General features: G+C 40.0%; 6 protein-coding genes across 11 annotated transcripts; 4 read left to right on the top strand and 2 right to left on the bottom strand.

Annotated features, from left to right (window-relative positions):
* The first annotated feature begins 43328 nt into the window (after positions 1–43328).
* pou4f2 (POU class 4 homeobox 2) lies at positions 43329–45000 on the top strand. 2 transcript variants are annotated; one of them, XM_034130366.1, is made up of 3 exons: positions 43467–43559; positions 43629–43665; positions 43952–45000. In XM_034130366.1, the coding sequence occupies exons 1-3, from the start codon at positions 43467–43469 to the stop codon at positions 44893–44895; spliced, it is 1074 nt and encodes a 357-aa protein (XP_033986257.1). In that variant the 3' UTR covers positions 44896–45000. The 2 variants fall into 2 exon arrangements, with proteins under 2 accessions (XP_033986256.1, XP_033986257.1); XM_034130365.1 differs by having other exon boundaries at positions 43329–43661; positions 43981–45000.
* Positions 45001–128049: 83049 nt separating this feature from the next.
* On the top strand, positions 128050–139558 carry ednraa (endothelin receptor type Aa). Its single transcript, XM_034129863.1, has 8 exons — positions 128050–128269; positions 129305–129826; positions 131510–131637; positions 134042–134240; positions 135565–135717; positions 135968–136101; positions 136337–136445; positions 137220–139558. The coding sequence occupies exons 2-8, from the start codon at positions 129350–129352 to the stop codon at positions 137355–137357; spliced, it is 1338 nt and encodes a 445-aa protein (XP_033985754.1). The 5' UTR covers positions 128050–128269; positions 129305–129349; the 3' UTR covers positions 137358–139558.
* A 2809-nt stretch (positions 139559–142367) lies between these two features.
* On the top strand, positions 142368–148189 carry tmem184c (transmembrane protein 184C). 2 transcript variants are annotated; one of them, XR_004555819.1, is made up of 11 exons: positions 142368–142983; positions 143482–143612; positions 143694–143730; positions 143915–144120; positions 144925–144999; positions 145110–145203; positions 145320–145432; positions 145624–145723; positions 145905–146076; positions 146189–146722; positions 148089–148189. XR_004555819.1 is itself a non-coding variant. In XM_034129966.1 (10 exons), exons 1-10 carry the CDS (start codon positions 142867–142869, stop codon positions 146509–146511), a joined length of 1368 nt encoding a protein of 455 aa, XP_033985857.1. In that variant the 5' UTR covers positions 142368–142866; the 3' UTR covers positions 146512–147855. The 2 variants fall into 2 exon arrangements, 1 of the variants encoding a protein (XP_033985857.1); XM_034129966.1 differs by lacking the exon at positions 148089–148189 and having other exon boundaries at positions 146189–147855.
* prmt9 (protein arginine methyltransferase 9) lies at positions 146750–160968 on the bottom strand. Of its 2 annotated transcripts, none has more exons than XM_034129965.1 (13): positions 160562–160968; positions 159625–159824; positions 159329–159477; positions 158799–159035; positions 158523–158690; positions 158295–158397; positions 157749–157858; positions 157407–157599; positions 156481–156664; positions 153942–154623; positions 153658–153811; positions 150894–151016; positions 146750–148563 (listed from the first exon to the last, which is right to left on the bottom strand). In XM_034129965.1, the coding sequence occupies exons 2-13, from the start codon at positions 159820–159822 to the stop codon at positions 148321–148323; spliced, it is 2544 nt and encodes an 847-aa protein (XP_033985856.1). In that variant the 5' UTR covers positions 159823–159824; positions 160562–160968; the 3' UTR covers positions 146750–148320. The 2 variants fall into 2 exon arrangements, with proteins under 2 accessions (XP_033985856.1, XP_033985855.1); XM_034129964.1 differs by having other exon boundaries at positions 160578–160968.
* Positions 160969–164962: 3994 nt separating this feature from the next.
* Positions 164963–213868, top strand: arhgap10 (Rho GTPase activating protein 10). Of its 3 annotated transcripts, none has more exons than XM_034129551.1 (23): positions 164963–165531; positions 178985–179080; positions 179347–179408; positions 180791–180862; positions 181072–181173; positions 183132–183242; positions 183433–183537; positions 184723–184852; positions 185528–185634; positions 185799–185893; positions 186585–186666; positions 186868–186910; positions 187008–187076; positions 187582–187656; positions 191040–191124; positions 193211–193269; positions 194816–194921; positions 197115–197274; positions 199663–199804; positions 202271–202427; positions 208598–208684; positions 210150–210241; positions 212501–213868. In XM_034129551.1, the coding sequence occupies exons 1-23, from the start codon at positions 165378–165380 to the stop codon at positions 212587–212589; spliced, it is 2280 nt and encodes a 759-aa protein (XP_033985442.1). In that variant the 5' UTR covers positions 164963–165377; the 3' UTR covers positions 212590–213868. The 3 variants fall into 3 exon arrangements, with proteins under 3 accessions (XP_033985442.1, XP_033985441.1, XP_033985443.1); XM_034129550.1 differs by having other exon boundaries at positions 202268–202427; XM_034129552.1 differs by lacking the exon at positions 210150–210241 and having other exon boundaries at positions 202268–202427.
* Positions 213869–217044: 3176 nt separating this feature from the next.
* nr3c2 (nuclear receptor subfamily 3, group C, member 2) lies at positions 217045–288157 on the bottom strand. Its single transcript, XM_034130130.1, has 9 exons — positions 287744–288157; positions 284431–286257; positions 249189–249316; positions 240503–240619; positions 238636–238971; positions 236851–236995; positions 232004–232134; positions 223999–224156; positions 217045–222332 (listed from the first exon to the last, which is right to left on the bottom strand). Exons 2-9 carry the CDS (start codon positions 286236–286238, stop codon positions 222177–222179), a joined length of 2979 nt encoding a protein of 992 aa, XP_033986021.1. The 5' UTR covers positions 286239–286257; positions 287744–288157; the 3' UTR covers positions 217045–222176.
* Between the last annotated feature and the right edge of the window lie 201 nt (positions 288158–288358).

The following is a 288358-nucleotide window of genomic DNA, read 5'->3' as shown; positions in this document are numbered from 1 at the left end:
CAAGAGTGCCATCCCTCACTGCATGCAAAAGACAAGGAAATGTAGTCTTAATGTAGAAAAATCTGAACTTTCAAAGTTTGGCTCAAAAGCATGGCCGACATCCATATTGTTCTGAATAAGAAACCCAAAGCGCCCGCCGCCACACAAACACAGAGACAATGACAGGGATGAAGAAGAAAAGAGCGACCTGGAATGGGAGCGATAAGCAGGGAGGGAAGCAGCTCTGGGACCCTTTATACAACCAAAGCCCCATCGGCTTTTTCTCTCCTCCACAACAACACCACCAGCCCCTTGTTTTCTCCCTCAGAAATTAGCCTACAGACTAAGTACAGAGTTATGTGCGGCTTCTTATTTCATTATAGGCCCCGTGTAAATAAAAGAAATTTGCCATCAATACGGGCGAAAGTATCTGCTGAATCCCATGAAATCCCTGACATGAATTATTGACAGTCTAATGGGACTAAGGGAATGGTGCTTGAGTTGAAGCCTGAGAGCAACCATGGTGAGGAGAATCTTTAATATAATATCTATTTCTGTATCTGTGTGACGTGTAACACCCCCCCATCTACAACCCCCCAACACAACAAACCATCTCTCCATACACAATCATAAGCATGCACACGCCCAGTGCCACCTCATCGTCGTGCCGTAACATTTCAATCACCCCAGGTTGAGTTGAGGGGACTTTGAGGGCACAATTAAGTGAAAACTCAGTGCCTGTTTACTCTGAGAAACCTTGTCAAATTACACTTTGACATCTTGTATTACGGCAGCGTGAAATGAGAAGGGTTGATAGGATCTAAATCAGAGAAAGCTAGATGAGATGGTACGGCTCTTGAGGGGATTCATTCCAGCATTCACCCGCGGAGACGCTAGAAAGAGGTCTGTGTAACATCTCACTTTATTTTCCTCAACGCGATGTGAGGCCCCACTTTCTACTTTTGTCTTTCAGCTCAAATTCACACACAAACTGCATACTCAATGATTATTTGCATTAAATTATTAATATTCCAATGGTAACTGTGCTGGGCTTTGGAGTCGGTGCAACCAGCGCGCATTCTTTCAAGATGAACATGGCAAGAAGGAACTTCAGAGCTGGTAGCCCTCATTTAAATCAAGTAAGAAAAGAAGACACTATTGATTCCATGCTCTCTCACACACATTGGCTTGCCTACCAAAACATTATTTTTTTTTGCAAGGGGTGGGGGTCCCCATAGAGCTAAAAAACAAAGAGGACAGACGTGTTTGAGGGTAATACTCTTGTGCACAGCGTGAAGCATGCACTAACAAGAAAGAGCAGGCTGGAGAAAAACAGATGTTGCAAACTTCATCCATAGTTGCGAATAGTTTACCTATGTGGCCGCACAATCAGGGACACAACATAAACAATTCAAACAATGACAGGACAGCCATATCTTAAAAATACGCCATACAGAGACGTCTCACCAAGAACGTCCCGATTGCCATCAATATACTTAAAAACTTCAGGTAACAAAACAAAACAATTCCCCCCATCAACATGGCAGTATTTGGGATTTAACCCCTTCAGAATTCCACAATCTTGGAAAAACAACCTGCGTTCATTTCTCCATCATCTTCACAATAATGTAAAAAGCCAAGTTGGAAGGTATGGGTACAAGACAAAGCCGAGTCTGAGTCGCTCAGCTCACGATCAGTCGAAAAGGAAAAAGACGCAAACTCTGGAGTCTAATTGATGGTGCTGCTGTGACTGCTGCCCTTCAGAGAACAAGAGCTTATTATTCGCCCGTTGATGATTTGACACAGTTTGATCTGCACATACCCAATTGCAGGGCTTCTGCATCAGGGTTTGTTTACGGATTGACTGATCAAAGGGCCCCCGCATGTCTCTTTGTTTGTTTCATGTATGCATACAGAGGGACAGTTTGGCTTTTATTACAGTGGTGCGAAAAATTGTAATTTTTGAGTCCATTTGATAAACACAGAATTGATTTATACTAGCTGTGTGAGGAGCCTGACCTTGACTTATTGCACGGTTCAGTGTTTTCCAATGAGAAAATCAAATGTAAACATTGAACTGTGCAATCAGAGAAGCTCTACACCTGGTGGTTATGTGTTTTTATAAGAAACATTCACATAAGTTTGAAGTGATGAGCTTTGGTAAGACAAAGAAAGAAAGCCAGTATTGCAAGAGCTGATGAAAACGTAATGGACTGAACGATAGACTGCCAATAAAGAAACAGAAACAACAGGTTGGCTTATTTACTATAACCTTAATATCCTTTCTGTTTAAAAACCTGTCTGACTGCTCATGTTGCAAAGTCTCTGAATTTCAAATGTATAAGGATGTTTTGTGGTCGGGTACAATGTTGTCATTACCATAATGGATAAATGGCCAAAACAACAAAAATAAGATCCAAGTTGTGTCAAAAGCTTAATTAAGCTTTCAAGAAACTAAACACATGGCTGGTTATATTGTACATATATTTGCTTTAGTCTAGAAATCCCTCAAAGCCAATTGTTTCAACAGAAAACTGTTCGCAAAAACATACTTTTTACAGAAGTCATAATAATATTTTACAATGGTTGGTTGCCACTGTGGATTTCAATGTAAATCATTAAATACTCAAACAGTAGTAAATAGTGTGTTTTTTTTAGACTGCTGATTAGTCGCTGAGTATTTACGGCAGCAGTGTAAGTGGCATCACCTCAAAATAATAGTGCCCGTTTTCGCTATAATTCAGGAAACTGCTATCCAGTGCAAAGTATCAGCTCGTTGGTGTGTTTTTAAAGTTCATGGATAGTAATGGCGGTGTGTGGCAGAGGTAAAAGCTGTAAAAAGGATTTGTCAACAACATTGTTTTTTCTCGATCCGTCCATTATTACACAAACAAACAAGCGTGATTGAACAAGGAGGAAACAAGCTGTCAGTTTCTGTCTGAGACGTACGTACACACACACACACACACATACTGTACATTCACACTCTGGTACAGCATGAATACTGCATGTATGTTTAAAACACATACGGTTTACAGAGGATCACAACCCTACACATGCTTCCTGCTGGCAGGGCTTTGGGGAACTGCAGTGGCATGATTTGTACAACTGGCACTTCATAAAGCATTTACCAGTCAACACCCGTGTGAAGCGTATTTTCACAGGGAGACAACACTTGATCGACAGGGAGAAGGGTTAGAGGATGATGAGGGAGCAGAGGGCAAAGGATCCCGGATCAGCCACTGACAGCTGGCACAACTGTGTCCGCATACAGGTAGGTTATATGTCTGCATATATTTAAACATATACCTTGTGGCTGTCGGTCGAAGGGATGAGTGTGTTTAAGTGTGTGTGTGTGTGTGTGTGTGTGTGTGTGTGTGTATGTGTGTCCTAGTCCAGGTCATTAGAGGCAGCTTGCTGTGCCCTGATTTGTGCACTCACAGTATGTGAACACAGCAAGGGATCGATTAGTACTTTGTGGCATTTCACACAGGACTCATCTCTCTGCCTTCATTTCCTATACTGCCACTGGATCAAATCTGCAATAAACGGTGGTGTGGGTGGTGAAAAGATTACAATTGTAAAGTGGTTTTAGTGTTAGAGTAAGGATACCAACCAGTTGAGATGCAACAGCCGATATGGTTGGCAAGCAAGAAAATGACGAGATATTTTGCAAAAGTAAGATGATAACATTCAAACATCATAACACATATTGTAAATACTAAAAAGGTTATACAGTAAAATGATGTACAGTAGGAGGAAATGAATATGTGTTATTGTTTCAAAGAAGCTCTGTTCTTCGCATCAATCTTCTTTGACAGGAGATGACGACAGGAGTAAGAGTTGTTATTCTGCCACCCCATGGTGGTTTAAGTATTTTACATTTCAGATTTTCTTCACATTTAAGTTATCTAAATAACTTAAACATTGATGCTCATGGTGAATTATTCCAATGTTGACCAGTAAATTACCCAGTATGCACCATGATCATTGCCAGTTTCCGACAATGGTGATTAGGGGGTTGTTCACAACCATTTAGGTGACTTTCTAAAACCAATCCAACCGTTACACCAACTTCCCATCAATGATTGGTCAACTGAGTGGAGGTGAGAAAGTAGAAAATATTTGAACTTCTCTGTCAAGCTTTCTTACTACGTTTTTGCAGAACTATTTCTTTCCCCTTTCACAGACTTTTTTCAAAAACAAAACAAAAATTCAGCGTCCCTGCTCTCTATAGGCACGTTCACACCAAGTACTTTTCCCACAATAGTTCATGAGAACTTTAGTTCATGAGAGCTCTTTTAGTTCTGATGAACTAAAGCAGATCGCGTTCACACCAAAATGAGTTCCTGGGGGTGGATTAGGCAAATGAACCGCTGACATCACTTCTTCTTCTTCTGCTTTGGGTTTACTGGCAGGCCGCAAACAACTTCACGGTGAGTACAGTAGGTGGCGGTATGCACCTTAAAGCTGCAATTCGCCAAAAAACCGAGAGAAGAAGAAGAAGAAAAAAAACTTCCGCTTCCGCTGTATGCTTCTGTTTACCTTCATCACTATTGTGGGAAAAGTACTCCAAAGTACTCCGGTGTGAACGCGGCTTATGATGGCTCTTACCCTCTCAGTGTGTGCATAACCTGACCGTTAAGGACACGAACCCCGTTGTCCAAGTCAAGTACTTTATATACCCAACCCACCCTACTTCAACTTCCTCCGCTAGCAGACTTTTGGCTCAGTTTTAAGGGGACAGTTTTCAAAGCACACAGGACTTAACACACTGCACTTATCATGCCCTATCACACCAACTACATATGTAAAGTAGATGGCAGAATGTCAGATCACCGTGTAACAAATGACAAGAGCGTGTAGACACAGATGATATTGAGGGGAGCTGAAGTGAAGTAGGTACTTCAGGAGGTAAGAGGCGAGCGGAAATCAAGTGCGTCTCCTCAATTAACATTCACTGGACTATTTACATACGCACATCCAAAGAGAGTGGCCCTTAACACGGCAAGGTGCTCAGGAGGCCGCTGGAAGCACAGACGGTGGAAAGCTGAAATCAGCACCACATGCACAAAAAGAAAATCTGGCTGAAACTACACAAGAAACAGAACATGTCTTTTAATGAAGCAACCGTGGTCCTCGGTCATAATTTTCAAAGAAGCAGCCAAGATTAAAGTCAAAGGAGTCTCCCAATGGCTTCAAGTCTGCACTGCTTTGAAAAATACCCCCAGTGTACAAAGCACCCCCCCCCCCCCCCCCACCACATCCTCCCCCTTTTTTCGCCCACCCCGTCTTTCTCTTTCACTTCTTGCTCTATGTTTCTCTTTCTTTTCTCCTTTTTTTTCAAACAACTGGAGCTGCACTTTAGCCACCAATTCTCGCCCCTGATCCCATCATTAAAAAGGCTCAGGCAGAACAAGGGCTTTTTACGTGTGTGTGTGTGTGTGTGTCTGTGCGTGTGTGTGTGTGTGTGTAAGAATGAGGCAGAGAGAGACAAACTGAGACAGGCTGACAGACCTGGGCCTGCCAAGCGACGTGGCGCTCACTCTTTAAGTGCAACAGACACCTCCTCTCCGACTACAGAACTAACACTATGCCACGCGCACGCACAATAGGATGAATAATTGATCGGCCTGGGGCTTCACGTGTTAAGAACAGAGGAGGCGTGCCAGTAGCGTTTTCACTTCAAATTTGTATTGTCTTTAGTCTCCGCCAGCCATCTACATTTCGAACACCTGCCTCAGTCAGATGTGTGCCGGTGCACTAGCCCTGGAACTATCTTTCATCTCACACACACTGTTACTGGAAGAAGAGGAAAAAACACACACTTTCAAGAGATCATTATCTAGTAGGGAAACCAGGACACAAGTTCGATAGCTTCCCTCTTTCCGCCCGCCTCCACCGGCAGTAACCTTTGTTAGATCATTTCAACACCTGCAACGATTTTCATAGCAGAATAGAGGCTTCTCACTTGCAAAGGTTTCGCACCTTAGATGGTAAAAACGTACTAATGTTAAAGTTTTGTAAAGTAAAAATAACCCCCAACAGAAAATAAACATACATCAAAAAGGCCCAATAATGCCTAAGTTGTCATTGCTCAGGCTTTTTTTAAATAGCTTTGTAAGGGATTAACCAGTTATTAAAGTGAGTTTACACACAAAGTCAAACGTTTTACAGTCCTGGTAATGGGTAATATTGTACATATTGGATAGTGGGTATACACTTATGTTGTGAGCTTACTTCTGATGTCATCTTAAATAAACAATTGTATATTGAAAATGCTTTCGGTTTGGCTGTTATTGTCAGAATCTTTGTATAACCTTGCGACAACATTTTCCTGATTTTTCTTCAACGTAAATAATGACACACAAACATTTAAAAAAATAAAAGACTTGACTATGACCTCTTTAGGTTTAATCATACCAGATAAGTTATATTTGGTGATTTAAAGAAAGGAAATAATGCAACGTATAAACATTTCCAGATCGGATACAAAGAGCTACAGCAAATGAGCCCACTGACATGTTTACCCTTTGTTCAGAACCAAGGGAAGTGAGTTTATAAAAAAAGAGGTTGGGGAGAAAAAAAAAACTGACAATACAAGCTAATGCTTTTGACTTTTATGTCTCCCCTTCCTCGTTCTTTTGCCCTTGCCGAAAAGAGGAAATCCCTTAGTAAGTAATGAGTCAAATCTTCAGTCCATATGCATTATACATAAAGCAATTAAAAAATCATAATCTTCACTGGGCAGAACTAAGAAGGGGTCATTTGGTTTTGGGTAAAAGGTTCTTCACAGTTGAACTTTTCAAACTCTTCAGAAGGATTATTTATCCCCTTCGACTGCCTTTCTATGCAATACCAAATATCTCTTGATTTCTAGATGGTAAAGTAGATGATCATCCATTAAAACTGCTTCTTTGGTGATCATTTTCCTAAATGATATATGACGCACTTCAAGCTAAACCTTTAATATGTTAATAATGTCCTTATCTTAACTTTCTATCTGTGATATTGAACAGTGAACATATGATTTGTATCCAGCAAAAGAGACACAAAACATTCAAAGATTAAAATACCTAACTCAAAGCTTAAAGGTGGGGTAGGTCATTTTGGAGAAACCGGCTCGAGTGCGCTAGAATCTGAAAATACACAGCCGGAAATAATCTGCCACTTCCTTACAGAGCCCCTCCTCCAACACACACGAACGCGCACATGACCAATGAGGGCACGAGATAAGTTTGTGCACAGATGGAAGGCTGACAGGCAGGTAGGCCATCCAGTTATTTTAGCCGGGCCGGCTCAGATAATTGGTCGTGCTTTTTACAGTATTACAGCTTCCACAGATGACATTTTTGTATGGATTTTTTGTCAAAGCACTTAAGATATTCATTGCTATCGGGATGTTAAGAGCATTCCATGGAATATAACAAAAAGTGTATCTCGAGCCGGTTTCTCAAACTTACCTACCCCACCTTTAAGCAATACAATATTTTTGACATTTTGGAAAATATACAGATGTGCGTTAAACGCTATTCTGGCCCTCTCAAAAGTTGTTAAATACTCCTAGCAGAATCTATAACGCTCACTTGCTCGGTACAAACCTGAAGAATTAAAACAAAAAACGTATACGGGCCTATATTTAATGTTTGCCATGCGCAGCGACTTCCTATAGTCTTGTGTTATTGGCCTTCTCCTTTAAAACTATTCCTTTAACCTGAAGATATGTTGGAGAACATAAAGTTCTTTCTGACAAGTTCCATCACTGCCTTGACTTGCCTGCCAAGCTCTTCATAACTATGTAATGTCTTCATGCATTATAAAGACCTGGCCACGATTGAAAACAGCGCTGTCAAAAACAACAAGTGATTAAAGATCCTGAAGTTGACTGAAGAAGAACTGAGATGGCTTGACCTTAAACATACTTGGGCTCCTTGGTGGACACGAAAAACCAACTGCCTCCCCAGTAAACAGTCGTGTAATATTAAACACAGAGGACGTCAAAGGGCTCTAATGTTTGCTACCCTCTTCTGTGGATTGGGATGTTTCGCCCTGGGTTGGCGAACCAGCATTATGACATCACTCAGGGCCCGAGCAGGAGGCTATCAAAGGCGCCGCGGCAGTGTATCTTATTCATCAATGGAAAATATTCATATGCATATACACCCTTGCCACCCTAGAAGGGAAGCATCTCCTTTTTAAAGGCCGCAATCCATTGGCAACACATGAAAAGTTACAACACATCAAATAAGGCGCTGGGAAAAGAACATTAAAAATACAAAAACGCTGGGGCGAAAAGGAAGACGTGTTAAAAGAAGAGGAAATTCTTTAAAAGAGTAATGATTGAGCTGCGCCTGATTAATCATCGATGGCGTTCCCGGGTAACTGTCCAACATTACTTTTGATTTAGCGTGCCGGGCGATCAATAGAAAGAGCTCCGGGGGGTGTTTCTAATTAAGGTAATTCATGGTCCAGCTGATATGGGTAAATTACAAATTGCTTTGCACATGTAGATACACATCATGTGCAACTCTCATCAATTAAGTTGACCTGTTTTCTGCGTCCTGTACCAGGAACCTCAGTTGCAGTGCAGGGCTGCAATCTAAATATCAAGGCAGTCCATTTGGTCAGTATGTCTAGACTGTTGCTCTTCCAAACACAAATGATTATGACTGACTTTACACTTTTGAGTTTTGAATAAACCATAAGCTTAAAGTTTAAAGAAGTTTTTTCAATTCTATGTTAATACAGTATTAATTTGCCCATATTTACATTGATAGTTATTTGTGAAAGCTGCGATGTTTCCTTCATCATGAAGAGATATCCTCGTAATGTGTTTCCAAAACAAATGAAAATCAACAACCCTTGTCTTTTGGGGGGAAAAAAATGCATCATAAAGTGCCGGTGTAGAAAATGTGAGGTCAAGGTTAATTAAGTGTTTTCCTTCAGGGTTATGTCCATTTCAGTGCGAACTTTAATCTTTGTTGTCTTTGGACAGTGTCTCATGCTGACAGGGACAAAGGAGAATGTAATGTCTTCTTGATTGGGCTAACTGCTACTGGTTATCTTTAGATAATATCAATGGATATTTTGTTCCCCATATCTTGAAATGGAATACCATTAGGAGCGGATCTCTACACAGCCAGTAAAGACAGGAGAATCATTAGACACCAACAATAGGAATGTGAGTGTTGTTCTGGGACCGAGGTCGAAAAAAGTTGAACCAATCCATTGAATTGTAACATGCTGTTCAGAAACCTTGCGTCAGTCTCATTGTGTGAGTGAGGGAAGATGTGTGTGCGTTGGGGTTTAAGGGCCCGCTTCTTCAGGTCTGGGACATCACTCCCGAAAAGCCCGTCTTTTTATTGGCAGCTCTTCCAAAGACAAGATTTAATGGAAACGGTGATGTTGAACCAACTGAGGATCAAATAGGCTTGACAGCAGGAGGATAATTCTTCACCAGAGAAACAAAACCTCATGACGTTGGTCACCAGTGGGAAAACATTTTTTGGGTCTCCTACAGGATAGAATAAATAGATTTCCTTTCGGGGGAAATGTTGCATCTGTTAATCAATGTTCAATCCACCAAGTTTATGGAAAAAATATGTAATCCCATTTAACCATTATGTGAGACCTAGGGTTATTTACATGTAAATATCTCAGATTTACATTTGAATCTAATGAGAAATCATGTCAAATGCAAAACTATTTCACAGAAAGATACCACATCAGTCTGCATTAGCAGCTTATTAAACACACATAGTCTAACCCACACTACATGTCATTATGTTTTCCGTAAAGAAGAAGTATTTTAAGAATGTCATGATGCAAGCATTCAATATAACGTGTTGCTGGCTAAAATAAAGGGGGAGTCTGGAGACGTGATAAAATATAGATGTCTGAGTTCAGGGTGAGGCGTGCTCTTTATTGTTGGAGATGCGATAAGGCAGTAAACACCAGCTCACCAATGCAGTAGCGGCACATTAATTCAGGTTGTGTGTGTCCACTGCCACTCCACAACAAAATGATGTCAACTGAATAACTGCCAACTTGCTGTTTAGTGTATAATCGGGAGGCGTCTTGTGCTTCCACAGGCCTCCGAGCCACTATTAAACCTGAAGACTTTACTCTGATGGGGCCGCGATGCAGCGCCAGGCATCAAAAAACAAGGTGCCACGTCCTCAAACAGAGAGGTAGGTTAAGTGGCAAAGAACGGCAGGAAACGACAGTCATTTCAGGGCGCCGCTGCTGTGCTGCATGCTTATGCCAGCAGAAATGGCTTAAATACACCTCCATGAATATGCGATTTCTGTATGAAGAGTTTGACAACAAAGGGCCCACCACATCATTTTTGATGAGGCTCGATTGTGCGTGTGTGTGTGTGTGTGTGTGTGTGTGTGTGTGTGTGTGTGTGTGTGTGTGTGTGTGTGTGGTGTGTGTGTGAGTGTGTGTGTGTGTGTGTGTGTGTGTGTGTGTGTGTGTGTATAGGTGTGTTTCTACCATGCTGTCCTACTTAAATCTGTGATTATGTTCAATTAGAGAAGTGTAGGAAACTAACGGTGTTTCAAGGAGCTGATCTGTTGTTTCTTATGTGATGTAATGTTGTTGAATTACCAGAGTAAGTCAATTTGTCAAAGCATTATTAGTTTAATAAATACATGAAAAAAAGACAAACATATTTTCCATTTGTAAGAAACAATGGCTCTTTAAACAGGAACATAGTAACCTACATACAGAAAACGGTTAGGACTCCATGATATCAGCTTAGAAAATCAGCACTGCACTGGATTACAATGTAATGATTCATGAATAATGACATATTTCTTTTGGATTACTACCCAGAGTATTAAGGCCTTTTTTGTGTGCTGTAGAGTGGTAAATAATCACAATCTTAAATGTAATAGATATGTATAGATGAGGCTTTTTGTAGCCTTTGCCATACACAGTATTCACATGAGAAAGATGACACATATTGATTTGGTCGATCAAAATGAACAACCCTAACCCCTAACCCACAAACGTTTACTTACTGGTAGCTGATCTATTAAGCATAACATTATATATTAATAAGCCAATTAGTAACACATAATAAACCCTCTATACAAAGCTGACATAATGGGAATGCCTTTTCATCCACATATTACAAAGTAAGTTAATATAAAGTAAGCATTCTCTAGCTTCAAATATAATTATCAAATGTTACTACCTTTTTTATGTAAGGCCGTGACATCAGGGCTACTAAGAGAGATTTGACTTTTTTGAATGACTGCCACTGTGACTTTGACTACATGGATGTCAGATATTAGGTCCGGACCTGGACACTTAAGGCTTTGATTCGATTTTTATTTTACAAAATGTGTGCAGGCCATTTGTTTAAACAGTTGAAACAGCCATGAGTGATGACATGTTGGGCCACTGTGACTGATGTGGTTAATGTAACTAATTCAGTGACATGATGAAGGATGAGGGTGACCCGAGAGAATTAGGAAAAACCTGGTGTCATGAATTTTCTACTTCACTCAAAAAAAGACATGGAAATGACTACAATGTGCTTGATATTGCAAAATAAATGGCTTAAGATGATCAAACCTCTGGCCATTATGCCGGATACAATTTATTAAAACTGTGGCAATTTTAACACCTGGTTGTGCCACATTTTCATAAATTTGATTCATAATATCATTCTTTCTGCTATATTATTTCCAAAAGACATTTCTTTTCACATCATCCCTCCCAAATTACTCCACAAAACCTCTCTGCGCTTCCCCTTGAACTTTATTTCCACATTTATGCTATACTTTGACTTTTCTCCCTTTAATTTTACAGTTCGCTTCCTCTCCAAAGCCCTGGTAAAATAGCTCTCCTTATGACTTAAGCAGAATTGACAATTAGCCTGCTAGCTGGAGCAGAGGTCTCTGCAGAGGGTCCCTGATGGTACTGTACGGCAGATGAAGAGATTGAACCACCACCATCAATGGTTGCCTGTCGGAGATTGGCTGCTGTAATTGGTACCCACTCTGTAACACTCACATTCCATCACACTTTATTAACGCCCGTCATCCAGTCAAAAGCTAATCTTTTATTCTGTTTTCCAATTATTGTAAAGTGGCGCGCTTTAAATGAGGAGGAGGAGATAATGAAATTAACTTCCTAACTTAGAGCAATTCTCTATGGCACAATGATCAGATATTCTCTTGGTCTGGGAAATGTATGCTAATTTTATGCATCTATCATTAGTTATTACCATTGCAGCAACATAAAACACAGTTTTTCTTGAACAATTAGACTTAAAATGGTGCATTTTAATCAGTCAGGGGAGCCTTGCATGCATATTAAAACGGCTGTAATTGAAAAGCCTGAACTTTTGACACTTCTTGAAGCGAGTGTTTGACAGCAGTGACAGTTTGTTTACATCCTGCTGCATCAGTGTTTGGTTTCAAAGATTATTTCGTAATACCTGAGAGCAACCGTTGGGAATACTCCAGTGTTTGTTTGTTTCCTCTGCTTGTCTATTCTTAGGGTTTCAACATAATTTTTTCTTGTCGTGAGTTAAATATCAAAAATGTTTACGCATTTAGTTTATTTGATTTTTTTTTTCTTGTTTTTGGATCAGAAAAAAGCATTGTTTGCACTGTTAATGCAACAATCAAATACGATACAACCCTATTCCAGGCTTGTAAGAAATCCTTTATACTGCCTAAATCAATTAACTACTATAAATATGTACAAGACAAAGCCCTGATAAAGCCATTCAAATAGCAGCATCAGGCCAGATGAATAAGTGGGGCTTATAAATGATGCAATTGAGGACTTGACGCAGGAGCAAATCTGTTTTTTCTTTGTTTCTTGTCATTTGTGCTGCCAAATTACATGCATGTTAATGGACAACAATAAACTCAATACCTCCCCTTGTACCAGAAATTAAAAACCACCCTAATTACACTATAAGAGGAATTTCAGGATAAGAGGATAGCCTGTAAATCTGATTATGTTAAAAAGTATTCTAAAACTGTAAAGATTAAAATATGTTGGGGTTTTCCAAAGCATAGAGAAGCTAATGTGTGTTTGGTAGTAGCAGCTCTGTTGCACAGCAAATTAATGTGGCTTTGTTTAACTAATGAATCCAACACTCGATAAGCACCCCCTCCCCTCGCTGCCTTGCTACAGGCCCACAGCTCGGAGGCCCCCAGACGAGCTCCCATCCCCATCCGGCTCATCAGTCACCCTGGGCAGTCTCTCCCCAAACGGGACCCCCTGATGCCCAGTAATGGCTGTTTGATGACCCTCATAAAAGGAGTCAATGTATTGATGGAGCCCTTTGAGGACAGACCTAATTTGTATTAGGATCAATTCAGCCAATTCATAAGAAAGGAACCAGCGGATGGGTGGAGTGTGTGTGTGTGTGTGTGTGTGTGTGTGTGTGTGTGTGTGTGTGTGTGTGTGTGTGTGTGTGTGTGTGTGTGTGTGTGTGTGTGTGTGGGAGGAATCAAGACTTCAAAACACGACATTACACCTGTGACCTCGCGCCTCCGACTGTGTGCTCACGTTGACACACACAATTTGTTTTAATGATAGTCTGTCGTGTTGTTATTAAATAATTGAATCCCTCTCAGATCAGATTACCATGTAAAGGACGGCACATTATATTATGCGAGTCACTGCTGTCTGTCATGCACCGTGCTTTGTGTCATCAATTTTTATGAGCGGGCCACATGCATATATGGGTGATCTATTTGAGGTATTATGAAGCTCCAAAACCACGGTCAAGTCATTCTGATGCAAGCTGGATTCAAGTAAATAAAGATAATTACTGTATCTATCAAAGTGGCAGCACAATCGTTTGTCTACAGATAAATGAAACAGGTAGGCCTCACCAGAGCAGGTGGGTTAAAGAATTGGAGTGACTACAAGGAGAAAGAAAAACAGTTAAATGCTATTTCATGCCTTAGAAATAAAGAAAATCTATTCAAACAATGTTTAAATGAGGCAATTGACTTCCTTTAAATGCAGTAAATGTCAAAGCTTTATCACAATCCCACACAACAGACACGATTAATTCAGAGTCAAAGAGGGCTCTGAACTATAAGAGACAGTAGATATAATCAGGTGTATAGCCGAGGTGATCCTCCAGATATTGCTCTCAGAATAATCAGTGTCTGGGTGAAGCCCTGCTGCCCTGGCCTCTGCTTACCTAATGAGACCCCATGCTCGTGATTTCTCAGCGTGCTTCGGCTTGCCAGACCACTCCTGCTCCACCCAGGGAAAAGAAGAAGAAGAAGAAGACTAGGAGGAGGAGGAGGAGGAGGCGGAGGAGGGGATGATGAATCCAAACGGAGCCCCCCCCCCCCACCCCTTCTCTGCCTCCCATATCATTTGCATGTGCAGAAACAGGAATGATATCCACAGAGAGGCAGTCAGGAGGGAGAGCTGGAGAACAAAAAAAAAGAAAGTAGGCAAGGAAGAGAGGTGTGCTCTCTGACCACGAGTTCCTCCAAATCAGGTCAGCTTTCTCTCTCTTCATCTTCAGGTAAAGTGAAGGAAATGATAAATGAAATAGGCCACCAACGAGTTTCCCGTCTTCTGAAAAACGATGAGGGTGGGGGTGGCGGGTGGCAGGTGAAGTAATAGGGAAGGAAAAAGAGTAAAAGCAGGGGCGGAGGGACTGAGGGTAGATGGGAGTTTTTTTGAATGGAATCCAATGGCAGGTCCTGATGGTGAGGAGAGGAGAGAGTGGAGAGCCCCAGTGTCTGCAGCTCCAAAAGAGGATGTGATGAGACTGCATGGCTAATGAAGCAGCGCTGCTCTCCGGCTCCACAGAGAGCCCAGCCTTTTCTTATTCCCATTCATCATTAATTCAGCAACGTTGATAATTTCATTAGTTTTTTTTTCCCGCGCATTTTCCAGGGCCTTTATCAATAAATGATGGGCAATGGACCAGGGGCTGCCCCTGCTTAGCTAAACACACACTTCTCTCACTCTCTCCATTTATTTTTGCCTTTTCTTCCCTCTCTTTCATACCAGCAAATGGGAATTAGGATAGTATAAAACAAGACATTGAGATATAAATCTGAAAAGTTAAGGGACCTTGCCCCACATTTTATAAAAGCTATACACTCTGTATTTAGAGCCCCAGCATTTAATCCCAAAGTAAAGAACTGGCTTTTCCTAACATTGTAGTCATGGATGACAGCTTTCCGGGTCACTTCAATATAAGAGCCAGCTTTAATGTTATAACACGGAATTTAACTTACTATAAGAACTCAAAATGTCTGCTGTAAAAAAAAGCCCATTGTTGTCTGCTGGGTGGCTGCAGAACAACCCAAAACTCTACTCATATCGCACATAAAATACAGACATTTGTCCCAATGAGAAGTCACAGGGAAAAAAGAAAAATTTTACAGAAATAAAACTCCAATATTATTTAGCAACATTTCAAATTCTTCATATCATCTTACAGCAATGTACCAGAGGCACCCCATTAAGTAAGAAACACTTTTAAAAGTGTATGTGAGTCTGACTGGATCTTTAATTAGTGGTTGAAAAAACAGATAACGATGTATCATCCAATACTAAATCTTTTTAGACATACAATTTAACATAGGACAACAATGTTGATTGCTCGAAAAACAGATGCATATCTACCTCCCCCTTAACTCTGGTAGACATGTTAGGTGAGAATATATATATCAGGTGAGCAGCAGCAGGTCAAGTTTTTCTTAACTTAACACATCTTGCTAAGTCTGCTTTTCTCAGTAGACTTTGTTTTAACTATGTCTGTATATGTGCCCTTTTTCCTCACTTATACCTTTTTTAAAGATAACTTCTTATTCAAAACAAGGCCTTGAATTAATGATTAATTGAATGAATATGCAGTGTTGAATGTGACTAGAAATGGGAAAAAGGGAGAATTCTGGGACCAATTGTCCGGGGATCTAACATATGGCACTTGCAGTGACGCAGGGGGCATCTCAGGTAAATAAACCAGTATCTGGCACACTACAGCAGAGTCTGGCTTGGCACAGTTGTAGGGACATAGGGAGCTTGGCCAGGGTATGCATGTAGGCACACACATAGACACACTAACACACACACACACACACACACACACTGAGCTGGATTGGGAGCTCTGAGGGGCTGGATCCAGGGATTACTCTAACCACATTTATTTATTAACTCTCAATTAAGTATGGGTGTCCCAGGGCTTAAAGTGGCTTAGTGAGCAAGGGGGACCCCAAGCACATTTTGATGACAGTCAAGGCCCCTGATCTCAGTTCACTCCATTTTGCTGATTAAATATAAGCTTTTCATCTGTGGATACAATGCTATTAATTAAATCATTAGGCGAGTGACTCACTTATGAGCAAAGGGAGCAGTGAAAGAGAGACTCACACGAGTAGCTCGCTGCAATAACTACTAAAATATTCATTATAAAAAAAGATTGCCTAAATTCATTGACAAGGATTACATGTGTAGAGACCCTCTCCCTTCCTTCATTGGGCCATCCCCCTTCAGCTTGGGCACACAGTTCCTTTTTGATCACTAGATAAAGGGATCGAACAAATGCAGGAATCACACACACACACACACGCACACACACACACACACACACACACACACACACACACACACACACACACACACACACACACACACACACACACACACACACACACACACACACACACACACACACACACACACACACACACACACACACACACACACACACACACACACACACACACACACACACACACACACACACACACACACACACACACACACACACACACACACACACACACACACACACACACACACACACACACACACACACACACACACACACACACACACACTTAGGATGAGCCTATTAAGATTGTTGCATTTTAAACAGATCTTAAATGAAATATGACCACGAAGCTGTAATAGCTTGCTCGAGGGAAGTAGGATCACTGTGAATGAAGAGGGTAAAAACAGAGCTGCGCTTTCTGTTTCCCTGCTGAATTACAAACCAAACATGATGCAAAGTGTCCATATTGCATCCCTCAGCTGATTAAGGACTCATTCACAGTCGCATTGCTTAGGAGAAACACATCTCAAACCCATGCATTTCAAGGAAAGAAAGCGCTCAGTGGCAGTGAACACAGGTGGCTGCATTTCTACAGCACAGAGCACGAGTAGTAAAAAAAAGTGGAATATCGCTCAACTTTGAAAAGAAAAAGTCACAATCAACCATAATGGGCAGACAAAGTGAGGGCCTTCAGGACACTTTGCGTTGCAGTCCATTCTTCCTAATGACTGCCTACACTGAACACCATTAAATAAGTCAATAGAAAGGGAGCAGGGAGTTTATGAACTGCCCAGTTTTTGCCACAAAGTGTTTTTGAATGACATCAGTTGACAGGAAGCCAACATGGACGGAGGCTATCATTCTGTGAAAACAAAATACACCAAATGAATTGATACAATGGTGAATACGGGTGATTTTCAAACAAACTGTATGAGAACGAAGAGTTTTTCCTAATAGAAAGACAACAATATGAACCTGTTCATCAGCATAATTTGACCTTCAAGCTAAATTCACACCTCATTACCTTGATAACTTAAAACGGCTAGAAGCAGATGATGTACAATTACTAAAAAATGGTTCGCTGTAAAAATGATAATATTGAAAGTGTATTATAAAAGAAACAGGTTTTCCCCATTAACTTCACAGTTTAAAGTGGACCTATCATGCTATATTTGACAAATATATTGTAGGGGCATACCTATATAAAACATGTCTGTGAAGTTTTTTTTTCAAAATACCAAACAGATCATGCATTTTAGCCATGCCTCATTTCGCTCTATTTGCTCTTTTCCAGCCCTGTTTTTGCAAGGGCTGATTCTGTGACGTAGCTTTAATGCAAATGAGCTGCAGCTGACCACGCCCCTCGCTGCAGCTGACCACGCCCCCTCTCCCTGTCATCTGCCGGAGAGAATTACAGTGCTTGCCTCGACGGGGAGGGATTGCATTGAATTAAAGCAGCAGGAGCAAACGCTTGCCTCGGGGAGGGAGAAAAAAAGCCACAGCGGAGAATAAACAGAAGGGCAACCATGGCAACCATGCGTGGGAAGTCTTCTTCGCTGCTTTTGTGGCAGACTACAGCGCCACTTACAGGCCTGGCATATGTACTACAGCGTCTCCAGCGCTTTCGAGCGGCAATGGCCGTGGCTGTGGCACAACCCCACATTCCCCTGATAGGTGGAGAGTTGCCCATATAGGCGGAGCTCCCTGTTTCTGACGTCAGAACAATTTCAAATCTGTATCAGCTCCTTTTTTAGAGATTTGGGTATGGAGGAAAAGAGAGAGGGTTGTGTTTTCTGACACTTGGTGAGTTCCCTGGAACACCGGGGACACATATTCATGTATAACAGACGTACAAAAGTGCATTTTGCATGATAGGTCCCCTTTAAATTATCATGGACGTAGAGGAATCATCTAGTGGCCTTTGGAGGTACTACAACATGTTAGCATCTATATCATTTATTTCCTTTTCTGTTTCAGCCTATTACGATTATTTTAAAAACAATAGCTTTAAAACATTGATGGATTCGCTTTTTATATCAGCAATATGCCATTTGATATCTCTTTAATTTACTTTAAAGAGCCTTTTGCATAAAGCTTTAATCCCTACGACTGCCATTAAATTACGAATGGAGTTGTCCTTATTTTGTGTTATTGCTTTCATGCTACTCCATAACATCTTTAAATCACTGAATATGTGGATTAGGAGCAGAGTACTGCAGGACAGATATTTGTGTGAGGTGCAGTAAGGGTTTCTGTGGGAGGCAGCACTAGAGGCTGATCACCACAGACAGCTACAGCACTCTGTGAGGTGTAATATAAAACAAAGCTGCAGGATCTTCTTTACTGTAAGACACCCCTTTCACCTCTCGCTGACACAAGAGTGCAGGAGTTGGGAAAGGAGTTGGCTTTGATGGATGGACAGGCAGAGTGAAAGAGATACGGAGAGGCAATGGAAAAAAATTGGGAGAAGGAAAGAGATAAAGAATGAAAGAGAGAAAGTTGGAAAGGCCTGTCTTTCAGGAGCCGATGTTCTGGGAGGCCTGTCAGAGGAGGTGAGTGCTGTGGAGCAGAGAGAGGCGGTCTGAACGGGCAGGTGGAGTACAGCGAGGCAGAGCTTCAGTGCTGCCACCCAGGAAGCTAAAGGCCAGACAATCAGCATGGCAGGGCCCACAGCTGTGTGAAGCTCTGATGGCTGAGCAACTGAAAATATCCTGACAACACAGTGTGCCTCTGTGTTGGCAGCAAACTGCAGTTCATGTTCTTGATGGGGGTGGAAAACCCAGTTTGACATGCTTTTGAGATAAGAAACCTTATTTAAGCCTACACAGTTTTGTGCCAGATGCACACAGAAAAAAATACAAAGAAACATTTCCTCAAGTCATGTTCTTTTGATTGTATTTGTCAAGGATTTTGGAGAAATTTGCACGAAGATAAAGTGGTTTAATGTACAAGTTAAGTATTACAATGAATAACATGATTCTACGGGAGGACATGAAAATTGTTTTGCCATCCATCCAATAGTTGTCAAGACGTTCCACGCTTCACTAGACGCTATAGTCATAGTCAGTGGACAATGAATGCTTCATCCTCTGAGGACTGTCAAAACGAAATTGCATGTCAATCTATCAAATCAAAAACATATTTGTCTGTAGTTCTGTTTGACGGACAATGCACATATTTATTGACTTGAAATCTGATTTATTTTTTACCTTTTTGTTACTTTAAAGGTGCGGTAGGTAAGTTTGAGAAACCGGCTCGAGATACACTTTTTGTTATATTCCATGGAATGCTCTTAACATCCCGATAGCAATGAATATCTTAAGTGCTTTGACAAAAAATCCATACAAAAATTCATCTGTGGAAGCCGTAATACTGTAAAAAGTACGACCAATCATTTTAGCCGGCCTGGCTAAAATAACTGGATGGCCTACCTGCCTGTCAGCCTTCCATCTGTGCACAAACTTATCTCGTGCCCTCATTGGTCATGTGCGCGTTCGTGTGTGTTGGAGGAGGGGCTCTGTAAGGAAGTGGCAGATTTTCTCCGGTTGTGTATTTTCAAATTCTAGCGATCTCGAGCTGGTTTCTCCAAAATTACCCTACCTTTAAGTCTCAATTAAAAGTGATGCCCATACCTTGTGAAGTAAAGACTTTATAAAGCTAGCAACTACTAAAACAAATATATCATATTTCAGTCTGTATTATAGAGATCTCAAATGATTGACAGGCAAACATACCTTCCCTGGAGCTGTGCCACTTATATGGTTACATTTTAAATTGCAACCAGTCTTTCAACAACAACAAAACATCTCTGCATGAAGATAACAGTCCCATCTGGGCTAGCAGTTAGGGTTTCTGCTTTTAACCAAGGTAGCCCAGAATCAACTCCAGGTATGGGAACTGATATTTTAAGAGACCTTGAAAATGTAAGCATCACTGAAGTGTTATGCTTCAGTTAAAAAATATATATATCTTGGTTGTAACACAATGGTGTTAGCAGTCTCAACCTGATATTTCATAAAACTAAAAATCGTCATCCCTAGATACCACTAGAGATAAGAGAGAAAATACTGTGGTTTCTAAATAAGTAATTGGCTGAATCGACTTTTCGAGGTGAAGTATTCAAACAACAAGCCTGGAGAGGAGTACAAATCAATCTATAAAACTACAAAATCAAGGACAAACGGTCATAACAACACGACTGAAGGATGAACTGTACAGTAAGCGCGAGAATGAATGTTATCGATTGGTTGAACAACGTTATGTGCGGGAATACAAATCTACAAACGACAATACGGTGGAAACTAATGTCTGCTTCATGGATGCAAGGGAAACCAATGGCAGCGGTACAAAAGCAGATGAGAAGGATGCTCCTCCCGTCTAGATAGAGTTGTGTGGTTTGAGCATCTGCCAGTTCACCACCCATAGGGGAGGGTCGGTGGGCTCTTCAAACACCCTGCATGGGACCTCCTCCTTTTGATGCTCCTGAAGAGGGAGCGGACAGGGGGAACAGGAGACACTCCTCCACACACGCTGCTGAGTCTACTGGATCAGAAGGGGGGGGGGAAATGGAGGAAATAAAGATGGAGAGGAAAAAGCTGGAAAATAAATGTAGCGGATATAGGAATATACGGAATCAGCTGGTGTATATGTGAAACTGAACGAGAAAATGTCTCAAAGCCGAGAGGAACTTAGATATTCAGCAAGCGACATCTTTGTAGCTTCATACCGTTTAACATTTCATTTCCTGTCTCAAGATTGTAGTTCAAACACATGCAGGTCATGTCAACTGTGACCTGTGTATTGTAATTGCTCAAAGGTGACAAACTGAGCATTAGTTCTGTATGTGTGATCAATTGACCTTGTAATTGACTGCAGATTTGTCCAGTATTCATTCAGTATCTACATAGATGACATTTAAGGAGCCAAATCTGTCCGCATTTGGCCGTGAGCCCTGACATTGTGGAGTTTTGTTGTCACTGTGAGGTTGCCAGGTATGCAGATGTGTTACCTCTGTGCAGAGTCAGGCTGGCTTCTTCTGTATTAATGCTAAGCAAACAAAAGTGATGATGATCTTTTCAACCAACTCTCCTTACACAAAATCATAGTTTGTTCCTCAATTATTTAAATAAAATTAAGTGTTTTAGAATCATTCAGTCACAGTATGTTTACAATGCAATTTCTGTGACAAAAGTCTCTGGTCTCATGTAGTTTTCCATTGCCATATCTACACTGTAGCTACTGTGCATATGACAATACAGCCTTTGAATAAAAACAATCCATATCAATTGATTTTATCTCTGTAACTGTGCAGGATGCAATGTTTTCCTTCCAAAAATGTCATATAAATATAATAGCAAAAAATCTGCAATTTACAACAGGAGCCATTTTGTTTTCCCTAAACACACACACACACACACACACACACACACACACACACACACACACACACACACACACACACACACACACACACACACACACACACACACACACACACACACACACACACACACACACACACACACACACACCACACACACACACACACACACACACACACACACACACACCACACACACACACACACACACACACACACACACACACACACACACACACACACACACACACACACACACACACAATCCTATTTGGACGATTGGGAGATAAAAATGACTCCTCAAAGGATAACTTTTTTGGTAATTGACAGGATGCTTGTAAAAAAACAAGAGAGAACCATAAATAAATCAATATATGAGGCTTTTTTGTGGTTTTGGGTGAGCATCTGGTATCAAACATGCTCCCACCTTGCGGATAAAAGCCATGACAGAAAAATTACAGCATGATCAGTTCAACCCTGAACAAGAGTAAAAGCTGTTTCTCACCGGTCTCCAATGGCTACCGTTTGACTGACAGGTGTAGGTGAGCGGGTAAGCTATGGAGACCAGCAGTCAAATGGACAATGGAAATCTCACCCGCACTGAAGAACAGATAAAAACATCTTACGCTGTCTGATCTTCAAAGACAGAGGACTGAGGAGCAGTCATGTTGAAATGGTTCAAAAGTTTTTCTGAATTATTGAAGAGCTCTGGGTCTTTTGATGACATGATAACAAACCAATGGGCTTGCTAATCAGGTGAGGAAAAATTATCTTGTTTCAAAAAGTTCAAAACACAAAAATCAACATGGATGGATTGGAGAAGTTAATCATAGAAATATAAAAGACCTCTTCTGGACATGAGTGTTTTTACCTGAAAATATATGATATAGAAAGAAACAATGATGATATAATATCAGCTGAACAAGCCCAGCTGACTGGAGCTACACCACCATGGGAGCTAAGGGCATTGTGAGGGATGGATACTGGGAGGCAGACATGAATCATATGTCTGGGAATTATGTCCCCAACATTTAATATAGTGGGAGTGTATTTCAGTTCGCGGCCATGTGGTCCCAGCTAGCCCTAGACGGGGAAAACAAATCTGTAATGCGCGCACAATTGAATCAGGTGTCTGCTCCTCTTAAGGAAATTAAGTTGTCGCCGGAGCGGGCCACTTAATGAGAGGCAGGCTTGCGGACAGTGACGAATGGAGGGTGACACTGGCAAGAGTGTGAGGCCGCCACAATATCTGCATTTATACTGGGGATGATTTTTCATTCATGAACCCCCCACCATTCTGTTTCTCTCTCTCAAACGCACATATACACCCTGCCTCGCCTCCCTCCTCCCATTTTAGAGCCTTCATTGGGGGCACAGTTGCTCCCTGTGCGATACTAGCCATTTATTTGCACATAAATTCATGGAAATGATGACAGCAAATAAAGACGGGAGTCCTCTTTCCATGTGTTTTTACTTCCTGGTGCATCTTGATGGTGGCCATTATGTGATTTTGATGGATGTCTCTCCATTGTCACAGTGACTCGCAGCCCGCGAGTACACAGCATGCCCTCCAGTATGAATGCAGAGATATACAATACTAATAAGTTGCAAGTGAACCCTATTTTAATAGCGTGGTACCGTAATGTTTATTTTTATTACATGGTTTGATTTGTTCCATTATTATACATTCATACATTTATGCACCGAGGATCTTATCTACTCAACCTTTATTCATTAAATATTCATGGGCAATTATGACTCAGTAATAATACAATTTTAAACAGATGTTATATAAAAAAATTGCCATTGTAGGGTTAATTTAAAGTGATATACTATAACCAAAAGCAATTTTAATATCAAATATTCTGCCAGAATAAAAGACTGTTCTTCGGTCAATATCATTCATGCCACTTATTAAAGATTACAAATGTGAAAAGTTACTTTATCGAATTGGCATTACACTTCAAACACATAGTCAGACTCACAATTGACTTTTTTTGTTCAAATGTCATTAACGAAGCATCAGATTCAGAGATATTGTTGGTTTTTTTCTGCCATGTGCTTTGTTAAAACCTGGTGCCTACAGAGCCAACAATGTTCTTGTTTTATACTCAAATGTAATCTGCAATATGATTAGCAAATAAAGAAATGTAAAGCCCCGGCCACACGAGGACGATAACGCAAACAGACCGCAATCGTTATCAAAAAAGTCTTCCGTCCACACGCAACGGGCACCAGAAACGTGTCCGTTCACACGAGACCGCTGTAGTACATTATGCAAGTACAATATTTTCTTCTGAAATATAGTGGAGTACAAGTGATAACAGGATGACAAAAATGTACTACTTAGGTACTCAGGTTACAAAATACAAAAAATATTATGATATGAAATACTATTTAAGTGTTCATTTTTTACTGCAACACCTTTGTTCTTGGTACTTAAAAAAAAAAGTTTGAATACATGTTGTCACAGTCGGATGCAATACAAGAATTTCGCATATTACGGCAAGAGGAAGACTGAAAAACACAGAAAACATTGATGGACAGCAAGAAAGTAGACTGTGTTGCAGGAGTGAGAAGTTTCTATGGATATTTGTGATGCTTTTTTAGGGGAATCCAATTACCTATGACTCAAAACAGAATACTACAGTCTGTTTACAGAGCTTTAAACCCTACAGGGGTTGACTGCTTGATATTCAGATCTTACACAGATCATGATTGCACATCCTCTGATCTTTTGTGTAGATACAGTAAGAACTAGATGTATTCTTCCTTCGCAATTGTAAACTATTCAAATGCAGACCGATATGCAACTTGTGAGTGAAAAGCTCAGCAATCTGTCACTTAAATGGATTATCCTGACGTCAGAGATATTGCCCCTAATCATGAAGACATGGAAATTTGTGCTATGGCAAAATGGCCTTGAAAGGAGGAGTCACTCCCATGGGTTGCTCCATCAATGTCTTCAAACCCGTTTTAAATGGATGTGAAGGGGAGCATCTCAATAGGTTTGATCCTTTCTATGCTGCCTTGCCAATGATCAAGCACTCATTTGTTTCTGACACAAACAAGGAAAAACTGCCATCGTAATCCCCTGTGATGCGTGAGGATCTTGAGTAATACAAAGCACTTCCTTTTGTGTTTGACCTCCCCCATAATTGTCAGCAGAGACAACACCTAGAGAAGCATCTACAATGCTAATTCACTAACATAATCCATGTGTAGCACAAACAGGCAGGACCCATACTTGACATGTTGAGTAATTCTCTTTGATAACTGACCCTACATGCTCTACTGTATGCATAATGACCGTACTTGGAAACAGCTGTAGCGTGTTGACGAACAATGTCTGTCCTTTCAACACAGTAATTGTGAGGCCAGAGAATGGCTGAGTAGCCAAGGATACTGCTGCAACACGGCCACTGGAGTGAGTGGTCACTCATGTATGCCTTTTAAAGTTACACTCCTTCCACCAAGACAAGTCTCTGGCTTAGATTTAGTTGTGGATGGAGGCAGCGCTGCAACAAAAATCATTGCGGAGTGTGGTAGATTTGTAGGATTCGATGAGGCTTCCACACCCCGCCTTTCTCGCTCCTTCCCTCCCAGCTGACTTTGTATGAATAATTGACCCTATAGTCTAGGCCCCTGCTCATTACTGGGGGAAGTGTCGGCCTGGTTTGTGAGGAAGGGTGCGAGTGCCCACCATCCGCATGCCTGGCTTGGTTTTCCCCCTCTCCCTCTGACCACACACCAGTCTTTCATCTTTAATGGCCTGAGCCGTGATCGGACATCCAGCCTCTCCAACCTTCCAGCCTTGCCCACTTTATCAAGCAGGTGAACGGGTTGGCAGTAACACATCGACTGCCAGAGAGGAGTTTTTCAAGAATTCTTAAGAATTCTCTTGCGAATTTAAGGAGTTTGGGGCAGAATTATCAAAGGGTGCAAGGGTTGATGGGGGAGTGTACACTGACATCCTGCAAAGTTCTGGGAAAGTTTTCAGGTACACACTCAAACTAGACAAAAACTATTCATGGTCTTAAGGTGAGTACATGACTCATTCGATATGGGAGTTGGGAAAGTCATCAGAAGAAAAGCTGCGGGGGGCAAAGCACTGCATCAACTAAAATGTAAATACCCAACAAATTCACAGAGCACCGCAATACAATGTGACTCTTAAATCGTCATGTCAGACAAAAGAAAAGTTTGTTTAACTGTTGCGGATTCTTCTTAAATCGCCACAGTCTCTCTAAAGTATAGTGAAACTGACACATCTCTGTCCGCATACTGTAGGTGGGACAGATAAGGCTGGTGAGTGAAGCCAGTGAGCGCTGGCGAGGAAAACAATAGCTGACGAAACGACCCCCAATACATCAATCAGACAAGTCTGTCAGCTCAGCTCCCTGCAGAGAGATCCATGGGAAGCAAAAGAGGGACCACACAAAACACGAAGCCTGCAAATGAGAAGCCACAGTATGGATCGCTGCGTGACGAGCAGCCAAACTAGACAGAGACAAGGGATGGATGAGGAACATGTGTGGGTCACGGCTGCAAGGACAGTTGAATAGTGTGTGGGAGGATGTGCCGTATGCTTGTGTGATGCTGAAGAAGGAAACAGGGAGACACTTAACTACGGTTATTATAATTAATGCTAATTATGCTTTCTACTGTAAGTATAGGATTTTTTTCCGGAGAATGCCATTGATTAGTATTGTTAGTACTTAGTTATTCAGACCAACAATGTCATCTTATAGCTATTCAAATATGCAACACCACACAATGTTCCACTCTGCAAACTCAAAAAAGTATTTCAACTCTGCCCTACATTTTTGAAGAAGTGTAGGGCACAGCAACCACACAGTAAATGTATTAGGCATGCACTTTATTAAAAAATAATAGTTAACATTGTCTGCACCAGAAAAACAACATGGCTGTTCAAACACAAAATACGACCTATTGGGACTAATAACTGACCTCTTGTCACCAGAATAAATACCTTCCTTTGAATCGGGCAAGGTTAGGTTGGATTGTTGGTTCATCAGAATACACGAACAGTCATTTGTTTCTTTTAACTATAGCCATAATAATCCCCTGACCAAGCTCTTTTGGTGGAGTTAAAAGGCGTTATGGGGAGTTTTTGATCACTATTAAGGCTATCAATAAATTATTTGTTAGTACCTCTTTTGTAAGTGCTTTAGCAAACTTTTGTGAAATTTCGGTTTAGGACGCTTTGCTCAAAGCCATTGTACTTATGAAACTCTATCATAACTTACCTATAGAGATTGGAAGATCCTGGAAATGGCCAGTCCCAGCAGGATAGACACAATATGTTTTTGTAGGATGAAAGTGATTATTGGCTTTCCTATTTATCACCATACATTTTTCCGTCATTAATGTCATTTTCCTTTAATATCTGAGGTACTTAAACACATATAACTAACAATGCTGGCACTCACATTTATTATCAAAGAGTTCAGATTATTATGCAACATTTAGTTGAACATCGAGACATAATGTATAATGTTCCCAGATACTATGCATGCTATATAGGCCTACTATTTGCTTATATTAAGCTTATTTTCTGTTTCAGTCAAAAGCAGGTGTCTAATTCGAGTGTGGACAAACATACGTCAATGCAAGCAAACAGCAACAGCTCGGAAATCATCACACCCAAAATTCTGAGCACGCTCGGTACAAAATGTGTGAGTGGCACAAGTTTCAGTCCACAGAAACAAAGAAGAAGAGAGAGGTGTCTTACCACAATGCGGATGAAGGAGATTATCAGAGCTGTTCCTGGTTGTTTCGTTGGTCGCAGGCAGCCAAGGAATCTAGAGGAGAATATCGCAGAGCTGTCATTGTGTTTTTCGGGGAGGGGAAGAGCGATTGTTTGAACTGGGAGTAAACGCTGTGAAAATGGTGGAGCTGGCATATTTACACCCAGGGTCTGTGCAGGGGGATTACATGCAACGTTTTTTATGTCACCCATTTGACAGCATCATCTCGTGGAAGTTTTGAAGGCTCCCCCCCTCATTAGCTGGGCTGGGGCTGCATTTAACACAGCTTTGAGTTTATAAAGACAATGGCAACCTCGAGGCCTTTAACAAACAACAAAGGAGAGGGTAACATTCAAAGATCCATTTTGCTTAACTTGACTGAAAAGTGTCTGCCTCCATAAAATAATACAATGCATCTACAGGAAGTCAAACGTTAAGTCATGTAATTGTGCCTCAGAGGGCTGATGTGTATCTAAAGGCCACTCACTGAATGCAGGGTTGTATCTGTTGTGCTTATACTGGTTATGAAATCATATCACAATAAGACCATGGTTACATGTATAACTGTAGGAAACCTGACCAGTAAGAACAAGTTGTTTTCCAACTGGACTCCTGGAAACTAGGAGTTATATTATTGTTAATATTCATATATGATTATTTAATAGACTTTACAATACATTGAGATAATAATCATCAGAATAATCAAGGATTGACAATATTCCCCTGACAGATTTACAATAGTAGTAGACCTAAAGAATTGTGAAAAGCAACACGTTTAAAACCCTAAACGTTTGGAGTTTACACTACTACAATAGCAGATGTATAAGATCATGTTCATTGACCGATAAATCACATAATTGATTCATCTCAGTCAACAAAGAGGATGTAACCTGAATCTGTCACATCTGAAATGGTAAGCATGTTGTAGTTTTAAATAAGTTCAAACAGTCAGATCTTGATAAAAGTGAAGCTTGAAGAACAATGATTCAAGATATTTTGTTTGATGCTCTGGAAGAAGATCTGGTAAAAACACATCTTAAAGGGCTTCTCCGTTTACTTTTCGTCTTCGGCTCAAAAGCAGCACACAAACCTGCTTGTGTTACAAACTCTCTTGCTCTGACGTTTAGTCGCAGCTAGGTATTTACCCACCAATTACCCGCAGATACCCTTCCTCTCGTTACAGCTGGGGCCCCATAAAAGGGAACAAACAATAACAACAGTGAAGGCTCCTCCGCAAGAAGAGACACATTATAATCCAGGCAGACATGAGGAAGAAGGGTGTGTGAAGAGCTTGTGTTGATGGAGACGAAATTGAACTTGATTAAAAAGCAAACCAAACAAACCCCCTACAAAACACAAACACTCGGCACACTTTGTGAATGGGCTCACACAAAGCTAATCTGTAGCTACCCGAGCACTCCTGAGGAGCGAGATAAAAAGACAAGTGTTTAAAAGGAGAGATCTCCCACTGTTTTGTTGACATTTTTACACAATTATGTGCAGGATCCAAAGAAGTGCAACCAGCGTTTCTCCTTCTCGTCAAGTCACAAGAAGTTTCGTGTTTTTTTTGTCTTTTCTCTCACCTCCCTTTTCGCTTTTGTGTCAAGCTGATTAAATGAGATTGTGACATGGATCTAAAGGGTTATTCCATCTGGCAGAACAGTGTCATCACTTTTCCTGATGGAGTTACACTGAGTTAACCAACTCTCCATCAATTCATATAAGGGCTGGTACACATTACCACCTTTAACTGAAAGACAGACACTGAAGCCCCTCCTTCTGATTTCTTAAGATATTGGTTTGATTGAATGTTTTCACTGACAGCACTCACAATTAGAGCTAATTTAATTGCTTTATTTACATTATGAACTGCATTAAACTGAATCTTAGCCTCATATTGATTCCTACAGGATGATTAAAAGCATCACACCTTGGCTTGTTCAGTGTCAGCCTATATATGTACAGTTGGATGTGTCACTGGATCATAATGAAAGAGTCCATGCAATGAAAGTACAATAAAGTTCATGGCATGAGATATAATGCTATGGGCAATTAAATTCAGCAGCAAAAATAAATTCCACTCAGCCCTTATACATATTCAGTCTCCCACTGAAATCCATAGGAATTGCTAAGTCATCTTCATGTCTCTGAGGCATTCGCGTACAATGGCACTTTTATCATATGCTTATCAGTGGTGGCCCCTCTCTCATAGTGCTCGATCTTTTGGCCCCTCAATCACGGAGCATATTACTCCTCTGTCAGAGCAAAGCACTTCCTAACGACAGGGAGGCCCAGCTGGGACCGAGGAGAGGGCAGGAGGCACACACATTAACATAATAATCCAACCACACTCCCACAGGCCCCGGGGCCAGACAGCATATTAGGTAGGCCCCCCCTCATGAAGGTCCTTGCAGGAAATAAAGCTGCTTTACGGTGAGTCTTTCAACCTGTGGTGAAGGCTAGGCTTTACCTGTGCTAATTGTTGACTGTAAACAAAACAATAGTGTTACTGCTTGTGTAAACAGTGATCTTGCTCACATGTGCTAAGTGTTGGGTAATGTGAGGTACAACTTAACCTAGTTCTGAATATCTCGCGATGGATTAAAGAGAATAAGTAAGGCTGTTTCTTTCTCTCCCTCTCTGAGCGCACTTGCTTTGTTGCCTTCTACATCACATTGCAACACAACATAACCCAGTAGCCTGACACATATTTCTGAGTTTAGGAAGCATCTCCTCGCCTCCTCATATTTACTGAAGCGAAATACGAAGAGACATAGGCTTTGAGGACAAGAGAGACCGAGCAGGGAGAGAATAAGGGGGTTGGGTGTTGGTTCCGCATCCTTCCCTGTGGCATAAACTGGGGAGCGTTAGCAGCATGCACTGAGGCCTGTGATCCTTTGCACTGGGGTCCCATGGTACCTTGTGTGGCCTGCACATTTCTAACCTCATGAGACACTTGCCATCATTGCGTCAAAGCCATCGTAATGAAGCCATGCTGCTTGTGCCTGGAGACACAACAACAAAAAGCCAATACACTACAAAAGAGCAAGTGTGAAAAAGAAAAACTCAAGTTCAGCTATTCGGAATAACTTCAGCTCCTGCAAAACCCATTTCAGCGTCGCATCCGTTGGTAGAAATAAAACGTACATATGGAGAAGAGAGCCAGCAACTAATGCATTAGGAAACCAGCAGCAAAGAGGTGTGTGGAGCATTCTCATTGGGAAACCTGTCTGGCACAGCCTGACTGTCAGATCACCTCTAATGTGAATGTCCCACTGACTGCTACTGTAAGGCTGTCAGTCGCTGGCTGAGGTCCTCGACTGAAGACTCTCACTAGCAGTTCCCACACAGTAAAACCTCAGTGGCGAGAGAGAGGCATGCGAGGAGGAAGAGAGGAGTGAAGAGAAAAAGGATCTCCACAAATCATTTTTGATCAAGAGACAAGGTAGCAGTGAGGTAGACCTCCCCCAGCCCCCGCCCCACGAAGAGACAACTCTCTAATTGGTGGAAAGGGCAGCCTGTCCGTGGCCGCGTGCACTCTCAGATCTCTCCCAGGACAGCCAAGGCAACGCGCCAATTACTGCCAATTGTTGGCCTGTGGTTGAGATGTGGACAGTTGTCCGCATGGAATAAGAGTGAATGCTCCTGCTGATGCTGATATCATACAACAGCAGTATAATAATGTACTGTTAGCTTTCATAAAACAAGCTATTACTATCATTTTAAATGGATCGATTTGACTTTGCATGGGGATTAAGGGAAAACACTAACATTATTAAATACAAACCTTTCAACACCTGCTATCAATCTCAAGCCAGGCGCCTTAACACCTCCTGACTGAGACCTAACAGCCCAAATATAGCCAATGTTTAGTGAGGCCAGCAGACCATTATGGGGGTCCTTTTTGGCGGAAGTTGCACATATACCACTTCATTCATTATCCATTAGCAGCTCATCATGGTATAGGTCAGAGCAGGAGCACAACCTCTCCCAGCAGTCAGACAGAGGCAGAGAATAGCAGGCCTTTACAACTGCGCTCACCCACAGCTCATAACAAGGGAGCCAGAGAGTGCAGCAGAGAGGAGGGAAAACAGTCATAATTCTTGTTCAACTAAAAATCACTATAATGCTCTTTAATTGTGTAGGCAAAAACCTTTTCAAAAGAGCATGGTAATTTTACCCTGTTAAATTATTCAGCGCACATTAATAACGGTCGGGGCCGGGGTGGATGAGAGCGGCTGTTTTAGGAGTGATGAGCTGCCGGAGCTGGGAGACAGGATCTCACTAAGGCAGTTTTAAGCCTCGTTTTAAAGTTACATTTTCAAGTAAACGACATTAAAAAAATGACCTGAAGTAACCCCCGAAAGCTGGTAGTACATGTTAGTGGAGTGTCTAAAATACACTCATAAAAGACCTCCTCCTTTCCAAGAACTTCTTGGTGAGAAGCTTGATATGAACAAAAATGTGTATTTCAACGACCACTAATGAATACTTTTGGTAAATGTTGTAATGGGCAGCATTTTTTAACCAACATAATAAGGCTCAGCTTGTTTGGGGATTGTTTATCATCACTTGTCTATAATGTATGCAGAAATATAAAATAGGTGGACTCCTTGGAAAAGCAAGGTAATCAAGAATTACTAACACTAAAAATGATGAAACCTCAACATTTAGTTACTGGTGCATTTGAAACAGGAAGTCACAATGGAACAACAGATAAAAGGAGGAAAGGTCACATGCATGATCTGATGAAGGGCACTGTTCACTATAGGCTTTAAGGGATTCCAGCCAGCAGAACGCACATTGACGAGGGCGATGCAAATGAGAATTTGCATGAACTATGCACCAGCAAAGGTAATATACATAATTGGGGGAAGGGGTGGCGGGTTATGAGAGGGGGGATCTCCATCAAATGCGGACATGAAGCAACACTTTCTGTACTTAATAATTAATACAATACAGTGCACACACACACTGAATGGGATACATATCAACCATCCATTGAACAATGACTTTTAAGTGCACTAGAACATAGTGAGCCTGACAAAATATGCACAAATGTGCGCAAGATGAAATACGCCTCTTCCCCCCATAAAGATGAAAAAAGGCAACAAACGCCTTCCCAAGGCAGAGAAAGCTTAACTATTCTTCTCAGTTCAAAGTCAGGGGTCTACTCTAAATATTTGTGTATTAAACATAACACATAAGATGGAATAAATGGAGGACTCTAAAAGAGGTGCAGGGCCTGCAGGAGAAAAACAACATGGAACTGCAATGCTTCTTAATGTCAGTCTTACTAACACAAACAACCATGGTGAAAAACAAGCCAAGGCTTCAAAAGATGTAGTAAGAATAAATCAGTGCGAGTCAGATGCTTAGTGGCCACCATTTGTAAATGTAGTGGAAATGCTTGTGTAACTTGCTTGGTCTTTACAGATTACGTAGTACTCAGTTTAAGCACACATTTGAAGAAATAACCAAGAGTCAAACCCGCTAATGACATTAACACCTCTGTTCAATGTCAAAACTTAAAGCTTTCGAGGTATTCATCAAGGGCCAGTGTAAGGAGGCCCTATACAGCATGAATAAATCTAAATTTGCTGACTCTAACACTGTTTGTTTGTTTATTGAGGCAAGTCAGGGGGTGTTCTGAGCCTCAGAACTGCATTTAAAGCTGATCTGGCTTCTTCAGACACTGCTGCATCCGACTTCCTGTTGTCGACTCGCACTTGCCACGTAAAAATTGCTGCTGCAGCCTAAGACAACCTACAGCACTTTGTATGCCGAAAGAAAAGAGTTAATTAGAAATACAAATTCTCCCAGATTGTTATTAATGGGAACTGTAGAGTAAGCAACACATATTTTGTGCCCATAAGTAATTCTCAGGTATCTTTGATCTGTGGCCCACAGCGGATGCTGCTGCGTGCCGCTGTCTGGCTTCTGGGACTCTGCCAGCGCCAGACATCTGGCTACTTTGTTATCATTGGCTGATCTGCACCCAGGAGGCCACTCTTGTGACACCAGGCAGAGAGTGTCCTGGCAAGGAAAATTATCAGCACATTTTGAGTGGATTAGAGTTCCAAAGTGGTCTTCAAATCTCTACAGGGGTCTGGTGAGCCATGCTCTATTGGGGGTTCCTCAGGGCTCTGTTTTGACAACACTGTTGATTTGAAAGGCAGCGAGGGTATGGCTCCCACTGTTGCATCGCAGGTTTCCGGCAACATCTTAGGAAGTGAAAAAAAAGCCCCCCAATTATGATCTGTCAGATGTAGAAGGGAGGAAAGGAGCCAAAGACTTCCCTTGATTAGTGCGGAGACTTTGAGTAGCAGCAAATGTTTGTACTCGTGTGCTGTATGTCGTTATATGCTCCAGCATCATTTCTGGCAAAAGGTTTTTAGTCTGCATTCGCATTTACTGACTAATGCAATTTTGTTGTTCTTTAAATTCTGCAGCTATGACATTTTCAGTCACAAATATAATACCTTTGCCTTTTTTTTTTTATCTCTTAGAGAGTTAAATGTGACTACATCTCAAAGGTTGTGTCTGACAATCCGTCATAAAAAACACTTGTTTAGAGGTCAAAGAAAAGAATGCTGCCTAAGCACTGGCTTAGTGGAGGAAAAAAGCCATGATGTGACAATCTGAACCTTATTCACAGGATTGATTGAGGTATCGTGTCTTCTCCCTTTTTTCTCTTGGCGTTTCCATTTGTGAATACAAAGCTGCGGTGACCCATAAATATTACATGGTGTGGAGATGCAAAGCAGGAATTAATGACTGGGGTGTGTGTGTGAGAGAGCGTGTGTATGGCAGGTCCCTATGGGATTCTGCTTAGACAGGCGGGCGTAGGGAGGGTGTGGTCTCTCTCTTTCTCTCTCTCACCGTGTGTGTGTGTCTCTATCTTTCTCTCTTTTTCTCTCTCTCTCTCTCTCACTGTGTGTGTGTCTCTCTCTCTTTCTCTCTCTCTCTCTTTCTCTCTCTCTCTCACTGTGTGTGTGTGTGTGTGTGTCTCTCTCTTTCTCTTTCTCTCTCTCTCTCTCTCTCTCTCTCTCTCTTTCTCTCTCTCTCTCACTGTGTGTGTGTGTCTCTCTCTCTCTCCTTCACACACACATACACACACAATGTAGAGAGTATTTTTTCTCCAGTCTCCTGACCTGCCTGTCAGTGACCCACCATTCAGCTTTTCTTCACTAAACGTTCACTAGTTATTCTGCTTAGAAAGAAAACTCCAGCTTAAAAAACAAACCGTTAGCTTCGTCATAATTGGTTTGAAATGATTAGTAATTAGTTGAATCGATTATTCATTCAAGACAAGACATGATTCCTTATAATCATCTTTTGCATCTATAAAATAAGGGCATTATACTTAAATAAATAAGTAAATAAGTGGATCAGAATAATGATTCAGAGGCTATGGGGTAATACAAATGGATAACTACAATTCACAATGCAAAGTTGTCTTTATCTTTATCCCACTCAAGGCTGAATTAGCAGATTAGTTGACAAGCTCAGCAACAGAAAATTAATCAGCAACTATTTTGATAATTTATTAAGTGATTAATTAAGGTAATTTTCAAGTCATTTCCATTATTTGCTGCAATCATCTTTGTATCATGTGATAGGAAACTGAGCAATTAGATGATATATTAGATATTTGAGATTTGCATTTTTCATTAAAAACTATCACTAGCAGTTTAATTGACACATTTAAATAATCGTTAGGTACGGCTCTGTTCTCTGTGTAATGAAAACACATACACACAGTTTATTCATTTGTGGTCAATAAGCACATGTTGCAACATGAACAGTTTGTTATTGAACAGCAAGTTGTGGACCGAGCTCTGACTGCATTCCAAACATTGTCATGAAGCAAAGCTAATATGTGATCAGGGCACTCTGAGGTGATGACAAAGTAGTTATGTGAGGTTACAAGAAAGAGACAGCCAAAGAAAAGTACAGAGGGACAGATAGAAAAAGAGAGAGAAGGAGAGACAGAGATGGGCTTTTCCTCTCTGCTTAGCATGATGAATCGGTTGAGGAGGGGCCACTTGACACCTGTCACCTAACCAGCCAGGCACAATTACCTCCAGGGGGAGGACGCGGGACTTGCTAGGGAGTTGTGCATAGCTCCCAGTGAAATAGACGAGCGTTTGAAGATCATTAGTGTTACAGGCCCTGTCTTCGTGGCCCTGTCCAACCTCCTGAATGGCTTGCTTTGATCACCACGCTGAGTTTTTGTCAATAGTATGGGTACACCGCATAAATTATAAAGTTATACACACAAAGTCAGCAGGTAAAATGCCACGCTCAATTTCTGTTTGGGCCACAGATGGCGCAGCTGATTGCAGGTAATGAGCGTCATCGTCGCCCTGCAGCCAATAATGTGCAGTGGCCGAGCTCTCATGTTGCCATCATGTTCAGGCCAATGGCTGCGCAGAAGGGTACCCACATGTTTGAAGTACAACAATAAGAACATATTTAAATGTGAAGCTGTTCAAAACAGATCCTGGTCTTGTCTTAATGTGAAATCAAGATGTATGTGAGTCTTAAAGTGGACCTATCATGCTATATTTGAATAATATATTGTAGGGCCATACCTATATAAGGTATATTTATACGTTTTCTTTTTCAAAATGCCAAACAGATCATGCATTTTAGCCATGCCTCATTTCGCTATATTTTGCTCTCCTCCACCCTGTCTTTGCATGCGCTGCAGCTGACCACGCCCCCCTGCAAAGGAGGGGGCCGAGTTACGAGCATCGTGTTACCATGCTGTTACCATGCCACGGCAACCTCTCATTCCCCTGATAGGTCAGCTCCTCCGTCCTGACGTCAGAGAAATGTTCAAATCTGGATCAGTTTTTATCAGATCCGTTGCAGCCCCGTTTTTAGAGATTTGGGTATGGAGGAAAATAGAGAGGGTTGTGTTTTCTGACACTTGGTGAGTTCCCTGGAACACCGGGGACACATATTCATGTATAAAAGACGTACAAAAGTGCATTTTGCATGATAGGTCCCCTTTAAATTGGGCTAATGTGATTAATTATGGATATGATCTGTGTGTTTCTAATTACCAAAATGTAAGACTCTTTTGGGGACTAAAAGCCTCTCACAGTTTGACAGTGTAAGGCAGGTAAATGTGACAAACTGTTACAAAATCTGAGGCTGTTACACAGGTAATGTTTTTAAGCCTTTAAATAAAATATAATCAGCTGTAAATTTGGAGTTGTTATAAATAATAAATGCTGCATATTTTCCATATATAGGTAGAACTCCTAAAAAATGTATGTGAACATAAAATGTACTAGGTTGAATTCAGAATTGAAAATGTAACAAGCACTAACTTAAACTTCATTCCTGATAGAAAAAACCTCTAATGCATAGGTTGAAGGACAGTTCAAGATTAACAGTATTGAAGATTTCACAGATGACAAACATTCAGATGTGTCACACACACAAAGCAGCAGCAGCAACGTGCCCTCTTAAGTATTATGTTTGGCAGTGCAATGCAGAGGTTTGAGAGAAGAAAAATGATCATTATAGCTGATGAGGCAAGGGCTTCGAATGATGACAGTGTGACAGCAGAGAGCTTTTTAATTTGTCGGATCAGGTTGTGACATGCTCCATCACAGGACGGAGGAAATCTTTTCATTTGTGCAGAAGAAAGGGGGAAAGGAGGTCAATTAGCATCAACCATTAGACAACCCAGTGACAAGCAATATATTACCGCGTGGGACAGTCAAACTAATGAGAGGCAGAAGAAATGTTCATTCAGTTTGGACAGAATTCTGCAATCATCCCGCTACATTAATCACTTGTACAGAACTTGACATACGCATTCCTTATAGTCACATGCTCTGAGGTGTAACTCCTCATATGCGCTGCCTTCCACGCCATCGTTTGTCGTCGTATGAGGTCAGGTTTACTCAAAGGAACGCCTGTCATGTCAACGTTATTCGACACAACCATATGCATCAGGTGCATGCTGTTTAAACTAACTCACACTTTACCATCTAATTAAAATGGTAAAGTTGTTATTGTTTTTGTATTGTCTTTCAAGGGCGATTGGTCAATAGTGGAGGCTATTTTTGCCACATGTGTGACCACATTGTTTTTAAGATCACACAGGCTTCCACCAATATGATCTTTGCCAAAAGCAGCATGAGAGCGGATCTCATTTTATCAGAAGAGACAATCTCAAAGCGAGTCTCTTTTTTTCCCCTTTGCCAGGAAGGCTTTATTTGACTGGCTGTCAGGTATAACGCGCCTCTCTCGATATTGATCTGAAGTACCTAAAGGTATGTGACATCATTATGAGGCTTGACCTTATAATCTGCTGCCCTGCAGCCAATAGGCAGGGCTGGGCCAGAATCTAATGCCTCCCCCCATAAGGGTGGTAGCTGGTGCGTAATAGGGAAATTGGTGGTGGTGTTATTTGTTTTCCTGACCTCATGGCACACTTCACTTTCAAGGCTTCTAATCAGTCATGGCCTAAGGATGGCTTCACTACTAGGCTAGGTTAGCTGGCTTTGCTGTTGGTTTTAATGTCAATCGTGTTGATATTGGGCTTAATAGTATGGAGAAATATGGACACATTATCTAATAACTTAACTAAAGTGATTGACACTAAACAGACTCAATTGTTTATATGTGCAATTGCACGAAACACAAAATAACATTCAATATCCACCTTTTTTAACATGAACTACCAACAATTAAAATAATTTAATAACATTTGCAAAATATCTGCTTGCAGCAACGTTGGTATGGCTACAGTAAGGAGAAGATAATGGTTACAGTAAATTAACTCTGAGGTCAAGCAACAAAGACATGTGTTAAAGCTCATATTATCAATATGTTTATATTGACAATGGATTTAATAACTGTCATTTTCTTGTTCCGATTTCATGGCCCACAACTTTACCATTTAATCTCACCTCTCTCATCAGTATTGTTAGCAGAAAGCAGCTGTTTCAGAAAAGGACATCAGATATACCAGCTCTATTCTCCCTGCTGAAGGCCAAAGGGCAGACAGAAAAAGCTAGCGACTAACCGGTGGGACAGAGAAACAGTTAACCATTAAGAAGCCAACATTTCCCTCAGGAGATGGTGGTGATCAAAACAGAGCTGAATGAAGATTTCATATTTTTCAAATAATTCCAAATATATGCTTACATTGTTCATGTGTAAATAATCAGCTGTAAGCTAAAAATATTTAGCATATAACTTCATAAGGTGATAATATGTCATGTTATATGTATATCTCGCTCCACTGCCCCCTGGTGGCCAAAAATGAATTATGTAACTTTTAAATTAGGCTAAGATCAGTTATGGCATAAGGAATCCACCACTCATTTATTGACATGCAATCTCTATTATTTTGCTTGGGATGTACACGTTTATCCACAAGGCCACTGGGCTGAGTCAAAACGCAGAGGCGCCAAGATGAACATTTTATAAGGCAATTTTATGGCTGCAAGTTGCGACCAAGGGGTTTGGTTACAAGGATTATTAGCCTTTTCCAATGTTCTTTTGTTATTATCCAATTAAGTGTTATTTAATCACAACGGTTGCCTATTTGGTAATGTCCTCGTAACCTGCCCTAATACTAGATGCTCATTTCAGGTCCTATTAACTGTTTTAGGAAAAGTCGCTCCAATAAAATACTACAGAAAAACGGTATCTGTATCTACCAATACGAACTAATTAGAATATACTGAGAACTGTTGAAGCTTTTATTTTGACCAACGTAGAGATCAAACACAAAACTGTCTCACAGTTTGTATACCAGTTGAGCTGCAATTCAAGTGCAGTTTTTGAAACCTCTTTCATTATCTCAAGTGGTGAGCCACTTGTTCCCCCTGAGAGCTACAGTACAGTGTGACATTTAGTAAATCCTGAAGGCTTTTGCCTTTTGTTGTATGCATTTAAACAACACATTAAAGCCACAATGTTCCTTGTGGAACCTGTCACATTTCCCAGGTAAAGCAGATGAATAAATAAAGCACTGCCGTTAGTGGCTGAAACACCCCCCTTCTTTGTGTGATTTGCTGTTGCCTTGAGTTAGATCCTGATCTCTTTGTAGAATGTAGACCCTCTCCCAACAAGCATTGACCTTCTGCTCCGACATGTAAAGAGCTCCACAAGATCAGAAAGGGGAGGGGGAAGCTGTGAATAAAGGCATCACCACTGCGAGCAGTCAAGAGACTTCATCCACTTCACTCCACACTTCTCTCCTCTTTCTCTGTGTGTAGCTTTTTCTCTGTGTTCAGTCTAGGAGCGGAGATACCTTGTTGGCGGCACAAAGGAGCGGCTCTGTAATAAAAACAGCTGTCTCTGGTGGTCTCGGTGTAATTGGGATTGTTAACGTGGAGAGCTCCTGAGGGAGGCTGAGAAGAGTATGTCTTTGTGTAAAGCACACAGACACCTCTGCAGCACTCCTTGATTCGGATGCAAGTAAGAGAGTGAGGAGGAAAAAAAGCAAACAAGTCACCTGAGTTATATCAAGCCTTGCTGCATCTGCTCTCTCTATTTTACTTGGGCTTTTACTTTTTTTTCAGACAGTGCCGATGTATTTATGTGTAGTAAAGCTCATTGAAGTGAGAGAAATCTTTCCTTGCACAATTCTACTGAGGGTTTATGTTTTGTAAAGGTAAGGAACGACTGCACCTTCCTGCATTGAGACAAGTCTTTGTATGATAGCAACATTCACACCAATTACTGGATCAGTGTGACGACACAAATTGAGGCCAATTTTTTTCTAAACTGGTAGGGCATTCAGCTGACAATGAGTAACGTTTTAAAAAGTGGCAACAAAACTAGCCCGATCTCAAGTGTGTGATGTTTATCATTTGGCATCCTTATTTTATATGTAAATCTTTTGTTATGGTTAAATAATTTGTTAATACCATTGTAGGCTTACCTAAAATTACATCTTGGCAGGGGTTTTGTTTATTTATCAATTTTGCTTATGAATCTAAATGTATAAGCTGTCATAATGTTAATAAACAAACTGAATATTAATTAGACATAGACTAAATACAATTTACATTATATGATAATCAAATCAATTTCTACATTAGCCAAAAAAGGGTCTGTGATTCTTACAGAAATATCCAGGATTGTTAATTGTGTTTCTGTTTGCAGAGGCAGACCCTTCAAAGGTGATTATGTTAACCAGTCTGACAAACTATCCTCCCTCAAAGAAAGAACGCTGTTTGCACAGAAAGTAAAGCCTTACGTGAACACACTCAGGAAAGTGTTGAAAACGTACTTCAAAGTCAATTGCTTGGGAGCAGCTCAGGCTGATTTATTTGACTTAAGATATACTTTGTGTGTTTCATTGTGGATGAAAATTTCATACACCAATTTAGTGGTGGTGAAATATAAATGATTTCTTTAAAGTTTCATCATAGATCAGTCTGTCGGTATATGGGAGCAGACACTGATTGCTCCTTGATGTCTCCTGAGCCTGATCTCTGTCTCCTGTCTGGAGGTGGCTGTTGTCCCGCTGGGGAGGCAACATGATGGCTCTCTGTAAAACTGCTGCAGCAACACCAACAGGGTTTCTGTCGCTGCCGTGGGGACGTAGCAAATGTCTGCGTGAATCAAGAGGGAAAAAAACGGGAACTGACATACCGACGTGTTCAGGAAGCCACGTTAACGCGGTAACATCGGTAGCCTCCATTAACGCGCTTTCACACTCTTATTACAGCGGCGCGCGGCTGTGGCCCCATGCCGAGGCGGTGTCTATAATTATTATAATTAACACCATACTTAATAATCTCCAGTTAAACGGTGGGAATTTAATGTGGAGTCCTTAACATTAGCGATGTATATTATTAACACATTTAAGGTGATTTACGGGTCAACCCCACTGCCTGTCAAAGACATTGATCACTGCTTCATAACTACAGGATGTATACCTTTGTGCGTGTGAGTGTGCGTGTGTGTGTGTGTGTGGAGAGAGAGCAGTGTTTAGAAAATGTAGAGCCATACAGGAAAATACAGAAAAAATCCAAGAGGCATTGTTTTCCATAAAAATACTTTCAAACCTCCGAGAGACTTACACCAAGACGTGATCATATTAAACAGATTAGACACCCCTTGTTAATTACAATGTGATAAAATTATTTAAATAACCAATGAGGTGGCTTAATTAGAGGAGAGATAAGATGAGAGAATAGTCTGATATGACAAGTATATAGATTTGCAATTTAATAGTGATAATCATTTTTAAATATGCCCTTTTATCGACATTCGACAAGTATAGTGCCCTTCAGTGCATGCAACATAGCATGCAGAAAACAATACAAAACATTGAAAAATAGGTTATAATTTTCTTACATGGTTACCGATTTATTTCTTGTCTTTTCAACAAAATTATTCAAGGTTCATACGTTGCAACAAAGTAGAAAAGATTACAAGCAATATGAAACATTTCCACTACATTTTGAGGTAACCTGAGCAATTGCCAATCATTTTATATTAGTTTTTTTTTCAAAGAAAGAAAGAAAGAAAAATAAATGACAGCTTGATTTTTTATAGTAGGCTATATAAACTGACAGAAATCTCTTAGCGATAATATTTGTTGAGGATATTGACATCAGTATAGGACTGGTGCTGTCCAAGGTATTCATCGGAGGCGCGTTTGGAACAATTACAATATATATTCCAATCCTAAAACAATAAAACATTTTCAGGTGCATTAAAGCGGATTTAAAAAAGTCTCTGAACTTCATAAGACGAGGTGTTGGTAACGAGGTGCTGGTGGTAAGAAATAGTCATTTGAAATGCCTTTGTCGCAGACTGCCCATGCGCAGAGTCCCCAGCGGCGGCCGTGGCGGTGGTGCTGGTGTGGCTAATGAAGAATAATAAATCATGAAAGGGTTTTTCAGGTACAGCTGGAAACAGTGTGTGTGTGTGTGTGTGTGTGTGTGTGTGTGTGTGTGTGTGTGTGTGTGTGTGTGTGTGTGTGTGTGTGTGTGTGTGTGTGTGTGTGTGTGTGTGTGTGTGTGTGTGTGTGTGTGTGTGTGTGTGTGTGAGAGAGGGCGAAAGACAGAGCTGTAGAGAGAAAGGGGGAGTGTGTGTGTGTGTGTCAGAGGAGGGGGGCTAGGGAGAGAGAGAGAAAGAGAGAGCGAGGCGAAGAGAGACTCAGTCTGCCCTTCGCCTCAAAGCAGAGGCAGTTCGGGTCCCCGCAGCATTCAACGAGGTACAGAGACTGTCACCGCCATTACTTCTCACTTACGGTCATTTCAAGACGGAAACTTTTCACAAAATAACAAAACAGGTCAACGAAATCGGCTTCTGTTTTAAGCTTGACGTCTTTTGGAAATCCTAAGAGACGGAAAGAAACTTTTTCCATTTTTTCTGGCGTCGCCTTTGAGGAGTTCTGCCACAAAAAAATCCAAGGCAAAACAAAAAATATTATAGAAGGTGGAGACGGTTGCAGGAGAAAAAAAAACAGGTTCATTTTCTAACTATCGCGCTACACGTCCAGACGGAAAAAGGTATCGTCTACGCTTAGTTGCATGGCTTGTTGATGTTCGCGTTATCTCATCTTCCAAAAAAGATCTCCTTACCTCCACTAGAATTAATAAATAGATGTGATAACTTCAGTATTGGACGACCGTCTTCAGAATACACTTTACTCGCCAGTGACTTGAGATTCCTGTGAAGCAATTGGGCTTCAACTCCCATCCTAGGAGGCGGAGTCTTAACTTATTAAAAGGAACTTGCCGAGGCTTGGACGCCCGCAAATATGATGATGATGTCTCTGAACAGCAAGCACCATTTTGCTATGGCCCACACCAGCTTGCCCGAACCGAAGTATTCGTTGCATTCAAACTCCAATTCCAATGTAGCCTCGTCCTCCTGCTCCTCCGCCCGACACAGCAACTCCATCATCAGCGGCAGCGGCAGCTCGGAGGCGATGCGCAGAGCCTGTCTCCCAACCCCACCGGTACGTATTCTGCATAATCACTGCTTAAAGGCACATTTTGACAGCCCACTTTTTTTGCTTGATGTTTTTTTCATGTCTGCACAGCAAATCACCCAACACCTCCATATTTTTTTTCCTCCTCTGCTCAACTTATGTATTCAGTCGGCTTTGCCTTGCGTATTAATTTTTATGACCTGGGATGTTGCATGTGTCTTGTTTTGTGTGCTCCTTTTTCTTTTTTTGATTTCTTTTTTTTCCCATTCTGGAAATGTTTTAAACCGAGGAGTGGAGGGAGAAGTCCCTACTGACAGCTATGTGTGCATTCTATTTGCAATTGCAGAGCAATATATTCGGAGGCTTGGATGAGAGTTTGTTGGCCCGGGCTGAAGCTCTAGCGGCGGTGGATATAGCCTCGCAGAACAAGAACCACCACCACCCTCCACATCACAGCCCCTTCAAGCCGGACGCAACCTACCACACCATGAACACTCTCCCCTGCACCTCGTCTTCCTCCTCCGCCTCCTCGGGTCCTATTTCTCATTCGTCTGGCCAGCACCATCACCACCACCATCACCACCACCACCAGCCACTGGAGGGGGACCTGCTGGATCACATCTCCCCGGGACTGGCACTAGGAGCCATGGCAGGGCCGGATGGCTCGGTGGTTTCTACGGCTACGCACCCTGCCCACATGGCGGGCATGAACCACATGCACCAGGCAGCCCTCAACATGGCTCATGCCCACGGGCTACAGCAGCACATGGGCATGAGCGACGTGGACGCCGATCCCAGGGACTTGGAAGCCTTCGCTGAGAGGTTTAAGCAGCGACGGATCAAACTCGGGGTTACCCAGGCGGATGTAGGGTCAGCTTTAGCCAGCCTGAAGATACCTGGGGTGGGCTCCCTCAGCCAGAGCACCATCTGCCGATTCGAGTCCCTGACTCTCTCTCACAACAACATGATCGCTCTGAAGCCCATCCTGCAAGCATGGCTAGAAGAAGCCGAGAAATCACACAGGGATAAACTTAATAAACCCGAGTTGTTCAACGGCGCGGAGAAAAAGAGGAAGCGCACATCGATAGCCGCACCAGAGAAGAGGTCACTGGAGGCCTATTTCGCCATTCAGCCGCGTCCCTCTTCGGAGAAAATCGCAGCAATCGCAGAGAAGCTGGACCTGAAGAAGAACGTGGTCCGGGTCTGGTTTTGCAACCAGCGACAGAAACAGAAAAGAATGAAATACTCTGCATGTATCTGAAACCGCTCTGAACCACCACCCACCAAAAGACTTGGAACTGTTTAGAGACGATTTGTATCATATTTCCTATCTCACACCTTGTTTTCCAATCATCGATGACTTTGTGCTCTGAACTTCGAAAAATTCCTTTAAAAATGAACAATGACTGAAAAACTCGAAAAGCCCACATGTCACGTCTTTTACTCGCTGAGAGGGAGACGTGGAGTCAAGTAAAGCATCGTTTGACAGAGCAAGTAAGACCACTGTTTCCACACTTACTATGCCTCACCTTTTTAATGTCAACGCAGTATTACTTACAGGACTCTATGCTTTCATTTTTAATTATAATTCGTTTAAAATGAGGACTATAGTTTGCTTTAGCATAAATACCCCCAATGAAAACAGCGTTGTTATTTACACACTAGTTTAACTCGAAGCACTTATGATGATTATTGGTGTTTATGTTTTGGGCTTAAGTTATAGGTTAAGATACATTTTTACTCCCGAGTTCATGACGATGCAGTTTGACATTTTATTCAAGGTCCATGAGGGGATTAAGAGAATAACATACTATTGGTCTTGAAAGCTAATATTAGATTACTGCCAAATAATCCTTTGTAAATTAATAATTTAATTGTCACACACTTCATTTTGTGTCTAAATGTGTAATTTAATTCCACTTATTTTGTTACCATGTGTGATCAAATTCAGGGATCTATTTTTAAGATGCCCGGGGTTTGGATTTAAGGTATAAGGTTTTTATTATTAGGCCTCAGTATGTGGAAATATCGAAATAGTGACTCACGTGTAAAGCTTTCACAGAATCTCGCAATTAAAATAATATGATTTCTGGCCGGCTGCAATAAGTTTACAATCCAGCGTGGGCCGGTCTCTTATGAACTATTTATTGAGTGAGGTCATGTTTACTTCATTATATATTTATTGGGATTCCCCCCTCCTCGTTTTGCTTGAGAAAATCAAATTCTGCAGCAAGTTAGGCGTGTTGTTCTGGTTTAAAGGGAAACGACTGTGAAATAATACAGTCACAACATTTTAGTTTACAATTTTTTAACACTTGAGATGGTACAATCGAGATATATATGAGATAGTATTCTCTTTTTGAATTATTTTATGTATGTTTTCTGCTATTTATTTGTATAAATATACGCGCATCATTATGAAGTCGTTGCTTGTTAAAATCACCTTGTTTAAGTAATGTTTTTTCTTGAAGACAAAAGAAACAGCTTCATGGAAGTATACGTGTACAATGTAAATATTTCATTGGAACCAGTCGATGCACATAAATATATCCGTACAGGTTTTTGCTGTATTGCTGTTTTAGCTGAGGTAACTTATTTCTGTAATGTATGTTGCTTCTGTTTCCTGGTTAAATTATTCTATTAATTTATTACATCCATGTAATTTTTATTTATTTAATTATTGAACTGCAATATGTGTTTCATTAAAGAACAAACTTTAACATTTAATTGGACGTTTTCCATGACTACACTGGGTAATGTGTCTCATCCAGACATATTCATATTATTTTATTTATTCATCTATTTATTTATTGATGAGGAGGCTGGAAACGGTTTAGCTGTGGGCTGCACAGCTTTCAAACATTGTGGACTCTTTGGGCTTATTTAACTACACATTTTGCCATTTGGTTTGTAACGTGACTTTAACATCATGAAAAGGTGTCAGGTTTGATTTTGCAAACAGCCATGAGCCCTGTCATAGTGCCCATGAGCAAGACACCACAACAAACCCTCCCCCACCTTATCCAAAGTCTAATAATATAACAGATGAATAGAATTAATATGTAGAAGGTAATTAGAAATAGCTATTTTGCCTGAGCACCGTGCTCCTCCAGGCCTCATCATAAAGCAGGCCTTACAGGAGCCCTTATCTCTATTCCATCAATGTTAAAGACACACGTGGCTCCTGCACTGACTTGCTGCCAGCTTATGCAGCTCACTGTTGCCTTACCTGAGAGCAAATGCTAATATTCTATTAGAGTCTAATCAGGGGGTCTATGGAGAGCTGGATGGGTCCCTGGAGCGCAGACTTGCCAGATGTCAGCCCGCCAGAAAAACAGCTCGCCTGCCAACGTGCCCGTCTCTATTTAAATACACACTCAAACATGCTTCGTTCCTGCATGCGGGCTCGCAGGCTTTGAAGCAAAACCTTTGGTTCGAAGTTATGGTTAGAGGAGGAGGAGGGTAAAAAGAAGAAGAGGGGAGCATTTTGAATGTCATGTCCACAGCAGAGCTGCTGTTTAGGGGGCTTAGAGGCTGACTGGCTGGTTGAGCGCTGAGCAAGCGTTTCAGCACCATGGACAGATACCTGAGGAACATTAGCATTTCTGAAACCTGTCCTCCACGTTCACACTCATTATTTACGGCACCTGGAATACATTTGCATGGGATTATTTTGGGATAATGTGTAATTGATCATGGCAGTTCATTTTAGCAGATTATTCTGCAAACACAAAAATATATGTTTCTTTAAAAAAAGCATGTTTAATCAAATAGTTAATAAGACATTTTTAAAGTATGTCAATTGTTTACATTTAAAAAAAAACAACATTATAATGCACCAGTCTTTCCACATGAGTGTCACATGACGAGAATATCCACAACGTTTCCACCAAATATTTTAAAACTATTATTTACTCCAACATTTAAGGACTTAAGTTAATTACACATGTCATATATATCTTTTCAATATTTATCCAACAAAAAAACCATTAATAAATAGTCTTTAAGCTGCAAAGACAACGCCTTCCTAACACTGATCATAAACCAAAACCTCTTCAACCGCCATCCTGGTGACAAATTAAGAGTATCAAAACGAGCCTTATTAATGAGACAGCCATGATGGTTCATCAATTAAAAGATGCTCCTGGTGAGTGCTTCTAATTTCCCCTAAATGAGCCATTCACTTAATACGTTAATAAGAGCGAATTATTAAATTACACATCGAATTATGAAAACCAGATAATTATGAAGAGCGAGTTAAGTAGTCATTAGCTATCCCTGTTAATTACCGCTGGTCAGGGAGGGCTGCGGAGTGAGGGTCTCATCGGGAATTGAAATTAACTTTATGCAGGGAGCCTAGCTTGACACACACACACACATGCAAAAACACACACACAGAAAACACACATACACACACAGACAAACAGGCAGCTTCTCAACCAGACTGATGCATGCTTTACTTTCACATATTGGGAGAAAATCGAAGGTCTTTTTTATATAATAAATATGTGAAGCCAACAGTTTACCTTAACGCCACAGACACTTGTGCTGCCATACATTGAAACCTATACAGCACGACACTGTGGGAGCTTTCTACAAAACGAAAAGGGCAGCGCTGTTTCCTTTTGTTATAATTACGCCCTCTGTTTTATTTTTCTCTTTCCCCTGAACATTTCCCCCCTTTCACAGGGATACTGATGAAAATTTAATGAGGCCAGGGACTGTCGGAGCTCCGCCTGGGGACCCGGGAGTAGAATATTTTAACTGTACATTTACGCCAAGTGTCTGCCTTCAAAGACGCGACTGCTCTCGAATTAGACGAAGTGTGAGCCATGAATTGAACGCACCACGCGCTATGAGCCTTTATTTATCATCTGTTGGCTATTCTGCACCGCCAACATATTGTGCAGCACGCGTCAGATGGCTGCCTGTTTGTTAAACTGCGATCGCCATTTGATACTGTCGCCAATCGGTTGTTGTTGATGCAATATTAATCAGCCATCAATGGTCATTAGTTTGTTAAGTGTTTTCCAGAAACTAATCGATGGAGCAGCATTGGATGGCTACAAGGATTCTGGTGGGATACTTTTTGATCTAGGATGGCATGCATAAGGAGGGAAAGCCACACTGTATCTGCCAATGAAACAGCTCCCTCGCTCTCTCTCCTCTCTCTAATATAATCGCACGTGCACACAGTCATCTGCCACGCGCAGACTCATAAACAGACGAGTTGATGCTAGGGTTACTTTTTGTTCAAATACAATCCATTTTAAAAACGAAAAACAGGGATGTATCCTCGCTTTTTATGCTGGTTGAAGACAGAATCGTTCATTTAACCACATTGCCAGATACTGTGTTGTTATGACGATTTAAAAAATCCAAACCAGTCTGAAATGGTAAAAAAAAAAGGGGTTTTGGTTCCGTACTGATTTAATATGTCTCAATTACTTAGAGGCCTAAAACATCTTTGGAATTTTTTATTTATTTTCGGGTAAAGAAAACTGAACATTTTTTGTTAGAGGGAAAATATAATAGCGTTGTTGTTGGTGAGAAATAACTTATTTAATTGATAGAAATAATTTAGGAAAAGGCCTGCGATGTCTAATCTTTTATTTGAAATGTAACCGAAAAAATCTAGATATTGGGCTACAGCCCAGACACAGACAAGAACTCCTTCCTTATTAAAAATGTATGACATCGATGTATTCAAAGCAGTGCTTTCATTTTGAGTTCTGATATTTAACATTGCATATTTTTTCTATGCAATAAATTAAAACCAAGGTTTTCAGGTGCTATTTAAAGTTGCCTGCATTTAAACAAAAGCGAAAGATGTCGATACATTCGCATTTACCAACATTTGGACATTTTCATTAAGAATCAGAAAAAAGTGAATTTCCAAAAAAATGGTCCCCCTTAATTTAATGCTTTTTGAAACGTTCACAGCCTTCATAAGTAAAATAGCTCAGGGGCGTGATTAGAGGGGGGGTGCCGAGAGGCCACAGTCACCCCTGACATGTGGCTGCCACCAAAATAATGATTTGGATGCATAACTAAGTTTATACTTTTCCCGGGAGCCTTTTTTTAATTTACAGTATGTTATACATTTCTTATTAATATAATTATAACGTTTTGTTTAATTTCTATAGAACTGAGAATTTAAATTCTCCCATTTGTAGATTTTAACATCCATATCGTTGAGTCCATTTTGTGAATTTGTGGATTTTATTTTTCAACGTGAATCTAAATGAATATTCAAATGCTTTTGCTTGAGGGAAGATACTGCCTACGCCAGGCTAGACTGTTGCAGCACATCTTCAACATGATGGTGTTTTACACTTTATCAAGGACAGATTATATGTGTTCAGTAAATGTAGAAATGTTGATGCCACTGTAGAGATTATCAGTAGATAAATAATTCAGAAAATGCCAGCTGTCACACAAATTAAGACTTATTTTAGGCTTTTTTGTCAATTAAAAAATAAAAATCCCCAAAAATCAAAGTAACATCTTTCTTGCCACAAATATACCTATTGCATTACCTGTTCTTACAGCTAGGGGTGTGTGAGGAACACCAGTAAGAAACAGAAAATCATTGCACTGTTACACTATTGTCCTTAAAGGCAAGTAGAATAAATGCCCTTCAAGAAAATGTATTATTTTTTACAAATATTTATGTAAGTAATTCATTAATGTGTCATTTGGGGCCTGTGCTCACATGATGTTTAGACATGAAACATAACATATCTGCCTGTGAAAATAAAGAATTAAGTCTCAGGCCCCTCAAATGAAGCATGAGGTCAGTTGGGTTCATAAAAGCCAAAACCTCTTTGCATAATTACATTTTAAACTTTAGCTCTTTCCAGTACAAGACCATTTTAAATCAGAAGCAGCTGTTTATAATTCAGAGAGGGTATGGCCATCACATTTAAAATAATATAGTCGGAACCAAATGTTCATCAAAATCAAATAAAGTAGCTTAGATTATTCCCATTTCTGGTTAAAAGATTCCTCATTAATTTCTAATTCAATTTTGGTGAATAAATAGTATTGACTAAAATGTAAATCTCAATGATAATCTGAATGAGGAAGGTTTGACCGTTTCACAACTTTATATCACAAAACAATCCTGTGCTTTGAAGCCCAAAACTTGCAGCGTCACAGAAACGTTCCAATAATAAATGAAATCTTCAAAATGACATGTTTAAATTGTGTTTTGCAAATAATAAAATTACACTTGCTTGTGAATTGTTTTTGTATAAAATGAAAACCTTTATTTGGCTCAATTTATTATTATTATTATTATTTCTGTTAACATACGTCACGCACCATGTCAAAATACTTATGTTAAAGACTAATACAATCACATTAAAAAACGAAGAGATCCACAGTGAAAATAGTGTACTATAAGACAGGATATTCAATCTGAATGAGTCACTTTGATTAAAGGTGAATCAAATCAGTGGATCAGTCTGTTTTGGAGAACACAGCAGGACCTTTGACATCACCATGACAGATCGTATTCTGAGGATTCTTCATAATGTATATGAATGTATAAGCTATTACCTAAATGTGTTCATCATTTAATTCAGTCCCACCATGTGAACCCGGTTATGCATTATGACCTAACGTGTAAATTGATGGCATCAAAGTGCCTTCAGCCATCAAATATTAAACAACATGGGATGGGTGTACACGTTTATGAACAGCTCTCCTCTATGCGTTCCCATTCCTCCTGATCTTCCCTTTTGCATCCATCCAGTCAGATTCCCCCCCCGCTCGTTCTCAGAGGCTGTTTTGGTGTTCCGAATGAGTAAGTTGTAGACCGCGTCGAGATTGGACCTTAATGAGAAGGTGGTAGAGCTGTCTACTGGATGTGTGTTCATTGGGTTTTGACAGCCCTGCTCTGTTGCAGATCTATTAATCATACCCACAAGGAGAGCTACTCTCTCTCCCCCCTCCTCTCTCTCACTCACTCACTCTCTCAGTTTTCAGTTTATACAGAACAGAATCATTTACATAAAGTCCTTAAGGCAAATAACTGTTGGGGGCTCTAATTTATATCTGATCGAAAATTAGCCGTCATTATGCGCGCCATTAGCTGCGTCTTTAATGTGCTTCTAAGCACCATTTGTCAAGCAGCTTGTTAATATCCTTCAAGTCTTTAAAGTTGAGAGCTCATTAAAGACTGCTGTGGCTGCTCTGGATGCTATTTCATACAATTCTGTGGGAAGGGATGGAACATTGAAAAGTTTTTGTTACATTGTCCAAAAAAAATGTGCTCAATGCTCATCGTTTTCGCTTCACATGTGATCAGAAACTGAAAGACAAAATGCAGTTTTAGTGGGAGAAAATGTAAAATATATAAGCACTAAATACATTCAGCCAACACTATGAATAGGCTAAAGTCTCATTTAACATTTTCCGAGAGAATCCCCAACAGAAACGTCTATAACACTGGTTATTATCAGGAAAACCAATTCTCTTTTGTCCGTGTAAGACAAATGATATTGAAATGCAAACATCAGAGAAATGCCCCCTTGCATGTAAACCCTGTACTGAGAGAGCTTTTCTGTTGCCCACAGCCCATAACAGGAGACCCTCGCAAGCCCAATCTTTGCCTATGGGTAATGAGAGTTATGCTGCTTTATTATTGGTTAAAACTCCAGTGTCTTTTTTCCCCTCCAGTATAACAGATTCCTCCAGGCTAAAGCAATAAAGAGAGTAATTAGAATGCAAAAGACAGATGTAAATAAAGGGAATGAGACAGTGGTGAGGGATGAGGCGTCTAGGTCACACACTCTCATCAAAAACCCAGTTGGTAGCAAATGACACAACGTTCAGTGCCAGAGGCCCGGGGCTACGACTGCAAACCAGAGGACATAATGGACTAAATTATGGCTTCAATGGCCATGCATCTCAAAGCACCAATAAGGACACACACACTCACATGACACACACACACACACAGTCTCAACCCCTATACACAAACATGAATCTGCTGTATGATAGGATTAAATAAATGTGAAGCATTACGTTATCAATGCACATTGTACGGTATATCACATGAAAGCAATATGCTCCTACTATGCAGATTAATCCAGTGGTCACACCCTCATTTAAAACAGTGTAAATAAGCTGCTAATTGATAATCCATTGAGTTTATAGACTACCATTTTCAAGCTTCTGCCCACAAATATACTTCTTATAAAACTGACCCTAAATTCTGCTCTGCTTCTCTTTGAAGCTGGTTTATGTACTTGTTTGCCGATTCATCAATTTATGTAGAGAATTACACATTTAAAAAATAATCTGACTTTATTTGATTTGGATGAATAGCAGAAGGTGGTGTGTGAATAGAGACCTGAGCTAACAACAACACAAAACACTATTCACTTGAGATTACATGCAGTGAGAGGGGGTTAGGCTAATTAAAATATTTGCATTATTAAAAATACATTATCTGCTAGAATGCCATCATATTTAACATCACAAGACATTAATAAATTAGCCACATTTTGGTGATGAAATCATTCCTGTCTCATAATGGGCTTCCAGGGGAATTCCTGTAAGATTAAGTCGGCATTTGAATATACAAATAAATCATTATTTATCATTAAACTTAAATCACATTGAGTCTCTGTGGTTGGTGTGAACTCTGCAGAGTTTTAGGGTACACAAACTGAGACTTTAGAGGACAGAAATCACACACACTGAGGATCCCATTAGACTGTTTCACACACTTTGGATCCCGCCTTGTTAATGAGACCCTCTATAAGTTCCCCATGCCCCTCACACACACGGTTCTTTATGTCTGTTCATTTATTTTTATGTCCCTCAGTTGGTATGAGCCACAAATCACTACACTCTGCACGTTATGCAGAGATGCATACTGTAAAGGTATAGTGTAGTGTGGGCTATCAATGTTACAGTTTTTACGATCCGCTTTGTTAAAAAACAGATGGTCTTTATTGCTATTACATTTGCTACCATGATAGTTTTTTTCTCCTTGTCGCTGGTCTAATCAAATATCAGTTTACACTACTAGGATTTAAAGATTTAAACATCTTGTCCTTTCAAATGGACAGAAATGGTTGGGCGATGTGGATAACATCTTCTACAGATAAAGAAATCAAAGTACAAATAAGATTAGTATTCTTCTTATGTTGATGTATCATGGTAACTTTTCTGGAAATCCAATTGAAAAACATTTGAGAGGTAAAACAAATCACATGGTCTGACTTAAAACGTTGAAACCAACCAGAGTATTAATGGTTTAGAAAAATCTTTGACAGTTCACATTATGAAACAAATGCTATGGATTTACAAAAGTAGACATTTACCAATAGTATCTTTTCAAGCAACCGTTTTAATATAAAAGGATTACGAAGGAGGAAATGCATGTCTCTATAGAAACTAATGTTTAAAAAAAAGGACACCAAAGGATTAAAGAAAATGTGAAAAGTAACAAATAAAAAGTAACACAAATGTGGGATACAGATAATCTGAAATAATAGGTATATGTTAAATCCCATTATTTTTCCTATTTGGTGTCACGTAAAAAACTCAAATCTTCTCCAAAGATTTAGCTGGATCATTTGTGTGTACTAAAACCATAATTGCATTATTTCTGACAGCTCTTGGTAGCAGCCTATAAAGACATTATAAGGGTACAGATGTTTAGCTGCCAATCATGCTGGAAATGCGCCACCAGATACATTTCAGCCACACAATCCCATCTAAGGAATGCTAGCAACAAGCCAATGACTTCATTCAAAGTATAGACGGAAACGTTCCTGCACCAAACTAGATTTGTCTTTTGTTTAATGAAATGATTATTCATATATATAATGTCAAAAAGACAATGTTTCTGATTGACCATCAAGTCCACATTACAGGCAGTGCCAATGGAAATGAGAGGTATATAGCATCTTCATTTCCTATGACAAAAGTTACATGATCCTGCCGTGCTAATTCTGTGTGGGAAGTAATGTCTCAGCAAAGCTAGTTGATGCCACACACTATATTAGATTACACTGTGCTGTCGAAATGTGTGCTTCCGAGGCGCCTTTGCAAAAGGTTGATTACTTTGCATATATTTCACCTGCCGCTCTGGGCTATTATTGCTTGAGATACAGAGTATAGTCAGTACCCTGATGGAGCAATCCTAAATGGTCAACGTCCCCAGTAAAACCATATAAAGTGATTCAATGCGAGCATAAAGAAATGTTAACGATCGTCAAAGACCTTTGTGTTGGATGGCTTTCCTTCCAGTAACTCTCTCTTTTTCTCACTCTCTGCTGTCCTTTTTATTTCCCCACCACTTCCTGTGAGAATATGCAGATTGCAGTTTTTCTGCTGGGAACATTTCAAGGGAAAAGAATAAGTGCTATGGTATAAAAGAATAGAAATCATTCCAAAGAAATAACCCCTGATGAGAAACCACCCAAAAATATATTTGTCATGCCGCTAATATTGATAATGAGCTTTGCCGGAGAAATGCCTGTGCATCTCAGTGGCTGTGCTGTGAAACGTGGCAGACAGACATACTTTCTGACCTCTATATAGCAGCGTGGAAGGACCTCAACAGCTGTAAACAACACTGCAATCAGTGTCCCATCTGCTCCCATGTCCCACTTGTGTGGATGCCTTTTTGCCATTTCTTTCACCCTCTGCCAAGTGACTGCCTCAGGACATCTAACCCAGAGAAAAGAGCTCATTTACCCAAGGAGGAAAGAAGCAAACTAGATTTCTGAGCGCATTTGCTGACAGGGAAACTTGGTCGGGTAGAATTGAACAGAGATAGACGGATTATAATGTGCAAAGAATGCCATTTTGCAAAAAAAGCAGTTCATTAAACTGCAGGAAACATCACAAATAACCAGTTATTATCTAAGATGGAGCAGCTAACCAGATTTCAAAGCAGCTTTTATGTGATGATTTAACCTCCATTAACCCCCTATTCAGGCTAATGATGCTTCACGGGGATTTTTTGAAGTGGGTGCCTGAGCTACACCCACTCAAAAGGTAAGTGGTATGATCTCTGTTTTGTATAAGTGACGAGAGCCCACTCGGTGAATCTACAAATGTATTATAGTACTGATCATCTCCTATGTAATACTGATAACAACATTAAATCACATATAAATCAAGAGTGTGTTCTAGACCTGCTCTATATAAAGTGTCAAAGAGGTTACTTCTGTTGTGATTGGTTGCTATGCAGTTTACTTAAATTCATCATGTTTTTGGATTTTTTATTTATTGTCGAGGCGTAAGAGAACCAATTTAAATGGGGAAAGGTATTGATGGGAAAATATTTGTTTTAGGAGGAAGTATTTATTTACAATAAAAGGACAAGTATGAGAGAAAGAGGAAAAGTGGGTTGAGAACTGGCGTTGGAGAGAAAACCATATAATAATTAAAAAAATTAATCAATATCACTATCATCACCACCACGACCCTTTAGAAGTAAAAGTAATAATATAGGACAAAACCAATATACAAAGTCATGAAATAATTTGAAGCTGATCAAAATGGAACATTAAGTAGTGAGTTCAACGAAACATTAATCAAAACCCATTTAGATAGGGGGTAAAACCAAAAATAAATTAACAGTATTAATTACTGAGATCTGTTTGAGTGATCAATGATGTATGATGAGGATGATGAGGATGATCAAGAATACATGCTGCCCTTGTCAGCTCAATGCAGAGAGGTCATTGTGCCTCAATCAGTCCACCTCTCTCTGTTCTCCAAATAATTGGCTTATGTTTTTATAATGAAAGTATAACATCTTAACAAGCTCGTCATTCAGGGGTGGGCTAAGGCAAACTCTGTATTCAGTATGCATAATCCATGTATAAATATGCCTCACACAGAGCCCTGTGTGTTATGTGATTTGAGTGGGGGTCAGAGCCACTTGTATTCCTGTGGGTGGGATTGTGGAATTGCAGGAGTTTGATTGGAGCATTATCCCTACAAGAAGGCCCTCCAGAACTCCTATCTGTTGTTCCCCCTACTCATTTACTTTATCAGAGCACTGGTGTAATATACATAATTCAGACAACCAGGGAATGTCTTTGGGCTCCGAACCACCTGCTGGCTTTTATTAGCTAATTAATGGTGATTTATCAGAGCTGCTAATTTGAGTGGGGCCGCTTGCCTTCAGGAGTCTCAGCACACCGTATGAATTCTGATGGTAATTATGCTTATTTGATGGGCAGTTTGCTAAAACAAAAAGTTCTGTCTTTTCTGCCCCAAAGGGATGGAATTTCTGTTCTTACGAAAGACGACCTTGTGTGATTTTTTTTCTGTCTCATTAAGGTCTCACACACACTTCATTTTAATACTTAAATTCAAAACAGCTTTTTTTTTTACCTTTTTACCTGTAGATGTGTGTCCTTGGGAAGGTCTTTTTTGATGTCCTTATGTTTCAAGTATATTTACTGTTCAAGAACTACGCATTCAGCTAAGGTTTAAGACCATATTCGGGCAGATTCTAAAGAAGAATATTTGAATCAATACGCCAAATGTACTTTTGCCGATGTGATAAAAAAATACTCCAAGCGTTTGCTTGGTCTAAAAATAAGAGATTATTATTACAATATGTAAGGTATTGTAGGTTTTTAGGAATTATTTCCTGACAAAGACTTTCTTCCAACAATGAGCAATAATATGCAGGAAATGGTTCTTAAGGACCGTCACATAAGTGTGTTAAAGTGTCAAAAACCAGGTGATTGAAAATGATTATCCTTGTGTGTCTTTTCTCCAAAATCAAGGTCATCTTAAATCTGTAATAAGATCACTTTCATGTTGTGGTTGCTACAGGTTTAATCTTTGTTAGAAGTCTATTTTTGTATTTATTTAAAAAGGTCACAGCTCTCTCTGAAGACCTCCCTCTTGATTTGAGTGAAGTGAAAACCCATAAATGTGACAAATTGGTCAGTGTGGAACCTTCGGCTGTTTATTTATTTCTGGGTATTGTTTTCCGTCAGAACTGAAAGAAATAATGAGATGCAAAGCTTAAGAGTAAGGTACGTTTTGTGTTTATTGTTGGTATTCACACAGGTTTCATTTCTTGCTTTCTCCAATGGATAAATGTGTTTTCCAATAATGAAACGTATTTGTTTTGTAATGCTAACATATGGAGCTTACACGTAGCCTGCTTTAGCAAACACTGGTTTTATCTGACACTGTATCAATCAGCAACTTAATCCAAAACCATCATTGGAAACATATTATTAATAATATGCAGTAAAAATACTTTTCCAGTACAAATTACCCTAGGCATCAATAAAGTAGCCACTGGGTACCTTATTGTTTTTTTATGTAACTATATGCAGATGACTCCTGACTCCTAATGTCACATATTATATCCAAATATAAAAGTATGTTTTTCTGTGGCAAGATAATAAGCATTTTCCACTTGTTGGATTCCTTAAACAGAAACGATTGTCCTTGGTTACATTACAGTAACATCTGGAGGACTAAATAAAGGAATAAGGAACAGGTAAGGTAAGTGAATGTCACCAAAATCAAACAACATCAGCCTTTCCCAAAGCCTGTATCTTGGGATGCATCGATTTATTGCCCAAATATTGGTATCTCGTCAAATATGTCTTGTTAACTTTTATCAGCCTCATGGCAAATAAGACATTTGCTGAAAGTAATAGGCAGGTTTGGAACTGCTGCAAGTGTATTGTAAATCTCGATATACAGTATGTTTAAAGACAATAAATCCAGATGTTCAACTTCGTAAAAAAAACGACACCTATATCAAAATGTAAGTTAATAGGATTTGCCACACACACACACACACACATATATGCATCTTTGAACCCAAACAATGCCAAAAGGAGCTTTGAAGAATGCTTCATTTCATCTGATTCAAAACACTTGAGAAACCTTGTCATATCAACAAAGATCCACCATGTAAGGTGGCCGATTGATGTTTCCTGCCCTCTGCATGCGTATCCTTGGGGAGATGCTGTAGACTCCCTTCCTCTTTGCCAATGCAGGTAAAGTCCCAACAGGCAGGGATGTATAGATGTATAAACACTATGTCAAGTCATTTGGCATCTGAGAAATTAGAATATGGAAGGAAAAGAACGGGGTTAAGACATGTCTGCCAGCCAACACCTTTTCATCCGAATTCAAATACAAATTCAAAAAAGCAGGTAAATGGTAATATCACACGAGCAAGCAACGGTGCCTCGAGCAAAATGCTCCTTTTAAAAGAGTTTCCTGTGCAAGGTGCTGCAGCTCTCTCTGCACAAGTGGATTCAAGAGTTTGCTCACTGGGGATTGAACCGATATTCTGAGAACTAACTTTAATGTAGATAACCTTCCAACACAAAGATTTACCATAGACCTGTTATGTGTCAATCACGGTGGTAAGAGTATCACGTGTACATGTACAGTGTGTGTTGTACCACATCATATCAAAGAACAATCAACAAGTCAGCCAACCTCGTTTTGTGAGGTGGGTTTTCAGTGTTAATACCTCCTGTTGATCGTATCATTTGACACAGCTCGGAGAGTCAATTAAGATGCTATTCAGATCCCTACTTCAAAGGAGGGACATGTCTATGCAATTCCAGCAATGACCCAGAGAGGTCACAGTGAGTGTGTTTGTGTGTCTGTTTCTGTTTGTGTGTACACAATGGACCTCGGGTAGAGTCGTCAGCCCCTCTAGGGAGGGAACCTTCAGAAGGAAAACACGCCATTCACAGGGACCTCAGCAATTGTACCACAAGGAGAAAAGGACCAATCTTTCTCTGTTCACAGCAACACACACACACACACACACACACACACACACAGAAACTCAGAGTAGGTTTGATGGGGAGAATGGAAATAAGCGCCTCTATGCCCATGAATGCTATCATTTTATTCCTCTACTCCAAATGCTCCAGGGATCTCTGGGAAAGAGTAGGAGCAATAAGTTCACTTTACTGAATTAATGCCGTAATTCTTTATCAGGAGAGCCTTGGCATTACCTTGAACCGGGCTGGTTTTATGCAAAATAGTTTCAAGCCTAGTTTTTTTTTTTTAAATGATGTTCCTAATTTGTTGGCTCACTTTGAATTATTAATCTCTTTTATCAAGTAGTTATTACGTGTCATAACAGTGTATCTATGGGGGGAAATGTAAGTATGTCTCCTGGATCTTAGGAAAGGCCCCAGTGCAGAAATATATAAAATATTGATAATTAGCTAAATATTTACCTTGGCCCCCTGAGTTAAGACACTGTGCTAAATGACATGGGAACAGCTGCAGTGGTCACTGAAGACACACAATGAAATGTTGGAACTGAAACTCGTGAACAAATCAAAAGGAAAAGGAACATTTGATTGTGACATCCAGACAATTAGACTTGTGGCAGCTCACATCTGAATATTGTCTCTTTTTGGACGTGAAGGTGAAGTTCTCTCTCTTTTCGGATGCTTATGAAATGAGACCTGTGCGGGCTCGGCAGTTATTTTTAACTCGGTTATTTTTCACAAAGAGGCAATAATTAGACATAATTATCTGGTCTGCATGGATAGCTAGTTTACTACATTTAGCTTTTAACAAGACAAAGACAAACAACTACACTACAAGAAGCTGATATTTGTACACACTGAATTCCAGATAAAACATCAAATGTTTCTTACATTGTTTGAATGTAAATTGAAAGTCTGAAATAAAAGCCTGTATGATATCCAATGAAATGTTACCTTTGTGTATGTTGTTGTGTCTAGGATAGGAGCTATGGATGAGAATGATAAATGTCATACAGAGGGACTTCTGATAGACGGTGACCATGCACACAACACAAGAATGAAAGAGTCAGCGCTATGCATCCATCCATCTATCTATCAGTCAGTCCGTCCGTCACACATACCACTGAACCATCTGCCAGCCTCCCCCATCCCTGGATGAACCCCCACAGCCACCAGCCAGGAGGAGGCTCTCTCTGGGGGCCTGATGTGCTAATGTGAACCTTTGTGGTGCTGAGCTGAGTGGAAAGCTAGCTGGTTGAACTGCTTCTGAGGCTGAGCTGAGGCATACTGCTTATCTATCACAAAGTAAAACTCTTTAAATAAATATATCATGAATTCCTCTAGTATTGAGGTGGTGTAAACACAATATTAACAAACAATTCTTATGTATATCATCACGGACATGTATCTCTTTCTTTGATATGACAAAAGGAATCAGGGAATCGACCTTAAGCTTATATTTTTCAAAATCTATTCATTTGATTTTTGAAACCTTTTGTTTTAACCTTAAGAACAGATCTGAACCCTGCAACAGTGCTCTGCATGGCGTCCTCTGCAGAATTCAATTAGACATAATGTTGCACTGCAATCTATTCATTTGAAGCACCCAGTGAGGCAGCCAGTGGGAGTTTATTGATTGGAGTGTGTCATGTGTGGAAGCGGAGAGGGGTGGCCACACTTTTTTGCTTAATGGACTGAAATAAAAGAGGCGGGAATGGGCTTTAATTAGGGAACAGCGGCAGGGGCATCTAGCTACCCCTCCCAGTGGTTAGCCTGCACCACCTCTGCCGAACACACCCATGCATTTTCACATGTAGATGCTAACAAACAGACATACGGTTCCACTACCAATGCATTCACACATACAACAACACACATACACACTTGCAGTCTATCGCCCTTGCACACACACACACACACACACACTGAGACACACAAGCTGAAACACACAGGAGGAGGGCAGAGGAGAATGGAGGGGGTGATGGAGGAACGGATGAAAAAATAGAGGGAGTGCTGGGCTCCCGGGGTCTCAGCTGCTGCTAGGGTGCTGCCTGCTCCTCGCAATGAGTTGCAACTGTCAGTTTATTTTAACTCAGGCTTTTCATCATCGCACAGAGCCTGGTTGGAGGAAGCCACCTGAGAGTCTTAGGAATTTGTTGGCTACAAGTCATTAGCAAAGACTGCTGAGATACGCCGGGGCCAGAGATGTGCGCGGGGTACTGTTGCAGACAAGTGTGTCCCCTTAACCCTTGATAGGCTGATTGGCACAGCAGCTTGGCTTTGATGGCTGGATAATTACATGCAGCCTGGATGACACAGGGCAGGTCCTAAAAGCTGAGCGGTGCAGGTAAAGAAACATGGAAAAGGGAGATGGTGTGAAAGAAGGCATGTGGAGTACATTAAAGAGTGAAAGCAAGTCTCTTTCTTTCCCTCACAGCTTGAATCTATTATAACTAAAGAACTGCTGTATATACGTATATAGACTGCAGAAACGTAACAGATAGCAAACATCTTTTTATGGTAGTAGGTCTGTTTCACTTGCAAACGCACATTGACATGGATATCGCACAAACAGAGGGGTAGTTAAGGAGGTTATGTTGATTGTTGGTCCAATGGTGCTAAACAGAATAATTGCAATTTGGTTGATATTTTGAAAGATTTGTCTAAATGTGGTAATATATCTGCAAACACGGTAACTACACTATATCAGGTACCGCTAGAAATGAGTGGTTAAGAAGGAAGTAAAACTACAATTGTAAGAAGAAGAAAGTAAAAAGTTGAACGTCATACAAAGCGGAGAGACGGGATGATTAGTTCAAATGGGGTCAAAGAGTCTCTTCTCAACGTAAACTGTGTAAAGACAATAAGAGAGCATGAGAAAGCTTCTCAAAACACGCTTACTTTCTCTCCTCCACACACCTGGAAAATCCCAGTGTGATTTTCCAGGGTGGTCGTTTCAACACGTCACAGAAATGGTCAGAAACACATACTGCCAAATTTGACATTTGGAATGGTTTGGGGAGCTGGAGTTTCAGACAGCCAACACGCACTTGTGTTGAAGCGTACTCATTTCTTTAGAGAGGATTATCTAAACAACCATTTTAATGTAAAACCAAAATGTTGGTTGTATTTTCTTACTACATCGGAAAGCTACATACAGTACAGTAAGGTTGAAGCTCAAGCATAAAGGCACCCGGTGACGGAGAAGTACAGAGGACTTAAATAAACATATGAGAGCAATAGGTAGGCAGTAAAGAGCAGCACTAATGTGTGACAGCTGACTTCATGGATGAGTTTGGATCACTGAACATGTCATTTCCACTTTGCTTAAATGCCAGGTGGCTGCAGTTACAGTGAAATGTTTGGACATGTCTGTGTTATCACTGTGATATGATTATCTTGTTGTGTATTTCTGTGTTGGATTCTTTCACAGATTTACATTCCTTACACAGGGTACTAGCTCATTGCTGATGCCACAATGCTCCACAAAGAGAGCAACATCTCTGTAGCTTCTTTTATGCTGACTTGAAAGAGTACAAGTCCAAGTGGGAACATCGTATTAAATATGGATTCTGTTTGGGTCCTTCTTCTGTTGCCTGCTCTCCTCCACCAAACTCTGAACCAGTGTCAGAGTCTCCATGTATGAATCTGTGTAAGTGGATGTTTTTGTAATGTGAAAGCTCCAGAGTGAAGGGGGGGGGGGGGGGGGGGGGGGGGGGGCTTACCTTGGAAGTGTATAAGTGTATGATTACTCAACAAACACAAACAGTGGTTGTAACCTTGACCACACAGAATTATTCTTTGCAATGGATGAAGGGTGAGGAGGAGTAAAATGTGAAATTCCAGAGGGTGTCTCTGTGTGTGTCTAACCTTGTGAAAACACAGAGACGTGAGTTTGATAGAGATATTACACATCTGTGGTTCCACCATTTGTGCGGCTGAATCTATTATCCTGAGACAGGGCTGACCTGAGATTCTGTTGGGGACTTTTCATCACCTCTGTGTCACGAGTCAGGCAATTGCAGAAGCCACTGTTTGCTTTTCATTACTAAAATACAAACTTTAAGGATGTCTTTTTGTTTTTCTTAACAGAACAATGTTTACTCTGGTGATGATTAGAGTGTTATTATTTCTACTGTGCCTCTGAAAATGCAATTTTAGAGTTTGAGGAGAAATAGAGTATTTTGGCTTGGTGAGCCGGCTTTTGTTCCAACAATGTGCAGCCAGTTTATTGTGGTTATAAGCATTCAGGAAAAATAATTAGCCAAGCACATGTTGTGTATATTAACTACAAGGCGTCTCCGTCTGCTCTCTGGAGTATTATTTTCTCTTAATGCACGGTAGTTCAAAGAAATACGGCTGCGCTCTACACTGTATGGTGCTGATGTATCACTCCCAAACATCAGTCAAAAACTAGTGTATTTCATCCTGGCAGCAATCGGTAAACCCTTTTCATGTTGAGATCAACATCACACTGTTAGCTCAGTGTGTATGTTGCTTTACATTGTTAAAGCCATTTAGCTTGATCATTTCCCTACATAAAAAAACTAGCAAGTGATCACTCTGAAGGTGTGTCATAAATCCATCAGGGAAGGTAAATAAGACGCTGGTTATCACTGCTAGACCTCCCCTGACAACTGTCCAATTATGTATATCACACTCGGCCTACTGTTTGCACTAGAAGTAATCAATAAAGGATGTGGCTGAGTGCACATACATTTTTGGTGGAACCAAATGCATGAAAACGTAATCATTTGCTCAGGCTGGCAGGGAATCAAATATTGGTAGGGAACAAGTAGGCAGTGGTTGTTCGCGAGGGGAGGGACTGATTAGTGATTGTAGCTCCAAGTTTGATGGGGTGTGTTGTGGGGTGAGGAGGGGTTCTCTCCTGACGCGGCAAATGGAATGGGTGACAGGTGGAAATGGGGATGAAAAGGCGGTCCTCCGTTTCATGAATAAATGTAAACACAGCGCCATGCAATTACTACGGCTGGTCATCTCTTTTAGGTCCGGGTGGGGGGGTAAACGTGCGGCGACATCCCTACAGGTCCAATCTAATGAAAACGTGCAGGTTACTGGGGCGTTTAATTGTATATACGGTAAAGCTAAGAGTGAGGACTGTAGGGGCTTGTTGCGGATGAAAGCCCAACCCTACAACTGGAAAATTTGATTCAGTTTAAACATAGCGTTTCGTTTATTGATCCGCTGTGGAAGGTGAGATCATCACAGGAACACGACCTGAACAGATGGATTCATTTGAACATGTCATGAGAACACATGGGTCTTGTTGCTCCGGAGAATAACTTGTTACACAGGGATGGCAGCCCAAATGAAATCTGAAATGGCAATGATCAGATAAATACTCACATTTTTCGAAGAAGTTCACTATCTTCGAATCTGTCATTTGTCACAACATATATGTTAAATAGATAATGACTTATTCACTTCTATAAAAGTTTCATAAGGTATGTAAAATCTCAATAAGTCTGTATTGACACTTCTATGACATCAATAATGATTCAGACCAAATGTGTCTTTTTGACAATTGGGTAAGAAAATGTGTTATAAAAGGTAATGCATTTTCTACCAAAAAAGCAATCATACAGACAGGTGCTTATCCTGCTCATATCGTAAATAAATCTTATGTAATCATCTGCTCTCATATGCATATCTATTCGGTATTAACACTAATCCACCACAGAAGAGGCAGGTCAAAGCATAGCCCAGTTATATCTTTTCTATTACCAGGGTTAATCAATAATTCATGGGTCACAATAGCAGGCTGTGCGAGTTGGGGGGAGGGGGGGGACACCCTGAGATCCTCTCCCTAAGCAGGATCTCCTCAAAAACAGGAAGAGGAAATCAGAGCCTAAAACCACTCTGTGCAGAAAAAGAATCATCACAACGCTTCCCTCACCCACCCACCCACCTCTCTGGCAAAAGGTAGACCATAATCACGTTCATCACCAGTGACACTATGGCGCCCGTTCAGGCATTCCTCAGTGAGGCGATAACCTTTTCTTTCCCCTCTTCCCCTGCGCTGCGCTCTGAGTAGTACTCACACCATCACTTAGAGCATTAATCAGAAAGCGTGTGCCTAATGGCTCCTGACAGGCAGCGCCCATAATGGGCTGCAGTCCAAGGCTGCATCTTCCTCACGCATCTGGTAACACTAACAGCAGCAGCCCGAGTACAGCTGCCTGCGTGGCCACCACTAGATTGTTAATGACACTGGGTGATACGGTCTCACTCACCATAAAACACTTAGGGCCCTGAGATGTTACCACATCATGCATGAAGAAAGCTTTTTGATAGTATGCTAATCTCAGCCATTACTGTGGGATGATTTACAATCACTTAAACAGCACATGAGCCGGCTGTAGAGACACAGGCGGGCGGGCTGGGATAATAAAGACACTGGCGCATGTTGATCATTAGAGAGCTCTTTCTCTCCCTTTGTGTAAGTGAGTGTGTGTGTGTGTGGTGTGTGTGTGTGTGGAAGCATGCACTCTCGATGCAGTGGCATTTGGCTTAATTAGTAAGCGATTTTAATATGAAAGAGACAAAAGACAAAAGGGAGAAAGCATGTTGTGCTTTATGGTGGTGCAGCGTTGTTTACTACCTGTATGTGTGCTAATGGTGATGCGGTAGCAAATAATTGTATGAGGTACGACAAAAATAAATTGGAAAATGATTAAAATGCCAATAAATTCAGTTTTTGTTTGACTTGAAGGTCAAACAGTGAAACATTTATTTTGATGTGTAATCAATCAATGTTTATTTATATAGCCCAATATCACAAATGTTACATTTGTCTCAGTGGACTTCACAGTTTGTACAGAATATCAGTATGACAATACGACACCCTCTGTCCTTAGACCCTCACATCGTACAAGGAACAACTTCCAGAGAAAAACCCCACAGTTTAAAGGGGAACATGGGAGAAACCTCAGGGAGAGCAACAGAGGAGGGATCCCTCTCCCAGGACGGACAGACGTGCAATAGATGCCGTGTGTAAATCAAAGAGATAATACATTTTACAACATAGGTAGACCAAATGTTTGGAAATGCATGCGTCTATAATAAGAAGATGAATCCACGAGGATGTCAACAATCCTGTGGGAGCCATCAGGGAAGTAGTATGATGAGAGTCAGGCAGGACCACAGTGATAGGTTCAGCCACGACTCAGGATCCAGGACTCAGATCAGGACTCAGGACTCAGGATCAGCCACGACTCAGGATCCCAGCGTAGATAGACATCAAAAAGAAATTTGGAAGAAGCTGGGTTATTTGGAACATGAGAGTACACAGGTACAGACAGACAGAAGGAAGAAGTAAGGTGTCCCCCGACAAACTAAGCCTATAGCAGCAAAACTAGGGGCTGAATCTAATCAGCCCTAACTATAAGCTTTATCAAAAATGAAGGTCTTAAGCGCACTCTTAAAAACAGATAGGGTGTCTGTCGCCCGAACACAAACTGGAAGCTGATTCCACAAATGTGGAGCTTGATAAGAAAAGGCTCTGGCTCCCATTGTACTTTTAAAAACTCTAGGAACAACCAACAACCCTGCATTCTTGGAACGCAATGCCCTAGTTAGGACAGTAGGGTATAATGAGTTCTTTAAGGTAAGATGGCGCCTGCCCATTAAGGGCTTTGTAGACGAGAAGAAGAATTTAAAAATCTATCCTGTGTTCTATAGGGAGCCAGTGTAAGGCAGCCAGAACAGGAGTAATGTGGTCCCTTTTCCTAACTCTGGTTAGTGCACGTGCTGCAGCATTTTGAATCAGCTGAAGCGACTGAAACTGACTTCTTGGTACACCCTGATAATAAAGAGTTACAATAATCCAGCCTTGAAGTAACAAATGCATGGACTAGTTTCTCTGCATCGTTTTGAGGCAAGATATGCCTGATTTTTGCTATGTTACGTAGATGAAAAAAGGCGGTCCTTGAGATTGATTTTATGTGGGCGTTAAAGGATGAATCCTGATCAAATATAACACCAAGATTCCTTACAGTCTCACTGGAGGCCAAATGAATGCCAACCATAGTTAATATATCTTTAGATAGTTTGTTTCGTAGAGTCTTTGGGCCGAGTACAATAACTTCAGTTTTGGACGTGTTTAACATCAAAAAGTTTAAGGTCATCAACGTTTTTAAGTCCTTGAGGCAGTCTTGAATTTTATTTAGTTGATTGGTTTCATTGGTTGGGTGTAAGTGCACAAAATACTACTATCCCTCTATTTCATAAACATCTTATCTATACTTTCAAGCGAGTGGATAAAGAACTGTGATATCGATTAAGAAAGAAAAAACTTCAACGGTGAACAAAGTCTTTAGAAATGAAAAACTCCACATATGAAGTGGATGTCAAATGCCAAGGGTCAGAGTTATCATTTCAATCACAAGCCATGTTTAGTAACAGGCCTTTCCATTTGAAAGTGACTAAACACTGTGACTTGAAGCTGATTGATTTAATATGTCAGCTAATATTTTCAAGATTTCTTATTTTGCATTAATTGAAGTGTTATAACTGTTTATATAAATCAAATTGAAAAGTATTGAAACACAACCAAAAAAAGAATAGTCTATTATTGCACAACAACAAAAAACAACATTGGCAGGGATAGACCCGGTAGCCAATTTTTAAAAAGGGAATTGCATTTGAATTAATATTGTGTACCTTGGTGGTTGATTAGTGAAATGTAATTATTTAATTTATGACAGAAAAAGTTACTTAAAATAAATGAATATCCAAACATATTGTTGTAACTCCGAGTGTTCAAAGAATAATATGTCCTCCAATAAACACGACAACATGTTGTTTCACCAGCGTTTTTGCTGTGTTCGACAATTTAGGTTACCAGGGCGACATGCCATTCAGCAACCTGCTGCCAGTGTGTAACACCTAGTTTTTCGATTGCTTTTTCTACATGTTAAGCTAGGAAATTGCATCAATATTTCATAGGAGGCAGCATTTTCTTGTGCACAGATTCAATGGGCAAGGAGATAAACAGTGGGGTATTAATAATGCAGTGCGGTGACACTGACCTTATTTTGTGCCTTTCAACCTGCGATGATATTTTGATGCACAGTGCCCCGCTACTCTCTAGCACACAGGAGGTTTTTCACGCTCTTTGTTCAAAGCCTGGAAAAAAAAGACACTTCCTGTTTGACAGAGGTTACATCACTGCCTAAACCACCTGAAGACATTAACGAAAATGCTGCGGCAACGTGCCGTTTTCTTTTTTTTGGATACACTGTGGAAATACATATTTTCATTTTTTACAGAAACAATGTGAATGCTAAGTGTCGGTTTGACAACTGGTGTTGACAGCTGAGGAGATGCCTTGAAGGTGAACTGTGAGAGGCTTTGACAGGGGACTAAAAAGGCAGAGCAGTACCCTCCTCTTCACTGCAGTATGGGGAAGATACTAAGCAGCCAGGGAAAGCCTGTTAGTCCAACCTCGGGTCACCTGCACAAATAAACATGTCCAGGAATATATTTAGGTTTCGAGAGGACAATTGGCTATGGCTGTGCTGCACTGGGAATGAAACTGAAAAAAAGTACAAATGAAATGTTGTAGGTTGGATGAAATTAATAAAAAATATGAATTTCAATACAGACAACAAAAAATATTGTCTATTTCTTTTTTACTTTCTGCAGAATTGTACCACAATGAAAAAATAAAAAAATAATTATGCTTTTAATATCATATTGAGATATGTTTCCTGGCTAAAGTCGTATTGTAATAAGTTGCAAAGAGTATTTTTAATAATTTTTTATCAAGCTAATGAACTCCACATACTGACATGTCTATCAGTTTGAGTGCTCCGTTACAATTTAAATACTCAAAGTTTGAGTAAAGAATTGTATGTAAGACTGTCTCAACAACAACAGTAAACTCAAATTAATATGTGAAGAAACCTATCCTGTTATCAGACACAACAATGAGACACAGTGAAGTGCATCAGTGCTGTGAACGACATTGAATAAAATGAAATTCATCCCTGACAGTATTGGAATAGAACAACTCGAGCCACAGGTCATGCAGTACACTAATCCATTTTTAGCACCACTGCTGCCTATTTCCCCCGTTTCCATCTATTACTTAAATACGATGCCAGTGTTACATATTCAGCCAGCAGATATCCATTTAAAATCTATAATTCATGTGTTAAGCATTTTATTTGGCGTGTTGTAGAAATAAATAACCTAAAAGTGTTTTTAAATATCTCTCTGACCCCTGAGAGTGTGTGTGTGTGTGTGCGTGTGCATGTGCATGTGCGTGTGCGTGTGCGTGTGCGTGTGCTGTGTGTTGTGTGTGTGTGTGTGTGTGTGTGTGTGTGTGTGTGTGTGTGTGTGTGGATGTGGTCTGTCCATGATCATGTTCTCTCAGTCGTTAGTGGTTTAGCAGCGGTCATTTCTGTGTGCAGAACAGAACGACCTGTCCCAGTAGAAAGTTTAGAAACAAGCATCTGTGTGCACGTGCGTGTGCGTGTGCGTATGTGTGTGTGTGTATGTGTGTGGTTTTTTTTCGCCCCTGGTTCACACATTTACAAAGGTGACAAACAATGAATAAGCCCTATCTGCCAGGAGCTGTTACCATGAGTGTTATAACAAGCAGTAATAAGTGTTAATAATAAATGGCCCATATCTTACCACGAGGCGGCCTTAGCAACGCTGCTAAACTATTTAAGGTGCCTTGTTGATGGGAGTTCTTTTTTGCTGTGGGGTTGTAGAAATTCTCTGGCTTCCCAGTAGAGTTTTGGCCTGACAATAAACAACAGTTTAATACTTTATCTAATCCCTTCCAGGAGGTGAGTCCAACAGCAAGCTCTTGCAGATGTTCACATCCAATAAACTATCCATAATTGATGAAACAGGGAGGTCAGATGTAATGGCTGCTGCCATTCCAGCAACAAATAAATGGTTATTGACAAAACAAGCCAGTGTGGCACTGAGTGGGCTGTGCGATGACAGGCATGGAGCGGAGAGGAGAGGAGAGGAGAGGAGAGGAGACGAGGACAGAGGCAGGAAGCCGGAGAGCGAGGCTGAACTCTGGACCACTGCTCCGAGGATTGGCCAGCCGGGGCCCAGAGAGCGGAGACGTCCCGTGGTGGAAGGTGCTGGACACACCCCCGAGGAGCCGTCAGGATAGCGTTAACAGGAGGAGAATGAGAGCGAAAAAGGCGGGGGTGACAAGGAGGAGGGGGTGCAAGCGGCATGGCGAGGTGAGTGCAACTGCATGCAGTGTGCTGAGTGCAGTGGGCCAGCTGTCCGCTCTTCTTTCATCTCTGGGCTTTATGTCAGATACAATCTACCTGGCTGTCAAACCTCCGCAACCATCGCACAGCCCTCTTCCTCCCTCTTCCTCCCTCTCGCCTTCCTACTATCCAACCGCCCCCCCCCCCCCCCCCCCCGTCTCCCTCCCTCCATCTCTCTGGTGGCTACAGAGGCGTCCACCTCTGTGTCCTCTGATTCTTCTGGCTAAATCTCTGAACAGTCTGCAGCAGGCTTTATACTCTGACAGCAAAGTATTTGTCTTTTAAAGTGCATTACAAAGACAATGGTGCATCGCAAAATATATTCCCTATACTTGATTTCTTATATCTTTTGCAATATTATTTGTCATACCTGAAAGAAAATCCAACCATTGTAAAACGTTATGCATGAATGCTGAAATAACAATCATTGATATTTACTGAGTATTGAGCTCAGACCTATATTGGTTGGATTGATATGAATAAGATGTCATGATGGGTTAATAGAGAAAATTGTGGGAAATTGCTAGCAATAAAAATGACTTCACATTTTGTATTCCTGTTCATTTCTAATAGGATAAGATCAAAGTTATACGTGATGAGTTTCAGCCCAGAGTACTTTAAATAATTTCCTATAATGAAAATATTCTTATCTCAATCTAAGTGTAGTATGTTTCTCAGCAGGTTGCTTTCACAGCTTTTACGTTTTTAAATAATGTGGGCTAAGATATTCAGTAATATTATTTAAGAATCTCAAAGGTTTTAGTGTTTGCATGGAAAAACAGTAGTGGTAATTAATGATGGGAGTGGGTGGAGAACTCTGGTTTCTCTCTAGCACTTAACTAGAGTTAACACACTAAACAAAACAGCACATCTTTTAAGCCTCATTAACTCCACATGGTAAATGTCTCCGTGTTGCACAACAGCACACACAACGAGGAAAAGGCTTCGAAGAATAACTGAGAAAGCAGAGGACAACATGCTTTGCAGTGCTGGAGAAGCAGCAGAGGGGTAGGGACTCTCCCTGCTAGAGTTCCCTTCTCCACCGCTTAATTACTGCGTGCGATCATGAATATTTCAGGCATATGCTTTCCCACTTTGTCACTGGAGTTCAGAACTAAGAGAAACAAGTTCATATGCATATTAATAGGGGGTTTGTGGGTGGAGGGGGACAGGGGGACTAAGGGTTGCCAGTGTGCTGGTGACAGCAGGAGGAAATGGCACTCATTCCCCAGCAGCTGCTCTTTTTAGATCCCCCTCAGAGGGAACTGCCCGAGGAGGGCCTCCGCCACAAAGGGGATAAAGGAGATGAGGGCTCTTGATGGAAAACAGGCAAACAACCACTGGGACCCCTTACTACCCCCCTTCAAACACTAATGCTAGTGTGCACTCGCACACAGAAACCCTTGGCCCACACTTAGCCGACCCCCAGGAGTTGTCAGGACCTCTTTAGCATTTTCCGCGGTGGCTGCTAAACTGTGCATTAGCACCAGGCTAACAGGACTGCTCTAATGACAGACTGAGACTGAAGAGAGATTCTTTTCCTCCGTATGTATAATGACAAATGGGATGCCGTCCGGAGGGAGGGGGGGAAAGAGTCGGGGCCCTGGAAGCATCTGAGGCCCCTATTGGTTGAAGAGGGCCGTACTATTAAAATGACAATATAAATGTAAATCCTAAGTAATAATTCTTAAAAATGGCTGACGCAACCCTCCCCTGGATCACGTGCGTCACTGCACTAACATGGTCTAAGGGCAGCATTAAACGTTGTCTAATTGAATTTATGGACCTTTAAACACCACTTAGCACCCAGTAGAGCATAATGATATGCTTTATTTAACATATCTAAACAAAGACGATTACGGCATTGTGCAGGTTTAATGGTGCACAACGTGTTCTCTTTCCACTTGATAAACAGGCCCATTTGTGAATATCTTGTTAACAAACCCTGTACAAATACAATCCTCCTTTCAAAAATGGATATTTTTGCTGCATATAGGACAAGCCTTGATTAATTTGAACTCTGTCAAGACTGCATGGAAATATTAGGAACTTTGAATGCCAAGTTCAAAGGCAGCGCTAATTAGTTTGACCTTTCCTGTCATCATTAGCATGCCCATTCAACCTCCCACAATTACCAGCGAGAACAAAAGAGCTAAGGCTCAAGCTGAGTTTCAGGATAAAAAAAAAAACATTCTCTTGATTTATGTTTTTAAAAACAATACATGACACTATGTTGTGTTTCACATGCCCCTCATTTGTGCAATTCTAAAGACAGACATAGATCTGAAATAAACACAAAGACAAACTCAACTTGGGCAAATGTCTTACATATGAGAAAGGAGCCCAACGACAAGGCATGCAGAGCGTGGTAATTAGAGCACTGGCAGCTATATCACATCCTCTAACATGTCAGAGGAACTACATCTGATTTATAGTGGGAGTTCCTGCTGGGCACTCTTAAAGGGGAAATAATTGAGAAGCATTCAAGAGGAGTGTATTGGGGAGGGTTTAATGTAACTGTCCAAACAAATGTTTGTTTTTTTGTCTTTTTGAGAGGCAGACAAATGTATTCACCACAGCCAAGGAAAAAATGCAGACAATATAATACAACCATCACTTATATGTTCTGCTTGTCCACAAATGTGTGTTAAGTAATCTTACAAGTGCAAAGCCCCTTGCTTAGGGTACTCAAAGTATTATTAACCATTTATCTGCAGCCAGGGCGAGCCAATGATAGCCTTTGGACAGGATTAGAGGACAAGTCTAAGTCTTATATCTGCAAACACATCAGAATGACTGCCACAGCTACAATAAACCCTTGTGATCTGTTTCAGATCTTGTTCCACTTTCCCATCAGTCATCATCACAGCCGCTATAATTCCCTTTCTTAGTGCCAAAAAATGTCTGTCTTTTTTCCCTTTAGATAGAAGGCACAAAGAGAACAGGATGGAGAGGGGTGGCTTTTGTTTTGGTACCTCTGTGTCTCCCCCCACTCTTTCTCTTCCCTTCCCTCTGTGGGGCTCTGGTGTGATTATTACACTTTCAGTGGAGGATTTAACCACGGGCCAGTTGGGCCATCGCCTCGGGGAGGTCCCGATTTCAATGCGTGTGTGCTACTTTTTCCCCCAGTTTATTGCCTTGCCTTTTATTCTGCCAGACAGTCCCACTGACATCAGGGGGCTCTTAGAATAACTTGCCCGAGGCAATCAGATCCCTGAACCTTAAATCAGCCACAGTATACTGCTATAGGTTCCAGATCTGAAAATGAGATAGTGCTAATAGATAAAGATAACTCATATGATGTTATGGATGAAATTTCGTTTTTTTTTACTGTTTTAATATTTGCACACTTGGACAGCCAAGGAAGTGTTAATGTGCTCACCTTTAACAACCTTAATATAATACAATTAATTGAGTTTTTATTCTTTAAATGTGATGATTTAAACCTTCATGTTTGGCATTTTGTATATAAGAACTATAAGGACTCCAAAATCCAATAAATATAATAGTATGTTTCCATAGGTGCATTGCAGAAGCTTCAATATTTACACTACTCCACACACTAACCAAATTACAAGTAGGTGTTTGCATTATCCTGAAACATGGCACATTAATATCATCAGGCTCACCTATAACATCTTTTGGAGATGCAGATCACAGACTGTGGTTTGGGTATGAACTCTGCATTGCAGCTAAAAAAAAAAAGAAAGCCAGTTTTCTAGTTTGCTAATTGGACTTTAAGAATGTAGGCATAATTAGCTTTTGCCAAAGTCAGCAGGGATCCTCCTTAGTATTGATGGTTTTGGCCTCTGCTCCTCTGGTCAGTATAGACTGTGTGTGGATCAATGTGACAATTCAACTGCAGGTTAAGCTTATGTTAAATATACAAACCGGCTATGACAAAATGAAAGGAGATCAATATTATTTTGTGCCGTGTGAATATACACCACTTGTATCAAACAATGTCAAGCTGATGAGAAATGAATAGTAATAACAATGTGAAATAGTATTAGACCTTAGAGTGCTGCATGATGCAACCCCTGACTTTAAAATCGAAGTAGTGGGGCCTTAAAAAATGAATATATTCAATGTCATGTATTCACAATTGTATTGCCTGAAGCTTTATTAGAAAGTAGAGGAAGAAAGGGCAATGCTCTTTCACATTATAGCAACAATGGGTCTCCACCTTTATGTCATCTGTCCCTTCATAAAAATAAGCGATGTGCAAAGCATAGACAGAACAAATAAGGTGTGTGTTCATGAGCTATACTGTATCAAGATGTTATGAAAAAGGGTAAAAGCCGAAGATATTAAAAAAGGGATTCAGTAAATATATTTTAATACAAATATGGTTTGTTTTGCCTCTGCCTGATCCAGGTAATCATCGGAGCAGATTGTTTACCTGTGGCTAACAACAAGGTAAGGAAGCAATATATGTCCATGATTCATATGAAGTAGTTTCCATAGGGATGACAGTAAGTTTACAGTGAAGGAGAGTTGCCACATGTTATCCTTATTTATCCAAGACGACATGTCACAAACGGGTTAAACCTGTCATTTATCACATCTGTTTTTCTGATTTCGAAAAACACATTCTGTACAAGAAAAGGTACCTTATCATCAATCATGTAAAAAAAAAAAAAAAAACACCCTAGTGAAAATGCAAACCACGACATGATTAATTCACGCCACTGAGTAAACAGTTAATAACTTCTTAATGTAGGACTGTCAAAGGACCTGATTTGTTGGAGGCTGATATGTACATAATTAAGACATACTGTAATTTCTGTCCTTTGGGTGGGTGCGCGCGTGTGTGTGTGTGTGTGTGCGTGTGCGTGTGCGTGTGCGTGTGCGTGTGAAGAGCCCGTGTAGTGGGTAACTGTTGGTGATGGCCGGAGTCTCAGGAGTTATAGTGCTGTGGATCTGGGATCTCTGATCTGTGCGGGAACTCAGCAGGACACCACCACTGACTCCACTATCATACGAGCCGCAGACATAAACTCACATTTGCTGGGCTCCCCTGTCTGCTGCTACTAGAGGTTCAGCATGTCTTAAATTGATGGTTCGCCCCTCCTAGTGGAGTTGTATCAGGAGTCAGAGCTCTAATAAGAAGTAATTGCGCTGTTGCTTTAGCCTGGCCCCTCTAAGAGCGATGCTGGTCAACAAAACAGCTGGAACTTAGAGATTGTTAAAAAGAGACGCGGTTGTGTGGGTTTATTTGCAAATCTGCTCCACTGTGAAATAAAAAGGCATTGCTTATTCCTTGCATGGCTGTAAGAGGGATCTTCACAGGAGATTCACAGCTTTTAAACGTCTAATTGCAGTTGGAACCAAACAGCTTTGTGATAAGGAATGCATAGTTACAAGGAAGTGCTTTAAGCTGAAAGGGCAAACATTGGATCATTGTTCAAACGATGTTAAGTTAAATGCATTAATATTGAAGCCTCTGCTTTGTTGGGACAGTTTTAAGTCGGATCGGATCAGCCTTTAAGATCTGAGTTTAAGATTTGATATGCAGTTTATGCAAGCAAAATGGGCCACTGCCACATCGGGCTCCGACTGGTAAAAGCCAAGGGCATCTTTAAGAATTGACACACTCTTTAAAACATACATCTCATGAAAAGGACTTAAAGAGCGCCAGTTGCAAATGTAATATAACTTGGGGGATGCAGCAGTGAAATAGCATCAGTGTGCAGGCAGCGGCTGTTCACAAAGTAACTGCCTGGGTCTGAGAGAATACTACGCTCACATCACATCTGAAAGCCAAACACACTGGCAGACAGAGGCGAGGCAGACAAGGCTGATGAAGAGTGAGGAGAAGAGGCAGGCTCAATTGAGCTGGAGAGATATACCCCTATTTCACCTTTTTGCATCACTTGCTTTTGTACTATATGTCCATTCAGACCAGAGCTTTTATGGCATGAAAGCCACGGTTTGATGAGTTCATCTAAGTAAATAAGCAAAAAAAAGAGGATAAAAAAAAAGTTTTATGACATATCTGATTCCTCTAACACCCGAGAAAACAAAGAAACCTGGACCAAAGGACTTTCAGTATTCAGAACAATGCAAGTCAAGAGCTCACAACACATGAGAAACTTAAGTGTAATTCTGCTCACTTCTATTTTGATGCACTTTTTTTTTATCCTCATACATATTTGATGAAATGGGTCCAAACCAAAGCTATATAACACTCCCGCATAACTGATGCTCACACCCATGAGCCATCAACATTAGGGGTGATTGAGTGCCTTCAAATGAATTAAAACTGCACATTGATTACTTGAAGGAATAAATGGGTCCTTCCCAACACATTCACCCGCCATCCTTCAGCTCTGCTCACATGCAATAGATCCCAGAGAAAGCAGCGTTGGGAAGACAGAAAGGAGAGAAAGGGACGGATAAGACCTTGGCAAATGCTCGTTTTGACTTCCAATATATTTTTTAATGATGTGTTGATTTGATCTCTGTGGGAAGTTAATTAGGTTCATAGATTGCTCCAGGTATTCTTCAGGTAATTCAAAGTGTCATGATCTCTAGAACAAAAAACCCTGAGACCTCGTTCGGCTCCAAACACACTGCAGCGTTATTGGGAGTAGCTAATTATTTTTACTATGTCAGAGGTGGGCTTTTTTGCCAGTAGTAAAGCAGTGAAAAATGAATAATAATTGGAAAATCTAATAATATAAGGCTAGCAGACAAAAAGAACCTGGCCTACATTGTAAAAAGTTAATGCCATTTACAGAAGTTGCTGTGATCCTCTGAGGACAACGTTCACACTTCAACCCCACCAAACCTTCTTCTCCTGCTTGAAATCATTATTAGATGCCATTGACTAGTAAGGAATAACTAAGAATACAAATTACACAATAATATGTATTCTGTCAATCAGGACTACAGAGGTTGAAGTACAGTATCAGGACAAACAGTGGAAGTGACATTGCATTGAAACTAATGGAGGATCGAATCAGAATCCCTTTATTCGTCCCACAGAGAGGAAATTGCAAAAATATTCCAGTCTTTCTGCAGCATTTCTGCACTCTCAAACCGAGGTAGTAGCTTCAGGATGAGCCTTAGGCGTCTCCCAGCTGTCAAAGTTGGGAGGATATACAATGAGGCCAGTCATTTTCCGCTGAACAAGTCGTTCCGCTCAGAGCAGGTACAGGACCTGCAGGGTGGTTTGCATATTGGATCAGAGAAGGTTGAGAGAAGCAGAACCTCTCATTAAAACCTTCAGATATCATTAGTTCTTCCATCAACACTTTACACCAGCCAGCTCCTTCCCATCTCCTCTGCAGCTTTGCCTCTGTGGAGCAGCTGTCTTAAGAATAGCACAACCTAACATAAACATGAATAAATAAATCTCCTATCTAATCACTCGCTTGAAAAGATTCATACACACTCCCACCTTTGAGCCATATTTTATTTAAACAAAGGACATCAATCCTTGAATCATAAATAAAAGGGCCGCTCCACGCCAATTGTTTTAAAATGATAAGCTATAACTAAATCCCCATAATGAAGCTGATCCGCTGAGACCAAGGTCAAAAGTAAAAATCATTTTTGTAATCCGATGTACAACAGTTCCCTTACACGGTGGCATAATTAACTTGAATATATTAATTCTTTAGTACATTTCTTATTGAATTATACATCCTCAATTTGCCTTCCACAATACAGTGTATTGAGCAATGATGGCGAATAAGGAGTAGTAGATACGACCTGTTGGCATAGCTGCAGCCCCTGAGCAGGAATTATTATCTCCGTCTCACTGAAGGACTCTGTGTTGGGTTCAGGGAGATCATGAACCTCTCCTGAATTGGCCTATTGGTCTGAGTGAGCTGTAATTGCTTTCTCAGGACATGGGGAAAGATTTCAATATTATAAGTAACATTGTTGAACCGTTGGGTGAATTCAGAACAAATGGAATACGGCCATTAATTGGGGATTATTTGAGGATTTCAAGGTCCGACACATTGCGCTAGTGATTAAAGCTGAAATGTTGGGGTGGCCGAGTTCACTTTGCACTTTATTTGCTTTAGGTAGGTGCTTAGGTATAACTATTGCTTTTGCGCCAAGAACACAGTAGGAAGAACAATGGCAGAGAGAAAGAAAATTAGACATTTCAGTGGGCTACTATTCCTGACCCATGAGTGCAGAGGCATACCTCAAAACTTTAGGCAAGGAATTCAAATGTGAAAGGGGGAGAAATTGGGATATTAAATGTGGGATTTAATATGCCGTTTAATTTAGCAATGGGGCCAATTTGCATAGAAAGGGGCCAATTTTAACCAATGTATGCATAATCCCTATTTAAATGTGTGCAAATAGGAAAAAAAGCACTGATACGCTAATTGCTTGGCAGCACAGGTGCATTTTGCCCTTTGCAGGTGCTTTAAGGATTACACGTTTTTGTTTTGTTTTATTGTGTAGGGTAACTTATCGAGAAAGGTTCTTGTATCTAGGCAACACATAAAGGACTTTTTTTATAATTTGTACTGTTACAAAGCTTACACTACTATCTACCACTTCACATTAGCCAATAACAATTTGTCAGGTTAATTAGCATATCTATTTAGCCATCAAATGAACTATACAACCTGTACAACTAACTAGCCCGCTAAGCTAACTAGCATGCTGTCCGAGCTGCCAAATAATTCCAAAACGCCATAGACATCTGGCCATAGCCTCATGAGTTGACATAATACGTTTAATAACTGAAACAATTTATAAATATCTGTCATTTTTCATTAGGTGCCCTGCATTCAACCCATTAACCCCTTCTGTTTGAGCTCTCGCTGAATACCAGTTTGACAAAGGCGCCGACACTGTAAAACGTTCCCATTGTCTTGTCAGTCATGCCTGAAGAACTCACATTCACATCTCATATTCTCACTTTTTGATCCGCAAAAAATGGCAAAGATTCTTTTATATTCAAATGAGAACATTAACATTAGACATCCGGCATCACAAAGTCCCTCTCTGTTAGCATCTCATTTGAATATCTCATATCTTCAAGACACAGCTCTGTTAGAGTCATCTGGGCTTTTGTCCCCAGCACGGGACACCACAGGCAAGTCAGAGAGGTGTCACACATCCAGTCTAGTAATTTGTCATGAAAGAACCCTTTCCTGGGATGAAGGTAACGTGCTGTCAAGGTTATAATGGCTAGCATAAACACAGCTAATTAATTAGATACCACGTTAGGCACTGGGTAGGCCAAACTGCAGAGAGAATTCATAATACGCTAATATGTTACATATAGTCCTCAGAATATTGTGTAGGGAAGGTAATATAATTATGTTGGTGTGATGATCAACAAGGAGAGACTGATAAGGAGTGTCTCAGTGGCACCTGTAACAACCTCAAAGAGAGTATGCATTATAAATACAAAAGGCAAGCCATTGTCTATTAGAGATGAAGACCAAAAGGCAGTCAGACAATAACATGTCAGCATCTCTTTAAGTGCACACCAACTCCCTCAGACATCTCAAAATGCCAAACAAAATGAAAATGGCACGCTTCGGCTCAGAAACTTGGCGCCGAGTGAAAACTTTCAACAATGCTTTTCTCAGAGGACCGAGTTGTCTCGTTTTGGACTTTGATAGTAAATTGCAGCTAATCCATTATATACTGTTCACTGGGATGAGAAGAGGCTTTTATTATTACGTCAGGTTTGTTATATCCTAATTAGTGAAAATAGAGATCAAGCATTGCTGTAGCCAATCAAAGGCTCGGTGGGAGTAAGCATGCAGGTTCAAATGGAAAACTTTAAATTGAGGCAGAGAGGTAAACATACAAATTCTGAATGTCTATACGTATCTCGAAAGTGTGGCATTTTGGGTTTTCAGAATCCTGGTGTAATTAGCAGTAATTCTCATAAATATCAGGGAAGCTGAAGACACACAGAATACCAATTCCTCTGCCCCAGGCTATATCTTTTTTTTTAAATTGCTTTATTTGATTACTGATGAGCATATTTGGCGATTCCTTCATAAGGCATTAAATACATACTCTTATTTTTTAAACTTGAGATGTTGGAATTGTAAATGCAAGTTCCATCCATCCATCTTCTCCCGCTTATCCGTGGTTGGGTCGCGGAGGTAGCAGTTCCAGCAGAGAGCCCCAAACGTTCCTTTCCCTGGCCACATCAACCAGCTCTGACTGGGGGATCCCAAGGCGCTCCCAGGCCAGCGAAGAGGTATAATCCCTCCACCTGGTCCTAGGTCTACCCCTCGGTCTCCTCCCAGCTGGACGTGCCTGGAACACCTCCCTAGGGAGGCGCCCAGGTGGCATCCTTACTAGGTGCCCGAACCACCTCAACTGGCTCCTTTCGATGCGATGGAGGAGCGGTTCAACTCCGAGTCCCTCCCGGATGACTGAACTTCTCACCTTATCACTAAGGGAGACGCCCGCCACCCTGCGGAGAAAACCCATCTCGGCCGCTTGTATCCGCGATCTCGTTCTTTCGGTCATGACTTGTAAATGCAGGTTGCATATCATAATTTAGTTGGCCAAAAACGTACATAGAAATGTTGTTTTGGGACATTTCTATTGGACTTATCCAGAGACCCCACTATTATGGTAACTCAATATGAATTTACAATGCATTGCAATGTAGATATAGCACATCTGTATCAGGCAACATCATTCATACGGCACAAAAATATCTACATATTAAGTTCTTGTTTAGGCTCAATCTATCTATATCATAAACAAAGAAGCATCAAAGTGTTTATCTCTCGCTCTGGCTGTTGTTGCTGGTATCTGACATGAGTGGTTACGATGCTTTACACATGTTCTGTGGTGTTTCTTAGCTGACACTGCTGGATAAAATTCTAAATCACACAAGTGCAAGCGAGCAGCAAAATGAGGAAGGCCTCGCAGTCAGAAATGTTGAAGGGAAAGCACATTTGGAGGGAGATTTGGCCACTCAGCATAATATGTTTAGCCATAGGAGTGCCACAATGCAAAATGTTGTATGCTATATATTACTGTAGCTACAAATCAATTCACATTTAGTTTACAGGAAAGCCTTGGGGGAAATGCTGTTTATTTCCTCAAAATAAAACCAGACTCTGTAGACCTACTGAACACTGAAAAACAATGAATAAACATTAAGAGTATTAAGGCCTGAAAAACAGGGTGTTCTCCTTCATAATTTCTAGAGATTGATTGCAAATAAGAAACACTGAATACAATACTGTTTTCACTCAGTTGCTTCCACAAACTGAGTATTTCATTTTATTGTTATGACCAAAGGATATGACACCATATCCACCACAACTCTTTGGATACAGGAATGCAAATCTTTTAGTTCAGTCCACAGAAAATGGTATGGCTTTTTCTTATCTCCATGTACAGAGAGCTTGGAGTTATGATACACTGGACACATAAACCAGCTGTCATATAACTATTCAGGTTTCAACATTGTTTTGGTCTTGTCACCGACTAACCGCTATTATTTTATCGACAGAAAACATTTTCTTATCAATCTAAAGATGTAATACATTCAAAACATACATGTATTTTCTACGGTACTTTGACACTGAAAATGTAATGCTTTGTTTTAAACTTAATTAACTAAATGAGTTTCAATTATTCTTTTTTTGTTGAATTTAAGTGTTTCAAATAAAATAAATATGTATGTCAGTGTTTCCCATACATTGATTTATTTGTGGCGGGCCACCACAATTAAATATCGTCCGCCACAAATTAATCTCATAAAAAAAGAAATAATAATAATATTTTTATTTTATTGGTGGTCTAATGGATAGTGAGGTGGGCTGTTGATCGGAAGGTTGCGAGTTCAAATCCCGCCTGGAACACCACTACTAGTGTGCCCTTGAGTAAGGCACTTAGCCTTCAGTTACTCCAGGGAGAATGTCCCTGTAATTGGTCATTGTAAATCGCTTTGGAATAAGGCGTCTGCTAAATGCCTAAATTGTAAATTATATTTTTGGGAGAATAAACCCCTCAGATCCTCAACTCCGGTGTGTCTCACTCATTAATTAACAACGCAACACAGAGCAACAAGAACGTTGTTTACATTAGCCATGAACTTGCATGTATTTTCTTATTTGAGGGGGGGGTGGATGTGTGGGCCACCCAAATAGGTTAAGGGGCCTTTGGCTTTTCTTGCACACTGCATGTGTATAAAGTATAAAACATCCATATGTACATTTGTGGGTGCCGAATGCTCAATGGTACTAACAATGTAAGCTGAATCATGAATGAATTAATATGATAAACAAAGTGATTCATATCTAAATTTGGACATTAAAGTCTGACACAGAAGTATCAGGTAAGATGATTCTCTACAACATTTCTGTTAGATAAATCCCCAGAATAATCTCTGTAAAATGACAAATGTAAATGTTTCCAGCTAAAGCATTCAACAAGTCATCACTGAGTGCATGTTATCAGAGAGGCTCAGCAGATTTAGTGTAAGTTTCAGCATCCATGACTTTAATTTCCCTTAGCATTGCAGATGCCATGGATCAAACCATTTCTGTTTCTCTGCCCTCAGGCTCCTAATGGTGCTGCTGTGGTTCCTGCTGCTCAAGGCTAGCTGCCACCACCCCCCTCTTCTACCTGCTCGGTGGTGTGGCCCTAGCCTCGGTCAGGAAGTGCTGAAGCTGATCCAGCTTATCGGACTGGCTCCTCCGGGGGCTTCTGCCACCATATGGCTGACCCAGGCCCTGCAGCCTCCCCAGGGGGGGGGGGGGGGGGGGGGGACTCGCGCCTGGATCAGAGGAACAATTCAGAGTATACGGATCTCCACGTTACCCCTCTACCCCCAGCATGACTACACAGATGTTGTTTCAGCAAATTCCTGAAAATGTGAACTATACTGTATGTAGGGAGAAGAAGGAGAAGTCGGGGCACTGGAACGAGGCAAAGATACAGTTAATTTACCAATTTGTAATCATCTTATTTCTCAGCTGATATCAGATACAAGTTAAATATGAGTCTCTGGTCCTTATTTAGTACCAACACAACCAATTGCCCAGTTTGGCAGGTGGACAGAATGCTACCTGTGGCCACAATACCGGCAACAAGATGCACTCTCCAGCTGTTTCATTTTTCCAGGCAGTGCCCTGACATTTTAAATATGCTTTCACCAGTGCTTTCAATGGTCCTGCGCCAATATTTGCATGCCTTTTGTCACTAAAGGCAACAAAAGAGGTTAGAGAAGAGGTAGAGGGAAAAGTCAACAGTTTCTACACCAGCCAAAGCTGTATCTAAATCCGTATATAAATCGGTGTTACATCTTTGCACCCTGCTAGGCCCCCCCATCGCTCTCATCCCTCGTTCCTCTCACCTCCTGGAGGGCAGAGTGATTGAGGGGCGCTACCCCTTCCTTTTATCCTGCGAGCGAAGGCCTGCCTCTCTCCATAGTCAAAAACATCAACTGTAGTGGTGTAGTAAAGATGAGGAAAGCGAAGGGGAGGGATGCTAAGTGTCACATATTCCCCTAAAGCAAAATGAGCCATGCACAGGTTAGATGCAAGGATATGGAAAGTCATTATTTGCAGGCCTAAAGGGATGTGGTTGGTACATGGGCCAGATGGTATATCAACAACAGGCAAAAAGGACAACCTATTACAATCCTCTGTAGTATAGTGGTTCGCTATCAAAGACCTACAAAGGCCTTGTTGTGGCCACCTTGTTATCTAATTTGTGAATGTTTATTTATGTGCATCGGTTGCCTGTGGGAGTGTGAAGATGTCATTTACATGTTGGAGTACACCAGTGCTGCCTCTAACGTGGAGGCAGTTTGTGTTTGAACATGTGAACAAATAGTGTTGCAATGATCCAACATCTTAAAAAGATGATTCTGATGTTTTAATTATATACTTGTATCGATAAAATAAGCAATTTAAATCAATACTTAAGACAAATGTTGGGTATTCATTCTGCACATAGTGTCATTTTACATACTCTCGTATTGTTTACTTTGCTGTTACTTGATTGGTTGGTTAATATGAGAAATAATGTAACAAACAGCATGGAAGTATACAAAAAATGCTTTAAAAAAAGGCAACTGATTTCAATTGAATTAAGACAAAATGACTCCAGTATTCATGATTTAATCCTCAAAATGTAAAATAAACACATGCTATAAAGGCAATAACAATCGGTGACAAGATGAACGAGACATAACTGCAACACCACCTAACACTCCAACAAGACAGAGCCACTCCACAGTCACTATATCAGACAATAAGACATCATGAATACTATTACAGCCCAAATGTACCAGCGCAGAGACAAAAACAGACTCAAGACACTTAAAAGCTATCAAAGAACAAAGGAGACAGCGCATAGAGGAACATCAGGTTTCCGTTATTGCCGGGTTATTGCTGGCTTTGGAGGCAAGAAGCAATTATCAGCCAGAACATCAGTAAAAGCACGGAGCTGTTGACATAAAAATGTCCACTTCAGTATTGCTTTGCCACTCATTCTAGTTACTGGGAACAGTGAATTGTAATGAGGAGAGCCTGATGGAGGCGCTAGCTCTGGGGACTGTTAACTGACGGGCAAATCGGGTATTATTACAGACATATGAGATTTGTAGCACGCTTAGGTTTGTAATCTAATCTCCGCTGTCATCAATGACACTATCAGGAGTTGTTTTATTGTCAATGTATTGGAAAATCACTTTGAGTAGTATAGTAGAGTGTGTGACCTCTGCCAAAGTCTGCCTGTGAAGTTTCTCGCTCTAGTTATGAGTCGATATCACATTTGTTTGTTTATGTTTTGGTGAGAATTACTTTAACAAATACTCCTATAACTTAACTTATACATACATATAACTATAGCAAACATGTGTTGTATTCATATCTTGCAACATATTTATCTATTCAACACATCTTTTCAATATTTCAAAATGTGCGATCAATGAGTATTCATGATCTATCTGAAGACAGGGTTCATACACTTTTTCACCAATGATTTTCAATGACTTTCTCCATGACCTTTACCTAATTTTCCATGACCAAAAAAATTACTCTTTCTCAGCGGTACCACATGGAACAGGAAAATAAGGTCTGCATATGAAACATGTTGTGCCTATCTAAAACAAATCAAATAGTAGGCTTACTAGCTTCTACACGCTAAAGCAACTCAAATCTCTCACCAGCAAAATACCTCGTCAGTTAAATGCCATTTTACGTTTCATTACTATACGATACAGTATTTATTATCATTATAGTATTACTATTTTGGCGATTAGATAAAATATAAATTATATTTGATGCAATTTTTGTTACATTTCCATGACTTTTCCAAAACTTTGGGAAAAATATTGTTTTCCATGACTTTTCCAGGGCCTGGAATTAGCATTTTGAATTTCCATGACTTTTCCAGGTTTTTAATGACCGTAAGAACCCTGTGAATAGGTCTATACAGAAGTCCTAAAAAAGTCTTTAAATAGTATTTTTTTTTTGTTTAACAAATACAATAGAAAGTGAAGGAACGTATATGAGAAGTTAAAGTACTTTCTAATTAGCAGGATTTGAGTCACTGTGGCCTCTGGTTCTGAAACAGTGAACGAGATGGTGATGATTGTTGTGTTTGCAGTTCCCACAGTGCCATGCTGCAGGCCGGCTCAGCAGAGCAGTGTTTACATGGTTTGTAGGGACACCTATTGGCTAAATGTGAAAACTACACTGTGGGTTGCAGATGCACAGAAGATGGAAATGTCCCAGCAATCAGGAGTGCATTGCTTTTCATTTGTGAAGTTCATTAACGGTGAATAACAAACACCATTTGTCATATATAATGGATAACAATTAAAAGTGCAAGGCGTACTTTCCCTTTCTTAAAAACTGAAAAAAGAGGACTGGAGTTTTTCCGACTTTTAATTCACAGTGCAGTCACATGCTGAGCAGTCAAGACAGCCTGTTAGGAATAAAAAAGCAGTGCTTCCTTAGGACATACTAATGAATCATGTATAAAAGATAATCATTATTGGTTTATAAACGCTAGCGTCTCACAAGCCACAAGCACACAGCTCAGTCCCAGGATATGCAACAACTAGTAATATTGTAATTAAAATTAGAAACATGGCTGAAATTCTCCGAATCCAGACAACAGAGTATCACAACAATATGTCCCAATGACATGAGAAGCAGGAGAGCCGGAAACATCCGCAGATCTGCTCTTCAAAAAGATCCAAGAACACGTTTTTTGCTTTCTCAATAGAAACTTCATTCATCCCAAAATACATCTTACTGTTTATACGATAGTTGTATATAAAAAATACTTCCGTTTTAAATGACCGCGTAGTGTTTGAATCATTCCTGTGTACTGGAGAACATTTCAATGGGTTATTTGTTTATTGTTTTTAATACTTTGTTCTTATCCGAATAGAGTTTTATAAATAATATGGTGGAGAAAACTACAAGTAAAACAAAAAAAGAAAGAATGTTAACACTAAAAGAAAACCCTTTAATGTTAGACTTATTTAGCTTCTGCTCATTCCCACAGCGCTCAACAGGTGTCGTTTGCCGCGGTAAGTCCTACTTAACGGCAAAAAGACTTCCCTCTTGAATCAGTTTCACCTTTCATGGACCAGCTACCTTTGAAAGAGTGAGTGTATACAATAAATAGAATAATTCATGATTTTGTCATTAAAAATGAAAAGTTTCTTTTCCTCATACTTGGGATGTGTTTTGAAATTATACATAATGGACCATAGAAGTTCAGAAGTTTTCCAAAGCTCCTCCAGCGATGTTGGGAGAGACGTACAAGAGTCCCCCCTTGCGTTTCACAGGAGAGAGGTACCAGGCCTTTAATTATGTGCAGAGCTCGGATCATTAGCATGTGATGGGGGGGTGCAGTAAGTGAGCGTCCTCGTCTCCAGTCGAGGCACCGTGCTGTAAGTCCACCACCCCCTCCTTCTCCTCCCCCCCCCCTCCTCCTCTCATGTAACAAACGAGCCCCGACCTTGTTACCGAGGCACAGGTTAACGAGCACAGGCACGGCGGGTTCACGCTGATAAACACACGGAGGAGAATATAGGCTAATTTGACGCTAATGCGATTGATTCTTGTGGCTTTGAATTAATGAATACAAGTTATAGGGGTAAATACATTTAATTTATAGTTTAGAGGATTTATTTTAAGATATCTTATAAAAGTGAGTGTGAAAATTAAAGCTGAAATTCTTGAGGAGTAATGTACCAAAACACATCCTGCCCTGACCCTATATGATCAATCCACTTAATCCCACTAAAGAAACTCGGCTCTATACGGCTGCGCTTCTGGAAACAATCGGAGTATTACAATGACACAGATACATGTAACGCTCACACACATTTATCCCAACCCAGTTCTAAACTTTCTCAATTATTCATTAATATGAAATTGTGTTTGTCTCAAGTGGAACAGCGTGATTTCCTCCTGCGACGTTCAAGCATTGTTTGGCCTCTCTCCAGGGCCACTGTCACTCCTTTGCCAATTTCTCCGTTGACACATATTGTTCAGGAATCCATTTCCCTCCTGATAGTTTGGAAAGCCCTGATTTGTCCTAATCCTGAGACCATTTGTAATACAGAAGACAGGGATAAATAATAAATTGTGTATGACAGAGTCAAAGGAACCAAAAATGGAGCTCGTGAACAAATGGTTTGCTTTATGGTTGGGAAGGAAAATCTTTCTTTATGGTCGCATTATCAAATCATGATATGTATATTCACTGTTGAAATGAATAATAATAAGTGAAATCTGGGAGAAATATAGAGAATACAAATAAGGCTGCTATCTGCTGTGACGGCTTCATGATTGTGCCGCTCTGTGGATGCTCACTGGGAAAATGCAGAATTGTTGTATTGTTAAAAATGGTGGCACGTGTAGATACAATTGCATCTCGATCAGAATCTGTGGTCATTGTGTGCTATTTTAAGACTTACATTGAATATCAACATATCAGAATAATACACTTGTGTTTGATGGCAGACATGATTAAGCATTAACATCTCTTTTCATTTGAATTTAAATTTGGAAACAGAATACTCAGAATGCATGTGGGGAGGATGTTTTAAATGAAAAAGTCACAAAGTAAAAAGATTTTTTTAAAAGATATTTAAACAATGTTATTTATTTGGTTTGTCAAAAGCAACAGGCCTATACATGACTATATTTATTTGTGATGTGATGTACATGTGTGTGTGACTAAAATATCTTTAAGAAGTAAAATATGTATCAAATGCAGACCCTTAATAAAGCTTTGTCTCAGAATCGTGCTGAGGTGTATTTTTTTGACTTGAACTACATTGTTATAATCTGATTTAAAATAAATACTGTTTAAAAAATACCAATAAATAAGGCTTCATTATGTGGACTAGATATTTCATTTGGGGAATGATTTAAAAAAACATTAGAAAACAATATAATTAAAACCTAATTATTTAGATTCTGATCACAGAGCCTTTCATGAAGGATGTTTCACTGTGCTGTTCATTTGGTAGACAAATGAGAATCATGGCTAATTCACTGTGATGTCCTGCTCACATGTTCAAACTGAAACCCTTAAGAGATATAAGGTGACCTCTTCCAGTTTTTCCCAGTGGCATTTTTTCCCCATGAATCCTGCATGCCGACATGAATTCATACATAATTTGGAAACACTCTGTCGTGTGATCTTCAGTAAGCACTGTTCATTCCAATCCTGCAAAAGGCTACTGAATAACTTTAATAAAAGATCAGTGATGCTAAAGACTCATAAAACAACACTCATTTATTTTAATGCGCAGAAATTTCCATTTTGGTTCCCTTTGTATCTTGAGATTAATTTGCAGAAACTAAATCAGTTTGAATAGTATAATTTGTAAATATCTTTTAATTAACCCCTTTCTTCATCTCGTTTGTTAAGAGAGTGCAGCGCCAAATGAAATTCAAACTTACCTGTAAGGCAGACCCGTCTATGAATTAAGGCAAATAAAAACACTGCTGCACAGTTTACTTTTTCGCATACTCAGTTGTTTTTAGCTAGGCGAGGGTCTTAATTGCATTATCGTTAGTGTGTCTAATAACCGCCTCGGGACATTTGGGTTTATGAACCTGTGCCGGCTTCGACTGTGTGTAAAACCTGCAGAAGAGAAACCACAGGAAAAGGATGCCCACCACGGCTCCTTAATTTAAGGAGAGATTAATAAAGTAGTTGCTAGACTTGCAGTTTGTTCTCCCTAAGGGTTGTATTAATAATCTTGGAGATACAGGGTTCATCTGTGGAGATCTGCCCTTGTAAAAGACCGAAAGAACTTAAAAGGCTTGTCTTAAAAGATCACTGATGAGCCGCTGTTACTTGTCGTCTATAATTTACTGTTAGTTTCATGCAGATTAAATGTTAAAGAGAGTCTGACTTTACAGTATAAAATACTGTACTGCCTGTCTGGTGGACTTAACCACTAACAAAACGTCTTGTAGATGAGAGGCCAGGAAGGAAGTCTGCTTAGGGAAATCCAGTTCTATATTAAGAAGATGTAAAGTACTGTACTGGTTGGTGAATGAGGATGAATAAGACCGAGGAGAAGAGGCAACGACAACCGAAAATACGTTAACACCCTGCAGTTGTGCTTTCACTACAACTCGGTGCGGAAAGGTGTTCCTTAAAAGTGTGCATTTACACCAACATGCACATGTAAAAAAATGTAATTAACACACTCAATGATTAACCTGAATAGACAGCTAGGAACCACTGTAAAATAATATACAAGCCCTTCTTCTAATGTGGCACAATATAAAATATCAAGCCTTAAATTCATCATAAATGTGAAAAAATTATATATTATTAGGAATAATGGATTAGCCCCTTTAGTCATTTGTCGAGTCAAAGGTTGAAATATAAGCTGGTTATAAACTTTCAGACGTAAATACAAATTCAATATTTGTTCTGACTGCTGAAAGGTGACATTTTAACTCGTTGGAATCAGAATTTATCAAAAATATTTGTATTACTAATCTAGTCGTTTATAGTAACATTTAATTAATATAAAACATTTTTAAATTAAATGCAGCTCTAATGAAAGCTGCTAAACTCTTTCTCAGCGCCTGTTAGACAGTGCAGTCACTGATTGGTTCACCATATTACATACTTGGTGAAAGTCTCTTAAAGCGTCATGATTGCACATAACAAATAAAAAAACGTATTCAATATTTTTTAATAAGCAATTAACAGTTGCTATTAAATTATTCTTTAGGGTTGTATCTATACATCAATATGGTATTGTCTAGAAAGTGTGGGGAATTTGGAATAATGTAGATAAAAAAATTAGCATATTTAGGGTTATTCAGAAAAACACACCGTGCCTTTGCAGCGTGATGCAAGTCGATATAATAATCACTGAAAACAGCTTAAATTAAATAAATGTTCTATTCCAATTCTTTTACAGGTATTTGCTGGACACCGTAGAAAATAGTTATTTTGGTTAACAGCAATGCTTGGTAATAGATATTATAGCACCATGTTTTTTGCAGCCATGAACAAAGCACTCAAAGCAAAAACATTAGTTGGAATGAAATCACATTGTTAAGTATTCCTTTTGCAAGACAAGCTCAAAGCAGCCACACTTTCCTTAATGATTTAATAAGAATAAGGTTTCTGTTTAAATTCTTACAGACTAATTGCCATTGAAACACATCGAGGAACAATCTAATTTTGAGTCGACTTTGTTTGGTTACTGCAATGAATTGCTTCTTTTTCAATTAGGAGAAAACAAATGACTACATTTCAGAAGTACAAGCACCATGTTTTATTCATGGTAATGAAACCATAGCCTTGCACTCTTGACCACCTGTTGGGACCTCGTATTAAATATTTCACAGCTTTCCTCCCTTTTTACTTCTTCTATGACCCTTTGATGTTTTTGTTCCACATTCTTTCCTCCTTTTTCATCCTCTCTGGAATAGCTGTGGAATAATCCTACAGTTTTCGCCTTTCATGCCTGAAACTTTGCATTGCATTTTAACATTTGTCTGGAGAACATCCTTTTCCTTCTGTGTGAAAGATCATCTTTAATAAAAGTGAAGGGCTGAGAAGAGCTGTAAATCTGTACTAAGCACACGGCGCTGAGGTCTCTGGGAGACTGATTAGCATGTGGGCGCCGGTGCGTGGCTCCTTAATAATGAGGAGCGCTGGTTGGCTGCCATGTGACTCGACTCGGCTCGGCCTTGATGCCATTTCCCTGGTCGCTGAGGAAGTACTACAGCCCGCATTTCTTCTGCGTCCATCATAGCAGGCAACCATTCAAAGAACTTTTCACTTGAAAGGTTTGTTAATTTCTAACAATCTCGTCACCGCTGCAGAGATGTGACTCTTTCTCCCTTTAGACTCGAGGACGCTCCTGTGTGGCCACAACTCAAAGTTGGCTCACATATTTAAAAGCATAGATTAATAAAGTGTCTCTTTGCTTTCCATCTGGAAAAAGAGAGATAATCATAATGATTCTTCAACAACAAATCTGTGGCAAAAATAGAACTGTTAAAGCAAATTATTGACTGATTCTTAAGCACACTACTATGTACTTAGTTTGAGCAATTTTCCAAAAGAGATGACAAGTGTACATTAAAGTAGCCAAACAAACGTAATTGATGATAATCGTAGTAGCATTTAGGAAATGAAAAACAATATCATTATAATAAAGTCATACCCATACAATCTAGTAATGTCTCTGCTCTTAATTAATTGTTCTTCTGACATCTGGCTTTCTTTTTTACAAATGTAGGGTGATAAAAAACTGAATCCATAAATCAAAAACATTATATTTGAAACTGCCGTTCAAAAAATCCCCTGAACGAGTCCTTTGTACTGTTTGAAGCAGGATCTAAAGGACCAGATCTTAATGTTTTTGTGGCTCCAGAGTCCGATAACGGAAAACAGCACGTACTGAAAGGACGGAATAATACCAAGAAAAACTTGCCAAGTTGCAGATGTCACCACATGTCAACGACCGTATACAAAGCATTGTACTTTAAGGAAAGCAGCATCAGCTTAGTCCTGCAGATATACAAATGTTGATATCACCATTTACAATACAAGATGTCCACAGCAGATACGTTTTAAGATTTCAAATAATTGTACAAATTATCTGTCAAATATGTATTGATTGTGCACTGGGCTGTAAGCACTGTCAAAACAAACATGAATGCACAGTTGTGCTGTAGCTGAACAAGCTTGAAATGAACTGGTTCCTCCAAACTATAAGGCCATTCAAGAAATACTGAGAAAATGATTAAATATAAAACGTATCAGATTAGTGTCACACACAAAGCAAGATGTCTTGAAAATGTTGAGCACGCTCGATTAGAAAAAGCCTTAAAGCATTAAACTGCTCAGGGTGTGCCCTTGTATCCCAGCTGATGTCACTGAGGCCTTCATCGTAGCGCCAGGTTTGAATCCAACGAGCGACCCTTTGCTGCATGTCATACTCTCTCTCTCTTCCCATTTCCTTTCTGCATCACCTCCTACACTAATCATCATCATCAGCTTTATTGAAGAGACTCTAGGTCCATTTTTAAAAGACATACAACAATCAAATATAAATCAAAAAAGGCAGTTATAGCAATGTTTCCACAGAGGTGACTGGTATCGTACAGTACTGAGACAAGGATTTGACAGCAGCATAATGACAGAATTATGAGAAACATTCAATCGACAGATGAATTTGTACGTCAGATTTCTCAAGAGAGCATGGCACGTGTTGACTCGTGCATTACAAAACATTAACACTAAGGTGAAAGCCCAAAAAAGTATTTAAAAAACAATGAATTCAAAGATGCCGCCGTGCCTCAGCCTCTTTTGCTTTCAAATTGGAGGTGTAAAAAAATGATACTATTGAATATGTCAACAGATATATATTCTTTCAGCATGAATTCATAATTGATTTGTAGATTACAAAATATTGCAATGGTGGCAATGAATTGTCTAATAATCATTATCAATAGTCGTCTATTGTTAAACAGATGCATCGAGTAAAGAAATATGACACACACACTCACACTGTAAAAGTTCTATTATGGCGGTGATTGTGATGCATACTGATATATTGTTAATGAAATTCTTTAGTCTTCTGCCCCGGTGTCAGGTTTGACTCGATGATGTGGTATATCCATGATTTCTTTCTTTTTTTGTCTATTCCCTGGACAAAAAAGGAAAAGATCTAAACCTTTTCTTTTCGACTGAATTTACATCTTCTGCTGATTTTTGCTGCTTTCTTACCAAGAGAATTCTAATGAAGGGCAGAGTCAGATATCTACGGGGATGCAAGAGGACCTGGAGACAGGAGAGAATGCAGCCACTGATGGCAAGACATTTCCATAAAAGTACAATCAGGTTGGAATTTTAAAAGTGAATGTTTAAGTAGTCTAAGAGATGGGCTTTGATTCACACTCTGATCAAACCCAAGACATCTCATTCTGAGAATAATGATTTCCCCCCCTTAATTTGCTCTGTTTCTGTCTCATCTGTGAGCTTACAGGTAGAGCAAAGCCCAATGGTATTGTTTTCCCTCCAGTACTCGAGCACAGGAGCCTTTCTTCTGTCGGATTAGACATGGCCAAAAAGAATGGCAAATGTAGATATGCCACGTTATTAGAGGTTGGCTACACAGTGCACATTCAGGCCCAATCTACTCACTGTTTTAGTTTCCCTCCAAAACTGGGTTGCGAGTAAATAAATATATATTTAATACATATTTTCATTTGAAATGTGGAGGAAAACAGTGTCTCTTTTTGGGCATATGTTCACATCCATATGAGGATATGACCGACTATGTATTGTTGTTGTTCACAGAAATGATGGCCAATACAGTAGAGTTTCCATGTGGGAGAAGCAGATATTTGGGCCATGTGTTGAACCAGGCTCCTCCAAGTAATCCTTTGTAATAGTGAAAAAGAAAAGGGCACATTGACAGAAATATGCAAATGTTAAAGTACCATTAACTGAGTTTTTCCTTCCAGTCAGGCTCTTTGTAACTTCTAATTCAAATGGAAACGGAAACTATTTTTGCTCTTTTCTGCTCCTTTGAGTTACTAGTCTCTTTGCAGAACACAGTTTTTCGTACATCAAATGCACAATAACTTCATGAGGCATCAAAGGTCAAGTCACCCAGCGGAAAGTAGGAACAGTGCCACAAGTAGATCAACTGATTCACCAACTACTTTCACACAAGCCTCACAGGAACTGCAGAGAAAATGTAACAATTTACTTACGCAATTATATATATTCCACAGTTTAACACTGTAACCTAGCCTGTAAGACATTTAATTGTAAATTCAATTACAGTACAGGGATCTTTTAAGATAATATACTGATTTACTCATTAAACAACTGTAGTCAACTTAAACTGCATGAGGCCACACTGCAAAGCGTGTGTGCAACTATATTGGCCCTCTCTCAGTAGTGTTGATAAAGTAACGGAAACTTTTGTTAAACTAGGTCTGAGTGTAGTTTGCAAAGTGTAGCTCAATACCTTTCAGTTTCAAATGTGATTTGTCAGACATGTGTGTTTTTGCTGCAAGCTATTACTCTTTCATGGCCTCTTTTTGCAGAGAAGGTTCCTGACCAATTATTTTCAGACAGATGCAGGGATGCAGAATGACTAGGAGCATCAGGTTTCTTTTTCCAGATGATGCCTAAGGTAAGGGGAGAATGGCCAGAGGCTAAGGCAGCCCTCGCGGGACATCGGGGGCTTATAAACTGCGAAACTGACATCTCGTATCCATTACTTTTGTTAAGTAAACCTTTAAAAACCTTGACAGTCCTCCACATGCTTTTCCCAACCTGTATATATTTAGCATTTAATGAATTTGAAGTCATTTTGAAGTATTGACTTTGTATAATCTTGTGAAAAATCACTGATCCAAGGATGAATAAAAGTGCTCAAACTTAAGAGTACCTACTCATCTGCAAGCTTTCATATTTCTTTTAACACGCCTTATGTAACTTTTATGTAGTACAACTTTCTAAAAATCAATACACTGTAGACTTTCAGGATGAAATATGTTTTATAATATCAATATACACTTCCTTCCAGTTCTCACATGTCATTCAAAGCCTAGCCACGAAGGCTGGTTGTGCGGTTTAAGTGAATGTGTTGATGCGGTGCCGTTAGCAGCACGTAGAGAAGAAGAATACAAAGCGACTCTTATTGCCCCCATGTAGGATCCCTTGATGAAAGGAACTCACAAACCAAAAAGCCTTGCAGGGTGCCTCCAGAAATGTTCCTTCAGTCACAGCGTAGCCCGTCACTGTTCAAATGCTGTCAACTTCACTTAGGGCCAGGTAAAGCAATAGACATGTGCCTGTAGCTTCCTCCTAACCTTTCACAGAAAATGTAAGTAAGACAATAGCTTCATAAAAATCTATTTCCCTGCTCTATTGAATCAGTCATCATATTCTTCTTTGTCACTTGGGAAAATACTGAATGTACTCTTCCGATATCAGAGTAGCACATGATAACAAAGACCCAACTGTAGCTGTGTACAGGACAGGACAGGATGTATGATGACCTAGAAGAGCATCAGGACTGTTTTAGGAATATGATAGCTATGTGATTAACATGATGATTCAGCTTCTAGGAGATAGACATATGACAAACATAGCTAATCTAAACTAAACATAGTATACTGCCTTGAACCGGTATTCCTGCATCTTGTGACTGTGATACGTCCTCTTTTGTATATCAGCATCTGAAGGACACTGTTCTGGGAACTAGTTGTCCCATATGCTCTGTATGTGATGACTACTTCCATTCTTGCAAGGATAATAAAGACATGTATCCTAGGGCTGTGCGATTATGGCAAAAATCCTAATCACGATTATTTTGGTCAATAATTGATATCACGATTATTAAAAACGATTATCCATTTACTTTGAAAACATCCATTTATTGAAACAAAAATGTGAACAGTATGTTTTTAACAGTTGATTACCCTGAACTTTAAGTATAATTCAACTGAAAAAAATAAATAAATAAATAATAATTACATTTTTTTTCACCAGCCTCGATATACAAAAACCAACCAATAGCAAACAATTGTGTCCTTGGAGCAAACAGAGCAATATTACCTCTGCTTTGGCCTCCACAAACTTCAAGGGTGAATCATGATCATTGAGCTATGGACCCTCTATCCAATCCGTGCACCATTAATGCTCTGGCCATAATCTATTGCTACATTTTGCATGATGGTGGCGCCGAGCAGGTTGTTTCAGAGCTTTTTGACACCAATACGGCAGCTTACTGGTAGAAACACGGTAACTGAGAAGTGTAACACTGTACCATAGAGTGAATGTGCAGGCTTTAAAAACAAAACATTAAACCAAAGGAGTAAAACATGTTAGATATACCGTTGATGTGCAGAGTTGTTTTGGCACTAAGAGCAAGCCCCCTATTATTTGCAATAATTCTATAAAAGAAAAGATTGATTAGGGCTGCACGATATATCGTGTCGTGACGATAATCGCGTTTTGCGCATGCGCGATATTCACATCGCAGGACGTGCGATTTTTTATTTTTTTAAATGTTATAGTAGGCGATATTAAGTAGGCAAATGAACTCAAACACGTCATGTTACAATTATTTTGCTGCTTGCTACATAAGGAAAACTCGCACGGCTCTCATGTCAGGGGTACGTGAGTGACATGCAGGCTCTGCATGCACAGCAAACCACCAATCACAACCATTCTTGATCAGATCACAGCAGGATAACCGAGCTAGCTCAGCTTGTTGCTCTGATAACTTAAGATCCAGAAGTCCGTGACTAAAATCCTTCATCCGGTTAAATATTGTTTAAAAAATACCAATTGTATAGCATTAAAGTTCAAGAAAGGATGGTTTGCGGACAAAAAAAACGGTCTTTTCTTCAATTCCTGTATTTTTTCATATCGCAATATATATATCGCAGGGGAAGAAAATATCGCAATGTCAGTTTTTTCCAATATCGTGCAGCCCTAATATTGATTATTGCAGCTATAAATAAAAGAAACGAAAGAGGATTAACTGTGTCACCAGATTGGATTGTCAACTGAAACGCTGGCTCTAGATCATTCTACCAGGGTCAAATGTAAATAGATTTATAGTTCAAAGTGATATGCAACATAAAAAAAGATCAATGTTTTTAAGGTCATTCTTATAACTAGGACTACGCTTATCATTAGGGCACCATTAATTATTCAGCACACCCCAAGGTATACACAATATATACAGAACGTCTTGAGCTGAATTAAGGCACAAAAACAGGACAATGCCATTCCCCAGAAACGAGAATGAAGGACTGAATTTCACTCTCGCCAGTTGTTCCGTATTGGACAATGATCAAACATTGTTTGGAGGACAAAAACACTTTCATCTGCTGTCCTTTTCTGTTTTGGTCTGTTCAGTTGCATGCAGTAATAATCCAAATAGAGGCAAATAGTCTTCAGCAATTCAAATTGACCTCTAGTCCTCAGGAGACAGTCTAATCAATATTACTGCTCTGGGTGCCTTTACATATGCCTTGAGGGTCTAATAGGCATTATGATTACCATTCATGAGTGTATGAAAAAATATAGATTTGTAACATAATGGGTACTGTTGATTATACACATCAGGCCTCGGCACAATGTGAGAGCCTAGCCGAGAATACAATTCAGTTATATCCAATACTCTACTCCTGCACAACTCGCTAAAAACGAAATACTGTGTGACTTGAATTATTTGTTTGTGGACTACGGTTTAGAAGCCTTGATGTTAGCATTTATGCAATCACCATGTTTGGTTTTGGCCATCACTATATTGTTTTTCCAATCTGAAGTGACAAGAGAGAGTGGAGCAGAGTATAACCAAATGCTGAATGAGACAGTGTTTGACAACCAAATGGTTACATTTACTTTCCATGAACTGAAACACACAGTGAAAGAGGTCAAGTTCTAAATCAAAGTAGCATACACTGCTCTATCATCCTTTTTACTTTAAATGTGACCCTAATTTAGTAAAAGAAGATGTATGTATGTATGTATGTAGATGTGCTGTATGAAAGAAGAAACCATCCATTGAAACTGAGGTAAAAAAAAAAATCAGAACAGCACAACCACGTTTGGCTCGTAACATAATATGAACACAATACAACACTGGTAACACAATCTACTGCGGCAAGCCTACCCACCAGCACAAGAACATAACACCAATTGTGTTTAAACTTAAAGTGGACCTATTATGCTATATTGGAAAAATATATTGTAGGGCCATACCTATACAAAACATGTCTGTGAAGTTTTTTGCTTAGAATACCAAACAGATCACCCATTGTAGCCATGCCTCATACTGCTCAAACCCCTCTTTTGCAGCCCTGTTAGAGAAACGCGGATTTTGGGTCCTTAGCTTGAAAAAAAAAAAAAAAGGAGGCGGAGCTAATGCCTGATTAGAATTCTACCTGAGATAAAGTTAAATTCTGCTGTGATAAAACGCCATCCTGTTCCAAACCACATCAAGGATTATTTATGAAACAGTATGGAGCTCAAATTATTTTTCTCTTGCAGGTTTATCACAAGGTGAGTTCCTTTTTTAATTTCCTGCTTTTTAAACACATGTGCTCTCCAGTACAGGTTAGCTCTGAGTGTTAGCGAGGCTTGCTAATGTAAACAAAGACGAGATTACGTCCGAAACACGTCAGGCATTGTTTCTGATAGCAACTCGCTGTGGGTCCGCCGCCGATTTGACGTCATGTCGGCAGCAAATCTGTATCCGCTCGTTGTACCCCCGTTTTTAAAAGATGTGGGTACGGAGGAAAAGAGAAAGGGTTTTATTTTCTGACGCTGCGTGAGTTCCCCGACACACCGGGGACACATATTTATGTATAAAAGACATAAAAAAAGTGCATTTTGCATGATAGGTCCCCTTTAATGCAAGTTATACAGTTACTGAAAAGAAGGTACCTCAAATAACTCTTGTTTTGTTCCTTGCTACCAATGTTTGGAAGGTTACATGTATAATGGAGAAAATGTCAGTTAAAAACATCCTTGGTTGGTCAAACAGACGAGAAACTTTCAACCAGAAGTGTTATATAAAACAATGCTTTTCCGTATTGATTGGTTACTAATAAATGAAAATACATGTTTCATAGAAACTGTGTACTTTGACAAATGCCAAGTGTATATACAACATTGTAGAAACGGTGTCTTAGGGGTGGGTTATTTGGACAGATAATTATTTTTTTATTATTGCTACATCCTATAAAAAAACGGATTTAGTTAGTTTGCAACTCTTTCGGGGAATCACAGAAAGGGCCTTTCCAGAGGTGGTGAGTTTTAAAACACAAGGGATGTCTGCATCAATCCCTGGTGTAAACCTCACAGACACAGCATAATATATATTTAAAATGAGGATAAAAAGTCAGACCTTGAAAACTAATTAGCAGACGTTAAAAAGGCCTACAGAGCAGAAATTGATTCCCATCCAAGTTAAAGGCTCATTGTGACTCTTTGTTGATATAGGGTTATACAAGTGTTTGTGTTGATAAAGGAAACATTTCCTCAATCTAGAAAATAAACGGCTTAAAATTAATAATTTACATAGCATAACCCAATAAGATGGCCAAACAGACCACGTTTCTGTCCTCTCTTTCAGCCTGTCCATCACCATTTCTGAAAGTCTCTACAAAAACTCAAAACAGTGATCCACAGCACAACTTCCTGTCACTCAAGAGAACAAGCTTCATTTAGATTTTCCCCTGTGTGCCCTTACAGTACTGAAGATGTATAGGTACAAGTCAAAAGTATCTAATATAATTAATTGAACAGCTTGGATTGCAATTCAGTTCATGTGACGTTATGTTTCAGAGTCTTGCCTCAAGTCAGTGTGAAGAAAAACTTGTCTTTTCTTTCATCTGGACCAAGGGAACCAAACTACAAGTCTGAAAGCAACGCAAGGTAAACAAACATATTTTGTTTGGGAAAACTACATTTAATTACAGGTTAAGCTTTTGGCAATATGGCAATAAACAAAAAATATGTAAAAATCATTTGATTTTGTCATCCTTAATGTCTGTTAGAAGAGAGTCCAGCACAGCCCTAACAAAGCTGGACAGTATGTTTGAGTTTGACTGAGTATGGACAGCTCCATCAATATTTAGCTCTCCACCTCTTCTGCAGATAAAAGCAAGCAGAGGCCAGAGTACAAGGAGACGCCACCACTCCCAGTGATGCTAATTATCCCTGTTTGCTATCTGGCTAGCTCCCAGGCATTCTGATTGGGTTTACTTGACAAAATAAATAAATTATCATCATAAAAGTGTAATGCCACCAATCTGACCTTCCCCAACACTCAGGCCATGTTAGCAAAGGTATAGTGAAGCAAACATTGTAGGAATCTTTTGTTCTTATTTAAGATACTCTATCACTCTTAAATCATTCTCGATATCTGCTATTAGGGAGAACCTTGTGAGATTTTGCCCACTGCCTCTTATTGCACATTCTCTATTTGATGAAGGTAAATACAAGTAAGACATTCATCTATTATATACTATCCGAAGTCAAAATGAAACACTTCACCTATTTAACAATATATATCAAAGGAAATATTTATTTTTTATATATCAAATTACAATCATCTATTCTTCATGTAACACAAATTATTACGTGTTCTTACGTAAACTAGTACCAAGCAATTTGAACCAATAATATCATGCCATCCATACATCAATTAATTTGCAACTTTTAAGAGGTGAGGAGCCAGAGTCTTCTGTAGCTGCGCATCGCACTCAATTATAAGCCAGTCCACTTTTTAGATGTCCAATTCAATTTAAACAGCTCTTGTAACTATACACTGCAAAAGTATTCTATTTCCTTGGGTAATATGTCACAGTACAGAAACTAAACATCCTCTTGATTCCATTTCACTAGGACTACTTGATAAATATATAATGCACACTGTATTTACTAGAACTTGGCTGGGGGCCTGAGAGTATTTACACACCATAGCAAAGTGTGTGATATAAACCCAATCCAGTTCAAAAACAGCAAAAACAATCTATAAATACACCACTGACATATTGTGGTGTTCATATAATTAATATTATTATTATTTATTATTAGAATTATGTTGTTAAGCCAAAGTTGCAAGCAAACACATTGTTATTTGCACGTCCTACAGAATCACAATAGCTTTAGCATTTATTTAGAATCATGTCTGTGACCAGCTGATGAATATAAATCCAATATTCACTTTCCTTTCATCTTCGTTTTGGTGTCCAACAACTCCTTAGGGATATATCTGAGTCTTAAGCACCTCAATGCTCCACTGTTCTATACAAAAAGATACGGCACCCAAAGTATTCATATCACTCAACATACATTTGAACTGCTTTAAACATTAAACAAACCCGGCACATGGAGGCCTGAAACAAATGGCCACTTGCTTCAACAAAATACCAAATCAAATTTCACAGCAACATGTTAGTACTCACTGCTTGTCGGCAGGTTACCCCCAAAGAGATGTAGGCAGCGTGAACAATGGGACGATGGGAAACTGGACCAAGAATGGCGGGAGATGTCAAATCTTCCAATGGTCCAGGCATAGCTTCGTGTCCTTGTTTAATACATTTTAAACACTATATACCTCTCCTTAGTCTGTCAAATCAAAAAAGCAGAAACAATGCACAGGTAAATCAACAAGAAAGTTTACATTTGTTTTATTTTTTCATGAATAAGTTATTAAGATGGGCATGTTTCCGTCCCCTGACCATCTGACTCCCTCTAAAACTAGCCGGCTAAACATGAATGTCATGTATGTAACTATATACAACTAGACTACCTGTACTGCCCCTAGCTAATTGTTTGCATTACTTAAAAACTATGCTTGCATGTATGTTTATGTTAACTTTGACATCTGTAATTAGAAACCCACAGAAGATTAACATTACATTACACAAAAGAAAAACACTTAGCTACAAAGCCAGTACTGACACTTCTCCTCTATATACTTTCCTTGAATAAAGGTTCATCCCACACAATTGGCCTGTCTGTTTCATTATCAGCTTACATGGAAAACACCTGCTTAGGCTCCCAAATTGTGCGTGTAAAATAAAAGACAAAGGCCAAAAGCACTCAGCGACTAAATCACAACTAGCTTTGTTTATCTCAGTTTGCTAGTTCCATCTTTACCTCATTTAGGTCTTCATGTTGAAGTTATAACTGCAATATTTAGTTAGTACTCAACTCTTTCGGAGAATCACAGAAAGGGCCTTTCCAGAGGTGGTGAGTTTTAAAACACAAGGGATGTCTGCATCAATCCCTGGTGTAAACCTCACAGACACAGCAATATGTATTTTAAATGAGGATAAAAAGTCAGAGCTTGAAAACTAATTAGCAGACGTTAAAAACGCCTACAGAGGAGCATATTGGCTTTGTTGGCTTGTGTTAATATTGGTTCATTCAAGTGTTGGTGGTGATAAAGCAAACATGTTCTCAATATAGAAAATAAACGGCTTAAAATGTAACAATGTACGTAGCATAAGTCAATAATATGCCCAAACACACAGCGTTTCCCTCCTTCTCTTTTCAGATAATATCCCTTCCCAACGTGTAAAAAGTTGAACCAAAACTAACTCTGCTCTACTGAATGTGGTCATTCATTTGAAAATAAAGCAATGACATATCTTACTTTTGAAACGGTAGCTTAACAAGGTAACATCCCCACATCAAACATCATTAATACACATTGAGTAAACTAGCAGGACCATACCCTGTGCGAGGCGGTGACGACAGCCTCGGGTCTTCAGGTTAATATCTTCAGTAAAAAGTTAGTTTAACTTTACGTTATTTCTAGGTAATAACTAAGGTAGCCCCACACACACAGTTCCATTACTTTGACATAACACCTGTCGCTTTGCCGCTAAAAAAGCTATGGTAACAATGCAAATAGCTTACGGCAATTAGTGTTTTAGGTTTACACGGTTCACCGAATCAAATTCACGCGCGTTTATTTCGGCGTATTTACCTTTTTACGTACGGTGACGTAGTCCTAACCGGAAGTCGCGGGAGTAGTTTCTCTGATACGACATTCTTTTATTCCTGAGGCCACTGATTTTGACTGCTTTCAGCTTCACTTTGTATGGCGTACAAACAAATGGAATACTCTTCCCTGCATCGGAGTGTAGACCAGCATCAATGCAATTGTCATTGTCGGCAGCCCCACCGTCCCTCGTCGTTCATTGATGTTTTTATTTATGTATTTATTTTGATTATTATTTATTGTATTTTTGATGTTATTATTATATTCTTTATTATTGTGTTTTGATTTTTTATTGTTATTGTTTTATGTATTTAATTTATTGCATTATTTGTATTATACTGTTTTGTATTTTTGTATTATTATTATTTCATTTATGTACTTTTGTATTTATTTTATGTTTTTATTATATTTTTTTATATTTTTGAATTTGAATAATTATATATATATATTTTTTGTAATTGCATTATTTTATTTATTATTATGAAATGTTTTATGTATTCGAGAAAAAGTTAGTTTTTAATTGTTTAACAAAGATATATTTTTACGTATTTATTTTTATATTATTATTTTTTTTTTATTATTTCTTGACATTTTAAATTATTTGTTTAATTTATTTGTATTTTTCTATTATTTTATTATTTCAATAATTATTTTCCCCCACTTTTTTTTCACATCCCTCGGAGGAGTGGGGGGCTTCTCCCTAAAGCTGTATAAGACATATCATATATATTATTCTGAAATGGGCCAATCTGCATAATGAGTCATTTTACTTTTGGTACTTTAAGTTTATTTTGATTCTTATACTTTCATACTTTTACTTGACTAACATGTTGAATGCAAGACTTTTACTTTTAACAGAGTATTCCTATACACTTTAGAGCTTCTACTTTTACTCAAGCACAAGATCTGAGTACTTCTCCCACCTCTGTGTTTCAATAACATCTGCCTCCACCTAAGAAGACAGGTGAGTTCGTCTTCATCATCTTTTACATATACTTCTTCTAAATCTACTTCTACTTCTTCATGGCTGTTTTCCGACTGGCTTCTCCCAGTGGTCGTTTTAACTTTGAAAATGATTAATAGTTAAAAAGGTCTGTAATCCATGCATGTAATTTAAACTTTTAAAAACCTGATGAGGCTATTGTTTGTAAACAATAAAAATGAATAAATAAAAGGCTAACAATAACATTCTGAGTTGAAATGATCTTTTAATAAGCATTCACTTTATTAAAACACTAATGTAATACACAACCTTACCAGAATAATTGTCCCAGCTACAACAAACCTACTCAGCCCATGAGGATAATTAACTGAACATTTGAAATAAAAAAAATGGTTATTATTGTCACGACTCTAATAAAATCTTATTGGTGTGGGAAAAAAATATATTCCAACTGCAGATACACACTTCTGCTAATGTTTCATGTAATACTTAATACCTCCAAAAACTACTTTTATGCACTTCTACAAAATCTGATGTTTTTAATTTACCACATTCAAGATGGATGCAGTTGGTTTCCAGTCAAAAACACACATGTTTTTTGTTGAATATGGGATGGTCAACAAACACTTTGGCAGGGTGAGACTTGCCTCAGTGACGGGGACTGTGCAGTTTGCCTATAGGCCACAGGACAGAAGCTTTTTTCTCCTCGCCTGCCTGTCTATCTGTCAATCTCATTCTCTCCGGCTCAGAGGCTCACTTTATTGTCTCTGTCAGTTGTGAGCCGGTGATTTGCCTCCACTCTCTGTCACCCCTCTGTCAGGCCCTGACCGATAAAGCTCGCACCAGCGCCAATCTCCCTTCTTCAGCTCCGTTGGCTGTTCCTGGACTCCATTTCACCACTAATTAGCTCTTCAGAGATTTCTCTTCGTGGAAGCAGGGGGTTGGTGGTGGGGTGTAGGGGGCTTGAGGGGTGGGGTGGGGTAGAGAGTGAAGAGGCAGAAGGATGAATGTCGAGGAGTAAGTCTTATTGGATGTCATAGCTAAAGTATTGAGTTCAGATAGATAGATAGATAGATAGATAGATAGATAGATCGATAGATAGATAGATAGATAGATAGATAGATAGATAGATAGATAGATAGATAGATAGATAGATAGATAGATAGATAGATAGATAGACCTGCAAAATATCTCAAAGCGTTGGTCAAATAGGGGGCAATAAGTCGCAGAGAGGTGTCTCACTAATGTCCCACCTCTGTTGGGCCAACATGACCACTGCAGGTCCTCAGGTGATTAACATGTTGGCAGGGGTTCTTACATGAAAAGACCCCTGTTTCTTTGTCTTCTAGTGTGTAAATATTGTGCTAGCGGAATATGAAAGTAGTGCAACTATAAGGTACAAAAACATAGGGAAAAAAGATCAAGAGTGGGTCTCACATCAAGGAGGACCCTGAGGATGTCTTTGTTGTCAACTTCAGAAGGGGGAAGAGAGGAGCGGAGGAGGAAACTGGCAGAAGGGGGAAAGATGCCAGAGAGAGCTCAAAGGATTCGGTCTGGGCAAGGTGATCGGTATTCCTCGGCAGTCTGCCTTCTGGCTCAGATCAGTGGGAGTAAGCTGGCAGCCAAGCCAGAGGGCATAACAGCACAAACACACCTTCAGCACTACAATGCTAGAGGCTTGGCTTCACAATCTGGTGGGGCGGGAGTTGGTGAGAGACAGAGGGTAGAGTAGGAGAAAATAAATACACTGTAATTATCTTCAAATTGTCAATCTCTGACATCCATTGTAAATGTGTGTATGTCCGCATATTCCAGTTGAAGCCATAATGCATCACTTCAGTGTCAAAGCAAATGTTTATTAAATGAGATTTAGCCGTGGGTTATCTGTGATGAAGGTACTGAGGTCACCAACCAGGCAGACTCATCCTCAGGCTAGCGATGTTGTATCTGCTCACATCATCACCTCTCTCTTGGATGAAATCCAAAAACCCTCAATGGATGACGTGCAGAGAGACTGTAACTCTCTTGGAGGATTTCCTGATGCCACGCTGGGCCACAAGCGTGACACACTCCTTGCATAAGACACCTACATGGCCCTCGCTGCTGTTCTGTTACAGCGCAGACTAAAGGTCTGAAAAGGTACCTGATGGGGCGGGGGGGGGGGGGGCAGAACTGGGCAGGGCACACCGATGAAGTGCTCAAACACGCACTAAGTCTTGTGACAAGTACCAGATGTCCTGGCAAAGGCTAACAGTCTCCACGGACAACCACACACAGGCACATGCACACACATTGCTTTTGACCATGATGTACTTTCCAGCGTGTGTCGTGCACCTGTGGTCTAACTCGCTGTAAGTGACTCACACTAATGCCTTGCTACTCACATTTAGCTTCATACACAAGAAAAACAAATGTTTACTTAAAGGTTTGGTAAGGAAAAAAACTGTTTTTTTATTATAATGGGCAGCATATTTGTCAAGATCTACTGTTATCATTAATTCAATAAATACACAAGTATATGCATGAGTAGGCTTAATGAATCCTTATATACTTTTAAATTATGTTGTAGATGTTGGCCACAAAATCAGACAAACTTGGCTAAAGAAAATGTTGAATTATGAATCTTATCCTTCACTATTTATGCCAAAAATAATTACGTTCTCATGAAGTCAGACCTTGAGTTTCCGTGTGTAGAGAAACTAATTTAAGAGTTACGAATACATTTTTGATGTGCTAAAACCAATACACCGTTAATGATGAATAATCTTCATTATTATTCTACATCTTATATAATGTAGTGTTATAGTTGATCAATATGACGCCATCTCGCTACGTCGGTAATATCCATGGAGATTTGTAAGCGCAGAACTTGTCAAGGCTGCAATGAGAAGGTCAAGAAGTATCATCCGACACAAATTGCCATTCTGCTTGTGCTTTTCAATCTCATGAACAGATCATAACCCAGAACTCTCATTTGGATGGAAACGAGAGAAGTCCTTGCTTTTTTAAAAACTTTTTAAGTGGAATCCTAATGTGCTTTTCCTTCTTCCAAACAAGCCTTATATGTCCCATTGCACAAGGTCAACACATTCACATGGCCAGAGATGGAATGAAATAAATAACTGCAAGAAACAATTAGCAATGCATCAATAGTCGGATCGATAGTGATGTTGGTAATTATCACTTTTGGGATAGGGGAGATGGTCTTTCCTTATTGATGCTCTCTAATTCACGGGTATAACCTCAGGGCGTGTAGAATAAATCAAAACACATCAAGGTAAACCACATTCCCAATTCCTTTATGACAGATGTGAATAAATATTGCCCCGTTACTTAAAATATTAAAACCTAAACTCTGCTTGCATGAACACGATGTTATGGTCATCAAGAACCTCAGAGTCTGACTCTCTAGGATCTTTATGTTTCAAACAGTGAGTGCTTATTTATACTCATTATAGGCAATGAAAACATATTCTGATTCTGAACAAATGCAAACTAATGATTTGAGAATATTGTTTGAAATTGTCTGATGTTTGAATAAAAGGCTTATATAATACATTTTACTACAACATATAAAGTATCAGACAGCTGTTCAAATAGCTACATGTAATAACCACTATATTTGTTGTGCTTTGACTCGCCTTATCTTTGAAGTGTTGTTGTTGAATCAATATGTCTTATTTCAAATCGTATTAATTGGGTAAAGCAAACGGTGTGTTTGCCATTGAATCCATATGTATTCAATATCGCTCCTTTTTATTTGTTCCTGCTCAGACATGATGTCTAATGAAATGTGACACTTTATTTAATTCCATGCAATTTGTTAAGGCTGAATGAAAAAGCAAATGCCAAATTAACTCTGACCCAGCCACTTTCTTTAGCCAATTACAGTCCATCACATTAACCCCTATCACAGTAAGTACAACATGTTCACTGCTCGACACCAGAACAAAACGCCACGCTCCCGTAGCATTTAACCAATCACTTATCCTACATGTAATTAATAGCGTGGTTCACAGAACCGAGCTTCAATTAAAGTGTAGTGCTGCAAGGCTGAAAGGCCCTGGAAAGAATTGAAATCATTCTTGTTAAGTTTTGTTAGTCAAACACCTCCTGTAGGGGTACAACAAAAAGCCAGATTAAATATAATAAAGTACTGAACACAACTTAGATAAAGGGTTAATCAATGTTTTGTTCAATATTGTCAAACATACATTTTGGGACAGACATGTTACAGCTTATTTCAACAACAAGGCAATTCATAGTGATTTACAAAAAAAACTTAAAAGCATTAAGACAGTACTTTATTAATATTACATTTAAACTCATTTCAAAACAGCCAAATACATATATTCATTATTTGGTAACTGCTATACATGTACGTGTGGCCCTAATGTTTACCAATCACATTATAAGAACATTATGATTTTCATTATGGAATGATTTTCTTTATTATTGTCTTCATTATTTGGTTGATACAATGTCAAAAATATTTTTAAATGATCATCATAATATCCTGGACATCCAGTTTGCATCTTTGTCTGAGAACTCATATTTTCTTCACATGAAACAGAGAAAAGCAGCAACACATTTGAGAAGCTGGAACCGGAGAATGTTTGACATTGTTGGCTTTAAAATGGCTTAAAACAATGAATCAATTATTATCAAGATAGTTGCAGATTAATTTATAGTAACATTAGTATCCAGCTATCCGTCTCAAGTCTAATTTGCTTCAAATCAGGAACACATGTCTAATCAATTGTATTATTAATGTATAAAACATGATGCTCAAACTACATTACAATATACAGTTATTTTATACTATTTCATATGATACAATTGACTTAAATGTGAAGAAAACAGTGCATTGATAACAAGCTGTGCATTTACGATGAAACGATCTCCCTTCACTCCACACAGCCTGCGTTGATGTCTTGTTCTCCGCACTGCATCCTCTCTATTCAACAATCATTCCCTCTTCATCATTCCCCTTGTGTTACCATATAAGACGCTGGTTCAATCCCTGACCATCCTCCGTCCCAAGAGAGGCCTTGATACCATTTATTCTCAGTTAAACCGGAATAAGCTGGCTCAGGTTTTCAGCTCTAGGCCTAATTTCAGTTTTGTCCTAGTTTACCTCTGAGCTCTCCCAAGAACCAGACTCTCTCCAGACACACAGGAGAACATTGTGAGCGTGTGCACCATCTGAGCCTGGGCCCCTCAGGCCCCTGCCATATCAATAATGCAGACGTGACCACACTGATTGGAGGAGACAACTGGTGTTTAGAAGGAGCGAACCCAAAATAAGTCTCTGTCTCTGCACAAGTTAGCAGCTCCGCTCTCCGTTTGCCACTGATTTAGATGTACAACCGCTGGAATGATTGGCTTTGTGCTGGAGCTTTGATGCCATGAACGTGCATGGGTAGAATTCTTGTGCATGCACACGCACACGCACACGCACACGCACACGCACACGCACACACACACACACACACACACACACACACGCACACACACACACACACACACACACACACACACACACACACACACACACACACACACACACACAGACACACACACCTAAGTACATGCACACACTCAGTCACCCAGGTGAAGGAGGGCCCACACAACACCCAGTCTTGTTGATGGGTCCATTGATTTTTGAAGGCCTCACTCCTTTTTCCTCTTTTTCTTTGATTATTAATTCACAGAAGCAAAAGAGAACTGCCCAGTGCTTTTAAATCTTAACTGCTCACTGAAGTTCCCGCTCCAGTCAAAAGGATGTGCCCTACAGTGGATATAAGTGTGCGTTTGATATACTGTAAAGAGATCATTTAACTCCTTTCTGATTTTAAGATTACTGTAACCTGCATTTAGCAGCAATAATGAATTATCTGATTGAATATATTACTATTATCTTCATATAGTATGTATGTATATACCATACATCAGATGAGAATAATTAGAGACAAACTTAGTATATATCTATAGATACATCGGCAGTAATAATGACTTCCTCAACAGATATATCCCCCATTTTTCAAAGTCCAGTGTGATGATGAAATCAAAGTGTAAGTGCTGGGTTGGTTAGAGCTGAAGGGTAAAAGTGCTGGATGTTAAGAAATAGACACGCTGACCGCCTGGGCTCAGAGGAATTAAGATGTATCTCTAACTGATGGGTTTTTTAAAGTTTTTTTTTTTATATCAAGAGACAGTTTAACATTTTGAATTTAATTTGGTAATATATAGAAAATACTTTATATAGGAACCCAGCATGAAAAAGTGTGTGTCAGGTCTTTTTCTGATGTTAAACAAACCATTTTCTGAACAATCACCACAGCCTCTCATAGACGAGCACATAATGAGGGGTCCAGTTTGTCATTTCCCAAATTATTCACTAGAGGGAGCACATATAAAGCGCTTCAGTCTAACCATACTCACAAGGAACAAGTGTGCAAAACACACAGTCTGTTGTTTGATTAAATGTATCCCTTAGCATTTGTTGTTGTAAATGAAATGCATTTCAGACTCTGTATATCACAGAACATGAACTTTACATTCTTTCAAGCTTCTTCTGCATTCCCGAGCAATGATTTCCCTCTAAACAAATTGTGTGTGCTGAGAAACTGTGGCTGTTTGAAAACTTTTCATTTTGGATGAAGAACATAGACAAATGGCATGGGAGGGTGAGGGGGGGGGTAACAAGGTTTTCTCCAAAGCAAAGCCCCTGAATGTGTGTGCCTCTCAAAGATGATTTTGCCGAAGGAGCGCGCTTCAATACTGCATGCTGGGTTCTTTTTGATCACTTGACTTAGCAGTGTTTGTTGGTCCGATGTTGTGATGCCGCTGATTAGTGAAGTTAGATCAATGAATCATAAAAAGACACGTTAGAAGTGTCATCTCTGAGGGTCACATCCAGTCATCTGCGGAGAAACTCATGATGCATATTTCACTTTTTCGCTGCATAATTAGACATATTGATGAATATTAACAATTAAGTCTTTCAAATGTCTTATTTTATCTGACGCCAGATAAAGACTGCTGCTCCAAGTGAATTGAATCCTGATATGCTCCTTGCAGAAACATCTAACATTTACCCAGAAGGCTGTTGCTCCCTGCTAGTTGCTCTGGGCTCCCTATACGCACCCCCATTCCTGCATCCCTACTAACACCCACTCTTCCATGATTTCTTTTTCTTTTTGCTTGTTTGATATATTTCTTTCCACCCCAAACCCCTGCCATATTCAAAGACTTATACAATATACATGCTCCATCTGGTCAAACTTGGTGAACTTAAATATACCTGTCAAATGCAACTTTAAAGTTTCCCCCGCAACCTCTATAAGTCTCGCCCAATCCACCAAGGCTTTAATTAAAAAGCAGCCCCAGTTCCAGGGTGTGCTTCTAAATGAGTTTGTGCTGGCAGACGAGGAGCTGGGGTCTTGCAGTGGGACCCGTGGCTTTCATCACTTCCACTCCACAGCTCTGAAGTTCCGGAGAGGCATCTGTCTGACTTGAATTGGAAAGATGGAGAGATGAACACTGAGAGAAATTTAGACAGAGGAGAAATTGAAGAGGCAAGACAGGGAGACTTTTTCTTTTTCAGGATTTTTTCAGGAGTTATTTTGAGTGTCATTTTTCTGTCAGTATGCAATTTGATTCAATCTTATTTTATTTTACTGTAATTCTTTTTTTTATAAACAAATCTACTTCTTCAATTCCTGTTCAAGGTTAAATGATGATGCTTCTGCCACAAACTAAATCTGCAAAGAATTCTTCATATATTATTTATTTAAACTTAATATAATTGCTTTCAACTCATTTAATAGAGTTAGGTGAAAGCTGCTGACCTAATGTGTTTCATTTAAGTCAACGTTTCAGTCATTTCAGTGTGTACTACAAAACTTTAATTGAAATGTTTTAACATCAACTGTACATCGTCTAATAATAATTACCATTAAATATGTAGTTGGATTTGGGAAAAAGCTTCTTTACAAAGGAAGAAAATACTTTTATTGGAACAAACTTCTTTCCTGATCAGTGTTTTTCTTAGTTTAGCAGAAAGTCTGTAAAGATGTGGTACTTAACTGCTGGATATTCCTGAAGACCAAGCAACTCTGACATCTAGTGGCGATTTCCTGGAAATACAGTATATAGCAAAATGTGAAAAAATATAACCTTTATCAAAATAAAATGATAAAGTTAGAAAATATTGAGCAACTAATAATTCCCAGCAACAGATATAAGATGTTACCCTCCTTTATGACACAAGTTACAGTCCCAAAGCATAATATTATCTCTGAACATGTTAATAAAAGTCCCGGCATCAAAGTAGAAGAGTAATAGCAAAAGAAGTTAAATAAAACCATGGAGCAATTACAGAATCTACAGTATATTCTTATCAACAACAAACTACAATACAAAGCCAAGAATGATAACAGAAAGTTTTGTATAATTGAAAAAATCTGGATTAATTTGACCTCACACATCTAATATTAACAACATTGGTTTCTACGTGGGGATCATCACTTCTGAAGGGTTACAACAATATTTATAAAGAAATCAGAAGGATAAAAACAAGTCTAGAAAAAACAGAACTTCTAGATAGTTCTGGCCTATTAAACTTCAAATAGTTAAAGAAAAAACAATCAGAAAAAGATACATAATAAAAAGGAATCTAAATTTGACTGAATCAAAAATCTAATGTTTGAGGGCAACTGATTTAAACACTAATAGTTTATTAGAATACAAATTAGGAGCAATTTATAAAATGTAAAGCATTATGACTTCTCTAATGCTCTTATTTGTTTTTATACTGTTTAAAGAAAACCATAATTTCACATATCAGAAATCACAATGCCTGAACATCATCCAGAGCTTGACGTTTCCAGGCAGAGAGCCAAACCCCGCTGAACTCTGTGAGAGGTTAGAAACTTCTCACGCGGGTCTAAAACTGGTCTCCAATCATTCTTTCTGCTCAAAGTCTTTGCTCCAGTTATGTATTGCCAGTAACAGAACACAACGCAAGGACACTTCAAAAAGCTTACGATATATCTATTGTATTGTGCCAAAATCAGAGAGATGTCTGATCGGACAATCCAAAGTTATGGTTACTACAACTGCCTTGATATTCCCTTAACAAACATGAGGGTGGACACGATTATAAATACACTTTTTACACGTTTGTCCTTTAACACACAGACAACTGTTGGCTGTATGATTACGTGTCTGTCTCCTCTATAGTGTCATCACACATCAGCTGTTCGTCTCAGATGAAGAGCATCAAAGGAAGGGTTGGAATATCAATTACCAGACAGTCATAGACATGTGGGGGCCTTTTATAATCAGTACCGGTTCTACCTCTCCTGGTTTTGTTTTAATTCAATATCTTTTACTGGCCAACTTATGGGGGCATTTTGTTGCTTTGATGTTGTTTTATAAGGAACGCAAACACACGCAGTGTCCAGCTGCTACTAATACGCACTGGGATTTGACCCTCTTTCTAAAGGAGGCTGAGTGGTAGGAGAAATGTGTTTCAGATGGCACCATTTACCCTGCAGAATCAAACGCTTTTTTTAGCTTTAACAATGCAACATTATCTTCACAGACTGTGAGAAAGCTGACTTCTTTATTCTATTGTATAATGCTGAATTATTTACCCACCAAAGCCAATAAATGATCAACTCTAAATAAAAACACTAGTGTATATTTGATTGAAAAAGCTAAGCGCCATCAGTAACTAACTAAATAAACGAATAAAAACCAAATTAAATATTTGCAGAAAAGGTCATAAAAATGTTCCACCAGTCCTTTTCCCAAAATGTTTTCATAGCTTCTTTACAGAAAGCAAATAAAACTTTGTTTACAGAGCAGCGTTTTTGTACATTTGAATTTCCTTGCATAAAGAAAACCAGTGTTAAGCATTCTGTTCCTGCTAAATGTTTTATTATGAATCTCTTTGACCAAACTAAGTTATGCAATCCAGCCGCGAAAGAACCGGTTCCAGCGTTTAAGCCATTAAACCAATTAAGTGCTACCATATGTGGGATGCAAGGTACTATTTTAGCTTTCACATGTGTGTGATTATGTAGTAAAAGAAGCAATACGGTTTTAGTTAAATTAGCATTTTGTTAACAAGAATGGACAAAGAAAAACTCTGGGGAAACCTTTTATGCTGAGAACATGTATGTGAAAAGGTTGTATCTATCACTTGCTAAAAAATATGTTCTCTTGAGATGTACACATGTTCAGAGTAGGATAGTGAGACCTATGCCTATGGGTGGATGTGATATTGGCTGACATTTCTTTGACAAGTTGCTGGTTTATCAGTGTCTTTGCTCTTCAACCTATGTCAGCCACCCTGTAGCAGTCTGTTTTTATTTTGATAAGCAATGGGACTCACCACATGTATAATAAATCACGACAGTCACTAGAATCACAGTTTCCTCCCGACTGGTCAGTGTGCTTTCTTTCAGCCACGTCCAAGTGTGTTTGCTTTCAAGACTAAGTTTTGTTTTGTTTTCATCCCCCCCTGTTTCTTTTACCCTACACCCTTTGTTCCTTGTTTACACTTTTAATATTGATAGTTTTGTATTGGGAGTCTTGTTGATAAAAGAGATAATTTGAACCAAAGTGTGGTGAGGGGACTACTTTGGAAGCAAAAGTGTCCCAGTAGCTTTTTAAAATCTTATTCTTCATTATTAACATAGAGCATACTGCATAATACAACATGTAATAAGTGTTGTGTTTGTGGGGAAAGACTGTTTAGCTTTTATGCAGTTGATTTATGATGGCCAAGAGTCATAATTACCATAATTTGCATTCATTTTTTAGGTTTGACAGGATATCAAATCCTTGTTATTGTGCATACCCTTAGCATGAGATAGCCTGCATGTGTTTGTGTAAATAATTTGGTTCAGTCTTAAGATTAACCTCTTTTTATCTTATTAATAAAAAACCTGAACAGTTTGTCAACATACCTATTCTCCTATCTGTGTCTTAGTGAGATACTTCCACAATTTCTTTGCAGAGTAAAGGCCATTTAGATAGATAGATAGATAGATAGATCGTACTTTATTGATCCCAAATTGGGAAATTGTTTAGAGAGCAAACAGAAGAGGTACGACACTCGTAAAGAGCCGAGATTTTAGATCAAAAGCAGCTCTGATCTCATCTGAGTCCCCTGTCTCTGAAAAACATTTCTATGTCCTGTAAACATGAACCAGCGGCCAACCGCAGACACCAAAGCACACTCACACACACGTCCTCTCTATTTGTTTACTTCTACACTCTCTCACAGATTCCCACCTTTCAAATATTTCAGTGGAGCACTTGGAAATTAGAAGGCACATGAAAGAAATGCAGAACATGGATCAAACAGTCCCTGGTGCCATGATCTACACACACAGTTAAACCAAGTAAGGGGAAATAAAACATTGCTAAACATACACACCGACACACACACGGACGCACACACACACACACATTTTTCCGGGTGTAATTAAATCATCCCATGCTCGGCCCAAGGGAACTCCCTGGAGGATTTAGAGGCCCACACTGAAAGTCTCTGCAGGTCAGGGGTGGTTGTTTTCCTTGGACATGTTTCATGAGACTGCATATCTCTCTGGGAATTGGGTCCTCTGAAAGGAAAGGCACAATGGTTTGAGATCTGGATCGTGGACATCAGTGCAATTGTTTAGCACACAGACTCATCTCAGTCCTGCATCTTAACACCACCAGCAACCCAGATCCTTGATCGAAGAGACCCAGTGGGTGGCCTTGCATCCACCAGATGACAGAAGTCATCAGGTCTTCTCATGTTTGCTCTGTTTATGTTTTATTAAGGAACACACAACGACAATGTTCATGGGACAGAATCAAGTCTGGGATAAGAGGAGCTCTTGAATTTGTCATTTCCTTACTCTTTGTGTGCGTCATGGGGGGCGAGGAAGGAGGAGGGTGGAGCAAAGAAAGTATTCCTGTTTATGATAGCCTAAGATAAGCGGAGGGTCAAAAAGTGAATGCCTGTGATACAAATCACACAATTGCAACAAGCTGACAACAAATCTTGATATTTCTGAAAGATGAAAATATCAAATCTTTCTTCCTTTTGAATACTTGATGCTCCTACATCAGTATTGTTTGCATTTGCGTTCAGCCACCTGACAAACCTGAGCACAAAGCTTTCTTATTGAGACTTAAGCTGTCAGCAAGGAAGAAAATATGCACAATATTACATTTCTTATGAGTTCAGTAAGAATCACAAAGTCATTTTTCATTGATACACTTTCAGATTACTGAGAAGTTAATTTTAGCTCTGTGTGTTATAATTTGGTTGAGAGCTTGGCAGAAACTTTTTGCATCAGACGAGGGTAGAACATAGCTTTTTCCCTGATCTCTCATCTCTGATGTCCCCTGACAATCATAAGAATGCTCAATATAAAAAATAAAGGCAAGGCATTGGTCAATATTTGATAAAATGTCGAGATGTGATTGGAGCTGCTGGGTTGCATTTTGGAAGCTCAAAAATGTTGTGTTGTATTGATGTCTGACATAAAACAAAAATACTAGAAGTCAGTTGAATTTGCAAATAATGTAACCCAAAGGCAACAAGTAAGTAATGAAGGAAATGATGGAGGACCTTGAGTTGACCCCTGAGGAACACCTCGGAAAATGGTAGGAGAGGAATAGGCTCCTGCTACAGAGAAGATTTTATTGTGAAGGATCAAAATGTGTAGTTGTAGTTTAGAAATGGGTCTAAAACAGTCAAATTTGAAATCCCCACAGATCTCATAAGCGAGGGGTTTAAAATGTCACATGTTACATGTTAGAGCGGATATTTTATGATGTATAATCACAATTTTAGACATAAACACAATCATTTTAAAGTTCAAAGCAGCTTTTTTCTTTCCTAAACTCAACCTTTGTAATCACTTATAAAAAATAGTTTCTGTTTAGTTTTTAAAATTTAGTAGCAAAAAGGTCATCGTATTTCAATGTACGCCGGTGTTGCAGAATGACAATAAACGAACCCTGTAACCCCTAAGAGTAAAGCTCTTTAAAGTAAAGATGTTGGAGCCCCATGAACACAATCTAATGCTGATCTTATGTGAAATATACTCTGAAAAGGGGACCTCCTGCTGATGCAAAGCTTGAAGTCCATCCTCAGGTTAGACATATTGATGACTCGCCCATTTGAGCAGAGAGGCGGCAGGCTGGGGTCATTAGCCTCGCTGCTGCGGCTACGACACCAGATGGAGGTGGAGGTATGGCTGTAGGCTCCACTGTGATCCAAGACTTCTAAACATGTGATCCACTCTCCTCTGAGGGTCCCAAACCACAGGAAGTCTCTCATGCTGCTCCACTGATCTCTACCCCATGGCCTCAGTGCACCTGAACATGTTTCACCAATAAATAAATATATGACATCATGTTTTATGGCAAAATTGGTGTGGACTTCCAAAGCATTGATCCTGCCTGGCTTTGTGCTGTTTATGATGTCTGGGTTGTTGTTCCAAGATGAAAGAGTCAGGAGTCAGTGTATGGATTTTCTGATGTTGTTATTTCAACAAAAATAGATATAATCGAATTGTCTTTGTCGGGACTATGTAACATGAGACATTTACGAGATTAAGAGTGAGGAGCGCAATCTCAATTTGTTAACCAGATTTGGAGAGAGTTATTATAAAGCTGCTTTTCCAGGTACTCTGGATGTAATAATTGGTTCATTTTAGAGGGATTATTTCAATAATCTGTTTGAAAGTGTGTTTTTTTTATCCTACAATAAGTAAATTAAGGAAACAATGTTCCAAATAACTGCAGTTTTCTTGTGATGTCTATTTTCCTCACTAAAAGGTTAAATGTATTTGAATTACTGTAAATGATGAAATGAAATTAAACTTGACGATTGCAATATGCTTACGTCTGATTCAGTAATGAAGAGACTTAGTTAAGTGTCATGAATGATATGTCCCATCAATTATAATAACCCAATAACCAACAGTTAATGATTAAATCTGTCTTCGGTCCGATGATGTGTTTTCAAAAGTAATTGGTGGGTGATGATAGAGATGACGTGCTTCAGGTTTTAGGCGGTGCTGTCACTTGATATGAGTGTATACTGTATGTTTTTTATACGTCAGTCTGACTTGTGTATATACACATTTTTCATGAATTTCATTATGTTTTATGTGTCATATGTGAAATTGTATTTTTCTATTCATGTAATTCTCACCTGATTACAAGGCAAATATCTATATTTTTGGGTTAAAATAGAGTTTTAGAATTATAAGAATCACAAAAGCCTCAAGGGGGTATCTTTTCTTTTACGATATACAGTGATATTGCAACTGGAAATGTAATTATTCCAAGAAGTATAATGTGTTTGTATGTGCAATTTCCCCAAAACACTAGGGAAAGTAGTAGTTTTAGCGCAAACCAATGTTCAATTCTTGGACTAATTCTATGCCTTACTTTTTTTTGGTTCGATTTTAGTGTCTTTTAGCATACATTTTTTAACGTAAAATAGTAACAATACAAAAATAAATAATAATTAAACCAAAATATAGTTTCCCTGATTCAATTTGGTCAATTTTGTTGTTAGAGAATATAAAATGTAAGTTTTGTGTGTATAACTTGATTAAGTTTCAGGCTATTCTGATTGTATTTGCTACATCAGCTATGGCTGGGTGACTAATGAAATGTTTTCTTTCACCTTGCAGTATGCTTGTCTTGGCATATCCATGTGTACAATTTTGACCATTTACAGATATTTCTGATAGTCTTTGACATTTCTGACACTCACACACAGCAGCCCCGCCTTCATGAAAAACGTTTAGTATAAACAAGAACAGGAAATGATGATGATGATGATGTCTGGACATGCTGAGGGTTTTCAGGAAGCCTTTGGCACCCAGCTGGTTTGACATGAACAAAGTTTATGACCTTTGTGAGTCATTTAAATGTTGATGCATTGGCTGACTTACAGTATTGTGAAAATGTGTGGATGAAAAAATAATAAAACATTCAAAAACACATCTCAAGCCTGTAGCCAGACTATTTGAAATTACACTTGACTTCACTATGGTCATGCTGTTTCACATCATTTCTGATCCGATATCTTAGTGAGAAACATGCTACACTTTCATCAACCTAATTTGCCCAAATGCCATGATATCAATATCATTTGAATATCAATGGCAAGTCCAGTTTTGATATGCCAAATAGCCTTCTCCTTATATTATTCTTCATAGCCAAAGATATTGTATGCTTTTACAATTAAATGTGGTTTTCACTTTGTACTCTTGTCCATCATCATTCTTTATCAACTCAATAAACATCTCTGAGAGAAACACACCCAACAAAAAGAACATAGCATTATAAAAGCACGGAGGCCGCAGTTAATAACCCGTATCTCCAAAAAAAGAGCATGTTTTTTAGTAGCCCTGCCCTGGCATGCGTGGCAGTGCCCATTTCCTCCGCTTTGATCATCGAGCACAGGAAACACCATCCAATATGACAGGCTCGGTCAGTAATACTCATTCTGCACTTAAGCTGATTGCATGAGCGATATGTTAAGAAGATAAAAACCAATTCCAATAAAGTATGCTACCAGGGCGGGAAAACAGAGGCAACGAAATTACAGTGAAGAAAACATTATTGTTAACATGGTTTGTTATTAGCCATATATGCAGGATGTAAAGTACTACCACTGAATGGCAAAATAAATCCATAAATAATTATCTCACCTTTTCCCATCATCTGCTGCTGCATATTACATCGATATTTTCAGTGTTGTGTTTCAGTTTGAACACAAGCTTCCTGTGTTAATTGTCTACACAGGTGGGCCCCTACGTATCCTTTGACCCCTCAGGGCCGAATGAGGGTCCCATTATACAGGTCAAAGGTCATTTAAGTGCTTCGGGCTAGTTGATCCCAACTGGTGCTTATATATGCATATCCCATGAATCACAGCAATCACAGCCAATCAGTGTATTTTGACATGTGAAGCCATCAAAGGGATTAGCATTTCTTTAGCATTATTTTTTTTTTTGTTAACTGTTTTATAACTCGTTTAACAGTGGGGTATCAAAACAATTGTCATATTTTTCAAGTCTACTGTAAATGATTAAAACAAAATGTCATTCCTCTAAGCAAAGGGCTTTATTTATTAGCAGAATAAAATATATGATTACAAGGTGCCTTTCACACAGATCACAAACACACAAATACACATTCAAGGCACATCTCACACAATATCTCAGCCTCTACTAATCAGGACATAATCTCTGCCAGATGTGAGTGTCAGTCTTCTCCCCTCTAACCTTTGACAAACCCTTCTTTTTTGCTCGTACTCATGAAGACAAGCGGGAACGATAAGGTCTGGGGAGTTGCTGCTGAGGAGCATAACTCAGAAGGAGGTCATACAGTATGAAGGGCTAGATGAGGCCAGGAAATCCCTCTGGTCTGTTAATTAACACAGTGGAAAAACAAAACAAAAAAAAGCCCAAAGGTTATGTATCATGCATGGACGTCTTGAGAGATAACTGCAGTCTGCAACACTGCAGCTGTTTGACAACGTGATGACACGAGATGTCAATAAACATTTGGAAACACTGATTATCATCAGAGTGCAGTCTGTGTATTCATTCTGGTGTTTTCATTTCATGAAACGGGGTTAAAGGGTAATGCTGACATTATTTGAATGTTTCATTTTTGTTAACAAATCCCATGAAATGACCAAAACCGACAATATTATATTTCATCTATCAAAACGTTCTAAGTTCTTGAATTTGTCAGCGGCAGTCGAGCCCATTGGCCCCTGCTGAAGACATACTCTTTCAAAACAGGTTGGTGCAGGATCCAAAACTGAAAAATGGAATAAACATATTTGTTTGACGGCAAACCAGGACATTTTATTAAATGTAACCAAGTATCTTAGTTGTGTTGCCTAAACAGAATCAAGAAGATTTTCATACAATCTTATAACCATGTGGTTAAAACGAAGTGAATCCAAGAGAAAATCCCTCAAAATGAATTGAGAATGAAGTTTAGTTAAATGGGAAAGTAATTTTGTGGGAGAAAAATTATTAGACAAATAGTTAACAAAGTAAGTAAGTCCTTCTCCAAGAGAGCTTGTCACTCAAACAGGAGTAATTCATGAGTTTTTGGGGACTATGTTCTTACGTGGATTAATAGTGACTATGGCTCAAAATAAATGATGGTGCCAATATTCATTGTATTAAAGCAACCCAACACCCAGCAACAGTGTGGGTCCTTGACATGTCACTTGAACCTCTAAAGAGCTCTGTGGCGCAGAGTGACTTTTGGTACACAGACAGTATTTGTTCGTAGTATCAACTTAGGGGTCATTCCATTTGATTTATCAACACTTAAAAATGAAAGAATATTAAATACCGCCAGCATTACTGTTTAAATCTTTAAGACATTATGTTATATGAGTAAAAAAACTTTGATGGGCTTCTTTTTCGAACGACAGTCTCAAAGCCAAACAGAGCAGCTTTCAATTGTGTCTGACTACTCACTGTGACAGGTGCAAGCCATACAATGAGCATGTGTGTGTTCACATGTGCAAGTGTTAAGAATAGACTTTGTTGCAATAACCCTGATTGTTATTAACTCATTATAACACTAAAATGGACATTTGAATACCTGTGTGTAAGGTGATACTGGACTCAAACTATTTCTGTCTGTTAACTCATTGTTATATTTCGATGACTAATGCAGCGTTCATGTGCAAAGTCTACAAACAAGTGAAAGTGTCCACGTAGTGTCAGTTGAGCTTCAGTAGGAAAGCAATTTTAAGATTTGAGGTAAAAAATAAAAGTATTTCGAGGTGATTACTGATTTATTATTCAATGCCAATTTAGTTTTTACAGGCAAATACCAATTTGTTGCTTTATTAACTATTCATATAAAGGAAAAGCATTGTATTCCTTAGTTTCATAAGGCAGTCTCAAAGAGCAAACAGGCCCAGCATCAAAGCACAAAACAACACTGTAAGCAATCAAGGGAAATAAGCGGAGGGATTAAGTGTTCTGCAGGGAGAAGGGGGACAGGCTGGAGGTTGGTCCGAATAAAAGAGCAACTGGTAATAATGGACAGTTGGCAACAGACTGGCAGAAAAAGCATGCAGACTGTTTGGCAGAGAGGAGGGCAACTATTGATAAATGGACATGATCTGATATCACATTATAGCCAGCCTTTTCATTTTGTGAGAAATGTTATCCAAAGTCATCTCTACAATGTTTTCTTTTCTCACTCATAATTTCCTGAACAACACTACTCTCACAATGCAGTTGTAATGTGAAATACATTAACATTTACGCCTGATATCAGATTTGTATCAGGTAACTGGCTCGAACAGAGCAACATCTGGAAGTTCAAGGAAACCCCATCAGTCTCTTTTGACGGAGGTTTGTTATCTTCAGTTTTTGGCCACTTGGTTTTCACAGCTGTGTTTACGAGTAGCATGCCATGTTCAAATTGTCCACAGATGTTTTTTTCAAACGTAACCTACCTGAGGTAAAGACTGCAAAATGTTCGGCTTCAGTGGCAGTTTGTGTTTTGGTGAGACTTGCAACACAAAATCCTCATACTAATTAGTTTGTGCAGGATATACACAGAGATTTCAGTGTTTGAAAAGCACCACAGAAACATCCAAAACAGTCCTGTTTGCTGGTCTGACGGACATGGAGTTATAATTGTGTCCTAGACATTCTAAGCATGCACTCAGAGGCTTTCTGATAGGGAAAGCAAAGTGCGATGGGCTCGGACTCTTGCGTTTATCAGCGCGTTCAGGGTCTGTCCGACAAGAGACAGATTGTATGCAGGAATGTGTCTCGGCTGTAAGTGCAATGTAAAAGACTCCACTATCAGTAGCCCTGTCCTCTGAAAGCTCTGTGTTAAGCATGTGAATACATCTGGCCTGCATATTATAACAACAACTGTGAATATGAATCACACCACATTGTTTGTACTGCATTAGTCACAAGATTTAGCTAAAGAAATGAAAGGTTCAAAAAACAATGTTCTGCTGTGTGTGACAATCGTGAGCTGATGATATCAAACAAGCATTCAGTTTTCTAGTTCTACTTGTTTTGGGTGGCACATGACAATTTAATATGTCAGAACTGAACTTCACCATTGCTTTTTAAAGGTAACATAGATTGTTTATCTTTAAAACATCCATTAAAATGTTATTAAACTGGCCACATCTGTATGACCACAGTGAAGTCCAGCATAAAGTCTGACTCTATCAGACATAAACAAAAATGTTTTGTTATTATTTCAGGTAAATTTAATACGCTCAGCTCATGATAAACTTTGGAGACTGGGTGTGGGATCTTTAAAATTAGTATAAGAATTGTATTGCTAATGCTTGCACGCTAAATTGACTTTTAAAATATTATAAATAGGCCCATTACTGCAATATTCATCTTCTACAAATGTTATTTCTATTCCCAATGATGTTTAAATTGGCATCACACCTCCCTCTTACTGGACATTCTCATCTCCCCCCTGTTGTGCAAGTGCTGGTAAGACTGAGTCATCCTTTGGAAGTAGTGGAGTTGAAGGGCTATAAGGGGCGGTCTAGTTAGAATGCAGTAATGAAATATTAATAGTCTTTAAGTGCAAAATACACCTGACATCACAACGCACAAGACAGCTGCCCCTTTAACTTTGACTCTAAACGTGGGGAATCGAATAAAATATTAGAAAAAATACTTTTAAAATTCCCTTTATTTGTTAAATGTTATGCTGCTAATGTGACTTTAAGTGTGTGGGATAAACTGTGTTGCCAAAATAACACATATTGATACACTTAGACCTCAAATGAAATCAGTAAACCACGGATACATTTTTACTGCAGAAAATACTGATGGTTCTCATGCTTCAATTTTTGTGACCTTTGGTCTTAAGATACAGTTCTAAAGATAATCGGCTGAGAACTCCAAGAGCCCAGAATAAGCTGTTCCTGCAGACTTATCATCATGAGGTTGTACAACAGATAACCTCCTGTCAGTTATCATTAAGGGGACACCTTTGGAAAAAGTAAAGGCCTAAGTTAAAGAAAAGGAACTTCCAAATTCTTCTCGGGAACACAGACTTCTCCAAAGGCTGTTTTCATCAAATATCATCATCACTGCTTCGACAAAGCTTCCTTCCTCCTAATTAAGATCGTCTGTTAATATTATATTGATTCATTTCAGATGAAGTCTGGCATTAATCAGGCTATTGTGAAAAATCTACCATCAAAAACATTTTATTTTCCTCTCATGCTCTAACTTCTGTTTGTGTGGCGCATATGTCCCAAATTAATGAAGCCAGGCAGTACACTGAACCCTCTCCACTCTGTCACTGCTTGTCACAGTAGAATTGGCCTCAAACTTATTCTCTACCCCCTGTAACCGTCTCTCTCTGTTCTTTCTGTTTTCGCGCAAGTGTCCCAGTTAAGAAATTGCTTACATCCCACTCAGTCTGGGGCTGGATTGAAATTTCCCATAGGGTATGTACCAATATGCAGAGAGCACACTTCGACAGATGCCATCAGAGAACAAGCATATGAATTACCAGGCAGCCTGCCATCTTTGAGTTCAGACAGAATGACATTAATACCTGATTACGATCCAAACAACAACACAACAACAACATGAAAGCCAAAGCAACTGGGAGCAGGTAAAGGTTTCATCATTTATATATTAATGGATTGACTAACAAAGACTCTACTACCCCCTCAAAAGTTAAAATGTCATAGAGGCTGCCAACAATCAAGGGACTTTGGAAAAAAAAGGGGGGTAATAAATCAGATGCCGTCAGCAAATCACGTTCCTATAAATTAAATATTCGCCACTGCTGACCATAACTAATTCAGAAGCTATGATAAATTCATGACTACAATTAAAGAAAACACGATCCCTTTAATTTTAAATAGCTGTAAATATTGGCATTACCCAATTAAGTCACATTTACTGCAGGAAAAGTACCTGCAAATGAACCATAAACACTGATCCTATACGTCGGGGCAGGAAGCATAAAAGTTTCATTCAAAGTCTTAAAAAAATAAGAAACTTTAATGATAGCGCTGCAATAGTGGGGAATGTTTTATTGTTTTTAATGTATATGTATTCAATAAATGATAGCAAAAATCTAGAACATATTGCTATTTTACAAAATATTTCCTAAAATTATTTGTATTCAACTTGAAATAAAATAACATAAATTATTCCCACGAGTTCATGCAGTTATGGTTGTATGGTTTCACCTATATTATAACTTCAACATCTGTATTACAATAGCAAGTGCAGTTGATTAAAAAGGTTTATATCAACAAGGATGAAAAGAAAAATGGTTATTTCCAAGTAGGGATGACAAGATTTGTGTTTGTTCAGATGCCACGATCATTGCCTGAACTTTAACCAAGTTGCTTTTATGTGTAAACATTACCAAATCATATCTATAGCAGATAAGTAAACTGTTATACAAATTATTTTTTAAACGTCATGTGTTTTTTTAATGCAAGGTCAAACAACGTTATCCCGTGAATCAGGCAGCAGATAACAAAGATCTAACATATCTTTACATATCTACATATCTTTCATTTGGTTTCGGTGGTTGTTAAAAATAATAGTGAACCAAAGTTTCAACATGTTGCTTCACGCAAGCAGTAACATTTTGAAATCAACAAATATCTCAGCGGATGAAGACGTAAATAATGAGAAGCACATGGAGCTATCTCAGATGATGTTGAGTCAACGTCCTTGGACACTGAAGGACTCTGGGAAACAGTCGATCGCGGTGTGTTTGTATACGTGTGTGTTTGTGAGTGTGCACCTCTATCAAGATTTCTCTTTCTTTCATCATATAGTTCAGTTGAAGATACATTTTGGATTTTTGCAACCTCTGGTACATACATCTACTCCTACTAATGCTGTATTACTTTAAAAGATATAATATCATAATCAACAAAACATATATATAGGTTAATATCATCATATTTCTGTACCTAAGCATGTACAAATCATGTAAGCATTTAATATAAATGTAACTGAATATTTTGTTAAGGCTGCTAAATATACCCAGTTAGATTTGCCAATTTGTGATGTCAAAACGATAACCTACTTATTGTTAATGGACCACATTTAAGATTCTATGTTTGTTCAACATATTCAGTGGAGAATTGACCATTTTAACAAATACGTACTGATTTCTGCCAGGCAGGAGGGATAGCATATTATATTTTTAATTGAGTTGCATTCCTCTTTAAGCAGTTGCTGTGTCAGCTGTTAGGCGGCGGGAAAGACAGAGTTTGATAGCACTCTTCCTGCTCTCAGAGTACATCATGATAAATAGTCAATTTTGAAATCCATAATAGCCACTGATGTAGAGCACTCTTCTCTCCTGACATTGAACTGTCTTATCTCTTTCAGCCATTCGGTTATCTCACAAAGCGCTGTCTCTCTGTGTTGTTTGTTTTGTATTTTGCATGAGAGGAAAACCAATATATTGTTTTTTCTAGCCTTTTCCTATTTGGTAATTTATTTGTTTGGTAATTAAAGTGAAAGTCCATTTAGATCTAACCACTTTTCCCCCCTAACGTATAATTTACCCCACAGTGGTTATCCACATGTTACAGGTAATGTAAAGTTTTACTACCACTGCATCTAAGTTTTACAAGGAAACGTGATGTGGTCTGGCCACCCACGCAGCAGTTAGTCTGTAAAAGTAAAGGCAGGCTGATGGTTAGCCCCCCACTCCCCGTCTCAAATGAGCGATGTGAACATCACAACATGGACACTCACTTCCCCGTGCCTTCTTCTCTCAAATCTAATCTCTGCTGCCTCTCGTGTGGGGAAACAGTTGCATGTAATGTATACAATACAATGTGAGTCAGGGAGGGATTGAAGGAGAAGGGAGGAGGGACGTAAGAAAAGGGGCAGATTGGAGGGTGTTCAGCTCCCAGATGCCCTTTTCCCTGTGTGTGTGTCGTGTGTGTGTGTGTGTGTGTGTGTGTGTGTGTGTGTGTGTGTGTGTGTGTGTGTGTGTGTGTGTGTGTGTGTGTGTGTGTGTGTGTGTGTGTGTGTGTGTGTGTGTGTGTGTGTGTGTGTGCCTTGGAAATGACTGTCAGCAGGCTGTGCCTCTTAGTGAGAGGAGAAAGGGGTGTAGAGGTGGTGGTGCTGGGGGGGGTGGGGGGGAATAGGGGGGTGTTTTCCAAAGGGGGCCCAGTCTGTTACCAAAGGGAGGTGGAGATTTACTATCCCACCCAGTCAAAGTGTCTCACTGGTGCTCTGACACACACACATGCAGAGATACACACAACCTCTCTCTCTCTCTCACACACACACACACACACACACACACACACACACACACACACACACACACACACACACACACACACACACACACACACACACACACACACACACACACACACACACACTCAGACATACTGCAAACTCTCCACAGGAAACTCTGAGCCATAATGCGAAGGCACCTCAGAGCAGACGGGTGCATTGCTCAAACCAAGTGGGATACGGTGCGGCTTTGATAGTGCGTTAATTACTCATGTGATGTGATACAGATGTCTGGGGGCTTCAGCCGAAAGTTTGCCTGACGGTTTCCAAGGGGGCCAGGCAGACATTTTAGAAGCGGTAGGTGAAAACCAAATGTATTTATTATTTATGGATAGATCAGTTTGTGTGCTGTCACAGATCCCAGTAGTGTCATGCTGATGCTAAACTGTGATGCTACTTGAAGGGCTGGCTGCTAAATAGTTCGTTGTGTACTTGGTGACAGCTGGGACTTTGAACAGGAAGAACTCTGGGCTATAAGAGTTGCTTGTGCTGTGACATGATGAAAAGGGCTTCACCATCAATCTGACAGCTTGAAACTTTATGTGCTCTTTACCAGGAGTTTTGTGGAATTAATTACTCTGATTTTGTCCAGAAAGTTTGGTGTTTTTTTCCTTTTTGGAGGGAAAAAGGTGAAGATATCTAAACAGTGATATGAGTAAACTTTTTTTTAAAAAGAACCAAAGAATCCACAAAGGAATTCAGGCTATAACCACAGTATGTATTTTACTTTGCAGATTTAGATGAGTCTTTATGCTCGGATTGAAGTAACATTGACTGGAAATCAGCCCTGCAGCACTTCTTCCATGTTCAAATAAAAGCTCTTTGTTTTGAAACCACATGTTTAAACCCTTCTAAATTAGAAACAGAAGGAGAATGCAAAACTGAGGACATCTCTCAGTTACAAACCCACGCAAAGGGCTCACTGTGAAAACAGCACGACAACCTTCACTGTGTGGCTGCACTGTGTATTGTTGACACAAAGCCATAACCGACAGCTCCCTCTTCCAGGGACGACTGAGAGCAAACAAGATGCCCAATACGCTCTGCGGATGCCTCACTCTGAACCGCCTGACTATAACTAGTCCTGGCATCTCCCATCTGTACCCCCTTGGCAAAACCTTTTTGAAGTCTTGAAGGAGTTGTTAAACTTCGTCACAGCTTTTGAAAGGACATTAATGCTGTTTAACATTCCTGTAACTGACATATAATATTCAACTTTGGCTGGGTTTTAAGTGGAGGCAACATGCGATAATGTTAAAGTTGATGGAAAGAGTGTCACATGAAAAATAACCCACATTTTCCTCTTGTTTTTTGTTTTTCTTCTCTCACCAGGGATATATTGGGACAGTCTTTCAATCAGTGGAATCAAAGCGCTGAATGTGTTCCATAATGGGCACCCCAGCTGTGCGTATGTTGGTGCTAATGGCCTGTATGGCAGCCAGAGGAATGTGCCAGACAAACAGAGCTCAGGCAGAGGATGACTCCCTCGTCCACTACACCCGTCAGTCTCCGGGTCTCAACAGCACCGTCACCCCCAGCACAGGGCCCAGCCTCCACCTGGGGGCCCCGGGGTCTGATGTTCAAGCTGTGGGATCTGAAAATGAAACAGTCGTAAATAAGTCGATGCGGCCTCCGATGTGCCTCCAGCGTACCTCCGTTAGTAACTATTTTAAGTACATAAACACCATCATTTCCATTATAGTGTTTGTGGTGGGCCTGGTGGGCAACGCCACCCTTCTGAGGATTATATACCAGCACAAGTGCATGAGGAACGGGCCGAACGCTCTCATTGCCAGTCTGGCACTGGGGGATCTTATCTACATAATCATCGTTATACCCATGACATCATACAAGGTACAGTTTCACTCTGTTGGTGCATGTTTAATTAAAGTCTTGACCTTGTTTTCAAAACCAAGCTGCCGAGTGACAGGTCTCTGTGTTGATGTGACGAAACGCAGTAACAATGGAAGCGATACGCAGAGATAAAGTGGAATATTACAAACGGGAAAATGGGGGGAAGAGGAAAGGGGTGTAAGGGAGTGGGCCAATAGACGGGAAAGTGTAATCAGTTGGACGCCGTTATCTCCCTCGTGTGGGCAGATTAGTGATGAGAGGAGCAGGGATATGGCCGTCTTAAATAAACACACGAATCAGGCTGTAGTCACACATGCCAGTGGCCTTGTATTGACCTGGGACATTAGTCACTGACCTTTATCTAAAGTCCCAGTGTTACTCAAGTGATAAATGACTTGTAGAGTTTTAAACACAGCCCCATCTTTAACCTTTTATCCAAGTTAAAGTTAAAAAAGTTGACTTATGTGACAGTGTAAATACAATTCTAAGTTTTATTTTTCTCAGCTGGTCTTCATTGGAAGTTAGATTATTTAATTCCCTTTTTTGTATTAGAAAACATTAATAAAAGTTCATGTAGTAGTTAGTGAGAGAAAGAGCAGCCGGTTTCAATTTCGTGTTTTGATTTTGGGTGACTCACTTTTGTTTTCTTTTGGACTGAGGGTTGTGGTTTTAAAAAATATGAGGCGTTTAATGATGATAAATTAAGCTTGGGCTCCTGTCCTGGGTTGATTTATAACAATAAATAGTGTCATGCTTTGTATAATAATAAAGAATAATGGAGTCATCAGTCAGCTTGATTCTTCAAATGCATTGTGGGCCATTTTGCAAATGAAAAACGAGAAAGCCACCTGGTTAGAATTAACCAAACAGCAACACATGTGCAGAAAGGAAACTAAACCTTATGGGGGGAACTGTTTATGAACAAACAAAGAAAGAGCCCCACGTCTACAATGTTGAAACCATACTGTATCCCCTTTTTCACTTCCTTAAGGCCTGTGACAGGGTTTCCAAAAATAATCATCCACTTAATAAACACGGAAAACAGTGGTGGGCTCCTTTCCTCTCTGCTGCTCTTCTGTGCTCCTGGGAAACTAAAACAGCACAAGTAAACAATAGAGGCCAGGAAGCACCATGGAGTTCATCCTTTGGCTTCTGCTTGAGGAAATGTGTTTATGCAGGTTGTAGCGCATTGAAGGAAAAGTGCCAAGACGAAATTGACGGGAACAAAGGTCAAAACTCACGTGGCCTTGACTTACTTTACCAAAGGAAGTCATATATAAGAGGTTGTGGAAGTGGCTCTGAGATACTGGTGACAACATCATGAATTATTATTAAAGTTTGGTAGAGCGATTTGAGAGATGAGGTGTTTGCATGAGAATGTTTTGAAGAAGTTACGCAAAGTGTTATCAGCTGATGAGCTCCATATGGTCCGTGTCAGACTCCCTCTGACGTTAAGATGACGTGTGCGCCAATCTGCAGAATAATTGCCTTAAAAAGATATTGATGAGAAAGTATGAATCCAAAAACAAAAGAAAGGTTAATAATTAGTTCCAAAAAGACTCAGATGACTTTGTACTTATACAATAGATTAACAAAACAGTGATTACATGAATAATCCTGTGGGTCTTTACAGATGTGATTTTAGTATTCATCATGTGTAATTGTTTGTGTTCCCTCCACCAGCTCCTGGCATCTCGGTTCCCTTTTCAAGACAGTGATTTAGGCCTGATTCTGTGTAAGCTGGTGCCCTTCCTGCAGAAAGCCTCAGTGGGCATCACCGTTCTCAACCTGTGCGCCCTCAGCGTGGACAGGTCAGTGCTTCCACACGCCACACTGCTTCATGAGTTTAGATTTATGACATGTGAGGGTCCGTGTTGTTAGTCCTGAAACAAATGAAGGCAACAATCCAGCTCTTTGTATACCAAAAAGTGACCCCAGAATATACTTTGCATATTAGGTTTTGCGCATATGTTTATGATTTGGTCTTTAATCAAACATGAATGCTAAAGTAGGATATAGAGCAGGGGTCTCAAACTCAAGTTAAATCCGGCCCGCGACTTCATTTTATGTGGCCCTGCAAGAGCTTGCAAAGAATATAATACGTTTATTATACGGTTACATGCCACTTTACAGAAGCAGGTTGCCCATAAACTACATGTCCCACAATGCATCTCGTTTTGTGACATGGGCATTGAAGAGACTTGCAATTATTTGCCCTGGACTTCTGCTTTCAGACGTAGTTAATTACTAAGTTATTATCCTATCCGATAATAATCCAATTCAGAGGCAATAATGTAATATAATACATTATTTTATATATATATTATATATTTATATAGTTACAACCGGCTCTTTGAGTGCAACCTTTATGCGAATGTGGCCCGCGATGAAATTGAGTTTGACACCCCTGATATAGAGGATCAATTAATTCTCCAAAACGTATTGGACATTATATCTGTTTGTCTTTCACATAAAAGGTGTATCTTTGGTGTTTTCATTATCCATGGGAACATATAAAAAGGGGGAACTTTTGCTCTAAAGTTACACTGTCTTGTAAAGCCAGCTGAAGGCCCAATAGAAACGCAATGTTCAAGATATTATTCTATCATTGAAAGCAGATAGAATTAAATAAAACTTCTATATACAGTCAAATCATTGGAAAGATAACTAAACACATTACATTTAAAAAAACATGCCAAATTATACATACAGTCTTTTTCTTAGCTCAAAATATTGATCTAGATTATTTTGTCATAAATGTTTTCTTCTTATGTTAATTTGGTTTTATCGAGTATGTAGATATTTTTATTTGAGTCTAATGACGTAAATAGTTTGTTAGCTGGGATGATGATAGCTTTCGGGAAAATACCTATTGAGTATTCCCACTAAGAAGCTACTTATCTCTCTGCTTGTCTATATGTTGCCTCAGCGTTCAAAACTTGTGTAAAGAACTTATAAGATGCTCTTTATTTCTTTAATGGAATTGTATATGCAACATTAAGTGTATGTTTTAAGCACTGCACTATATACTGTACCCTATATATAATGCTAATGATATTATCTTGATTGGAAGTGAACAGACACTCCTTTTTTTAATAGTAATTTAATAGAAATTCCCTGATGAATAAATGATGATCATGAAGTGCTGAGTGTGATCCCACTTTATGCACTAGACGCAACTTTAGAGATAAGAGGCTCACCAAGGTTCAACCACATCTTTAATGACATTTATTCTGAGAAGAACACTGCAGAGCTGTACACTTGTGTTCAAGAGCAGATGCTCTCCATTTGTTTCAAGGAAACATTTAGCAGTATTTGCGCATGTGCTTTTGTATAATGAAAGACTCTTTTGTATCTTTTCAATGTTGTAGGAAGAGAAAAAGATGGATACATTACCACTTAGTGAAATATGAATGCCGCCATGTTGTTCAACAGAGAAATTCAAATGTGTCATGAAAAATATATTGTTTTTGCCATAAAATCTTGATGCATGATTTTACTAAAACATTTCGACAAGTGGTTTCCATTAATGAAACAAACAAGCAAACAAGTATTCAGTGCACGGGAAACAAGAGCCAACACACAGACCTCTCTGCCAACATGGGCCAGTCTGTTTGGAGGCTTCACAAAAATATAAATATTAGATATTTAAAATAAACAATTGATCATCTCTCCTCATTAATTCTTTACATTTTGATATTATTTGCTGACTGAGCAGTTTGTTGTGCTTGGTGTGCTGCCATGCATAAAGAAAATTATTGTTAGCTTTCTTCAGTCGTGGGAGACAAAGACAATGATGAATTACTGATTTCTATTTATTGACGGAACAGTGACTGGATGCAACTGAACGACTGCAGCCGTGTCTTCATTAATTAAGTGTAATAACATGGTTACTGTGTTAAATGTGCAATATTTACTTTCTATTATTTATTATTACTGGACGCAACTTCACTACTTGGATATATTTGACTTTAATTAACTTGTGCTTGCCTTTTTATTTCATAGGTTAGTTCACTCTTTTATTTTGTCTTTATCTGCACTGTTCCCTAAATGTTTCCACTGTGGGACATTTAATGGATATCTGATGTCTTATATCTTTTCATTTCTGATTTCCATTTTGTATCCAAGTAGTGCTATATCATAATAATCCCTGCTCCAGTAACATAATCTTCCTAACATATTGTTTTATCCACCCTTTGCGTCTGCCCTCCACAGGTACAGGGCGGTGGCCTCCTGGAGCAGAGTTCAGGGAGTGGGCATCCCTCTGCTCACAGTCATAGAGATCTCGACTATTTGGCTGCTGTCTCTCTTCCTTGCAATACCGGAGGCTATCGGTTTCAACATGGTCGACTTCCACTACAGGAACCAAACCAAACGCACCTGCATGCTTGAAACAAAGACTGGCTTCATGATGGTACGCTATGACCCCTTTGTTTATCATTTTTGGATACGAAAATCAGTGTGTTGTGTTTTTGTCTCCTAATGTTTTGCTTATATTAATGCCAAGATGTGCTGTAGAGTACATTGTGTCGAGGTGCAGTACTAGGGGCGTTGAATTTTGCAATGAAGAGACAAAACATGCTGGATTATTGAGATAGGAAAACCTACTGCATTAGGAATACTTAAAGTGAAAGTTCAGCTTTTTCAGTGTCTTAAAAGCATGTGTTGTTTAAAGTCTACAAGTGTTTTTGATGGCAGGCAGATGTGATATAGGGGCACATATAGAACATGAAGAACTTCCTGCTTGGATAATAAATAATTTAAAAACACAAGACAATTGGTATACCAACCTGCTTATACTTGACGAGTACTTTGCCAAACTTAAACTTTAAGCAAGTGTTTGATACTGAAAAGATTTTGAATCACGTTAAGAAATGACCTCGTCTACTCACTCTCTCCATGTGATTGTGGCCATTTTCACATCCTTGAAGCATAATTGGTTGCAGGCCAGGTGCAATTACTGAAACCTGAAATCTGGGGCCTCAAGCTGAGCCACATGCGCGTATCTTTTCCATATGTACGAAATTGGAGTAATCCCTCTCAGATATCAGCGAAACCATGCTGAGGTTGGAACAAACCGGCCATTATTTAACATTATTATTTAATAGCAATGAAATAGCAAATTTTCCGCTTAAAGGATCTTCTCACCAAGGCCAAAGTTTGATGCAGAACTGCAAATTAAACTTTTTTCTTTTTACTTTTCGTGGAGATTGTGTAATAGGGTTCAGTCAATTTTGTAGGGTTGTGAAATTGTGTTTTTTTTATCATCATACATTTAAGCCTATTTTTTATGAGAACAAAGAGCCGAAAGGGCTAGAAGTGGTTTGTTTTCAGCCTTATTAACTCTACATGCACATGTGTAGCACTCACATGGACTGTAATGGCCCTGGAGTGCAGGGGATTTGTGGTGGTTTAGGTCTAGTTCAGGTTGAATGACCAAAGCATCTGTTCCTATTTCTTCCACGGTACTTCTATTGTACAGCACAATATCACACATGATGTCTCATTTGGATATTCAAGTCCCACATCAACAGTGCTGCCAAATGTTTAAAAGAAAGCATCCCTCTACTGATACATTAAGTTGCAAAAGGAACCATTATAGGGATATTGGCAACTACAGATAGTTTCTTGAGGTCCTAGGACGTATTAGATCCATTTGGATGGCATACAAAAGTAATTTATGCATTCATTTCAGTTAAACATAAACTACTGTTTCATGTGTGCTTGTTTCCCTGTAGTTCTATCAGGAAGCAAAAGACTGGTGGATGTTTGGCTTCTACTTCTGTGTGCCACTGATCTGCACCGCTGTGTTTTACACTCTGATGACCAGCGAGATGCTCAACCGCAGGAACGGCAGCCTTCGGATAGCCCTCAGTGAGCACCTCAAACAGGTCAGAGTCGTCAGACATACCTCTAAATGATAACAACATGCTCATAACTCCAATAAACGTTTATCATGTGTTAAATAAAGTAAAAGCATTTGTAATGTGATGTTAAATGCGCCTTTTTATGTTGTAAAATGATCCACAGTGGCTCAGTCAGCAGTGTTTGTTATACCGTTGTAACCTCTAACCCTCCTTAGCACAACGTTTGTCATCTCCTCTCTAATGGTGGGATCAAATCTGTTGTTTCTCTCTGCAGAGAAGGGAGGTGGCCAAAGCTGTCTTCTGCCTCGTCCTTATCTTTGCCCTCTGCTGGTTCCCACTGCACCTCAGCAGGATCATTAAGAAGATGGTTTACAACAAGCATAATAATACGCGCTGTGAGCTGCTCAGGTTAGTTAAACAGAAGTTACCGTCAATAGGAAACTAAGTATTCAAATGTACAAGACATAGCATTGTTGTGACACAAATTAAAATATACATTTTATTTTTATTAAATAAAAAAACAGGAACAAAGCTGATTCTGCCGGAAGTGTTTAATATAAAATGCCATGCTGAAAAAAGCTTGAATGGCCTCTGTGTTGCTCTATAAAATCATAATAATGTCTTATATTTGTATTTTTTTCAGTTTCCTGTTGGTCCTGGACTACTTTGGTATCAACCTTGCAACAATCAACTCCTGCATAAACCCTATTATCCTCTATTTTGTCAGCAAGAAGTTTAAAAACTGCTTCAAGGTATGGTACTGTTTTACAACAGATGGATATTAATGAATGTAACACACCTAAACGATAACTTTGTATCTATGTCTCACACACACACACACACACACACACACACAACTCACAGGCCAACAGACACACATGCACTTCAGATTTTTCCTGGTGAGTAAAGCAAACAGTGAACTCAGGCCTTTTGTACATGACACAGAGGCTATGATGCTGATGACATTCCATAAGCAACATGTAAAAGCAGCCTCTTGATTTATGTATTCATTTTGTGGGGCTGAGGACAAACACACACGCACATTTCTGTCAAACGTACCAGAGCTGGAGATAAACCATGTCTCAAGTTTGCACGTTTTCAAGGATTTGTGGGAGGGAGCAAACCCTTGTTAAGCTGCACATGTAGAAAAAACCTCTATAGGTAAAGCAATGTAGAAAATAACTAATATGAACCCTAAACCCTTACATCCATAAGCCAGTTAGCTTAACACAAAAACTGGAAATAGGGGGACATTGCCAGCCAATAATTCAAAGAATATCTTGGCATAAAGGCTTTTGTACAGCATTAAACATGTTCTACATCATAGAATAATGTGTCAGTATATATTTTGGTGGTAGATGGAATTCCTTTGGACAGTGCTACTTTAGCTATTCCCTGATTTTAAGTTTTTTGCTAAACCATCTACTTGTTCCTTCAATTTGAGGCTTAAAATATGAGAGGGGTATCTTATCAATATGTTGAACTATTCCTCTAAAAGTTGTCTTTCTCTTCCCATGTTCTTCCAGTCTTGCTTGTGCTGCTGGTGTTACTCTGACAACCAACTGAGCAGCACAGGACCCATGAATGGCACCAGTATCCAGTATAAAAGCCCCGAGCCCAACAACATCCCCACTGATCGCAGCATCAGGAAATACAGCGATTGATCTCTCACCTGAGGATTATTTTTAAGCCCTTCCATATTTCCAGCAGCTTTTAAAATACACATCCTGATATATATATACATTTACTTTTTCAGACAATAAATACACATCCTTAGGACCACTAAAGCAACACATGAGCCTGGCAGGGATGGATTAGCAACTGGAGATTAAAGGAACAAACAATGGATTTTTGCACACAATGCTCTGAAGTGTCCCGAGTCTCTCAGTAGGCTAAACTTCCTGAAACAGACTCCTTGTATTCCCACACCCACGGACAGTGACGCTGTAGCGTGAGAGAAGAAGGGGGAGAGCTAGATGAAAAGGAGGAGAACTCTTTAACAGGATGCTGCTGAACGGTGACTATAAATTACTCTGAATCACAAGCAGAGCATGCTATTCTTGTAAAGGGCAGCACTACTGGGAAGGATGCACAAGGCTACAGGAAGGAACAAGCAGACTGCTCGCTGTCAGTGGGAATGATGGGAGATGAGTATGTGTGGTCCCCAGGAGTTCACTACTCAGTAACGGTGGAAAACAGGAAAGCTATAACTGACTTGAACAACATTTAAATCACCATTTATCATGCAAACGGTTGCACACTCTCATACTCACACTCATCATTCATTAAGCTACTTTGTGGTATTATTAGCAGATATTGCTTCGAGTTGCTCATCCAAATGTTATTTGTTTTGTCTGGCAAAGAAGGAAAATGTCTCATGAACAAAAAGATTCATCCCTTCATTGAAAAACAAATGTTTTAATGTAATCATGACCATCAAACTTTTGGTTTGGTTATCCAAAAGTCACAACAGAATCACGTCCAATGTCAGAATAAAGTACACTGGCACAAAATCAAGTACAGGGTTGTACATTTTAGAGTGGATAAGGTACAACTCAACTGTATTTTCATAGCAAGTCAAGTCAAGAAAATGATAAATATGAGGTAATGCATTATTATCACCAAAAATGGACAGGAATGAGCTTTTTTCCTATCACTGTGAACTTTAACAGATACTGTATCATCATCAACAATTGTGTATTTTATGCTTGTAACCAATGGAATATATATGTGTATAGTGTCCACTTTTATAAAGTGTTATATTGCAGTATTTCACTCAGACGACATTACCTGTGTAATGAGTTTAAAATGGTTGTGATAATCGCTCCAAATCAAAAAGGAATAGGTTGACGTTTTTTTTAATAAAAGGTTATATTAACTTTCTAAGAGTGAGATGAGAAGACCACCCTCCAATGTCTGTACAATAGCTTGGTTTTAAATTAGCTATTCTTTAATTAGCTTAGCTTAGCTTAGCTTAGCGTATTTTAGCGTAAAGACCGTAAATTAGGTTAATAGCTAGGTTGGCTCCATAGACTGTATATATAAAGGTTGGCTCTCTCCAAAGTCAACGAAACACGCATGCAAGCACCTCTTAAGATCAATAAACAACACTATGTTATGTTTTAGATTTCTTTTTAGCCCTTTCCCTGTTTCCAGTCTTTACGCTAAGCTAAGCTATCCGGCTGCGGGCAGTAGGCAAGCTTCATATTTAACAAACAGACATATGAGAGTGGTATCTATCTTCTGGTCTGATTCTAGCAAAGAAAGTTAGTATGTTTATTTCCTGAAATTATTTCTTTTTATGTTGAAACCATATTTAGCTACAAAGAACTGCACCACCGTATACTATTTGTTATGTGAATACATGTAAACCTGTGTGTTTGACTGTGTGATAGCATGTGTGTTTGTGTGCTGTGTGTATAATTACTTCTTTATTCTGAGTGTTTTGCACACTTGTGTACAGAAAAAAGGGTGATATCTGTACAATTTTCATTTTACCACTATTCATCGGAGCAAAATTAATAATCTTTGGAAAATGGAATTCATGTATCTTTGTTTTCCTTTTACTGCTGCTTATACCAATAAAACCATTTACATCTCCACTGTAAAGAACAAGGCGGTTTATTATCGTCATTTCTCCGGGAAGTTGAGAGGGCCCCTTCTGTTTTTCATCTGCGTCTGGGAGAAAGAGCGTCTGGGAGTGATTAAACACACTATGACCTGCTTGGCAACTGAGCCCTTAAGGTTGCGAATGTCAGCGGAGAGGATGTGAACGGCTTCGATGGGAATTTGATACATAAAACTAACTTCTCATCTGTGTTGCCAAAAGAGGAATCAAAGGACAATAAAGTTTGACCATTTCTTATCCGTTTTCTAGTGAAATATTGACTTTGATGTGAAAGGATTGTAAATGATTTTGCTTATAATAAATGTCACCATAGCCATAAATAGAATTTGCTCAAAACTGAATAGCATTAATGAAAGCAGCACTTGATTCAATGCAAAAAACACATTTTAACTATAGTTTATTTAATATAACAAGCTTTTTGTTTAGTTTGAACCCATTAAAGGAAGCACAAGCTGTAGCAAGACTGACTCTGGCAACTTCTCATTATTCTGTGTCCACTTTGCTGTAAGCAAAAGTGTCATTAACCCAAACTTACACTCTCAAACCTCTCAAACAGAGACAAAAACCAGAGCCATGTAATCCTATACACAAAGCTGCAAAACACCCAAGACCAACAGAACATAGCAGCGGCCGTGGTTTTATCTGACGTTGGCTTGTTGTTTGTTTCAGCGAGTTGGCGATAAGTCTCAGCCAGGTCATAAACTTTATGAAACTGGCCCATATTCCTCCTATGAAATCATGCCACAATCACGCTAGAGTGACCTTGAAATAAATAATTGCTCAAAACTTTGGTGATGAAACAAATTGGAGCATGTTTGGAGCCTTTCTGGGAAGTAAATAGGGAGAGTGAGAGAAATTGAGAGAGAAAGAAAAGTGAAGTGGTTTGAGCTCTGTGGAATTTGGTGGGAACGCAGTTTCTTGCCAGCCTTGAATTGAATTAAACTGAAAAACAAATAATGAAGGATCTCAAAGGTCCAAAAGTGCTACTCCATGCAGAGTTTATTCAGATTTGAAAGCAGATTGCTTTGCAAGGCATTCTCTCTTCTGCAAAAAGAAAAGCAGGATTTCACATTTATATCATGTTACTAAAAATGATTAGTCAATTAACCTAGGCCTAGGTATGTTAGAATGGAAGACTGTACACAAGACACAAAGAGGGGTAAGACAGGGGAGGTCAGTGATGGCCCAGCAGCTCCTATTCGCCCTGGGGCTTTCAAGCCGGTTAATCCAGCCATGAGTGAGTAAGTGTGACATGACCTGTACATAAAGGATAAGGCAGGCAAATTCTAAATATTTTGTCTTTGCAAGCAAACCCCTTGAAAAGACACTAAATATAAGGCTGACAAGTCACAAATATACACCTTTAATAGGGTAAAAAAATAACCTATGAACATGAGTATTATTGTGTTGCATTGTTGGAGAAGCCTGTGACCTAAGATTTTCAACGACATAATTACTCTGTAGCTATGTTAGTTTGACAATAAAGAACCTTGAACCTTGAACCTTGAGTCAAGTAAATATTGTAAATGTTGGGGACTGTTTTAGGTCCATATTAGGTGTCCTGGGTATTTACTGCAGCAGGACAGTATATATGTTAATGAGTTAAACTACAGTGTCTTACATTACAGTGTTCATGATAACGTAGGAATGTGTGGCTCCTTTAAGTAATTTGTATAGTTTTTGAACAAAAAAGGAGGTCAATGGCATAGTGGAATAGGCTATATCAGAGTTTAAAGAGACTCTTGCTTTTAAATAACTGCTGTTCATGTTCACTTATGTTGTTGTTCAGGAACAGATGAACTGAAGCGTACACCCTCACTGACTCTGAACATTTCCTGACACAAAGGCCTATGGCAGACGTATTAAGATAAATAAGTAATTGTTGAACAATTGAAGACTTGTGTATTCCTCTGACAAAGGAGGTGCACTTTGGCTGATGCATTATATCTCAGTAATCAGACAGTAAGTCTCCTCCTTTGTTGTGCATTGATTATTATTATTCCTCAGACGTATACATTCTACTTATCCTGTCTAGGTGTGTTTCCTGTAAGGAACATACTGTACGACGTACTTCACCCTAATGGCTATGATTCAGTGAGACATAATGGACGCTGCATCCTTTATGCTAAAATCTGTTTTGGGTCTGATCAAACACAGCATATGTTTATCTACCCTGCCCTTACATGGCTGTACCCTGTGTGCCGCTTTGCATGGCAATCCCTCCAAGCTATGCACGCTGGCACTCGCTTGCATGTCTTGTGGCAAAGACTATTTCTAATTCATTAAAGCCAAAAGGATTAATTCAAAATTCATGAACAATCTGTCCTGCTCCAACCAGTGATTTCTGTGACTGTGGGGCAGTGGAGACATGGAGCAACAGAAAGGAAAGTTCTGCCTCCCTCGTTTTACAGGAAGACACACAAACACAAACATACTCAAACATGTGCAAATACACGTGCACAGTCTGCACACAAGAGCGGAAGGTAAGGAGGAGGTTCTGATGGGTGTTCTTAATTACCTTGTTAATGCAGGATTTAGATTAGAAAAATACAAACACAAAGCGCAGGCTGTGCAATAAAAAAAACGGCTGGGCATACTAAAATAAACAACTCTGTCCATACATTCACTTTCAATTAATAGGCCTTAAATACAAACTAATAAATGAAGCACAGATTCATTGATTGATGGGTAATTATAATGGAGATGGGAGTAAATCTTTGGACCGTTCTTTTTTTAATATTAACTTACCAATTGCCTAAACAGCACAAAGAAAAAGGACCCCATGTTGTAAGTCTGTATAGCTTTAAAGTGCAATATACAACTGTAAAAATGGGGCCCAGTATGAATCCACTACAATGGATTTTAGGCATAGTATCAAGGTAAATGATTATTCGCATACTGCCATCTGCTGGCGATACACAGATCATGTGATCAATGCAAACAAAACAAGCCCCAAGTAACGTCAGAATGGAAAAGCAATCTCTCTTTAGCGATTGGCTGATTGTCTCGATTCCACCAATCAGATACAAGATTGTAGCCGGGACTACGTATGACGCAGGCAACAGGAAGAACACATTAAACGGCAATTACTTTTGAGGAAAGTTTTCACAGCGAGAAGCTACCAAAACAAATAGTGTAAAGAATGAATTTGTCTAGAGAGAGGATTGATATATCAGCGACGAGTTTTATTTTATTTCGGTAGACATTGAAGAACTTTCATCCGTTCAGACTGGATCATCTGCTCTGTTTGTTTACATTATGAAAAGCTGACTAGCTAACGTTAGCAACCTAGCTTTAAAAATCGAGTCATATGAGCTGTTATTTTCCAGCAGCTTTGTCCTCAGTCACGAGTGTGAATTCACATTATTGGGATAGCTAACGTACCTGTACACAACTGAGAGGTTGTCCTGTGTCTCGCAGAGCCTTTTGAAGAATAACAATGCAAAGCTAACGTTTAATGTGTGGAGCGTTAGGTCATTTGTTTTGTCACCTGCGAACCTGCAGCTAGTTTCTAAAGGCCTTGCCTGCAGCGTCTTCATGTCAACATGCCTTGTTCCTGTGGCAACTGGAGAAGATGGATCCGGCCGCTGGTCGTCGTGCTTTATATATTGTTGCTCCTAGTCGTCCTGCCACTGTGCATATGGGAACTGCAGAAGTCAGGGGTCAGTTCAAACGATTGCTGGATATGATTCATATGTTGCTTAATTGGACATTCAGTTCTTAATAGTAAATTATGTTCTTGTTTATCTTATGCTATTTTACATGTATGTAGACTACTGCATTGACTTTGTCTCTTACTACATTCTCTGCAACATTTAGCTTGTTGTATTTTATTTGACATGTATATAGTTTAATTATTCTGCAATACTTACACATTTGTCTTGCAATATTCTCTTTGACTATTTAATAGTATTTCTACTCAGTTCCTGTTTGTACTATTTGTATTTGTTTTTTTTAAAGTTTTTTTTAATGTCTTATATATCCTTATGTTGATTTATTGGAGAAGCCTGGGACTTCAATTTTGATTCTGGTAGCCCTGTTGGTTTAACACAGTGGTGAAATGTAACTGAGTACACCTGGTACTTGACTACGAAATCTGTTTTTACTTAAATGTAAAAATAAGTTAACTTTGTTGTCTGTTTCTTCCCATGTAATGACAGGTTGGCACTCATAACAAAGCATGGTTCATCGCTGGGATATTTGTCTTCATGACCATACCCATATCATTATGGGGCATCCTGCAGCATCTGGTTCACTACACTCAGCCAGAGCTTCAGAAACCCATCATCAGGTAAAGAAGTCAGCGGGCATGCCAATCATGAACAACAGTCTGAAACTGCTATTTAATCATTTGTGTCTGTTTGTGTTTCAGAATACTGTGGATGGTCCCAATCTACAGCTTAGACAGTGTGAGTTGTGTATATTATGATCACATCCATTGTGGAACACACTGTAAATATAGGTGTCATATGTAGGCATCCACAGACTTGCTGTAGCTTTGAAAACACAACATATATTACCATTCCCCTGAACCATTGTCTTACATTACTTTTCATGTAATCCATCTCTTTGTTTTTATGTTTTATTTTGCAGTGGATTGCATTAAAATGGCCCAGTATAGCAATTTATGTGGACACATGCAGAGAGTGCTATGAGGCCTATGTTATCTACAACTTCATGACCTTCTTGCTGAACTACCTTGAGAATCAGTACCCCAGCCTGGTGTCCATGCTGGAGGCCCAGGATCAGCAGAGACACCTCCCCCCTCTGTGCTGCTGCCCGCCCTGGCCAATGGGAGAGTATGTTTCCTTTAACATGAGACACTTTAACAATAAGGATGGAAATGCATACAAATGTCACTTATTATGCGGCAGCCAACACGCATATATATAGATACAAATGCTCAACCAACACTGGTCAATGATTTGGCGTAAAATGAATGATTGCCATTCATCCTTCATAGTGGTAAGTCCTTACACTCTTCTTGAATTGCTAACAATTATAGATCTAACTACATTTACACAATAGGGATTGTAATAGTTTTGTTAGTATTTTATCAATGTTCTTGCACAAAGGAAAACCTTGCAACAATCTTGTTTATATTATTTGTTTTCAAGGAGGTGTTAAAAGTTTTGAAGAAACAAACATGAAAAGGACTTAAAAATAAAATGTGACAAGTCTTTTTACTTGTCGTTTTTTAAAAAGTTTGTTTCAAGGCAACTTAGTTAACAAATCCATGACAGTCACCAGCTTCTAATGAGCCTCAGTCGGGCAACATCTATTTTTGGCTAACATGCTCACGTGCCGTCTATTTATCCTGATCTTCTACTACAATCAGATTGTAGTGTAGTATTTTATAATACTGCCCTTTTTTAAATGTTCTTCTTACCCTTTCCAGTATTGTTGCATGTGAGATAATGATCAAATAGTTATTGAGGAAAATCAGGCAGATACATTTTGAATTGTTATCATTCCAATCCTCTCAACACATTTTTCGTAACGATAAGTGATTGGGTTTTATTTTAAGTTGAATATATTTGTACCGATGTAAGCAAACCAGGTGTTGTTAAACTTATTATTTTCTTCAAACCTTTCCTCTGCAGGGTTCTTCTGTTGAGATGCAAACTGGGAGTGTTGCAGTACACCGTAGTAAGACCTATCACAACAGTGATTGCCTTGTAAGTCATCTGTGCTCTTCATGCCCTTCATTTCTGCCGTGATACCAATCTAGCCTTTTTGTTCACTATTTTAACTGATGTATGATTTGACTCTTTCTTCTCCTTCCTAGAATCTGTCAGCTGTGTGGAGTTTATGATGAAGGCAATTTTAGTTCGAAAAATGCATGGACGTACCTGGTCATCTTCAACAATATGTCACAGCTGGTAATACCACTACTGCTTCTTGAGTTTTAGTTAAGACAGTGTCTGGGACTGCAATAAAAGATAATATGCATGTTTTAAATTGCGTATCTTGAAATAGATTTCTTCTCTTGATCTAGTTTGCCATGTACTGCCTGGTGCTGTTCTACCGGGCTCTGAGAGAAGAACTCGGTCCAATCAAGCCAGTGGGGAAATTCCTATGCGTCAAAATGGTGGTGTTCGTCTCTTTCTGGTAATTCTCAGTGTGTTCAAAATGATTTTTGACATTGACATTTTGGGAATAAATACTTTGTATGAGTTGTTTTTACCTTTTTTCTAGAAATGACATATGCTGGTGAAGTAAGCTTGCAGTCTCTGGATCTACAGCCATGAGATTGTGATGTGTATACTAGCTAATAATTGGTTATTGTTTAACTCTACTAGGCAAGCTGTGTTCATTGCTTTGCTGGTAAAAACAGGCGTTATCACAGTGGACAGTTCATGGGACTGGAAAAGTGTGGAGGCTGTAGCTACTGGCTTACAGGTAAGCTAAAGCAAATCTGGGTAATTGATACATTTTAAAGTGTGAGAATAACTTCATGTTCTGGGTTTGATCTTGGTGTCTAAATATTGGCACATAAAGAAAAAGTCATACTATTAGTAAAACTATATGGCCTCTTCACTTCACTTTTATCTGTGTGAAACCAACCGAGTGTTTTTCTCAGGATTTCGTCATCTGTGTGGAGATGTTTCTGGCAGCCATTGCCCATCACTTCAGCTTCACTTACAAGCCGTACATCCAGGAGGCTGAGGAGGGTTCTTGCTTTGACTCTTTTATGGCAATGTGGGACGTTTCTGATGTCAGGGCAGACATTTCTGAACAAGTCCGCAATGTTGGTAAGTGCCCCCTGAGTACCATAGTGCTTCCACAGCTGTAAATGAAATGATCTGGTTCGATAACCTCCAATATCGAGAGAAGGGTTAAGATGTGTCGTGTCCTTATCTACAGGCAGAACAGTTATGGGTCGTCCCAGGAAGTCCTACTTCGGTGAGGCGCAGGAGGATGGGGAGCGATCTGGCCTGCTCTCCTCGGCCTCCCAGGATGCCATCACAGAAGCAGCAGCCCACCCTGTGTCTCCCAATGGTCAGTACCAGGGTCTGGGCAGAACCCCCACACCTCACTCCCGGTCGGCCCCCGCTGGGCTCAGCTCGGCCCCCTGGGATGAAGGATATGAAGCTGAACCTGAAGCTGAACCTGAGAAAAGCCAGGAAGGGGAAAGGTCCGACCAAACCAAAGAACCAGCTGAGGCAGATCTCATCGAGATCACCTAGACTCTCGTTACGACCGATGTTACTAATCAGACATTGTTGGGCGGGACCCAATCACAGCCTTGCCATCTTACTTCAGACGTTACTGTACTGATACAGTATTAAATAAACTGCTGTTTGAAGGGCACATCCACAAAGTAATAGAAGTTTGCAAATAAATGCAAAGTCAGATGGACCTCTCTCCCAGTGACGGCTCCAAGAATGTTCAGTGAAGGTATGGCACTAAATGATTTTTTTTTTAAAAAAGCATTTTACGCAGTTTCGTTGTACTTGGGAGTTATATGGCACAGGAGAAGAAGGATTTTAAAATGAATTGTTATTGGGAAATTCCAGTTTATTTGAATGTGTCTCGAAGCATACTGTCGTGTGTGTTGCGATAAGACACCAGTTAACCCTTGCTGAACTCTGATCAAAGCTTGGATGAATATCCAAACAGGAAATTGCTACTTTTTTTCTGTCAAATCATGACCTCAAATGTTATAGTTGGGTGATTAAGTGAAATATGCAATGTTACTAAATGTTTTCCTTATTCTATATCTTACTTTATAGGGATTTCAGAGGACATTGATTGAAATAAGTAATGTCACATTGTAGTATCTACGGTACTAAAGCACATTAGATGTCCAGTATCCTCTTATTTTGTTGGCCCTAGTCCGTACAATATCTGTACCCCAGAGGGAAGGGATTAAATAGCAGAAGCAACACACTTTGTTGATGCACATTTGAGACTAAACGGTCTCATGCAGTAATTAACTACTGACTAGTGCTGAAAGATGTGCCCTGACGGAATAAAAAACAATATATTTGTTTGAGTTTGAGTATATACTGGATGTACAGTCTGAGTATTAAGACAACAAACACAATTCAATCACTGTTCAAATCAGCAGTCTGGTTAATTCCCCAACAGTGCTTAATGCACACAGCCAACTGAAACATGTGATGCCTTGTTACATGTGCCGTGGAACTACTGCAGCCACTACATCAATACAGCCTTTATATTCCAGGAGCTGTTTTATTTGATGAGGTGTTACCCGTTGATTTGAGCTGGAATGACCATTTGTTGTCTTCTTCATGGACTCTCTGAGCTCTTTTGTCAATGTTGTGACATGATTTATTTTGAGCAGGGATATTGACATATTTAATGCAAGTGTATGATATCAGTTTGTCTGAAAAAAGACACAAATGTATGGAAATATCAGCATAATCTGCATCATGTCTGACTAAAGCACATTGCCTTATATCATTTTTGTTCTTCAATAAAACTGATAGGATTACATCAGAGCTGATGTAAATGATTCCACATTTAACTTCTCTGACAGTCTCTTCAATAAATCAGATAAATTCCAATTTCCAAATTCTTTTGTCTTGAATTTATTAAGAAAATGACATTAATTCTTTGACTTTTTTTAAAATTGATACCAACATACAGCTTTACAAAAACAACTGTTTCCATAATCAAGGGACATCTATAATATTGATATACTTACAAATAATATATTCATAAGTACAAGTTTAAATGTCCTATCATTTTATGGCACAATGTAGAAATAAAAACATGACTTAAAGGTTTATCGTTACAGATGCTGATTCCCAAATGGCGTGGCTCATGTAGGATTCTACTAAAGCTCAAAACAGATCCCATGTGTCTGGGAAAAAACTTTGAAGACGGAAAACAACGCTACAGAAGTTGGACCTTTAAATGTAACCAGAAAATCACTGCATAGTGTTTAATGCACTTCCCTATGAGCCTCTATTTAATTGAGGGTTAACATACATCGAAATGAAACTTAATTGCTAAAATACTGTGAGAGATTATTGTTCCATTGGTCCGGGGGGATTCTCTATGTGTGCTGATATGGAGATGGCACTCTTCTGAAGCTTCACAGCGAGGCGCACCCAGTCTCCGGCCTGCACCTTCAGAGGCTGCTGCAGCACCACGGCCGCCTGCTTCCAGTGGGAGTTCTGGCTGAGGGTGCTGACGCTGATCTCCTGGTCCAGGTGGATCTGGTACCAGAAGGGAATGGCTGTAACTCTGCCTGCCGACGTCGCCTGGACCTGGGAAACAGGGATTATTGCTTTATAAAATGCTAAACTGTACAAAGTCAACTATATCATATTTAATATAATGTATGTTGCAGCATTACCTGTTAATTACATCGCAAGTTAGACACAGTGATGCATAACAAATTAAAACGAGATTATGGTTTGTTTATAATCCACATAGAAAAATTATTTTAGCATTTTGATTTTAGAAAGTTTAAGGTAAAAAGCATGGATTTGATCAATTCTTATTGCACCTCATGTTAGATTGCTGAATGTATGATGATATCTTCTGGAAAGCCCAAGAAATATATCACCCAAATCACAAAAGGCGCTTTCACACCAAGGGTGTTTCTCAATGTCGAGGAAGGCTGCTCCAGAGCCACTATTTCAAGCATACTACGTCATCGAGTGCCGCCGAAGTACTGTTCCAATGTCCAGCATACTTGGAATTCTACCGAGGCCGGCGTACTTCGTAGCGAGAAATTTCGAGGCTGCACATGTGTAGACTCCGCGGTCTTAAAATCCCCACAATGCTTTGCGCACGGACCAATTTCCAAATCCTTGGCAGAAATCGCGCTCCATTTAAGGCGGGGCCTCACATACAGTGGTTGCATTTTCGTTGTCCGTCATTTTGACGGACAGGATCGTAACATTTCCGTCATAATCCATTATTACCCGTCATTTTATTTTTCATGTTTTAATGAGACATATTTCATATTTATGTTTGGGTACTAAGCAGCAAATGTTCATTCATTCCTTTTTTTTATGATTCATACAGAACTTTTAAGGGCATGTAGAAAAAAAAAGATGAACAGAGACACCGACTGTGCGGTCACTTTTCATGTCAAAACGAATATGAATGATTTATTTTTCCTTGCCACTTGCTTGCCCCTCTGCCGCTGGCTGAACGTTGTCAGTTTTAGTCTTACTGGCTTGTCCTTCATCCTCCACTGCATCAATCCCTCTTTTTCCACCTCGTTTAGCCACACCATCACAATTACTGGGCTTATTAAAAAAGCTTCGGACACTCAGCTGCCGTGACATTTTGCGATTGCTAAAGCCGGTTAAACAACGAGGTAATCAACGAGGTCAAATACAAGACTAGACAATAGCTACTTAATATGCACACACTCGCCACCAACTGGACAGGGGTGTGAATTACTAAATAATAGTTACAGTAGATCGCCCTCAGTCGACCTGGCCACTAAGGATGTAATATAATGTGGGCCGCTGGTGGACATTTTGGCGCTGTTCAGAGTTGTGTTCTAATCTGTCAAAATGACGGACTACTTTCAGAGTTTTCCGTCATTCTTGGAAAAATTACGTCAGACGGAAAATATTCGGTTAACGCGACCTCTGCTCACATATGACGCACACCTGTTAGCCTGTTCCACAATTCTTTGTTTTCCGAGGCTAGGAAGGATTCTTGCCTCGCTTCTGAAGCAAGTGACTCGGAAGACATGTGCTACCAAGCAAGCGTCCTCGACATTGAGAAACACCCCAAGTACCTTTCCCAGGAATAGTTCCCGGAACTTTTATTTCCTGGAACTATCTAGTAAATCGTGTTCACACCGGAATAAGTCCCTGAGGGAGCCGCTGACGTCACTTCTTCTTCTTCTGCTTTGGGTTTACTGGCCTCAAACAACTTCACGGCGTATACTGCCACCCGAAGTCCCCGGCCGGAAGTCCTTCCGAGTAAATCGCCAGAAGCGCCGACACCTCCTCATCTCCACCGCTCCCATGTTTTCTTTTGTGTTGCCATAAGTTAGTCTCTCTCCGTTGGTGCGCTGGGCTAATGCTAATGCTAATAATGCTAATGCGAGCAAATAAAATCGCGGCTTCACAAAAACCTTTCAGAGTTTTACGGGGCGTGGTTTTGCAATTCGCCCAGCCAATCAGAAATTGGAACCTTTTTCTCCCCAGGAAAGTCCCTGCTCTCTAGCAGGGACTAAAAAGGGGTGAAAAGGTTCGCAAAAATCTTTTTGGTGTGAACGCAAAATCCGGAACTATTCCTGGTGTGAAAGCGCCTAAGGTTTTGTATTTTAGTTTTTAATTTGCAAAAAAAAGAAAAATAACATTTAGGAGGAGAGCCAAGTTAGAGTTTGTTTATAGGAGATGTGCACAGGTACATCTTCAGGAATCAGGAATGAAGTATTTCTAGGTTTTTTGGTGATGTATGTTATTGTACCTGAATGTAACCATGGGATTTTACATGAATTTAGGGTTCAGCAGCTCAGGACTGTTTAACCCCAGTACTTAAAAAGAGAAGACCTTTTTCAAGAGTTTAATTATTTCAATAACAATCACATTGGCATCACTAATTAGGCTAATTTGTTTCTTACCTTTACTTCTCTGTTGGTGTAGTTGGCTGTGGATTCCATCAGGTCCAGAACAAAGAGCTCCACAAACTCACTGAGATGCCTGCACTCCAGTGTGGAGAAGTCCAGAAACACATGTACCGGTACCTAAAGACATAAAAGATCAAAGCAGCGTTAGTCAGTTGTTTTCAGCAGATAAAAGAAAAGCCTATCTGATGACGTTATCAATAAGGAACTACATAATATGAAAACCAATAAAAAGACCAGGGAAGAAGTTCTGACAGAGATGTGAAACAAAACAGGTGCTCCTGATGTTCAGTTTGGCACAAACTTTAAATTGGTGAAGGAATGGATTTACACCATAAAATAGACACGGGGAACACTGCTTCATTTTAGTGAACAAGTAAAAAAGACTTGATTTTTGTGGCTTTATTTTACAATTTTGAACCTCAATGAAAAGGTTGAGCTTATTTGAAGCCAATTAACTGCTGTTCTGACACTATATACTTATGGTTGCACTTATTGTAAGTTATTTTGGATTGAACTATCCGCTATATGAGGTGATGGAAAAACGAAATAAATATTCTTTTAGAACTGTTGGCTCATGGTACAGATTTGTACAAATGGAAAAGGTTTTCAACTTTTAAAAAGGAACACTGCTGCAGTTTGATGAATATAACACAGCGGCTGACTCTTTCTCCCAAACCATTATTTAGCTTTAATTGCCAGTGTCAGAGAATAATCACTCAATCACTGATTAATGCTCGAAAACAAATCTTCTACCTTGAACTCTTGACAACTTGATAAACAGGCCGTGGCCGCAGGGCGACAGACTTAAAAGCTGAGGTATAAACCAAAGTGGCGGCGCAGAAAGTGTCACAGTTTCCTTTACTGCAGAACAAAAGAATGTTTCCCCCTGCCTGTCACAGTTTGTGTAGAGCTCAGAGCTCTCTGTTTGATGTGCTTGACGTAATGTATACTGATGGATTCAGGTAGGAATGTCTTGGGCCAAGCTGTGTGTTGTGTCTTGTGTGACAGTTGTGCTAGAAAGTGCCCTCCACCGAGGGCTTCAAAGACAACATCTGTTAAAACAAACGGCCGTCCCGAGTGGGGCACGCTAAATTAGAGCACAAACATGATGCTGGAAAAAATATATAATTTCCAGACCAAATAAAGAGAAAGAATTCAAAGGGATTTTGCTGCTTCTATATCGCAGCTGGGAAGCAAACATCAAAGACGAGTGCACAACACAAAACAACGTCCTGGACCTTAGTATTCCAAGAGAAATACCTGGTTCAACACAAGACAACCCAAACATGGCTGGAAACACAACAAAAACACATTTCACACCTTTATAGTATTGCACTATATGTCTGTCATATTTTTAAAAACTCACAAGCAACACTAATGGGCAGACTAAATGAGAATGATGCAAGCTTACAAACACAGCGCATGTGAAAACGGGCGCTATTGACTGTTGTTGCCTCAGGAACATGAGACAGAATACAAGATAAGAGCAGGCTGAGAAGCACAGCAGTAAGATTTTGCAACTTCTGTTATAAAGACTGACACAGTTGTACCTTTGAGAGGGTTTAAGTGAGTCTAAATGTGATTTCTTATTCATTATTATGTTGATAATATATAAAACCACTATTTAGTAAGAACAGATCTTATGAATAGTTCACAGTAACGTTTTTGCTGTTTTTTTTTTTTAATGTATCTTTTATTATACTTTCATTTTTTTGTGTATATTCCATGTGTAATATCTGTGTTTCTTCTTATTCTGTTGCTGCCATGACACGTGAATGTCCTTACGGGGATAAATCAAAGTCCATCTTAACTTTTTCATCAAGAACAATCTAGTTTGAAATGGAAAATATGCTACTTAACAAGTGATCAGTTTAGAAAAATCCTGGTAAAGCTGCAGTTAACGTGCAGAATATCAGCAACTGCCAAGTCGATTTTTCCCTGTGCAGCGATCATTTTTAAATACTGTTTTATTAAAAAAAGAAAAAACATGCTTAACAAATATGAATGAAGTTGCTGGACTTCATGATCTGCCGAACAGTGCTCCATCATCATTTCTTCTGCTCTGTTCTTTGTTGCCCGAGATGTGCTTGATTCTCTGTATTTCCGCACACAGGTGATCTACCATCCTTTGCCGGCTGTCTTAGTTAAAGTGGACCTATCATGCTATATTTGAATAATATAGTGTAGGACCATACCTACTGTATATAAGGCATATTTATACTTTTTTTTCTTCAAAATACCAAACAGATCATGCATTTTAGCCATGCCTCATTTTGCTCAATTTGACAATTTCTAGCTCTGTTTTAGCAAGGGCTGATTCTGTGAGAACAGCACCACCTACAGGCCTGGCATATGTACTACAGCGTCTCCAGCGCTTTCGAACGGCAATGGCCGTGGCTGTCTCCTCCTGATTGGTGGAGTTGGCCCAATAGCCGTAGCGCCACCGTCCTGACGTCAGGACAGTGTTCAAATCTGGATCAGTTTTTATCAGATCCGTTGCAGCCCCTTTTTTAGAGATTTGGGTATGGAGGAAAATAGAGAGGGTTGTGTTTTCTGACACTTGGTGAGTTCCCTGGAACACCAGGGACACATATTCATGTATAAAAGACGTACAAAAGTGCATTTTGCATGATAGGTCCCCTTTAAGGTAGCCTAAATCTTTTTGTTTCTCAAAATGAAAAGGAAATAATCCAAGCAATCCAGCAAAGGTAAAACCACAAACATGTTGACGTTGATACATGATAGCGTTTCTACTCACAGTGAACTGGTTGATGAACGGAGCGATGTTGAACCCCAGCGTCGGCTCCTGACCCTGGACGGCACTCTCCAGCAGCAACGTGTCCGACTCCACCAGAATACCCTGCACCACGATCTTTGCTGGGAAGATACTTCCTCCGTCTTCCAGCAAACACCTAGTATAGATCATGGAAATACATTTAACAATAAAATACATAAAAACGTATCACAACACGAAGCTACATTCTCAAAATGGATGGAACATCTCTACACGCCCCCCCCCCCCCTCTGGCTGCTTCTCCTCACCGGGCCAGGGAAGCCTTCTCCATCAGCTTCTGTCTGATCAGCCCACACGTCTCCACACAGTCCAGCATGATGGCGCTCCACAGCTTCTCCCTGGACGGCCTCTTCAGCATCCCCTGCTCATCCTCCATGTTGTTCAGCCAGAACTCTAGATGCTGCTCGGGGACATTATTGGACTGAGCCAGTCTCTTTAAGACTTCCTGTTGCTTTACCTTCTCCACAGAGCTGAACGCTTTCACATGTCCATGGCTGGCAGCGATGAGGGAGAGCAGAGAGAAGCCCTCTGACACGTCGAGGACGAAGAGCAGGTCTGCAGAATCAGACTGAACACCTGACCCTGGCTCTTTGTTTTGACATTTGACCTTCATCTGAGAGATGAGTTTGGATAGTGCGCTGCTGAAACTCTGATGGTACTCCTGATTGTTCAGGAGCGCCATCTCTGAACACTCCAGCATGCAGAAGTCTTTGGTTTGGCTCTGGTCCGTCTGAAGACAGGCCAGTGCACTGCACAGTTCTGCCTCTGGGGTTTGATTTGAAACGGGGTCTGCAGTGTTCTGCGGGTCCTGGAGCGTGTCCAGACAGATTTCATGGCCGTCCCTCAGCACAGCGACGCTGCAGAGGCGCAGGAAGGCGTCTCTGCAGGAGACTTCAACCACCAGCTCGTCCTGAGGCTTCAGGACAAAACCTGAAAGGAATCAAAAGAAGAAGAAAACACCGACTTAGCCCGGTCATACTGGAGCGGTGTGAACCTCACTCTGTGTCGGTAGCTACTGTGATGCACTGAGTTATAGAGAATGAAAACAACTGTTAAGTACCAAAAAGGCATCGGACATGTGGACTTAAGCAAGTGAGTTTTAGACATTTTATTTTTATTACCCAAAAAAATGTAATCAGAAGGTTACATTTAAATTAAAAACACTGCAAGATTTTGACTCTTTTATTTAGGCATTTATTATTATTAGGTTGAGTTTAAAGTTCTACAGCTTATAGTTCTCAACAACATCTAAAAAAAGGTTACTGTAGAAAATAATGTTTATATTTCTCATAAAATGTAATAAAAAAAAAAAATCTACATTAATGTAAAAAACACCTGAAATAACAAACACAAAGGAGAAAAATGTGATAAGTTAAAAGTAACATTATTATTTATAATGTCATGCTTCTAATACTATAAAAGCTAATCTGACAGCGGTCTGAGGACAGAGGGTGTCCTACACTGTAAAGATTGTAAAGCCCCTTAAGGTACATTTGTGATTTTGGGCTATATGAATAAAATAGACTTTACAATTTCAACAATTTCAACAAGAGACAGAGACTGAAGGAGAAGCAGAGCGAGAGTGAGCCCAACAGAGAAATGAGATTCAGGGGACCGGGTGCACAGAGGGAGGGGAGGTGGGGGGCCCAGAAAGGATTCCTGCAGGAATAACATCTGTTCATGTCTTCATGTCAGCGCGCCGCTCGTCAGAGGCATTTGGGGAAAATGCATATTTATTGCCTATAAGAATTTCATGAACACTAAAGAGTGTCACAGGCGATCACGGCGCACACGTCACAGCGACCGGGAAACGGATGTTGGTGATCACCGGGAGAGGTGGCGGATCCCTCGGCGCTGCCTCCGCTCATTAGCAGCGCGGTGAGATGCTGCTGAGCCCCGTGTGAGAGGGGATGTTCCCTAAGCCAACTGGAACATGTCACCTCACGTCGCTGGCTATTAGGGTCACAACGGATTGGATGACAGCCAGTGAAGAATATACTGTCATCTAAGGGACATTGGCACTTCATTATTTAATCAGAACTTGGGAAACTTTTTGCAATTCTTACCGATTTAAGTATGTTGCAATACAATGATCAGTTTCACTTTGGTAGAATGGATTAAATGCAAGCTTTAGTGAACATGACATTAGTGTTAGATTTTTTTGGTATAGTTTTTCAACATTTGGTGATGTTTTCAAATGTATTGTCATTTGTAGCGGTAACAAGTAATTGTGAGGGTTTAAAAACATTCAAGGAGCTTAATAGTTATGTACTATCATCCTTGAGAAAGGTCTTTGTGACCGAAACGTAAAAAATCAAAGCAGAGGTGATGAGAGTATGTGCAGGTAATACATTTTTCTTTGAAATACTATCATCCTGTCATGACAGAAAATGATTCTCCCCATTTCAACATGGAGATTGGCTTAAAAAAAAAATGATAATCTTGGTCCACATTACCTTCAGGCTGTAGTCAAATGGTAGTGATGATTATTTCCTCCAAATGTTCTTGGCATTATTTAACAGTTAGCCATCTTTAGTGCTGTTTGTAGTCTACAACGCACACTGCCCTCATCTGATGTAACATGGAAATGCACGATGAATCAGAGCAGGCAAGCTGAGCTGATAATAAAATAAACTTTATTGCAGCTATTCTAAACATGCTAAGGTTATTAGAAGTCAAAAACAATTCAAGGAACATTCCCTGGCCACACTGTAACAAATGGACCACGCTCATTGGACACAAGACAACACACGTAGATGTTCTCCCTGTAAGTCTATTGAGTCTCACCCTTGGTGCTGTGGACAGGGTAGATGGCTTGCTCCCAGCAGGTGTCCTCCTCCGGTCCGGTGGACAGACTGCTGTCCTCGTCCAGGTGGAGCTGGAACCAGACAGCCAGAGCGTCCAGCTCCCCCCCCTCAGTGACGGGCAGGCGGATCCTCTGAACCTCCCTGGAGCTCAGGCCCTCCAGCTCCTACAAAGGACGAGACGAAAAAGAAACAAGCGATTGGTTGCATGGATATCGGCACAATGGTATCAACATTGCAATATTAATGCAAACAAAATCAATATCGCAGGAGGTACACTATTTGTTAAAGGCTAAGTATGTGTCATATACATTCTGATGAAGTATTCTGGTGCTGCAGTGTTTATTATAGTCATTCTGCTGTTCTCTGCTACTAGCCAAGGAAAGAGACGTTGCCATTGTCTATCTTTCAAACAATTGAAGTGCCCCGATAAACATTCCTGTTTGTCATCTTGCAATCTACTTGTTTACATAAATAGTTATCATCGCAATAAACCATATTTAATTTAGTCTCAATGTACATTATTTAATTTCATATTCTGTTCTTGTACATATCATATTCTATTTACATGTATATAGATTTTTATTTTTGTATTTAATTATACATGTTGCATTGTTGGAGGAGCTCAGGTCAGAAGAATTTCATTGCCATCTCTACACTGTGGCTTATGTGCATATGAAAATAAAACCTTTGAAACTTGAAAACCTTTGAATCTTTGAATCTTAAATAAAAATGTCAAAGTTAATGCCCTCAATGTGTCATTTTTCCCTGTGGTATCAAAAGTGGTATTGAATATCTACAGTGTAACACTGCACTGCTGCATATCAGAAACAAAGAACATGCAAAGTCAAGTCAAACACATGAAATGATTTGGGTTTATCAGCATGCGTTGTCCCCGTTTCTGCTCACCTGCACGTTGTTGAAGTCTATGTTGAGTGCAGTGAAGGGCTCAGTGAGAGCTTTATACCCCCCCGGCAGTCTGCTGAGTCTCTCTGTGGTGTACGGCTCCATGGACTCGTCGGGCTCCGGGCTGCAGCTCACCGGACTGCGGAGCTCCCCGGCTGCAGAGATGGACAAACTGCCCACCTCTGACACACACAGCCTGAAGGACAAACAGAGATGTAATCGTTGTTCTGCTGTTCTGTCCTGAGGTTCTGTTGAGTTCATCGCAGGAAAACACATTTTATCTGACACTCTCAGCCTACTCAGTTGCGTTGGTGTGAATGAGGTACAGATGGACTCCGGACCTACCTGTGATGTCTGCGGATCTCCAGGCTTTCTAGAGCCATCCCAAACACAGTGGCTCCAGCTGGGATCACCCTCCCTGTCGCAGACTGATCCTGGAACTCATTCTCCCCTCTCTTTAGGACAAGAAACATTTGAATGAATCTACACATTAACCCCCAACACACGTCAGTGTTAACTGGATAAATGTATCATTAACCTGGCTACTGTATGTGTTAGAATCAGTGAAAATGTAAACTGTAAACTGCCCCATTTGGCTAACTTGCACTTTGCTGGATGTTTAAAAAGCAAGTTCCTGTGGATAAACGTTAAGAAATGTAACCTACGAGTTGACAAGGAGAGCTCTAAGGCCATCATAAATGTTGTTCTCTCTTTCCCTTTCAAGCCCACACCCTTAACTGTGAACATTTAACAATAACCTCTTTGTGTTTTCAACTCTAGCAAACACCAATAGACTTTGGGTCAGAGAACTCATAGAAACATTAATATTGCAACTGGCAACTGGAGCATCCTGTTTCCTGTCCTCTGTGTGTGTTTATAAATGGCCCGTACCTGTGGAGGCAGCAGCAGGTGGTGCCAGGCATGAATGAGGCTCTCTATGATGCCCTCTCCAAACAATCCTGCATCTACCGTCTCTGTCACCACCAAGGAAACCCTAAGAACAAAACATGGAATAGAAAAATATGAGATATTGCACTCCTAAAATTACATAAAAGCATAAACCAAGATAAAAAGCTATTGTTTGCACATTTGATGTAAAGTATGTTTGGTATAACTTACTTTTTTGGGATGTCCTTTGGCACTTCCATCTCCAAAGACTTCATATGGACGATCTTGATGCTATCATCCATTTTATTAGCTGTTAGCACCTCACAGGCTAATTCATACATGGTCTTGGACAGTTCGCAGGCGTACACCTCAGCAGCCCCTGCTTTCTTTGCACACATACTGAACCAGAGAGAATCAGCAAATCAGAACAAGATAATCATGCAGCCCCTAAACACAATGACTCAAATGAGAAAAAAGGATTCCAATTTCTCATGGGAAATGTCTTACCCGAGGATGCCAGTGCCAGTACCGATGTCCAGCACAGTGTTGCAGCCGCTCTGCACAGCCTTCTGAATGGCCTGCTGGTACTTCCTGTTCCTCCCGTGGTCGTTGAGCATTAAAAAATGCCAGCGCTCCACCAGCCAGTTGGCCACGCGGTAGAAGTTCTCCCTGGCTTCGGGATAGTCCGGTCTCAGCTTCAAGGCTTTATGGAAATGACCCGCGGCTTCATCCCTGAAGCCCATTCTGGATAAGAAAAGGAGAGCCACAATATAGACTTAAACTGTATAAGCAGAGAATTTATTCAGATACTTTCTGATCTTTAGTCCCAGATTACTTCAACAATGCAATGCTCTGGAGTTTAACATTCTAATCGCCTGAAGGATAAAACTGTCCCCGAGTCTGATGATCTTGGTTCATATGTCCAAATTATCAACGGTGCAAAGCTACACTTTTCCTTGTAATAACAGAAGTGTTGGCCCATTGTAATTATGCATTTATCTACGCAATGACAATATGTATGCAGATGAGGAACATACCTGAAAAGGTGTTCCCCCATGCTGTTCAGGATCACCTCATCAGCAGGAAACAGTTCCAGCGCTTGTTCATAACAGTCAAAGAGTTCCTGAATGCGGCCCACAGAGTCCAGCTCTTCTGTCCACTTAAAGAGAGTGAACCTGAAGGACTCCTAGAAGAAAAATGTAACAAAATTAAGTTCACAAAAAATATTTAAATTATGCAGCCGAGAAAACAGACTATGTTGTGTATGGGATGCACAATGTTTTGCAGTGAACGCACACAGAAAGGTTTTCAAGGTATTGTAAACGCTTTTTACCCTTGCAAAGTCTTTAAACATAGGCGCAAGGTTGAGGACCAGAAGGTAGTGCACAAACGCAGTTCCATAGTCCTGGTTGAACAGGCACTGCTGGGCGCTCTCCAGAGAGCTGGAGACTAGCTCGTTCCTGGCGGGGTCCTCTCTGCGCCGCCTGCGGGTCCTCCTGCCGTGTTTCGGTCGAGCACTGGCATTAGGCATCCCTGTCACAACAAAAGAGAGTGGAGGAGAGTGTATTATAACATTAAATCATCATACAATATACACCTAATGCCACTTTAAAAACAAGGTTCTACATATGACTCTGTACTGTACTGTGTGGTCCAGGGACTATAGAAGCCAACCTCACCCAGTAAAAAGACAACAAACTGATGAAAAAGAGTTGACATGAAACGACTTACATTTTTTGTCACAATTTTAAGATGATACAGTGGAGGAAATAAGTATATGATCCCTTGCCGACTTGGTAAGTTTACCCACTCACAAAGAAAATAACAGTCTATCATTTTAATGGTAGGTTTATTTGACTAATGAGAGACAGAATATCAAAAAGAATATCCAGAAATGTACATCATATAAGAGATATACATTCATTTGCATTTAACTGTGAGAAATAAGTATTTGATCCCCTGTTGCAACCAACAATAATTCTGGCTCTTCTGTTAATTGCAGCCAGGAAATGATTTTAACTATGTGCAAGGGATTTTCTGGTATTTTGATCCGGTTAGACACTTTTTAATAATGAATGCATATTATTTTATTCATTCCCAAATATAAGTTTATCTATTTTTTTCCCTGCAAATGGGCATCAACACATGCCACATTTATGTAAAGTAATAATAGCCATCATCATAATAACCTCAACATGAATAGGAAGGATACATTACGTAAAAATATGTATACCTTAACAAAGATACATTAAAAAGAGCTTAGTACTTACCAGTTAGTTGACTTACTGTGTGTTGTCACAGATCACAGGCTGAGTTAAGGTATGGGATGGAGATGCACGGAAAATATCACTGCTGTTTAGTTAACGTGATAACGTTAACATTACGGTTGTGTGTCCAATCGTTAGCATCGTTATAATCCTTCCTCTGTCAGCAGCCCACCGTCAGCTCACATGATGACCATATGGGATACGATAGGTCAACAACATGTCAAAAATAATGACAGTATGTTTTAATATCCACGTTACAACGCTGAGATGTTGATTAAAAGTGTAAATAAAATCACATTGCGGCTACCGTTAAACAAGGAACGAGTGTCCGCTCGTAAAACGACTCGTTCAGAAACATGTAGGGAGACAGGGTTCCGTGTGCGGAATTTTAAAGAGGATTAATACATTTGAGTGACAGAAAGGCAGTTTTAACCATGATAATAACTGTACACAAACAAAAACAAAACACGTTGAATAACAATGTCCGTATTTAATTACAAAACAAGCCAAAGTAGTTGTTCCCGCCTCAGATTTTCCTCTTATGGAACCAATGACAGAAGACTGTTTAAGCACAATCAAAGAGTACAATGAATCAGGATTGTTCCCACCCATGCCAACCCCACAAGTAAAACATGAAAGCAATGAGTTCATTTGCATCTGTGCCAATGTATATGTTGTACATTCAGATTCAGATTCAGGATAAACATTATTATCCCGCATTGAAATTGTTGTTCAGTCTATTGCTTCAGACATGAGGACATGCATCTGCAGTGAAATAACCTAAACATTAACACCACAACATACTCATAATAAAACACATTCAATGAGACCGTAAGACTGAGACAGAATAACAGCAGGCAATCCACTTTAAAATTAAAGGGTGATGGATTGAGCAGAAAATATTTGTGTATCTACTTGTTTTGATTATATTTGTAGAAGTCTATTACCTAGGTGACTACTGCGACTGAAATTGGCCTAAAGGGACGAGTACCCTATACTGTGCACAGCTTTAAATCCGTTCCACTGTTTGTGATGATCCATGGGACTGATGGCCCGTCCACACATCGGCGTGCGTTGAAGCTTGCTCCATTTTTGGGAATATGAGGAAATGACCTGCGGTGTGTCTCTCCCAGCATACACGCGGTTTGATTGGCTGCATAAACGGGATTTGATTGGCTGACGCTTCCACCGAAGCTTCAGAAGCTTCAAAAGTTGAACATTGCTCAACTTTTGCAGCCTGAAACGCCAGCAAAGCTCCGCTCTGCTTCCCACAATGCAGTTTGGCGAAAAGTGACGTCACCCCATTCAAAGTGAATGGGCAGAAGCGTTGGAAGAAGCTTCCAACGCCGCTGTGTGGACGGGCCGTGACAGTCAAAAGGAGGTGCAGGAGGTTCCCCTCTGAAGTCTATGCAGCACTATTTGGTCCCCTGTGATCGTTTTGATTTGGCTTCTGGTGTTCTTGATGACTTACCTTGATTATTGACCTTGTATGGGGCAACTAGAGGCACTAAAGGGTCCATGTGGGAGGTGTACTGAACTGTATCTAAGAGATCACTTTTCCTTTTTCCTCTGTTGAATTTCCCTTGCCTTGCTGCAAGTCTTTGCCTTAGCAGGCCCCAGGGCCGTGGTTAATGGCATCCCCTTTTCGCTCTCACTTTTCTTCTCTTACATTTTTCTTTATCATATAGAGTTCGAAACATCTGCCCTAGAATATATTTTCATACAGCTCTTCCTGGTCAGGGAAGCCGTCCGACTGAAGAAGGAGGTCTTCAGGGATTTGTTATCCCGGGGGACTCCCGAGGCAGTTGCAAGGTACCGAAAGGCCCGAAGGGCAGCAGCCTCAGCCGTGGCCGAGGCAAAGCAGCGAGTGAGGGAGAAGTTCGGAGAAGACATGGAAAAGGACTTTCGGGCGGCACCAAAGTTGTTCTGGAAAACTGTCCGACACCTCAGGAGGGGGAAGCAGGGAACCATCCAAGCTATGTACAGTAAGGATGGGACGTTGTTGACCTCAACTGATGGAGTGTTAGGGCGTTGGAAGGAACACTTTGAGGAACTCCTGAACCCGACAACTCCGCCCTCTATGGTAGAGGCAGAGCTGGAGTATGACGGGGGATCAACACCAATCTCCCGGGGGGAGGTCATTGAGGTCGTCAAACAACTCCACAGTGGCAAAGCCCCGGGGGTGGATGAGATCCGCCCAGAAATGCTGAAGGCTCTGGGTGTTGAGGGACTGTCATGGTTGACACGTCTCATCAACGTTGCGTGGAAGTCGGAAACAGTACCGAAGGAGTGGCAGACCGGGGTGGTGGTTCCCCTTTCCAAAAAGGTGGATCAGAGGGTATGTGCCAATTACAGAGGCATCACACTACTCAGCCTCCCCGGGAAACTTTACTCTAATGGCGCATTTCCACCATGGCGCGGAGCGCGGTTTAAGCGTGCCGTGTCGTGCCGTGTCGTGCCGGGCGCGTTTTTGGTTGCGTTTCCACTAGGCCTAGTTCCGGCCCGGGGGTACTTTTTCACCTCTTTTCTGGCCCGACAAAATCGTGGTTCTATCGGGGCCAACAAACAGGGCTGAGTCGGGCTGAGTTTGCTAAACTAGAGAGAGAATCGCTGGCAAGGGGGCTACAACTACAACAAGATGAACATATTTGACCGTGATTTAATTGTAATACACGTTTCAAAATGATGCTGAAGTAACAACATACTGATACCGGTTAGTAAAAACCATGAATTAATGCTTTGACAAGTCTGCAGACAGACGGCAGGCGAAGAACCTTTTAAAATGCGTGTTTTCTAAATGGAGATTGGCTAAGCTAACGTAGTATATGCTCCGACCGTCCACACTCACAACAACGGCCTATACAGACATAAATAAAGCAGCGACTGTATTCACCATGACACAGGCAGTCTGTGGTGTGTACTTGTTTAACTTGTGTCTAGTTTCTGAACAGATATGAGGAGCTGTGAGCTCTGAGTGCTAACAGCTAACGGCTGTGTTGTTTTTCTGGGGTTCTCATTGAAGATGACGTCACGGCTCCGCCTACACTGCGTTACTATAGATACTACCCCAGTTCCTAAACTGTAATGGAAGCGCAGCATGAAGTGAGCCGGCCCTAACGAGGCCCAACGCGGCCTAGCCATACCAAGCGAGGCCGAGGCCGACCGTGTGGTGGAAATGCACCATAAGGTACTCGAAAGGAGGGTCAGGCCGATTGTCGAACCTCAGATTGAGGAGGAACAATGCGGATTCCGTCCTGGTCGTGGAACGACGGATCAGCTTTTTACTCTCGCAAGGATCCTGGAGGGGGCCTGGGAGTACGCTTATCCGGTCTACATGTGTTTTATAGACTTGGAGAAGGCGTATGACCGGGTTCCCAGGGAGTTACTGTGGGAGGTGCTGCAGGAGTATGGGGTGAGGGGGTCTCTACTCAGGGCCATCCAATCTCTGCACTCCCAAAGCGAGAGCTGTGTCCGGGTCCTCGGCAGTAAGTCGGACCCATTTCCGGTGAGGGTTTGCAATCCTGTTTGTAATATACATGGATAGGATTTCGAGGCGTAGTCGTGGGGGAGGGGGTCTGCAGTTTGGTGGACTAAGGATTGCACCACTGCTTTTGGCAGATGATGTGGTTCCAATGGCTTCATCAGTCTGCGACCTTCAGCACTCACTGGATCGGTTCGCAACCGAGTGTGAAGCGGCTGGGATGAGGATCAGCACCTCCAAATCTGAGGCCATGGTTCTCAGCAGGAAACCGATGGACTGTCCACTCCAAGTAGGGAATGAGTCCTTACCCCAAGTGAAGGAGTTCAAGTATCTCGGGGTCTTGTTCTCGAGTGAGGGAACAATGGAGCGTGAGATGGGCCGGAGAATCGGAGCAGCGGGAGCGGTACTGCAGTCGCTTTACCGCACCGTTGTGACGAAAAGAGAGCTGAGCCAGAAGGCAAAGCTCTCTGTCTACCGGGCCATTTTCGTTCCTAACTTTATATTCTAATTGTATATATATATATATATATATATATATATATATATATATATATATATATATATATGTATATATTTTGGTAATTATATTTATTGTATAGGAAACCAAGTTAGTCCATGTGTAAATATACTTGGCAATACATTGTATTTTGATTAGTGTATCCACCAGTCACATACATTTTTCCTATTTATTTTTATTCTGAAATAATATATTAAATGTAAGCTGTAATTGCGTTTTTTGTTTCAGTCTGTTACTGTCACTCTTACCGAAGTACAATATCTAAATACACACCACTGTTGACATCTTTCGCGCTGTAAATCAGTGCTCACGCTGAAGCGAAGCGAAGGCGGAAGTAGGTTAGAGTTTATCATCTTGCAGGAGCTTTGTCAGAATCTTTGTCAGTAGTTTTGCTACACGCACACAGATGTCAGCAGAGTTTCTCAATCTGTCACTCTGTGAGGTGGAGTACGTTTGATGGAAAAACTGGATGCAGCTACCATGACTTTCTGACAACTCCCGTGAACCGACTTCCCATGAGCACTTCACCCGACAGCGTATCGTTATCAACTTTTAACCGTTTTACCTGTTAGCTGTTCTTTTCGTTACTTGACAACAGTGGAACAACACCCATGCGCCTGTGTCAGAAGTTACCATGCTAACCACCGTTAGCTGCTGCTACTACACGTAGCTATGGTTTATCTGCTGCACTTCAAACCAACTGCCAGCTGAAAGAGCGGCAATTTGATTGTAAAAGCTAGTTTTTTAAAAAGCTTCACAGTCAGCGTCATTTCGCCCAGTTTCCCGTTCTTGAAAAAAGAAGCTATCAATCTGTCACAGAAATGGGACTACACCCGCTGGAATTCAGTGAATGCTATCTGGACAGCCCCAGCTTCAGGGAGAAAATAAAGTCTCACGAAGCAGAACTGGACAAAACGAACAGATTTATCAAAGAACTGTACAAAGATGGGAAGAACCTCATCAATGCAACGAAGCGTGAGTGGATTTTAATGTTTTTAAAGGTTGGAAAAGTATTGTGTGCAGTCTTAAAAGTCATGCACTTGACTTGGAAAAAGGTCTGGGGGTCTTCATGTTTCCACTAACTTTAACAACTGCTTTGCAAATGATTGTCTTTTCCTTTTGGTTATGAGAGGGGGAAACCCGCTTAGGAGCTGCAGAGTAGAATAACCTATAGTCAAATGATATGAGAGGCTTTCATGATTACAAGATCAAGGCGTTGTCTTTCTTTGAAATGCTGTCCTTTATTTTCGTTTTTTATGAGGACAGTTTTTCATGTTTAAGCCTGAAGCACAAGAGTTCTTATAATAACCCCATGCTCAGTTTGCTCTCAGTCACACAGGGTTAAAAGGATTACTTTGTTATCTCTCTCTCTCTCTGAACTCTAGTCCTGTGGGCTGGGCTTGTTTGTAAGGAGCCCAGGTGACTTCAACACATAGTCATCAAAAATGGACTGCTGTCAGTAAGTGTTGGAAAATCCCCCAGCATTGTTACGTCATTATTTTACAGTTTTATTTAATTGAAACCCTGTAAAACATCTCCTGACGGATGTACTGCAGGTCAGGACTACATCTGTCAATCTTTAGGCGAAAAAGTATTTTTTCAATGAGAAATAATAAGTTGTTTGTGATGTGAATGTAACTTAATAATACAGTATGTCATTGGTGTAGTGTCGACAGATGAGATTCAGGAATGATTCAGCTGCAGTGTTTCATTTGCTTTAGTGCTTGGACCATCATGCAACATGTTTTTCCACTCTAAAACCTTCAGAAAGACTTACCTCATCACGTTTGTTTCAACGCTGCTCCGAAGTCACCCGATCTTTCGTTTTTTCCTTTAGGGCAGCCTTCAATTCTTCAAGATCCAGCAAGATGTTGTCATGCTTGCTTAACAATCTTATAGCCTGTTGATTCCATAATGGCCAACAGTTTTAGTAGACTTTTTATGGCACAATTAGGTTTCGTAAAACACCGGCAAAACCGACAATAAAGTAGTTTTCTATACTAAGAAAAGCTTTATTTATTCAGCACTTTTTTTAAATACACTTTTCAAGAGATGCAGCTCAAAAAGCTTTACAAGAAAACAAGAATGCAACACATTTAAACAAGAGCAAACAGATAATAACATATACAAACTAAGACCATTGAGAAATATAATAGAGAATGATGAAATAGCTTAATAAGGATGAAAATAATGAGGAGACAAAAAATAGGGGTTTTCAGCTTTTCCTCTATAAGTGTTCCTGGAGTTTGTTTGTTTGTTTTTCCAGTGAATTCAAATCCCGTCAGTCCTTGTAAACATGTTGAAACAGCAGGTGCTCCCTGATTTAGTGGAAAGTTGACACTTGACACAGGGTCAAAGGGTCATGGAGGGACTCTCCTGGTTCGCAGCAGTGCGTAAGTGTGCCTGGTTGTTAAAAGAAAGCAGCAGCAGTACTCGGGTGCCTCGTGTGTGTCAACTAAACTTCAGCACGATGGATCTGTGGATGTCCATGCACGTCACCTCCTCTATTCAGTCTTACAGTAGATAACATGAGAGGAATGTTCTGATTTGATGCAATCAGAACACATTAATATATGTATTTGAATGTATCACAGTCTTTTTAACCTGATCGCACTACTTTTTGTGCAATCTGAGTCATTCTGCCACAAATATTTCCATTTAAATATTATACAAAATTGGTTTGTTTTGTTCAGATTAAAATGATCACAAAAACGTCTATTGCAAAACTCAAGTGTAACAAGAGTTTCTTACCCCCTTAAATCACACACAGTTAAGATCTATTCCTTTGTGTAAAACCTTCGGTGGTCAGTTATTTATTAGCTAAATGATCGTACCTTGTGTTCAGCGCTGACATCTTTCAATTTGTAGCCTTTACGCAAGCAGTAATGAATGATCCTGACCTTGTCTTCATGCTTTCTTCTTATGTTTCATTTATTTGCTGTGAGGACTTATAGTCTTGAGACCAAATGCTCTCCAGGTTTTGCGGCCACATGGAGTTTCCACGGGCCCGAAGAGCCTGGCCGGTGAACTCTGGTATTGACTGTTGATATCGATGCGCTGCTATGTTGGTGTAACTGATACTCCAAATCCTGTTTCAGGAAGACAGGTCATGTCTTGTATTTCGTGCCTTATATGAGCGGCTAAACATTGTGTGACTTGTTTTAATGTTGATTTTTAGTGCGTGCAACATAGTGATGCATATCATGTCACGTATCTCTCTGTTAACCCTCATTGGGTCCGTGTTAACTTCTTGCTTCTGAGAATGTGAGGAGGAAAAAGGAACCCTGTCATATGGTCCCAGTGGGAGTATTGCAAAGTCAGTTGAATTTTCAGGAAGGAACTGATGGTCATGTTTTTATGTTCGGACACCAATGAAGTGCTCTCTACAGTCTGTGGAGAACATTCTTGGAAATGTGGCTCGTACCTTCCTCTCTCAGTTTTTTGAAATGACTGTTTTTGACGACCTTTGATAACTGTAATCATGAGGAGTTTACTCTCCTGGCTTCAGCAGTAGTAGAGTCACTTAAACAGGATCTAACTGCCACAGTTAAATGATCAAATAATAATGCACATGGCTTGGCTTATAAAACGATACACTACTATTTACAAATGGTGTGTCCCGCCTTGATATTTCATTTAAGGCGTGGCAGATGATATGGCAGCCGCCCTCTGTGTTAGAAGATAACACTCATGCAGGTCGAGCTGAAACAATAAGTCAATCAAAAAGAAAATAATCAGCATGAATTTCAGTAATTGTATAAATCTATTACGCCCTTATTTAAGGAAAACCTAATATCTCTGAGTTTTGTTTTTAAAACAACTCATCTCGTCTCTGGTAACGTAACCTTACAATTGATATTGAAATAATGGCAAGAAAACACATGACACATTGTTCCTTTCCCATTGTTAGCAGCATTTCCAGTTGTGCCTTTAATCATAATCCGGCGAGCTGATTTGATTTGCAGGACTTTCAGTTTAATAACATGTGGAATGGCCTTATAGGGATCGAAGTTTGTGTTCATAATGTTCAAGTTAATACATCTATAAACTCATCATCAAGACACAATTAAAACCTATTTCTGCAAACAGTGTGCCACCGTGTTTTCAGACTTTGTCTTGCAGCATTGGCATTATAAAGTTCTCAGTAGTTTTAACTATAGCTCCAGTTAGGTTATAAAGTAATATGATGTAAACGTACCCTCTGGGTGGAGCTCAGCTGCTGCATCGCTCTTATTCCCAGCACATTACTCTCATCATCTGGTCTCATGAGAATGTGACCCTGTGTTTGGCTCTCCTCTCCATAGAGATCATAAGAAACAGCCCGTCACTTTTCTTCTTCTTAATCTCCTTTGTTTGTGGTTTGTAGCTTTGCAGCTCAGACACTTGTTTTTGATGCGTGAGGTTGATTTGGAGACGCTAAGCTGTGTAATCCTCTCGGTCAACTATGGACACACCATGTTATCCAACACTCAGCAGTGGTAACAATGATTTATATAGCATTCTGTACAAAACACAGTCCGATTGAGTCTAATTTAGAATGTAAAATAAATGATGTGGCTCAAAAGATGTAATACAAATTGCATTTTGGTCTACTTAAACGTTAAAAGCGGAGATGCACTCTTTGTTTTGTGTATATAGTATATGTATCAAAATCCCCAAATAACTGTGGTGCCTATATTGTATTCACTTAAAGGTCCCATGGCCATTTCTACTGATCATAATTCCATTGTTGAGGAATACTAAAATACATTTATATTGTGCAATTTTCCAAACTCACATTGGTTTCTCATACAGCATCTCTGTATAGTATGTGTATTCACTCTCTGTCCTAAACGGCTTGTTGGAGCTCCTTGCCCCCCCCCCCCCTCCTTGTGAGCCCAGTGGCCGTCTGCGAGACAGCGAGACACAGCGAAACACACACACCCGCAGCCTGGCTGGGAGTTTGTGTGTGTGTGCCCAGGCTGAGTTCCGCGGTGTCTCGCTGTCTCGCCGACCCCACACCAGTGAGCCTGCTCACAGTGTCCCGCTCCTCGCAGCAGCGAGCCTCGCAACGTCCCGCCGAGTGTGTGTGTGTGTGAGGAAGTCTGCGGATTGGTCCAAACGTAACGGCTCCGCGGACGTAACGTAACGGCTCCGCAGTTCGGTCCATTAAAGTAAACAATGGAGAAAGAGAAATCTCCAACGAGGCGTTCTGGGGCAGCATAGACAGGTCTTTTCTGTGTTAGAGTTTTACTCGCTACAGGGTGTACTTTGAGGGTTTGTGACTCTGCAGACCATTTACATGCATTAAAAGCTACTTATTACATGGCTTAGTTGAATACTCGATTCTGATTGGTCAATTTAGAACACGTGACACGTTGTTAATCCAGAACAGACAGACCGCTGTCAAGGATTTATTGACCGTTGTTAAGGACGCTCACATCTGCACAAACAAGTCCGGTCGATTGAACTGTGTACAGTTTGGCCGAAAAGCAAACTGCATGCAGTTTGCTTTTCTAACTGACAAGACAAGAGCGACAAGAAAACAGCGGAGAAGTAACGGGCAGAAACCCTCCTTTTTACGCAGCGGTCCAGACATAGACATCAAACGGCGACACATATTCAGTTGCCAGTTACTTTGGCATTAGGGCAGGGATATCTAGATACTTTCCAAGGTTTGACATAATGAATTGTGCTACTTTTAAAGCAAGCAACGATGTTTTCAAATCTGTAATCAAAAAGCTCCGCCTTCCTGCCGTTGCGTTGCTACGTTTTTTTCAAACGGTAACAACGGACTATTTTCCTTAGCGGATGCATGTAAATTTAAATCAATATACAACTATTTTTTAAATCAATAAAATCATTTTCTAAATCCATAAAAGCATTTCAATTAATAGTGGGAGTCATATCATTACTTTGTTGAGAATGTGGCCATGTAATACATACATAACTTACTTACATACAGTAACACACAAGGGGACGGGTAATAACCGGAAAAGCATGACATGGGACCTTTAAAAAAAACAGTCTTTGTTTGGTACATATCCTATCAAAAAATCACACCATTATCATTTCAATATCTTTTTATATATAATAGAATTTGAATAATGATGCAGTATGATAGTTCCCTCTGATATCATGAATCTTATCGCAGTTGCATTTTTTCTTCTCATCATTCCGCCCTAGTTTGGAGTGTTCCAAAGGCACTTGTTGATCTCCACATCCCACTCCCCTCTCAGCCTGTCAGTGACTGGAGGATGTCCCTCTACGGAAAGTCCTTGGCTCTGAGAGGAAACTTTATCCCCGGGCCTCGGCCAAAGAGCCGTGACATGGAAGTACCCACTAGAGGAGCAACATGCAGATGTGCTTCTGTTTCAGAGGGTTTCCCCACAGGAACTGTGCCCCGTCGGTACCCTCTGCCCCACCCTCACTGTTGTTCTTAGCAAGCACATTGATTTCTCACTCATAGGAAATATGAACTCTCCTTTTCTGATTCTACTCATACTGTTTCTTTTCAAGCATGTTCTGTCATCACTGCAATCAACTGAACAGTAGAGTTTGACAGCGTTGCTTTGGGGTCAATCATTTCCACAGCTGGACTTCCTTTAGTAAACTGACCCTTTGGCTTATTAGGCAACAAATCATCTGTTTTTTTTTTATTCATCACTTTCAGTTCCACAAACCCAGCCGTGAGAAGGTCTCTCCCCTCTTCAGGCAGACAGGTTGGCCTGCCATGGTGTGCTTTGGCTCACTGCTGCTCTCTGTAATCGCATTACTGGTTCTGCCAAAGAGCCACATCACAATCTTTCATTAAAATCGCATTAGTACAAGACGTGAAGTCATGTGGGAGGAACGCTTTTTCATCTCTCATTCCATAAAGAATAAGACCTGCTATAAAAAGGATGCTGGATGGCTCAACTCTGCTCCTTTTTTGGTGCAAGCACAGCTTTGAAACTACTTGAAGCACCTTTTGATTGCATGATGAGTTTTTTGTGCCAGCTAAAGACCCAGATGGTGATGAAGCTTTCATGAGCCCAATTGGTGGTTATTGACAGGATACTGCTAAGCACAGCCTCACCCTACAGACTTGTTTTGAGAATCAGGAAGTCATGAATGAAGTCATACTTTGTGGGCAGGGGGCTGGGGGAGAGAGGTTGTTGGAGGGGAGGGGATGGGTGGGAGGGGAGTGTGGAGCGGGGATTTGGACTGGAAAAGATGGGAGAGAGGAACAGGAAGGATTGTGGATGGGCTGCTGTTCGAGGGCCTGGACCAGGCAAGCTTTGACCTGAGTGGCACATGTGACGAGACTGTAGAAATCATAACAAACATCAAGGCAACAGGCGCCAACGAATACACTGTGGACATCTTCAGCAGCTGAACTCTGACATAAACATACCTTTTCTGTTTGTTTTGGGGAAGAAATCTGCAACAGCAGCCAAATGTTACATTTCCTGCTTTAAGGCAAAAGGTTAGTAGAAAACAATTCAGATAATTGATGGTAAATATCTAAGGGAATAGCAGAAACAACCGTTTTGTTCTGACAGGTGAACATTACTTTAATTAAAAAAACTTGCAAGACTGATTAAATAAAATATAGTATCGTCTACATTGTAATATTTAAAGCATCACAGCCTGAGTTTGTTAGCATAGATAAGGATTGACAGTGAAAAATAACTAATACTGTACTTAGGAAGCATGTTGGTTCTTCACTCTAAGAAAGACAGAGACATCTTGGCAAGAAGTCTGTCTTGTTGTCTACTCCAATCCATAGCCTATTTAAGTTACAGTTGAATCAAACAATTTCTGTATTTTAAGCAACAGTTCCTGCAGTCACTCCATATTTGGGGCATATTTACCTTTCAAAATGGTAGTCAATGGTTCAATAGTTGGCTTTTTTTTTTCTTCTGTCGCTCGGAAAATCACCGAGTAAACTGATTGTTGAATGTATAATATTTTTTTTTACAATTTATCACAATCATGACCTTTGTTCTGTCTGTTGAATTTGCATGACAATTTGAAATGGAGCTTGATGACCTTGGGTACACAGTATGTTACAAAACTCGAAGGTGCATTACGGGTGCATTTATAAAAACATATAAATTCAATGCTAAGAATCTGATTATCTTTTTACACATATGTGATTTTGTTGCTGTGTCTTTGCTACAGCAGTCCACATCTGCTTTGGACTATGGAGCTCCATAATAACCCTCCCCATTATGTCATCTTTGTTTTCCCTCCCACATCCTCTGAACATGGGCACCAATGCGTCACAGAGCTAGCCATTTTTTCATGTTTTTCCTATAACAATCGGGCCTCTGATATCAGATATATACGTAAGGTGAGGACTGTATGACTCCCACGCTGAAGCCGGTAGACCGGGCCCTCTGGCTTTCTACAGAGAAACTAGCCAAGTTTGACAGGTCCCAGGTTTACTCTGAAAATGCCTTGCTTTAAAAGGCAAAACGCACGAGAAGTGTGTGTGTGTGACTGTGTGTGTGTGGTATTTCTATCTTGTGATAGTTCTTTCCTCCACTACAGCAGCTATCATTTCAATCTGTTATGCAGACCTCGCATCTGACAATTTTGTTTATCGCTCCGCTGATTGTATCCAGTTGATCTATGATGTTTCAGCTTCAATTGACACTACACAGAGACACAAATGCTCTTGCTATTTTTTCCTCTTCTAAATGTTGCCTCTATTCAATTAGCCCCGGAGCTTCATGTTACCGGATAACATTCATTCTTCATGTTTTATGTAATGAGGTCCAAACAGCTCGGCCTCATATATTCTCATATTAACTGTCCACCCTGCAGTGAGTTAAATATGCGGCCCGTGTAATCAGATTGTGGACGGGTGTGATCAGTGCACCATGCTCACATATGGCTCCAATAAAGAGCTTGCAAATCTATCCCTTGACATCACTGTTCTCGGAGAACACACTAATTGTCCACAGTGACCGGAGCCTAGATGCTGTCTTTTGTTGAGATAAATGATGCCATTCATATTCTAATAACGTGCAAAAGTAGAGAAAGTCAGAATTGGTGTGTAAATTACAATGCCATATTTAGCAGCCCTATTAAATTCCTAAATGTATTACGTCGTACAATGGGGCAGTAAAACATTGTAGGACTCTTATCACACCTTAAAGAATGCATGAATGGCATTGGTTTTGAGTGTCATTATACCATCAGTTCTTGATTATCTTTTACGAGAGTGACGTTAGTTACACACTTCCTTGACTTTGCTTCGGACACACACAAAAAAAAAGCCCCTGTGTCGAGGCTTTTTTAGGTCGAGGTTCAGTGTAGTGTAGTCAAAACATGTTTTTACTATGAGTAAACTGAACTTTCCACTCTACATACAAGCGTGTTTTGGGATCACACTGCTGGTGACCAACAATAACTCCATAAGGGTCAGTGATAATTACCCATAATGCTAAAAAATGATACGGTAATATAGGGTGAACAATATAACTCATTACAGAACTTCACACACTAAAACTGCTGCTTCTTTGAACAACAAAGACAACAGACAATAACATTTACCTTTGAGTAATAACATGAACACGTGCTGTAGCCGATGCTTTATTGTTGTTTGTAATAAAGATGTTGGAAAAGATATCAAAGTAGAACGAAGGCAAACAGAAGAAGATCAAAAAGCACTAGAAAAGACATCAATAGTAAAGACAAAGCATGAGTATAAAGTCAAAAGTATACAACCTCTTTAATGTGTTTTCTGTAAAAGCTTTGAAGCAGGGGTTTCAAAGATGACAGACTCGTCTTCCCAACGTTCCTCTGGCAGACTGCTTCAAAGCACAGAGAGCTGCAGAACCTAGGCCACTCTTTGTTCAACTTTCAGGAATCCTTGGAAAGGCAAACAAAAGATATTGAGTTGCAGCAATTAAAGTACATTCTTTTCTAAATGATCATTAAGATGGGGTATAGTAATGAGAAACAGCAAGGGGCCTAGGAGTAAGCCTTGGAATCACATGTAAACCCATTTAAACACAGAAGAAGAAACCAGACATTGGAAATAAGTGGAAAAAGGATATTGATATATACTGTGTGTTGTCATCACATGAAGTCGTTATGTTGCATGTGCTAGCAAACGTTTGCTTTAATTACACATCCAACAGAAACTATACATTTGGATTGAGATGTTACAGGTTCTGATATTAATCAAAGCATTTCATTCATTTTAATATGCTCTATAAGTGGCTTATTATAATGAGATTTCCATGCTGTTAAATCCAAGGTGTTTTACTGCCATTACACAGTATGCAAAAATGGTATGAACAGCACAAAACAGGAGAAGAAAATACAGTGTTTCATTGATGTTGAGTGTTAAACAGATTCTTAACACTCAATGTCTTTATCTTACAATTGCCTTATTACATACTGTGGATAATATAAACACGAGAGCAGTGGTGAAATATGATTATATTAGTCCTAAAGTCATGCCTCCATGGATAAAGCCTGCCAGTTTAAATCAGTAGTGGTATGATATGCTAGATCCAATGGAAATATGTCTTGTCTTGTCTCTGTCCTGCTTGGTGAAAATGATAGTGTCATAGACCATACTAATATAGGATGGTTTGAGTTCTCTGCACTCTTTCCACTTGCTGCAAATGAAGACTATTGCCTACAGCAGAGTGACCAGAATCACCTTTTATGGACTTTATCGTCCTGCCTGGATTTGAGCTGTCTGTGTGGTTTGGATTCCTTCTAGATTTCACCCTCACTTCAAAGAAAATGACTATACTCAGCGTAGCAAGTGTTTGCTTTCAAAATAACGACCTTATTTTTTGCCATACCTTTATTTTGAAGATAATGCCCGTAACCCGTACTTCAAAACTCCCTCATAGCGGTTTATCAGGTTTTGTTTACACCAGATAGAAGTCACCTCTGTCACAGAAACAACAGGAAAGTAAAGTAGCTAGTATTGTGTATGAGCTTTTGTTGAAAGACACAAATGTATTATATAACTCTCTACTCTAAAATAGTACATTCTTGCAGGAACTCGCATCTGATTATAAGTTAACAATAACAAGGGATCCCATAATGCTCCTCCCTCTTCTGAATTCACCAACATACTGTTTTTAGTGAGGTGCCTGAGGCAGAGGACGTAACACCCTACCACTAGTGTTTGTCAGTCTCTTAATGTCGCTTTGGCAGTGGCCTGTTTTCTGTTTACTGTGTCTCTGTGGTAGCCGAGCAAAGAACAGATGAAGACCCTCTCCAGGCGTGATTTATGATCTAAAGTTAGGTCTGTGCAGTGTCTTGCAGAAGTTCATGAGCCAAGAAATGAGCTATTAGCAGCCATACACAGGTTATGAGTCCTTTTTGTTTTGCTTACTGTCATTCAAATATATTTTTTACATTCAAAGGTTAAAGATGCTGTATCTGATTTGTTATTTTAAGTAACAAGTCAGCTTGCTCTTATGCAATTGTACACATTTCTTAGGCCTTTCTTTTTCTATTTCTACTTTTAATTTCTGAAGAGCAACAATGACCTCACTCACTCGTAAAGAAAACACATTTCCTCCTAGTGCTATATTGAGACCTACTTAAAGAACAAACAAAAGACTGATACACAAGCTGTCCCATTGTCTGGGTCCCTTGGTTTCCTGTGGGTCAATCATTTACACAAATTGGCTTAAGGAGTCAAACGCAGGTGTTTGTTTGCCTGTTTTGCTTGTGTGCTTTGGGATTGTGAAGATTTGATATTGAGCTGAAGAGCAACTAGCAGTAGATGCCTTAGGCTGCAGCCACACGGAGACAATACGGGTCGTATCCGCTACAGTTCTCTATCATATAGACGGTTCGGCCACACGAGGCCGACAGGGTAAACGATAACGGGGTCCCAAGGTGGGTAGATCTGCGGACGCAACGCTCTGGGGGGCCAAACGTCTCCGTGATTACGCCCTATACGATCATTTCCTGATAACGAAAATACTGACGGGCTGTCAGGAGAGGGGGAGGAAAAGAGAGGCTCCGTGTATTATTCTTATATTATTATATAGAGTCGTTATTCATTTGTTTTAAAGCTCAATAAATAACAAAGAAGACCTTTGACCGGCACTTTTATAATGAAAGATTATAAATATTTAAACTTTAACGGACATGTTGACCGGAGAAAAACGGAAACTCTGCCGCACGGTTTCCTCGTCCCTTGGAAGAGGCAGAGAGGTGGGTGTTTTTCATCTGCTGGTGGACTACCGGAGAGATTTACAGCAGGAGCACACGCTTGCCTCGGGGAGGGAGGAAAAGAGCCAGAGCCCTGCCTCTCCCCACCTCTGCTGCTAAATCCATCGCGGAGAATAAACAGAAGGGCAACCATGGCAACCATGCATGCTCGGGAAGTCTTCTTCGCTGCTTTTGGTGTATTTTGTGGCGGAAGTACAGCGCCACTTACAGCGTCTCCAACGGGTCGAGCGGTCTCGTGTGGACGGACACGTTTCTGGTGCCGTTTGCGTGTGGACGGAAGACCTTTTTGATGTCGAATTCGGTTCGTTTTCGTTACGGTCTCCGTGTGGCTAGGGCCTTACTGTTTGAAATGAAGTGTTGAGGCAGAAGCTTTGCCCTTTGTGCCAGGCTCAGGCAGACCTTTTCCAACAACACCACCTCTCACATGTTTGGGCTTTGCACCCTGCTATAGCTTTAATCCATAGCATGTGTACACACACTGCTCAGAGAACCTGGAGTGTGTAGTCAGCAGGGTAGACATGGATAGAAATAAACAGGGCGAATAAAACAAATGTTGTAATTACATTTGATTGTAATCTTTATTTAAAAAAAAAAAAGCCCACATTTGCAAAGGTCGCGAGTAATTGTTAAGTTATTGAAAATACAGGGCTTTTTCTATAAAATATCATAAAATATTGGATGGCCTCTGCAGCATTAAGCTAAGCCTGATTTCTAAGTTACAGAGGCTCATGTATGGCCTTGTGGACCAATATGCATAGCTGTACATTCCCACTTTAAATCCACTCCGGGACCTTTGTTTGTGAACAGAAAATCTATATAGTTTACCAATGGGTTCATCATTTTGAAAGGATCTTTCCAACAATGAGGGAACAAACTAATGTATTTTCCTCTGTTGCAAAACTGTTCTGGTTTTATATGAAGCAGTTTGATCAAATCCCTCTAGCTCCTGAAAGTAATGACAGCTATTTCTCATTGATGTAACCCTTTTTCTTATACTGGAAAGACCATGTAGATTATTTTGTAAAATGACTCTGTATAAAATATGATCTCATTAGTTGCAGCACTACATTCCAGCCAGCTGTGGAGTGATTCTGTAGCAGATACAGATGTGTGCAGAGCTCTTTTCAGTTGTATAGCTCAGTTTAATTGTTCCCAATAGAGCCCCAGCTATCTGCCAAATCCAATGACACTGCTCCTCAGTATACTGCACAGCTCCAGTCTTAAAATACCCCTGCCACATTCTGTCATGCTTCCCTAGGGGATGGCCGTGGGTCAGAGATCCCACCTCAGGGAATCTCTTCACTGTTTGGAAATAGACTTGTTTTGCTGTGTATGCAAGGGCTGTAGAGGACGCTGGACTTAAATATCATTTATCTTTTCAAAATCTGAAATTGTTTTAATGCAGATCCAGGGGATAATTCAGGGTTAGCTTACATGAGTGAGCGCACTCCTCAGAGAGAAGATGATGGTCTTTCCAGAAGGGTTAGGCCTATTTTGTTATGAAATCCTCTCATCTGTACATCTGGCATGAGGAGCTAATCAGCAAAGAGGTTACTTTTGTTTCTTTCATTTTATAAAAGCTGTGCTACACATTTAAATATCAGGTTTACTTATGCTAAGATGGCAATTAGATGTTTGTTTGTCATCTGTGCTGTAGAAACAAATCTAAATCAATATCTGAAAATAGTTTGTGGTATTAACCAAGTAAGAATATACTTTAGTGGTTTTAGTAAAAGACCATACTTACCCGTGTTGCTAATGCAATGCTTGTTTAAGGAAGGACTAAGCCTAAGACTGATATAACAGTACATGACATTAGTGTTATATCAGCGGAACAAGACAAACATACTATATCTAGACATACATTGAAATGAATTGTTTATATTTAGCAACCCAAAGGTATACTATCAACTTTTTTCTGAGGCTATCAAGCATCATACTATTTATCTTCTCATTATTTGTGTTAGCTATGACTGGCAAACAGATGATTCAATATACTTTGCTCTCTTTTGGCATGTGCTAACTTGTGGTACCTGCCCTCCGAGTTTGACATCCTGTTAATCCGACTGCTGACAAACAGGATGTTTGCAAAGTGGTTAACTCCGTGTGAAGCATCAGACCTCCTTTTCTCGATTGCTTATGTTTTTTTTGTTTTTTGTTAAGAACATTTAGAAAAAATATATTTAGCATTCTGCATCCTTTTAAATGCAATGATTGTAATGTTTTTTCTATTTTCTTGCAGAGCTTGGGATGGCACAGCGAAAGTTCGCGCAGAACCTGGGAGAGTTTCAGTTTGAATATATTGGCGATGCAAAGACGGATGATGAGAAGTGTATTGGTAAGTGTGGTTTCACCGCCTCACTAGGCTTTGTCACCACTGTGCAGACTTGCCCTGTAAATGTTTATTTACAGTTCTTTCTCTAGCAGCAAATTAAGAGCAGTTTTTGATGTGCACCTGTGTTGGGAACAGCTGTTAATCATAATGTATTTTAAGCTACTTCTGTGTGTATGTTTGTGCGTGTGTGTGTGAGAGAGAGAGAGAGAGAGAGAGAATGAGTCAGGCAAAAATAACTGTATTTATTACTATGATTTTTTTTTCTTCAGATGAATCTTTGCAAGAGTTCTCCTCATTCCTCAAGAACCTCGAAGACCAAAGAGAGCTGATGGTGAGAGCAACCAGTTTGAACCTGCTTGAAAGCCAGTGGAAATACCTGTGTGTGTGTGTGTGTGTGTGTCTGTGGTGTATTGCACATGGATAGTTTAACCTTGTCTGCTTGCAGTGTGTGCATTGCCAACCAGCCTACACCTATTACTGCCCATATTTGGTACTTGCATCTATTAATGTCTGCCTCTGTCATCTGCCAGAGATCCAGACAGATACTCATAATATAATTTCCTCCAATGTACAATACAGCCCAATCATCAAGCAGGCAGCACATATCCGTTCCCTTGAGTGTGTCTAAGTATTATGGATAGTGTTCAAGCAGTTCCTCCCTTTGTGCCTGTCTAAGGGTCACTGTCACACAGCCTGGGAGTGGCTGCAGAAGGCAAAGAATCCACTTTATTACAACCACGCTTTAAATACCAAGATAGTTTCACAGAAGCTAGTACTGTCAACATGTCCGCTACAATATAGCCCATTAAGACACACCACCATAAAAACAGCTCCTGCATCGAGAGCGTCGTCAAAGTTGCTAATTTGTAAACCACTGAAATCACATAACCAATATAGAGGAAGTTACAGAATTATTAAAGGAAGCCTGGTTTTAATGGTGACAAATCCAACCCTGAAGTGTTGTGTAAGTGTCGCTATGACAATTCTGTGATAAAAGACATGATGCACCCTCTTGTCTTGTGATTTATTTGTGATCTGTAGATGTTATGTAATAAACTTGTAAAAGCTCCTCATTTGAAGATTCCGTAGTAGTTTGATGGCAAGAGATAGTGTTGAATACTTTCTTAAGAAATACATTTGAAACATTCCTCTTCTTCTGACGGAGATAAACAATGTAGTGTTTGCTACTTTCCATGAACAGCCCTTGTGTTGTAATGTCTGTCTGTAGAGTCTGAGGTTAGGGCCCATCATCAGAAGCCGACTGAGATGACTGTTGTAGCGCCTGGCTCAGATCATAATGGTAAACACCCTGCTCAGCATAGTGGGATGACATCACAGTGCAAAGTTAGGAAAGGTAGGATGGCTGTGCAGGCACGGACATGTCTTACAGCCAGCATAGCAGAAGCACTGGAGGAATGAGGAAGAATCCATTCATTTCATTACTGGAAGAAAACAATCTATTATAAACAATAGTTATTAGGGGTGTCACAATTCCCTAGTACACTATTGGATTTTACTTTTGGTTTAAAATAACTTTTAAATTGTCACTCCATCAAACAACCAATAATGATGTCATCTAGTACCAGCCATTCTTTACTGGTGTCAAAACAAGCTGGAAAAACCTTTGTGTCACACGGTATGAAATATCAATAGGGGTTTTCATTGACTTGGGCTATAATGAAGGCTTTGTTTTGTTCTCCGTTCCTTGTTTAGATGAGAAACATCACAGAAACCTTAATGAAACCCCTGGAGAAGTTCAGGAAAGACCATCTTGGTGTAGTAAGGGTAATGTATGATGTTTATTTGTTCCCAACATGTGTGGTTTAGCTCTTAGTTGATCCATTTGTTTGCTTGGTGTACCCTAATGATTGGATGACAGTTGGATGGCAATAGCAAATGAATTGTACCAGTAACAGTTTTGACTCCTTTGTCCTCAACATTAATCAAGTTTTTTTGTTTTCCCTTTCTGCTTTTACTCCACTATCTTTTCTAAGGCGGAAAGAAAGAGGTATGAGAAAGAAACGGAGAAGTACTACAGCTCTCTGGAAAAGCTTCTGAATATGTCGGCAAAGAAGAAAGAGCCCCAGCTACAAGAGGTATTTATCCTTGCCTAAACTATCCAACACATATATGTGACATGCAGAAAAGCAATTCATTATGACGGCAAAAGAGACAAAACAGTACTTTGTTTAGTTTGAAAGTCCCTGTTTTTGATTTCGGCCTCTGGTGCCATGGGGGAAGTGCCTCGCTGCAAAGCCTTCTGGACCATGTGGGTTTCCACTGACATGCCTCGCAGCAACAGTTTTCCTGGCTTGTATCGGAAGGAAATGTGTGCTCACTTTAGCTGTACTGCCAAGGTCAAACTTGATTGCTGTAGCTTAGGGAACGATCCATGCTACAGTACCATGACATGGACATTTTATACAGTATGTGGAGGATTTAGCAACCTACACTAAACTATGTTTTGTTTCCATCTTGTCTTTGCCATGCCATGTAGCCATTTAAGGCTTACAGTACCCATATGTTGTATACACAAGCAGCGAGGAGACTTGAAGTGGTTGACGTCATGACTGCAGGCTGTTCTGTTCTCTGTGACTCTTGTGGAACACCAACACTGATTTCTATCCGACTTGAATAAATAGACCCTGTGATTTGTTCCTGGCCACAACACTGCCACAGTTTTAAATGAAACTCAATAAACAGAAGCATATATTATGTAAGTCACTATGTTAACTTAGGCCTGTCATTCTAATTACGTTATTGACATATTATGTAATATATTGACTGACCTTAATAATTGCTGCTGTCCTCGATGTTGCCTGTTGTGTTTACATACTGTACGTTTTTGTCAACATAAGAATGTCACCAACATTGTAGCCAACACGAGGATAGTGTCACAAAAGTAAAAGACCATTTCATTTATGGTTTAATAAATCTTTTATTTATTATTTCACAAAAATTCGTAATATTCTTCAAATGTAAAAGTGTTGACTTGCATTATTGGCGACAATAGTACCATAACCTATGTGAACTTAGATCTTACTCAAAATGTATAAAAAGTGACACTTATCAGTAGTTGACTTTAAGTTTGAGAGGATATCAACCAGTTATTCTTTAGTTGTGTTACATTACAAATCTTGGTATACCGTAATAAAGTATACATTTATAAATGCTATATTGTATTCATTCTATATTCAAGCATAGGTACTCTGCAGTTCTTTGATGTTCACTGTACTTCTGGGATGGCATAGTAGTTTGCGTTGTCCTCTCTCAGCAAAAAGTAAACAAATCTCCCCCACCCCCCGTCCTGCCGGGGCTTCACTGTGTGAATCTGCCCTCTGGGTGCTCTGGGTGCTTCCCACAGTCCAAAGAAAGGCAGGTTGCTGGAGATTAACTAGAAACTCTAAATTGCCCCATGGTTTACAGTTGTCTGTGTCCTCTGTCTATACACGTCAGTTCAGCAGAGGAATCTTCTTTTGTTGCACTTTCGTTAGTTTTCTTGAGGAATTTTTTGAATATTCTGTTTTGCTGTTACAGTTTTTGGGGTATTTTAAGTATATACTATTTTCATCAGATTCAAAAGTATAAGGACAGAGGGTGTTGTATGTTTAAAAGATTATGCAGCCCTCTGAGACACACCTGTTATTTGGAGCTATATATAGAACAATGTTTTGAATATTTGGTAGAGCACTAACCAACCAACCAATTATAATATCCCCTTAGCAAGAATTTGACAAGGTAAAAGTCTCATTAGGATGAAAATGCAGCACAACATTAAATGCAAACAAGCATATACAACTTTCACGCAATCTGAATTAAAAAGCAAAATATCGAGTTACTATGAAATACCAAAAAGAAATAGTTATAATGAATAAAACAGTTATAATTGTTTAAACAATTTCAGATTTATGAGAGATCACATTAGAACAAACAGCATAGTGCCATAACAGGGCGAAACCTCAAATTACACTGTATCGCAGTGATCATAATGTTTCTTCTTTGCTTCCATGCGTCCCTCTGTAATCATCCCTGTGTGTGTTCTCCACCTCCACAGGCAGACCTCCAGGTGGAAAACGTGAGGCTGCACTTTCAGGAGGAGTCACTGGAATATGTGTGCAAACTGCAGGAGATCCAGGAGAGAAAGAAGTTTGAGTGTGTGGAGCCGGTGAGCGACGCAGCTCAGTGTCAGCACTGACGTGGCTTGTCTTTTTCAGTTTAATAAAAGTGAAGGGCAGTATAGGATATGTCACATGGGGTTAGGTTACAAGTGATTTTGTTATGAGTTTCTCTTTCACTTGCTGACTCTTTAGATTAACATCTCTTATCATTTGTTCCCTGTGTTGTGATCTTTGTAGATGCTGGCCTTCTTTCAGACAGTCTTCACCTTCTATCATCAGGGCTTCGAGCTCGCCAAGGACTTTGACCATTATAAAAGAGCTCTGCAGATCAATATTCAGAATGTAAGAAATTATGAAGGTTTTATTGTTATATCTGTACTTTGGACAGGATGAGTCAATGACAATAGGCGCTTTCACACCGGAGTACTTTTCCCCGTACTTTTAGTTCCGATAGTTCCTGGGATTTTGCGTTCACACCAAAAAGAGAACTTGGTTCATAAGAACTTTTACCCCCTTTTTTAATGCCTGCTAGAGAGGTGGTACTTTCCTGGGGAGAAAAAAGTTCCAATTTCTGATTGGCTGGGCGAATTGCAAACCACGCCCCGTAAAACTCTGAGAAGTTTTGTGAAGCCGCCATTGCATTTGCTGGCATTAGCATTATTAGCATTAGCATTAGCCCCGCGCACCAACAGAGAGAGAATAACTTATGGCAACACAAAAAAAAACATGGGTGCGCGGGTGGCAGTATACGCCGTGAAGTTGTTTGCGGCCTGCCAGTAAACCCGAAGAAGAAGACGTGACGTCAGCGGCTTCATTTGCGTAATCTTCCCTCAGGAACTTGTTCCGGTGTGAACGCGATCTGCTCTTAGTTCCATGCTGGGTACTAAGTGCTGGGAACTAAGTACGGCAAAGTACTTGGTGTGAAAGCGGCTAATGACAACAATTGCCTCTATACAATTTATGTGATTTACCTTACGAATAGAAAACATGCTGAGCCTTATACAGTATGATTCGGAGGGAAATTTTGATACCTGAAGGGCAGAGAGGGCCCATGTCATAAAACCTTCATAACAGTTTATAAAGTTCCCATGGTACTTCAAAAATCATTCCTACCTAACATTAACAATAAAGCTCCAAACAGAGCGTCATGGGCCTTTGGGTCTATCCGTCAGATACAAGTCCAATATTGACTTGCCTTTTTCTCTCCATTTTGGCCACCAACTCCTGAGAATAAATTCTGATACTACATCATCATGTTTTATCTTTTTTCAACCATCTGTTCACTACGTACCTCCATCGGTTTGGTTTCTTTTATGCAGTGCCATTAGTCATATCTCGGTTTCGTTCTTAGATTCAGATAACTACCACTCAACTGATTTCATGGAAATAAAAGGGGTTTCCAAGGGAAGCTCATAAGTTTTGATTTGCAGCGACCTCTCATTAGCAAGGTCGTCCTACCTAATCGCTGAGCATCAGGAAGTGACTTCCTGGAGCATGTGTTTGCTTCCTCTCCCCTCCCCCCCCCAGACGAGGAGTCGATTTGAGGGCGCGCGATCAGAGGTGTACGAGCTGATGAAGAGGATAAGGGAGGCACCTCAGGATTACAGGCAGACCAGCGCTATCAGCTTCGAAGGCTACCTCTATGTTCAGGAAAAACGTAAGACCTTTTTATAGTTCTCATGTATTTTAATATTGGGAGTCATATTACGCCCATTCATAACACACACTCTACTGCAAGGAAATAAGGTCAAGGCTAGAACACATGACAAACTCTCCAAAAATACACTGCCCTATGTCATGGTCCAAAGGGGATTTTGAAAAACACAACTTGTTTTTTGTACTTACTGTATGTTGTTATTGACGTTATCTAAGGTGTTTTTGTGTGCAATTCTGGACAGAAAAGTGATGTTCTTTCATTCCCAATATGAATAAAACATCCATGTTCAAATGCAAATCTAAACAGCGTCATGCAGTCTGATGCATCTGCAAAATATTCCTAAAAAACAGACCATGTAAAAGAGTTGTTATTGTGGCTCTAAATAGTGTTGAATGTGAAGCTTCAATTATTTTCATAGTCAATTAATCTGCAGGTAATTCACTTTTTTAAACCATTATTTGTTTGGTCCATGTAAAGCACAAAATATTGACCAATGTCCAAGTCCAAGATAATGTCTAAAACACAAAAGATATTCAGTTAAATTTGATATAGTGAGAAAAGAAGGGAATATATATGCAGTATTTGAGAGGCTGGAAACAACATCGTTTTGCATGAAATTGTACTTTAACGTCACAGCTCAAGTTGAATGTCTGTTTTACATCCTTTTTTCCTCAGGACCACCTCCCTTTGGCTCAAGTTGGGTGAAGCGTTACTCCACGTTTGTCAAAGAGCAGAAGATCCTACACATGGTGACCTTTGACCACAGATCTGGTGGCAAGATTGTGAGTAGTCATAGAACAAATAGAATCATGGGTTATCAATAGCAAACTATTTGTATCATATCTCAGCCACTTTGCAATGTTTGATTTTTCAAATGCTATGCTATCTTTATTACTTGTTGTCATTACAACATTCTGTACAGTACATTTTGGTCTTTTGTTTTCAGGGTGAGACCGAGTCCGTCACGCTTAAATCCTGTCTCCGCAAAACAACAGACGTGTTGGACAGGAGGTTCTGCTTAGAACTCGACATAACAGACCGGTACGTCACCACCTGAAACACTGTTTTTAAATAAACACTGTATTTGTATTATGCTTGTAGTTGCAGTTATTAATTTGTCCATGTCTAAATGTCACATTTCGGTTTTTGAAAGTTTCTCTTGGATGACTCTTTAATATTAGTGAAAACAACAAAAACCCATGTGCCTTGTCCAAAGAGCACATATATTATCTGATATTCCACATTAACAGTCTTGCTAAAGATCTTAGCTCCTCACACTCGCTGTTTCAGTTACTGCGATAAGTGATTCAGATTGCAGAGGGTAGGAGAGCAGGATTTGTGTCGGAGGGCTGCCCACACACACTTAGCTTGGAGGATTTGTCACACCCTGCTGTGCCCTACAGGAATAGACACCTAAGTTTGTCTTAACTTAACTCTACCCTGCCCTTTTTCTGTTGTATAAATAGAAAAGCAATACCCCACATTTAGTATGGAAACACGAGTCCTCACATTCATTCTGATTGAGATGAGAAACCTGATATCCACCTGGTCCCATGTCTCATAAACCAGCTTGGATGACTAATAGGGATTACATTTGTTGCTGCACTTCAAAGGTGCATGTCTCCTAAACTCATTCGATCATTTTGATATTGACACCGTCATCCTCTAACGCCTTACTGTACTGTTCCTCCCAGGCTTTGTCTAATGTTAATGTGGTGTGGTGTTTTTACAGGCCCGGCACTGTGCTAACAGTACAGGCTCTGTCAGAGGATGACCACAAGTTTTGGATGGAGGCCATGGGTGGCAAGGAACCTGTGAGTCAGCTGCCTGCACTCTGTCATCATCTACCACTCACACTCTACTCATGTAGCCTCACTGTATTCTGTTTCACTGCCGTCTTTTTACTTCAATACACTTCCATATACCTGCAATTTCCTGCCTTACACAAGGTTTGAGCATACTTGATCAACTTGAAATAGTCGTGGTGATGATGATGATGTTATTTTCTTTTACAGTTTGGACACTATCTTGGGAGGACTTATTCCAAAGAAAGAGGAAGTAAGACATCTAGCTGTACTAGACTTTGTATCTGTAAACGAATATTAGTAATTCTCTTAACAGTTGTTGGTTTTTGTTTATGTTCTTCCTGCTGCAGTTGATGCCCAGCTGGACGAAGTGGGTTTGAGTTTTATGAAGAACTCGATCAGCGCCATAGAGACGAGAGGTGAGCTTCACATATGTATATAAAGAAAAGCTCAGTTTTAATTGGAGGATACTGTATATAACGTGAGAATTGGTGGACAGTTACAGTAACATGCGTGCAGTATCGTTATCTGTTCACAAGGGGGCACACTTGCTCCAACGTTGAAACAAGGCAGAGTGGCAGGTACTGCAGGAAGTGTCGACTGCATATAATACTAATGATTTCACTGCGTAGCACTGAAGTTCTTATTCAGTTGCCTCAGTGTTCTCACGCTCATCTGACCTCTTTTCCATTGGGGAAAAACTTTTTTACAAAAGTCACGCAACATTTCTTTATGCAAATGTTTATCTCACTGAATTTGATTAAATGACAATGACATATTCTTATATCTGATATATAGTTTCCATAAACAAAAACAGGGTTGTCATTGTGTGTATGTATATCATATAATATTCTGTCCATTTTTCAACTTTATTAAGATGAGTGCTATACAAATAACGTTTTTTTTTTTTTTATTATCTATCAGGTATTAATGACCAAGGCCTGTACAGAGTTGTTGGGGTATCCTCCAAGGTCCAGAAGCTCCTCTCATTAATGATTGGTAAGTCAAATTCTTTTCTTTTCTTTCTGCCTTTGAAATGTATTTTGCATAGAGAGTTCCCGTTAAGAGCTTGATAGAATTCAAAGTTGAATTTACAAGCTATACTGCACTTTCTCTGTGATGTTAGGTTGCTCGCAGAGAATTGAGTGTGTTGACATAATGGATGTGACTGTCGAGTCGATATTAAAAATATACTTCCTGACAATCGGCCCATGACTCATCCCAACAGAACCACGTCCCTTTTAAAGTGCAACAAGTGCTTGGGTTTATCTAAACTTCAATTCATTTAGTTGAATATCCCCCAGACAGCCAGACAGCACCCCTCCCGCCCTTTTTGGCTTTTGATCCATTAACACACCCCTAAAAACTGCCTCTAGCACACGTGGCTGGCTTAGTTTATCAGTCCATTTTCTCAGTTTCTCTCACTCGCCTTGAATCCCTTTCACTCAAGTTATTTTTCTATTGAGCTTGTCCTCTGTCCTTTCTATTGCTCGCTGTCTGCTCTCTGGTTCCCTGCCGTCACTACCAGACACCAGCTCACTTTCAGCTCTGTGTTCAGAATGACAACAAACTCAGGCAGCCGTCAGCCTGTCTCAGCTTCCTCTCCAAATCCAGCCCCGCAACGTGCCGACTCATGCTGTGGACTCCATTAACACTCTGCTGCTGCACTCTTAAAAGTTTTTGAAAGCCAGAGTAGAGTGAAATAAGTGTTCAGATCAGAATCAGAATCAGAAACAGGTTTATTGCCAGGTAGTTTTCACACATACGAGGAATTTGACTTGATGTCATGGTGCAGACATAAAATATAAAACAAGAAATCTAATATAAAACAAAAAATCTTTAAGGACGTAATAAAATATAGTTAAATAGCAATAAAATAAAGCAGTAATTTACATGGAAATAGAATGCTATGAATGAATTATAGGATATGAAACAAGAAATATGTGCAGTAAGCTGTATGAACATTCTGTTCGTCTGTGGGCTTGACATTCCACATAATATTGTGAATAAGGGGGAAAATACAGATAATACTTACACTTTAAATGTTTGCTTCACTGCCTGATTATTATATGGCCTGAAACACAACGTGGATGTTATCCCTGAAATGACAGTGGTAGTACTACTTCTAGAAAAACCAAAACGTTTGCAAACCTTTCATGCATTCAACTGTTCAAAGTGAGTGGGTGCAGTGAGCTTTAAACCCTTAAGAAAGACTTTGGTCCTCCCACTCCTCCTCCTTTTCATCTCTCAGCCAGGGTCCCATCAGAGAGGACAGAGTGATAGAAAACAAGTTTCCCATCATATACAGTCAAATCAAAGAGAGCAGCACCTATTGAGTGTCAGGAAACAACATACCAGGAAGTACAAGTGGGCTGAGGCAAGGGAGTAAGGTGTTGATGGGATATGGCTATCACAGCTGCTGAGTAAGACGTCTTAGTTCTATAGATATACTTGCAGAGCGAGGCACATTTGAGGAAAGATGTGAGGAATGAAGAATTACCTGTTCAATTCCACATTCTCATCATTTAGACCGGTAATGAGTATACATTAATTTGTCCCAGAGTGCTGATCCAATGCCTAAAATGTTTATGCTGCTTTCTTCTTGTGTTAAACAACATTAATTCAAAACAAGATCTTGAAACTATGATTGATGACTCTTGAAACACAGTTTTCCACTCACCCTATCGGCCAGTGAGAGTCCAGAACCCACAAGAGGTTGCAAAGCAAATCAGGTTATACTTAAACAAAACTAACTTGTACACCCCTTTGTCAATCAAATGTAGTGGCTCTGAACGTCCTCTCAGGAGGAGTTAAAAGCTGGAAAGGGGAGGGACCCGATATTATTTTGACATAATGGTGCATGTCTTCAGACAGTATTTTCTGAAAGACATTAATACTGTTGCACTTGCCGGTGCTAACATGAAGCATACAGGCAGCTTGATGGGTTATTTAAAAACAAAAAGGAAATAAATGTGGTCATTACATACTGTACAGGAAGCAATCAGTGATTAAAGGAGAAGCAAGTAGACTTTCTCATCACTGCACCAACCTGTAAAAGCACACCCTCATCCTTTTACCTGTTGACACCCACATATACATGCATTGTTGTGATTGATGACATTGCAGACTTATTTATTTTATTGTTTTACCATCATTGCATGATATGATGTGATCTGATGATATCTGGTATAGTTGGAAACAGTTTTTCAAGTCACCTCTGAGTTTTAAAAAGTGTGCAATGGTCCATCCATGTTCTCCTAGTTTACCAAACTCTTCCTGCATAATGGATTGGTATAGCAACAATGTTTTTCGGCATCCAACTGTCTCATGGGAGCTGCAGTTCCAACTTTAGAAGCTATGCTACAGCCACCACACAGTTATGTAATCCCCCAAAGGGCTTGATCTATACCTAAGGTCAAATAACAAAGCATGATATATTTGGACTTGCTTCTGCTTTATGGTTAGCACTCCCATAATCAATGCTACTCCATCTGCTGCTGCCAAAAATGTTTCTGTGTGTCCTTGACCTACAAAGTGTAAGCCTGTTTGTGCAAGAGCATACTTCAGAGCCTGAGCAGACCCCATCCGTCTCCACACACACACACACACACACACACACACACACACACACACACACACACACACACACACACACACACACACACACACACACACACACACACACACACACACACACACACACACACACACATACACATACACATACACATACACACTTGCAGAGGCACCTTGGCTACAAACACATTTGCTTCAGAAGTTGATATTGGACAAGCCATTTTGTGGACAGAGAAGGTTGAGCAACACCCAATCCTCCTGACTGACTGCAGTGCTTAAATGAAATAAAAATAAATGTCCATGTCAAAGACCAGCTAACACCCACAAAGCTAAAGTCTGCGTGGTGACCTGAGCCCTGTACAGTACATGTGTCTGACTCACTGACACATTGCACTTCCACATCCTCTTTAATTCATCAGAGGTTACTTAAGGTGTCACTAAAGCCGCCTGAATTTTCAGCGGAACACGGCCCCAGAGTCTCCATGGAGCTGTAGAAGTAGTGAGGGATTAATTAAACTTGTAATGAGTGTAGAAACAGCAGCACCCTACAGAAGATGTGACTTTCTTCCATTTCCACTGAGGTTCGACTCCACGCCCAGGGCTGGAAGCGCTGCTTTAATCCTCACATGGCTAATTACAAGTAACATATTTATATTACATATTTTGGCTCTCTAGGCTGCCCACAAAATCACAAAGACTATTTCGCTGCTTTATGCAAAAACAATAGTTAGCTCCTGCTTTTGGTTGTCTCTTCAGGTAATGTCATTTTCCGTTAAAAATATGTTTCTTGATTGTGATTCATTCAGATGAGACGAACATTGACATGGATCTGTCCACCAGCGAGGACTGGGACGTTAAGACGATAACCAGTACACTGAAGCTTTATCTGAGGTAAGGATCTGTGTGAGGAAAGACACACACTCTCTAAATGTGAGCCATCCGTCTTATAACACATTAGTCGATTGACAACAAGATTAACTGGCAATGAAGCAATATTTCAAAAGTAGTGTAAATGTTTTATCCTGATTCTTTATTCTCTCTAATGGGATTTCAAACTGAATATCCTTCACGTTTGGACTGTTTTAAATGATAAATGACATTTTTCAATATATTATGTTTTACAATGTGATAAAATATGAATTGATACTTTAAATACTCCTGAATTGCAGCCCTAAAACTACACATTAGGCATTGATATTGTTTATTTGCTAATACTTTCTGCTGGGATCATTTGAACTCTTACTGTCACTCAAACTACACCTGTGCTCGGTGCATAGATAATTCAGAGCTGTGTTTCTAAGCAAATCTACATCTCACCTGAGACGATCCCAGGGGTTAATGGAATGTTTTCTTTCTACATCTTTCTTTTGATGAACGTGATGACACTTGAATATGAAACATTTAATCCATTGTCGTCTCTGTTTTTTGTAAAAATGTGTTAATTATGCAAAGTGCTTTTGCATAATTGACTCCTTGAGAGGTCACATTGCTTACTGTGTGACTGTTCGGCTTTCACCAACTTCTTCTTGGTTGATAGTGTGGGGGAAGTTCAAAGATAAAAAATGTAGCATGGTTTCAAGAAGCTGAGGCAGTTTTCTTTTAAATGCCATTTTGTTTTACAAATTGAGTTGACTTTTAGAGCCAAGATGTATTTTCTGTGTTGAAATGTACCTGTTTTCATTCATTTCATGCTACAGTACATTACAGTAAAGTCAATCAACAGTTTTTAAACAATTCATGTTTAAGGCCCATCATCAATCCGTTCTGTCAGGCACCTATTGACATTCCTTTTGAATGACTACTTGTTTTTGATTTACCTGCTCTTCAGCGTTCATAGTTGAATCATGGTCATTAAGTTACATTTACTATAAGATGTTAAGAATAGATGAACAGATTTAATTGGCAAATTGAGTAGCAAAATATGAATTATGATCAAACTATCAGCAGTTATTTATTAAGTTATTGTAAGTAATGTAATAGACATTGCTAAAACTAAATAATAATTAAATAAAGAAGTTCTGTTTTCTTTATCTCTTATTTTCACTAATGTTAACTAATTTGCGATCATGAAATCACAAGTGCTTTTTAATTATATTTTAGGTGAGTATTATCTAAGATAAGGTTATGCTCATTTTAAGCTCTGCACTATAAAGGGGCCCTATTATGCTAATGTTCAGGTCATCATTGTGTTTTGTGCCTCCTGCTTCAACACTTCAATGTTCAAAAAGCTCTTTATTTTTCTCATACTGCCTGTGCTGCAGCACCTCTTTTAACCCTGAAACCAGAGCCCAGCCTGCTCTGATTGGTTAGCTTAGAGATGTCCCGCCCCTTGGCCTTTCACCTTCAATGTGTTGGAGCGCTAGCTAATAGAAGTGAGAGGGTTACATGGTGATGTTGTTATGTTACGGAAGTAAACAAAGAAGTCCAATCGAGGCGTTTCAGGCAGAGCAATTCCAGGCACAGAAACCTATATAACAAACTACAGGAAATGGAAAACCCCCAAAACTAAAATGTTTAAATCACAGTCTTCTCTTGTTATAACTTCCAAAGTAATGTAGAGCTTTCCTGTGTCAAGCCGGCAATACTCACTGCTACATGTTCAGTGTTTAGGCTTACATATCCATATTGTTATGTTATATTAAACCCTGCTGAGTGTATCTCGGACTTGTCTTTAACTTTGTGTCTGGCCTGCTGGAATAACGCAGGGTCAATCTCCTCAGTTTCCTCTGAGGCTAAGTACCTTTGGCCAGTGGCCAGCTGCAGTGTGGAAGTACCTTCAGATGAACTTGGTTATCTCAACGTGTGCACCATCTAATTCCATCCCCTGGCCCGGCCACATTAATCATTGCTGTGTGCAGACCCTATAAAACAGTGTGCCGGCTATTTCTGTCCCCCCTCGCTCACTTCAACTCTCACTTCTCCATCCAACCCCCCCCCCACCACCCTTCTCTCTTCCTCTCTCCCTCTCTCTATGTAGGAGCCTTCCTGAGCCATTGATGACCTATGGACTTTACAAAGAGTTTATTAGCCTTGCGAGTAAGTTTGATCACCTCTTATACCTTCACTTCATCAGAGTACAGACTGTAATAAGTGTGCATCAGTTTAGGCTCTGCAATCCAATGGTTGATTGTTATAGAAAACATGCAGTCAAGTGAAAACGGTTGGATCACTTTTAATAACTTTCTGTACGTTTTTAACCAATTCTTTTAAAGGGTTTGTAGTGGTCAATCCTCCAAAGTAAGGGACTCATAGTCTGAAAGCTATTGGTCTGTGTGTGTCTTGAATGCTGATTAGGATCTATCCACAGTTGTCCTCATTTTTAGACTCAAACAGTCGACAGATTCCTGTAAAAAAAATCTAATGTTTAATGCTATACTTTTATGTCTCCTTACTTGGTTTCAGAAATCTGCACTCCCAACATCTGAGGACACTGTTTTAAATGAGAAATGTGAATATATTTGTTGTTGACTCCCAGGGATTACAGTTTATCTAATCTGGTTGACCACAAGGCCTTTTAGCTGAATTAGGCTCAGACATACATTTCAGACTGTTTAACAACACCATGTTTCTGACACTTGTTAGCATTTTAAGAAGCCCATATTAGCTTACTGCCCATCTTGATCTTATTTCCACCCGTTCTAACTTGACACTAAAAGGCCATTAAATGTGATAGCTAATAGGTCTAAAATAATCAAAATGCTGTAATTTGCATGCCCTCAAATGGTCCAGTTTGTGACCTTAAACAGCAAAAAGACACATTTCTTTCGCCCACATAACATCATTTATGTGGCAAATGTTTTTAAAGCAAGCCAAGACTTGAATCTTATTACAACAAGTGCTATAATTGGATCAGGTTGACATTTTTATCAGGCGCTCGCAATGCCCTCATAACAAGGGGGAAAAAAAATGGATTAGTGATGAATATTTTTGATGGATGACAGCACCCATAAGCAGCTTTTTTTCACGTTTAAATCCTTGTCGTTCCCATAGTAATGATGTTTTGTGTGTCTGCATATGAGTATGTGTTTGTGTGTGTGGGCGGTCAGATGCCCATGTGTGAGGAAATGTTTAAGAGATGATCTTGGGGGTTTTAACACAACCCTTTTATACCGTAGCGACAGTAACGTAAAGCTATCTCCTTCGCCAGCATAGTGGCTCCTGCTGCCAAATGTTGGAGGCTTCAGACCATATATCACTTTCACTCCTCATCTTCAGTTATTTAAACTGCAATGGATCATCCTCATATCCTTATACTTGAGGGTGATGGCCTCTGATCACTGTGGCCTTAAAGGTCTGATTAGTTTGGCTCAATTTTCAGTTTTTCCTAAATGTATCCAAATATTTTATAGGACTTTTATAGTCTTTAAGGGACTATTTCTTCCATGAAATACATTTAAATCATGTGTCTGTAACTTAAATTGCCCACTGCTCAAATTTACATTGTATATCTTGTATCATCATGTCTCTACATTTGCAGTTTGCTAAATTTGTACACTATCGATCGCAGCTGATTTGGCTCTTTGCCACCAGAGAAATGTGTGTAATTTAATGCCAGTGCATGGCTGCTTCTGCGTTTGAACAGAGGGCGGTAGTCCAGAGTCTCGCATCCAAGCCGTCCACTGCCTGGTCCACAAACTACCGGAGAGGAATCGACAAGTCCTCGGGCTGCTCATGAAGCATCTGGCCAAGTGAGTGTTCATACTTCCTTGGTCATAGTTCACCCAATCTCCGCCCCCTCTCTCTCAGTTCTCTCGCTCCGCTCTTCCTGTCTGTCTCCTCATTCTCACTCCACATGCTTTTTTCTCTCTCTCTCCCTCACTCCCACTCTCTTCACTCCCCCTTCCCTGCTGTCACTCCATCTTCTCTCCGTCTACTGAGTGACTGCTGGGAAAGAAAATCAATGCCACAAGCAGCTTAACTTTCTTTTTTTTGCCTTTTCTTGGGTCATTTTAAAATTATTAAAAGTTGAAGAGGGAGGATTGTGTATCCTGTTCGGCATGCCGTTGTGCAGCCCGCCAGTGCAGGGAAATTAAATGGACCTCTCAAATTAAGCCCTCTCTTGAGATTACTCTATACACCCCTGGATAAACCACTATTGTGCATCATTCCATTTGTGAGATTAGATAGGAAGAAAGATTTAAGAAATAATGTTCGCTAACATTACAAGGTTTTACCTCAGCAAGCTTTTTATAAACTAAATATGAGCAAATTGAAGATAAGTAAATAATCCCTCTTCCCTGAGGCAGTGAAAGTCTGGTGGATCTTATTTCATAGAAACCCGCTGCAGAATCAGGCTCTGGTAAAAAGGCAGCGCTATTGAAATTGAATTTGGATTATCCAGCGTGAAATTCTCCAGACTGGAGAGAGTCGGATATTTTTCTGAAGTTGGCGTGTGTGCATGTCCTGCAGGGGAAGGAAGCAAAGCCAGAATTTCACACTCCTATCTGAAATGGTTTCAGAGATGTTATAAATGTGAGTTGTCACCAATGTTTTTGTCTTCAAAGGCATCCTTTGAAGCTATTTAAACTGTCTCTGCTGCTCTCCTGCATATCATCACATTTTGAGTGTGAAATCTGTTCACCTGTCCGTTTAACTTCTTCAAATTCACTCTTTTTCTACACTTTTATTGACCTCTAGAGATAAAGTTTTACTAACTGAAGGGTTTCTGATTTTTTTTAAACTGATCTCGAGGACATTTAATTAAACTTAGTATTCCTCACTGTCTGAAGTAAGAACCTAGTGTTTAAATGATGAGAATAACCACTCCCAGAAGTATTGATAGTTGTGGTTGGAATTGATTTGGACAGCATTAGAAGTGGTGGGTGTAACCTCAAAAAGTCTACTTCCACAAATCTCTATTTTTTTTATTTTATGTTAAACCGTAGTATGCACCGTAGGAAATGATAAGTTCCTAAAGTAATCCCTGCAACATCCTTTTGTATTTCCAAAGCAATTTTGGACTTTTGATATGCTTGCTTATTGTGAAATTGCGCTTTATAGGACAAAACAATACATTCCTGCAGTGCTTTTTATCAAAACTAAACTGCCGTGCCTTAAAGGTAGGGTAGGTACGTTTGAGAAACCGGCTCGAGATACACTGTTTGTTATATCCCATGGAATGCTCTTAACATCCCGATAGCTATGAATATCTTAAGTGCTTTGACAATAAATCCATAAAAAAATAGGGTTAGGGTTAAAAATAACTGGATGGCCTACCTGCCTGTCAGCCTTCCATCTGTACACAAACTTATCTCGTGCCCTCATTGGTCATGTGCGCGTTCGTGTGTGTTGGAGGAGGGGCTCTGTAAGGAAGTGGCAGATTTTCTCCGGTTGTGTATTTTCAAATTCTAGCGATCTCGAGCCGGTTTCTCAAACTTACCTACCCTACCTTTAAAGAAAGACCACCTTCCTGTCAACATAATAAAAACCATTAACCTTTTTAAATGAAACATTGACCTTTAGGGAAAAGAGCAGAGGAGCAATTTTGCACAGGAATGCCTTATATTTAATGAGTAAGGCTGTTATCTACTAACTAAATTACCACCTCAATTTCCACGTGGAAACCAAAGCCATTTCAAGGGTGTTTTCGAGGCAGCAGCCAAGTCATACAGTAATTGATATTTGCTACTATGTCTGTCTTCATTTTCTTTTTTTCTTCATAATTTCCAAACAGGAATCCATTCCACTAAAATATGGTATCATTTCCCCCTTTTATCTTAGTTCATCCCTCCCTTTTTCAGTAAAGAATTAACATCATGATTCATGAGTATAGTCGAATCAAGTTGTTTCTACTCTCATTCTCTCCTGACAGAAATCCTCAGTAAAGTGAGTTATTACATGGGGAGTAAAGTGTGTCTGATGTGAGCTGTTGTCTTCCTCAGGGTGGCGGCTCACAGTAAACAGAACCTGATGACCGTGGCTAATTTGGGCGTGGTGTTTGGCCCGACATTAATGAGGCCTCAGGAGGACACCGTGGCTGCCATCATGGATCTGAAGTTCCAGAACATTGTTGTGGAGATCCTCATTGAACACGATGAAAAGGTAACACTCAAGACTGGGATTCAGCAGACACAGAGAGCAGTGTCGACTATGCTATCAATAAGTTATAAACCAAACTATCCCTGAAAATGTCTGATAGCAGTATGGCTTCCTATGAAAGTTATCGCTACCTTGTCTATTATAAAAGATACTTTTTATTGCATTATCTGTTTTTGTATTTGTCAGATCTTTACTGGACTGACTGCACTTTGGAAGATTTTCATGCAGTGCAACATTTTCTGTATTATTATGTTACGACTTGTCATCATGAAATATTTACTAAAAGCTGGACACCCTAGGCATAACAAGGTTCAAAGATAAAACAAAATCATATGTGAATCAGGTGACACACAGCAGTGTTTATCTACCTGGGTGGCGTGTAATTGCTTGAAGGATATTCAAATACATGTAAATAATATGCAAGCAAGGCAAAAGAGCTACTGTTTAGAAGCCCTAGTCTCTGTACAGAGCGCTTTCTTACTATTGCTCAGAAGTTTTGTATTTTTATTTGGCAGTTTCTCTTGGCAGAGGGGTGCAAATACTGTACTGTACCTGACGCCAGCATTTCATTTGGGCAGAGTAAGAGTCTCAATTACTGTAGGGTGCTTGTGAAGCTCTTCCCTTCTGTAGATCCACTTTGTTAAGGTTGTTTAGACTTCGGTGTACTTGCATAACAATCCAGCTTCAATTCAGCTTCTTTAAGCAAAAGCTCTTGCAATGATAATGCATCTTATTACTTAGTGGTCTGTTTGGATACATGTGTATAGTATATTTTGCTTGTTTCACAAAGTAATACCAGATAATAAGACGTGTACCACATTTACATTTTACCTTTGGGAAAACGTACCCTTCACCACGTCATTAGGGTGTAGAGAAGTTAGACAACAGTTTCATATCCATTTTTTATTTAGCCAATAGGGGGAGCCCCAAGTGCTCATACCAGGATTAAACACATTTAATTCTGTTCCTTTTCAGTAGGTTGATTATTCTGTAGATTACCAAATACATTTGATTATATTTGGAAGGTCCTTTGCCTGCCTAAACACATTTATTTAGCTTATGAGATGTTTCAAAACCTGTAGTTCATGGGATCATGTAATCTCCCCAGAATGTCATTAATCGGTGTCAATCCTCGGAGCGGGATAATTGTCTGTGTCAAAGAGTAAAAGGTTTAAGATTAGTTTCATAATCTGTTTGGAGCAGCGCTGCACCCTGTGTTGCGTCAGATGGAACCAGGAGATTTGAGGTTCTTTTTTTTCCCTACAGCTTCATTAAATGGAAGATGATGTGTGTTGTGAATAATATCTCAATTCCCAAGCTCACAAACATAAAATGGGGTGTGGGAGACTACAGAGTGAAATCAAGCATGGTATACAAATGTTTTAAAACAACAGCAGCAGCAACACGGTGTGTACAGCACGACTCTGAGCCGCCCAGAGGTATCCAGCAGCGTCCAGGTGATAACGGATGTAGTGTAAGAATGCAGCAGGAGCCTTTTAGAAAGTACAGCGTGTTCGAGCAGGGGGAAAGTCGAGCAGACAGACACAGGCATTAACTTCGCTCAAAGCTTAGTCCCACTCCAGACTGTTGATACCCCCAGATACCAGCAGTAGACTCTGTTTTACATTCACCTCCATCTTCAGAGAGAGGCGAGAGGGAGAGAGAGAGGGAGGCAGCAGAAACTCTCAGCCATATCAGATTTCTCACTTTTTCTATCTGCCTCTCTCCTACAAACTTTCTCTCTCATGCCCCCTCCTTCGTGTCTGCCTCCCCCGTTCACACTCTCACTTCCTCTGCCACTTTCTCCCCCCTCTCTCTCTCCTCCCGTTCCTCCCTCCCTCCTCTCCTCGTCTGTGATCCTTTTCAGAGGCTCTGCTGAGACTTCCTCTCCTCTGCAGCCCTATTCTCTTTTAACTCCACATCTGAAGTTTATATGTAAACACGGCCCGGTGTAAACAGGCTGCGCCAGTTGGCCGGCCCTCCTCCAGTCCAAACCCTGTTTATTTTACTCCCTGCTCTTTCAGAGAGTGGGTCAATATCTTTGAGGGGAAATGTCACCTTAACTTAGAACCCAGATTTCTGGAAGGAATGTGATTGCGTTACATGTGGAGCAGCTCTTGTTTATTTTGGCACAAACAAAATCTTCTCACATGCAGTTTTTAAGGTTCAATCAATGAGCTACTCGGCTCTCCCTGGGAGCACATGCTGCGGCTGCAAATGGCCTTTTACTATTAATCTACTACTACATAAAGCCTGTGAGTTTAAACACCCTGTTCAGCTGAGGTCAGTTGAGGACAAACTGCTGCTGCTGCTGCTGTTTGACATCAAGAATATCTGCACTGTGCTTTTAGTGTCGGTAGTGACTTATTGTATTTATATTTTTGTATTCAGATGTTTACAGATGCTCCGGAGTCGTGTCCTCTCTCACCTGCTGCCCCAGAATTCTCTGCTCCCACGAGGCAGTCCAAGAAGCTGAGTCGACAGAGTCGGCCCCTGGCTGTCTACAATCCACAAGCTCTAGATATTCAGACTGGTAAGAGACACGCACATGTGCACCTGTTTATCGTCACAACTCCGAATATATTTAAGGGACTGAGTCATACAAACGTTTTATAAGATCATAGCAATTGGCAATACTATTTTTTGCTCTAGAATAAAGATTGGACCTTCGGTTTTAGATGGTAAACTACCATAGCGATCCAGAGATTATGCTACTCAAATATTCATTTGTTTAAGGAGCAAAACAGGTTTAAAAATAAACAGAAATAATATGTTATCCTGGAAAATATGTTTATGAAATAAAAGATAAGATTGTTATCCGTATATCATTTTGAGTTGAAACAGAAGCTCCTTAGAACAGGTAGCCAACGTTCTTTTGACAAAGATCAAAAATGTGTTTATTTAGTAGTCATTTTATAGTAGTCAGTCCATTTACAAAAACCTGCATGTCATCAACGCTATTTACATGAATGTAGCTATCGCGATGTTAAGCTACCTGGTTTGTCTAGAACTTTTTAATGGCAGGAACACCTCCCCACGTAGCACCACACAATGATCACTATCAACACCTCTATAACAGCGAAAACGTATTTTGTTGCAAGCCAAGGTACCTAGTATTACCGAATAAACTGGCAACTGAGTGTATTTACGCTTTATTACTGCTTGGCTCTGAATTAATTCACTCACTAATGATTAGCCTTTGTGTTCCCTGGTGACCGCTATGGACCCTAGCAGTGTTTGCAGAAGACACACTGAACTCTGTTGCCGGCTATCTGTATTAATATGTGAAGAGAGATTAGCATTTATAGCTTTATGTACCATGGTTTTCCTCTGTTAAATTATTTAAATTATTTGCCATTTCATCTATTAGTGGATAAAAAAAGGGAGACTATGATAGGGGCTCTGGCTGTTCATCAGGTGATCTGATCACCTGACCTGATGACCCAAAAAATATAACTCCAGCTATTTCTGATTCATTGCCAGTCAAATCCCTTCCCCTCCATTCAAAAGGAAAATCTAAATCTGCTTACCAGATAGTCTCTCTTCCTCCCTCGCGCCAACTTTTAGCATGGGGTATTATATTATCAGGGATAAAGGGCCTAATCCTCTTTTAACCTTTGTATATGAGTCCCTCATAATGGTTTGAAAGTAAGTTGTCTCTGCATTCAGCTCGTCAAAGCAGATTTGGAAGAGGAAGTGTTTGTGAATGCTGCATGAGTTTGTGTTGTGAAGCCCTACAGCAGGTAGTGTTGGTGAACATTGTGGGGAAATCAAATTATAATTATTTCAGATCATATTAGCAAGCTTGTTGGCAAACAGTTGTTTATTTACATATCTAGCAGTTACAGAGCAATATAATTCACTTGGTGCTGTGTTGCTGTTTACCTGGCAAATATAAGTCCAATATTCACCCTCTTCTTAGCTCTGTGTGTGGTCTCCAGTGACTTTTGAGGCATATATCTGGCTCTTACAATGCTCAATACTCCACTTTGTTCAACGACTAGTTACCTGTCTGCTATAAGTCGCCAAACGGGTGGTGTGACCTCTTTCACATTGTGAAAAGTCAAGTTTTAATGAATAAAATCTAAATGAAATAAACACATTTTACATTACTTAAAGGTGGGGTAGGTAATTCACTTCAGAAACACTTTTTGTTATATTCCATGGAATGCTCTTAGCATCCCGATAGCAATGAATACATGAAATGCTTTGACAATAAATACATAAAAAAATGTCATCTGTGGAAGCCGTGGCGCTGTAAAAAGCACGACCAATCATTTTAGCCGATGGCCTACCTGCCTGTCAGCCTTCCATCTCGTGCACAAACTTATCTCGTGCCCTCATTGGTCATGTGCGCGTTCGTGTGTGTTGGAGGAGGGGCTCTGTAAGGAAGTGGCAGATTTTTTTCGGCTGCGCAGTTTCAAATTCTAGCGCACTCGAGCTGGTTTCTACATTCTTACCTACCCTACCTTTAAGACCTGTGATGGCCCCCAGATGCATGCATGGTCCATACAGAATGTATAATAAGCCCTGCACCAGTTCAATTCTATCTTAATAAAAGATGTGCTTTTGGTTTAAGCTCTTTGATATATGTTTGCTTGGGGAAAAAAGAAGAAATGGTAAAAAAAAACAATGACTTTTTTAACATTAACAGCTGCTTCCGTGCCTCCCCCTTCTCCCATACGCAGTATCTTTACTTGACAGTAAAATTGAAATAAAAGAGCTCAGATCTCCCTAGTGTTTCTCCGGTTCCCGTCTTAGACTGCAGAAGAGTATTATCATGAACAATACAACCTTGGTTGTAAGTCACGTCTGTGTTGACAGCAGTTTGATTCATAACGTCCCCTGTTGATGCAGCTTTGCCTTATATCTTGATAAATTATTCAACCGTTTTGTCAGGCAAGTTCTCATCAGTGAGATGGAATAGGCAGAACTTTTACAGTACAATAAAATATATGGAAAGATGTAAGTAATTAACGTTGTAATTTTGTGTCAGTAGTGGGAGATGGACCCACCCTAGCTACAGATGAGACCTCGATGGGCAGCAACGAGTCTGTGTCGTCTCAGTCGTCGTCAGCCTCGGCCTCAGAGATCTCCACAGAGAAGAACGACCACATCCCGCTTAGCAGCAGCCTCATCTCAGGCAGCAACTCCAGGTGAGAGCTCAGCTATGTGCACAAAGGTGCAGTCTGTGGTTTTAGAGAATGGTTGTTGATAAATTGTTCTAACACGAAAATAAATAAACCATTCTCTTCAGGGCTTCTTCTGAACATTATCATGTGCCAAAAAGCGTTCCTCTGCCACCATTGCTTGTCTTTGTATACATCCATGCCCTTTCCTCTGTGCTGCCTGGAAATTAGTTTTGAATCTGGGTTCAGGACACTTTGTTGGCTTCACATTAACAGAGCTAGGGCTGTGTATAAACACCAGTTTTTTTTTGCTGTGCACACAGAATAGACAGTTATTAGGCCGTGAGGAGATATTCACTTAATCTGCCAAGAAAAGTGTATTAGATTAGAGTTACAGGCTCAACCTTAAAGTCCAAAATCAATGTGACTGTGCATCAATGAAAATAACTATAGTCATAATGAATCCACAGAGTTTATGTTCAGATGTGGGCTGTGTCTACTGTATGGTTTTCAAATGAAATTGCATATTTCTTTTTAATATTTTAATTACTGTTTTAGGATCCAATGTTTGAGTTGTTTGGATGCTTATTGATCCTTCCCTAGTGCATCAATTAAATCACATTGTATCGTATTCAGACATAGAATACATTCAGAAATAGCATCATATAAGATATAACACAATGTGGCAGTGACACAGTTGTTTTTCCCAAAGAGTATTTAGCATCGACCAAGATAGATTTTTTTACTTTATAAATTCAGCAAATAAGTATACAATTCCCATTGAGAGTCATCAAAAACGAAACAATTTATAAGCAATAACTTTGGGTGTCAGCTTCAATGTTAATGCTTTTAGTCAATTACAGTTTGTCCTTATATTTCTGTCTCGTAAATATAATAGAAGGAAATGCTTCATCAGTTTGGTGCTTTGCTCCCTCTGGCTTCTCCTTTCTGTCCTCACTCTCCCGACTAAGTCCTTGGTCGTTTTTGTTGTTTCCAGCCCGTGACTTGCCCTGAATGCTGATGTGAGAGATGAATTATTGGGTTATACTGCAGATGTTAGACTCGCTGCTGTGTCATGTCTACAGATTCACCTTGAAATAGACTTTTTCCTCATTCACCGTCCCCTTCTCCTTCTCTGCCAGCTGAAAAGACTTTTATAAATAACGTGAAATCCACCTCACAACTTGAGAGAGGACAATGTGATTCCTTTCTCACTTTGACCTCTGTGGGTATGTGCCCACCTGTGTGTGTAGGCATGTTCACTTCCAGTGTTTTCTTTAAGTCGCAGGATCAGATGAGCAATACAGTATTTTATGTAACCAACCCCTTTTTGTGTATCCTGTGGGTATTTTTTTGTTGCACTTTCCCACATATGTGGCATCATGCTGTAGGACGGAAGGAGCAACCAGGAGGAGGTCGTAAATCTCAGCTCTTATTTGTTTGGGAGACAGGTGGCCGTGTAAATCGTATTGACGTTGGGGAGATATTCATCTTGTTTACCCTTATAGGCGCAGCCCCTGTCCCTTTATGAAGACTTGCGCCATATGTCACAGGGTGTCGCCCTGGCTTTATTCACTCCTAAATCTTAGCATGTGAGATGGTGGAGACCTGTTAGCACGGCACCTCGCTGGCCTGGAACCCAGGGATTCGGCTTCAGTCCGGGCCAAAAAGAGCAGTAGGGAAGGCAACTGCTAGATTACTCCCAGCAACTCTCAGAAATGTATTATCTGCACTTCGGTGTGCTCAAAAGTGCACCTGGAAAACAGCATATTTTTACCGGTTTCCTGCAGGATAGCTGCAGCAAAATCTGCCTGGTCATACACAAATGCATCCTGACTCACTATATCATGCCATGACTCTTTGTGGACTCTGGCATGATTTATCATCTCCGTCATTTTCGATGTCTTGCCTCATTTCTCCTCTTCTCCCTAAATTCAGTCACAGCTTCTCCCAGTGGTACTGTCGCCTCAAGTCCTTCCCAATGAGTTTACATTTTTTGGCGACTTTTCCTTCCTCTCTCCTGCCCTATCTCCAGCCCTCGCCGGCAGACAGCTGTGTTTCATAAAATGGTGGATCAGAGTTTATTTCCTGCCCACCCAAACTGGCGGTGTCTGGGCGCGCTGCTTGGCTGATGGTTTGATCCCACTTTCTACTAGAAACATTACTAAATCCCAGCGCTGCCCGTCTTCCTTTAGTGAAAAGACAGTTGATAGCCCCACTCATCCCCGCGTTAGATCCATGCCAGGATCAACATGGCCTGGATGCTGCAGGGGAAATTCCTACAGTAATGAGAAGCAGCAGTCTCTGCATGTTGATGAATTTCTCCCTGCTACTAACCTGGCAGCGTGGGACACAGTGTGATACAGTGTGATAACCCTGATGTTTAAAATAATAAACCAGAAGACCTTCACTTCACCTTGGAATTTGATATTCACTGTCTTGCATATTAAGATATATGCTTATAAATACCTCACAACTTTATATTCTTTAAAACCTGTTATGTATATTACAAACATCTCATTTCATTTAATGGTTTATTTGAACCGGGACCATGCACATTAATGAACATTTTAAACAAAATAATGCTTTGAAATGTAAATGAGCCGGATTTTAGCTTTGAGCTAATTTCCATCCGTAGTCCCGTCACATACATGTATGAACATAACATTTATATACATGGCAAACAGAAATACATGATATGATCAATAGGGATTTTCCTTAAAATGATTGTTCAAACCCATTTAGTGTATTTAAACATGTTTTCAGAAGAAGCTTAGCTAGTCTTGTGATGGGTGAAAACAAGGGATGAGCAATTCAAAGCTTGATGCTATTTTTGCTGAAGAGAAATGGCAAACGATTTCCCTCGGTTTGGCTTAGCTCTAATTGTGAAAGCAATTTTGGGATGAATCCATTTACCTCTGGTACATTTAACAAGTTTCTAGGGCAGCCATGTGGCATGCGCTGATTTCTAACTGTTTAATCTTTAATTATTTAGATATCTGGTTATTTTTAAAGATATTGCAGATCTGTATAATCCTCTTGCAGCAGGAATAAGCATTTAAGATATGCTGACTTCTCTATCTGAATTCAGTTGTCGAGGTTGTTGTGTGTGGGTTCACCTGCAGGTGGGTGAGGTGTGGTGCTCCTCTGCTCTCCCTCCTCTTGGCTGTGACCCAGCAGACAGTTGTGCCTGGGCCCAGGTTAATGAGTGGATTTGCTGCACTGCAGCGCACGTTCCCCCCATGCTGATATGGAGCAGCTGAGCACCACAGTGGCCCCACACTGCTGCAGAGCTATAAATCAGCCACAGTCAGGCCAGGCCCGAACGGAACGGCCACCGCTGGGGATGGACAGGCGCACCGGGAGGGAGGCAGGGGAAGAAATTGCGGGAGGAAGCGTTGAAGAGGGGGGAATGAAAGCGTGAGCCCAGTGCCATGTGCTCACCTATGTCTACATAAGATCCCCTACCATGTTCCCCCACACAGCTCTCTCTCTTCCACCAATGCCAACGTAACCACTCTTCACAACATCCTCTCAACTCCCGGCCCCTCCCCAGCTGCTCTCTCTAATTGCCTTTATTAACGTCTCTATGGGAGCGGCAGCTAGGAGCAATTTGCTCATTATGTACTGTATTAACACTGGCCTTGGGGCAGGCATGGAACACAGAGGGAAGCCTGGCTTGGACTCCTGCTCTCTCTGCTGCACTCTGCCTTTATCAGGACCCCTACCTCCATCCTGTAGGGGGTCTAATTCTAACTCATTGGCCCCGACAGCAGCTAGAGAGAAGCACAGCTACAACTGTAACAGATTAAGCTTTAAAAGTTTAAACTTTCAATGTCCATGTTGTTTTCACATTATGACTAAAAGCTCATAAACACACTGAAGTCGGAAGAACAACAACGCTATGAGCGCATGAATGCACCATTGGCTTTGGCAGAGGTCTGAGCTCTCCGATTCTAGTTTTTAATGTACTCTATTTCAAGTGATCAAAAGTGTAATTTTCGAATCAATGGCTTTAGGTTCAAGGTTCAAGGTTCTTTATTGTCAATCTGACATAGCTACAGAGTAATTATGCAGTTGAAAATCTTATGTCACAGGCTTCTCCAACAATGCAACATAATAACATAACATAATAACAATAAGAGCATGAGCAATACAAAAATAATAATAGTTATAAAAATGAAATAAAGTTATGATGTGGAATAGTGCAGTATGAGTCTATATACAAGTTATTGGAATGATATATATATATTAGGTATTAGATACATACTACTGAGTAGCAGTTGAATGTTTGAATGTTTGAATTGTGGATGTCACCCTAGTTGTGGTTGCACAAAGGTTTGAATTACTTTAATACTTACAGTAAAGCAAAAAACTGGCCCGTAAATATAATATTCCAAAAATAATCTACACATGATTAATTCATGACTGTTTGCATCTCTTATCCTGAATCCACTCCCTATTCGTGCTCAATCCAGACATTTTAGTGAGTGAGTGAGAATGTGTTATCTGTCTGGCCTGTGGACTCTAGATGAGTTTGCGGTTGGACAAGTTAATCTACAACTACTGTATGTTAGAAGTTGGCTTAAGATGTGGAGCACAATACATTTCAAAGCTATGGTACAGACGGTCAAATACATGTCTTTGTTTGAGTTTAAATGGCAGACCTTCAGAGAAACATATCAAAGACTCTCTTCATGTTTTCCTCCCAGGTTAATGTCAAGAGCCAGTCCTCCTGAAGAGGCTAGCAGATAGAGGGAAATGGATTATTTGATTTATGGAAGCCTGTTGTCCTTGTTATGGTGATGCATGTACAGCCTGCACGCAATAAGCATTCAGTGCGACAGCCCCTGTAGCTGCTGTACAGTGGAATGAAATGTGTGGGAATATTTAAGTGATCTGTTCTGTTTACCTAAATAGATCCCAAAAGACGTGTTGACCCAAGGGTGCAATGATTTATTCTATCTTGAATTATGATTGTGAACTTATTTGACTTTGCCTATCCCTTCATGACACAGAAGTGACATAACATCTCAAGGCAGCATGGCGAAAACGTTGGTGGTTGATGGTGACGAAGCTGCACCCTATCCCTACTCCATGGGTGTAGAAATGTATTTTCACCTTGTTCCCATATAACAGGTGCCTCAGTGTAGCTCACCTTTTGCTTTGATGCCACCCCTTACCGTAGTTGCTACCACAATTGAATAACTTAACAATGTATGAGAACACATTATGATTGTCTTGGCGAATTTCTCACCTTCACTTTGTTGAAAAGTCAACACGTTCAATTTTTTCTTTTTAACATGAGGCCACATTCTCACTGTCTTCCCAAGTGAGAGATCTAAGGTTTATTGTCATATGCACAATAGCTCAATAAATTAATATCTTAGGTCCCATGCTCCAACAGTGCATCATACTATACTTGGGATATGCAAAGGAATAAAGAAATAAAATAGGGCAAGAGACATACAAGTGAAATGGAAGAATAAGGAAGTATACATATGTAACATAAAACTGAATTTAAAATAAATACTATATACAGTAGAATAAATAATGGTTGCTGTAATAATATATACATATGTGGATATTCTTAGAATCAGAATACTTTATTTATCCTTGGGTGAAATGAGGGTTTGTATCAGTTGCTCCATTTTATAATCAAATAAGATAAATAGATATGTATCAGAGTGAGAATAAGAAATCCTTTATTAGTCCCGCAGCAGGGACATACATCGGTACATTAAAGTGACATACTGTAGCAGGTAAAGAAAGGCAAACTATAATAAGAGTAAGCACACGTAAGCACACGTATTAAATATGGAGACAAGAATATGAAGACCGGCACACGTTAGTAATACAATACAAATCAATTAAGGTGTTGAGTTATTATACAAATGTATGATTTGCACATAAAATAGATTTTTGCACAGTAGAACTTCAATCATATTATTTAATCATAAAAGGTAAAAGCAGACGTGCGGATTTAACATATAAAAACAATAAATGTGTTCAAATGTGTATCTTCAGAAATGTGTACAGTGGTGTATTATCAATGAAGAAGGTAATGAATGGAACAGTTGAACTAATGGAATAAGTTATACAGCCTTTTGTCCGTATTCAATAGACAGTCCCCTACGCCACAGTCTCTTTTCAGACATCACCGTAGTGTGTTTAAAAGGTGTGTGTTTTCTCTTCAGGGAACCCATAGCAGGATCTTCGCTGTCCGCAGCCCCAGAGAGCCAACCTGCCTCCACCACAGCTGAGAAAGCAAAGCCAGAAGAGAGGTAAGACCCCTCTTTATATTTACCTTTTTCCTCCCAACTGTATTTAATCATTGCAGTTGACTTCTTTTCAGTCTTTATCTCTTTCGTTTAGTCATTTCCACACTCTGGCTAAATGTCACACTCTGGGATTCTTTCACTCTCTAAGTTTTCACTCACTTGCTCCATTACTCGTTTCCTCTCCTTATCTTGCATGTTCACTCAACAGAATAACCTTCTTCCTCGCTCGTCTAACATCTACTCGAAGATTTGCACATCAATATTTTCCCTGACTTTTTCATGTATTTACTAGCTGTACATTTGGCTTGCTTTGAGGAATCTTAATGTATGAAGTATTGGCTCTAGCTGGGGCAGCAGCAGCAGCCTGTTCTCCTTTCAGTCAAACCCCAGATACACACAGAGGTATTTAACCGGATGGGACTGTGCACACTGTCCGCCCATTACACTGATCTATTGCTCCGCTTCCTTCAGACCTAATGATGAATTCATGTTTAAACGTTATCGAGTACAATTGTAAACAGCTCGGTCTTTCTTTGGCCAATCCATTAATGTTATTTCCTTATAGAAATACAAATCCTCATTTCTTCCAAATGTGTTTCCGCCAGAGAGCATTCTTCCAATTCTCAATTCAAGAACTCGGCTGAACATTGTTGTATTGACAACTTTGTGACCACAAACTTTTTTTTCAATTTGAATATCTTCTTTTTACTCTCTCATCCTACATTGTCGCTGCTCGGCAGAGAGAGAATATGAAATATTTATCAGGGCATCGTGAATTGAAGGCACAATTTTGACATGGTAATGTTTCTGGCATTCGAGATAACAGTTTGCGGTGGTGGGCAAAACAACCTTTTTGTGGCAATGTTTTTTTTCTTTATGTTTTCTGGAGCGCAATTGCATAAATACGCCTTTTTACTAACGTTTTCAGAGAGCGGTGAATATGGCCTCTTTTGACGGCGCTCTTTTACATCAAACTGATTTAAAATGCAGCTTCTGAGCCCACAAATGTGAGTTAAAAAGCTGAAGCAGCGTGGAGAGAGATTTCTATTCTACCTCTGCGTGTGTGCAAAGCTTCTTTAGAATCCCCCCGCCACTTTTTAATTATCTCACCATAGATGGTTGTCTGCTGTGCGGACCTGATGTGTGGCTGCCTTTCTGGCTCTCCAAAACCTGTTACAGACAGCGCTGAGCTCAGTGTGTGAGTGAGTGTGTGTGTGTGTGCACGCAAACAGGTGTGCGTGGGTCTGTTTTGACTCACTCACTGCTCTGTCTAGACTGGAGATAGGGCAAGACAAGAGTGTGTAGCGGCCGGCTCCTCTCTTTGAGTTTTTTGCTTATATTCCAGCCTGGCCCGTTTCTGCTGTTTCAGGCTAGTGAGTGAAGGAGAAGCAGGCCCCGGGCCCAGATTGAACCGTGCGGTAATCCTCCCCAAAGCTCCGCCAGCTCACTGATTGCCTTCATTTTTCAGTGTCACCAGCAGGAAAGCCAAGGCAGTGTTCCCATGTGAGGCTGAGCACGACTCTGAGCTCTCCTTCCAGGTCGGCGCAATATTCAACGCCGGTAAGTGTTATCGCCTACACCAGTCGCTCACTCAGAACCAGGCCCGGCATATTGGATTTGGAGGAAAAACCGAACACCACAATCTGATCTTCAATCGAACAGAGAGATGAGACGAGGAGAGGGAGAGCAGGGGGGGGGGGCAGGAGACACAGATTTGCTCTTCAGTGTGTCTGGAAGAGGCTCCACTGGGCTTTAATCACTCGCAGAGGAAATGAGGATTTTGTAGTTCCAATTTTTTGGAGACACAGTCAATATGGATATGGTGTATGCTTTACTCGGAAATGTGGTGATTGATAAGGTCCCAAAATGCAATGCAGTCCTGGTGTTTTTTTCTTTTCTTTCTGCTTTAAAGGTTCCATCAGATCCGTTTTGGACATTTTTAGCATCCGCTGTCCTGAAATATAAGTAGCGCATCTCCCATCAAAATTATAATAGTATAAAGTTATGACTATGATGTCAAAATCTGACAGCAGCCATTAATAAATATGGATTAGACGACTAAAGCCCTCCATCAATCATATCATTATCTACTGTACGTACAGTATTTCCTGTTGTGAGTCGTGCACTTTAAACCCATCAATGCTTCATGTTGGTGGAAGGAGTTCAGGTCAGGATAAAGGCCTATGATTGCAACATGTGTGTTATTAGAAAGTGGATTTCTAAATCATAAATAAGAACACATGTTATCTGAAAAATAATAATAATAACACAAAATGAATAAAGAATCACATTTAACATGTTTTTCATTAGTTTAAATTCTAGAGGACATTATCTTATTTTGTAGCTGAGATGATTTGGTTAGTGAAAGTATTGCTGAATGATTTATGTTTGTTTTGTATCTCGTCTTCGAGTTAGCTCCAAACAGAGTTCTGTTCATACTCTGCCGTCAGCAGGCTTCACAGGAAGTGACAGACATGTGACATTAATGCGACATTATGAGGCTCCTTAGCTCTACATCTGCAGTATGTTGAAGACCCTTGACATTTTGCCCGTCTATTCAGTTTATTATGTGTGTGTACTTATGGGTTGTTTTTGCCTGAGATATATGTGCATAACAAATGTGCAAAGGGTCAGGAGGTCTGAATACTTGAGCCAGCCACTGTACATATAGTTTGTCTACAGAAAAAAAAATCAACATATGTTGTTTTCTCACCCTTCAACTGAAAGGAGAACATTGCCCTACTTATTTATTTTCTTTAAGGCACAAACTGTAATGACTGTTGGTTAGGCTTGGTTCAGTTTAATGGTGTCATATAACTATACCCAGTCATGTATAAACCAACCACACCGTACACAAAGAAAAACAGGTGAGAGTTAATGCTGAGCTTTTAAGTTGTGTGCTTATTGGAAAAAGCACACTGATACACTGTTTATTCTTACATCTAGCATCTGGTTTATTATGTATTGACTAATGAATAATAAAAACACATTTGGCAAAGAATATCCTAAAGATAGCAGCAAGATAATCCCCTCGCAGTTTGTTATTGTACTCAGATAGGGGAGGGGGTCTTTGTTTTTCTGTTGTTCCTCATTTTAATGGGGACAAGCTGATATAAAACCACCTTTAACAACGGCGGAAAACATTAATAATTCAGAATGAGTTTTCTTCCTGTTGTAGCCCTTGCATTTGAAGACAGACCTGTCAGTCAATTTGGGAGTAAAAGCAGGTTCAAAGTGTTTGGTTGGTTTTGAATTTTGGTGGCGGGTCAACTCTTTTCATTACACCTGTATGAAAATTGTGCTTTTTTACATTTTCTTGTTCATTCTGTTCCGAAAACACACAAAAGCCCTGTCGATAAACACATGTCTTTGTGTCGTGAGGCTGACTGAGACATGTTACAAGAAGTATTGATTTAGTTTATGTCTCGATTTTCCTTGGAAGTTCTCACTAACTACAAATGCTCTCACGATTTTGAATTGACTCACTTTGGAGACATTTTCAGGAAACATGGCACTGAAATTATCTTTTCTCCGACACACCGTCATACTAAGTAGCTTTGTCTTGCATCTGAGGTTAGACTGAATTTTAGAATGAAATTGGATCTTTAAACAAAGCTGAAATGTACAATAGACGTCTCAGTGGAGTTTAGTGTAACCGCATAATCACCGCATCCTCTTCATACCTGTGCTCTCTCTGCTCTGACTCACGCTGTATACTCACCCGAGGCACCGTGTCCTCTGCTCTGTCCCCCCCCCCTCCTCCCCTCCCCTCTGCTGTTGCCCCCCCCCCCCCTGGTGACGCTGTGTCCTCTCCCGCAGTGTTCAAGTCGCGAGAGCCGGGCTGGCTGGAGGGCGAGCTGGAGGGAAAGAGGGGCCTCATCCCTGAAAACTACGTGGAGTTCATGTAGCGGCAATCACAAATATTTATGGACAAATTATTATCACCTCCACCGGGAAAGATATGCTGAGATACAGGTGCTTCAACTCTGACATTCACCATAGAGCCTTCTTTATCCAATTCCCTGAATTATCTCAAGTAAGTGATGTTATTACAGGTGGACCATTCTTCATAGTTTCTCTGTTTGAATTTACTTTGGTCGAGTATCCGCATGGATTTCAGCATTGCACTTACAATATCCTGCCTTATACAAAGATGCTGGAGCCTCTCAAAATCCAGGTCGCTTTGTAGCAGCCGAGAAAGAGGCCTCGCACTCGACCCGAGTTATACATGGTATCCATGAGCTCCCAAGTCAAAGAACGATCCAGAAACTGTAAGGAAGAATGTCGGCACTCACTGTAACCTGTTTTTGTAAAGGCATTTTTTGCAGCTTTAGAAACTCTCGACAATGATGCAAAGTTTGTTTTCAGCTTTTAAGAGATTAGAGATACTGTTCCTGCCGTGCCTTACCGTCAGAACACCCAGTGTAAATGTATGTCCCGGTGTGTATGAGCATTTATTGGAGTGTTACTGCTTTCACTTTGAAATTGTTGTGTTTTCTGTCTTCTTAAGATGTTCAAAATGAGGCACATTGCTATAGTAATTGTATTTAATTTAATTGGCACATTGATTGCATGACTTTTGAATTTATAAACACACTCTACTGTTTTGTTCTTGGCGCACTCCCTTACAGAAACACACTGATGACTGAAAAGCCTCGTGTTTTAACACTAGGTACATTTAAGTTGGCAGTCATGATTGAAACCAAGTGTTTTGTATCTGTTTAGTTTATTTTTAAAGCTTATTTTAACGTTGCTCAGTTTCCTTTTGAGCAGATAAATGAGACACTCCCACAAAGTTAACATTTTGGTTTAACTATTTTATCTTCAATGTCAATAATAAAAATCAACATTTTATTATCAGTTAGACCAAAGAATGCAGTATTTTACATCCGTTCAGTGTATATAGCCTAAGTATAAAAATACATATGACTGCCAAGTATGTTTTACAAGTGTCTGTTAGGTGATGGACAGTTTTTCTTATGGATTGGTTTTAGCATGAACACGTCTGATTACAATTCATCCCTCAGCTGTTAAACAAGACACTTTAATTTTTCTGAGAGCTTTGGTTCAAGTAATTTAAAACATTGATTTATGACGTTTGTAAAAGGCCTTCTTTCATTTTTATACCTTTGGGTATCCTGTTGATCAATGTTAAACAAATAAAGATTGTTTTTGTTCTTTACTGTATGTGATGAATGTTTATTTTGAAACTGCATTTTTGTCAACATTTTAATTTAACAATCTTATCTCAGGCAGTGATTTCATTCACAGAAGTTTCAGCAACATTATTGAACTAGATTTGTTTTCTAACAAAAGTTAAAAATATAAAGTATGTGGACAAGAATAAGGTCATAAAAGTTTCTAAACTAGGAGATATAATAAGTGTTAACTTTTTATATGGGGAATATGGCCAATGTGAAATCTAACACTATTTTTCATTTGGTGATGACTCATGTATTTCGTCTCTGAGAAGTCCCACAGTTAAAAAAACTAAGAATACCTTTCACTGCAGCCAGTGCTTTCACGGTAAGCCATGCAGTGCAAAGTTATCCTGCCTCTTTATATTGACCTGCGCTGGTCAATCTTACCTATACTCTAACACAACTTCCCAAAAAGGAATCAAAATTAGATTGTTACCTTGACTAGAGAAACTCAGACTAATCCACCGTCCTGACCCATTAACATCTCAGCCTCATGTTAATTCTTAGACTACATCACTGTAACTAATTAACACACAAAGAGCCTCCAGACTTGCTGCTTTAGCCTCAGTTACATAATTACTACGTCCATCAGCACACTTAGACCTCCAGTAGGTCTGTTGCTGCGCTGTTTAGAAGTATAAACACATGAGTTGAAGATAGTAAAGGTTGGAGTTGTGATGTCAGTGTAACATGTGACCACATCACCCTGAAGCAACTGCAGACGCCAGGATTACATAATGAAATGAGGCAGAGCTAATGAGATGGGCAAGAATATTCCCCCACTATCCATCCCTCAGGCCCTTCATCATCAGCTTCCCTCTGCCAGAATACTGCTGAATCATAGAGACATCCGCCCCGCCTGCCTCTCACTCTGCTTTGGACTGTCTGTCAGAGAGCAGCCATGTTGCTCTGCTTCCTCTGCCTCACCTGTCCGTGTCTCAGGAGGGTTTTAACTATTTCTATCTTATTCTTGGCTTCCTTCTTTCTCCTATTGCTTTCCTACTCCTCAGTTAAGCAAAGGACATCATTGGTAATTTGGTGGTCTGCCAGTGAGCTGCCTAAATATCACTTGAGTTTGAGGTTGTGTTAACTGTGTCTGTGAGTCAAAACTGCTCCACCAAATGAAAATCTGCCCAATGATTGAAGACAAACCCTTTTAGACACTATGAATCTAGCTACCAGCAAAACAAATTGAGGATGGCCAACAACATTGTCTCGAACCCCCCCAAAGTCCTGAACAGAAAATATAAATACATATGAATAAACATAAAATACAGAGTTTAAACCAATGTAATTGTACATTAAAGTGGACCTATCATCATATATTTGAAACATATTTTAGGGCCATACCTATACAAAACATGTCTGTGAAGTTATTTTTTCAAAATACCAAACAGATCACCCATTGTAGCCATCCCTCATACTGCTCAAACCCCTCTTTTGAAGCCCTGTTAGAGAAACGCGGATCTTGGGTCCTTAGCTTGAAAAAAAGAAAAGAAGAGGAGGCGGAGCTAATGCCTGATCAGAATTCTACCGGAGATAAAGTTAAATTCTGCTGTGATAAAACGCCATCCTGTTTAAACCGCGTCAAGGATTATTTCTGAAATAGTATGGAGCTCAAATGCTTTTTCTCTTGCAGGTTCATCACAAGGTGAGTTCTTTTTTTATTTCCTGCTTTTTAAACACGTGTGCTCTACACAGTACAGGTTAGCTCTGAGTGTTAGCGAGGCTTGCTAATGTAAACAAAGACGAGATTACGTCCAAAACACGTCAGGCATTGTTTCTGATAGCAACTTTCTGTGGGTCCGCTGCCGATTTGACGTCAGTTCGGATGGAATCTGTATCCGCTCGTTGTACATCCGTTTTTAAAAGATTTGGGTACGGAGGAAAAGAGAGAGGGTTTTATTTTCTGACGCACCGGGGACACATGTATAAAAGACATCACAAAGTGCATTTTGCATGATAGGTCCCCTTTAAACATAATGTGCAATAAAGTGTCATATATAATATTGTCATCAGTTATTTTAATATGTTGTTAAATGTCCGCGTCCTGTGTCTTGTATTAATGGGGCAGTTTTTGTGCATGTAAATGGTCTTATGCATAAGCATCTGTCAGTCTGGGATTGCATGCATACTTGGGCCAAACCGTATCGATTTAGACCAAATGTAATGTAAGAGCGTTTGAGTAAAACTCCAGATGGATGTTTTATTTCTTATTTCCTGGCTGAGTCCTGGCTGTGTGCCAGCTGTCCTCTGCCTCCCATGACGCAGTGTCCTTCAGCCTTAAAATGTAGTCCAACGCCGTGACTCAGCTGAGATCCAAGCCTACAGCAGTTTAGCTCCAACGATGAGCAAATGACACAACTAAGTGCCACAATTGTGTCTGAATTTCCCAAAAGTGCCCGTCTAGAAGCTCTAACTCAATACATTCCTGCGTCTTCATCTGGTTCCCTTAGAGTGCTCAGCCTCTGAAATATAAACACAGTAAGATTTGATATATTATTGGGGGTGAAAACTGAGAGGGAATTTGGAGAAAAGTGAATTTCAAACATAAATGAGAGTGTGGAGGGAATAAAAATCCCCCTTTAGCTCAGAGTGGGCTACAGAAGCTGCCATGTGCGCGGGCGCAGCCGTGAAATCAGCCTGATCCAATAGATTCTGTTTATCTGGCACGACTACAACTGAAAGCAATTGGAAATCTGGGGGAGATTTGGAGAAGGCTGTGGATTCGGATAGCGAGAGAGGAAAAAAATGAGCAAAAAAGTAATACTGTCTGCTCTACAGTCTGGCAAAGCAGGCGTGTTTTCAGATCAGTCTTTAACAAGGTTAATGGTGATTTTTCTCCAAAGGCACCGTTTTACTGTAAAAGCCTCATCCTCGCATGCTTTATCTCTGTCATTTTTACTCTCTTCTCTTTCCGTTTCTCTTTGTTCTCTTCATCTTCTCTCCCTGTGACTGCTGCTCCACATCATCTCTATTTTTCTATGCTAACTGTGCTTTTTTGGCTCATTATCCTTCCCCAGACACTAAATGCAGCTGTTTCAAATTCACGCAGATCAAACAAACAATTTTTTAGGCCACCTTTTCGTAACTTCTGTCTCAGAACAATTTTCACCAAACACAAATACATACAACCAACAAATTACATCACATCAAATAATCAATTTTACAGTTTTATTAGAATCTTGCAATAGTTTTGCAAACACATTATGGCAATATCTGCATCAAGATATACAGTTGTAACTGGTTTTATTGGTTTATGGTGAAAGATGTCTACCGTATGTTTGATGGATAGTTATTGAGAGAAATATTGTACAAAGCATCTGAGTAAAAAGTAATTTTTGGAATTGAAAAAAAGCATTTGTATATATGTTCATATTAATAAGAAATGCACTGCCATGGCTGTGGAGATATGGCTTAGTCTCTCTTCCCCCGATCATCGCCATGAACAGAAAATGGCAAAGATGTCACACAGTGACGCGATGGAGACCTGTGTGACAGCTGAACACGTCCTGACTCATTCATCATGCGAAGTCCATTTAGATGAAGACAGCTTTGAAAATGACGTTGCTCATTACCATATATCATTGCAGTAGGTGTGCATTGATAGCCAGTAAATAAATAGTTCAATCGTTTTTGTTCCTTTATAGGTTTAGTTTGACAATTTGCTTTGTTGCAGAGGAACAGATAAGGAGATTTATACCACATCGATTCATAATAAATCTAAAGCTACAGCCAAGAGACGTTAGCTTAGCTACAGCCAGGAGACGTTAGCTTAGCTACAGCCAGGAGACGTTAGCTTAGCTTACACGAGTCAAGAAGAAGTTATCTCAGGACACTTTCCAAAAGCAGGTCTACGCTTTTTGATTTACAGAGACATAACATATCATTCCTCCATTAGCAACATCGAGCAGAGCCGGGCCCAGTGTGGATGCCAATCTGCCCTTTTTACTGTATAGCTTAGCATAAAACTAGAAAAAGGGTATAGCCTGACTCTGTCTACAGGAAACAAAATCTGCTAACCAGCAGCTCTAAAGCTCAATAATTAACATGTTATCTGTCTGTTTAACTCTTTAAAACAAAGAAGTAAATGTGATTAAAGTTTTTGTTTTACTGGGGGATGATATTTTGGACTATTTCTTAGCCAAGTGCAACGGCTTCCTAACAATCCGGCCAAAACCCCCATAAAGCTACAACTTAACTTTTTTTTAACTCTTACTGATTTGTCAGAGAAACAATGGTAAGTGTACTTTAATTTTGTATCCGTTAGACAGTGCCAGCCAAGCTGTTTCCTGCTGCCTCCAGTCTTTATGCTAAACTAAGCAAACATTGTCCTGGCTGTAGCTTCATATTTACTGAACAGACATGAAAATGCCAGCAATTTTCTCATTTAACTCAGCAAGAAAGGGAATACATGTATTTTCCAAAATGTAAAACTATTATTTAAAAAAGAAAGAAAAATAGCAAAAATTCTGAGCATATATATTTGAAGTGCATGGGATGAGAATATTATTGGTGATATTGTTGTATAATCAGGAATCTAATGTGTAAAGATTTGACGTTTTTTCACGTTAACTTTCTTTTGGTTTTATTTTATGATTGAAAATTATTTTTGGCGGTTAGTGCAAAAGGTCCAGTTTATAAACTGGTCAAAAACTGTCATTTTTAAACTGGATAAACTTGGTCTACAGTTTCTACATTGATTACTTTATTTCATTTCATGTGTGCATTAAGTTTTGCTTTTATTTTAAACTGAAAAGTAAAGAACTCTCTTTCACATTTTCCAGTTTGAATAGTTTGTGATTTCTTGATTTTATTGTGGTGCTCATCAACAATACCACCACGGGTTAGGAAATAATTTCAACAGCAACAACTCAAGGATCCATCACTTGGCACATCTTGTTACAAAAAAAAGAAATACTTTTTGATTATTATTATTTTTTGTTTGAGTCACTTGAACAATGATGCAAAAAGTAAAAAAAAAAAAGATGCAAAATCAAATAACTTTACTGAATAAGAAGATAATAAATGTACTCTCTCTAACATTCAGGTAGTAAGTTCCATAAGTCTCTCACAATGTATGATACATTCATTTCTCTATTTGGCCCTTTCTGGCGCCAACCCTCACTGTAAAATCTTCTCTGTGATCCGACACAGAACATGGCGAGTGGGAAACACACATTTTTCCAATATTCCAACAAGATGGTTAAAGTAGAAATGTTTTATACTATACTCAACATAAGGACTTGCTGTATTATTTACAATATATACTGTAAAATTGTAAATCAGGTGAGATAAAAAGGCACAAGTTTCCCTTTTTTAAATACAATGTAAACATCTCATCAAAAAGCATGCATTAACATTTCATTTTACAAAAAGGATATCATTTTTAGACAAAGTACTTAAATATTGTTTTCCAGCAAAATATAATTCTCTCAAAAATACTTTCCCCATTCATCCTATGAACCTTTAGACAGTATTTTTAATTCTTTAAAAAGGACATAAAAGGGGCGAAATAAAGAAACAGTGAGAGATTAGCTTAAGGGTCCTTCACAACTTCAAAACAAATGCACAACAAAGACAGATTGTAAAATGGGGCCTTTCTGACAAGGGACTGTACGAAAGCTATTGGAAGGGGACTGAACAGAGAATCAGGCCGAACGGAGCATTACTAAAATGTTTTGGTACTCTCCCGAGAACAAATGAAAATCATATATGAATAACAAACTTGTAAAATATACACCCGGTCTCCAATTTTTAAGAGCTGCTTAAAAGTTGGTTATATAAAAGCCGCTAAATGCGTCATCTGATAGGAGAAACTGATAGACTTGAGCACCACATTATTTTCAGCCCAGAATAAATGAAAGCATAATTCTAGGATGAGATAAGAAGTCTCCCTCTGCTCTCGCAACAAACATAAACAACCCTCCCTTGAGACGAAATAAAACAATACATAACCCTCCCCTTTTATTGAACACTCCGAATAATTTCCGTACAGTCCCTAATGACAGTTGTGATCATACTACCTCCGTCTCTTTGTACACCAATCTTCACTCAATTACCGCCTCAGAGAGCTGGTGGTGTAGCGCAGCGGCGTCATGACGACAGCCACAAATACATCACTCCAGCAACCGGCTGTGCTAATGATGTCATGTGGTCTAACTTTAGGCTGGGTGACCATGCAGAAAGTCTTTCCCCGCATCATCACAGTTGCTTATCAAAACAGACAATTCCTGCTAGCTGCGCTGATGCCTCATTTCACATTGTATCGCCTTTGTGCAAATCTAAATGTGGAAATAGGATATGGCTAATCCTATAACATAAATGCATAATACCCACACTGAAAGAGCAGATCAACTATGCACATGCTTGCCAGAAACAAAAACACCACACACACACACTCACTCACACACACACACACACACACACAAAACTTAAACCATTCTCACTCCATACACAAATGTAAATACACACTCACAGGGCACAAAAAAAAACAAATAATCACACGCCCCCACTGTTTTTCTTCCCCATCGGCGCCATCGCTTTTCAGTAGCATCATAGTAATGTTGTACCACCACCCAGAAAGCAGTGGGGTGTGAGACAAGGTAATGGTCCAGATGACTAGGCCTGCCATACTTAAAATAGTAGTACTTGGCCCAAAGATAAAGAGCAAGGAAATAAACTTAATTAGTAAAGGTGATAATACCAACAGTTCCTTATCAAGCATTCATCAACAAGTACCTCAAAACTGTACAACCGCTGAAGAGGATTGTTAATACCTGTACACATTTGCCTGGTTTTTGATACATTAGCCGTTTGCTGTAAGCACTGTAGAGTAATGCTCCATTTGGGATTATATCAACTTTACAGAGAGTATGTGTGTTTAAACTGCGTGTCCATTTAGTCTATTGTATGGACAGTCTGCGCGGTACTGTACATGTTATGCTTTTGCCTGGCTTTGTAGAAATGAAGCACCTTAATGTAAAATGACTGGCTTGTCAAAAACTAAACCCTCGCAACACACTTTTATAAAATGCTTTTTATTATTTCTGGGAAGAGTAGATAAGTGTTGGTTCACAAAGGGCTGGTTTTGCTTCATTGTGAGTAAAAACAGACATTTGGGCAGCTGCTCTGGAGATAACACAAAACACAATTACTATGGATGCACCTCAGTCAAATCCATTACCTACGGACTCTACTCAAATCGTGTCCGTAAATGCCAGATTTCTTCCCCTCCTGCAGCACATCTGTCCACTTTTGCAAAAGGTAAAATCGTTCGTCAATATTCTCTTAATTCTACACCACAATGCCTAAAATAGTGACTTGATGACATGGGAGCTTCAAGTGCAATCTTTCTTTACACAAGAGAGACATTTTTTTATTTCAAACAGCTTTAGCTTTGGACTTTTGCATATTAGTTTTGATTGTTTTACTACATATTTGAATTAAAAAAACTCAGTATGTGAATGTTAATGATGGCTGTTATGACACCAATTGAGATTCAAACTTGGATTTGATAGATTTAATGTAATTATTCAGCTTATGGTGATGCTTGTATAGCCCTTGGATTATACTCAAATAGACCTTTCGCCTCTCCTACTACATTTACCTCCTCCTCACAAAGTCAATTGCCCTGTAGTCTTGCAGTACGCTACTACACTGCAAAGCGAAATCTAAGTATTGGCATATCTTCTTTTTTTGTAGTGCTATTATTTGTGAAAGACTGCATAAGCCACATTTAATATTAGCAAAAACTCTCTCTCTAGATTTGTAAGGGAATTTGATTTTAGTGCATGTGGAGTGCATCTGTGCGCTTGTGAGAAGGCATGTGGACAGCATGTGTATCAATGTGTGTGTGTGTGTGTGTCTGTGTGTGTTTGTGTGCGCAGTGAATGCATCTAGCGCAGCCTAAGAAATGTATGGCTTTATCTCCATAGAAAATACTGTTATCGTCTTTGGGGCAGGGGGACACGGGGGGGGGGGGCGGGTACTTCGGGATGCTTTTTCACATTTTTCTGAAGTCCTTCTCTGCATGCCGCGCTCGGCTCCACGAACTATTCACAGCTCATACCTGCTCGTAGTGCCTGCAAGGGTCAAATCAGTTCTACCCTTGTTTTACTTCTGTCACCACGTCACTTAACTTCCCCCTCCAAAGACGCGGACGCGGACAAACTTGCCGTCCAGGTGCGGGCCGACTGGTCTGGCCTTTCCTCGCACATTTTCCTCTTCTTGAACTTCTTCCTCTTTTTCCTTCCAGTTTCTTAATGACATTTCTGTCTCTTCTGCAAAGAGAGTCACTTCTTGTGGAAGTAGATTGTGTGAGTAAGGCCCGACTCCACCTTGAGTATCTGGTCGCTGATGATCTCCACCAACATTTCGGGGAACTCCACTTTCAGGGCCTGGGACTCACGAAAGGTGTAGAAACAGAAATCCAACAGGTTCCCCACAAGCTGGACAAAACAGAGACACAATCGATGAGAAACACATGCACACATTAGAAGCTTTTTACTGCTGGTTTCACATCTGACAATTTAGAATAATATATATAAGCTTTTTTCTAAATATGTGATAATATAGGTTAGGGATGGGAACGATTAATCGAATATTCGAAATTATTCAGGTATAGAATAGGTGAGAATATGAGAATATGAGTTATGAATATTTTTATTGTAATTATTATTATTTTTATTTTTTTGGGAGGGGTGCCTAAGTTGATTACATATTATCAAATGGAATAATTCAATGTATACGACAGTGCCATAGCTAAATGTGTTAGGTTTAAAGGTGTGTTTTGCTGCGCCCACCGGTCCCTCACAGCGGGCAGAGCTGCAAGTGCTGATCTCTCTCTCTCGCGTCCGGTTATACTTCACTCGCGTTTATGTCCAAATCCATCAGATCTAGCTAGTTCTAGCTAATGATATGGCTGCTGCTCCTCCCTACTCGCAGATCACTCTGACTCAAACCTCATCTTATGCCCAAATTCCAGCTGAGAGGGTCTTCTCTACAGCTGGCCTGATTGTGAATCGTCTCCGCACCCGCCTCTCCCCTGAGTAGACATGCTCATATTCTTAAACAAGAATGAGTATTGAATAGCTGCATTCTGTGCATAGGCCCTGTTATAGGTTGTTGATCTCTGTTGTAATAGGGTTACGTTACCCTAACCCGTTATGTTGTTCGTGTATGATCCCTCTTTCATTTAAAAACCAAGTTATGTTTTAAGCATGAAAGCTGTAGGCCTATAGCTGTCAACTGTTCAAACTGTGATCACCAGTTCAATACATTTGACAAATTCGACTTGGTTTCTATACTTATTTGAACATGTATTTATTTATTTTTCAAAATTAATTTTAATTTGTATTTATTTTTAAAAATGTTCCCACTTTTTTTTATTTTTTTTATAGGATATGTACATTTTGGTTAATCGGTTAACCGTTTTTTTTGGGGGTGGAATATTCGAATATACATTTGCTTTCAAATTCCCATCCCTAATATAGGTACACTACTTCGATTTGCATAGGTGTGTTTACATTCTTTACATGTCTTTCCAGCTCACCACATGGGGGCACCAGATTTTTTTTTCTAGTCAACCTTTCTTTAAAGAAGGGTCATCTGTTCGTCAGTAACCCCATTCACTCAGTCATGTGGGTCATTGAATTCTGGCCATTTATCTCTGTGACCTCTCGCTTGAAAACACTCTCTGTTCTCTGGGGCTTTTCCTACACGGTCGTTATGTCACATAATGTTTGACCCATGCATAAAAAAAGACCAGTGATTTAGCACATTTGCTACACTGACCACTCTCTGCTCTGCTCCAATAAACTGCGAGCTGGCATTGATCCCGTTCGGTTCCATTCTCCAATACAGGCTGGTTAACGCCTCTTCCAAAATAACCATCCCCCCCTCAGGGAGAGATTGGGATGCAATAATCCTTATTCCATCTTTACCCTAATCCACTATGCTGCCGTTTCACTCATGACATGTCCCCAAGTGCCACTGGACACCACGCTCGCTGTGTGTGTGTGAAGGCATGTCGTACAGAGGGGCTGCCAAGGGAAGCCTGGTCTGTAGGCCATTGGCAGACAGGGCAGACAGGGCAGACAGGGCAGGGGTACTTACATCATGCATGGCATCCAGGAGCTTGGTGAGCTGGAAGAAGCGCTGCCAGGTTTGGCCAGAGTTGTTGGTTGCTTTTCCTACTGATCTCCGGAGCTCCTTAATGTAATTAACCCTCATCTCCTCGAACGCTGCCTGGTTCTTCAGACCCTCTTTGGGAACTGGCGGACAAAACAAATCCTTCTGTCATTAACCGGATTTACAAAGTGGACAACAATTAAGGTTGAAGTGTGATGGAGCAATTTTGGCAAAAACATTTGATATGAAACTTTTATGGATACTAAGAAGATTTACAGGATGAGAGATGTTTAAAACTGGTAGGTTAATTTACATACAGCATAAAAAACAGCACTTTAATCAATGCTATATTAAATAATTGTCCGTTTTGCATACCTCATATTACTTCTTGGCAAAGTATTTTTGTATTAATATGTGTCGATAGGATGTGGTACTTTGATTTGTCTGCTATTTCCTTCATTGGATACGTCTAAAGGGGACATTCCCACCCCATAAATATCACTTTCAAAATGTCTCTATTTGGTACAATGTGATAAAGCATTTGATCTATATTGTCTACTCCTAGTTGGCTGTTGTTTCATGATTAAATGTGAATATCGCTGTTGGTTACTACCTTTAAAAGGAAGGACTGTATTCCTTTTGAGATATCTGACTTTGTGCTGAAATCAATTAAACTCATATATCAGGATATCAAACCTGGAGGAAAAAACTATAGATTCAATTCCAGTGAGTTTACTTTTTCTGTAATCTTAGATTCATCTCGAAAGAAAAGGCAGAAATTAGACTACCTGGTTTATACAATAATATATGTTTTTTAAAATACAGAGGTGTGGGAAAAAAAGGGGGACGGGGGTAAAGTAGTTTCTGAAGCAAATTCCAAGTCTCACTAACTTATATTTTCCTACCATACTGAAACGAGGGTACCACTTTACAATAAGACTACCCTTATAAATGGTTTACGAATAGTTTGTAATTCATTTATTAATTAGGTTTCGAACACTTTATAAATCATTAATAAGCTTTTATAAGACATGAGATAAACAGGGCAACTGTGACCGGTTGCTTGCCAAATAGTGAGCCCACATTTATCTGTACTGCTAAGCCTTATTAGAAATGGTAGTAACTCATTAATAAATGGGAATGTGTTTTACACTTTACAATAAGGCTCTCTTTTGGCAGTTATAAATGTTAGTAACTCGTAAATAAATGGTCATAAGAGATGCCAAGAAACAAGATGGAAGGGGGGGAATCAACTCAGTGAACAACAGATACCAAGGATGCTGGCTGATGAAGAAGACGAAGTAAGCTAGGTAGCCAATATAAGGCTTAGCCATCTTGCCAAATAGTGAGCCTGTGTTGATGTATGAAAACTATGTTAGAACTGGTTTATAAATGGTTCTTAATGATTAATAAAGTGTTTACAACCTAATTCATAACCTAATTATAAACCCTTTATGAATCCTTTATAAGGGTAGTCTTATTGTAAAGTGGTACCGAAACGAGTACAAGGTTGTCTGCAGTGTAGGGGGACAGTCCAAAAATGCATGGTACAAGAGCAGTTGGCAAATGCACATTAAACACCATTTGCAGTTAATGGGCTAAGCCATGCGTGACCACCGGTATGTCCCTTTAACGTGGAAGTGTGGAACTGTGCAGAGGGTAATTAGAGGTGCTCAGTGAATTACGCTCCGACTCCCACACAGAAGCCTTTTTTTGGACATTTTTCCTGTGTTGACAGTTTAAGCCTATTTAGCGAATTCATTACAACCACTTTCACCATTACAAGAGGTAATTCGTTTTCGTGTGTAGCTCTGATTCAGGAAGACAACTGATATACTGGAAGGCATTGATTAAAAGGCAACAGTGACAGCAGAAAAAAAAGAGAGCAACAATGCTAAGGTGTGTTGAAGAGCCTAATCATTGTGTCAACCCGACCTCATTCATCAAGCAGTTTGTTCAAATTACCGCAAACTATACATCATAATGATTTGGATGCTGGCATCAAAGCACTTAAAATAAAAAAAGGACGTGACGAAGGAAAGATTGAGACGAATATGAAGAACGACATACAGTAACTACACAATGATGCATCGTAATGTCTCCAATATCTTTCTCTCTCACCCTGTGCAGGAGAACAAAGTCACAGATATGGAAGTCTGCCAAAGCTCCTAAATGATATTCAGCTGCTGGCTAACAGATTAAGAAACACCTCGCCTCCCTCATAAAGCACACCTCAGATCAGTCTGAGGGAACGCCTTCAGTCGTCCTTCAGCCTACACTGACATTTCCACATACACAGCATACCCAATGTTAACCCAATGTGACTTTGTTAAAGGGGACATATTTTGCTCATGTTCAGGTACATATTTACATTTTGTTCCTCTACTGTGACATTCTTACATGCTCTAATGTTCAAAAAGGTCTCTATTTTTCTCATACTGCCTGTGCTGCAGCACCTCTTTTCACCCTCTGTCTGAAACCAGAGCCCAGTCTGCTCTGATTGGTTAGCTGACCAGCTCTGTGATTGGTCAACCGCTTAGAGATGTCCCACCCCTTAGCCTATGACGTACAATGTGTTGAAGTGCTAGCCATTAGAAGTGTGTGTGTTACATATCGATGTCACTCTGTTACGCAAGTAAACAAAGGAGTCCAATGGAGGCGTTTCAAGACAGAGGGGGGGTGTGGGCGAAAAAACTCCCTCTTGAGGGAACTTTGGGATTTCAGCCTTTGCAGACTGTTTACATGCACAAAAATGTGAATGCTTCAATGTACCTTTGATTTGTATGGTATATTATTGCCTATAGTAGCCATATTAAGTTCTGGTTATATACCCATGAACAGCTTCTCAATAAACTTACCTAAGACTTACGGTACGTCCACACGGCAGCGTGCCTTGAAGCTTGCCGGTGGGCGTGTCTGGCTCGCGACCAACAACCAATCACATTAATCTCCCGCCCCGGAGACACAAGCAGGCCGTTTGATTGGCTAGCGCTTGTACTGGCATATGATTTGATTGGCTGACGCTTCCGTCGAAGCTTGAAAAGTTGAACTTTTCTCAACCTTCGAAGCGAGCAACGGAGGCAAAGCGACGCGACGGAACCACAATGCAGTTCGGCAAAGCCTGACGTCACCCCATTCAAAGTGAATGGGAAGCGTCTCCGTTGAAGCAACGCACGCTGCCGTGTGGACGGGCCGTTAGCCTAATATAACTTTGCTTGACAGAATATTTTATCTTCCACTCTTACTACAGTGTTTATAAAAGAGATTCCGCAATTATTCATTTTATTATTTACACCTGTGAGTTATAATGTGACAGATCAAACCCTCTGTGTTCACAGCATGGCTTAACATGTCGCAATGCATGTCTCATAAATCTTTTATAGTGTTTTTGAAACCTTACAAAAATATCTTTTACAGCAGAATGCGAAATTCGGAGCCCCAACGGTTTAAAATAACCTCCCTTTAAAAGCTAAATCATGCGCTTCCTTCCTTCAGTATGTTTCAGTAGCAAAACTAGCAAAAAGCAACAACTGACAGGTCCTGTTTTAAGTCCGGCAGAATGAATAGCCACAATCAAAAGCCTGCTTCTTGTCAGTTATTATTGCATCTTTTTGCGAACAGATCATCGTAGGTCAATAAATCTGAGTGTGTGTTTGTCTGGCTTCATCACGTCTTCTCTTTCTTTCTCTATGTAGTTCTCACCACCCTACTTAGATGCGCAATCGCCAATACAAATAACTTACGCAAGGCTAAGGAAAACAGATGGAACCTGGTGCAAAGGCTGACATTTATGTGCTTTATTTCATGGCTGACATGATGAGAATGTGCTAAAACCCAGGGCCTAATTTTAACCTCTTGTTTACTTCTGACTGACCCCCACATGCCCTGAATGAAAACTGACCCGCCATTCAGGGGCGTTACCTTGAGCAACTTAAAAATGGGGCATTTACAACACATCAAATGGATGTTCACTGCAGGTGTAGAGCCTCTTCAACTCAGCAATATTTCGTGAAGCTGCATTATTATGTATACTAAAAAGGAAGGAAAGCTCTTTTTAATGCACTTAACATAAAGAGGCAAACTCAGGCTGCTAGGAGATGCCATTAGCACGTTTGTTGCTAAAGGACATGCAGCTTCCTGCTCCGGGTTACATACCAAACTGACAGGCTGGCATGCGGCTCAGATTTAATACCTGATACTTTTCATCAGAGAAATCTACAACTACCAACGATCAGGACCTCAGTAAAAACTTGGTGTTTTTTTATGATGTTGTCTAACAGGAAATGTTATCTTAAATGTCACGTTAGAAGAGTTATGACTGGTTTGAATGAACCTGATAACCAGTATTGTGACGATGATCAGGCTTTTGCGTAATCAAATGTAATACAGTCACATCTTGGTAAGTATACTGGACACTTGCCCTGTTTTAATTGTGGTGGTTTGGAAAGAGAACAAAAGAACGGGATAATTTCCGGTAATATCCACGTCTGTGTAGAGGTGAGGAGTGTAACTGGCAGGCCTCTGCCCCTGTACTAAATCCAAACAGGGTCATGAGACACCGCAGGCTCAATGAAACCTTAGCCAAGGTCAGAGAGGAACAACAGCCCTTCTCTCTTCTCTCTGTATCCCTCTTTCCCTCGCTCTTCTTTCTCTCTCTCTCCCTCTCTATGTACCACTACATTTTTTCAAACCAGCCTAAAGGCACACACACACTCAATGACTCCGTACTACTTGCTCAGCTGACAAGTTCTGACAACTCCTCCATAAACATTTCTGCCGCTACTCCTTCCACGAGGCCCTAGCATTACCTCTCAATGAATGTAACGAAGAACGCTTCCTACACTGCCTCAGAAAATCTAAAGGGGGAATATTCAGAAGTGCTTCTGCTGAAATGTATGTCAAATGTCCATACGGTGCAGTTGCTTACAGGTACATGAAAGAAATGAAGCACTGCATGATTACTTTCTTCCCCTTCTGTCATATGTTACCGCTATATTTTCACTACATCCAATAACCAGAGCAGATTAAAGCACCTTACATTTCCTGTTTCAATTCTGCATCTCAACTTCTTTAACCAGCACCCTCTTCTTCAAATTCCAGCCCTGGGTTTGAAGGAAGTATAAAAAAAATAGCAGGTCTTGGAGCTTTGCCTGGTGCTTGACTGGCTTTATTAAGTACAGCAGGGCTCTCTGGAAAGCCTCCAGAGGACCAGCGAGGACAGGAGAGGGAGGCCGCAGCAACAGAAGGCCTGGCTCTGCCAACCCCCCTACCCCCTTTGTATTCTCTTTCTTTCTCCCCATAGCTATGCACCTGTCTCTTTCTCACCAACACAAGCTCTCACTGTCAACATTTGTCTGATTTTACTCTTAAATCTCCCCTTTTCCCTCTTGGTTTCTCGTCCTCCCTTTATTCCCTTTATTTCTCATATCTCCCAACATCCAATAGCTGAAGTCCAGCTGGAGCTCCCCTGCTTCCAGATGACTCAACAACACTGAGTTTATGTCAGAGAAATGCGTTCACACCATATGTCCATGTACATTGGAGCCAAAACAAGCTTGTACCATTTGTCGGGGATATAATGTATGTTCAACAATCTGCTGAAATAATGTATTTTTATGATAAGTAGTACTTCATTTTTCTTCCAATTCTTTTACTATCACAACTCACACATCATCAAAAGAAATAACCCCTACTTGGTTATCGTTAGAGTTTAAAAACTGGAAGACTGCCTGCAGTTTTTTAAGATATGAGACCGTTCCATGTTTAGTTTTAGAAACGGCAAGATTGCTTTTAAAGTCTGATCTATTTTTTATATTATATTAAAAGGAAGTATAATCATTTACAAAAACATAGAGCGCTTCAAACTTGATAACAAGGTTATTTAATAGCCATAACATTTGTGTAGATGTTTTAATTAATTTGATTAAGATTGCTTCATCAATCATACATGGTTAGTTCAAAGCCAATTAAATATCAGCCTGCATAGTATGAGCAGTTTTGACCTTTACCTTGCTTTTAATGCTAATTGATACAGAACTTCTGATATGACTTCACTCGAATAACTCATTTCGATTTATGTTGTCATTAAAGGTGGGGTAGGTAATTTTGGAGAAACCGGCTCGAGATCGCTAGAATTTGAAAATACACAGCCGGAAAAAATCTGCCACTTCCTTACAGAGCCCCTCCTCCAACACACACGAACGCACACATGACCAATGAGGGCACGAGATAAGTTTGTGCACAGATGGAAGGCTGACAGGCAGGTAGGCCATCCAGTTATTTTAGCCGGGCCGGCTAAAATGATTGGTCGTGCTTTTTACAGTATTACGGCTTCCACAGATGACATTTTGTTATGAATTTTTTGTCAAAGCACTTAAAATATTCATTGCTATCGGGATGTTAAGAGCATTCCATGGAATATAACAAAAAGTGTATCTCGAGCCGGTTTCTCAAACTTACCTACCCCACCTTTAATTGGCAAAAATATAAATGTAAAATTGTAAAACTTTGTGAGGATGAAGTTAAACATGGTTTTGTTTTCACTAGTCCAGAATTCACGCACAGCTTTCAGAGAACTAAAAAAAAAAGACTCTGCCAATGAATATGAACGTTATTGGCATTGGTGATGACGTCCAAAGAGTTTGAAGTCTGGCCAGCATGCAGACTCTTCAAATAGCTCCCCACAACTCTCCCTCTCTGGCCGTTATGCTCACCTCACTCCCTCTCTAAATATTGCTTGTCTATTGACACAAAAAGACAAACAGAGATAAGGGTACCACGTGGAAGTATGAATAATTGCAAGCAGGACCTGTCCCAGTGAGTTCTGAGCTTTGTGTAGCTGCGACTGGGTGTGGAAGGAAGTTATGACACAGCTGCCATCAAGGACTTTTTTTTACTGTTACTGTTTAACTGACGGTGGAAAAACCAGTGCTTTCAGTTTCCAAGTGAGCAACTTTTCCCAACACATCCTCTCTGTGAAGCTTCAGTGCCTGTGGGCGCAGTTTGGCAGAGAGCCAACACGACAGGACCTTCTTTAGTGAGTGATAGACGTATTCTGTTTGTCCATGGGCAATTACAAAATCAAATAATATAAAACAGAGCAGCTTTCGCTCAGAGACACTGATCCCTTTCCTATTTGCATAAACTGTATGCTGCTACACAAACAGGTGCATGCAACATCAGGTCTATTTCCACGCTTGTTAGGCATCTGAACAGATTACCATGAATAAAAATCTAACTGAATAAAAATGGCACTATCGTGGGTGTTAGGAAGGAGGGTACAAACACTGCCAAAACGGTCTCAAAGGTGTGCTGTGGATGTTACAGATTACAAGACACCTTATCAATACATTTCCTATGTGAGAGGCTGTCGCATGGTTTAGAAATGTGGGAGATGTTGGCCGGCACACCTTTACCTGTATGTTGTGTTTATAGAGTCTATTTGAGCAGCCCAGTTCTCAGGAGTAGGTACTTTCAACGAGAGAAAAGCTTCCAGTCATAGAGCAAGATTAGTCCAGAAATAGTTTAAAGGGACATGGATGCCTTGATCGAATAAAAAAAAAAAAAACCTGAGTCATCCCACTTGAACACTGTAGGGACAACTTTGAATGCAGCATCTAAAGAAAGGAGTATCCACCTTAAATTAAATATAAAAAAATTATCGGCTTTACTTGGGACACTACAGTTCAGTTATTGTCATGAAATGAGGAAGCTGTTATCCGGCACAAAGGTGGTCTAAAGTGGTACTGAACTATGTAAGTAGTCACTAGTCTGTATGCCTTAAAGCCAACATTAATATTAATTGTATTGTATGTTAGTAATTTTGTGTTATGGAAAGCCTGACATTTCAATGAATTATTGCATGGAATTTATGTTGACTACATTGTCATTATACAGTTAGTAATTTGTGCTTGTGGTGAAAAAACTAACAACCACTGTAGTGTGAATGAATAAATGAGTGCTCTCGCAGTGCCTGCAGCTCAGTGCCTACCTGTGCTGAGAAGCAGGAGGACCTTCATGGAGAGGAACTCGTCGTAGGTTAGCTGCAGTCTCAAAAACTCCTGGCTCACCTGCCTCATGCCCAGACAGAGGTCGTACATGGCTGACTGCTGCATGCGGTCCCTGGAGAAATGAAGAAAGAAAGGAGAAAAATGGGATAAGAAGAGGACATTAGGCTTCACAAAGAGTAGTAGGTAGTCAGAACTCATGTATCAGTATTAGTTACAATCCAGTTATTGATACTCACTTATCGTCATACTCATTTATTCATTCAGATTCACAATTCCATGTAAATAACTCCTAATTCATTTCTTACATAGTGGTTGTGAAGCAATATTTCCACACAGTCCAGAGGAGGATCTTGCTAGTCTGGGCTTGGAGCAGAATACCAAATCCCCTCAGATAGCAGAGTGCAGCGTACAGTATCACAGCACAGATGCACCACTTTTCTAAAGCTGGGCAAGCCTATGTAAGTCCCGATATCTTACCCTAGTCACCATAGAAACATATTTAAAGAGGTGTCATTTCAAACATATTAATGTTGACAGAAATGACACACACATGAACATGTTTGCCTAACAGGTTTATGTACATGGATGTGTCGACCATGCATCATTAACTGCGCAAAGCAATTCCAAATGATTGTCATGCATAACATTTGTTTCTTATTCCCCTTCTCCCTCATGCACATGTTATCACCAAAATAATCTCGGTTACGTCACAGAGTTCACAAAAACAGGAAAGAAACATTAGTAGGGGATGAAGTGTGAGCCAATCAGAAATGTGCTGTGCAGATGCCGCAAATTCAAGAAAATCTCTGGTTTCAGATGCAACTTAGCTTTGCCATAAATCACCACCACATTAAGGGTCTAGTAATTAAATGCAAGTGACGTGGCATGACTTGAAAGAGGTTGGAGTAAAACTGCATCATTACATGGCAGTGAGGGTGGAGATTTCTCGTTGATAACAACTAGACTAAACATTTGATGGAAGGGGCCAGGCGAAGCCAAATGGAAACGAGTCCATTATATCTCCACTAAAGCATAGGACAGATTTTGGAGTGTTTACTACACCGCTTGGTCTGTCAGCAAAATTAAATGACTGTAAAGCAGTCACTACTTTTGGGAGAAAAGCAGACCTGTTTTCAGAGCACTGTGTATGCAAGCAGCTTCACAAAGTGCAGCATAACATCATATGATACAACTTTGAGCTGGAGTTTTAAAAAGTCTCCACACGTTTTCTTTCTCTCTCTCCCCCCTCCCCCCCTCCTCTCTTGCACTCTTCCTGAAATCAATTTTGCTGATTCACTGCCCAAAATGAGCTGCTGGTTTTAGGAAGGCAGGAAAGAAAAAACCTGGCAGAAATCTCTACTTCTCACCTTCTCCCTCTCTCTCTTTCTCATCTCTCTATATTTCTCACTGTTTCTCTCAGTCTTGAACTCACACTCACTTTCTGAGTCTATGCTAAAAGATTCAGGAAGAAGCACAGAACTGAAGAAAAAGTTCACATTCACCTATAGCTGGAAAAAGCAAACAGACTGTGTTGGTTCGGAAAAGTATGTATAAACAAAACAGAAAAACAACAACAGAAATGTATTTTTTGACACTCAAATATTGTGGCAAATACAAAAAACAAAATATACTGTGTTCAAATGTTTGAATAGTGAAGAACTTCTAAAATTCTCCTTTTGCCTTCAGGCCTATGAGTGGATGGGCCACCGAGATCGACCGTGACTGCGGATTGGAGGCTGGCTCCAATATATGGGGGATGCTGGAGATCGGATATATGATAAATTCAGGTGCGCACCCCATGGATGTAAAATAAGAACTGGATACAGCGTCGGAGGCGGGGTCTCGTTCTTTCCTATGAGAGCTGCTCATTGGCGCATGAAGTGAAAATGGCCCAACTTTTGACGTCACAGATTACCCGTCATGCCTGGCTGTCAGAGCAGAAAAACCCGTATGTGCGCTCACAGAGCATGCGCCCCTTAAGCCCCGCCCCCCGAGCTCCCACTCTCGGCTCACTAGAATGAATGGAGAGAGAAAATTAATCTAGATTCGGCTTTTAGTGCATTTTACAACTTTAAGGACCTAATGATTCTAAAAAGGGCTATACACAGGGGTGCACATAACTGGTACGCAGGTACGCGTTCACGACCACCCCCCCCCCCCCCCCAGTTGACATTTGCGAAGCTCTGTACTCCACTACCACCACCCCCCACCCCCCCCGTTGACATTCGCGAAGCTCTGTACTCCACTACCCCCTGACATTCGTGATACAGAGGACTTCATGGGAACTTTGAGGGGAGCCAGAAGTTGGAGTACCAAACAGTGACTCCAGGTACTCATCTGAGTACCTCACGGAGAAAGTTGTGTGCACCCCTGGCTATACAAGTGTTCATACTGGGTAGTTTATTTAGTTCTGGGCCGGGTGACGTCACGGACTGATAGGGAAATTGTAGTACCGCCGTTCGGACACAACACATCTTTGCCTCAGAGTCCGGCACACTTCCTGGGGGCTTGGCGCACCCTCTACGGGAACTTTTACTCTTGAATCAGTCCATTAAAGCTTCATACGTTACTGAGCTACTTTAAAAGGAATGAATGGGGTCATGCCTCCGATGCTGTGTCCAGTTCTCTTTATACATCCTTGGAGATATCAAGCCATTGACAGTGTTTTCTGTTAGTAATAGTACTGACAAACAAGAACCAGCGGATAGCATCTGAACACTCACAGGTACAATTTTAGCTGTTCAATTTGCTTCAGCTGACTAACTAATTATACTTCTTGCCTGCAAAATGACATTAAAAGTGCAATTTTCACCGGTTGTTGGCCTCTGTGTTGTCAGACAATTATAGAGTCGCACAATTTAGATTAAAATGAAAAGGATATTTTTGGCAGTACAAAAAATGCTCTCTTCGAAGACAGAAAATCAACTGTTATTTGTCTTTTATCTTTTCTACATTATCTCTGAAGACAGTGTAACTTAGTGCAATTTTTGGGGAATATTACTTACATGTTTTTCATTTAATTTCTACTTTTCACGTAGTTGATACACTAAATGTCTTCACTGCTACTTGAAACATTAATTGAATCATGAGTGAGCGCTTAGAATCAAAAACACACATCATCAAAGACTAAATGACACGGATTATGCAGGCATGCTTTGTTTTTAGTATAAAATGCTCTGTCTTTGCAGTATTTACACTCAATCAGTGACACACTCCACTCTAATAGCCGAGTGAGCGGAAAGTCTATTCAATAAATGACTTAATGCACGGAGTCAATAAGCACTAAGTGGCTACGTAAACAAGTGTACATTGTCAAACCCCCTGAAAACGAAGTTATGGACCAATTTCGCCCAAGTTTTTTTGACAGATTTATCAATGAACTAAACAACAGAGAGGGTTGTACATTAACAACTAGCCAGCAACACACCTCGACCTGATAACAGGCCCAAAAAGAGTGAGTAGAGATGGCAGTGACATCCAGGCCACCGCCTCTCCAGCAGGACTACATCTCATCTCCTCACGCTGCCAGGCCCATCCGTCAGTGGGACAGGCGCACTGTAAATCACACGCAGCAACTGCAGCAGCTTTAACCGTAGTGTAGTCTACAGTTAAAACATATCTATAGTTTTGATTTATTTTGTATACAGTAAGCCTGCAAATTAAGTTATCATACATGCAAGTGTTATTCCAACATTTGTCTCTGTTAAAACTTATTCCAAACTGAACTTGCCAAATGACACAAACCATTAAGTCTCTTTGACAAATTTGATTATCTCTAAAAGCTGTTGTCATGCCACCGAAGGAAACACATCATTCTCTATAGACTGCGATGCATTTTGCATTAAATTGATTAGATGATTTCTGATGTAGCAAGCTAATGCTTTACTAACTCAACGGGATCCAACACAGGCTGAAGCTGTGTTGCACAATGGCATTTGCGCTGCTGTTTAGTTATTTGTTTATTTGGGACAAGCCGACCTCCTGACATTCACTTACACAAACTATTAGTTAGAGCTTTTAAACTTGCCCCCGACTGAACCCGCTCCTCTACAGCAGGCTGCCTACAGAGGCTGCTGTTCTCCTTTTTCATTAATTCTATTACATCCAATTCATCAGCTGCCATGCACCACAGCTCCAACAAGAAAAGGCCCACATACATTTCCTTCTGCTCTCTTGTTTAAACGTATCAACACAGATCAAGTGGACCATTGACTGCACCGCTTTAAACGTGTGTGCCCTATGCAATTAGGGATCCATCAAAAGGTATAAAAGCATTTCCTTGTGAAGTTTCAAAGATCAGGTAAAAGATTACGACCTTTGTTTACCTAAACCCACAGCTTCATAAAAACATGTTTTTATTGCAGAAACTCTATTTGGTCCTTTGAATAGTTGTCAGGTATGTTAATAAGACGCTCAAAAAAAGTGTTAAAGGAAAATACACTCCTTACTTCCCCAAATTATACTTGTAAATTGAATGTTTATGCATAGATTTGCATCTGATTAGGAGCTACAAATAGCAGAAACTACTAAACACTAATAGACAAAGCTTGACTAGTGAACCAATTACTGTATCTACTAATGATATAGTGTGAAAGATACATCTGTAGTAGACATGTCAGTGTGAGTAAAACAGAGAACTTCTTTTAAGCTTGTACTATAAAAACAGGTGATGGTCCTGGGCTCACTTCTTCTCATTGCTACATTTGAAGACAAAACAAGGTTGAACAAAGGCATAATGAAAAAAAAGAAATCTAAATGTCAGGACTGGTAATATCTTAAAGTAGCGTGATGTGTGCGGTACACTGCAGATATTGAAGTGTAGACCTACTCGTTAAAGATGAAGTCAGGGGCGAAGTAGAGCATCTGTGCATTGGTGTGTTTGTAGGAGCGCCAGCTGAGGCAGAAGGAGGACAGACACATCCACGAATACTGGATCAGGGTGATTTGGTCCTCAATGGGCAGGCCTCGGAAACCTAACACGAAAAACAGACACATAGCAGAAACAGGCAGAACTGATCAGAGGAAAGCACTATGTTTAAAAGTAGCCAAAAATACTCACACATTGGTTTTTAGGCATTTAAGCTCCAACTTTAGAGACTTGTATTCAGCTGCGTGTGTGTACCTGTTTGTCTGTTCATGCATTTTTCACTGTGTATTTTTGCAACAGTGTGCTTTTTTTGTGGCTATATTTTTGTTTAAACATGGCAGCCAATGAAAAGTATTCACCCATTCTTGTTTTGTGCAAATCCCAAAAGGCCTCCGGTTATTGGCTTGTTATCTATGGAACTCCAAAAATAGAGTCCAATAGGAAACCTGCCAAATGCTCAATCAAACTCTGGCAAGATACTCCTTCCCATGCAAAACATAGGCCAACTGAGGACACACAAGTGACTTGTAAAGCCTTAAGGACTATTTTAGAAAATAGGCATCTTTATCTACAAAATACAATCATTAGTGAAATGATATTTGCTGAAAGGCACGTCAAATGCTTGCTTGACACTGTGTATTCAGTACAGGGCTGGCTGATGATTCAAATAGGAACCTAGTACAGTTGGATGACTGTTTCTCAATTTCTGGGCATCGTTAAAGGTAACAAGACATCAGAAAAGTATGTGCTAATAAAATATCTCACATTGACAAACACGTCTGACACAGCGAATTAATTGCAGGTGCTAACAATGTTGGACCATGTCACATCCGAATGTTAGCTGAATGCAGGCAGTGGCATATCTGAAAGTCGAAGGTACTCATTTTGACCCTTCTGTCTGGCTCTCCTTCTATTTATACAGTACGTCCGGATATGGCAAGCAGACACCGTGGAGGTATCAAATATTTGCAATACAGCAAATTAAACAGCCTCAAAGAGCTACCTGTGAGGCATCTTTCAATATGTCTCCACTGACTGGCATTTTAGGGAGACTTGTTTATCCCATTTAAAAAAAAAAAAAAAAAAGTCTTCCAGTGATGGTTACAATTAAATCTTCTGTTCAACATAACATCTGACAACGATGATGTAAATGAGTTCGGAATGGAAATCTTAATCTTGATTTGTTTTAATGGTACAATTGGATTTACTTTCTAATCTTGTTGAAGCTTTACTAGATTATTTCCAGACCTTATATTTTAAATTAAAATTGCTGACAAAAATAGCGAAAGTGAAGATTTAGGCATTTTATTCTAGATAAAAGCCCTACCCATATTTACAGTTTAGATTCCCATGATTTATTAGATATTTTTAGCACTTACCATTTCCTTTGACTCACCCATGAATAGCCTGTCTAATTTGTAATTTCTTTGTTAACCAAAAAGTAATTATAAAACAATATTATTAAAGTAAAAATGGCGGAAATTTAGAAGGTACAATATATTGTATTGCACTGAAAAAATGTAATGTTCTGGATCAACAAGCCATTTTTAATCTAATGAAGTAATCACAGCCAGTATTTATTTTTTAAAGAAGGGGAGTACACACTTAATATTGTTACCATCATCATAAAATATAACATGTTTTACGCACTTTTCCCTCTCTCTTTTCCAATTCTGTATTTAAAAAAAAAAAAGCCTCTCTTAAACAGCATTAAGGACTCAGCACATCTCTCTGGTGGTCACTAACCTGGAAGTACTTTGGCCCACTTCACCATGCGTACCATCTGCTTTCCGGCCAGGCGGTTGAGACTGGACAGCAGGTGGTCAGTGGTGTCGGGCATCGTGTTGTCATACCCAGAGTACACCTCTTCAGGCTCAATGAGCTCCAACACACTGCAGATGGAGGGTGGCAGAAAAGGTGTCACCCCCCCGGGCCCGTGGGGCACCAGGGCATTGGCAGCACTAGCATTGAGCTCCTTCTCTGACGACAGGCAACCGCCTCCGACACCACCTGTGGCAGTTTGGCCGTCCTTAGAGTCCTCGCTGACACCCTTCAGCTTCCCTAACTTCTTGGACTTTCGTGCTGTGTGGAAAACGACAAAACACATTGTCGGTGGTGGCATTCCTTACGTTCATAATCTGAGGTTTTAACTACAATGAGAACATTTACAGGAATCATTTCAAAATATGAATATGTATTTACATGTATGTACGTTTATTTATAATATGTTCTATCTAGGAGAAAAAAAAGGTTGTACAGTGTTTGTTTAGAGTGTATGCTGTTATAAATGTTTGGGAGGGAAAATTGAGTGAGATTCTTGGCTTCGTTAGGACGGGGGAGACACTCCTGGTAGTGATCTGTACTCTGCACTTTGAATAGGTTTTTATTTCTACATTTCAACCAAGTTGTTTGAGGGGCATTGTCATAGGTGGCTACACCCTGTGTATAAAGCATGTCTGTGTCAGATGTCTCTGTATCTCATTTGGTTTTCATAGTAAATGACAGTGCATGAGTGAAACTGAAGTTTAAGCTGACTTTATTGTACCTACTCTTTCGCTCTGCAATGCGTCTTCTGCTGCATGTACAGTAGATTTCTCCAAACAGTGCCCTTTTGTGTATTAAATGTTCTACTATCAGAGTTTAGGATTAGATTTAGTATGTGCAGTAATATTCAAAGGCACTGGCCTTGAACAAAATGCAAACAAGAGTATACTCATTACTGAAATGTTTATTCATTTTTGACCTCATTGTTACCACTCTACTGTTTTTGTAGTTTAAGATTCTTGAGAAAAATCTGGCAATAATAATCTGACTGCTGTTTTAGAACTACACATCCAGATAAAACACATTTCATACTGCGCTGATTGTTGATAATAGTCCTCCTACTGTATGCTTGTTATATTACATCATATATTGAATGTGTTCGTTTTCTGTCAACACCTGGTTTTTCCTTGCACTTTCAACTGTGCATAACAACAAGTGTTTAAATAATCTTCCAGTTTAATAAAGCTCCGGAAACATCACTTCATCAGTAAAAGGGGGTGTAAGCACTACTCCTAGTAACAGTAGCTGCATGTTTGGAAGGTTTTTTTCCTCTCGGCCACCTTTTTGTTTTCTTAAGTAATTAGTCACCTCTACCAAATGTTTCAATACTACATTAATGTCTAAATTTAGCTTCGTCGTGAAGCATAACATTTGTAATTCCAATAACTCTAATGGACTAAAAACATACAAAGTATGCCTTTAGCCACAGTATGCCACTGTGACCCTGAATTGGAATAAGCCAGTGGCGATAAATGAATATATTGCATTCCACATCTACAGTGTCGTCTTTCCTCATAATACAATACCGTAACTTGCAGCTGGCATTGTATAGAGTAATGTATATCCACACCTTCTGTAAATGCATTATGCATATTTCCTCCGATATACTATATACAAACACATACACACAAACATCCTATGACTCAGCATCCTCCTTGGGCCTCCTGTGAATACAGCCAGACCTACTTTTTCATATTTATCATTTCTTATAAGCAAAGCAAGGCTGACTCAAATGCCACATCTGAGACTCGTGACAGGGCGGATCTGTAACGGGGGTGTGACTCCTCACCTCCTAGGTTCATCCCAGCTTGCAGACACTTCCGTACGCGACATGCCGGGCAGTTTTTCCTTCGGATCTTGTCAATGATACAGTCATTTCTCCCGGCACACAGGTAGTTGTGCTGACCTATAGAAAGACATGACACAGCGTTAGGTAACCTTACATGCAGTTTGACACAGAACAGCATTTGTGATATTTTTAGAGTTATGTGCAACAAAGATCAGAAAGGAGCAAAACAGAAGGTAAAGGAGGCTAACGTATTCACTACTGAATAATAGTTGTATATTTGTGACAGCACGAACAGAAGTGAAACTCTGATTCGAGTCTCTGTCGCCGACTGTAATGTAGGTCAACACAGCAACCCGTGAAATGTCTAGCAATATCACAGATCTACATTTCATGATTATCACTGTGAACTTGATTGAAATTGTGATTATTCCGCTCTCACTTTCTACAACGCATGACTAATGGTGTATTTTACAGTATATGGCATGAGGGTATTAATATTCGCTGGAACCAGGACACTGGCTGCAGCTACACTACTCCTGACAGTGATGCTAACATGGCGAGAATCCCTCCTGCCTCCTGCCTAGCCCTTAGCTAAACCCAATGATCTCCCATTTCAGAGCGCTTCCTTTCGCTTCACTGGTTCTTCACTGTACAGCTCCTCCACTCCTCCACTCTTCTCCTTCTCTACGCCTGTGTCTCCATCCCTCCTTTTTCCCTTTTTCCACACGTCCGCCAGCCTCAGAGCGCCATACGCCCACACACAGACAGGCTCATGCTCGTGCACACATAGAATCATTCACTTTCCACTCTCTCACTTCCGCACGCACACATGTATGCATGCCCTCACGCATGCACACACACACTCATGGACGCACACACAAGGCTGCTCCACTTGGCAATTAATTACAAAAAAAACTGTTGTATCTGCTTTCACAAACAAATACACACACATGGAGTTCATGACACAACCCAGATGGAGTGGTATAGTGTGGTGTAGTGACCCCCAATGACCCTTGTACATGGCTTAGCTCTATTAGGCTTGCTGTAAATTGTGAGTACATCTCAGATTGTGTACAGTTGTGTGAATGCACATGACTGCCAGTCAATGTCTATCAATCTAATTTTCCCCGCATGTTCGCGTGCATCGTTTATTTCTTCAGAAGTACTTGAGATTTTTGGCACAGACCTGAGTCTGAGCGTGAAAGCTTGTGAGTTGTTTACATGCAGTTTGCCCAAACATGTACATTTGGTGCATTGCCTTTGTTGCATATACAGTACAGTATTTGTATTTGTGTGTAGGACTGAGCAGAAGTTGTTTTCTGAGCTAACAGGAGTAGTGCGCAGTGTGTCTGTCTGGCTGCTGCCAAAAGCCAAGGAACCGAGCTGCAGGAGGAGAGGCAGCAGCTGTAGCCCCACCACTATTTCTGGCTAAATCACATGACCGTTACATAAGCCCATTTTTCTTGCTCTAAAAAACAGTAAACTGCGACACAGGAAATACAACGCAGCCATCCCATTCCCCACCCCCCTTGTCCACGCACACACACACACACACATGCGTACACACACACACACTCTCGCTTGGATAGGCCGGACCAATTGGCCATTCTGAAAAACTCTGGAGCCTTCCTGTCAACTGCTTTGCTCATTCCTGTGAATCTTGTTAATAATTGTTAGAGTGAAATACACTTTAAGAGACAGGCAGAGTTGTGGTGTGTGTGTGCACGCACAGATGTGTGCACGTGTGTGTGTGTGTTTTATCTGAAAAGGGAGAAAAGTTGTTTATTTGTGCGCTCTGTGCGCAGGCACTCTCATGCCCTTGCAAAGTATGTTTACCTCTGAATATGTGCATTTGCTTTTCAACCAGGTAGGTGGTAGGCTACTGATGAATGCTACTTTTTCAGTTTTACTTTAAAGGTAGGGTAGGTAAGAATGGAGAAACCAGCTCGAGTGCGCTAGAATTTGAAAGTACACAACCGAAAAAAATCTGCCCCTTCCTTCAGACTTCCTTACAGAGCCCCTCCTCCAACACACACGAACGTGCACATGACCAATGAGGGCACGAGATAAGTTTGTGCACGAGATGGAAGGCTGACAGGCAGGTAGGCCATCCAATTATCTGCCGCGGGCCGAGGCAGATAATTGGACTTGCTTTTTACAGCGCCGCGGCTTCCACAGATGAAATATTTGTATATATTTATTGTCACAGCATTTAATTTATTCATTGCTATCGGGATGTTAAGAGCATTCCATGGAATATAACAAAAAGTGTTTCTGAAGTGAATTACCTACCCTACCTTTAACAAAAAAAAGTTTTCCTTAAAAAAGTTAATTTATGAAGTAACTTTGAGTCATGTGCATCATAAACAAAGATCTGCATGATAATCCATAAACAAGATAAAAGATTGCTCATAATGTATTCAATAGGTCATTCTAAAAATTCTGTCTCCTAGTACAATGCGCACTCTGTCAGCATTCTCCACTACATGGCAAGACTAAGAGTTTTTTAATGGAGTCCACTCACGTCTAATTTAAGCTAATGATCTCACAATCTGGCAACAACCCGCTGAGAGTAGCCTCTGTTGTCTGTCAGCTCAAGCATACATCAGTTATGAGGACATTCTTCTGAAAGGGAAATACTGTTTCCTATGGGGATCCCACTTGAACAAAGGTAATCTGCCCTGCAGGCCTTCTGCCACCAGCATAGCTACAGTGCATCTGCTTTACAAACAGAACACAGACAGATTTCAGGTCATTGCTAAAATACAGCCTTTAACCTGACATTATCGAACAGCCAATAGACACAGGTGGCCAGGCCTGGATTGTGTAAATAGCCTCAGACACAGTAGCTGACCCACATCAATAGTACTACTGACTCTCTGAATGGCATTTAGTAGTAGCTGCAGATTTCTTGGAAGCAAAACCTGCAGATGTAAGTTGTGCATGAAGGGTGTGCTCATAACTATGTCACTCTCACAGATCGATGCCATTTAATTATCCACTATCAAAGCATTTGGTCAATTCTGTGATCGTCATTCAGGAGTATTTATGCAACCTAAATTACATACATAACAAAAATACCAAACTTTTAAAAAAACAGGCAAAGCTGAGATGTTATTGTTGTTAACACTGGGCCAGCAGTATGCAAATCACTGCCTTGCAATAACACTGAGACTTCAGTTCTTTGGACAACACACAAACAGCTGTGTTGGATGGGGCTCTACACAATTAGGTTTCCCTGCCTGAATCATTCTGAAAAAGAGGGTGCAACGATAAAAATAGGATGTGAAAAAGGGCAGTTATTTTATTTACTAATCCCACTACTTCTATAACAATCTACTATATCTGGAAACTGTTGTCATGTGCATTTCCTTCTTACAAATGTTTTCTCATGTGCTATATTGCACTGAATAATTATAATGGTATGGAGATGTCTAATATACAAAAGTAGCCAGTTATGGCAGTGTTTATAAAGCACTTAGAATCACTCATCCCCACTGCATTTGAACTGTAGTCCAGCACTACAAACATTTGTCAATACATTTAGAGAGTTAGTTCCTTACTTTCTAAATGTCTTGACAAACAATGTTGGCTTTATTCCCTATCCAATTTATCAAACACTACAAATGTTTTTAGGGTTACAACAGAAATATGCAAACTCCTTTGTACCTAATTTTTCATCAAAGCTGATTTTATGTATATTGAAACATTAGATAAATGCTTTTCCAACAGATTAAACTCATATTTCAAATGCATGAAGTAGTTCAACCTAATTCTGCTCTTAGAGTATGGACCATGCAGCTTTTCTGCCACTTGTATGTATTTCTTATTTATAGAGCCAGTGCATTTGACATGTGGTGCATTAAGACTTTGAAAACAAAGGTATGCCAAAACGCTTTTGTATCCGCTCATCAGATTGGCACTGCTTATTTGGTTGAACACAAAAGGTTTAACCCACTGACTGCACCAGATCGTTTTTGCATTCAAAGAACAAAGGTATCACCGGGGAGCAGGAAGAGATGGGGGTCAGATTATTTCCACGAGGAGCCATCAGGCTGCAAGTCAGCCCAGGCCAGAGGAATGAAGGCCACAGAGGAAGAGTTATATCCTCATATGAGCCGTAAACATACAGCACACCTGTTTCTGAGGCTTCATGTTCAGGCAACATTCTATAAATACTGTAGTGCTGAATTCATTGATTAGTCAAAAGCAAGTTCAAATGAAGCCAAAACACCAAATATTTGCCGGCTCCAGCTTCTGACATCTAAGGATTTGCTGTGTTTCTTTTTCAGGATGAAGTGAGTGTATTTTCATATTTTCCAGGATAAATACCTTTTTCTATAAATTAAAAGCCAACCAAAATGAACTAGCTAATTTGTTGCTATAACTTTTTTTGTTGCAGCCCGTGTACTGTATATAATGTCCAGTGTCACCCCTAGGTTTAATGCTTTGGGGGGGTGCTGCCTGAGCGGGGGGGGGGGGGGGGGGGGGGGGGGGTGAGGATTTAAAAAAATATATCCCAATGCCCCCCCCGGGTATTGACAGTACCTGACAGTAGATATAGATTAGTTGCAATTTGGTGCTATATATATATATATAAAAAATAAAATAAAAAATCTCTTTTTTTTAAAACACCTTGAATTTCAGGGGGGGCGTGGGGCGCGGGGCGCGGGGCTCCGTTGGCGGGGCGCAGCGCCCCTCCAAGACAATGGTAGGGGAAACACTGATGTCTGTGTGGATTATGGGGCAGTAAGGATGTAAAATGCACACACATACTGTGACAGTGAATGTTTATATGTTGCATAAGAGACACCCTTTCTCAGGCTGCAACCTAAATGCCTATTAGCAATGTGGGTCACACAAATACTTACAGTTATCTTCGCAGATTTGAACCTACAGCTTTACACCTGAATTCCTATACCACTTATGAAGACGTTCATGGCCATGCATGTGTGCATGCCTGGTTAGATTTGCAGCTGTGATTGTGCTTGTATTTATATTGTAATTTGTTTCTGATCAAAGCAGCCCCGATGTGAGACATGTGTTGTGGAGCTGTGATCCAGGCAACAATACTGAATGGCTTCATTTCAGCTGTTGTTACATGGGCCCCTCACACACAACCTGAAGCATTCACTCCGGCACGGGTGGGCGGCCTCTAATCCCCCGGCCTGAGCTGAAAAAGATGCGATTGGACAGCAGAGCTGCCAGTCAGGCAGAAACAGTCAGAACCGTGTCCTTAAATGACCTCTCCCACAGAGGCGGTGCCGAGGAAAAGGTTTTTAGATTGACAACAGCGCCAAGGAAACCACGACCCAGTCACATTGCAGTACACAGTGAGGCCATAACAAAGTTGACTAATGTCTCTGTAAATCTCTCAGTTCAATAAGAGAACGGCAAAAAAAGTGAGCTAAAAGCAGCGCCTGGTACCATTGCAAAGAGCAGACATGCCAAGCCACTGATGACATGTGAATAATAAGCTAGCGTTCAACTCTTCAAATGCGCTCCACATGGAGCCGTTTATTGAGTGCAGCTGTCTTGTATCAACAAACTAGTCTTTAGTGGAATGGATGCAGCAGAGAGGCACATATGAATGCATTCAGATATTTCCACATTTCATTAGCGATGATAACCTGCATTTACAAACTGTTGTTTTGTGTCAGAAGGCATTTTCCAGCAGCTCAGGATAAATGTTTATCCCAAAAAACGTTCATTTCAAAATAGCCTCATCGGCTGCATGTGACAGTTAAGTCAACAGTAGTTATAAAACTGCAACACTTGTAAGCTTCATAAAAGTTATTACTCTTCAATGTTTGTTTACTATACAGGAGTATGGGACTAAAAGGTGTGAATCTAAGAGCTGTCATTATGTATGAGAAAAACTGGATGACTTCTAGATAATAGGAGAGCAAGGGGAAGAACATCTCCTTTATAAATACATTATCATGTGAAAGCTTAAAGAATGAATTGAGGGCATTTTGAAAAGTCGCAGCTCTGCTTATAATTTCTATGTTTCCTGGGACTGTGATTATTTACTTTATGCAACACCGTTTGCTGTGCCTTCTGGTTCAGTAGATATGACAATATCTAGTGGAATGAATATTTCCCCTCTTGAGAAGGACTGTCAAAGCATAGATTTGGACAGTAAAAGGCCCATGTGGCCAAAATATATTTCAAACAGATTCATGTAAACCTAACATGCAGACTTCAAAGAAGAAGAGTGCCAAGCTCTGGTGATGTAAAATAAAGTTACCTCACAATGACTGTGATAAAGGGGAAACCAGAAACTCTACAGTCAGAGTATTTGATTAGATTTGTTGATGACTCCACAACACTAACTAGCTCTGTAGTAAAGCTGTGAGCCACTTAGTCGTCTAATGAGCTACAGCCGATCGAAACGTATTGTCCCCCAAGGCAGGCACTGCCAAAATAAATGAGTCATGGGCTGGATTATTCCCCTTCTACAGATGCCCAATCTCTGCGCTCTTCTTTTATATCTCACATGTCAAGTGTTAGTTTATAACTTTGAGAGAGAAGAGGAGGAGAAGAAGGAGGAATTACTCGGAGAGGGGAGGAGTAAAACGTCTTCTCACGTCCTAACTTACACCTCTCCGACGCTCACTGCTGACACATCATTTCCCCTCCCTCTCCCTGTTTCTTACTCCCTCTCCCAGCTCCTCCTCCCTTTATCTCTCTGTCTGCGTCTGACTTTTTCTTTGCCCTTCCTCCCCCCCGCCCTGGCTGTATCTGTTTCACTGTCCTCTATCTCTCTTCACTTTGCAAAATCCTTCGCTCCCGATTTTCATCCCTTACCTCTCTCTCTTTCCACCTCAGCAGCAGCAGCTGTGGAGGGGTCATGTGAGGTAACGGCTCGCTTTGCACATCAGAAGGACGCACACCTCGCACGCAACCTTGATGACATCACACCACTGTACGGGTCGCCCTTTTCACACTTTGATCGTTTGCACAGATGCAGTTGTTTGGCAGCACAGAGTCAAGAGGAAACTCCAGTCGTAAACGTAGAGGTACTCACAAAGTAAAGAGCACTGCGTTAGCTTTAAAGGGCATCTCATAATCAATGAGTCATTTTCAATATAATTATACTCCATCTGAGATACAAATAGGGCTTCAGGAGTGTAATCACAAAGCCTTTAGAGATCCGATCTGTTCAGAGCCTCACCTGACTAACACTCTCACACAAAGTCAGATCCTTAGCATCTGCCGCCGGCGCTCTGCTGGCCGCGCTTGAAGCAAGAACAATCGCATGTCTGATTTGATAACCCCTGACACATAATCTGGTTTCAGGGCTGCGTAATGACGGTGTGTAAATATCATCAAATTAAGGCATGATTTGATTGGGAATGAGTGCAATTCCTCTAACGGTCAGATAAACACCTAGAGGGCCTGATGGCTGACTTGCAGGCTTGTTTGCTTGTTTTTTCCGTCTGCACTGCTCTGAAAGAGTGTGTTTTGCATTCAAACACTCATCTTAATGAGTGAGGCCAACGCCTCAGGCAACAGGCACAAAATGAAAAGCACATTATGGCTGCTGCTGATTTCCCCTCAGCTAAATATAACATAAAGCACTGCTACAGAAGAATAAACCACTGAATGATTTCTCTTTCTTTTTTCCTGATGTTCCGTTCATTTTGGTCACAGTCTATAAATGTACATACCATCATTTTGGTTATTTTAATGATCTTTTAGAAAAAATAAATAAGTACAAGGTCTGCAGAGATTAAACAGTAGTTTGTAGCATAAACAAGCGTAGTGCAAATAAAACAAGCATCATACTAAAATGGATTGACGTTGCGTGTTGCCTGAACAATATGACCAGGCTGGTAAACTTCTGCTTTGTCTAAAGGGGAACTTTTCCAACTCTATTCTATCAGGAAGAAGGTGATTATCTTGAATATTACTGAAGCAGAGTTTGCACACATTTTCTTATTAACATTTCCCAGTTGGAATAGCTGTTGTTGTGCCACATGTTCAAATGTACTTGTAAAAAAAATCCCTACCTGGAATACTGTGAATAAATAAAGCAGTATATCCACCAATAATTCAGTGGGCTAAAGTTGTCAGTTGACTTGATATTTTTTGAAATTATTTGAAAATGTAAGAACCAATTTTGGCCCTTTTTTAACATGAAGGAAACTTGCTGTATAATAGTAGTAATAGCTTTCTCCTCTTATAGTTAAACCAGTTTTAGGATAAGAATTTAACAACATATGTCATTATTATTTATTTTTTTGGAGCTGCCAAAAGTTGTTTATCAAATTGTTCTCAAATTAATGTCACTTAGATCTTGAAAACAGAAAAAGAATAATGTGTAGAATTGGTCTTATTTTAGTTTGGAGTAGCATTAATGAAGTCTACAATGTAACTTGCCTTAAGATCAAGGTATCAGTGCTTAGTCTTTTTTTGGGGGGTTCAATCTTGATTTTGTTGTTGTTTTCAAATCAATGTGCTTTTTAAAAATACTTGCTGTGCGTTTATTTGTTCTGCCCAAGGGTTGTCAAATTGCAAAATGTGTTTCTCAATTTTTCTTGTGTTTTACAAAGTGATGGCGTTTTTTTTTTTCCTTCACTTAGTTAGATTTTCTGTAGTTGTAGTGGTCGGTTGCTCTCTTCGTAACCCTAGAAAAGACCTTAGCAGTGATATATTGTTTAAACATGAGTTATTGCCATACCTTCCACGGCTCTTTTGAAGAATACTTTGCAGCTCCCACACGTCACGACACCGTAGTGGCATCCTGACGCCTCGTCTCCACAAACCAGGCACACTTTAGCCGTTGAGGACGGTTGTCTCAGTGGCGAGCTGAAAGGACACACAAGAGTTTTCAGACTAGACATAAATCAAAGAAGAATAAAAGTCAACAACAAAGCCACGGCGACTGACCCCCTTCCTCACCGCGTTATTGCCTGATGTACGTTGTGTAACATTCTTGTGTTTTACGACCCACAGTACAGTAGAAACACAATGTGGCCAACCAAGAGAGGAGGGCTTTGCACTCCACTAATTTATAGCTTCCCCAGGCTTACGACAATGACAGAATTATAGAGGAGATTATTTAAATTCAATAAGCAGAGACACACAAAGCAAAATGTCAAATTTAAGTAGGAACCAAAACCCTTGTCCCCTTCAGAGTAAGGCACTGGAAAGGTTGACAAAAATAATAAAAAGCATGATAAAGAGCAAACATTTGACTGTCCAAAAAGGTTGAAGATCAGAGGTGAGGAGTGCTGTACTGTAGTAGCACGTCAGGTTGTCGTTATTTATTCTGAGGAACAATCGACAGGCAGCAGAATTGATGACGGTCTGCTGCACTTCTGTTTACTTTGGCATCACTTACTGCTTTCACTACTGACTGATTTCTACAATTACATGAACATTAAAGCTCGTTGTGTATAGTTGTTACACAATGAGTCGGTTAGTTACAGTTTACCAATTTCTGCAAGTGATATCATGCAGGTTATTGTAAGAGATGTCAAAGGTCAAAAGTAATGGATGATTAATGTCTATAGTTAATCAGTAATAAAAAGAGGCATGCTCAAAGCTGTTTACTATCAGTTTTAAAATAATTGAGAAAGACTGGCAGTGCATGCAAAGTAAGACTGGACAATATGAGCTATAATATATTCGCGGCCAATTATCTGAAAAACCTTGATTTTTATATTTTAAATATTATTTTCCTGCCTCATGAAGACTAGGGATATATGTATCATGCTAAATCACAGTGAAATATGGGCTGTTGGTTAAACTTGGCAACTTGTATATTTCAGTAATTTAAATGTTTAATACACATCTATGTTTGTAAGACCTTCATAACACCATTAATACATTCAGTTTAATGTCAACACAGATTGACAGAGTAACTGTTCAGTGTCAGTATTACCACCCTCCTTTATAAATCAGTAGGCCAAATTCATCGGATATCACTTCTGAGACATAAGGGTTGGCCAAAAAGTCAGGTGAAATTGCAGCTCAGTTATTCCAAAGATAGGTTTGACCTTATTCTAAACATTCAAAACACTGTCTTCATTTCATAATTTGTAGCATCCGGAGCCCTACCAGTTTTATATTTAAACTTCAAATTTGGACATGTTGATAACCAAACTGAAGGTTTCTTATCAAAAGTTTTTTTATGTATAAAAAACTATATATATTTTTTTTTTTCTTTTTTTAACTCTCAACTATCAATGTTGGCTTTAAGAGACAATTATCAGTTTGGCTCTGATTAGTGAACTGTATGTAGATTTAATGCCATCAATGCATTTCCAGTGACATTAGGACTAAATCTATTTCTCTTGAGATTCAAAGCAAAGAGGGAAGGTGGCAGGCAGCTACATGTTGAGGCAGGCTACCCAATAAAGTCTTGTACGAAACATGACATGGTTTTATCAGTGTGCAGAGCAAGCATGCCCTATGAATGAGGCTGAATAATTAATTTTTTTAAGGTTTGCTACTTATTAATGGAATAGCACTGACTCAGATGGCTCTCGCATGTAATAAAAAATGTAAGGTACATTTACATTCCGAGTATGTTAAAAGCTTCATGCTCAAAACGACAGGTCTGCACATAGTGAACAAATAGGAAATGTCGTTTCACTTTTGATTTAAAAAAACATTTCCCTTAATGTGCACACACACACACCACATAGACACACAGACACACAGACACACACACACACAGAACACACACACAGAACACACATAACACAACACGTAGATGGGTACAAAGAACACCTTGTATCAAAACATTAAAAGTGGCCTCAGCTTCCCCTTCTTTTCTGTTCTAATTACCTCTCTCCCATCTCAATCAATAACAGGCAAGGTGATTGTCTGGTTAACATTCTCCTTACATCCTTCATCAAACCAGCTGCCAAGCACACTCTCTCTCCTCCTCCCTCTGTCTCTCTATCTCGCACGCTCTCTCATGCACACACATTTCCTCCAGGGGACTAGCTGGGAAGGGGTACAGCAACAGCACACTCAGATACAATCAGGACCACTGATCTAATTCCCTCTTGTCCATCTACACACACATTCAATTTGTTAGGACGCTTAGAGGAGTCTCTGGTGAGGTGTTTGTCTGACTAGATCTTTCTGGCACCGGGCCCCATGGTTTCATCTAATGTCAGTGTGTGTATGTGTGCATGCACAAATCCAATCCTCGTCGAGATGTGTTTTTCAGCATGTTAATCTGCTGAATATTCAGTCCCTATATATTGGCCTTTTCACACTATTACAAACCGGTGTTAACAAGAAAGCCACCAGTAAGAAAAACAGCCTTCCGAAAGTTCATGTCCAGCAGCTCTTGAGTGGTCCCTCTAAAGTATCTGCCTCTAATATGCAGTCAGTGGTCTACACTTTAATAGTGCTGCACATTAAAATGCTGCGTGCCAGCCTGGCTGCCTGCTGGTCCACCAACAAGGTGACTTCCCCTCCCTCAGAGAAGTATATAGGTCATTCACTCTCCCTCTCTCTCTTATGAAACCAGAGCAGACAGGCCAGGCTGCAGTGACTGTGCACCAACGACTGCCAGTAGCCCTTAACTAAACACAATCAACCAGACATTCCCAAAGCAGACTCTTTCGGTAGAGATGTTAGCCTACAGTTTGTACGCAATAATAATCATGTGTTATGTATTTGTAAGCTTGAGAGAAAAAAGGAATGACATGCAACAAAATTCTCCCGTCAGAAAACAAATTAGGATGTTATGGTTAGGCGGTGTGTGTTGTTGACCACGAGGACTTGCCAAATATATGTCCTTGTGTTTGGTTTAACGTTTTCGTAGCTTAAACTATTCTGAGGTCGAAATTTCTGTCTGTATGAATGAGGGTTTTAATGATGATGTACCACTGCAATAACATTGTTGTTGAGGCAGGTTCAAACTGTTAATTCCTGCGTGCGGGACCTTGTATCACTCTTCATGTCAAACTGAAAATAAAAGGCAGAGAATCGAATTTTCAAATATTGTTAACCTATTGTACATTTTGGATATTGCAATGTACATTATACACCCTAAAAATGTTCTACTTAATCCTTAAAGAAGAAAAGGTTTTACATTTTTGGGGAAAATTCCACCACAATATCTCTGAAATAATGTTCATAAAAATTCTGTAGTTCTGAGCAGGCTACTTTTGTGAATTGGGACTATGATTTTTCTTTTTTTTTTTCGACCCCTGTCTTCTCTATTTCTGGGTACAATCTCAGACAAACTCAATGGGACTGACTGCACAGATCAAAGGTCTCATTCTTCGCTCCAGTTGCTGCTTTTTTTCTCTTCCTACAGAAACCCCAGGGCGGCCCTTTCATTGTTTTCCGTGTCCTTTACTCTTTAAAGATAACACAAAAAGCTAACAACTGATTTAGTTGCTGTTTATTTCCCATGAGGATACAGATGAGTGCGAGTACACAATGCCTGTTTCTTCCCACCAAAATGTACAAGCTAAAATGTTTATCTCTTACTAATGCTCGCTGTCCTCTTTGCTGCTTCTCACATTGGCATGCTGCTTAGGAATGATATTAATTGTGAGAGCTAGAAACCAGACGAAGCCAAAAGTGCCCACTAAACTGTGTGAGGACCAAACCACAGGGCAGATGTTTGGGCTCAAAATGTGCCTCGTGCTTTTTTACAAGTAATTTCGATGTCACACTAGTAGCATTCCCCGAATGGTTCAAATATCCTCCCTCTCTCAGCTGCCGAAGGAATGCTAAATCAGCGAGAGCTAAGACCAGATAAGATCGCCAAATATTTATAAAAACCCGGAAATTCTCCATCTGATAATCACAGCAGTCATTTAAAGCGGACCTCCCATTATTTTTCAAGAAGTTTTATTAGGTCTGACTTCATAATCTGCATTACCCGTGAACAGGTCAATGTGTGGCGCTCAAAAAGGTCAAAAGGCGTCCGAGCTTGACACAAGTAGAACAATTAGTTGCCATAGAAACGGAGCATGAAGTCAAGGAGAATGACAAATTACAGATACAGGGGAAGTCAAGAGTGCGGTAGTTATTCTGAGGTTATCAAGATAATATCATTATGGGTGAATAATGGGCCGTGAGATGTCTGCATGATGGAGGACACAAGTGGTAGGAAACGAACCCTGTGACCCACATAAGTACATTAGCATGACAGAGTCAGACAACAAGCAGCTGAGCGAGTTCTGTTGTATAGAAAAACAATGTCCTCCTCACGCATGTAACACTGTGTGTCCTCACTCCTCACACACACACACCTCTGTACTGCACTGTATTTACGCTGCTGTAGAGCCAGCCGCCCACTGTAAAGATAAATGTGTGTGTGTGTGCGTTCGTGCAGACACACTGACTCGTTCATTCTAGAGGCTGTTATCACAGGGATAGTTCAGACAAGTACCACAGCCTCCCTGAACCTACCCCTCATAAAAGAGAAGCATCCTTGACTCTGCAACAAAAAAACACAGCCTCCACGGTACAAAGCTTCTCTACAGTCTGGCCTACACGGTTTATGTAATACACACCTTGGCGTGCTGAAAAACCTTAAGCTAGACCAGTTCAAAGGATATTTATGTAACACACACAACTTGGCATGTTGGAAAGGTAAAGGTAGATTGGTTTAAACAAGCTGGGTGAGATGGAGAGGGAGAGAAAGAGAGGACACAATGGCTTACATAACCGTGAGCAGACAGTATAAACATTAGGTTGACACCCACTCACCGCCTCTCAAAGGGAGAGAGGACTTATGGGTAGTGTTGGAGAGCCACCAGGGATTTATTTTTTCCTGGTGAAGGTGACCCTGGCATTGGGCAGAGTACCTGAGCATACAGAAATATGAGATGTCCTATCTGTCGAGCTTGTGTTACACTTGTGTTAAGGTTACAGTATAATCTACTCTGTCCGCCTCTTATGGTTAATATTCAATTCTTAAATATTGTTCATGAGGATTTTTAAACACTCATTTTCCACCTTAAAATGTTCTCTTATTTGGAATCAAGAGTTGTAATTCAGTGCAAATGAGGTGATTTCACCATCCAACAAAATGTAGGTCACTACAGACATGGCAAATTTGCTTTCTGGTGGAATCTGGTATCCCGGCTGTGATTGCATACTTTGTTTTTAATTCCAAGCTGTTGTGTTGTCTCCCCTCCAAGGCTTATGCCTACAAACTTAAAATGGCCATATCCAAAACAGCAAATCTTGATTATCTGTCTCCTATAAATCCACTGTTTAGAATGTAAACAAAGAAATGAGACAAGTCACAGAAATGCATGTGCGCATGTCTCACACAAGCAGTGCAAAATGCAAAAGACAAGGAAGGTTAGAAACCACACCCACACACACACACACACACACACACACACACACACACACACACACACACACACACACAACACACACACACACACACACACCACACACACACACAGCACACACACACACACACACACACACACACACACACACACACACACACACACACACACACACACACACACACACACACACACACACACACACACACACACACACACACACACACACACACACACACACACACACACACACACACACACACACACACACACACACACACACACACACACACACACACACACACACACACACACACCTGAAACTGTACCTGTTTTCAACCTTAAATTCCATAATCAATCACCACAGCTACTCTTTGCTGCACTTTCACCTTTCCCTCAGTATGCTCCCACAACTGAATGTCCTTAAGGCCTAATGGAGGCCGTGGATACCTTGAGGGCAGCAGGAGCTGAGCTCGGCTGCTTTTAACTAACCAGAGACATTTTAACCATTTTTACTTCACCTAAATCTCTTACTGTCACACTGTGAATGAAATTAATCACCTGAGATATTTTGGCATAGTTGCAAAGCAGGCAGGCCTGAATCTCAGGAAGATGTGGCAGGGTGTTATTATCTGGTGGGGAGGATTATAGTGGCTGGAAACTCCCGTAATTCATGCCTGTCAAGGGCAGCGTGGGTCCCATCACATCCATGCAATATAAAATTAAACTTGCGATGCCACTGAATCCAAAGTGTCATTCGTAGTTGCTGTGTAGCAATACATACTTAAAGTCAGTGTGAATGCTAATGAATGCTGGTATGCATGTTTTTCATACTTTTCAAACTGCACACACATACTCAAGAGTGCAGCCGTATTCTGACATTTGCATATGCCTCAACAAGAAAAACAAAACAGTTCCTATACAGTTATATACAAAACACCCACACATATATTTCTGACCATATGCAGTGGGTTAATTTACACACAAAGCATGAACCAGGTCAAAGATCTCCAAAAGTGCAAGGAATTTAATTCAGAAGGGTCTTGCATTTGAGCTTTGGAAATAATGTATCTGTACACGGCTGAGATGTGTGTACATTGTTATAATCCCACATTGGTCACCTCAATAACTTTCTCCATTTAGAAGAATTATTCAGTGCTAGAAATAGACAAAACATTAACCATAAGTAAAAAATGGTTGTAAAAAATTGTAAAACTTCCACCTGGCAAACAATTGCGCAAGGAAGACATTACAATACAAAACAACTACGGCCTTTACTACGCATTTTCATGAATAAACCCAATAATCATTTATGCAGCTCTGTAGCAGCTTCAACAGCACCCCGTCATGGCCTGCAGCGCTGTTTGATCTGCTGGGACAAAAGTGTCTTAACTGTGCTGCCTTAAAGCAGGAACGCTTATCATGTGCTCCTCACACTCGTCTCTTTGTGAGCCCAAAAGTGTCTGTTTTTAGCACCAAGTTTCCAGGATGCTTTACTGAAAACAGAAACAGCCACAACACAGCTGGGAACATGATTCAGCTGACATGTTGAGAAATATATTGTTGAGCATCAGGCTGATGTCCAGTCATGGGAAATCGAGAAATTATGCAAACAAGAGTCCAGTGATTAACACAATGTTAGACACATGAATAAACATGAAATACCATCTCAGTGACTTAAATCAAATTTCCCTCTTGAACATAAACCTACATGATAACAGCAAAAATAAGCAAGGTAGTTGGCTTAAATCTAACTAAATACACAAAAAGGAGCCTGTTTTCAACCACCTTTGTGAAAAGTGGCTCAGAATTGACTCTAATCTATTTCACTGCCACGAACATAAACACATCACTTCAAAGCTCTACGGCTAAAACTGGTTTTGTTATTGACCCAAATCCTTTGATTTCAGTGGCATGGACGAACTCTAGACCTGGCCTCCCCTGGTGTTCATGTTTCAACTCCATGTACTGCTTACTTTGCTTTCTCTCACTGACTCCAATGAATACCTGCCTCCTTACAAATGAGCCTCTAGCCCGGTTTGGGTCTTGTTGACTGCACAGCAGGTGACCTCCAAACTCAGCTTAGAGGCTCTGGGACAAATGAGAAAAACAAATCCCTAGAGAGGGAGATTATCTTTAAGGGATCAGCCCTGACCCAATCCACCTCAATGCTACATCCTCCTTACCTGTTTTATTCACTTTCTAGCTAGTTAGCAACAGTCTACTCCTGTTAACCCTCAACTTTTGAGGTACAAGACGGATCAAGTCAATAGGATTACAGTATACTATGAGTTAAATGCTGGCATTTAAAATCTGAGGAAGAAGAAAAAACTTAGCACGTGGGTACAGAGAAATTAAACATGCCAAATAATATCTTATTCAAAAAGCGACCTTTTCCTTTCCAGTGTGATTCAAAAAGGCCTCACTCTGAATCTAGGTTAATGTACACTGGCGCTGACACATGTTGCCAGCAACCCTACGCATTAGCTGTCACATGCGATCATCCTCAACACCCACCAGTCATTTGCAATTCTGCCGGGACAAACATGGAAGAAGATCAGGCAGGCAGTCCAGCGTGTGCAACGAGGATACACTGAACACACAAACCACAATACATTAACGGACATACTGCAGGGATACATGTAGCTTTGGGGCTGCCAAGTGGATCTGCCGTGAGTGTTTATTGTATGTATAGTTTATAGTCTTCTGGCTCCCTTAAGTCACAGGGTATGAAACCACAACCTCAAGAAGTGGGCTTGCACGAGAGTCAAAGCCAAGTCTCTGGTTGGCTCAGATCCAGGTGGTTAGCACCACGGCAGCACATTCTACATGTAAGCTCAAGAACTGCTGAGAAGCGCTCTCCAGTCGGCCTCTCTATAGCATCTGACAGGTTCCACAGAGAAGAGCCGGCGCACAGCCAGCGAGAAGTCCTGCCTGCGCTCAGCCACTTACTGTAGTCCATACTGATGCTGAGATTATCTATGAGGGGCCAATAAGGTGAAATGAAAGGAAAATATAGAACTACAGATTTTTTTTAAATAAATGTTATTGTTTAAATGGCATATCTGCACATAAGTCCTAGCGGCAGGTAAAGAAAATCGATTTTATTGTTACACAATCGTATTTTTTGAAATTGGTTGAATTAAAACACCACAACTGTTCTGCTGTTATGGTGATCTAGTGCTGCTGAATATGAGGTTATCATCCATCAACCCAGAGCAAATGCAATGAGTGGTCCAACAGGACAGGGACTACAGTTTGTCCGGCAGCATCCGTCCTGCTCATTGTAAATCTTCACGTTATATTCTTAAAAGGTCAACCTTAATTCTGACCTCAAAAGTACACACACACACACACACACACACACACACACACACACACACACACACACACACACACACACACACACACACACACACACACACACACACACACACACACACACACACACACACACACACACACACACACACACACACACACACACACACACACACACACACACACACACACACACACACACACACACACACACACACACACACACACACACACACACACACACACACACACACACACACACACACACACACACACACACACACACACACACACACACACACACACACACACACACCACACACACACACACACACCACACACACACACACACACACACACACACACACATACACACACACACACACACACACACACACACACACACACACACACACACACACACACACACACACCAACACACACACACACTACTTAAATGTGTCTGTGCAATTGACCTTTTCAAATTCAGTGTGTTCACCTCCAAAGGATTACAGGCCCAGATGGCCGCTGGATGAACAATGAAACACCTGCTGAGGGACATTGCGCAATTAAGTTCTTGCAAAAACTCCTGCAAAAAGAAAAAAACTACACAATGAGCTATGAAAATAAAATGTGCTGACTCCTCTAACTCCTGGATTATTTAACTCTGACTGCCACCACATTATAATCCAACTCTTTAATTTTTAATAAGCAGGACAATTTTGTATTTTTCAATTTGTAAGAGAAGGTAATAGTCAGGTCCACATAGTGGGATTGAATTGATTTTAGATTAGAAACCTAAATATGAATCATGTAACATAATAATATATCCGGTATTTGTGAAGCTGTTTTATTTTGTTTTTCCCGTAATGCATTTAATGTGTTTTCAACCAAAAAGGTTAAGTGAAATCAAAGAAGGTATATCATTTACTGAAGTGATGAAGTTTGCCTGTTCTGTCACCGGAGCAGGTGCAACCCGACTAACCTGATCGAGATGTCTCAATTTTCTCTTTTTAGCCAAAGTCACGCACACCTTGAAATTCGACCAGATTGGCATTAACAAAGTGTAAACACTAGTACTGACAGTCACTGAGTACTGCTTTCTTTAAAAGGGGCAAAGAAAGCAGAGGTTTTTTTTCTACCAATGCTCTCAGGTGCTTCACCTTGGATGGCATGTTTGTTCTCCCACATGTCTACCTCCTGTTTTTCTATCATAACGCCCAGGCTCTTTTTCCTACTGTACCTCTCCTCGTCATTGTACTTATATGTCTCACATGTTGTACCCTGAAGCATTATTTCCTGTTCAAAACAATAGGTTAAATATAAAACCTCAGTCAATGTTACCTTGGCTGAGGTCAAAGCTTTTTCACAAGTAAGGCTGACTATTGATGTATATTTAATAAGGTGAGAGATTTGCAGTCGTGCATGTGGCTGCCCTTTCAGAGTGAGCGCCCATTTCACCTTTTTGGCAGTTTAGTTAACGGAGAGAAGGGGGACAAAGTCCTAAAACTATACTTACAAAAAGATGTTTAGTCTGATAGAAGTCTCTCCTCTATAGATACTAACTTATTTGCTACTAATTCTAACAGTCTTTAACATGTATACAATCTTTAATTAAACTATAAAAAATAAACACAGATATTGCTTCTAAAAGTGAGTCATCAGCCATAACTTGCATTTCAGGCTCGAAAAATTTGGTTGAAATTAACATATTGAATTCCCGATACTAGCATAACTATGGCAAATGAATTGGAAATAAAAGGATCTGACTGATCAGTTAAATGAATGAACAACATGGCATCAGATAAAGCTGTTGGTATAATTAAAGGTGGGGAAGGTAAGTTTGAGAAACCGGCTCGAGATACACTTTTTGTTATATTCCATGGAATGCTCTTAACATCCCGATAGCAATGAATATCTTAAGTGCTTTGACAAAAAATCCATAAAAAAATGTCATCTGTGGAAGCCGTAGTACTGTAAAAAGTACGACCAATCGGCCGGCTAAAATAACTGGATGGCCTACCTGCCTGTCAGCCTTCCATCTGTGCACAAACTTATCTCGTGCCCTCATTGGTCATGTGCGCGTTCGTGTGTGTTGGAGGAGGGGCTCTGTAAGGAAGTGGCAGATTTTTTCCGGCTGTGTATTTTCAAATTCTAGCGTACTCAAGCTGGTTTCTCCAAAATTACCTACCCCACCTTTAAGTGATGATAAACTGAAAATCTCTGTAGTTTTTTTGAGCGTGAAGGTCCAAAAGAAACAAGATATTTGAAAACGTATTGTGATAGTGATAAAACTATGAACTTTCTTTGAAACATTTGTGAGTTACAGTATTTATTATAATATGTAACCCTCTTTTACAGGTTACAGTTAACAGGTAAAAAACATTATGTAGGCCTTGGTAACGGTATTTTAGAATGTGTAATTTCCTTTAACAGTGATGATTCACCCTGCTCTCGGAGGCTAATACGTATTTGTACGGCCCCCCTAACCCCAAAAAGGCAATTGTGATGGTAAGAATCGGTCAACAACAGATAGCTGTCCTCATGGCTGTTCATGTTGAGCTAGTAGTTACTGTCATCTAGAATTTGCCAGGTGAACCTAACATACATTCAGCGCTGTAAATGCAAATCAATATCCCCAACAATTCCTTCCCTAGCTTATAACAGGTAAATGCAGAATCGAATTTAGTTCCATTTGAACTTTTAAATTACATGATATCCCCCTCCTTGCATATGTCTTCAAAAATGTTGCCAGACCTAACCTCATTCACAATATTCAAAGACGAACCCTTGAATGCGTCATGTAAATGAAGTGTAGTGTACTGAGCATCATCTGACTGAACTGTCCTTGTCCTCTTTCCTCAGGCGAACAGTCACATGCACACATATATATTCATCAACATACAGTTGCAGGCAGCATGCACACACATATGCACTGTTTCCCACACTGTTGTAATTCCCTTCATGCTGCACTTTTAATAAGTCATAACATCAGGCTTTGCCACTAGGACGCCTTGTTCAAATAAAACATTGGCCCAACCAAATACTCCTGGGGCTCAGAATATCTCCCACATTTTCCATCCAAGGGAAAGTGTTGATTCAGAGGTTTCTCTCCTTCCACTCTTTGCTGTCTTACCTCGGTCTTGTGTATACACTACATCTCATTGTCTGAGGTGAATGAAACTCTGAAGATCAGGGTAAATACATGACCTCTTGAGCACATTGTATAAATATGTAAGAATGAGGGACAGGTGGAGAGAAATATCTAATACATTTACATTTTTCTTTTCAAAGGATGGATCTTGTTCTTAAAGGAGAAGACATGAGGTCTAACCTGAGTGGATTTTTACAAACATTTTTAATTACTTTTTTGTGAGCAGGAGTTTAGTCTCAAGTGACACACTGAGCTCTTACACGGGAGGCCATTGGGACTTACACAGTGAACAAAGGATTCCCTATTGAAAAACTCTCTTTGTACGCCAGAAAAGCAGCTTGTTGCTCTACATTTTCTATCTATTCAGTGTTCTGCTTCACGTTGCGAAACCCGTCAGCGCTAATGAGTGGCTTTATAAGAGGAAATAGAGCGTAATTGGGGTTTGTGAGCAATACAGAGAAAAATGTCTGTATATATCATATCTGTTGCATATACCTTCTACCAAGACCTGACTGGCACACTCGTCCAGATTTCTGACATCGTAAATTGTGAAGCACAATGACAGCCTCTCAATGTGCCACTGACTCCTCTTTATGTGCTCTGCCCCCAGGGTCTGTCTGTCCACGCAGGCTTTATATGAGAAAGCCTGTCATAACAGCCATGTTACAGGGTGAAGCATGCCCATTTCTCTGGGATCGCTGGCCAAAGCACACAAACTCTGGTTACTGTACATTCAGGAAAAGTGCCAGGCTGCTCCGAACAGATCTGTCAGCACCAAATCCCCTTGGGAAACAGAGGTCATCATTTCCATTTAACGCCTACTGCTCCTACACATACATGTCATGGATTATAGCCTTGCATGTGCTACAGTATTGAGTATGTAAGTCGCTTTGGATAAAAGCGTCTAACAAGTAACATGTAATGTAATGTAATGTTATAAAGTATATCTAAAAAAAATACTTATATTTCTGTGTTGTATGACCTAAATTAATAAAAATGCAAAACCCCTTAAAACTGATGCCCTGCTATCGTGAGAGATTCTCTACCCTTCTAAGTCAAAATGCAATCCCCGTAGAAAAAACAGGGATTTTGTATGCTGTGTCTTTCTTTTTTCATGCGTTAATCTTATTTGTAAAAACATGTCTCTACAGGTTCTAATTTGGGATCATCTTTAGTAAAAGCTAAATAAATCCCGGTTTAGAAAATCTGCAAAATGATGTCTTTCACAATGCCATTGAAACGATTCCTCAGATTTAAGTACAAATCAAGAAGCTGTTTGACCATGTTGCTTTTGTGTTTAATTTATTTCTTCTACTTTCTCGGCTGAATTGATTCAACCTTCCTCTCATGCCACCTTTCTTTATGGTTGACTTTGGCATGCTGCTGAAAGGTCCTTACCCCAGCTGCTGCTCTTACACCGTGTTTCTGTCAACACTCCTGCCTTCTCAGCCGTCTAGTCAGAGCTGCTCCTCTCGGTCTCCCCACTTTTCCGAAACACACACACACTGCGTTTATTATCCCTGTAATCTCTGCCTCCTGCCGAGCAACTTCATCTCATTTATGTGGATTAAAGCCATTTGTTGCAGAAGGCAAAATGTGCAGTTGTAAAGCCAAACATCAACATTAGCTTCATGCTGAAGACTTACATCTACTATTGTATAACAGAGGCATTTAAAAAATCAATACATGTTTAGTTTGAACTGTCTTCTTAAACTCTTTGCACCCCAAAGCCTTTATGTGCCTGGGTTGAACGTACAAAGAGTCATTTTAAAGCTTGTTTTTGTTGTGATAGCATCAGTTGTTATTAACGAGCAGCAAATGCTGCATAAATGAATCTGTCTGAGCTCCTCGCCCTCGGCCATCAATCAGAAATAATATGTTCACTCCTGATTTAATAGGGTTAGAAAGACTGCCATAGTGCTGTGTGATAATCTGATGTTACATGTCATTCACTAAAAACTATATTTGGTAACAGGGCCCATTCTCGTATGCCTTTGTCCCCTTTCCCTACCTGCATTGTAAACCTGACGCACAGGGAAGAGGAGTGACAAAGTGGTGAAAGAGTTTATCCATCCCTGCAGCCACAGCTTATGAAGTTGTTCCAACAGTCTGGCACCCTAGGGAGCGATACGAGTCACACAGAATCTATCCAGAGAGACAACAGTGGACTAACGGTAAGCAGAGGCTGTTTCAGGTCTGTCTGTTCAGCATTTACATATATTCCCTTGGTCTCTGGCCAGGGTAACAGGAGATTCAATTTCCCCATTTCTGGTCCACTGAAATCAATTGGCGCAGTTATAGGAACAGCAGAGTGTGAATGCTTCAGACTAATTCTCTTGGAGTGGGAGATTAATGTGAAGTGCACAAGGTCAGTGCGTTTATAAAGGTAACTTTGGCTTTGCCTGCGACTTTGTCTTCTGTTTTTCTCCCCCTCTGTCTTTGTCTTATTCTTTCCCTCACATGAACACACACTTACACACAGCCGCAGAATCCCTTAGTGGTTTCTTTCTCCTTCACTTGTTCACTCTCCCCTTCTCCCTCTGTCTCTTTCTCTCTCCAACATACTGTAGGTTATCTCTCACAGCTCTCTGAGTTGACTCTCTTCCCCACTGTAACTCTCTTTCTGCATGCTAAGGAACGGTCTCTCTAAACATCACACACGTGCAAGCAACCATAATTGGATTATTGAACAATCGGCAAACAAACGTAAGACACAAAGCACGGGATCAATGTGCAACCCTTGCATCATTTGAGGTGGTCAAAAGCAATCAAAGTACTAGCAGTAAATAAAGCCGTCAAACAATTTGCTGTTCGGTATTAGTGAGTTTAAGTAGAAATTGTGGTGAAGCATCAATAATTGCTTATTAGACATCAAAGGAATCCATCTTCCACGCAGACGCTCTCCCTCCTGCTCAGCTGGTGAATTTGGATGAATGTATGTTGCTGGACCAAGCCCAGCAGTGAACAACACAGTCCGTCTGTGGCCAGGGAAATAGCTTTGAGTTTCTATTGTGTATTAATGTCCAGATGGACAGTTGTGTAGTAATCTGCTGCACTTCCTGTTTACAGCCAGGTAGTGCTGTAAACTGGCTAAAAATAACAGCAGCTTCATTGAGAGGCAGAATAAACGGAGGAAGTGGAAACTGGAGTGAAAACAAGAGGAAATTCTGCTAAAAGTGATCATACTGCTCATTTAATGATAGTTATTGAAAACACATTTCCTTCGATTTTTATTAGGGGTTAACTTATAATTATGTTAATTGTTGATATGCAGTTGGAAAAGGTCAACTAACAGTTATGGATTATTTTTTATTCACATAAGTCTCATTTAAAAACAGGACATTTTGACTACAAACATTACATTTTCACTGCAATCAGTGGATTTGCTCATAGAAGTGGGTGGAAGTAAATCTATGTTGGTTTTTTTGTAACTTTTAAAATCGAACTGTTGACCAGTTTATGTTACTGAAGCAGAATGATGTGTTTTATCACTGAGTGAATTATTATATAGACAAAGTGGTTAATTTTCCATCAATCGACGAATTGTGGAAGCATTCACTCGTAATATGCAATTGAAAAGGTGCTATTTAGCTCATGTACCAGTCAGAAGAAGCTGATTATACAAGGTTTAAGAGAAAATCTTTATTTAGTCACAGTATATAGCCATTTGAATACATTTCCTGATGTAGAAGCCAGCAAGCCCATTAAAACAAACTGTTTGTCCCCCTGAGATCCTCTAAAACAACAGCAATTCATGCAGGAAATAGCTTATTCAGTACATTGTGCGTATGTCGTTCCACTATAAAATCAAAAAATTACTTTTGAATGCAGAATATGTGCACAGTTATACTAAGAGCGTTTTCTAGGTCAAGTGAATAAACCAGTCTTGCATACTTCCTTTAGCAGCAGACAACGAGGGGAAAACAAAGACTCCTCCAAAGTTTGCCAGGGAACATGTTTCACGAACCCTAAACTTCTCGTGTGGAACGCAAAAGTTGAGCTCCTGCCCGTCTGTCAGCTTGTGGTGAGGAGGGTGTCGATAAAAATGTTACATTGGAATTGACAAGCTGGCAGTCTTTCGAACAAAAGCCCTGCACTGTCATTCTGTTGTACTGTCTACCCTGAGCACATAGTCACCGAGACCCTCTCTCTGGTGTCTTTCTTCGGCTTTCCCTCTCTCTCTCTCCCTCCCCCCTCTCTGTATCTCCCCCCCTCTCTAAAACCCTTATGACATCCTCCGGATTTAAGAGCTTAAATGTTACTCTCATGATATCTTTGCCATTCAGATTAAGCGCCTTAAATACGATGTAAAAGTATCAATGTCGGCCAATGAGTGGGCACCATACAATCCAATTAGCCGTAATGAAGGCAGTCTCAAGGAATCTCAATGCAATCATTTTCTATCATTTTCTGTGGCTTATTGACTATTACAACATTCCTCAGACAGACAGCGGAATATATTTCACTTTCAGAAGAAGATTTCAGACTTTTATGCATGAATATGTGACTGCAATATCTTCCAGAGTTTCAAGATATTATGCAAGTGTATGAGCGTTACAAGGAATTCAAACTGAAAAAAGCGCTGCATTTAGAGAACGTAAGGTTAGTGGCTGTGTACTAGTGACTTAACAAATGCCAAAACTGCATAATAGCTGATAATGTTATGCAACGTAACAGGGGAATTACTCTGTCCACATAACAATTAGATTTAACAGGAATGCACATGCAGAGATTTGATTGGCTGGTTTAGTTGCTGGTTGAAGTTGCATTATACTGCAAGGAAAATAGAGCCAGGTAAGCTTATTAAAATGAATGAGGGGGTTGTTTTAAAAATGTGAACAAAAACTTTGTGTAAAGGAAAGGAAGCAAAGTCAACTATAGTGCACTTATAAAGAATCATATGTTTCTTCCACATAATGCATTTCATACTGATGACACCAATTCATGTAAACATGTTGGTAGCTATCAGGTATCGCTATAAGGTATTTTGCTACCAAACTTTTCAAAAAGGAATAAATGTGCTACTACTCCACAAGTGTTTGAGAGGTTATGTGGTTCATTTGACCTGTGGGCTTGCAGGAAAATGTCTCGCAGTGGCAAGGACGCAGCTGATCTTAACCATGTCTTTTCTTTGAAAATTGTTTACAGACTGCTTTCCCTTGCACTCGTTTTCGCAAGAGGTCTAAAAACCATGTTTAGGTTCAAGTGTCATTAGCATCCTAATACACTAACCCTTAACTAAGTACTCTTTTAACCAAGATATTTCCCTAAACCAATGTGTCTTGAATCTAATTTAAAAACAATTTAATCTTAAACATGTTTTATTTTTCAACAGTAATTTGCAAGGCCATTGGACGACAGAAGAAGGATCACTCAGAGTCTGGTCAGTGCGATGCCGAGGCAGTCTTTCCTTTGTATATAAAGTAGAGACTCACCACAATGGATTATTCTTACAGCAAACTTCTGATATCTACGCAAATACTGCTGAATCATACGTATTAAATAGTAACACATAAGTCAGACATCATCACATGCATGTATATGATAAGTTAACAGGTGACTTTTGGTCCGAATCTACAGGAAAAGTTTTTCTTTGTATTACATCCTAAATATCTTTTAAATGTGACATGGTTTGCATTGTTCATCTTTGCAGTCATATTTAACCAAATAAATTCATTCACTTAACGAAAGGTGTATTTTACAGCTTTTAATGTGTTTTTAAGCTACAGTACCCTTTTACTTAGTGTGTGTGTGTGTGTGTGTGTGTGTGTGTGTGTGTGTGTGTGTATCGTGTCTGCCAATAGAAGCCTCCATTTTTTGGAGAATCAAATATTAGTAGGCCGCATTGATTTTGGAAAGAACCTCTACGTTTTTTGCGTGAGCTCAGCCCTCCTGCCAAGTTTGTCTGGTCTGTCTACTCACTCTTCCTTTCCAAGAAGTAGAGTCACTATTCTGAGTGAGAGTTGCATCACTCTGTGTATCTGCTTTCTTTATTGTCTCTCTCTGGTGATATCAGGTGAGCTCAGACTTGGTGATGAAGAATTTAAATATGTAGCATTTTAACAATAGCTAACTTGTTCTTTGCCTTTCTTGGCTTGTTTTCACTTGTTTGTTTTGTGATGCTCTTGATATTCATCTTAAGAATGTCATAGTATAACTCTTTCTTGGCCTTCAATGCTTGACATGAGTAGCATAAAGACACTAAAACATGTTTAAAATCTCAAGACGGATGCATTCAGTTTATGGCAATATCTCCCACGTCACTGGCCACCAGCCAATAAGACAGGATGACAGGAAGGACAAGAGACTTTGTTTGCATTACATTCCTCACTCCCCTCCAGGCGCTCACTGTAAAGGGTATTTCCCCTTGCTTCTTAAAATAAACAGTATACTGCACAGTATTTAATGCTTTTTAATTGCTACTACACACGCACCCGGAGAACAAACCAACAATTTAATCAGACTTGAATTGACCCATATTTCCATAAAGCAACTGCAATCAGATGAACAGCCTTGTTTCATCTTTTCAAACATAATGCTTTGATTATTATAGAGCATATTTCATTTGATGAATAAACCACATTTTCCATAATAAAAAAAAAGTCCAATAATGTGTGGGGATGAATTATGATCATGTGCTACTTTATTAAGACTTCTCTACCGAATCCGTCATCTGCAATGAACAATATAGAATAAATTGAAAAGGGACTTAGACAAGCCCTTTCCCTTTCTGCCCTTTTGTTCCCCCTCCTGCTTATCTCTGATCATCGTCTTTGGCTCTCTGACCATCCCCCTATGCAGCTCTTTATCCGTTTCAGCCTCTCTTCTTTATTTCAGATGTTCAGAGCGACACTGATGTAAACTAAACACGACATTCTCCATGCAGTTCTTTTTGTGATTCGGTTTAATATGGCTTCAGTGGTAAATGACAAATGAGGGCTTTTCAACATTTGAGTAAGTTTCATTTTAAGCTGAGTCTCTAATCCGTGTGCATATATCCTTCTGCATATGCAGTCGTGAGTCATATATATTTTATGAGATTTTCTTGCATTATCGCTAAATTAACCAAGAAGGACAGTATTAATGAAGACATGGCCTAAATCGATTCAACAAGCTATTTAACAAACTTTCCCTCTTCTCTTTCCTCATTCAAATGTTAATGTTGACAGTGGGTATATACACATTTAAGATGTATTAAATAAGCTTACATTGAATCAGGGAATTCCGTAGCAATGCGTATTTCCTTTTTTTAGCTATATAAATCGTTTGAAGAATTGTATTTCATGTAAATTAGGGATATGGTAAATTAAGTCCTGCACCACAACAATAACAAACAGATTGTACATGCTTATACAGAAAACTCCTTTATTTAAAATTCCAAAATACCTCAAAGAAAAACATGTTAATAGAAAGATCCTAAGCAAACATAAACCTTGAGTATTTAAGTGTAAATATAAATCCTGCTTGCGCATTTTTGGTTACCCTTAGAACGGATTTCAGGATTATTAACTGTGTCATCGGCTTACAAACCCTTTTTGTCAGTTAATAGGAGTGCTTCACCTTTAAAATGACACATATTTGATCACATTTATTTGATATTCAAAGAGATATGTGTAGACACCTTTCCTTTATAGAGGAGATACTTTTTGGGCATCAAAGCAAAAAAAGAAAAACTGGGATTCTCCTGATTCTCTGTCTTTACTCCTTGTGGTATGTGAGTACAGAGTTGTGTTGACACACGTGAATATGCTGGCACGTCCTCTCTGTAGAAGAGCCTAATCTGATTTTAATACAGTGCAGGGTTAACAGCTGCTGGAGGCAGGGTGAGGGAGGACGGATCAGATCAATTACCCAATCCATCTATAGGCAGCGAGTAGAAACTACCCTGTGCTACCCGTGGATCAGATGAATATATTCTCTTTTAATAAGCGTCACCACGACCTTTCATCAATGCCATCTTCCCTTTGGCCAATGAGGTGTGAAGAAAAAGGAGTTGACAGGTTTGAATGTCCTTCAGTGTCTGTCCTGTATCATTACCCATCTCTCAAAATAGATCGAAGCTATCTAAAAAAAGAATTCCGTTGTCATGCATTCAGTGCGCATGGCGCAGCTTCCAGCCCTCCGTCCTACTGTACTGTGAGTAGTGGGTTATGTTGTCATACTTGTGAAGACACTACTACATTAGGGTCCTACCACCAAATATGTTGACCTCTTTTAAGCATTTTACTTAACAAGCTTAACCATATATAATAAGATGTTCAGTACAAAAATCGATAACTTTAATTAATTCCATTCAGTTGGACCAGACCGCAGCCAAATGATATGGCATATTTATCAAACCTTATTACCTGAGAAAATCTTTAATAGTATAATAATAATAGTTCACTTTAAACATTTACGTTTCCATCTCGTTTTAGTAAACTATACAGATATCCTGCAAAATTAGTCCAAAATGAGAAGCCACGATCAAATGTCAACATATCCAATAAACAGCTGTGGTTGTTTACTAGTGTACATGCATGTGTGTCTGTTTGTGCGTGCGTGCGTGCGTGTGTGTGTGTGTTGTGTGTGTGTATACCAAAGGGAGCCCGCTGAGGGGGAATAACTAAATCTTGCAGCCCACAGATGTTTGGTAAATACCACAATGGGACTGAAAGGATGCGCCTAAAACTATCAGATTGTTTGTGGATGTGTTATTCTGTCTGACCAACGGTGAGCATGCATGAGACAAATGTCGATCTAAATCTTTAAATCCATGTCAGCCTGCCTGTAGCACAATCGAATGTAAACTAGACGACAGGAGGACAATAAGCCCTGCACAAACACCATGATGAAACATTTGGCATGCTAGCACTCGTGAAAGTCATGGAGAATATTGTATTTAGATGAAGATTAATCAGAAATAAGGGGTTAGAAGCCAAGATAAATATATTTTAATTAGTTTTTGGTAAAGTTTCATTCCAATCACTCACTCTCTTTGTGTGAAGTCCTCATAAAAAAGTGAGATTCTACCAGTAAATTGATAATTATTCAATTTTTTTTTAACAGCAGCAAGGCGCTTCATGAACAGAGTGAATACACAGCAGCATGTACAGTGGCTGAGCCTCCAGGCTAGCTCTGCTGAGGCCAGTGCCTCTCCCAACATGTGACGTGCCCTCATTTTCAACACCATTAATCTCAGGGCGGTTTGAGGAAGAGGGGGTGAAACGTGATGCAGTAGACTGAGCATTTGACTCAGCATTTTGTCTTGCCATTCATCTATAGGGAACTGTGTAAATGGTGTGTGTCCTCGCCTAACTGGATGTGCAGGTGAAGAAATCCGGAGCCAAAGTCACGGGATGTTGTTGTACATCCCCATCATCAGACCAGTAATGACGCAGGGCACACGCAGCCACTAAAGAGTCCTCTGACCCTCTTTAGAAGAGGCTGGCAGAAATATTTCAAAGTATTTTTAATCTAATAATTAAAGCCTATTGGCTGACCAACGCCCATTCTGGCCACCAGTGTAATACAACAGAATGGAACTAAGTGGAATTTCCCAACATGTCTTAAGACAGGTTTTGTATGCATCATTAACAGGTGTCAGAGTAATTGCATATGACAAAAGAATACAAGAAATGTATTCACTACACTATTTTTGTTTCCCTCTTAAATAACTAAACTAAAACTTGTCCTTATACCCTAACATTAGCCACGGGTTGTACTTAAACCCGTGATCTAGTGTCAAAATCGTTATCGAGGACCGTTCATGAAGTGTAACTAGTTATGGATTTGTGAGATTTCAAACTTGATCTCGATCACAAAAACTATTTTTCCACTCGGCAATTAGGAAAAGGATACTTTCAACCCATAGTAAAAAAAAATACTCATTGCATATTTATAAGGATAAGAAGTCCGCCCATGTATTTTTTATGATAAATAATTTAAAAACAATGTCCATGTACTAAGCTATTTCCTTAGCTTTTGACCATGACTCACATTCTTTTGCTATCCTATAGACAATTTGTTTATAACCTGTTTACAATATGCCCCATTTGTATTTACTATTTACTTTACTATTGAAGAGTATTAATAAAAGTACTGCTAAGTAACAGTAGACTATATGCCGCACTGGTATTGATAACAGTATCAGCAAAATCCTTTGGAAGAATATGACATTTTTTCAGTCGATTGCCACAAATACTATCTTAATTAAAGAGATAACGTAGAGTAAAAGTTACAACCATATACTGTACTTTCCTCCTTTCCCTTTTTCTCTCTCTCTGTAACACACACACACACACATACATAACTTATGCACACACTGAGAAGCACGTGCATACAGTACCCTACTTTTGAACACGTTTTCTCACAGTCTCTCTAGAGTATGGTATTTTTCCTTGTTAGATGTATGGCACCCAGTCAGTGGTTATCACCCTTTGAAATACTTGTGAATGTTTGGCCCTTAATTCATATTGCAGGAAAGGAGCACGTAGCTTTGTTCACAGAGTTAGTACATGCCATGCCTTCAGTAGAGCTTGTCTATATAGCCTACAGATGGTAGCTCTAATAACTAATGCCAGGGCCAAAAGAATAAAACAACAAAATGTGACATGTACCTGATCTGACCATTAGTTTTCAGATTGACATGCCTATTGTTCCTACATCATATTTCAGTAACAACACAGCAAACCTGCTCCACCTGCTGATAACCCCAATTACATATTGTATTCTAAACACTAGCATCCATTTCAACATGTGTTTCTGGCAACATGACGAATGTTATCCCAAAATGGACTCGCCTTTTCCTCATCTCAACCAGTTTTTAAGAAAAAGTATGTGCCTCTTATTCACTACAGTCGCTTGTCACACACTTTGTCTGTCTGCTCTTTGGTGCTGAGCATGAAGCGTGCAGTGTGTTACGATTAAACGCTCTGTGGAGCTGAGGGGAACTGTGGAGTCTGGTGATAATTATCTGTGAGTTCACCCCCTGGAGGTGACCCATTTCAAATAACCTTAAAAGTAGTCATATGATCCATTGTTAATATAAAATGTGTTGATAAGTGCAGGTTTGAAGTTGTTTTTGTAAGCTAAACCAACTGTGTTGCTTTAAAGGAACTGCTGCAGGTAGAAAAAACAACTACATTATAATAAGGGTGCGCACCGACTTACAATGAGCTCACACTTATATGCTTACACTAAATTATAATTCATTGATTATACATTTGTATAATTAACACTACAGGAGTGTAGTGTTTGATTTTAAGGCTGTGGAGGTTGTTACATTTAAGGTAGAACATTACATCTAATTTAAATATATAATGTGTTAAATAAACTAAATGTATAATACAAGCTCACATCATTGGCAAAAGTTATCAAAAACTTATCTGTATACTTTAGGTCTTTTGTTTAAGTAGGTCACCCAGCCTCAATTTTCTTGTCTTTTTAATGCTGGCACCCTCAACCTCATAAACATTCTAATGAGACAATCAACCCATCCACTTAATCTGTCCAAGAGGCAAATGCAAAGGCAGTATCAGCATCACACCTGGAGCCGAAGCTTCTTGCTGGTGAGCCTGAAATACCACCAGGCGCATGTGTCAGTGGCACCGGAGCGAGTGGGTGTAATCATACTGGAATGAAGGAAGAACTTAAGGCATGTCAGCTGCATTCACACCAAGCAGGATAACATCCTCCTCCACTAGCAGCCCAAAAACAACCAAGGCTGCTTCTCCTCTCAGCCTGCAAATAAGCAACTTTGAACTCCATTTTACTACAGCAGCAAACTTTTCCCTGACATATCAGTGAATTGCTCTGAAATTATAAAAAACCTCCAATTAGCAAATGGGACTCATTCATGTTTTAGACTGGCCAATTGTAATGAAATTATCTTCATGCAGAACATTTACATGAAAATGTAGTTATGGGTATTGCCACAGCTCAATGGTTTGAAGCGCAGTGAAATAATTACACTCATGTCAACATCTCCTGGTATAGAGCCTTAAATTAATAACCCACTGATCAGAAAATGGGATTGTGGAAGACAACCGATTTCGAAGACTTCTCGTTCAGAACGTCAGAGACATTTGACATGGTTGACAAGGCTGCAATAAGGGCAATGGTGCAATGACAAGGCACCTTAACCTGGAGTGGTACCTTTTCCCCATTGTTGAAATGCGTATATTGGGGTGAACCATGCGGTTTTTAATGTACGCATTTAGTAATGCAGGCATCTTGGTCAGCAAGAGCTACTTTAACCACAGCCAGAACAAGTGCACTTTTAATAATACAGTAGCAAATGATCCCTAAAATATTGCAAGAAGGCCAACTTTTGCGATTCTAGATTAAAATCTCATATGCATTTAATCCACAACAGTTAATATGTTTTTCCTTTACATTATAAAAAAGAAAGGAATAAAAGTAATATCTGTGATCCAAGTTTTAAAAACATGTCTCCTCTCTGTCTCTATTGTGAAGCATGAAGAAAGATTGGGAACAAAATACACAGTCCTGGTTTTATACAAAATTGCATTGCACGTTAATTAAAAAAGTATGTAGGTCTTTAACAGTCCATGAAAGTCCCTCTTTGTGTCCCATGAACTGTATTTCTTTATGGAGTCCAGGCAAAGTGATACACCCTTATAGTTGTACATTTAAAGTTTGCTGTTGGTTCAAAATAATAATAAACCTACACAGGACTGCCAGGAAGAAGGTGTCTTTTTGTATTTAGATGGCTACATCTTATTGATTCTGACAAACTTAAGGGAAGTGGAGTTTGTCTCTCACGGTGTAGTAGAACTAGTAGATAATTGATTCATGGCCAAAATAAACACAAGTGATAACGTAAAATGACTGTATGTTCCTTTCAACGTGCATTTGGCATGAACGTACTGGATAAGGACTGAAGAAAAAGCTCTATCCTTTAAGTAACTTGTCCTTATAAAAATTAAAATGCTACCAGTATTGAATTTCAAATCATATTGAAGTAACCTGCATGACTTGTTTACACGTAAAAGGCAACTGGGGCAACATAATGCACCTGATGAACCTGAAAGACAACATATATATATATATATATAGTTCCCCCCATTTATACTTTAAGGATTCTTAACCACAACAGAGCAAACATGTCTGTGAGCGTGTCTGTGTGTGATTACAAAACAAAACCAACTAATTATTCAAGGTGTGAATATGAACAAACACTCGTGCAACATGACAGTATTACGGAGCCTCAGCTTCTTTTACTTTCGAAAGTTCCAGCAGCTGTGCAGGATTGTGAATATAAGAGAAAGCTCCTGTTTAACAGTCAAAAATGAAAAAAAAGGCTCAGACCGTCTCCCTTTCAGAGCGGAGTGAAACAGGCAGCTGTAGCCAAGTCAGAGGAAGGCAGGCGAAACGAAAAGCAGACATTGAACAGGGGAATGTTTGCTTGTGCCAGGTACAGTGCAGTAAACTCTGGAGGGAGAAGGCCAGATCTGGCCACAGATCTGAGCGATTCCCAGAGCTGTGGACAGTACTGAGTTGATGCCATCATGTTGTCTTCCTGCTGTACCTGATTATTTATACTTTATAGACAGGCCAGGTTCCCAAACAAGCAATCTACTGTACACTCACTTCAAAACAAATACTGCCAAACATTAATTCGAATTTCAATTAGAAATGATGATCACGAAGACGGGGACGGGGGACGGGGGGTATTTTGAATTGAGCCGTCCCTTATAGATACTATCTCTTTACGTTAGTGAGCCGGATCATTTGACTCCTCTCTTAAAGCGCCAGCTGTTTCGCCTCACAAACGGCTCTTCATGTTACCACAGTTTACCACGGAGCCTCAGTTTCGCCGCTGCGAGGCTCCGGCACTCGCAGTTCACGCACGTGCTCCACTAGCAGCCCCCCCCCCCCCTCATCGCGTCCAAATCGTGCACGTTAGGTGTTGTGAGGCACCGCCGATGTCGGAGAAACGATCTTCAATACTGGGATGTCCTTGTCCTTTTTCCTTTTCATCATTTCAAGCGATAAAAACTCTCGATCTTTTCTCGAATTATTAATTTTTTGGACGCCCTCGGCTCGAGTTCAGGGCGTTCCGAGCTGAATAGAGAGGCGAAGTCCCGCCCATCTACTTCCGACCCATGGGACCTTATTTCGGAAAAATTATGTATTGAAGTCAATGGAGAGAGAAAGATTATCTTTCGACCCCGTTTGAATTGTGCAACGAATTACACATATGATGTTTGTCAATCTTAAATAATAATTTCCATGTCAAAAAAGTCACAGTTTGTCGTAAAACTGTTGAAATATAAGCCTATGAAAAATACGCAAATAGAAAGACTACAAATCCCAGAATCCCGGTCCCGCATGCTGGCTCTTACGGAACCGACTAACTCCCCTTTTGTGTATGTACAGCTCTCAACATGCCCAGACTTGTAGTGATTTTCACCTCTTTTAATACTTTTCGCCTCATTCTGAAAGAAAGAAGTGAAATGTGCCAACGTGACGGCCGTCTTGGTGTGTGGTGCGAGACGGGAGATGTAGGTCATTGAGCGGTTTCACACAAAAAAAGTGTCACTTTGACTTGCAAAATTAACTTTTAAATTGACAAACATCATATGTGTAATTCGTGGCACAATTCAAACGGAATCGAAAGATAATCTTTCTCTCTCCATTGACTTCAATACATACTTTTTTCGAAAAAAGGTCCCATGGAGGTCCCCCGGAAAGGTAGGGACTTCGCCTCTCTATAAGGGCATCAAATGACGGCAAGACGCCCCCCTGGCGGAAACGCTGGTGTGATCAAATGATAAGTAAACAATTACACATCAGCCCCACTTTCTGTGCTTTTCAGTATTCAATTTTGAAATCAAACATATCTTTCTCTGAGATTTGATTGGAATTGTGTGCCTCTGAATATCCACAGAAGCACTTCTTGATAGTTTTCTTAGACACTACAAAGTATTTCTAATGATAAAAGAACAATAAATAAATATCCAGAGCAATGAAAACATCTTTTCCACAAACAAAATGCCATTCACCTCCTGTATATTGCTGGAAGAAGCCTAAGATTGATATCTCAAAACAAATGTATGCAAACGTTGTTGCATGACTACCGTAGACACAACCTGATGTAAGGGAGACATTTTTCTTGAGTGTGCGTGTGTGTTAAGTGTAATTTGAGAAATGTGACCCTTTCACACCCCTTCAATTATGACAATTATTTGACTGAAAACAGACATCACATTACACTTCCTGCCAAACACGTTTACCATTCTACCAGGCGAGCACTTACGTCTCCCAACAGGTTCATTCCAATATCATATATTTTTCTTTAAGCTTTGACTGGATTCTTGGAATCCTCTTTTTGTTTGTTCGGTCTATGTGCAACAAACATGTTTTGAGCTGCTGGTGGGGTCCGCCCCTGAATAACAAGAGGTTCTTCATGTTAGTCTTTTCTGGATTAAAGTAAAGTTCAACAAAGGGCACAAATCATTTAGTCGTCGCCCAAAGAAGAGCGGAGGGAGACGCCCAGTAAATGTGGGTTTTTTAGGTCACCACCATGATGGCAGTTTTTTATTTATTATACATTTTCAAGGCTAAAACATGCGTGTGAGCATTACAGCGCGTTTCTGGGATTTTAACATACTTGGTCAGATATACAGCATGTGCTTGTTTTTTATTACACCAAAAACAGCTGATAAAGACTTGGAGTGTAGGTTACCTTTTACAGTACAGTGCAAATGTGTGTATGCACCTGGTTACAATCAATGTGTTTGCATCTGTGAGAGAAGTTTAATAGAAGGTTGGTTTCAGTGCTACACGTGCTATTAAATCAAGAGGTGATTCAAAGGCAGATCCAATTTAGATAAAGCTATCTAATCATTAATTTGAGTTAATAATTAAAAAGTATCACATAATTAAAATCCAGGCAGCAGAGCCAATAGATGTATTAGGAGAAAAAACTATCTGGGGGGACACATGTACATTATTAAAATAATATTTATAAAGGTCACTGCACTAAATCGCTCTAAACCAGATGGGTAACCAAAAAAGAGGTTGACTTCTGATGGGCTTTTACCTGTTATTTATTCACCTAACACATCATTTCTTACAGTTTATCTTTTGAGCGTTGGTGTTAGAAATTAAGTTATCAACAAAGGTATTAATGTTTAAAATCACCTTCGCAGCATCACCTTTGTGAATCATGGATGCTGCTGACACAAAAGTGTTTTTGGATGAGTTGTGTGTGTGTTTGCGAGAGAATAAAAGTGTTATGTAAAAGGACCTGAAATAACCCCTCTCCGCCACATACACACACACACAAACCCACACACAAACCCACACTAAAACACACACCCTTTACTCTATTTGAGCCAACTATGCATGACCTACTTTGGGAACCTTTCAAGCTGAACAATTAACAAATGTTGAAGCGTCTTCCTTTATGGCATCCTTTTCATGGAGGAACTGACAAAGCAAACACGGTGGTTTAAACATAAGCACTTTGGCATGAATACTTGAACAAACTCTAATTAAACATGAACGATAAAGGCATGCCTTGTTTGCTCAGTCAAGTCTATCAGGATAAAGACGAAGACAATAATACGCTTGGAGAGTGAGTCGAGATGAGTTCTCTCTGCTTCCTCTCCATCAAAAATGAAATATAGATCTCATTGCTTTTAATAGCTCTCAATGAATAATGTCCAACCAATGGATTAGACATCTGCCTGCATTTAGCTCAATAAACAATTCTTTTTTTATTTATGACAATAGTTATAGGCTCTTATGACCAGTTAGTCTTTGTAATTTGTGTTTAAGCCTGTATCTTTCCCTGTAGTCACCCATTATGACTAATACCAGCACTATTGCTATATTGTCTCAGATGAAGCTGCATTTTATTCAGCTTCTCCCTCACAAACCAATTTACAAAGCTCCTGATTCATGAGATCTTTAAAACAACGCACATGCTACAGGTAAAGAACGAAAGTACTGCCATTCTGCTACATTAATTCACAAAGCAACACGCTATAAAAATCAAGGCATTCATCACGAAACAGAAGCATGCTCTATGCTTTGTTACAGCTCTGGTATTTAGTTTCCGCCTCCTTTATGCAGTTTGGTAATGACCCCAACAACAGAAGGGAATGTCAGCGGTAGGTAATAGAGAGTCGATCTCCAACTGGAGGACCGGCCTAGCGGAAATCTGGCCCTGTGTCACCAGACTGTGTTTCAGGAAGAAGTTCAAATGAGGACAAGACACGCATTCAAGTCCCAGCAGCACTAGCCAGCAGTAACCACACTTTTATTGGGGTGTCAAGTCCGGCCTAGAATGTGTGCTGTTGTTGTTGTTGTTGTTGTTGGCGGCGATGGCTCTGTTGTGCGTTTCTGTGTGTGTTTGCTTGTGTGTGTGTGTGCATGCTATTGTTGCATAGAAAAGATACCATGTTAAAAGTCTCCACTCTTCCTCTCCCACGCAGACTTTTAACATGGTATCTTTTCTATGCAACAATAGCATCCGATCAATGTGCTACATGTTCTTTTATAAAGATTACATCTACTGTAGGCATTTACTACCACACTATAATAGGACAAGGTAAAACAAAAAAGACATTTCCATTCATAAAGCTGAAACACAAAGCAAGCTTTCACTGTGCCCTCATGGCTTCACCTGATACGATAACATTGTTTGATATTCAGATCAGATCTGTTACTTTTATCGTATTTCAGACTCCTTTTTTCCCTTTTTTTGATAAAAGTTATGAAAATACATCAACATCAAAACTTAAGCGACTTTATATAAAAAAGTATTTTATTATAACTATTCAGTGAGCGTTTAACTGTAAAGGAAATTGTGGTATTTAACATCCTGTTTACAAAACCAAAACTGCTATAATAGCCAAAAGCTGATGGTAACCTTTTACTTTCCCCTTTAAATGAATATATTTGGCCAGAGGAACAAGTTGTAAAACACAACATTGACATATTATCACCTTGTTAACTTTTTGTGGTAAACCTGTTAACACAAATTGCTTATTTACTGTACACATCTAGTTTTTGTCTCCACCGACTCCTGAGATAAATAATTGATTATAATATTATTAAAACAAACTCATTTTAATTCATTGCCTAATTCTGTAAGATCGGTGTAGTTTTGCAAGCTAATTTGTATGATTCTTTTTCAAATTTGGCAATCCTTCATTGACAGAGTTGTTGAAAGAGTCTGCCAGTTAATGAGACCAGTTAACGATTCTGACCAAATTAAAGAAGTCCACATTATCAATGAATGCTGAATTGTTGTGTAGTAAACCCCAAACAAACTAAATAAACCGCACCCTAAACAGCATTAATGGCACTGATAGTTGTACGCTTCTCCTCTGCAGGAGAAGTACAAAAAGATCTCTAATGAGATCAACATCAAGCACAAATATTATTTTGGCACAATCTAAGGCGGATTACTCACTGCCTGCTTCATGGGGGCTTTCAACCCCTTAGAATAAGCACGATCACAATCTTTATCTCCACCAGTTTTCCCCCTTCAGCCAAGGTCTAAAAAGCCTCACTGGATGTGTTTATCTTCAACAGGATTTCATTTTATGGATACATTCTTAGATTTTAAGTAAAACAGTAGTATTTCACCGGACGTACTCTTACTACGTTGAATAGAGCCTCACCACTCTGCTCCACACAGCCTTCAGTCCACCCACGCCAACGACTGATTATCTGCCCAGAAGATAGAAAAGAACTGGATCCTTGTTGGCTCCGTGTAATACCATAACAAAAAAAATCCATTCAGGTGTTTTATTCATTTGAATTTGTTTTCATTTGATATCCTTCATCTTTTTTTCCCATCCAGATATATAGATATTCATGCAAATTCACAAGGGGGGAACAATTGAACAAATTCAGAACAAGAAACTGTCCAGCACTGTAGGCTGGTTCAGGTGCTTGAAGGTTGTCCTTGGGCAGGTAGTAAGTAGTTTTCTTACCTCTATGAGCCAGACACTCCTCACCAGTTTGATGTACTAACATAACAGGACATGAAAATGTTAAACTGATGAATCTCAACATTGGCAACAACGGCCTCTCAAACCACTTTCGTGAACATAATTTATAAGTGAAGAAAATTAAATGAATGTCTCTTCTTTTGAGGCAAAGTTACACTTCAAAGAACCAAAGAACCACATTCATTTAATGACGATAGTTCCTGCGGTCCACGCTGCAGTATTTTTGTATCTTTACACGCAGCTACAGTAGAAGTAACATACACTCAGTAAAGAAAGACGTAGATTCATTATGTTTGTCAAACACTCTTCTGTTGAACTATTAGCCTTTACACACTTATACAGTATAGCTTGCTTAAGAGTGCATAACATGACTCAATGGTTGTCAGGTCTGCACTTGAGACATCATAAAAAGTTTCTACACACTCAAGTAAGAGTTAGTAAAAGAAGCGTAAAGCTACCTGGCATTCATTTAATGTCATTGAACCAAGGACAAAATGAAAAGAAAATGTGACAAATAGAAACCTACATGAACTGTTACTCAAAGTGAATTTCATATGTGCTTAAGATACAATTTATCTGATTGATTTACAGGAGTTATTAAATGAATAATTCAACATTTGGACAGTACACATGAGAATGCACATAATTAATATATGTGCATTCACTAGTCTATAAGACAACGTCGAAGCCATTCTCCATCACCTTCACCTCTAAAATCCTTTTCACAACCCAAGCCACCATCTGCCTGCTTTATAGTCAGGAACCCATAATGCACTGGGAGCCCCTGTGCATGCCTGGTGTTGGTATTTAATTGGATATTAGTATCCAGCAGTGTCTGAATTAATCAAATCATTTCCATCCATTAATTTAGTGGAGGAACATACAATTAAAGCCTTATTAGTGTGCTCTCAGGAGTATGCCTTTTCATCCCTCTGCAGAACATTGAGCGTTGGCCGGAGTCCAGTGCAAAGCATTTTCCCCGCTTGAATCTGGTGCATCCTCAAGACGGACACTGTTGATCTACAGCTACTGGCTGCAAGCTTAAAGCAATGAAAATGTCAGCCTATATTGAAGTGCTGCTATTCCCATGGCTATAGAAAAGGGTAAAATAAAATAATGAGAGCTTATTTCAACGAAGAAATACATTGTCGGCTTCTATTTCGAGTCTTTACCATTTTTCAGATTATAAAATTATTAGGTCAGGGGCTGACAAATTTGAGATTAATTCTATTTGGTGAAAAATTGCTGTGAAAACCAGAATTAAAATGTCCTAAATAGGTTGAAAAGAGATTTGGAGATTTAGGCAGCGAGCAAACATAATCCAGCACACAAATGTAGGTCATTTAAAATAATTTCCATATTTTCATATTTCATACAAATCAGACTACTTTCATAATGGACTTGAAACTATGCTGCACAGTTTTTTAAATATTCTTTAAGAGAATAGATAAAGGAATTAAACTTTTGTGCAATAAAAGATTCAGCATCCAAACCTCTAACAACGTAAAATACACCGTTCTGGTCACTGAGTTTGTTTAAGAATTACGTTTAAATCAAACGTCACATAAACACACAATTATGGTTAAGGCAACTCGTTTTTTTCCCCTTCCTCTTCTCTTGTGAATCTGAGTTAAAACGTTTTTGCACAAAGTAATCCAGACTGCTCAGATGAGCAGCCATTTTTAATTAAAACCATTTACAGAGGAAACCAAAGTGGAAAAAAAAGAGCCAAGGGATTTTACACTCTGTCATCCAAGGCTTCAGCGGATCAAAGAATTTTAGTGGTGCTTTTTAATGGTTACGTAAAAAATGTTGCCTATGAAATATCGGGCCTGGGCACCATGTAGTTGGTCTGAAGCTCGACAGTACCACAGATTTTCTGCAGTGCATTTTCAGATTTCAGGCAGGATACAATAAGCCCATATTTATAGCCAAGTATAGCTGTCAATCAATACAATACTACTGGTCTAACAGGACACTGAAAATAGTCATAAACCTCTGAACAATTCTTGCATTCTACCCAACACATACTGTATATGTGTCTGTGAGTGTGTGTATATATTAATTGTATGGATGTATGTATATGTGTGTTTGTGTCTCCCTGCTTCCTTGCCTGCATGGCTGCCTGCCATGTGGCCCACCTCTTACTGTCAGCCTGTCTGACATTAGGGCTAAGCTGGATCTCATTAGGACCAAGGTGGCAGTGATCCCGTCAACATCGCTTTGGCTCCTGCCATATGGGTTGCCTCCAAGGTAACGGGCTGTATCAGTCTCCTCAGAGCTACGAGCCTTGTCATAGCACACGCACACGCACACGCACACACACACACACACAGGCATAGTATCTCTACTCTCTAGAGGAGCGTGTGCTGTACATATAAAGCTGGATAAACATGTCAAACATAGAAGACATAAATAACACTGAAGATAAGATAATCAGGTCAGGTCTATGGGTGGGATGCAGTGTGAATGAAAACACACACATGCACACAACATGCCGAGTACACAAGTTGGCCACAGGAAATACAAACATTTTTATGAGCTCTGAATCAAAATGACCCTACGGGTTAATCTAGTCACCTTTTATTGGTTTTTTTTATAAGATATTTCAGTGTGGCTAAATCCGACTACACATCTTAAAATAAAAGATGATAGTTAAACATGTATTTCCTAACTTGTTGAATAATAAAGGTATAATAGATGCATAAATCATCAGCAAAAGTGTTTTGTATTGCTCTTGCCAGCAACGTTGAACCAGTTGACCTAGGTAAATAGTCAGTGAAATTACAGATAAACAGACTTTTTCCCAGTCCCTTTTTTCAAACTACTCCCTGCAATTGAATGACAACAGCTGAATAAAATGAAAATAGACAATTGAAAAGAGCACGACAATCAGTGAGATCTGTGAAAGTTCCTTTCTACAAATTCAATCAGGAAGGCTTTTGATCTAATAATTCTCAATTTTGAGATTCTGTGCAACATCACTGCCCAAAGTCAGTCTGGAATTGTTATGGTTAAGTCACAGTGGAGCAATGACCATGCCAGAAATTAAATGCAGCTTAAATACTGTACTTCCCTTACAGCAAGGGTCTGACACTGATCAATGCTGTGCAAGTTATCAGGAAGTCATTTACGACTTTGTTTATTGCTTCTTTGCAAAAGAGTGTGAATAAGTTACATCCTATGCAAAAACTGCAAAATCGCATTGTAGTTTATAGGAACACCAATTAACACTTGATGCTGGTAAAATCTCACCCAGACCACAAAGATTTTTTCTGATGTACTGCAAACATCAGCCCCTCTCACTGTAGTGATTATCCATATTTTTGTATTTTCAACAATGATACCATTTGTTTCATGTTCTCGATAATGGCTTTCATATTTACTATTAGTAATCGTGTTGATGACAAGTTACTTCCTGCGGCATCACATGCAACTAGGACACCAGAATTCACTGGAAGCACAACAACTGTGTCAAAGTTGCACTTTGCCAGTTTGCCACTTATTATAGTTTTTTTCCCTTTGGCTTGTTGTTTTGTTTAGCCCCCACCCTCACAAAAGCAACTGTTTATTTTATCAGTTTGGCAACAAAAGCATGTGATCAATCATTGATAAGTTATGATGCTGCCAATGGCTTAGGTCCCATAAAAACAGATATTTGCATTACACAAGGTCTAAGATAGACCTTCTCATAACAGACCAATAAATATTGTTGTTGTACATACAAACGGGCATTTGATAAGAGGTCAACTTTGCCTCTGTTTTAAAGTAGAACACAGGGCATTGCTAGCAGGGATGATGTTGTGATCACATGCTACTATAACAATGACCTGGACCCCGTCCTTTAATTCTTGTTCCCTCCCGCCAGCGTCCCGCTGCCTTTCCCAAGCCGTGCTGTTATTATTTTTGCACTGTTCAAAGCAAACGCCCTAAATCCCTTGTGCAATATGGGTCTAACTACAACAAACTGGCCTTTCATCTATCTGATCCTCGAGAGAGACACACTATTATACAGGTATACTGACAAAAAAAAACGTATTTCAGAAAATGAAAACTTCCTCAAAACGTTTGATATTTATCACAACTTAGACACATCACAGTTTTCCAGCGAGACACCTTACAGAGATACACTCCAAAAGCAATCACTTAGTCTACATACTGTAGAGACTTCTTTATTTTCCTTACCTTGACATGCTGTCTGTCATGCAGTTCTGACCCAGGTATCCCTCACCTCTGGCTGACAGTGACCCTTGTGAAATGCCCGGCCGAGATTTCCACGACTCCATTAACGCTGTTACGGGCGAAATTAGATTCAACAAAGGGTTGGACTGGTCCCTCACATCATGCCGCGTGAAAGACATTGTTCCTTGCGCTCCAATCTGGTAATGGAATGAATGTCCACCGGAATTAACTCCAACAATGGCCGATGTAGGCATGCTGTTATTCTCTTGGTAATAGCTGCCATCAGTGGTCTCCTGCTTAACCCCTTTAGACAGGACATTGTTGGAGAACACATCGGACTCATAGTTCCCATTCATAGAGGAGACAGGGGGTCCTAAGATACCAGAAAGACTGAATTCATCAATGTTATTCCTCAGGGACAAATAGGTGGTCTCAGATGCAGGATAGAGACTAAGAGATGGCGACTGCTCAGCATAGGGCTGGGGGTTCATACATCCCTCATTTATGTTGGGCTCACTCTTAATCTGTGTGATAAAAGGTGTGCTACTCGCATTACACTTGGAGCTGCCTAAACACATGCTCCTGAAGTCAGTCCCAGGCTCGTTCTTGATGTACTTAACCATGCCCATCTGGTCTAAGCCGACGTTAAAAACCTCCCCGTCTACCATCTCTACTTTGGGGAATTCAAAGTTCTTGAAGTCTGAGTCTCTGGTCAGACCAGCCGCATCTGGGCTGTTGGTGTCGTTTTGCACCAACCTTAGTCCTCCAGCAGGACTGGACACAGGGAACCCACCAGAGGAGGGGTTCTGTGGGCTGCCGACAGCCATGGCGCCCCCTGAAGCCGGACTGGACATGGATGGCCTTGCGGTGTTGCAGTTGTTGGCAGTGCTGGTGCAGCTGCCTCCAGTAGGGCTTGAGACAGACGACCTAATATTACAGGTAGTGCTGCAGGACGGTGGTGATCTCACACTGCTCATACTGTGGGGGCTGGACATGGGGGACCTCATGACGTTGAGCGGGCTGGTGAGAGGAGGCGAGCCCACTGTGCTGGACTCCACGGGGCTACATGTGGCCGAGTTCCTGCGCTTGATGTTGGCCAGAGTTGCAGCACAAGACGTCTGGCTGACAGGACTACTGACGGACGAGCACACCGGTCCAAAACAAGTAGGAGGACTGGTGGTTGATGACACCATATTGTTGCTACCCCCGGGACTAGAGATGGAGCTGGAAGTCTGGGGGCTGCAGGACAGAGACGAAGCTAGCATTGATGCTGAGCTAACTGGAGTCCCAGTCGCGCATTCTCTGGGAGTGGTGCTGGGTTGCTGGAAACCAAAGTGCTTTAACTTGGGGCTCTTTGTGGAACCACACTGGGTCTCCTCTAGAGCCCGCCCACACCCTGGATACATCTTTCCAGGGCTGGTACTGCCACCATGCTGGCTAAAAGCAAAGTCTGCCTCCCTGGCAGCATTCATATACAGTCCCATAGACTCAGCCACAGTCTTGGAAAGCTCCTTAGAGTCCATTTCCTGCTTATGACCATGGAGGGTGTTGTTGAAGTGAGGGAGAACAAATGGCTGGTTCTGGCTAAGCCGAAGCATTGGCTGCTCCGGCTTCTTGGTATTGTTGTCTTTGCAGTCAGTGGCCGGGCTTCCAGCAGGGCAGCTCACATTGACTATGTCCATCAGGATATCACTGCTAGTCAGACTTGAATCCTCTGTGCTGCAGCAGTGCTCCATGGTGCTGGGGACCTGCGGCCATCGATTCTCTGTGTCGCTCCCATCAAAGAAACTTTGGTATCTTTTGGTCTCCATTGCTGACTCATTGATTCACCTAGTAAGCGGAAAGAAGTAGAGAAATTAATGACAATAGTTCCCAATGCTGTTTTTTCAAGCTGCGTACAATGCATTGGTCTGAAAATAAAAAAAATTGTGACAGGTTTTTTAAACATATTTACCTTCAAGGAGAGAATAACATGCCTCATTTGAATATAACTTATAATGTTAAGAATATAATTGTACTGTGTAAATAGAGTATTTATCGTTTTGAATAGCAGTAGGTTCTGCTTCAGTGGATAAAAACATAATGACGCAAAAAAGCATGTGAAAACGAAGAAAAAGGCTGAAAGATCTACAAATACAAAATATATATATATTATGACTTCCTTTTAAAGAACAACAAAACAAAAACATATATAATACTGTGTAAATCTGAAGCAGTCCAATGCAAGTTTGTCCTGTATTTCCTCACTCACAGATAAAGCAATACAGGGGATGTACAGTCTCCTAACTTGAAGAAAACTGCATTTCAAGGGTTAATGTATCTACGTGACGTCGTCTGGGCTTTTTTATTTGAATTCCCACCTCTGCTGCGCTTCTATTGGACAGCTTAGTCAGAAATCCACCAGCTTTATCTGGCCCTTTCGTTGATTGGTCGCAAAGCTGTCACTCAATAGTTATTGCTCTTCTTGCAGTCACAACATAGCTGCGACATAACTTAAAATGTTGCTTTAGCGCCTGGAGCAGCTCCGTCATGTGCAAAAGAAACAAAAATACTGCCGATAGCCAGCCATACCAGGTTATAACAGGTTGCAATGAAAAGGCATTGCTTTGAGTCATGTTAAAATGCATTTTTTTAGTGCTACGGTTCACTCTTTGAAAGACTCACAGCTGCGGAGCAGCCAAGACATCGGAGTTAAAGTTATTCAGGTTGCCTGCAAAAAATCCCATGCACAATAAGTGCGCAACTAAAAATATAAAACAGAAAAAGAAAAAGATGTCAGAGTGATAATGCCTCCCTCTTGCTCCAGCCGTGATTGCCCTGCCTCTGTAGGACATGCAACTCTGCATATCTCTCCATTTTGCGTATGCGCAGAACTAATTCTAAAAGACGATTTTTGCTTTATTGTTGCTGGCAAAGTTATTAAAGTCGTCTCATTTGAATGACAAGAGAGACAAAGTGCACAAGGAAGACACTATTATTACTAAAGTCATATTTTTGGAAACAATTTGACACACTACATATTTCACCACTTGACAGGTGCTTGCAGAAACGAAAATCTATGAGTAAAATTATTGTGGCACATTTCGTTGGTAGGCTACATAAAGTGCAATAAACTTCTTGGTGACTTTTATTATGGAGCAGACACTGAGATTACGGCCCCGGTGTGAAGTTGTTAGATTTCTCTCCCGTAGAAAATGAATCGGGCATGTAAGAACTCTTACCCGATTGAACAGTGAGGACTTTGCTTTTAGTATCATCTCACACCCCGCGCCAAATGAAAATGTACATTCAAACACTGCGCTCCGTGCTTCCTTACCTTAATTACGACATTCAGAGTTGTCAGGTGGCCGTGTTGCTGGGCAGCGATAATCCAGAGGACAAAAAAAAGATACGAAAACCAAATAAATATGAACTAATGTCTTGTTTCTACTCTTTCCAATACATAGTTTTCAGTTTGACAGCTAGGCGCACTGGAGAAGTCTACTGCGTATTATCACTAGTAATCCTCCACAGCAAGCCGCTGCTCCTGACAGGACGAACGGCGGCCACGGGTCGGACGACAGCGGCAGATGAGCTCACATTATGCCCGCACATTTAAAGATTACTGATTCTGGGCCCCAAGATAAAAAGAGTAATAAAAACAAACGAAGGAGTCGGTTCGGACTTGAAGTCAGCGACGTCATTCACAGGCACATGGACCCTCCTACTGCAACGAGTGCAACACAAACTCTGAGGAGGAGGGGAGGCGGGGAGGCAGCGAGGAGAGAGGAGAGGAGGGGAGGGGAGGGGCTCAGCGCAGGTAGACAGAGCCGCCTGGAAATAGGGCACCGTGCTCAGCGCAGTGGTGTTTGGAAATAAACTCCAAAAGCAGTCTTTTTCAATTAAATTAAACAGTACTTACAAGTTTGTTCCAATTTTTTTGACGGTTTAA

The sequence above is a fragment of the Trematomus bernacchii genome, unplaced genomic scaffold (genome assembly GCF_902827165.1).
Source record: "Trematomus bernacchii unplaced genomic scaffold, fTreBer1.1, whole genome shotgun sequence".
NCBI lineage: Eukaryota > Metazoa > Chordata > Actinopteri > Perciformes > Nototheniidae > Trematomus > Trematomus bernacchii.
This window is presented reverse-complemented; position numbering and strand designations above follow the sequence as displayed.

Bases quoted from the DNA above. Each gene is read 5' to 3' on its own strand.
- pou4f2 (XM_034130365.1), top strand. From the start codon at position 43,461: ATGATGATGATGTCTCTGAACAGCAAGCACCATTTTGCTATGGCCCAC. The intron at 43,662-43,980 runs GTACGTATTCTG...TTGCAATTGCAG, and splicing joins CCTGTCTCCCAACCCCACCG to AGCAATATATTCGGAGGCTT.
- arhgap10 (XM_034129550.1), top strand. From the start codon at position 165,378: ATGGGACTACACCCGCTGGAATTCAGTGAATGCTATCTGGACAGCCCC. The intron at 185,894-186,584 runs GTACGTCACCAC...GTGTTTTTACAG, and splicing joins GAACTCGACATAACAGACCG to GCCCGGCACTGTGCTAACAG. The intron at 208,685-210,149 runs GTAAGACCCCTC...TTCATTTTTCAG, and splicing joins AAAGCAAAGCCAGAAGAGAG to TGTCACCAGCAGGAAAGCCA.
- tmem184c (XM_034129966.1), top strand. From the start codon at position 142,867: ATGCCTTGTTCCTGTGGCAACTGGAGAAGATGGATCCGGCCGCTGGTC. The intron at 145,000-145,109 runs GTAAGTCATCTG...TCTCCTTCCTAG, and splicing joins ATCACAACAGTGATTGCCTT to AATCTGTCAGCTGTGTGGAG. The intron at 145,204-145,319 runs GTAATACCACTA...CTCTTGATCTAG, and splicing joins TCAACAATATGTCACAGCTG to TTTGCCATGTACTGCCTGGT.
- ednraa (XM_034129863.1), top strand. From the start codon at position 129,350: ATGTGTTCCATAATGGGCACCCCAGCTGTGCGTATGTTGGTGCTAATG. The intron at 134,241-135,564 runs GTACGCTATGAC...GTTTCCCTGTAG, and splicing joins CAAAGACTGGCTTCATGATG to TTCTATCAGGAAGCAAAAGA. The intron at 136,102-136,336 runs GTTAGTTAAACA...TATTTTTTTCAG, and splicing joins ACGCGCTGTGAGCTGCTCAG to TTTCCTGTTGGTCCTGGACT.
- nr3c2 (XM_034130130.1), bottom strand. From the start codon at position 286,238: ATGGAGACCAAAAGATACCAAAGTTTCTTTGATGGGAGCGACACAGAG. The intron at 249,317-284,430 runs GTAAGGAAAATA...GTGTCCTTTCAG, and splicing joins ATGACAGACAGCATGTCAAG to CTCGCCACTGAGACAACCGT. The intron at 236,996-238,635 runs GTTAGTGACCAC...TTTTCGTGTTAG, and splicing joins GTGGGCCAAAGTACTTCCAG to GTTTCCGAGGCCTGCCCATT.
- prmt9 (XM_034129965.1), bottom strand. From the start codon at position 159,822: ATGCCTAATGCCAGTGCTCGACCGAAACACGGCAGGAGGACCCGCAGG. The intron at 159,478-159,624 runs GTAAAAAGCGTT...TTTTTCTTCTAG, and splicing joins TGTTTAAAGACTTTGCAAGG to GAGTCCTTCAGGTTCACTCT. The intron at 158,398-158,522 runs GTAAGTTATACC...TTTTGTTCTTAG, and splicing joins CCAAAGGACATCCCAAAAAA to GGTTTCCTTGGTGGTGACAG.